The sequence below is a fragment of the Sceloporus occidentalis genome, unplaced genomic scaffold (genome assembly GCF_023333645.1).
Source record: "Sceloporus occidentalis isolate IW3139 unplaced genomic scaffold, rSceOcc1.0.p SCAF_21, whole genome shotgun sequence".
Taxonomy (NCBI): Eukaryota; Metazoa; Chordata; class Lepidosauria; order Squamata; family Phrynosomatidae; genus Sceloporus; species Sceloporus occidentalis.
In genome coordinates, this window is record NW_028317001.1 from 9,496,686 (window position 1) to 9,779,342 (window position 282,657).

Here is a 282,657-nt window from a genome sequence, read left to right on the forward strand (position 1 = left end):
ACCTCCTGGACCTAGAGCAGCCTCAAAAAAAGGGGTCCCATTGAATGGGGGCTCATGTCTTTCTGAATCTGTGGGTCCAGAAGAAGAGGACTGTTTTCCAGGACCCTCTTCCTAACCTCACAAGGCAGCTCTTAGCATTTGCCCAACACTGCTCTTGAACATGAAAAGATCAGGCAAGCAAGATCTGCTTTGCTGTTTGCAAAAAAAAGATGGAAAAACAATGGGCCCTTGGTATCCTTTGGGATTTAGTTTGGATAGTAAAATCCATAGGTGCTCAAGTCCCATTATATAAAATGGGTGATCTTGGGTAAGTCACACTCTCTCAGCCTCAGAGGAAGACCAATGGCCAACTGGAAGGCATACAACACACACACACACATACACCTACATGATGGAAATGGCATTCATTCTGGGCCATGAAACCCACTGTGGGCAGCAGACACTCTCTCAGCCTCAGAAGAAGACAAAGGGCAAAGTGGAAGGCAAACTTGAAGGCAAAGAAAGCCTGGGAATAGGGTCACTAGACACGAGTTCAAGGCATGCAGCACACCCCCAGCCCCAAACCACACTCAGCCTCAAACGATGACAATGGTAAACACCCTTCGACAAAACCTACAAAGAGACTCCTGTGACAGTGTTGCCTTGGGATCCCCAGGAAGGAATTGGGCACACAATTCTCCCCCAAAGAAGGGCCTGAGGAAGAGGAGGCGGAGGAAGGCTTAGAGGAAGAGCCTGAGGAAGAAGAAGAGGAGGAGGAGGAGGAGGGGCTTACAGGAAGGGCCTGAGGAAGAGGAGGAGGAAGGCTTAGAAGAAGGGCCTGAGGAGGAGGAGGAGGAAGAGGAAGGGCTTACAGGAAGGGCCTGAGGAAGAGGAGGAGGAAGAGGAGGAAGGCTTAGAGGAAGGGCCTGAGGAAGAGGAAGGGCTTACAGGAAGGGCCTGAGGAGGAAGAGGAGGAAGGCTTAGAAGAAGGGCCTGAGGAGGAGGAGGAGGAAGGCTTAGAGGAAGAGCCTGAGGAAGAGGAGGAGGAAGACTTAGAAGAAGGGCCTGAGGAGGAGGAGGAGGAGGAGGAGAAATGCTTAGAGGAAGAGCCTAAGGAGGAGGAGGAGCAGAGAGGCCTCTGGAGGATTCTGTAGAGGAAGAAGAAGGAGAAGAAGAAGGGGCTCCTGAGCATAGGCAGAGGCCTCTGGGGGAGAAGCCACAGGGAGAAATCTCCTGGTTGTGACTTATTATTACTATTATTAGTAGCAGCATAAGTATTATGAAATTTTATTTATTTATAAAGACATTTAAAGACCTATTTATAAAGAGTATCTCAGTGAGTCTCTGTATTATAGCATCAGGAAAGATTTTAGCTGTTGTTAAGGTTTGGAAATGCTGTTTGGGGTCTCTTCCGAGTTTGCGGCCCTTTCATCCTCCATTTTGGGTTCCCTGAAGGCCTCAAACTGCCAACTGCCAAACACTCAGGCAGAGGCAGCCATTTTGTCTCCTGGCGGCCATTTTGTCCTTCTTGTGACTGAGGGGAATAATGTTCCAGAACCTTCTCTGAGGCCTCAGTTGAACAGAGGCTCCTCTTTCTCTCCTGAGGCTCCAGAGTCAGAAGGAGGCCAGGCTCCTTGGGCCAAAAGGAAGGAAGTGTGTCTCTTTGTGTGTCTTTTGTGTCTCTTTTTTAAAATAATCTTTATTAAATATTTACAATATTAAAAGAGGGTACAATATTCCATCACATATACCTTTTTAATTTTAATTCTTAAACCCTCCCCCCATCCCTTTTCGATTCATTTAACTGCATTCACATTAGCTATACTTTAATTTTCCTCTCCCATCACCATTATTTCACCATCTTCTATTTCTCTTTGGCTTATGTCCTAAACCTGTACACTAATCATGTTTCTCCGTCATTATTTACAGAATCGGTCTAGCCTATTTGTTGTTTATTCCACAACATTTTCCTTATTCTCGTATTTTGTCCTATTCTTCTGGTAAATTTCCCTTAATCTCGCCCATATTTGATTTTCTTCTTCTGGTATATCTTCTCTTAATCTCATAGTCAACATATCCATTTCAATAACCTCTAAGCATTTTTCCAACCAATTTTCAACCCTGGGAGCCTCCTTATTTCTCCATACTTTTGCAATTGTTATTCTGGCGGCGGTTATTAAATACAATGATGGCTTTAAGTGTTGTCTTAACTCTCTATTTTCTACTATACTCAATAAACATAACTCCGGAATCAAAGTAAATTTCGTTTGTATGATTATTTCAATTTTTTTATGTACTTCATTCCAAAATTTCTTTATCATGGGGCAATTCCACCACATATGAAAGAAGCTTCCCGTGGTTTGTTCACACCTCCAACACATCCCTTTCTCATTTTTATAAATCCGTGCCAATCTATTTGGAGTTATATACCACCTATGTACCATCTTATAGACGTTTTCACTTTTGTGTCTCTTTTCTGAGAGGGTTTTCTTACACAGCTCTGCTCCTTCTGGGGAACAAGGGTTTTAAAAGGGATCAGAAATGGGGAGGATAGTTTTAATACAAGCTTTATTCTTCTTCTTCACAAACATTGGGCTTTGGCTTCTAAGAGGAGGCTAGTCCCCCAAAAAAGGCCAAAAGTGGCTCCTTTGGGAGGTTTTAAAAGTCTCCCCAGTTTCTTATTAAGAGATTTTCACTCAAGAAGGAAGCCATCTCAAATGACCAAATAAAAATAGAAACAAACAAGAACAACAAAAATAAGGATTACAGACTAAAACAAACTACTTATTTTTTTAAAGGAAAACCATTATTTGGAGAGTAAAAACAAGACTTGGGTGCTTCTATCCTTTTACAACCAATTTAGGCTGTATCTGCTCTAGAGTAATAATCTGGTTCGAAACCACTTTAACTCTACTGGCTCCATCCTGTGGAATCCTGGGATTTGTAGTTCGTTGTGGCACCAGAGCTCTCTGGCAGATAAGGCTAAGTGTCCCAAAGGTAAAATCCCAAGATTCCATAGCACTGAGCGGTTAAAGCGGTGTCAACGTGCCTTATTTCTATAGTGCGGATGCAGCCTTCTTTGGAAAGGGGATGGTGCTGGGGGTAAGCACTGGGGAACTCTGGACGTTTCAGCAGATGATTTATTTATGATGCACTCAGTTCACATCTAGCTTCGGGGACATAACCAGGGTCCTCTCCAATTCCCCATCTCCTCATCCTTCACCACTCTAAGAAGGCATGGAGTATCTGTTGTGTAGGGGAGCTGCAGTGAATCTATGCTAGGTCCAGGGGGCTTTGTTTGGTGCAGAGGGAGGAAGGGGATGCCCACCTCTGCATTAGCCCAAAGGAGGCATATGTCACCTGCGTATGTCACCAGCAGGATGCTGTTCTTTGTGTCTTTGAGTGCTGCAGGGTTTCTTGCTAAGCCAATCCTAACCCTGGTCTCTTTTCTCAGGAACTCCATCTCTGCCTCTTTGTACACAGCTTTGGGGCCTTTCTTGCTGGAAGTGACCCAAGTGCAGGGCCACCAGGACCCCTGTCCACCTGATGGCCGACACAGAGGCCAAGCGGAGGGAGTTGGGCTCCAACAGAAAGAGGCTGCCGAGGTACAACAACCCTTCGGTGAGTCACTATCCTAATAGCTTCATCTGTGTCACTGCTGGACCAATTTTTGAAAGGAAGCAAATAAAAATAATGTTCAATTTTGGCAGAGACAGTCCTGGTTAATCCTCTGTCACCCCATTACTTCGGGGGCTTTTAAAAAGTCCTGGTTTCTTTCTCTTCCACCCACTTTCCCCCTTCAGCTCACTTCAGTTTCTGCATAATGAGTGCCAAGGAGTTTGCACCCCATCAACTCTTCCCATCAAGTGGGAAGAGGAGAAGAAAGAAAGGGTCAGGGACTTTCCTTTGCTAGGAGTCTGAGGCAAAAGCAAACTGCTGTGCCCTTTCCCACTTGTGTGATCTTCCTCATAAACAACTTTTACCATCTTCACCACTTTCTGGTGTTGCTTGCCCACATGTGTCTTGTTTTTCCCAGCTGTGAAACATTGGGTGATATGGGAGAGTGTCTCTGGATCTAAATTGGGGGTGGCTCCGTGGCCCTCAAGCCCAAAGTGCTCCCCAGAACAGCTTTTTAAAAATGGTATTTGCCTCTGAAATTTGGCAACAAATGGCTACATGCACTATAATCCTTGGAGGCTCAATGTACAAAAGTATCGGGATAATCAGTATCCTAATCCATCATCAATATCCCACCTATGGCCTAAATTATATTGTTTCTTATATTGTATATTATATTAAAAGAATTTGAGACAAACTGGATTTCAAAAGCAGTAGCTTTTTTTCTTGCTAACAGAATTTAAAGTTTCTTTCCTGGACTAAATTCTGAGGTGATCAAATGATTTTGGGATGCATCATGTGCCCCCCCCCCCTTTTTTTTTTGTTTTTTTGTTGTTGTTGTTGTTGTTAGTCATTCTGTGAATGAAGGCTCTTTTCTTTTGCAGGTGACCTTTGGGGATGTGGCAGTATATTTCACTGAGGACGAATGGAAACTGTTGACGAAGAAGCAGAGACTTATGTACAATGATGTGATGATGGAGAATTACGAGAATGTGGCCTCTGTGGGTAAGGAAGCTGAATTCATTGCCCTTACTATGAAGACTGAGGGCCCTTTCATTCTACGTTATCATGGCACTATGATTCCACTTATAGAATCAGAGCTGGAATAGAACCATAGAATCTTAGAGTTGGAAGGGACCATAAGGGCCATCCACTCCAACCCCCTGCCATGTAGGAAATCTAAATCAAAGCATCCCCGACAGATGGCCATCCAGCCATTTTAGTTGCCCTCCTTTGGACGTGTTCCAGTTTCTCAACATATGTTTTGAACTGTGGTGCCCAAAACTGGACACAGTATTCCAGGTGAGGCCTGACCAAAGCAGAATAGAGTGACACTATTACTTCCCTTGATCTAGACACTATACTTCTATTGATGCAGCCTAAAATTGCATTGGCCTTGTTAGCTGGCGCATCACACTGTTGACTTGCAGATGGGCAAGAGGGAAGGTTGGGGAGCGGAGGGAGAAAGGGAATGGGATCAGGCCTCTGGGAGCCAAGAGGAGAAGGCAGGAGCAAAGCCAGGATCGCCTAGCTCTGTGCGGAGAGGAAGGGACCTCTGGGAAGGGCCAGGAGAGGGGCCTTGAGGATTGGGAGGCAGCCACCAACCTCACAGATTTTAAGAACTGGATTGAGTGAACTGGTAAGAACACGGCTCAGGCCCTTGTTTTCAGGGATATTAAGGGGCTCCATATAGCAATTATCAGCAATGTCTATGAAGAGAGGAAAGGCGACACAAAAATTCCTTTTTCTCTAATGTTTTTCTCCAACCTGAGTTTGTTTAGCTCCATGGTTGATTCCAGAGGCCCTTTGTTATCCAAAATGCTGGAGTTTGGGAAGGACACTTGCAAGTGTGATGCTTTTAGGGGAATTTGGTACTTAGCTGAAAAGAGAGATATAGTTTGGTTGGGGCAAGAGTGACCTTGGGATTCAGTCCAACTATACCAGGCCCAGAAGCACAAAGAGCTCCAAAGGCATTTGAAATAGGGTTTTTGTTTTATTCAGGGGGAAAGCAAAACACACACACACATAAGGGTTCACACATGGACAACAACTAGATATCAGGTGGGAGTGATCAAGAGATGTAAGACTTTCATAATGGTAATACTTTACCTAGGCGGATCTGGATTCCAATTGCTGAGAGTTCGAAATGGGAAGAGAAGTCAGGAACTCCTGCAACAAGTGGGATTGGCGAGTGCATTGAGGTGCTTAGCCATGTAAACCAACAGACTGTCTGTCTGTAATTGGACTGACGTCAAAGAACAGCCATCCAGGACAGATATTTATACTGTAATTGTTGCTTGGGGGAAGAAACCGAGTGTTCAAAAAGGATTAAATCACTTCAGAATGTTTCCTGGGGGGGGAAATGGTCTGAAACCAAATTGAATGCAACGGGTGCTTGGTGCAAATATCACAGACAAAGGATTAGCACACTGGCTCTCAGTTCCTTCTTGGCTCTGAATTCCAGTCGCGTTGAAAAGCCAATATATAGCACAATCTGAGGGTGATGCTCCCAGATGCAGCGCAATAATAATGTAGCAGAGTACAGAAGCAGATATCCAGATATAGATATTGGCAATGCACTAACCACTTTCCACAGTGAAAAATAAGTGACAGACACAGTTGATTTCATCAAAATCCATGGAGGTTCTCTCTCCTGAGTTGCAAAATGATACAACTATTTGCAAGCTCTCCTCTCCGACTTCCATAAACTTCACCATCTCTTGTACACAGAACTCCAATCCAATCCACACCAATCTGCATGTGAGCTGTATACTCTATTGGTTGTGAGTCATCTCCTGGAGCCAAACAGCATGAAGGGACCTCTGCAGTTAGCTTGCATCATGCCTTGGGCTCTGACTCAGGACTCTATGGCAGTCTCACAGGATATGATGCCACCTGTCAATCAAAGTATTTTTGCACATGGTTAATGGAATATTTTTTAAACAGTCCTTTGACTATCTGCTTCCACTGACTTCCTCAAGGCAGTCCCCATTCTTTGCTAGCTCCTATGAGTAAGGATACGATTGTTCCATGGATTTAGGGGCTTAAGCAGCAGGGTCATGCTTGGGTTACTCACAGAAACTTTCTTAATTTAATCTCTAATAAGGAGGGGTTAATGAGGGCTAAATCATGGGATAACACCCTACTCTCTTAACTCTGATTTTCAGTCTCATCTGTCATTGTCGTTCTTTACAGCAAAACATTTGAGTCATGAGAGAGTCCACACAGGAAAGAAGTCACATAAATGCCAGCATTGTGGGAAACATTTTGCTTACAAGTCAATCCTCGTCATGCATCGAAGAGTCCACACCGGACAGAAGCCATACAAATGCCAGCATTGTGGAAAATGTTTTTCTTGGAAGTCAGACCTAGTGAAACATCAGAGAGTCCACACAGGAGAGAAGCCATACAAATGCCAGCATTGTGGCAAATGTTTTTCTTGGAAGTCAGACCTAGTGACACATCAGAGAGTCCACACAGGAGAGAAGCCATACAAATGCCAGCATTGTGGGAAGGGTTTTTCTTCGAAGTCAGTCCTAGTGAAACATCAGAGAGTCCACACAGGAGAGAAGCCATACAAATGCCAGCATTGTGGGAAATGTTTTTCATTAAAATCATACCTAGTGACACATCAGAGAGTCCACACAGGACAGAAGCCATACAAATGCCAGCATTGTGGGAAATGTTTTTCTTGGAGGTCACACCTAGTGACACATCAGAGAGTCCACACAGGAGAGAAGCCATACAAATGCCAGCATTGTGGGAAATGTTTTTCATTAAAATCATACCTAGTGACACATCAGAGAGTCCACACAGGACAGAAGCCATACAAATGCCAGCATTGTGGGAAATGTTTTTCTTGGAGGTCACACCTAGTGACACATCAGAGAGTCCACACAGGAGAGAAGCCATACAAATGCCAGCATTGTGAGAAATGTTTTACTTCAAAGTCACACCAAGTGAGACATCAAAGAATCCACACAGGAGAGAAGCCATACAAATGCCAGCATTGTGAGAAATGTTTTACTTCAAAGTCACACCAAGTGAGACATCAAAGAATCCACACAGAAGAAAAGCCACACAAATCCCAGCAGTGAACTAAGAAAAAGTCAAGAAGGAATACAAAAAATATATGTTCTATCCAGTTGCGATAAGAAAAGACCCTTGTGATTTTGTGTGTTAGGTTTGTCTGTCTATATGTCTGTTTTAAATTTATATTGTGTTAAGTTTACCTTTTTATTGTTATTAGTATAGATCATTGCTTTTAATTATAAAATTGGCTGGGGATTATGGGTTGTTGTATAGGTTAGCTAGGCAGAGGGGTGGGATTTGTTGCAGCCGGCTGGAATAGTAATGGGAATGATAGCATTTGGGATTTGTGGGATGTTGGCTGAAGAATGTTGTGGGTTGGTATTACCAGAAAGGGGGCTAGTTTCTGGGAAAGGCAAAGGGGGCCTTGTTCCCTGTGGGGCATAGACTGTGGGAATTGGAGGTGGGGGCTATGTTTGGAAGAGGGTGGAGGTTTAGGTTTTGGGGTTTTAATGTATTCTTTGGCTTGGGGAGAGCAGTTCTGACTTAAAATTTGAATTTCTGACTATGTGTTCTCAATAAAGTTCTTTGCTGTTTCAGCACACTGGACTCTTTGATGCACATAAGTTCAGAATTTGCACAAAACTGACACGTTGTTCTCTCTCCAGTCCTCAGCTCCATTCCCAGCCACAAGAAGCAAACACACACAACAACAACAACAACAACAACAACATAGACAGACAGAGCTGTATGTACAAAGCAAAGCCTTTCTTTCCTGCCTTTCCCTCCTGAGTCTAGCTTCTTACCTTGGGCTCCATTCCGACCTCCTCCAACTCTCCTCAGACGGAGGGAGGGAGGGGAGGCTGCTGAACCCCTGGCGCACTCTTTCCCTTCATGCAAAGGCCACCAGCAGAATAAGCAGCACCAACAGCAAAGCCTTGGCGATTCCCCCATATGCTATGGAGGGGGCTTTGGGGGCATGTGCGCATGTGCAGCCTCAGCCCCTGAAGCCATTGCTTCTCTAATAGTCCTCTATTCTGAGGGATGGAGGGAAGTGGGGGAGCCTTCATTCGTTTGGAGGTATGTCTATAGGGTCTTCCAGAGGATCCTTTGGGGAGGGTTATAACAAGAAAGAAAACCCCTCTGCTCCCCCCCCCAAAAAAAAAACAAAGGCAGGGGCCCTGCCAGGCCTCCTCTCCCTCCCTCCCTCCTTCCCTTCCCCTTCCTTGGGGATTCCTTGGTGCTCAGGAACATAGGTGGGCTTATTACGAGTAAAGGAGTTAGGGGACCCTTGGGGAGAGTCATGGCCATGGGGGGAGGGGGCAGGGTGATCCAAAAATAGAAAGAGCTTTGAGGACTACCCTCACTCCTGGAAAGTGGGGCAGAGGACAGACCCTCCTTTCTGATTAGTCATTTGGAGAGAAATTTGGCTTGGCTAGGCCCTCCTTTTTGCTTTCCAGGAAGGGGCACCCTTTTTATCTCTGGGAGGGGCTGAGATGGGGTTCAGAAGAAGAGAGGCCCCCAGTCAAAAGATTTTTGTGACAAATAAAAAGCATCACACAGGAGAGGGTTCAATAGCATTGGAAACAACATTTTTTGGGGGAGGAGTTTTCCTGGGGTCCTAGGGGAAGGGGCCTCTGTCTGCGGGGGGGGGGGGGGAGGGAGAAGAGCCCAAATCTAGGCCAAAGCCAAGAGGAGGCAGACAGAGGGACCTCAAAGCCCCTTCTGGGGAGAGGGACATTCCCCCTGGCAACCTGAAAACTAGGCATAGAAGCCCACAGGATCCGTATTAGGCAGACACACACATTCCAAATATATACCTTTCCCTTCACAACAACCCTGCAGAGGAGGGTCAACAGTGAGACCCTCAGTACCAGAAAGATTGTCTCCCCCCACTTCTGGGAACATGCTGAAAGGGCCTTGGACTCCTTGATAGGATTTAGGTTAAAGGAGGAGAAGGAAGAAAGGAAAGAGGGAAACTGCCAAGGGAAGAGAAACATAAAGGGGAGTCCTGAGGTGGAGGAGAAGCATCTGGGAACCGATCCAGTCGCCTGCCCCCCGGAGTCCATTCTGAGAGCCTTCCACAGCTCACTGTGACACTTTAAATGGCTATTTCATTGATAAAATCTCTCAGATAAGAGCCAACTTGGACGCCAACATTTTTGCATAAACTATAGGTGAGATGTCCAGTGAATTAAGATCATACTGGATCAAATTGAATCTGTGAGCACCAAGGATGTGGACAAGCTCCTTAGAAGTATGAAGAAGACAACTTGCCCTCTCAACCCTTCCCCTTCATGGCTGGTCCTCCAAGGAGGAGATGCACTTAGGACTCACCTGAGATATATTATAGATGACTCTCTTAGGGAGGGCTATTCTCCATCTTGCTTAAAAGAAGCGGTGGAACGGACGCTTCTGAAGAAGCCCTCTCTATATCTCTTGGACATGAACAATTACAGACCGGTCTCCCATCTTCCATTTCTAAGCAAGGTGATGAGAGGGCAGTTGCTCTTCAAGTCTAAGTGGTCTTGGATGAAACAGATTATCTGGACCCATTTCAAACTGGGTTCAGGATGGGATACGGAGTCGAGACTGCTATGGTCGCCTTAGTAGATGATCTCTGCTTGAGTACTGACAGATGAAGTGTGACCCTGTTGATCTTTTTGGGTCTCTCAGTGGCTTTCAATACCATCAATCATGGCTTCCTTCTGGAAAGCCTGAGGGAATTGGGGGTTGGGGGCACTGCATTGGGCAGATTCCAGATGGTGATGCTTGGGGAGAAAGTTGCTTCTCCTAAAGGGAGCTTAAATTTGGCATCCCGCAGAGTGCCATCCTGTCCCCAATGCTCTTTAACATCTACATGAAACCTCTGGGAGAGATCATCTGGGGTGCTATCAGTTGCTGGTGACACCCGGATATATCTCTCCATGCTGCTGACCTCAGCATCAACAAAGGAAGGCATCTCCCCTCTTAATGAATGTTTTGAGAAAGTAATGGGCTGTATGAGGAAAAACAGATTAAAACTGAATCCAGGTAAAACAGAATTACTTGTTGTTGGATATCCTAATCCAGGTATGGAGGTTTGTCAACCGGTCCTGGACAGGGTCACACTTCCCCTAAGGGACGGTATTTGCACTTTGGGGGTGCTCCTGGAACCGTCGCTCCAGATGTCAACTCAGATAGATGCTATGGCCAAGAGTGCCTGTTATGCTATCCTTCACAGATTCTCGATATGCAACTGTGTCCCTTCCTGGAACCTGAAGACCTAAAAACTATGATGCATGCGTTGGTAACCTCACGTCTTGACTTCTGCAATGCGGTCTACAAAGGGCTACCCTTCAACCAAGTCCAGAAACTTCATCTAATTCAAAATATGGCAGCCAAAGTGGTCATTGGAAGATCTAGAGGTGACCATATTAAACCTATAATAAAGTCTCTTCACTAGTTGCCTGTTAATTTCTGGGAACAATACAAAATCTTGGTTATAACCTTTAAAGCCCTTCATGGCTTGGGTCCAGCTTACTTATGGGATCCCCTTCTCCCATACAATCCGCCCCACACATTGAGGACATCTGGTAAAGTCTTACTATTAAAAAGTAGGCTGGCTGCATTTACCCAGAGGACCTCCTCTTCTGTCACTTCCAAGTTAAAAAATAGCCTCTGGAAGAGATCTGATATATCACCAGTCTTTAAGGCTTTAAAAAGGCAACCAAGACGTATCTCTTTCCAGATTAACATTCCAGCAATCTCCTATTAATTTAATTAATTGTTCAACAAGCATCAACCGAGCCAAGACATGTATAAAAGGAGTGTGAAGTAGTAGATACTCCAAGGAGATATGTATTATAAATAGCAAAATATAACTAAAATATAACTCATACAAGATATTAAGAATCTTGCAGGTACAATATTTGTAAGTATATAATATTCAATTCATACAAGCTATAAAATAATAAATAAACCTAAGCGTCCAATTCTGAGCCTAACTTCCAAGATCCGCTCTTTAACTCTCTCTCTCGATCTCCAACCGACACAATTCCCCCAACTGTCTCTTGGTCTCTCAGGCCTTATATCTCCTTCTCACGGAAGCTTCCAGAAGAACCTTCATCTTGCTCTCTGATTGGTCAAGAAAGCCTTCCGTAGCAATGGTGTCATTCTGTGTTTGCATAAACCTCCCTTTACTGCCTTAAGAAGACCTCCATTGACTGGAGCCCTGTTATTACAACAACAACAACAACAACAACAACAACACCTCTTTTCCTTGGAAGAGATTCACAACTATCCCTTCTTTCCTGGCTGGGTAGAATAGGAGTGTTCCAGAGGTTCCCATTTCCACTAAGATTAGGAGCTCCCAAATTCCTATGGAAGAGGTTTCCTAAGGCATGTGCCAAGACAGAGTAGGGAACGGGGGGCTCCTTATGGGCGAATGACCCTTTGTCCGCTGAACTGGGGCTGAGGGTCCCTAAGAAGAGGAGGTGCCAGGGCCCCCCAGAATCTCCTCTTAGCCTTCAGGAGAGCAAGACTCAGGGAAGGGACAGTCTGTAAGGGGCTGAGAGCCACCTTGGACCAAACCTTGAGGGCACTTTCCCAAAAGCTGGCCAGGATTGGTTTCAGGGGCTGGCATTTCCCTCTCAGAGGACCATCAGGATCTCAAAGACCACTCCCCATTTTGGATTTTGTTTTTTGACTGTGCTGCCCTCAGTGGAGACTTGCTTGCTCCTAAGGTGCCATGGAGGTGAGGGAAGATGGCTTTTGCAATCTTTTCCACCATTGAGCTTACCTTGTGTGGTCTTCAAGCCTGTCAAAAGAGAGCAGGAAAGTAGTTGGGGGGGGGGGGGAGAGAAAGCAAAGTCCCACATTTGCTCCCATAAGCTCCCCCTGAAGCTTTTCCCAGCATGCCCTGGTCCTCAGTCTCCGTCCCAGGCTCCACCGTTTCCTAGAGAGATGGAAACCTTCAAGGGAGAGTCTTTGAGTGTCAAGCCAAGCTCTCCTCTGCTTCCCCAAGGCCTCTTTCTCCATCCACTGCTGCTCTTTGGAAGGAAGACCTAGAACGCTTTTGGGAAAGTTACTTTTGGAGGGACAACATTTAGTATGTCAAATATCTGCAATGAACTGGGCCAAATGTTATGTCAGGAGTGGGGATCCTGGACCCTTGCTCTGTATCTCCATTAAGAAAAAGACTGAATCTCCATGACTGGTGCTATGTTTTATACTCTTGGGATGGGCAGCCAGGAAAACAGAATGCTTCGGAGAATTCAAAGGTTTATTGGATGGAGGTAGAAGTGCCAGATGCCTTAAAATCATATGTTCTGAATCAAAGGCAGCATCAAAGGGGGCTCTAATAGTTTTACAGGACAGAATCTGGATAGACACTTCCTCCAAAGAAAAAGTATTGCACACTTCCACTTTTTCTCCTTTCTGGAAATGCTGATGCCTCAAGGGCTGGATCCTAAGCAAAACAGAGATGCGGTTTGAACTGCAATTCAGAGGTCAAGGTTTGTATGTGGTTTCTGATGCAATTTACTATTTTCAAGGTCCAACTGTATAAATGATTTAATTTTTTTAAAAAAATTGTTATAATTTTAATGCCTTTGCATTGTTTTGAATTTTTACTGTATTAAATTTGCTGTTAGCCTCCCTGAGTCCCTATATTGGGAGAAAGGATGGATGTATATAAATAAAATACATTAACTGGAGATCCCTTGAAGATCCATAAGTTTCTTGGTGTAAATAGCCCTCTACCAATAGAGACAGAGACTGAATGAGTCTGTCCAGAATGGCTATGGGTCATTTTTGGCACCTGGGTTGTCTCTCCATTGCCCAAACCTAGCACTTAGATACCATGAAACTTCCAGGACTCTGTCCAACAGAATCCTGGGATTTCATCTTTCAGGCACTTAGAATTATATAGCAACTCTCATGAAGGACTGTACTGGGGCTCTCTACCAAGCATCTAAGCACGCCATTCCCAGGTTTCTCTAAGGTGGATCCACAGCCAGTAACATGGCACCAAACTGGTACAATTGGATAATATGTATAGGACTTTGGTTGCCTACTTTCTGGTGTCCCTCCATCTCTCTTATAGGGTTGTGAATTCAGGTCCTGAGGTTTGTGAGCTAAAACCTAGGACCTGGGGCAGGGCCTCTAGCGATTTCATTCAGCCTAATGCATAAATTACAAACCACAGTCGTTCACAGTTTGTCATTCAAATCTACTCAATATACTTTCCTGTGTAGAAATGAAGAGAGAAATTTTTAAAGGTCTGTTCCCAGATCAAGGGGAAATGAGGGAATTATTCTTTCTCACTTGCTTGGAGAGACAGGATAAAAAGCGTGAAGTCGAAGGCTTTCATGGTCAGCTTCCATAGCTTTTTGTGGGGTTTTCGGGCTATGTGGTCACGTTCTAGAAGAGTTTCTTCTGATGTTTCACAAGCATCTGTGTCTGGCATCTTCAGAGATTCCAGCCACAGATGCTGACGAAATGTCAGGAAGAAACTCTTCTAGAACATGGCCACATAGTCCCAAATATCCACAAAAAACTAAGGATAAAAAGCATTTAATTTAGCCTCCTCCTTTCTAGACAGATGGCAAATGCAGAGTATAGGAGTGATCCCTTGTACCACCACAACTGAGAGAAAGCAAGAAACCAAACCAATCCATAGACCCCTGCAATTTTTCTAGTTGAAGAAACCAATGAACTAAGTCTCGCAAATTATAATAAGCTACTGCTCTCACATCTGATCTGGATGTTTGCACAGAGCCCTTTCCTCTTTCCTGGAACTGGGCTCCCTCCAAAATGGAGAAGAGGCAGCCTCATCTCCTGTCTGAAGATCATGCATGAAAACTGGAAGCTCAATGCCAGGCCCTGATGTATCGTATCTTTACTGCCACGTGTAAAAAGGGCAAGGAAAAACACCTGTTACAGGAGAAGAAAGCAAATAAAACCTGATCCTTTCTGGTCCAGGTTTAGGTCCTGGGCAAAAGAAGGGAAACCAGGATTTGACTTGGGAGTGAGTGAATGTTGTGTGGCCTGCCTTGCCTGACCAGGGGCCTCCCTGGGGACCAAATCCATCACCTTCTCTTCCCCCTCAGTCAGCATTCTTACAAAGGAACCAAATTTAGGGGTCTCCCATCGGCATCTTGAGGCACCCACCTTTCCTTTCCTGCCAAGGAAACCCAGAAGGAGCCCTTCTTCCTAAGCAGCCCATGACCAAAGCCACCAGCCTTCTAGAACCCTATTCAGGCTCCAAGCCAAACGCTAACAATGGTCCAAGTTCATGGCTGCTTTATTTGTCTGGCTGAATGCTAGGGAATTCTGGGAACTGTAGTTTTGTGAGATATTTAGTCTTCTCTGTCAGACAACTCAGATGCCATAATAAACTAAAATTCCCAGGATTCCTGTGTACTGAACTAGGGCGGTTAAAGTGGTTTATTTCTGCAAACTGGATTATTTCTGCAATGTGTTTTTGACCTCTGTTACTATTTGAGCATCCACAAGGCTCTGTGGGTTTGAAGGGAAGATTCATCATCATCATCATCATCATCATCATCATCATCATCATCTCTGCAGTGTTTTTGAACCAGATCTGAGAGAGCCCTGCGGCCTGGATCTGCCCAAATCCCAAATATTGCCCTCTCAGCAAAGCCTGGAGATATTAACCTTTAAGGACCAGAACTCCTCAAAGGCTGACTTTCCCAATCTCTCCTGAGAGACCCTCCTGGACCTAGGGCAGCCTCAAAGAAAGGGGTCTCATTGAATGGGGGGCCCATGTCTTTCTGAGTCTGTGGGTCCAGAGGAAGAGGACTGTTTTCCAGGACCCTCTTCCTAACCTCACAAGGCAGCTCTTAGCATTTGCCCAACACTGCTCTTGAACATGCAAAGATCAGGCAAGCAAGATCTGCTTTGCTGTTTGCAAAAAAAAGATGGAAAAACAATGGGCCCTTGGTATCCTTTGGGATTTGATTTGGATAGCAAAATCCATAGGTGCTCAAGTCCCATTGTGTAAAATGGGTGACCTTGGGTAAGTCACACTCTCTCAGCCTCAGAGGAAGACCAATGGCCAACTGGAAGGCATACAACACACACACACACACACACACACACATCTACGTGATGGAAATGGCATTCATTCTGGGCCATGAAACCCACTGCAGGGAACCTTGGGCAGCAGACACTCTCTCAGCCTCAGAGGAAGACAAAGGGCAAAGGAAACAGAGACAAAACAACATTAATAAAAAAAAAATATGGGGAAAAGGAAGAATAAATCCTGGAAGAAATTAGTGGATTTAAAGTGGGAAATAAAGTTAAATATCTAGGAATCAATTTAAGAAATACAAACTCAGATCTATTTCATAATAACTATGAGACACATGGAAGGAAATCAGAAAAGACCTAGAAAAATGGGGGAAATTACACTTATCGATATTAGGAAAAATATCACTGATCCAAATGAGTTTCCTTCCTGAAATACTGTTTCTGTTCCAAGCGATACCCATCATCCAGAATGAAAACCCTTGAATCTATGGCAAAAGGAAATCTCAAAATTTATTTGGAATAAAAAAAAGAGCCAGGATAAAAACGAAAATACTTTGTGATGACAAAAGTAGAGGAGGACTTTATTATGCTGCTTGTTGTTTAGTTTGGATTAGAGAATGGTTTATGTCAGAGAATGAACAATTATTATGTCTGGAGGGTGAACATTTAAGATTTGGGTGGCATGGATACCTAATTTACGGCAAAGAGAAAGTTCATAAAGAAAGCACAAATCATTTCGTAAGAAAAGCTCTATTGAAGATCTGGGGGAAAACAAGTGTAGAATATGTCCAAAAATACCTTTATGGTGTTTGCCGCATGAGGCTCTTTTCGGGAGGAAAAGTATCCAGAAAACTAAATGGTTAAGATCCAAGGATGTACTGAAAGAATCTCAAGGAAAACTAGAGATCAAAACACAAGAAGAACCTAAAGAATCTGGCCTAGATTGTCACTGGTATCTTTATCGTCAAATGAGGGAGAGGTTTAAAATAGATGTGAAATTAGAAGGAATACAAAATGCAAAATGGGAATTGTGGAAGCCATGCTCCATGGTCATTCCATGCCTGATGAGAGTGTTGGGTGCGAGGCATTGGAGAAGCATCCAGCTGTGTTTCTCTAGCCAGAAGCCAAAGGAAGGCATTCTCCTCTGAGGGCCACTGGGGAGGTCAGGAGGTTTCAGCAGATGATGCGCTCATTTCACATCTAGCTACAGGGACATAGCCAGGGTCCTCCCCAATTCCCCATCCCCTGACCCCCCTCCACTCTCACAAGGCATGGAGTGTCAGGACCATGGTGAACAGGTCTGAGGAAATGACAGGCATGTGGCCACTAGGTGGAGCTGTTGTGGAAGCCATTGACAGCTCTAGTGGCAGTTAGATGTCTCAGCATTTAAACAGTGCATCATTGGAATGTTGATGCAACTGTCAACTGTCATTCTCAACTGTCACTGAGGAAGAGTCAGACTGTGTGTGCCTCAGAGTGGGTTGTTACTGGTGTGGATGGTGGAGGGTGTCGATGTATATAGTGCTGTACACACTGGAACTTCTTATATGCATAAAAGACTCATCTGAGAGAAGATTACAGTGTCTCTTTGCTCATTGAGAAAGCGACAGGTGTTTCTTCAGCTCACAATCTACTGACTACAGTCAAGGTGCAGAATCTGGCACCATACGTTAACGTGTTACTTCACGTGCTGCGCAACATAGCAATGTCAAAAGCATTTTAACATGGAGTATCTGTTGTGTAGGGGAGCTGCAGTGAATCTATGTTAGGTCCAGGGAGCTTTGTTTGGTGAAGAGGGAGGAAGGGGATGCCCACCTCTGCATTGGCTCAAAGGATGCATATGTCACCTGCGTCTCTCACTAGTAGCATGCTGTTCTCTGTGTCTTTGAGTGATGCAGTGTTTCTTGACAAACCAAGCCTAACACTAGTCTCTTTTCTCAGGAACTTCATCTCGGCCTCCTTGTACACAGCTTTGGGGCATATTTTTCTGGAAGAGACCCAAGTCCAGGACACCAGGACCCCCGCCCCCTGCCCACCTAATGGCCAACACAGAGGACAAGTGGAGGGAGTTGGGCTCCAAGAGAAAGAGGCTGTCCAAGTACAACTCTTTGGTGAGTCGCCATCCTGAGTATTAATTTCATTTGTGTCACTGCAGGGCCAGTTCATGAAAGCAAGTAAAGAACATATTGTCCCAGTTTGGCAGAGAATGTCCTGGTTAGCCCACTTTTTCAGGGGCTTTCAAAAATGTCCCGGTTTCTCTCTCCTCCTCCCACATTCCCCCTTCTCCTCAGGTCTCTTGGGTTGCTGAAAAATGACTTCCAAGGGGTTTGCACCCCATCTACTCAAAAGGGGGGAGAGGAGAGGAGATAAGTTGCCAGGGTCTTCCTTTTTGGCTCAGGAGGTGGAGGCAAAAGCAAACTGCTGTGCCCTTCCTAGCTTGTGTGATCTTCCTCATAAACAACTTTGGCCATCCTCTCCATCTTCTGGTGTTGCTTGTGCACATGTGCCTTGCTTTTCCTGTCTGTGAAATGTTGGGGATATGGGAGACCATCTCTGGATCTAAATTGGGGGTGGGCCCAGTGGCCCTCAAGTCCAGAGTGCTCCCCAGAACTGTTTTTTAAAAATGAAATTTGCCTCTGAAATTTGGCAAGAAATTGCTAAATGCACCATAATTCTTTTGTGGATAAATGTACTAAATGTGTTGGGATAGTCAGTATCCTAATCCATCCTCTATATCCCAGCCATGGCCTAAATTATATTGTTTGTTATATTGAAAGTATTCAAACCAAATTGATCTCAAAGGCAGTAGATTTTTTTCTTGTTGACAGAATTTAAAGTTTATTTCCTGAACTGAATTCTGAAGTGATGAAACAATATTTGGGATGAACTATGTGCTTTCCTCCCCTTTTATTTAGTCACTATCTGGATGAGGACTATTTCCTATTTCAGGTGACCTTTGCAGATGTGGCAGTATATTTCTCCGAAGATGAATGGAATCTGTTGACAAAGAAACAGAAACTTTTGTACAGTTATGTAATGATGGACAATTACGAGAATGTGGCTTCTGTAGGTAAGGAACCTGAATCCATTGCTCTTTCTATAAAGACTGAAGGCCCTTTCATACTATATTATTGTGTCGCTTTGGTTGTACTAGAATTATAGAATCATAGAGTTGGAACAGACCACAAGGGCCATCCAGTTCAACCCACTTCTGCCATGCAGGAATACACATCCAATCACCCCCAAGAGATGACCATCCAGCCTCTCTTTAAAGACCTCCACCAAACTCTAAGGGAATATATTCCACTGTCAAAGACCTCTTACTGTCACAAAGTTCCTGCTAATGTTTAGGTGGAACCTCTTTCCCTGTGTCTTGCATCCATTGTGGTGTCTCCTTTTCTCTGTAGCAACAAAAAGCAAGCCTTCTCCTTGTACAACATGACAACCTTTCAAATACTTAAAAATGGATATCATATCCACTCTTTATCTTCTTTTCTCCAGGATAAACATAACCACCTCTCTAAGCTGCTCCTCATAGACCTTGATGGTTTCCAGACCCTTCACCACTTTGGTTGCCCTCCTTTGGACATGCTCCAATTTGTCAACATCCTTTTTGAATTGTGGGGCCTGGAACTCTACACAGGATGATTCCAAGTGAGGCCTGGCCAATGCAGAATACTTCTCTTGATCTAGAAACTATTCTTGTATTGATGCAGCCTAGAATCACATTGGCCTTTTTAGCTGCCGCATCACACTGTTGGCCCATGTTCAACTTGCAGTCTACTAGGAGTCCTAGATCCCTTTCAAGCCTAATTTAATTGTGATAGCAACATCCTGTAGAATATTTGAATCTGTAGTTCAGTGAGGCACTATTGCTCTCCAGTTTCTAAGGATTCTAAATACTCCATCCTAAACTGCCTAACCTAGGATTTTGTGGAAAGAAGCCATTGACATTAATGCTTTTCACACCCAAATGGTACTCAGCACACCCTTGAGCAAGTTTCCTACCTTTTTTGGTGCCTCTTCCATCCTTTCAAAGCTCTGGAGCGTCTTCTTGGGGGAAAGATCTGAGCAGTGGCTCAGGGAGGGCACAACAGTGGTAAAATGGCCTCCACTTCTCCAAAGGGATGCTGTGAGATGCTGAAGAGCAGAATATTATTTCATTCTGCCCCCCCCCCCCCCGGCAATACAATGTAGGGTTGCCCCTGAGATCTCCTCCAAACCCCATCAGTAGTCCATGCCTGCCTTAAAAATGTTTTAAAGCTGTTTTAAGGCTGCTCACTGGCGCTTGACCCTCACCAAAATTGGAGTCCAGGTCCCAGCTCCTTTGCTCTGCCTTTGCCAATGAATTATTTGTATATCGATTATCCCGCCTTTCTCAACAAATGGGCCTCAAAGTGCCCCTTTTATGTATCACACTCTGTGGGTATATGTCTGTGATAAAGAGACAGACAGAAAGTGAAAAATTGAAAGGCAGGGAAGAGATGCTGAAAATGAGATGCTGATGGGCAAGAAAGAAGGTTAGATCGCAGAGGGAGAAAGTGAAGGGGATCAGGCCTCTGGGAGCCAGGAGGGGAAGGCAGGAGCAAAGCCAGGATCGCCTAGCTCTGTGCGGAGAGGAAGGGACCCCTGGGAAGGGCCAGGTTTCAGTGAACTGGTTTTAGTGAACTATTGAGAACCGGCTCAGGTCCTTGTTTTCAGACATATTAAGTGGTTTTATTTAGCAATTATGAGTAATATTTAGGAAGGAAGGAAGGAAAGGAGGACACAATTAGAGAAAAAGCACTTTTATTTTCTAACCTGATCTTGCTTAGCTGCATTTTTCGTTCCAGAGGCCCTTTGTTACCCAAAATGCTGGAGTCTGGGGAGGACACTTGCAAGTGCTATGCTTTGGGGGGGGGGGGGGGGGGTATTTGGTACTTAGCCCAAAGAAGAGACATAATTTTGTTCAGGCAACAGTGACCTCGGAGGTCAGCCCAACTATACCAGGCACGCAATCTCACATAACTCCAGAGGCATTTCAAATGGGTTTTTATGTTTTATTTAGGGAAAAAGGAAAATACATGCACGCGCGCGCACACACACACACACACACAAGCATTCATACATACACACAAGAGGTAAGTAAAAAAGGTGGGATTGGTGAATAATGTAAAGCTATACTAATGGTAATACATTTCCTAGAATGTTCTTGATTCGAATTGCTGAGGGTCCTGCAAGGGAACAGAAAGTGGTTTTGTTGAGTATATTGAGGCGCTTAGCCATGTAAACCAACAGAGTTTCTCTCTGCAATGGGACTGACGCCAAAGAACAATAACTATCGGGGTGGACATTTATACTGAAATTGTTGCTTACAGACAGAGACTGAGAGTTCAAAATGGTTTAAATCGCTTTAGTATGTTTCCTGGGAGGGGAAAGAATTGTCTGAATCCAAATTGAATGCAACGGATGCTTGATGCAAATACCTCAGACAAAAGGGATTAGCACACCGGCTCTCAGGTCCTTCTTGGCTCTGAATTCCAGTCCTGTTCATAAGCCAATGTACAGCGCGATCTGAAAGCAACACTTCCAGATTCAGCTCAACAATAACATAGCAGAGTATGGAAACAAATATCCAGATATAGGTTTTGGCAATGCACTGACTACTGTCCACACTTAAAAGTAACTCACAGACACAGTTGATTTCACCCAAGTCCTTGGAGGTTCTCTATCCTGAGTTGCAAAATAATACAAATCTTTGCAAGCTCTCTGACTTCCATCAACTTCACCATCTCTTGTACACACAACTCCAATCCAGTCTACACCAATCTGCAGATGAGCTGTATAGTGTATTGGTTGTGAGTCATCTGGTGCAAAAGAGCATGAAGTGACCTCTGCAGTTAGATTGCATCATGCTTTGGGCTCTGACTCAGTACTCTATGGCAGCCTCATAGGAAATGATGCCACTTGTCAATCAAAATATTTTAAATCATGTTTAATGGAATATTTTTTCAACAGCCCTTTGACTATCTGTTTCGACCAATTCCCTTAAGGCAGATAGGAAATGATGCCACTTGTCAATCAAAATATTTTAAATCATGTTTAATGGAATATTTTTTCAACAGCCCTTTGACTATCTGCTTCGTCCAATTCCCTTAAAGCAGTTCTACTACAATCTCTTCTTTGCTCCTGTCAGTAGGGATACAATTGTTCCATGGATTTCGGGACATCTGCAATAGTGTCATGCTCGGGTCACTCTCACCAACTTTATTAATTTAATATCAAATAGGGAGGGTTCAGCAAGGGCTAAAAATTGGGGTAACAACCTCCTCTCTTAATTCTGGTATTCATTCTTGACTGTGATTGTCCTTCTTTACAGAAGAACTTGTGAGTCATGAGAGAATCCACACAGGAGCAAAGCCATACAAATGCCAGCATTGTGGGAAATGTTTTTCTCGGCAGCCACACCTAGTGATACATCAGAGAGTCCACACCGGAGAGAAGCCATACAAATGCCAGCATTGTGAGAAATGTTTCTCTCAGAAGTCAGACCTAGTGAAACATCAGAGAGTCCACACAGGAGAGAAGCCATACAAATGCCAGCATTGTGGGAAATGTTTCTCTCAGAAGTCAGACCTAGTGAAACATCAGAGAGTCCACACAGGAGAGAAGCCATACAAATGCCAGCATTGTGGGAAATGTTTCTCTCAGAAGTCAGACCTAGTGAAACATCAGAGAGTCCACACAGGAGAGAAGCCATACAAATGCCAGCATTGTGAGAAATGTTTCTCTCAGAAGTCAGACCTAGTGAAACATCAGAGAGTCCACACAGGAGAGAAGCCATACAAATGCCAGCATTGTGAGAAATGTTTCTCTCAGAAGTCAGACCTAGTGAAACATCAGAGAGTCCACACAGGAGAGAAGCCATACAAATGCCAGCATTGTGGGAAATGTTTCTCTCAGAAGTCAGACCTAGTGAAACATCAGAGAGTCCACACAGGAGAGAAGCCATACAAATGCCAGCATTGTGAGAAATGTTTCTCTCAGAAGTCAGACCTAGTGATACATCAGAGAGTCCACACTGGAGAGAAGCCATACAAATGCCAGCATTGTGGGAAATGTTTTTCTTCAAAGTCACACCTAGTGAGACATCAGAGAGTCCACACAGGAGAGAAGCCACTCCAATCTCAGCAGTAAACTAACATTGTTTTTGTCAATAAGAAATACAAAAAGGATATTTTCAATCCAATAATGCAAAGAAATGCCCTTGTGATTTTGTGTGTTACGTTTGTCTGTCTATATGTCTGTTTCTATTTTAAAGTTATAGTTTGTTAAGTTTAATTGCTATTAGTGTAGATAATTGCTTCAGGTTATAAACTTGGCTGGGGATTATGGGTCATGGCATAGGTCAGCTAGATGGGGGTGCTGGGATTTTTTTACAACTGGCTAGAATAGTTATGAGAATGATAGCTTTTGGAAAGTGTGGGATGTTGTCTGAAGAAAGGTGGGGGCAGGTATTAACACAAAAGGGTCTAGTTTCTGGGAATGGCAAAGTGGGCCTTGTTCCCTTTGGGGCATAGACTGTGTGACTGTGGAGGTGGGGGCTAGGATTGGAAGAGGGTGGGTTTTAGGTGTTGGGGTTTCAATGTATTCTTTGTCTTGGGGAGGGCAGTTCTGGTTTAAACACTGAATTTCTGATGTTTTCTCAATAAAGTTATTTGTTGTTTCAATGTGTTGGACTCTTTGTTGTACAGAAGTTCTGAATTTGCACAAAATACACTTTTTTCTCTCATCAGTCCTCAGCTCCATTCCCAGCCATAAGCAGAAAAGAGGCAAACACACACAAACACATACCAAACAGACAGATAGAGCTATATGTACAAAGCAGAGCATTCCTTCCTTCCCTTTCCCTCCTGAGTCCAGCTCCTCCTTGGGCTCCATTCTGGCATCCTCCAAGTCTCCTCAAAGGAAGGAAGAAAGGAAAGAAGGGTGCACTCCTTCCCTTTCCGCAAAGGCTGTCAACAGAATAAGCCTCAGCAGCAGCAGCAAGGCCCTGGCGAGCCCTGCGCATGCTCAGGAGGGGCCTTTGGGGCATGTGCACATGCTCAGTCTCAGGCCCTGAAGCCATTGCTGCCCTCACAGTCTGTTCAGAGGTAGAAAGAGATGGAAGTGGAGGAGAGAAATGTATGAGAAAAAGGGGGCAGGGGGCACTTGAGGAGAGGCATGGCCATGGGGGGAGGGGGCAGGGTCCTTAAGATGTAAAAAGGGCTTTAAGGGAGCCCCTCCCTCCTGGAAAGTGGGGCAGAGGAGAGACTCTCCCTTCCTTCCTCCTCATTTGGGGGGAGATAAGGGCTCGCAAGCCCCCCTCTTTGGTCTTCCAATGGGGGCACCCTCTTTATCTCTGGGAAGAGGGGAGGCTCCCAGTCAAAAGACTTTTGTGACAAATAAAAAGCATCAGATAGCATAGGCTTCAATAGCATTGGAAACAACAGCTTTCTGGGGGGAAGGAGTTTTCCCTGGGGGAAGGGGGCTCTGTCTGTGGGGGAGAGAAGAGCCCAGATTTAGGCCAAAGCCAAGAGCAGGCAGACGGAGGGAGATCAAAGCCCCTTCTGGGGAGAGGGATACCCCCCCCCCCCGGCAACTAGGCTTAGAGGCCCACAGGATCTGAATTAGTCCCCCCCCCCCCACACACACACACATCCTTTCCTTACCCTTCACAACAACCCTGCAAAGATCAGTGATCCTCCTCTGGGAACATGCAGAAATGACATGGAAGCCATTGTTAGTTCTTTGCCTGAAAGTCCCCTTCCTTGAAGGGATGGGGGTTAAAGGAAGGAAAGAAGGAAAGTGCCAAGGGAAGAGATGGCATAAAGGGGGCTGCTGAAAGACAGGGGGCATCTGGATAGGACTCCCTCAGCAGCCATTTTGGGAAAGAGGGCTCTGCCTCTGGACAGAGAGACGGAGAATGTGCTCATTTGGGGAAATGTTAGGGTCCTTCTATTGGGCCACATTCTCCTCTGCCCTGGAGCCTTCTTTTGAAGCCCCATAGACAGGGAAGATCTAGACCATGGCCTCCCCAGGAAAGGAAGCCCCCTCCCTTTGCAGGCCCCATAGACGGAGGGAAGATAAGAAGATTATAAAGAGGGGAAATCCCCTGCAGTGGACGGATTTACAGCTAGATATTATGAAATATTTCAAGGGGAATTAGTGGATCCACTATATAAATTGTTTAATTCTTTTAATGCAGAGGGGATTCCAGACTCATGGGAGCTAGCGAGTATCACTTTAATTCCTAAAGAAGGAAAGGACAGCTTGCTAATGACTAATTGTAGACCAATAAGTTTGCTGAACACTGATTATAAGATATTCACACAAATACTTGCCAGCAGACTGAAGGGAATTTTGAATTCGACAATTGGGAAGGAGAAAAACGGATTTTTACCTGGCAGACAGATTAGGAACAATATCAGAACGATTATAAATTGTCTTGAATTTTACCAAGTACATAATGAGAAAAAATATGCCCTAATTGCTATTGACATGGAGAAAGCCTTCGACGGCGTGAGATGGGATTTTTTGATAGAAGTGGTAAAAAGTATGGAAATGGGAGACAATAAGGCAAATATATAATCGGCAAAGAGCTTAATTATCAACGGAGAAAGATCCCAAGAATGTATGGTAAATAAGGGCACAAGGCAAGGATGCCCGATATCACCGCTCTTATTCTTAGAAGTGATGGAAATTTTGAGGAAAGAGGTCACTCGGCAGAGAGGCGAGGGTAACGATTTCCTGGATCAGTCCCTGAGCCTGGATAAACAACATCTTGCAGAGAAACAATTGTTTCCTTCAGTTCACTTCCCAAGAGTTTCTCAGAATAAAGACAATACCTTTCAAATTCTGAACAAAATTAGAATGAGTCTTGATTCAAAAGAAGAAGAACTTCAAGAGAATGCATTTTCTCATGAAAGATACGAAGCGTCTGTTCTCAAAGATATCCAGGACTTAACGGTACTTGTAAAACAGCCAGCAAGCTCAATGTCAGAGGAATTTTCATTACTGGACAGGATAAAAAGTACCCTCCAGAAGAAACACACAGTTTATTGGGAAATCCAAAAACAAACCGGTTTGCTTGAAAAAATTCAGTTTCAGCTGAAGGAGGATTCAGAACTGAATATCGCAGCTGGACCGTCCACTTTTGGAAATAGTGGCCTTGATATGAAAATGAAGATTACAAGTTCTGAGCCACCAGGAAAGAAAGATCCAAAGGTTAAATCTATAAGGAAGCAGCGGCAGCTGACTGCAGACAAAAAACAAAAACAATAAAAAATTTCATTGATGCACCCCTAACATACAGAAGCAGCTACCCTAAGGGTTCTGTTTTTGCAACTTGAACAAACAGATTCGTCAGTGAATTTGATCATTTTTATCTGTTCTTGTTCTTTCATATATTTACTTAGGGCACAATTCTATGCATGTTTACTTGAAAAGGAGTTTTACTTCTTTAGAATTTAGATATTTCACTTCTTTAGAATTGGCCTGGTGTCAGTGCATTTATATGTATGGGTGAAAGTTGGAAAAATTCAGCTTCTTCTTGTTCCGGTGTTTAAAATTTACCAGTACAATTGGTCCAATTTTATGTAAAATTCTTATTACAAGATGAGAATCCCAGTGTGTCCTTGGTCATTGTCAGGTTTTTGTCTGCACCAGTCAGGGTTAGACAACAATAAACTTCTGTATTAGAGGAAACGTCTGAAATTAGTTCTACTTGGACAATTTGACCACTTTCAACTTTTATGTGCCTTAACCCTCTGGCTAATTTTATATGAGTTTTAGGAGTGATCCAGTTTTATCTTTATATGTACTTTGATATTCTGATATTTGTATTTTACCATTGATATGGTCAGTTGACCAATCAATAAACTTGTTGTTTTGGAAATTTTGATTTCCTCTATTAAAGGTAATCCAAATATAAAAGGGATTAACATGAAAGTAAAGGAAACCAAGATAAGAGCGTTTGCGGATGACGTGGTAACAGTTTTGGAGGACCCAAATCGGGGCAGAGAACCGCTGCTACAGGAGCTAAACAAATTCGGCAAGTTCACAGGACTGAAAATCAATGAAGACAAGACAGTGTTGATAACTAAAAATATGACTGAACAAGAAGTAGAGGAATGAAAGAGGAAACCGGGCTTCCAAGTAGGAAAGAAACTGAGGTGCTTAGGAATTTGGATTTCTAAAGACAATAATTATTTAGGGGTATGGAAAGACATGAGAGAAAATTTAAGGAGATGGAGCTGGTTAAATCTTTCACTACTAGGCAGAATTGCCGTCATCAAAATGACAGTTCTACAGAAAGTTATGTTTCTGCTACAAAATTTGCCAATAGAGATTAAGGATAAGATATTTAAAGGTTGGGAAGCCGAGCTAAAAAAATCCATATGGAAAGGACACAAACCTCGGATTAAATGGGAGGAGCTCAAAGATGCTTCAGAGAGAGGGGCTATTCGCTCCCAGACTTCAGATTATATTATTGGGCATGTAATCTAATTTGGATACAAAGCTGGATTAAATTAGAGGACAAAGAAATGCTTGATCTAGAGGATGTCCAGTTAAGATTTGGTTGGCACGCCTTCTTATGTTATGAGAAGTTGGGGATGAATAATGATTTCAATAATCATCTAATGAGGAAATCTTTACTACTCACTTGGAACAAGATTAAAAAGACATTTTGTTTTAAGTTAGCACTTTGGACATCGGCCCAGAAGGCACTCTTCGGTAGATGGATAAGCATCAGTACTTGGCTCACTTACAAACATTGGCTTAAGAAGGATCAATCAGGGAACTGGTCGATAAGATCTAGGGAAGATATTGACAAGGATGGACATAATATACAGTGGTTTAATTCCTACCAGCTAAAACAAAGATTTCTGGTAGACAACACAACAATAGGGATCGAAGCTAGACTAAACGGATTGGATGATTTGTTCTGGCAACCTGATAAGAACAAGATATCCAAATGACACAAACTACTGTTGAACAGGAATATGGAACAGGAGACTGTAAAAGAGTATATGGGGAAATGGGCGCAGGATATGGGATGCAAAATGGAAATGCAAGAATGGCAAAACGCCTGGAATAGAACAAAGACATTTCCAGTAGTGCAGGATCTAAAAGAGAATCACATGAAAATAATGAACAGGTGATATTACACCCCATGGAAGCTAAAAAAACCTTATAAATTAGCACAGGGGAATTGTTGGGGGTGTGATTGTGAAAAGGGAAACATCTATCATATATGGTGACATTGCAGGGAAATCAGACATTTTGGAAGAAAGTACATGACTCAATACAGCAGATACTGGGAATAAAATTCCCAATGAGCCCTAAGTTGTACTTACTCCATATAACTTCGATTTAAAGCCCTCAGGACGGAAGACAATATTGGAGGATTATATTATATCTTGTAACAGCAGCTAGAATTGAAATAGCAAAGTTATGGAAGTCAGATGAGACTCCAAGACGGGAAAATTGGATGCAGAGAGTTAATGATTGCAGGGAACGGGACAAACTCTCTTGTAGGGCTCAGAATTACGATATGGAAAAAGAGAAGAGGAATGGGAAAAGAATGGAACTGAAATCTGAAGCTCTTTCAGGTCTGAATTAACTGGAATTGAATCTACAAAGTCTGTTCTTCAAAAATTGGTTTAAATGTGTATTTTTATTGTCTGATTAATTATAGGTCAGTAGAAGAAAGTTTGAGTCTCCTGCTTAAAGTAAAGCAAGATAAAGAAGGAATCGAATACTGCGAAGTTATGCATACGGTATTTTGACAATAGATAAGAACATAAATGAAAACTGATATTATCAATAAGCAATTGGGATATATTGTGTTCGTACATTTTAGAGTTGTGCATAAAATTTGTGTTTAAAAGCAGGGTTCGGTTATAATATTATGAAAGTGAGCTCTTTGAAAGGCCAAGAACCAGAAAGCAGAAAGTGGGTCCAAGGAAACGGAAAGATTTGTGACAGTGATGTTTGTCAGGAAAAAGCCACATGGGATATATAGTCACAAGAAATATAATATGTATATGAATGTATTTGAAAGTAACATGACACAGCAAAAGTTATTGAATTGTCACACAGGTGTTGTAAGTAATGTAATTAGAAGGTCCTGAAAGCCAAGGACATATGAGGCAATGACAAAGTGAAAAGGTGCAAATTGATATCACCTGAGAGTCATTGAGTGGACAGTAATGTATGATGCAATGTGAGGTCTAGATTGAGCCAAGTATGGTATGTCAATCATAATGTATGTACACGCCCAGGAGGTGGCAACTGTATAATGAATAGAGAGACAAATGTCTATATAAACAATAATGTATGGCAATACTTTTTGTGGGTATTGAGGAGTATAGTAGTGTGGGTATTGAGGAGTATAGTAGTGTGGGTATTGAGGAGCATAGTAGTGTGAGTTTTGTGAGTAGTGAATTGTTTTGTGCATAGTGTATATAGTAGAATAAAAGTAGATCTTTTCAAGAAGACTACTGTGTTGACTGGTGTCTTGAGAGCTGAACAAGAACCAGCAGACTCCAGAGAAGATTGGAAGACATCTTCAGCCAATTCTCAGAGCTACTGGTCAAACTGGTTGTTCTTCCGCTGACCAAGGGGGTGAGAGTGAAAGCCAGGAGAAGAGCTGCAACTCCCATCATCCCTAACAATGTTATGGATACTGGATTTGTGTGGTTTTATTTTATTTTTATGACTCAGAATATAATAAAGATTATATAAACGTCAAATTTGTAATGAAGATTACTATGTATTGTGGGAAGAAATGGTAATATCTGGGGGAATATGTACAAAGGATTTACATTGAAAAGGGGAGGGAATAATTCCAGTTCAAAATAAAACTGGTATAGGTTAAGTATGAAGACAAATAGAGAATCATGGACTCTCATCCATAGGGTTGCCATGAGTCTAAATCGACTTGAGAACAAGAAAAGATGTAAAGACTAATTAGCCAGAGATAAAAGAGGATTATTTAAAGAAAGGAGCTAGCTGTCGCTTTAGGTTTGGAAGTTTATTCCAATGTACTTTGCATTTAGAATTATATGTATCTATGGTATTCCTATGTATGTTTGGTAATTTAAATGTTGTTCATTTGTTTGTTATAAGTTATATGTATTTTTTTAAAATTCATCTTTATTTAAGTTTCCAAATACATAAAACACGACCAATACATAATCCAAATAAAAATTGCTTGTAAAAGCAAATCTGAGTCTTGACTGGTCATTTGGGACCCTCTTAAGTCTTCCTTTTCCGTCTTCTGAATCTGAGCCCATTTGAATGTCCTTCGCCTTGAAACCTCCCTCCGAAATATGATGTCTAGCTGTGAATTATTCTTTTACAATTTAAGTGAAAAAAGAAAGAAACTGCAAATTTTTCCATTCGATTTTACATAGAAAATTTGTCTACTTCTCTTACTGTTTTGTAAGGTTAACAACAACTGAAGAAATATATATTTATACAGATGTTCACATCAATTTCATTGTATGGATCTCTCTCTGTTGTTTTTAATATACACAACGATTCATTCAATCATCCTCTGTTGACCTGGGATTTATATAAGAAAGCAAAAAGAAACAGAATATGCTTATATTCAATTTATAACATGCATAGCATAATATTCTTAAATTTCATTCTCCCAAATCCACTGAGAACAGTAAAAAGAGAGGACTTTGATTAGTCCTCCACTAGCGACAAGTTTAATTCCCATTCTTTTCCCCACTTTATCAAAACATTCTTCCACTCCTCCTTTCTTCTGCCGTTATCATGATGTTGGGCTATACATGAAAGTCTATCCAATTCCCTGGACTCATTTACTTTCACATCCAATTTTCCCAAGTTGGTCTCTTATCAGATTTCCATAATTTAGCTATTTCTATTTCTAGCTGCCGTCACAAAATAAAGTAAAATTTTCCAAATTTTGTTTTCTCCTTTTGAATTTAGTACCGAAGTTATATTCAAAAGATACAACTTTGGGTTCATTGGGAATTTAATTTCGAGCATCTGTTGAATGGATTCATGAATCATTTCCCAAAATGTCTGAATTTTCTCACAACCCCACCACTAATAATAATAATAATAATAAATGTTTTTATTTATATACCACTTTTCCATAAAGATCAAAGCGGTTTACATAGAGTGGTAAAGGGTGCCCTTTTTGTTTTTCCATCTCCAACAATTTCCGTCCGATACTCTATACATTTCTTTTCATTTTCCAGGGAGTAAGGAACCATCTATTCAAGCTATATATATTTTAATACAATCAAGATTTAAAAAAGAAACCTTCTGGGTGACCTTGGGGAAGTCGCACTCTCTCAGCCTCAAGGGAAGGCAATGGCAAAGCTCCTCTGAACAAATCTTGCCAAGAACAACCCAGGATAGCGTCGCCATAAGTCAGAAACCACTTCAAGACACACAACAAAAACAATGGTTGTTTTAATGGTCAGAATCTGCCTTGTGTCCCAAATTGGGGGGTTAAGCAGAATATTAATGAAAACAGCAAGAATAAGAAGGGGTCCCAACTCCTGAGAGCAGCCCCCAAGCAGCCCTCTCCTGCCTTCCCCCCAAATGCACCTGAGAGGTCCGTGGGACAGCAACCAGGGCCTCCCCAGAAGATCCCAAAACCAGGACAGGTTTCATGCAGGAAAGTAGAGGAAGATTGGCTGCAAAAGACATCTCTGGCACATTTTTTGAATGAGGAAGAACTAGAGTATCTCAGATGACAGCCTGCTCCCTTGCGGCTGAGGAAGACCTCTTGTCTTGAAATGTCCTCCATCAATTCCCAAAGACAGGGATAACAGAACTTCATTTAGTTTCATATCATCTATTTCAGCATGTCACCTAGAGCAGATATATTGGAGGGAGTTTGTGTCTTGTAATTCTTCCTTTTGTTGTTTTGTTGTAGCCCATTCTTAATGATATGTATTGTCATTGTACTGAAGCCTTTGTGTATCTGTACTCACAATTGCCCTTGTTTATATACAGTCATTCTGTATTACTTACATTAGTAGGTTATTCATAGTAATAAACTGAAATTAGTTTTTACATTATCATTGTTTAGATGTTATTCTGCATTACATCAGTATGTTATTCAGAGTAGATAAATTGAAGCTGATTTGTGTATTGTAATTGTTCTTTGTATACATACCTTTTCCTCTCATTACATAGCATTACTTTCTTATTACATGTTTCATGTTCACTTAGAATCATAGAATCATAGAGTTGGAAGCAACTACAAGGGCCATGCAGTCCAACCCCATTCTGCCATGCAGGAACTCTCAATCAAAGCATCCCCGACAGATGGCCATCCAGCCTCTGTTTAAAGACCTCCAAGGATCACTGCACTCCGAGGAAGGAGTGTGTCCCAATGTCAAACAGCCCTCACTGTCAGGAAATTCCTCCTAATGTTGAGCTGGAATCTCTTTTCCTGTAGATTGCATCCATTGTTCAGGGTCCTAGTCTCTGGAGCAGCAGAAAACAAGCTTACTCTCTCCTCAATATGACATCCCTTCAAATATTTAAACAGGGCTATCATATCACCTTCTCTTCTCCAGGATAAACATTCCCACTCCCTCATAGGGCATGGATTCCAGATCCTTCACCATTTTAGTCGCCCTCCTTTGGACACGCTGCAGTTTCTCAATGTCCTTTTTGAATTGTGGTGCCCAGAACTGGACACAATATTCCAGGTGGGGCCTGACCAAAGCGGAATAGAGTGGCACTATTACTTCCCTTGATCTAGACACTATACTTCTATTGATGCAGCCTAAAATCGCATTGGCCTTGTTAGCTGCCTCATCACACTGTTGACTCATGTTAAACTTGTGGTCTACTTGGACCCCTAGATCCATTTCATAAGTATTTTCATTTAGCCAGGTGTACCTCATCCTATATCTCTGCATTTCATATTTCCACCCTAAGTGCAATACCAAACATTTCTCCGTGTCGAATTTCATTTTGTTAGCTTTAGCCCAGCTTTCTAGTCTATTCAGAACATTTTGAATTTTGATCCTGTCTTCTGGGGTATTAGCTACTCCTCGTAATTTGGTTTCATCTGCAAATTTGATAAGTATGCCCCCAATTCTGTCATCCAAGTCCTTGATAAAGATGTTGAATAGCCCTGGGCCCAGGACAGAGCCCCACTGGTCACTTCTCTCCAGGATGAAAAGGAGCCACTGTTGAATATCCTTTGGGTTCGGCCAGTCAACCAATTACAAATCCATGTAACAGTTGCCTTGTCCAGCTTGTTTCATGTTTTTGTTTTATATACTGTTTAATTTGGTTAACCGCTATTAAGAGACATAGCTATGAGAATCTATGATATGAGGTGCACTATAAACATTTTAATAAATGAACAGGTATTTCAATTCTATATATTCATATTATCAGACATAACTCCAGAGAATGTTAGCCTTTTGGATGCCATAATGTCCCTCTCATTCTTCAGAGCAAGAAGCAACACTTCAGCTCCCTTCTAGAAGAGAAAGCAAAAAGGCTTCCAAAACAACCGAAGCCTTGGGCAAGTCACACTCTCTCAGCCTCAGAGGATGGCCATGGGAAACCCACTCTGAAGGAACTTGCCAAGAAAACCCCTTCAGAGACTCCCATAAGGTCACCATAAGACCTGTAAACAACTGGAAGGCAGACACCAAGAACAACATTGGGAAATAGGTGCAAGCCTTGCCTTGGGAAAGTGTAATGACTGGGCTCCAGTCAATGGATGTCTTCTTTAGGCAGAAAAGGGAGGTTTATGCAAATGCAGAGTGACATCACTGCTACGGAAGGCTCTCTTGACCAATCAGAGAGCAAGATAAAGGTCCTTCTGGAAGCTTCCGTGAGAAGGAGATATAAGGCCTGAGAGACCAAGAGACAGTTGGGGGAATTGTGTCGGTTGGAGATCGAGAGAGAGAGAGTTAAAGAGCGGATCTTGGAAGTTAGTCTCAGAATTGGACGCTTAGGTTTATTTATTTTCTAATACCTCAAAGACTCTTAATATCTTGTATGACTTATATTTCAGTTATATTTTGTTATTTCCTGCTGAGGAGGGGCCTTTGGGACTATATGCGCCTGCACAGTCTCAGCCCCAGAAGCCATTTCTGCCCTCACAGTCTGTTCTGAGGGAGGGAGGGAAGTGGGGAGAGCCCTTGTTCATTCAGAGGAATGGCTGGAGGGGAGAAGCCCCTCTTCTCCCCCCAAAGAAAGGCTGGGGTCCTGCAAGGCCTCCTATCCCTCTTTCCTTCCCTGCCCCCTCCTTGGGGGATTCCTTGGGTCCCGGGTACTTGGGGAGTTACTATGAGAAATGAAGGCCAGTGGGACCCTTGGAGAGAGGCATGGCCATGGAGGGGAGGGGGATCCAAAGGTAAAAAGGTCTTTGAGGAGCCCCCTCCCTTGTGGAAAGTGGGGCCGAGGAGAGACCCTCTCTTCTGATGCTTCATTTGGGAAAGAGTTTTGTGCCAAATAGAAAGCATCGCAGAGGATAGGATTCAATAGCATTTTTCTTGGGGGAGGGGAGTTTTCTCTGGAGTCCTGGGGGACGGGGCTCTGGGGGGGGAGAGAAGAGCCAAAATCCTCTTGGCCAAAGCCAAGAGGAGGGAGACGGAGGGACCTCAAAACTCTGGCAATCCCCTGTCAACCTGGGAACTAGGCTTAGAGGCCCACAGGATCCAGATTGGGCATCCTCCCTCACATACTTCACAACAACCCGGCAGAAGAGGACCAACAGAGAGACCCACAGCCCCAGAAACGTCCCCCCCCCCCCAAGTTCTAGGAGCATACTGAAAGGGCTTTTGACCCCCTTGAAGAGATGTAATAATAATAATAATAATAATAATAATAATAAATATTCCACCTTTTCTCAAAGGAATCAAAGCAGATTACAGTAATAAAATAACATACAATTTAAGAAATACAATTAAAATTTCAAACCTCCAACCCTTCTCCCAATTATAAAAACATTAATCAACCCTTTAAAAACCTATTAAACAGAAAGAAAATTTAAAACTTTCATAACACAATACAGTAAAAAAAGCTTTTCGGGCAAGAAATGGGTCGTTTTCTGAAGGAGAGGTGGGAGGGCAGGAACAATATACATCAATAGCAATTTCCATCACACTAACGATGGCAAGGGTAAGAGTCAGGGGGAGGGGGAGGCAAGTCAATAGATCTCATCTACTCTGGAGAGAGGTCCATCTTAATAGCCTTCCTAAAGGGTTCCAAGGTGTTAATAGGACGGATCTCATCTGGCAGATCCTTCTAGAGTGAACCAACACTTTGTATCTTGTCCAGAAACTAATGGGCAGCCAGTGAAGGGATTTAAGAACCGGTGTAATGTAGTCAGTTCTAGAAGAGCCCGTAACCAACCTGGCTGCCATATTCTGTACCAATTGAAGTTTCTGAACTTGGCACAAGGATAGCTCCATGTAGAGTGCGTTACAGAAGCTGAGCACATGTACTACTGTTTCAAGGTCTCCCTGCTCCCCGCCCCATGTCTCCGAATGATCTCACCCAGCAGCTTCATGTAAATGTTGAATAGCATTGAGGACAGAATCACGCTTTGAGGGACGCCCGACTTGAGCTCCCTCTTGGACAAAGAACTGTCCCCAAGTGACAGGAATCTGCCCGAGAGGTAGGACCTGAACCACTGGAAAGCAATGCCCCAATTCCCAACTCTCCCATATGTTCCAGAAGGATACTGTGGTCAATGGTATTGAAGGCTGCTGAGAGGCCTTCAGTAGCACCAGCAGCACTTCCTCTTTTCAAAGAGCTGTCGATGCTCAAACGGAGATCACCGACTAAGGCGACCATGGCCGTCTCAACTCCGTAACCCGTCCTAAATCCAGTTTGAAATGGATGTAGAAAAATCAGTTTCTTCCAAGACTGCTTGGAGTTGAATGGCGACTGACCTCTCAATTACCTTGCCTAAGAATATTAAGATCCAAACTGGCCTGTAATTGTTTCTGTCCAGACGGTCAAGGGGAAGGCTTTTTTAGAAGTGGTTTAACCACCGCCTCTTTGAGGCAAGATGGAAGACAGCCTTCCCTGAAAGATGCATTAGTTATATGTTTAGCAGCATCTTGATGGTATTTCCCCTCTGGACGGCCAGGCAAGATGGGCAAGGATTGAGAGAGCAAGTCCTCTTTATCATACTCCCAAGGAGCTTCTCCACATCCTCTGTACTAACTGATTCAAATTCATCCAGAAGAAGAGTAGAGGCAGAGGCTCTGGATACCTTTCCTGTCGCCTCTGTCATAAGGCCAGCATCCAAATCGGCTCTCATCTGAGAGATTTTGTCTGCGAAGTAGTTATTAAAAGCATCACAACAGGCTTTTGTAGGTGCTAATAAAGAGTTCAGGGTTCTGGAAGCTATATATTAAATGGACAGTGTTGAAAAATATGTAGTTTGGCTAATGGGTGATATAACCCAAGAAAAAAGATTAGTTCACAGAGACTGGAAGAATCTTAAAGTAAAAGTTGAAAGAATAGATATGTATATGCAGAGCATGTTCACGTCTATAAACTTCACTGTCAAACATACTGGTGATGACCGGATGACAGAGAAGCGTTGGTGGGACCCCAAAAGCCATCAACCAACTGGAAAAGGAGATTCAACAGAGGGGAAAAGACCAAAGATTGTGATGAACTATCTAGAGAACGGGATGATTTTGATAAGGGACACTTTACGATCTACAGAGGAAGATGTAAAGATTGCTCAGCGCACTCAAGGAATGTGGTCCAGTGAAACAGGAGGAAGCAAAGACTTTTTACTAGATGAGGTGTTAAGTCCACAGCCGGTAAAAAGAAACACGTGGTCAGTTATAAGGACTGATCCAGAGAAGACTCCTAAAAAGGACAAGGATATAATTGAGTTGATAGAGTAGAAAACCAATATATTGTAGTTTGCCATTAGTATAATGGAAGATGAAATGTTTTCAAAACCATACTGGGAATGGGGCAAAGTAGTTGGAGATGATGTTCCATCAGCCTTTAATCCAATAAGAGAAAAGAGTTAAAAGATTAAATATGTTTGATAAAAACATTTAAATGGAACATATAAAGATCTAAAGTTGGGAAAAGGGTTATTTAAGTGTTATTAAAATATTAAAACCCAACAAGTGATGTGGGGTATGGATATAATATGCTAAACTTATCAGAAAATGATGGTAAGTTGTTATAACAAGTAAAACTGATATTAGACATAGGTTTAAAAGGGGAACATACAGGAAAATACCAAAGATATTTAAGTTGGAAATGGTTATTGATAAAACAAGTATATGAAGTATATCACATGTGTCACCTGATGTGTGTATAATGTTATATATGATGGGTAAGTATAATTGATAACTAGGAGTTCCTTGGACCATAGAACCGTTTGGTTCTGTGTGTCAATCAACCTATTAAAGGGGGGAAGCGTGTGACGGACTGACTTATAAATCAGCCAATCAGAAGCCATAGACTCTAAGCCAATCAGGTGCTGGCTGAGGAGTTTGACGATTCCGCTTGGCAGTTGGGTGGAGTCAGTTAGGGTTTGCAATCCTGAGGGATGAAGCGGGAGTTCAGTGGGAGATAGTGATAGAGAGGATGGGAACAGTAGAGTCCAAGAGAGGACTGGGTTCCTATAGTTCCTGAGGGATGGTTACTTAAGGAACTGCTTTGTCCAGAGAGGGACAGGATTAGTTCTGGAGAGTCTAGAAGAGAGACTCAGTGGAACCAGACTCAGGAAGAGGGCTTTGGCTTACATCATTTCTTGAGTGATAGTACAGCCTGTGTGGAGGAGTTATTATTATTATTACTATAGAGTTAAAACCAGACCTGTATATAAATAACAAAAGAAGACATAGTAACAACTCCATCTCAAAGATACCTTTGCCTGTTCTGTGTTAAAAGTAAACTTATATTCTTGTTAAATCAGCCGCTTGGTCTGTGTTTTAAAATCCATCCAGACGACTGTCCTTCAAACACCCAAAGAAGTGTCGGGTCAAAATAGAAGAGAGGATTGTGAATCGTTACATCATCTATTAGAGATTTAAATCTGGATCTAGGTCTTTTCCTGTCCAGATGGATTTTTGCAGGTCCTTCTGCCGTTCTAAAAATGGTTTGTCATTAAGAAGGATAGGCATAGTCTGAAGTGAAAATAGTAATTTAGGCGGTACGTTCATATTAACTACCCTTATCCTACTCAAGAGGGATAGGTTGAGTTTAGCCCATCTATTGGGATCTTGTTTGATATCACCCCATATTTTCTTGTGGTTGTTTTTAAAGAGCTCTCGGTTTTTAGAGGTGAACTCAACACCTAGATATTTGACCTTTTTTCTACTTTAAAGCAAGTCACCTCTTATAGATTTTCCTGATCATTCTTTTGTTAAATTCATTGGTAAATTTTTTGTCCTATCCTTGTTAATCCGGAAACCTGAACGCTGTCCATACTCCTTTAATTTATAAAGCAGGGGATTAATACTTTCTATTGGGTCGGATAAGTATATCATCACGTCGTCCGCGTACAGTTTAAGTCTGTACTCTTCCTGCTTCATTTCCAGGCCTTTGGTCTTCTTATCTTCCTTAATGCTAGGACTCAGAGTCTCTAAAGGGGCCATAAATAACAAAGGTGAGAGGGGTATCTCTCATTACAGGTAACGCCTTCGCTTTTCCCCATTAATAATAAGTCTCGCTGTTTGTTTTCTATAGATTGCATCTATCCAGCTGATAAAGTTATCTCCTAGAACCATTTTTCTTAAGGTTTCCAGCATGAAGTTCCAATTAACTTCATCGAACGCCTTTTCGTCCTCAAGAAAAATCATAGCTGCTTTTTTATCTATTTTCTTCTCATAGAAGTCTATAATATCTAGTAAATTCCTCGTGTTTTTTCTAAGGTGCCTTTTTGGGAGGAAGCCCCTTTGGTCTCCGTTTATGATATTTTGTAGGGTTTTTAAAAATCTTTCTGCTAAGACCATTGCAAAGATTTTGTAATCGTTGTTAAGGAGAGAAATGGGTCTGAAATGTTTCACCTCCAGCAGCTCCTTACTTTCTTCAGGAATCAGTACAATATCATCTATCTTCCAAGAGTCAGGCGTTCTTCTTTGTGAGAGTCTATTCATGATTTCTACTAGGGGTTTAATTAGCTCTTTCTGTAAGCTCTTGTAATACATTGTGCTTAGGACATCTGGCCCTGGCGCTTTGGATGCCTTGGTTTTACTGATTGCTTCTAGCACCTCAGGAGCCATTATTGGATTATTAAATTCGATTCTCTCTTCTTCATCAATCTTTACTACGTCTTGTTTGTCCAAAGATTCTTGTATCCTCTCCTGGGAAATATATTCTTCTTTGTACAGACTTTTGAAATATTTATATAAACATTCTTTCATATGTTTTTGGTTGGAATAAATCTCATTCCCTTCTTTAACCCTTGAAAAGATCCGTTTCTCCTTTTCCTTTTTCAGTTTCCATACTAACCATTTGCCAGGTTTATTATCATTCTCTAAGTGTTTCTGTTTGATGTGTCTTAATTTTTTCTCCTGGTCTTCTATTAGCCTTGTGGATATTTCCTTTTGAATCTTCTTAATCTGTTGTTGAATCATTTTATTTTGGGGGTTTTCTTTAAGTAATTGTTTCTTATCCTTTAACTTTTCCCATAGTTCTTTCCAATTCTTTTCTCTATTTGTTTTCCCTTTCCTAAGATTGTTTCAAAGAGAAACCCCTCATTACCGCTTTGCTTGTGTCCCAGACGATCTCTGGGCTGACTTCTCCATTCAGATTTTTTTCAAAGAAGGATTTAAGTGGGGTTTTTTGCTTTATCTAGAATATTTCCGTCTTTTAACAAAGTCTCATCTAGTCTCCATATCAGTTCTTTGGGTTTATTCTTCAAAGACAATAAAATTGGGTTGTGATCCGATAGGATTTTTGGTAGGGTTTCTCCTGCTTCCACCATTGTGCTAATAGTTGGGGAAGTCAAGAACATATCTATTCTCAACCAGGATTGATGGGTGTTTGAAAAGAACGTAAATCCTTAGACAGACCATACTTGATTCTCCAGTATCTTCTAATGTGAAGGCTTCTTTTGATTGAAAGAAAGATTTCGGCAATTTCCCTTGCTTTAAGTATATTTTGTTCTCTGTTTTCTATCTATCTGGGGGCCTATCACACCTTTCCAGTCTCCCATCATTAAGGTCCTATCGCACATATGGTCTGGCATTTGTTTTTTCCGTTTTCCAAAAAACAGGCCAGTATTTCCTAAGGGTACATAAACTCCCACCATTAGGATCCTTTGGTCTTGTAAAGCAACTTCTCCACCAACCAAGTATCCATTGGGGTCTGAGAATACCTCTTTAGATTCTCATTTATCCTTTACATATATCACTACACCTTTTTCCCTCTTTTTTGAGGCTCCTATGTATTCTTTCCCCAATTTGGCGTTTTTCAGCAATCTTATATCATTTTTCTTTATATGGGTTTCCTGAAGGCAAATGACATCAAGTCTCTGTTCCCCTCAATAATGGAAAAGTTTACCTCATTTTTTTTAGGCTGTTAATTCCTTTAACTTTCCATGATAGGATGTCCGTCTTTTCATCCTCATATTCTCCATCTATATTGTCCTCTCTTGTGTTTGGATCTGGTTTTCTAAGCAGTTCTCCTTCTTCTGTTTCTTCTTCTAAGCTCTCTTCCTCCTTATCCTCTTCTCCTTTTCTGGGGTTGTTTCTTTCTTCTTTCTGACTGACCTCTTTATTAAGTTCTTTTTCATTCTCATGTAAAAAATGTCTTGCTTTTTGTACCGAGTTGATTGGTATCTTTTTCGCTTGAATTTAAAAGATAGGCCCTGAGTTAGTTCCCATTTGTAGTAGATTCCATTGCTGCGCAAAACCTTAGTCAGTAGTCCATATTCCTTCCTCTTCCTTAACAGTTTCCCAAAGATATCTTTAAACAATAACATTTCATTTTCTTCAATTCTGAATCTTGTATGAAAGTGTTGTTGGAGAATTGCTTCTTTCATTTGAGTCCTAACAAAATAAATCACGATATCTCTGGGCAGTCTCTTCTGTTTTGCGACCCAGACACAGTTGGCGTATCAACCGAAGCTGATAACAGGCACTCCTGGCCATTGCATCTATCTGAGCTGACATCTGGATGGACAGATCCGGGAGCACCCCCAAATTTCAAACACAATCCTTTAGGGGAAGTGTGATACCATTCAGGACCGGTTGACAAACCTCCATACCCAGATTAGGACTTCCAACAGCAAGCACCTCTGTTTTACCTGGACTCAGTTTTCATCTGTTTTCCGTCATCCAGCACATTACTGCCCCAAGACATTCATTCAGAGAGGAGATGCCTTCCTTAGTTGACACTGAGGCCTGGCGTATGAAGCGGTATAGTTTGTATCAGAGTATCTGATCAGTGTACTAATAATACCCCACTCCATGCCTCCAGATGATCTCTCCCAGTGGTTTCATGCAGATGTTAAACAGCATTGGTGACAGGATGCCGCCCTGAGGAAAGCCAGATTTAAGCTCCCTTTTAGAGTAACAACTGTCCCCAAGCATCACCATCTGGAATTTGCTTGAGAGAAAGGACTAGAACCACCACAACGCATTGCCCCCTATCCTCAATTTCCTCAGACCTTTCTGGATGCCATGGTCGATGGTATCGAAAGTCACTGAGAGATCCAAAAGCACCAGCAGGATCACATTTTCCCTGTCGATATTCAAGAGGAGATCATCTACTAAGGTGAGCATAACAGTTTCGACTCTGTATCCCGTCCTTAAGGCAGTTTGAAATGGGTCCAGATAATCTGTTTCATCCAAGACTGCTTGGAGATGAAGAGCAACTGCCCTCTCAATCACCTTGCTTAGAAATGGGAGATGGGAGACCGGTCTGTAATTGTTCATGTCCAAGGGATCTAAATGGACGTACCACCGCTTCTTTTAAGCAAGATGGAAAACAGTCCTCCCTAAGAGAAGCATATCTCAGTTGAGTCCTAAGTGCATCTCCTCCTTGGATGACCAGCCATGAAGGGCAAGGGTCAAGAGGGCAAGTTGTCTTCTTCACACTTCCAAGGAGCTTGTTCATGTCCTCAATATTCACAGATTCAAATTGACAAAGTAGGATCTTATTCACAGAGTCACTGGACACCTCACCTGTAGCCTCTGCAATAATGCCGGCATCCAATTCGGCTGTTACCTGAGAGATGTTCTCTGTGAAATAGTAATTTAAATTGTCAAAGTGAGCTGTGGAAGGCTCTAATAATGAGTTCTGGGGGGGAAGGTGCCCGAGTCAGGTCCCAGATGTCCCCCTCGACTTCAGCACTCCCTTTATGCTTTTCTTTCCTTGGCATTTTCACTCCATTCCTTCCTTCTCCTCCTTTAACATACATCCCTTCAAGGGAGCCCAAGGCCCTTTCAGCATGTTCCCAGAACTGAGGGGGGGGCATACGTTCTGGAGCTGAGGGTCTCTCCACTGGTCCTCCTCCACAGGGTTGTTTTGAAGGAAAAGGTATATATGTGGGGGAGTGCCTAATCCAGATCCTGTGGGCCTTTAAGCCTAGTTCCCAGGTTGCCGGGGGGTGTCAGTCACCCCAGAAAGGGCTTTGGGGTCCCGCCATCTCCCTCCTCTTGGCTTGGGCCTAGATTTGGGTCTTCTCTCCCCCCAGACAGAGCCCCATCCCCCCAGAGAAAACTCCACCCCTCCCAAATAATGTTGTTTCCAATGCTATTGAAGTACCTGTGCCCCAAGGCCATGCCTCTCTCCAAAGATCCCCCTGCCCTCTTTTCTCATAATAACCCCCCAAGTACCTGGGTCCCAAGGAATCCCCCGAGGAGGGGGCAAGGAAGAGAGAGGAGGAAGAGGATTGGCAGAACCCCTGCCTTTCTTTGGGGGGGAGGAGATCAGGGTTTCCTTCCTTCTTACAACTCCCCCCCCCCAACTCCCCCCTCCAGAAGACCCTGCAGCCAAATCTTCGAACGAATGAGGGTTCTCCCCACTTCCCTCCCTCAGAGCAGGCTGTGAGGGCGGCAGGTTCAGGGTCTGAGACTGTGCATGCACATTTGCCACCAAAGGCCCCTCCTGAACATGCACAGGGACCGCAAGGACCATGCTGCTGGTGCCGCTTACTCCACTGTCGGCCTTTGGAAGAAGGGAAGGAGCCCTGGTGGTGCAGTGTTTAAATGCCTGTACTGCAAAACCATAAAGTTGTGAGTTCAATACCTGCAAAAGGGTTCAAGCTTAACTCAGGCTTGCATCCTTCTGAGGTCGCTAAAATGAGTACCCAGATTTTTTTTTTTGGGGGGGGGGGCAATTAGCTTATAATTGGAAACCGCTTAGATACTGTTAGTTCAGTATGAAGCGGTATATAAATGACGCTATACGTTTTTTGTTTGTTCCGGAATGGAACCCAAGCTGCGGAGCTGGACTCAGGAGGGAAAGGCTGGGAAGGCTCTGCTTTGTACATATAGCTCTGATGTCTGTCTGTCTATAAATATGTGTGTGTTTGCCTCTGTTCTTTTGGCTGGGAATGGAGCTGAGGGCTGAGGAGAGAAGAAAGGGTAAATTTTGTGCAAATGCAGAACTTCTGTGCATCAATGAGTTCAGTGTGTTGAAACAACAAAGAACTTTATTAAGAACACCGGCGCCATTTGCTCCGTGAGGGAGCCGCAGCAGCCACACCATGCGGCTCCCACGCGGAGCAAAAAAGAAGCTCCATTTTGGAGCTTCTTTTTGCGGTGCCTCTATGATGTCGTGAGGCACCTGGGGCGGACCCGCAACGTCATAGACGCCGCGCGACGTCCGGACGCACAGCGTCCGATACGTAAAGATGGCGGCGCCCGTATGAACAGGGCGCTGCCATCTTGTATGTATTCTATACGTACTAGGGTTAGGGGGGTGCGGAAGCGTACTAAATGGCAGTGTGTAACCCGCCATAGTCAGGAATTCGGTGTTTAAGCCAGTACTGCCCTCCCCAATCCAATGAATACATTAACAACCCCAAAACCTAAAACTCCACCCTCTTCAAAAACTAGCCCCCACCTCCAATTCCCACAGTCTCTGCCCCACAGGAAACAAGGCCCCCTTTGCCATTCCCAGAAACTAGCCCTTTCTCTTAATACCTGCCCCCAACTTTCTGAAGTCAAAATCCCACACATTGGAAAAGCTATAATTCCCATAACTATTCTAACCAGCTGCAACAAATCCCAGCCCCTAATCTAGCTAACCTATACCACAACCCATAATCCTTAGCCAAGTTTATAACCCAAAGCAATGATCTATACTAATAGCAATTAAAACGTAAACTTAACAAAATATAATTTTAAAACAGAAACAGACATATGGACAGACAAACCTTACAAACAAAATCATGAGGTCCTTTTCGCTGCTGCATTGAAAGTATATTTTATTTTAAAAAATGATTGAACGTTCATTAAAAAGACATACAAAACAAAACATTAGTACACACTTAAACATATTTACACAATATACAAAGAATATATTTTATATATATATATATATATATATATATATATATATATATATATGAAAAAAGCCAAGTTAGTTTCTGTATCTCTAAACTATGTGAAGGCGCTGGTAACCTCACGTCTTGACTTTTGCAATGCGGTCTACAAAGGACTGCCCTTGCACCAAGTCCGGAAACTTCATCTAATTCAAAATATGGCAGATAGAGTGGTCACTGCAATATCTAGAGGTGACCATATTAAACCTATTCTAAGGTCTCTTCACTGGCTGCCTGTCAATTTCCGGGCAAAGTACAAGATCTTAGTAAAGGCAAAGTACAAGGTCTAACCTGTAAAGCCCTTCATGGCTTGGGTCCAGCTTACTTACAGGATCGCCTTCTCCCATATAATCCGCCCCACACATTGAGGTCCTCTGGTAAAAGCTTACTACAGTATTAAAAACTAGCAAAGACTGCCTCAAAGAGGGCTCTAATAGTTTGACAGGGGAGGAGGAGGGGGGCTTCCTTGTTTCCAGACCCCAAAGCTGCCTCCTTATAGAAGACCCTCCAGACCCCCATCCTTGGCTCCAAAATGGGGGCTCTTCCCCCTCAGCCATCCTTCTCACAGAGGAACCAAATTTGGGGGTCCCCCATCGCCATCTTGAGGCCCCCACCTTCCCTTTCCTGCCAAGGAAACCCAGAAAGAGCCCTTCTTTTCCCTAAGCAGCCAACGGTCAAAGCCACCAGCCTTCTAGAACCCTATTCAGGCTCCAAGCCAACCGCCAGCCTTTCCCAGAATTCCACGCTCTCCCTCCTCCCAGCGGAGGAGGCCGGGAGACGGAGCAATGGGTGCAAACTCCAGGAAAAGAGAGTTTATTATCTTAAACTTGTAATTCCAGTTGTGTCCCTTTATGAGGGAGAATGGGATATTATTATTATTATTATTATTATTATTATTATTATTATCAACAACAATTATGATAATTACTTTCTTGTTCCCAAAACCACAGAGCCTTGTGAAATCTCAAAGAATGTTTTTATCACACGGGGTTCTCCATGAAGTCTTCTTGTTCCTGGGTCTCCATTGGAGTTAAAAGTGTGAGACTTTGTAATCGGTGAGATCTGGAGTCAGTCCTATGCTCAAAAAATCAAACTCATTTCAAACAAAAGAAGCTTTATTGATGAATCCAGGCAGAAACATCCATTAACACCTTTTTGCAAAGTCTGAAGTCCAAGGGGGCTTGCTCAACCCCTCCCTAAGCCAGCCCCCAATTCCCAAGCTAAAGCAACACAAGCGGAGGGTGCATAGATACCAAGGTTGTGTATACTTCCCTTCCCTTCTCCCAGACAGCCTTACCTTGAAGAGCGGTGTTCCCAAGCCAGCTTCACTCCTCCTTGATAACCATCTACACCTGCAATCCCATCCCTCTTTCCAAACGTCCTCCTTCATCTAAAAGCCACTCCATCTGTCCTTCTATCATTTTCCATTAGTGCTTTCTATAACCCATCACTCTAGACTACCTACTATGAACTACAACTATAACTCCTACTTTAATAACCAAACCCTAATATTTTTACCCTTAATGACAGAACTCTTATACAATAGTTCTGACACGCAATGGGCCAGTCTCAATCCTTCAGGTATACAGCACCAATCTGAAGTGAAAATTCTCCCATCTCAATCCTTCAGGCAAAGAACATCAGCATAAAGTCGCAATGGGCCAGTATCAATCCTTCAGGAAAGGAACATGATCCTTAGTTAAAATTGGGCCATGTATCATATTATGTGGAGATTGATAGGGTTTTATATTATAGATAGCTATATATATTATTAAACTATAATGTTAATTAAACTGTTGTGTGGCTGAGTTCTGTGTCCAAGGCCACAGGTGCAGTGGTTGAGAAGAGGCACATGAGAACTTAATTGCTTTTAGAAAGGCTGCCAGAATCCCAGATGGGAGGACATTGCGCAGAAAAGGGCGGGAGAACGCTGTGCAGGAAAGGGCTATCCAATTAATTAGCTTTATTGGTAAATGGAGTGGGGTGGATTCATATGGTTATAAAAGGGATATGTTTATACCTTCTTTAATTCCTGACAAAAAAAGTCACTTCTATTACATGTATCTTCTTCTTCAAAAAAAGCTGTTCCTTTTTCAAATACTGCCTTTTGTGTTTCAAGAGGGGCTGCAATTAGGATCCTGACAGATATCTCTCTCCCCTTCCATTCACCCTGCTATCCCAAAAGAGCTGGAGAGCATACCAAACCAACCACAGAACCTTTCCCTGCTCTTGTGTAATGCCAGGTCAGTCAAAAATAAAATGCACATAGTCCATGATCTCCTTCTGGATCAAGAGGCTGACCTGGCTTGTTTCACGGAGACCTGGCTGGGTGATAATAGCTCAGCCACCTGGGATCGGGCCTTACCAGCCGGGTTCTCCATCAGTGAGCAGGTAAGGAGAGTGCCTTTGGTCCATAAAGACAATCTTTCCTTGAGCAAGTTACCTATCCATATGATGGACCATATTGAATATATTTACCTCAGCTTAAAGACTAGAGAAAGTCTGGGAAATCTGTTGGTTTACTGTCCGCCCCGTTCCTTAACAGACTCCCTAGCCAAACTGACACAGCTGGTGTCTGAGCTGCTGCTGGAGTCGCCTAGGCTTTTGGTCCTGGCTGACCTCAACATCACCTGACAATCCCTCAGCATGCACAGGGATTGCCAGGGCCTAGCTGCTGCTGCTGCTTATTCCGCTGGCATCCTTTGCGGGAAAGGAAGGTATGCGCCGAGAGTTCAGTGGCCTCCCCTTTCTTCCCTCCTTTCTTCCTTTGAGGAGACTGCAATGGAGCCCAAGATGCAGAGCTGGACTCAGGAGGGAAAGGCAGGAAAGGAAGGCTCTGCTTTGGAAATCAAGCTGTCCCTGTGTATCCTGTATGTTTGTGTATGTGTTTGCCTCTGCTGTTCTTATGGATGGGAATGGAGCTGAGGACTGAGGAGAGAATAAAGGGTCAGTTTTGTGCATCAAAGAGTCCAGTGTGTTGAAATAGCAAAGAACTTTATTGAGAACACATAGTTAGAAATTCAGTCTTTAAGCCAGAACTGCCCACTCCAAGCCAAACAATACATTCAAACCCAAAACCTGAAACTCCACCCTCTTCCAATCCTAGTCCCCACCTCCAATTCCTACAGTCTATGCCCCACAGTTAACAAGCCCCCTTTACCATTCCCAGAAACTAGACCCCTTTCTGTTAATACCGGCCTCCAACTTTCTCCAGCCAACATCCCAAACATTGCAAACGCTATCATTCCCATAACTATTCTAGACAGCTGCAACAAAACCCAGCCCCCATCTAGCTATCCTATACCATGACCCACAATTTTTATAAATTTACAACCCATAGCAACTATCTATACTATTGGCACTTAAAATCTAAACTTAACAAAATACAACTTTAAAACACAAAGAGACATATGGACAGACAAGCCTTACAAACAAAATCACAAGGGCTTTTATTAGCAACACTGGGTTAAAGGATTTTATATTCCTTATTGACAAAAATAATGTTAGTTTACTCCTGAGATTTGTATGGCTTCTCTCCTGTGTGGACTCTCTGATGTCTTACTAGGTTTGACTTCAAATAAAAACATTTCTCACAATGCTGGCATTTGTATGGCTTCTCTCCAGTGTGACTTTTCTGAAGTGTCACTAGGCTTAACTTCAAATAAAAACATTTCCCACAATGCTGGCATTTGTATGGCTTCTCTCCAGTGTGGACTCTCTGATGTGTCACTAGGTGCGACTTCGAGGAAAAACATTTTCCACAATGCTGGCATTTGTATGACTTCTTTCCTTTGTGGACTCACTCATGAATCAAATGTTCTTCTGTAATGAAGAACAATGACAGTTAAGACTGAAAATCAGACTTAAGAGAGGAGGGTGTTACCCCATGATTTAGTCCATATTAACCCCTCCTTGTTTGAAATTAAATTAATGAAGTTGCTGTGAGTAACCCAAGCATGGCCCTGCTGCTTATGCCCCTAAATCCATGGAACAATTGTATTCTTACTCATAAGAGCTAGCAAAGAAGAGACTGCATGGGGACTGCCTTGAGGGAATCAGTGGAAGTAGATAGTCAAAGGACTGTTGAAAGAATATTCCATGAAACATGTGCAAAAATACTTTGATTGATATTGGAAGCAAGATCCACCTAGGTAAAGTATTACCATTATGAAAGTCTTACATCTCTTCACCACTTTCACCTGTTATCTAGTTCTTGTGCGTGTGTGTGAATGCTTATGTGTGTGTGTGTATTTTGCTTTTCACCTAAATAAAACCTAAAAACCTATTTCAAATGCCTTTGGAGTTCTGTGGGCTTCCAGGTCTGGTATAGTTGGGCTGAATCCCGAGGTCGCTCTTGCCCCAACCAAACTATATATCTCCTTTCAGCTAAGCTAATTTCTTTCAACTCTATGATTCTATGTTATAGATTCAGGGAAGTAATAGTGCAACTCTATTCTGCTTTGGTCAGGCCCTCACTTGGAATACTGTGTCCACTTCTGGTCACCATAATTCAAAAAGGATGTTGAATAGCTGGAGTCTATCCAAAGGAGAGCAATGAAAATGGTGAAGGGTCTGGAAACCATCAAGCCCTATGAGGAGTGGTTTAGGGAGCTGGGAATGTTTAGCCTGGAGAAGAGAAGGTTAAGAGTGCATATGTGAGCCGTGTTCAACTACTTGAAGAGTTAATGAGGATGGAGCAGGCTTGCTTTCTGCTGCTCTAGAGTAGTAATTTAGGCGTGACAATCCCGGGTTTTGGCCTCCAGTTCTCCAGCCTGCCGCCCTTGTCCTCCAGCCCACTAACCTCCTCCATTTTTGGCCTTCTTCCTAGCCCTTGGAAGCACAGCCGGACATCCCTCCCCTTCCCAGCCTCGCAGCCAACTAGAGAGGTTTCTGGATGGGTAAAGAGCGGGACCTCCAGCCGCAAAGGCCAATTGGACCTGTAGTTGCAGGATGCCCTGCCCCTTCCCAGCCTCATAACCAATCAGAGAGGCATCTGGGGGAGGGACCTCCGGTCGCAGTGGCCGCTGGGGCTCGTAGTCGCCAGTAGGAACCCACTGTGATTACAACCCCAGTGGTCATTGCGACCGGAAGTTCCGCCCCCAAAAGCCTCTCTGATTGGTTGCGAGGCTCGGAAGGGGCGAGTGTCTACCCCATCCGGGTTTAGCCCAAGAAGAATATGGCAACCCTACTCTAGAGCAAAGGATACAGAACAATGGTCAGAAGCCACAGGAAAAGAGGTTCTATCTAAACTTTAGAAGGAACTTCATGAAAGTAAGAGCTATGCCACAGTGGAATATACCCCCTCAGAGCATGGTGGCATCTCATTATTATTATTATTATTTGTTAAAGTTCTCCTTCTTTGAAGGTCTGTAAAGGCCTTTAAACAAAGGCTGGGTGGCCATCTGCTGTTGATGCTTTCAATGTGTTTCCTGCATGGCAAAGGGTTGAACCAGATGGTCCTTGTGGTCTATTCCAGCTCTATGATTCTACAATTCTAAAGTGGAATCATAGTGCCATGACAATGTAGAATGAAAGGACCCTCAGTCTTCATAGTAAGGGCAATGAATTCAGCTTCCTTACCCACAGAGGCCACATTCTCATAATTCTCCATCATCACATCATTGTACATAAGTCTCTGTTTCTTCGTCAGCAGTTTCCATTCATCCTCAGTGAAATATACCGCCACTTCTGCAAAGGTCACCTTCAATAAATAATAATAATAATAATAATAATAATAATAATAATTATAATTATAATATGTTTTATTTATAAACCGCTATTCCAAATAGATCATAGCGGTGTACAAGAAAATTATAAAACAGTACAAGAAAAATCTACAATTAAGATACACTGTATCTTCAGGCTAGCCCCTGATGACATTGGGCCAGCCTGTTCTCTCCCTCAATGGCCGAAAGATGACAGTTATGGAGGGAGGGCAGTCAGTCTTCACGCTAGCCCCTGATGACGCTGGGCCAGCCTGTTCTCTCCCTCAACGGCCGAAAGATGACAGTTATGGAGGGAGGGCACTCAGTCTTCAGGCTAGCCCCTGATGACGCTGGGCCAGCCTGTTCTCTCCCTCAAGGGCCGAAAGATGACAGTTATGGAGGGAGGGCAGTCAGTCTTCACGCTAGCCCCTGATGACGCTGGGCCAGCCTGTTCTCTCCCTCAACGGCCGAAAGATGACAGTTATGGAGGGAGGGCACTCAGTCTTCAGGCTAGCCCCTGATGACGCTGGGCCAGCCTGTTCTCTCCCTCAACGGCCGAAAGATGACAGTTATGGAGGGAGGGCACTCAGTCTTCAGGCTAGCCCCTGATGACGTTGGGCCAGCCTGTTCTCTCCCTCAACGGCCGAAAGATGACAGTTATGGAGGGAGGGCACTCAGTCTTCAGGCTAGCCCCTGATGACGCTGGGCCAGCCTGTTCTCTCCCTCAACGGCCGAAAGATGACAGTTATGGAGGGAGGGCACTCAGTCTTCAGGCTAGCCCCTGATGACATTGGGCCAGCCTGTTCTCTCCCTCAATGGCCGAAAGATGACAGTTATGGAGGGAGGGCAGTCAGTCTTCACGCTAGCCCCTGATGACGCTGGGCCAGCCTGTTCTCTCCCTCAACGGCCGAAAGATGACAGTTATGGAGGGAGGGCACTCAGTCTTCAGGCTAGCCCCTGATGACGCTGGGCCAGCCTGTTCTCTCCCTCAACGGCCGAAAGATGACAGTTATGGAGGGAGGGCACTCAGTCTTCAGGCTAGCCCCTGATGACGTTGGGCCAGCCTGTTCTCTCCCTCAACGGCCGAAAGATGACAGTTATGGAGGGAGGGCACTCAGTCTTCAGGCTAGCCCCTGATGACGCTGGGCCAGCCTGTTTTCTCCCTCAACGGCCGAAAGATGACAGTTATGGAGGGAGGGCACTCAGTCTTCAGGCTAGCCCCTGATGACGTTGGGCCAGCCTGTTCTCTCCCTCAACGGCCGAAAGATGACAGTTATGGAGGGAGGGCAGTCAGTCTTCAGGCTAGCCCCTGATGACGCTGGGCCAGCCTGTTCTCTCCCTCAACGGCCGAAAGATGACAGTTATGGAGGGAGGGCAAATAGCCCTCATCCAGAGAACAACTAATAAAAGGGGAGGGAGAAGCGCATGATGCATCTCAAAAATTATTTGATCACCTCAGAATTTTGTCCAGGAAATAAACTTTAAATTCAATTGAAAAGCTACTGCTTTTCAGGTCCAGTTTGTCTCAAATTCTTTCAATGTAATATACAATATAATCAAAACTATAATCTAGACCTTGGCTGGGATATTGATGATGGATTAGGATACTGACTATCCCGACACGTATAGTACATTTGGCTTCCAAAGATTATTGTGCATTTAGCCATTTGTTGCCAAATTTCAGAGGCAAATGTCATTTCTAAAAAGCAGTTCTGGGGAGCACTGTGGGCTTGAGGGCCATGGGGCCACCCCCAATTTAGATCCAGAGACATTCTCCCATATTCCCAACATTTCACAGATGGAAAAGCAAGGCACATGTGGACAAGCAATGCCAGAAAGTGGTGAAGATGGTCCAAGTTGTTTATGAGGAAGATCACACAAGCAGGGAAGGGCACAACAGTTTGCTTTTGCCACAGCCTCCTGGCAAGTGAAGACCCTGGCAACTTATCTCCTCTCCTCTCTCCCCTTTTGAGTTGATGGGGTGCAAACTCCTTGGAAGTCATTTTGCAGCAACCCAAGAGAGCTGAGGAGAAGTGGGGAATGTGGGAGGAGGAGAGAGAAACCAGGACATTTTAAAAAAAAACCAAATAATGGGGTGACAGAGGATTAACCAGGACTGTGTCTGCCAAACTAGGATAGTATTGTATTTCATTCCTTTCATAAATTGGCCCAGCAGTGATCCAGATGAAGCTAATAGGATAGTGACTCACCAAAGAGCTGTTGTACCTCAGCAGCCTCTTTCTCTTGGAGCCCAACTCCCTCCACTTGGCCTCTGTGTCAGCCATCCGGTGTGTGTGTGTGTGGGGGGGGGGGCTGGTGGTCCTGCACTTCGGTCACTTCCAGAAAGAGAGGGCCCAAAGCCGTGTACAAGGAGGCCGAGATGAAGGTCCTGAGAAAAGGGACCAAGGTTAGGCTTGGTTTGGCAAGAAACCCTGCAGCATTCAAACACAGAGAACAGCATCCTCCTGGTGACATACGCAGGTGACATATGCCTCCTTTGGGCCAATGCAGAGGTGGGTATCATGCCAGACAAATCTAATCTCCATAGATGATCCTGGTAGATGAAGGGAATGCTGTGGATATAGTATATCTTGATTTCAGTAAGGCCTTTGACAGGTATCCCCTTGTCATTCTTTTGAGCTGCATCAATAGAAGTATAGTGTCTAAATCTGCTATCCACTGGCCTGAGATGGAGTTCACCAGGAAGGGCCAGCTCCATCAGGGCTAGCCTGGAAGTAGGAAGAGCACCCCCCTCCAATCCATCTGCCTTGGTCCAAGCCTCAGAGGGAGAGAAGAACCATTGGACCTCATCCCCTTTCCTTCCACCATTCCCTTCTCCTTTAGTTTCGTGTCTTTTAGATTGTAAACCTGAGAGCAGGGAACTGTCTGATTAAAAATAATAATTGTAAGCCGCTCTGAGAGCCATTAGGGCTGAAGGGCAGGATATAAATACCTAAATAAATATTAAAACAAGGGAAGTAATAGTGCCACTCTATTCTGCTCTCTCAGGCCCCGCTTGGAATATTTTGTCCAGTTCTGGGCACAGTTCAAAAGGGACATTGAGAAACTGGAGCTTGTCCAAAGGAGGGCAACTAAAGTGGTGAAGAATTTGGAAACCATGCCTTATGAGGAATGACTTAGGAAGCTAGGGATGTTTAGCCTGGAGAAGAGAAGGTAAACAGATGATATGATAGCTCTCTTTAAATTTTTGAAGGGATGTCATATTGAGGAGGGAGCAAGCTTGTTTTCTGTTGCTCCAGAGACTAGGACCCAGAACAATGGATGGAAACTACAGGAAAAGAGATTCCACCTCAACATTAGGAGGCACTAACTGACAGTAAGGTCTGTTCAACAGTGGAACAAACTCCCTCCTTGGAGTGCAGTCGAGTATCCTTCCTTTGAGGTCTTTAAGCAGAGGCTGGATGGCCATTTGTCAGGGATGCTTTGATTGATATTTCCTGCATGGCAGAATGGGGTTGGACTGGATGGCTCTTGGGTTCTCTTCCAACTCTAGGATTCTATGATTCTATGATTTATATCCCAGATGGAGAAACTCCGGCCCCTGGGCTGGATAAGACCCGTATTACTTTATGGATTTGATCCACAGCCTCCCCTCATCACGCCCCCTTCCCCATTTAGACACTGGTAAAATAATCATTTCATTTTTCCAAATGAGACAAATCTCTGAGCTTAACTACTGTGTTTGTAATATAATAATATAATAATAATACATTTATTTATATATCACCTTTCCAAAAAGATCAAAGCAGTTTACAAATTGACAATTACAACATTTGCGTTTTTGTGTATGTCAGTCATAGCAGGAGCATGAGGTAGGTACCTCCTTCCTCTGCTTGCTAAAGCCACACAGAAATTGAGGCATGTATATTTGTGTGCATTGTTTCTGAATGGATCCATTCTCAAAATCACAATTTCTTCACTTTTCCTTGTATAATTTTTAAAAAGATGCACACTGCTGAATATGTTGCACTTATACAACAAAAATCCCCACACAAAGGACTCACTGGCGCACTGTGTGTCTGGGTCTGGAAATCTCACTTTCACCTTCTGGGAAGACAATGCTGCCACAGAATGAATTTGGGGCTTTATTCCTGCAAAGCATGGGCTCACTCTCTCAGCTGCAGCCCTTCCACACAATCCTGGACTGAAGCATTTAAACAAAGGTCCTCTTTCAGATGCAAGAATAGAAACCTACCATCAGTACAAAGACCCTGATTCCTGCAGCCCCAGAAAGGGCTCTTCTGCAGTCCTTTAAGGCCGGAGCTTCCCTGGGTCAGAGGCCGTCTCCTCAGCCGTAGAGAAGGGTTGCTCTGAGTGCGAAGGAGGAGGAGGTCCAAGGCCTGAAGGAGGGAAGGCAATGGGGAAAGGTCAGTGCCAATGGCCATGGAGGGCAGAAGGTGACAATGCCTAGGAAACTCCTCTGAGTCCTAGCCATAGTAACTCCTGGTAGTAAATAGTTCAGGGGGCTGAGGGGGGTATCTTCTCCCAAAGTGGGGTGGTAAGGACCGGTTCCCATGGGACTCTGCGCCCCCATGACCTTTAAGCAAATCTATGGGATACGCTGCCTCAAAGACCATTGGAGGAGTCTCTGGCTGGATGGCCATCTCTTCAGAGGACTTGGAGGGCAGAATGGAGCTGAATGGATGGCCCTTGGGGCTCCCTTCCAGCCCTAGGAACCTATGAAGCCTACCTTATAAGGCTGTTGTGGGAGTTAATCACAAGACAATTGCTACACAAGAATGGCCACCTTTTAGCAGCTTACAATAAATATATCCATACAATACAATAACAACATCTTTCATTATGTCCCAAACCCTTCCTAACACTCCCATCCAAAATAAAATGCCATTAAAGTATTGGACAGTTATTGAAACAGTTATTAAAAACAGGGATAGGAGCCAAAGCCTGATGTTTGTGAATAATAATAATAATAATAATAATAAGGCTTGTATTAAAACTCTCCTCCCCATTTCTGATCCCTTTTAAAACCCATGTTCCCCAGAAGGAGCAGAACTGTGTAATAAGAAACCCCTCTCTGGAAAGAGACACAAAAGACACACCAAGAAACACACTGACTCCCTTTTGGCCCAAGGAGCCTGGCCTCCTTCTCTCTCTGGAGCCTCAGGAGAGAAAGAGGAGGCTCTATTCAACTGAGGCTTCAGAGGTTCTGGAATATTATTCCCCACAGTCACAAACAGCAGAAAATGGCCGCCGTAACACAAAATGGCTGCCTCTGCCTCAGCACTTGGCACTTGGCAGGTGGAGGCCTTTAGGGAATCCCTAATGCAAGATGAAAGGACTGCAAAGTCAGAAGGGACCCCAAAGAGGGTGGCCAGAGGCCTGGACTGCAAAGGACCTCCCTTCTTAACCACTTCTGAGCCTAGAATAAGATGGAGGCTTTTAAGTTCTGCAGAATTCTTTTGGTCTAGAGAGGCTGAAGTGGGGAAAACGAGGGCCGAAAGTCCCAAATGGGGTTAGGACACACTGCTTTAATTAGTGCCAACTGAGTTTGAAGCAAAGTTATTTGACCTCCATAAAATGGGAAGAGAAGAACATCTGAGAGCCCTAGAATTGGAAATGATCTTTTTTTAAAAAAATTGAAAATAAATGGCCATAATGTAATATTGGTGGGGGGTTTTATTGGTTCCTCAGAGAGACAGAGAGTCAAAAAAGAAAATAAAGAAACAACAGGGAAAGTTACCTAGAAGATGTTTTGAAATGCTAGAGGAACAAAATAGGGTGGATGTATGGACGCAATTATATGGTCAAAAAAAGGGATTTACTTATTATTCTGATACACATCAATCAAGATCTAGAATTGATATGTTTTTTGTAACAAAAAATTTAGTACCAAGGGTTAAAAAATGGAGATAGAGCCAAAACTAATATCTGGTCATAATTTGATAGAATTAGAGATAAAGTGTAAACAACAAAATAAAGAATGGAACTGGAAATTAGATGAAAATCTAATTAAAGATGAGAAGTTCGTAGAGAGGTTGAAAAGTGAAATCAAGCTATTTTATAAGGAGAACAACACAAAGGACATTCCCATGAAGACAATATGGGATACAGGTAAGACAGTAATAAGCGGATTATTGATAAAAGGGGCCTTTGAGAAGAAAAAAATGATTAATGAAAAAAATTTGCAAAACAAACAAGAATTGAAGATATTGGAAGGAAAATTAGAAAGAGATATAAAAAATAAAAAATTAAAGAAACAATATGTAATATTAAAACAACAGATACAAATGCAGAATATAGAGGAAATAGATAAAAAATTAAAGAGGATTAAACAAAAGAATTTTGAAGGAGTCAATAGAGTTGGTAGATGGTTGGCTTATAAGTTAAAAAAAGAAAGAGAGAAGAATCTGATAACAGAAATTAGATATAAGGATAAGATAACAAATAGACAAGAGGATATTAAAAAAGCATTCAGAGAATATAATGCAGAATTATTTAATGAAAAAACAGATAATATGGAAATTGGAAAACAAAGAATATCTAAATAAAAAATGATTAAAGAAATTACACAAGAACAAAAAGATATGATTAATAAAGAGATTACGAAAGAAGAAATACAACAAGCAATAAAAGCTCAAAAAGAAAATAAAGCCCCTGGTCCAGATGGATATATAGCTTTATTTTATAAGATTTTCCAAGATGAAATTATTGAAATGATGACTGATATGTTTAACAAAATACCGAATGAAGGTAAACCTGGGTCGTGGGAATCGGCTAATGTGATATTAATACCAAAGGAGGGAAAAGACCACTCTGATGTGAGAAATTATAGACCAATTGCACTTATGAATACTGATTACAAGATATATACATGGATAATGGCTAATAGAATAAAGAATATACTTAAGACATATATAAATATAGATCAAAATGGATTTTTGCCACAAAAGTATCTTAGAGAGAATGTAAGGACAGTAATAAATGCAACTGAGTACTATCACATACATAAAGAAAAAAAGGTAGCTATAGTAATGTTAGACGTAGAGAAGGCTTTTGACCAAGTTAAATGGAGATTTATGTTTGATGTATTAGAAAAGATGGGAATGGGGGGATATTTTATTGAAAGTGTTAAACAAATTTATAACCAACAAAAAATACGAGTAATTGTGAATGGTGAAAAAACAGCAAATATTGATGTAAATGAGGGGACTCGTCGGGGGTGTCCTGTGTCTCCCTTATTATTTATTACAGTCTTAGAAGTACTAAATAATTCAATTAGAGAGAATAAGAAAATAAGAGGATTAAAGATAAAGGGACATGAAATTAAATTGAAGGCTTATGCTGATGATATGGCTTTGATAGTGGAAGATGCTAGATGGAATTTGGAGTATGTATTAGCGGAAATAAATAATTTTGGAAATTTATCTGGATTTAAGATAAATAAGTCAAAAACAGTAATGTTAACAAAAAAACTAGGAAAAAAGGAAGAGGATGAATTGGTAAATAGATCTGGCATTCAAAAAGGAAAAAAGTAAGGTATCTAGGGATATGGTTATCAGAGAAAAACACCAATTTGTATGAAAACAATTATAGATCTATGTGGCGAAAAGTGAGTATGGACTTGAAAAAATGAGATAAACTAAATTTATCACTTTCAGGAAGGATCGCGGTGATAAAAATGAACATCCTGCCTAGATTAATCTTTCTGTTTATGAACTTCCCAATTATTACAAATAATGGAATATTTAGAGATTGGAATAAAGAATTGGGAAAGTTTGTGTGGAAAGGCAAAAAGGCCAGGATTAAATGGATAATATTAAAAAAAGAATCTAATTGGGGTGGATGCTCATTACTAGATTTTAAATTGTATTATTATGCCTGTTCTTCGTTATGGCTTCAAAACTGGATCAAATTGGATAAAACTTATATAACAGATTTAGAGGCGGTCAATTTGAAATATGGATGGCACGCCTGTTTAGAATATGGAATGGAAAAAACTGATAATGAATTTAAAAACCACATAATAAGAAGATCATTAATACAAACATGGAAAGTAATTAAAGAAAAGTTTTATAGTGGGATTCCATTATGGATATCGATTCAAAATGCCTTCTTTAGTGGAGAAGTAAAGAAAGATAAACAACCGTGTTATAAGGAGTTATTAACAATAGATCCTAAGGGTGAAATAAAAATAAGATCAAAGCAAGAATTAGAGGCAAGTGGAAAAATGATAAATTGGTTGGAATATTATCAAATCAAATCTAAATGTAAAGAAGATATGAAGAAAAGTGAATTTGAAATTCAACAAAATATTGTAGACAAAATTATATGGGAAAATGATATGGGAAACGTATCTAAATTGTATAAAATATTGATTCATAGGGAATTAGAGTTGGAGACGGTGACGGAAACAATGATAAAGTGGGCTCAAGAAATTGGACATGTTATACCATTTGAAAATTGGGAAAAAGCATAGATGCAGTCAAATAAATTTACATGCTCCCAAGACTTAGAAGAAAATTATCTAAAAACAGCCAATAGATGGTATTACACCCCATTGAGACTTTCAAAAATATATGGAATACAAGAAAATTTATGTTGGAAATGTCAAATTAAAATAGGGTGCTACTATCACGTGTGGTGGACATGTAAACAAATTAAGAAATTCTGGAATAGAATACATGAAGAGATACAAAAGATAATTGATTTAAAATTTCCATGTACTCTGGAATTTTACTTACTTAATATGACCTCGGTATTAGGAACAGAAAAGGAAAAGAAATACCGGAGACTGGTATTGTTTTTCATAACATCAGCTCGAATTGTTTTGGCCAGATATTGGAAATTGAAAACAACACCTAATATAGAGGAATGGTTGGAAAAATAGTGGAAGTGAGAGAATTGGATAAAATAATGGTGTGGAATAGAAAAAAATCAACAGACTATTGGGAAAGAGAATGGCAACCCTTAACAATGTATTACTTGAATAATTTAGGTGGGAAAAAATGTAAGAACATATGAGAGGAAAACATAAATGGATAATGGTTAATATTTTGATATTTGTGTAAGTGAAAGGGAAGGAGATTGGGAAGAAGGGAATAGAAGTAAGAACAGAAGTTCATGGGGAGATGTATGTATGTACAGTTTATAAGAAATGAATTTGTGATGTTAATTTGTATATAATATTGTACATGTGAAAAAGATAAAAACAATAAAAAAGGTAGAAAAAAAAGAAAATTTCTCTTTCTGTGGACTTGTTCAGAGCAGGGCTAACACAGATAGTGAGACACCAAATTTGGGTTTAAACACTATACATGTAACATTTATTAAATCACAAACATAATACAAACATTGATTATCAAGAGCTCTTCCATTCACTCACACATTCATACAATACTCACACACACTTTCCTTCCGCCGGACATTGATCAGTTGTCATCAAAGGCTGGGGATGACATCGTTGCTGCGCGGTTGGTGCCAACCAAATTAGGATGAACGCCAAGGATCCTTATACTTTTCTACTCTCTGGCTTTTGGCTGCTGAAGTCTTGCAATATTGCAGCCCATTACTCAACTTCTTCTTTTTGGGAGGAGACAGCTGTCCAAAGGTAGGCTGTTCTGTTCAAATTAGTCCGTTGTCCTGTCAGTTCCTCTTTATTGCGACTCAGGAGAAAAGGCACCTTCCCGGTCATAGTTCGACACACCTGAACAGCACCCCGCTTCAGCTTCCAAATTCCTCAGTCTTTCCTTGTCTCAGTTGCCAAATCCCTACTTCACATCAATGCTCTGTGCGGAACCATCTTGTTTAGTTCTTTAGCATGTTTTAAAACACCATTTCTTGGTTCTTTGGTTCTTCAGCTTTGTCTTACATCTTTTGTCTTACATCTTTAACTTGGACACCATCCACTTCATACGGTCCTTTATTTCCATTCTGTCTTCCTCCATTGAATAAACTTCAACCTGGGGTTCTTCTTTGCTGGGGCAGCTGTCAAGCGACTCCCCCACTGCCAGGTCCCAGGCTGTCACTCTGCCCCCCGACGGCCTTCCTTTCCCCAGTCTGGGGCCAGAAACCCAAATCCTCCAGTGGTGGCCTGGATGGTGTGAGCTTCAGGAGGTTTCCCGGTCTTGGGTTTGGCCCCTTGTTCCTCTGAAGAAGGCACCTGCTCCTCCACCACCGGGATCTCCAGAACCACTGGGTTCCCCAAGAACTCTTCTTGTTCCTGGGTCTCCATTGGAGTTAAAACTGTGAGACTTTGCAAACGGTGAGATCTGGAGTCAGTCCTGTGCTCAAAAAATAAAACTCATTTGAAACAAAAGGAGCTTTATTGATGAATCCAGGCAGAAACATCCATTAACACCTTTTTGCAAAGTCTGAAGTCCAAAGGAACTTGCTCAACCCCTCCCTAAGTCAGCCCCCAATTCCCAAGCTAAAGCAACACAAGCGGAGGTTGCATAGATCCCAAGGTTGTCTATCCCTTCCCTTTTCCCAGACAGCCTCACCTTGAAGAGCGGTCTTCCCAAGCCAGCTTCACTTCTCCTTGATAACCAGTCTCCAGCTGCAACCCCATTACTCTTTCCAAATGCCCTCCTTAATCTAAAAGCCACTCCACCTGTCTTTCTAACATTTCCCACTACATGCTTTCTATAACCCATCACTCTACACTACCTACTATGAACTACAACTATAACTCCTACTTTAACTCTCAGAATCAAACCCTAATATTTTTACTCTTTATGACAGAACCCTTATACACTGTTTCTGACACGCAATGGACCAGTCCCAATCCTTCAGGTATACAACACCAGTCTGAAGTCACAATTCTCCCATCTCAATCTTTCAGGCAAGGAGTATCATCAGCCTGAGGTTGCAATGGGCCAGTCTCAGTCTTTCAGGCAAGGAGCATCAGCGTGAAGTCATAATGAGCCTGAGTTCAAATTGGACCAGTCTGAATCCTTCAGGTGAAGTCACAATAGTACCATCTCAATTCTTCAGGCAAGGAACCTCAGGCTGAGATCACAATGGTCCAGTTTCAATCCTTCAGGAAAGGAACATCAGCCTGAGGTTGCAATGAGCCAGTCTCAACCCTTCAGATAAAGAGCATCACCCTGAAGTCACAATAGTACCGTGTCAATCCTTCATCCAAGGAGCATCAGACTGAGATCACAATGGGCCAGTCTCAGTGTTTCAGGCAAGAAGCATCAGCCTCAGGTTGCAATGAGCCACTCTCATTCAGGTAAGGAGCACCAGCCTGAAGTCACAGTATGTCATGAATCCCTTTATTCATGCATTTATTCATTTAGGGATTCATGCCATAAGAGTTAAAGGTTTAGGTATAGAATAGAGTTAAGATAGATAGGATTTATGGTGTGTTAAAATAATATGTTTTAATGTGTGCTTTAATAAAAGATACTAGAAAGAGGTAGAGAGATCATGGCTAAAGAATGTGTTTGCTAGGATTGGAATGTGTGGGAATTATCCTTCTAACAGAGGCTTGAGTTTAAAAGACTGCTCTGTAAAAGGAGGAGGAACATAGAGAGTTATTGGTATTTTTATATTGTATTATGTTGTTATGGGTCTATTATATTTTCATATGGTATCATATTAGATTGGGATTGATGGGGTTTCAATATATATATATATATATATATATATATACACACACACACACACACACACATACATATACATATATATAGTTAAGCCATAATGTTAATGAAAATTGTTGTGTGGCTGAGTTCTGTGGTCCAAGGCCACAGGTGCAGTGATTGTGAGAAGGCACATGAGAGCTTAATTGTTTTTAGAAACGCTGCCACAATCCCAGATGGGAGGACACTGCGCAGGAAAGGGCTTTCCAATTAATTATCTTTATAGCCTAATGGGGTGGGGATAATTGATATGGTTATAAAAATATTATGTTTATACTTTCTTTCATTCCTGACATTAAAAAGTCACTTCTATTACATGTATCTTCTTCAATACAAGCTGTTCCTTTTTCAAAGTACTGTCTTGTGTTGCAAGAGGGGCTGCAATTAGGAGCCTGACAAATATTGATCTCCCCTTCCATTCACCCTGCTATCCCAAAAGGGCTGGAGAGCATACCAAACCAACCACAGAACCTTCCCCTGCTCTTGTGTAACTCCAGGTCAGTCCAAAATAAAACGCACATAGTCTATGATCTCCTACTGGATGAAGAGGCTGACCTGGGATGTTTCACGGAGACCTGGCTGGGTGATGATAGCTCAGTCAACTAGGATCAGGCCTTACCAGCCGGGTTCTCCGTCAGTGAGCTGGTAAGAGGACGTCGCTTTGGTCCATGAAGACAATCTTGCTTTGGCCAGGATACCTATCCATAAGATGGACCACATCTTGGAGCCCAAAATGCAGAGCTGGACTCAGGAGGGAAAGGCAGGAAAGGAAGGCTCTAGTTAGTCTCTGTGTGTATGTATTTTCCTCTGCTGTTCTTATGGCTGGGAATGGAGCTGAGGACTAAGGAGAAAGAAAGGGTCAATTTTGGGCAAATTCAGAACTTCTGTGCATCAAAGAGTCCAGTGTGTTGAAATAGCAAAGAACTTTATTGAGAATACATAGAAGGAATTCAGTGTTTGAGGCAGCACTGCCCACTCCAATCCAAACAATACATGAAAACCCCAAAACCTAAAACTCCTCCCTTTTCCAAACCTAGCCCCACCTCCAATTCTCACAGGTAACAAGGCCCCCTTTGCCATTCCCAGAAACTAACCCTTTCTGTCAATACCTGCCCCCAACTTTCTTCAGCCAACATCCCCCACATTGCAAAAGCTATAATTCCCATAACTATTCTAGACATCTATAACAAATCCCAGCCCCCGAACTACCGAACCTATACTACGACCCACAATCTCCAGCCAAATTTACAACCCAAAGTAATTATGTATACTATTAGCTATTAAAACCTTAAAATAACAAAATACAACTTTAAAACACAAACAGACATATCGACAGACAAAGCTTACAAACAAAACCACAAGGGCCTTTTCTTAGCACCACTGGATTGAAAACATATTTTTTTGTATTCATTATTGAGAAAAATAATGTTAATTCACTACTGGGATTTGTGTGGCTTCTCTCCTGTGTGGACTCTCTGATGTTTCAGTAGGTCTGACTTTGAAGAAGAACATTTCCCACAATGCTGGCATTTGTATGGCTTCTCTCCTGTGTGGATTCTCTTGTGTGTCACTAGGTTTGACCTCTGAGAATAATAGTTCCCACAATGCTGGCATTTGTATGGCTTCTCTCCTGTGTGGATTCTCTTGTGTATTATTGACAATGATAATGTTAGTTCACTATTGGGATTTGTGTGGCTTCTCTCCTGTATGGCCTCTCTGATGTGACACTAGGATTGACTTCAAATAAAAACCTTTCCCACAATGCTGGCATTTGTATGGCTTCTCTCTTGTGTGGACTCTCTGATGCCTCACTAGGTTTGACTTCTGAGAGAAACATTTCCCACAATGCTGGCATTTGTATGGCTTCTCTCCTGTGTGGACTCTTTGATGTAACACTAGGATTGACTTCCGAGAAAAACATTTCCCACAATGCTGGCATTTGTATGGCTTCTCTCCTGTGTGGACTCTTTGATGTAACACTAGGATTGACTTCAAATAAAAACATTTCCCACAATGCTGGCATTTGTATGGCTTCTCTCCTGTGTAGACTCTCTGATGCATCACTAGGTGTGACTTTGTAGAAAAACATTTCCCACAATGCTGGCATTTGTATGGCTTCTCTCCTGTGTGGACTCTCTGATGTGCCAATAGGTATGACTTTGAAGAAAAACATTTCCCACAACACTGGCATTTGAATGGCTTCTCTCCTGTGTGGACTCTCTGATGTCTCACTAGGTGTGACTTTGTAGAAAAACCTTTCCCACAATGCTGGCATACAGGCTTCTCTCCTGTGTGGACTCTCTGATGTGCCAATAGGTATGACTTTGAAGAAAAACATTTCCCACAACGCTGGCATTTGAATGGCTTCTCTCCTGTGTGGACTCTCTGATGTCTCACTAGGTCTGACTTTGAAGAAAAACCTTTCCCACAATGCTGACATTTGTTTGGGTTCTCTCCTGTGTGGGCTCTCTGATGTGCCAATAGGTATGACTTTGAAGAAAAAGATTTCCCACAACGCTGGCATTTGTATGGCTTCTCTCCTGTGTGGATTCTCTGATGTGTCACTAGAAATGACTTCAAATAAAAACATTTCCCACAATGCTGGCATTTGTATGGCTTCTCTCCCGTGTGGAGTCTCTGATGCATGACTAAGATTGACTTGTAAGCAAATTTCCCCCCACAATGCTGACATTTATGTGACTTCTTTCTTGTGTGGATTCTCTCATGACTGACAAGTGATTCTGTAAACAAGGAAAATGACAGACAAGACTAATCTCAGCATTAAGAGAGGAAGATGTTACCCCAAGATTTAGCCCCACGTTCACCCCTGCCTATTTCAAATTAGATTAATAAAGTTGGTGTGAGTGACCTGGACATGACCCTGTTCTGGATGCCCCCAAATCCATATAATGATTGTATCCTTACTCATCGGAGCTACCAAAGAAGAGACCGTACGGGGACTGCCTTGAGGGAATCAGTGGAAGCAGATAGTCAAAGGACTGTTGGAAAAAATATTCCATTAAAAACGTGCAAAAATACTTTGATTGACAGGTGGCATAATTTCCTGTGAGAGTGCCATAGAGTCCTGAGTCAGATGCTAACTGCAGGGGTCCCTCCATGGTGTTTGGCACTAGGAGATGACTCACAAACAATACAGTATACAGCTGATTGGTGTGGATTAGATTGGAGTTGTGTGTGCAAGAGATGGTGAAGTTGATGGAAGTCAGAGAGGAGAGCTTGCAAATATTTGTATTATTATTTGTATGAAACCAATTGTGTTTCTGATTTATTTTTAATTGAAAAGTGGTCAGTGAATTGCCAATATCTATATCTGGATATTTGTTTCCATACTCTGCTATGTTATTCTTGAGCTGCATCTAGGAGTGTCACCCTCAGATTACGCTGTATATTGGCTTGTGAACGCAATAGGAATTCAGAGCCAAGAAGGACCAAGAGCCAGTGTGCTAATCCTTTTTGTCTGAGATATTTCCACCAAGCACCCATTGAATTTAATTTGGATTCAAACCATTCTCTCCCCCAGGAATCTTTCTAAATTGATATAAACCTTTTTGAACACTCGGTTTCTGACCCCAAGAAACAATTACAGTATAAATATCTGCCCTGACTGGCCGTTCTTCGACGTCAGTCCAATTACAGACAGAGAGTCTGTCGGTTTACATGGCTAAGCACCTCAATGCACTCACCAACCCCACTTGCCATGGAACTTACTGACTTCTCTCACCATTCTGGACCCTGAACAATTCCAATCAAAATCCACCTAGGTCAAGTTTTACCATTAGCAAAGGTTCACACTGTTCACCACTCCCACCTTTGTTACTAGTCTTTGCGTGTGTGTGTGAACACCTATATCTTTATATGCGTGTATATGTGTATATATATTGCTTTTCCCCTAAATAAAACATAAAAACCTATTTCAAAAGCCTTTGGAGTTCTCTGTGCTTCCGGGCCTGGTATAGTTGAACTGAATCCCAAGGTTGCTTTTGCCCCAACCAAACTATATGTCTACTTTCAGCTGAGTACCCCATTCCCCTAAAAGCGTAGCACTTGGGAGTATCCTTCCCAGACTCCAGCATTTTGGGTAACAAAGGGCCTCTGGAATCAACCAAGGAACTAAGCAAGCTCAGGTAGGAAAAGAAACATTAGAAGACAAGCAGGTTTGTGTCCCCCTTTCCTCCCTTCATAGATTTTACTCATAATTGGTAAATGGAACCCCTAAAAATATCTACAAACAAGGATTTGATCCAATTCTCAGAAGTTCTCTCAAACCAGTTCTTAAAATCTGTCAAGTTCATGGCTGCCTCCCAATCCCCAAGGCCCCTCTCCTTTGTTGTCTCTCCAATAGTGCTTCACTAAACTACAAATTCAGATATTCTACAGGATGTTGCTATCACAATTAAACTGCGCTTGAAAGGGATCTAGGACTCCTAAAGGCCAATGTGATTCTAGGCTGCATTAATACGAGTATAGTTTCTAGATCAAGGGAAGTAATAGTGCCACTCTATTCTGCTTTGGTCAGGCCTCACTTGGAATAATCCTCACTTGGAATAATTCTGAGCTCCACAATTCAGTTAGAACATGCCCAGATGAGGGCAACCAAAATGGTGAAGGATCTGGAAACCATCAAGTCCTATGAGGAGCAGCTTAGAGAGCTGGGTATGTTTACCCTGGAGAAAAGAAATTTAAGAGTGGATATGATATCCATGTTTAAATATTGGAAAGGGTTGTATTGAAGACGGAGCAAGCTTGCTTTCTGCTGCTACAGAGAAAAGGAGACACCACAATGGATGCAAGCCACAGGGAAAGAGGTTCCACCTGAACATTAGCAGGAACTTTGGGACAGTAAGAGCTCTTCCACAGTGGAATATACTCCCTTAGAGTTTGGTGCAGTCCTCTTCTTTGGAGGCCTTTAAACAGAGGCTGGATGGTGCTTGGAATGTGTATTCCTGAATGGCAGAAGGGGGTTGAACTGTATGGCCCTTGTGGTCTATTCCAACTCTATGATTCTATAATGCTGGTGGATTCTGGTTCCTTACCCACTGAGGCCACATTCTCATAAGTCTCCATCATTATATAATTGTACATAAGCCGCTGCTTCTTCGTCAAGAGTTTCCATTCGTCCTCGGTAAAATATACAGCCACATCCGCAAAGGTCACCTGCAACAGAAAATAGCCCTCATCCAGAGAGTGACTAAGCAAAAGGGGAGGAAAACACATGGTGCATCCAAATATTATTTCATCACTTCACAATTCAGTACAGGAAATAAACTTTAAATTCTGTCAGCAAGAAAAACAAACTCCTGCCTTCGAGATCCAGTTTGTCTTGAATCCTTTCAATATAATATACAATATAATAAACAACATAATTTCGGCCATGGGTGGGATATAGACGATGGATTATGATACTCACTATCCCAACACATACAGTAAATTTGGCCACCAAAGAATTATAGTGCATTTAGACATTTCTTGCCACATTTTAGAACCAAATGTCATTATTAAAAAACATTTCTGGGGAGCACTGTGGGCTTGAGGGCCACTGGACCCACCCCATATTTAGATCCAGAGATGTTCTCCCATATTGCCCAATATTTGACAGATTGGAAAAGCAGGGCACATGTGGACAAGCAACACCAAAAGGTGGTCAAGATGGCCAAAGTTGATTATGAGAAAGATCACACAAGCTAGGAAGGGCACAGCCGTTTACTTTTGCCTCACTCTCCTGGGAAGGGCCATATCCTGTCTCCTTCTTTCATCTCCTCTCCCCACTTTTGAGTTGATGGGGTGCAAACTGAATGACACTCAGGAATTGAAGTGAGCTGAGAAGGGGGAACGTGGGAAGAGGAGAGAGCAACCGGGACATTTTTAAAAGCCCCTGAAAAAGTGACAGTCCTGATAGAGGATTAACCAGGACTTTCTCTGCTAAATAGGGAGAGTATGTTCTCCGCTTGCTTTCATGAACTGGCCCAGCAGTGACACAGATGAAACTAATAGTCAAGAACCTCGACTCACCAAGGAGTTCTTGTAGGTTTGCATCCTCTTTGTCTTGGAGCCCAACTCCCTCCGTTTGGCCTCTGTGTCGGCCATCAGGTGGGCAGGGGTCCTGGTGGTCTTGCACTTGGGTCACTTCCAGCAAAAGGTGCCCAAAACTGTGTCCAAGGGGGCCGAGATGAAGTTCCTGAGAGAAGAGACCAGAGATTCAAAAAAGGACGCAAATTGGATCTCCTATAAAGAATCAATGCAAATAAATAGAACTGGTTATAGAATAAAGACATGAGAAGATCCTAATGATCAGGGTTATGATCTTTCATGGTTCTTTGACAGACAATTAAGAAAGCTCTTTCTAATGGATAAAAACAATATGGTATTGGCAAATCAGACCCTGATATAGAACAGGAAATAATGTGGAATAAAGATAACAGCATCCTGCTGGTGACAGACGCAAGTGACATATGCCTCCTTTGGGCCAATGCAGAGGTGGGTATCCCCTTCCTCTCTCTGCTCCAAACAAAGCCTCCTGGACCTAGCATAGATTCACTGCAGATCCCCTACACAACAGATACTCCATGCCTTCTTAGAGTGGTGGGTGATTAGGGGATGGGGAATTGGAGAGGGCCCTGGTTATGTCCCTGTAGATAGATGTGAAATGAGTGCTCCATAAATACATAAATAAATAAATCATCTGCTGAAACCTCCAGAGTTCCCCAGTGCTTTCCCCCATCATCTGCCCCTTTCCCAAGAAGGCTGCATCCACACTGCAGAAATAAGATACTTTGACACGACTTTAACTGCTCAGTGCTATGGAATCCTGGGCTTTTACCTTTGGGACACTTAGCCTTCTCTGCCAGAGAGCTCTGGTGCCACAACAGACTACAAATCCCAGGATTCCACAGGATGGAGCCAGGAGAGTTAAAGTGGTTTCGAACTGGATTATTTCTGCAGTGCAGATACAGCCTGAGTCGGTTGTAAAAGGGCAGAAGCACCAAAGTCTTGTTTTTACCCTCCTAATAATGGATTTCCTTTAAAAGAAAGAAGTAGTTTGCTTTTATGTCTAATGCTGATTTTTGTTGTTCTTGTTTGTTTCTATGTTTATTTGGTAATAATATGAGATGGTCTGCTCTGCCTCCTTCCTTCTTCCCTGAAAATCTATTAATAAGGAAACTGGGGAGACTTTTAAAACCTTCCAAAGGAGCTACTTTTGGCCTTGTTTGGGGGACTATCCTCCTCTTAGAAGCCAAAGCCCCATGTTTGTGAAGAATAATAATAACACTTATATTAAAACTATCCTCCCCATTTCTGATCCCTTTTAAAACCCATGTTCCCCAGAAGGAGCAGAGCTGTGTAAGAAAAAAACCCTCTCAGAAAAGAGACACAAAAGACCCACAAAGAGACACACTTCCTTCCTTTTCGCCCAAGGAGCCTGGCCTCCTTCTGACTCTGGAGCCTCAGGAGAGAGAGAGAGGCCTCTGTTCAACTGAGGCCTCAGAGAAGGTTCTGGAACTTTATTCCCCACAGTCACAAGCAGCACAAAATGGCTGCCAGAACACAAAATAGCATTGGCAGTTGCTTGGCAGTTGGAGGCCTCAGCACAGCAGTAAAGCCTACCTCTTCCAGGCCTTGTCCCTCTCCTCTCCTCTCCTCTCCTCTCCTCTCCTCTCCTTGTCTCTATCTCTCTGTCCCCTACTCACTCTCTGCTCCTCACTCTCTCTTCCGCGCACAGAGCTAAATAGAGAGGCAGAAGCTCCTCCCCTTCTTCAGTCTGACCAATGGGGGCAGAGGAGCTGGAAGACCCCACCCCCTGCCCCACCCTCACAGGCTCCTCCTGCAGTTAATATGGAACAAGGCAGGAGGGACTGAGGGGCTCTGGAGCCCCAGCCACACGGACACTGGCCAAAGGCACACATTCCCAGAGCCTAAGACCCATGAGATGGCAGCCCTATGCAGGGCTAGACCCTCCTCTCTCTGGCCCTGTGGATGCTGGGAGATCCAGTCCAGGGAATGCACCGTAAATCCCATTGGCAAGAGGAAAGGCTACTACTACTCTCTGATGTCTCACTAGGTGTCAGAACCTGTTATTGAGATCAGTAATAAGGTTATATCTTTTCAGTTCATGTACATTCACTTGATTTTAAAACCTCCCAAAGGAGCTACTTTTGGTGTACTTTGGGGGACAATCGTCGTCTCAGTGGCCCTCCTATTAGAGACCCCTCCTCTTGTGACCCAAATCCTTATGAGGCCAAAAAACCCTTTCTTAGGAAGCAAACACCGAATATCTCAGGAAGGCTCTATATCTGTGAGGTTTGGAATCCTCTGATCAATGGCCCACAAACAAACCTATACCAAAAGTAGGAAGTCTATTGTAAGAGCATTGCAGTAGTGATCTGTAACCCTTTTTTGCAGAGTCTGAGGCTTCAGAGGAAAATGTACATTTTTAAAATTATTATTATTATTATTAACGTTTATTTATAAAGCACTGTAAATTTACACAGCCTTGTACATACAAAATTGCCCCCTCCTTTCTCCCCCCTGCTAGTTCCCCACCCCAGACACACTTAGCCAGGTCCCCATCACAACCCAGCCTCACTCAAGACATTTGCAACATTGCCAGCTAGTTGTCTAAAACAACACTCCAAAGCAGTTAACAGGGCCCCACTTAGAAACTAACACCACTTTAATATTCTTCCCATATACTCTTCACCCCCCCCCCAACATCTTAGCTAACAGAACAATATAGATCAGATATCTCAAAACATACATGAAGTGATTATATAGGAACTGAATATATACAGCATTATAACTGATCTCAATAACAGGTTCTGACAATATCTCCCAAGGCCCCCTCCCTCCAGGACCCCCTTCCACTCTTCCCTCAGTCTCTCTCTCTCCTCTGAAGGCCTCCAACTGCCAACTGCCAAGCTCTCAGGCAGAGGCAGCCATTTTTTGTTCTGGGGGCCATTTTGTGCTGCTTGTGACTGTGGGGAATATTGTTCCAGAACCTTCTCTGAGGCCCCAGTTTAACAGAGGTATCGCTTTCTCTCCTGAGGCTCCAGAAAGAGAAGGAGGCCTGGCTCCTTGGGCCAAAAGGAAGGAAGTGTGTCTCTTTGTGTGTCTAGTCCTCTCCTTTCTTGGGAGACTCTGTGGGGCCATGAGATTTTTTTTTTGGGGGGGGGGGACCCCAGAGAATCAAAGGGACGCTGGGACCATGGAACCTCAGAGTATGATCAAGATTACAAGGTTATTTCTGAGGAAGGAGAGGCAAACTAGGAGAGGCTGCAGCTGTTTGCTTTTGCCTGAGCCTCTGGGAAGGGCCCCTCTTCTCCTTTCTCCTTCGCTGTCTTCATGGAGGGCAGACTCCTTTTGCCCTTTGGACTCAGTTTGCAGCAATGGCAGTGAGCTCAAGAGAAGGGGAGAAATGGCAGGAGGAGGAGGAAACTGTAGCATTTGAAGAGCATCTGAAAAGGTGGGAGGGCAGAGGATGAACCAGGGGAGGGTCCCTGCCAAACTGGGAGAGTTGGGGGGCATTCAGAAGGAGCTGGGCCTGGAAATGGAGGAGGAGAAGGGGGCTTGCAAAATGATTTCCATGGATGAGAAAGCTGGGCCTAGTCCATGAAATGAAATGGCCCAGTGAAATGGTGTCCATAATATAGGAGCCAGTGTGTGGTTTGAGCATAGCTGAACTATGACTCTGCAGATCAGATTGGGAATCCCATGGAAGCCCATTGGAGGACACTCTCTCAGCCTCAGGGAAAGGCAATGGGAAAGCTATTCTGAAGACATTTGCCAAGGAAACTCTGTGATAGGTCTGCCTTAGGGTCACCATAAATTCAAAATGACTTGTAGACACGCAATAACAACAACAACAACAAAAGCAACGTCTGTTATATAAAATGGCAAAAACAAGAGTTGCTCTTGGAATTTACATTGTTTTTCTATGTTTTCAAGCTTTGGATGGTTCAATCCATGGGTAAAGAAATCTGTAGATAGAGAGGTCCATCATCATCATCATGAAAAAATAGAGGGTCTTCTTTATCAGATTTTTATCAGGAGGGCGACTAAAATGGTGAAGGGTCTGGAAACCATGAAACCCTATGAGGAAGGCCTTAGGGAGCTTGGGATGTTTAGCCTGGGGAAGAGAAAGTTAAGAGGTGATATGATAGCCCTGTTTAAATACTTGAAGGGATGTCATATTGAGGAGGGAGCAAGCTTGTTTTCTGCTGCTCCAGAGACTAGGACCCAGAGCAATGGATGAATGCAAAGGAAAAGAGATTCCAGTTCAACATTAGGAAGGACTTCGTGACAGTAAGGGCTGTTCGACAGTGGAGCAAACTCCCTCAGAGATTTTGGTGGAGTCTTCCTCCTTGGAGGTCTTTAAACAGAGGTTGGATGGCCATCTGTCAGGGATGCTTTGATTGAAAGTTCCTGCATGGCAGAATGGCGTTGGACTGGATGGCCCTTGCGGTCTCTTCCAATTCTATGATTCTATGATCAAAAGTGTTAAAAATCAAACAGGAGAAAGGCACCACTGTTTTGTGCATTTTGGATGTTATTGTTTACAGTGTGGCCAAAACACCTTCTCCTGGATATGCTTTCTAGATTCCAGGATACTACATTTTTTTTAACTTTGGTGCTAAAAGAAAAAAAAACACATAGGACCAACAACAATAACACAGATACAATGAAGAGACTTGACAAATACAAATATTTACAAGCAACAAAACTTGTGAAACATACTAAGGCGGGGTACAGGTCGCCTGAAAGAGGTGCGTCCCCGGCGTCACTCTTTCCTCTGCAGAAGTGCCGCAACAACCAAATTGAGCAGCGCTGTTGCAGAGCAAAAAAGGAGCGCACGGAAGTGTCTCCTTTTTGCGGTGCACTTCTGTCACCCCAAAGAGCCAGCGATGGCAGTTGCGCCGCCCCGTTTGGAGGTGGCACATCTGCAACATCACCGTTATGCGCCGTGTCTGGTGGGTGCGCTGCAGCTGCGGCACCCTCATCACTTGCAAGGGTTGCCATCTGTGTGGGCACTCCGCCTACCAGGCAACCCTCACACGTGACAAAGGTGCCTCAAAGGCTTCTAAAGGCTTCTAAAAACAGATCAAAGCAGCTAACAGTAAAAGCACTGGTAAAACACAATAACAACTTGTCATTGTTGTGTCCCAAACCCTCCCAATTCCTCCCATCCACAATAAAATACAATTAAATTCTTAAACAATTCTTAAAACAATTATTAAAAATAGGGCAGAAGCAGTTAGAGCAGTTGCTGAACAATTCAATTAATAAGAGATTGCTGGAATGCTAATCTGGAAAGAGATATGTCTTGATGAGCTTTTTTAAAGCCTTAAAGACTGGTGACATATCGGATCTCTTCTGGAGGCTGTTCCATAACTTGGGAGAAGGTCCTTTGTGTAACTGCAGAGAGCCTTGTTATTGCTGGCTGCAGTAAGTTTTTACTAGAGGACCTCAAAGTGTAGGGCAGATTGTATGGGAGAAGGTGATCCCGTAAGTAAGCTGGACCCAAGCCATGGAGGGCTTTAAAGGTTATAACCAAGACCTTGTACTGTCCCAGGAAATTAATGAGCAGCCATTATAGGTCTGATATGGACACCTCTAGATATTCCAGTGACCACTCTGGCTGCCATATTTTGGATTTGTTGAAGTTTCCGTACTAAGTGCAAGGGTAGCCCTATGTAGAGCTCATTGTGGAAGTCAAAGCATGAGGTTATCAGCGCATGCATCATAGTTTTCATGTCCTCAGGTTCCAGGAAGAGACGCAGTTGGCGTATCAACCAAAGCTGATAACAGGCACTCCTTGTTTTTGCGTCTATCTGAGCTGACATCTAGAGCGACAGATTCAAGAGCACCCACAAACTGCAAACATAGTCCTTTAGGGGAAGTGCGACCGCTTCCAGGACCGGTTGACAAACCTCCGTAACTGGATTAGGACCTCCAACAATCAGCACCTCCGTTTTATCTGAATTCAGTTTCAGTCTGTTTTTCCTCATCCAGCCCATTACTGCCCCAAGACATTCATTCAGAGGGGAGATGCCTTCCTTAGTTGACGCTGAGATATCTCTGGGTGTCATGAGGATACTGATAGCACCCACCCCATGCCTCTGGATGATCTCTCGCAGCGGTTTCATGTAGATGTTAAACAGCATTAAAAGAAAGCATCCTTAAAGTTGAGCATAGATGGTACCTGACACCATGACAACTTGCAGGCCTTACTAAGAGCCCCATCTCATGCTGTTGGAGGGGATGTAATACTAGAGGTACCTTCCTGCACATTTGGTACGACTGTTCAAGTATATTTGCATTTTGGCATTCAGTAGTTAACTTAGTTTCAGAAATCAATGATCAAAAGATTGTCCCTTCTCCAGAACTTTTATTGCTTTCAGTGTTTATTAGTGAAAACAAGACATTACACAATAAAGATATTGTTGCATTTTTGTTGGCATTGGCCAGGATTGAAATTGCCAGGGCTGGGAAAACTGGAAAGGTCAATATGACTGATTGGTGGTCTTGATTTTGGGATTTTTGGTTTATGGAAAAACTCACTGATCAATCCAGAAGGTTGCGGGGGGGAATCTTCCTCTGCCTTTTGAAGAACGATGGTCCCCACTTATATCTGATCTCAACCACATTGGAGCAGAAGTGGGCCTTCCTTTGTAATAGGATTCCCTTTGGATGACTGAATTGGTGCAAAGAAGGTATCTCTGTCTTCTGAGTCCATCCCTGTTTTTATGTAATGTTGCCCTTTTACATCCCATGTGACCTTGAATTTTTGAGGTTGGTTTTTAAGGTTTAAGAAAAAACAGCATTAGTGACAGGACGACGCCCCGAGGAACGCCAGATTTAAGATCCCTTTTAGAGGAGCAACTGTCCTCAAGTATCTCCATCTGGAATCTGCCTGAGAGATAGGACCAGAACCACCGCAACGTATTGCCCCCGATCCCCAATTCCCAGAATCTCAAATCATTGCCCAAGTTGTCAGGGAAGGCATTATGAGGTAGGAAGGAAATTTGCATGTGGATGGTGATTGGCTGAGGGACAAAGAGGAAGGAGGAGCCTTTGTGGGGCTCTGGAAGTCTATTCAGATTGACTGTAGACTACTGAGGTAGGAAGGAAATTTGCATATGTGCGGTGATTGGCTGAGGCTTCTGGGAGATGAAGTCCAAAACACCTGGAGGGCTGGAGTTTGAGGACCCCTGATTTAAAGCATCACAGTGAGCTGTGATAGCTCTTACAATGGGTCCTGAAGGGTGGGTACATCAGTCTGGTCCAAGATACCCCCACCTCGCTTCAATAGTCCCATTATGCTTCTCTTCCCTTGGCACTTTCACTCCTTCCTTCCTTCCTTCCTTCCTTCCTTCCTTCCTTCCTTCCTTTCACCTCCAGCCAGCCAGGCAGAGAGCTGAGCCAAGCCAGAAGCAACCCTTTCTCTCCCCCAATTTCTCCAGGTGCCAAGGAAGGCAGCAGAGGCAAGGCAGCAGTGAGAGGGGAATGGCCAGGACTGTAGATTCCCCCGAGGCCAGAGGACGCCAGCCAGGAGACAGCCTTCTCCCTTAACATCCCTGGCTCCCAGTGGCAGGGATGCAGTGGTGAATGGTGGGTGAGGCTGTGGGTGCCACTTTAAAGGGTCCCTTCAGTCTGCCCTGGGAACAACCCTCACCCGTCCAAGGACAGACGATGCCAACTGGCTGGTACCTTTTTCCTTGTGTACTTTTATTTCATATGTTCTTGAACAGATCTGTGGTGGGACACTTGGAGGGAGATGGGCATGGGCAAGGAGAATATGATTCAGATGGCGAATTGACTGTGGATCGGCTATACAAGATGTGCATGGTGTGCTAACAGGGTGAAATGTCGTTACAGTGGAAGGAGAGATTGATGTTTGATATCTATCTCCCCTTCCATTCACCCTGCTATCCCAAAAGAGCTGGAGAGCATACCAAACCAGCCACAGAATCTTTCCCTGCTCTTGTGTAATGCCAGGTCAGTCAAAAATACAACGCAGATAGTCCAGGATCTCCTACTGGACGAAGAGGCTGACCTGGCTTGTTTCACAGAGACCTGGCTGGGTGATGATAGCTCAGCCACCTGGGCTCAGGCCCTACCAGCCGGGTTCTCCATCAGAGAGCAGGTAAGGGGACATCGCTTTGGTCCATAAAGACAATCTTGCTTTGGCCAGGATACCTATCCGTAAGATAAACCAATCAAATGTATTTGCCTCAGCTTAAACACTAGGGAAAGTCTGGGGATTATGTCTGTTTAATGTCCACCCCGTTCCTTAACAGACTCCCTAGCGGAGCTGACACAACTGGTCTCAGAACTGCTGCTGGAGTCGCCTAGGCTTTTAGTCCTGGGCGACCTCAACATCCCCCTCGAGGCTGGTTTAATGAACGTATCTGGTGTAGCTCGGGAGTCCATGGTCAGCATGACAAACATGGGCCTTTCCCAGATAGTCTCTGAGCCCACGCACTGTGCAGGTCATACTCTCGATGTGGTCTTCTGTGCGGAACAGGCACATCCGTGGGCGGAGGTAGTCAATATCTCCGCATTGTCATGGACCATGGATCATTTCCTGGTCAAGGTTGGGCTGAAGGCCACTATTTCCACCGTTGGAGTTGGAGAACCTATTAAAATGGTCCACCCTCAAAGGTTGATGGAACCCACTAGGTTCCCAGAGGCCTTAGAGGGTTTGATGGGTGGTGATGCTGGCGATTCTGTTGAAGCTGTGGTCAATACTTGGAACAACGGTCTTATTAGAGCTATAGACACTATTGTTCCCAAGCGCCCTTTCCAAACCGCTTCAAATCGCAATTCGTGGTATACTCAAGAACTCAGAATAATGAAGGGGCTGGACAAAGGTCAGAGAGCGGCTGGCAGAAATATCGACTCATACCTGATAAGGGTTTTTCTTAAATCCTATGGAGTGGCAATAGATGCAGCTAAGAAGTCCTTCTACTCTGCATCTATTGTGTCTGCAAAGTCTAATCCAGCAGAGCTATTCAGGGTGGTAAGGGACGTGACTCAAATGCCCCCCATCCTGAACTCTTTATTAGAACCTAAAAAGCCTGCTCTGATGCTTTTAATAACTACTTCGCAGACAAAATCTCTCAGATAAGAGCTGACTTGGATGCCGGCCTTACGACAGAGGTGACAGGAGAGGTATCCAAAGCCTCCGCCTATACTGTTCTTCTGGATCAATTTAAGTTAGTTAGTACAGAGGATGTGGACAAGCCCCTTGGGAGTATGAAAAAGAGGACTTGTTCTCTCGATCCTTGCCCATCTTGGCTGGCCGTTGAGGGGGGAGATACCATCAAGATGCTGCTAAAAACATTACTAATGCATCTTTCAGGGAAGATTGTCTTCCATCGTGCCTCAAAGAGGCAGTGGTTAAACCACTTCTAAAAAAGCCTTCCCTTGAGTCCTTGGACAGAAACAATTGCAGGCCAGTTTCGCTCTTACCATTCTTAAGGAAGCTAACTGAGAGGGCAGTCGCTATTCAAGTCCAAGCAGTTTTGAAAGAAACGGATTTTCTAGATCCATTTCAACCCCAGTTTTAGGATGAGTTACGGAGTTGAGAAGGCCATGGTCGCCTTAGTTGATGATCTCCATCTGAGCATCAACAGCTCTTTGAAAAGGGGAAGTGTGATCCTGCAGGTGCTCTTGGACCTCTCAGTGGCCTTCGACACCATTGACCACGGTATCTTTCTGGAACGCATGGGAGAGTTGGGTTTTGGGGTTTCCAAGCAGTCTTGGAAGAAACGGATTTTCTAGATCCATTTCAAACCGGACTTAAGGCAGGTTACGGAGTTGAGACGACCAGTGGTTCAGGTCCTAAATCTCTGGCAGATTCCAGATGCTGTCGCTTGGTGACAGTTGTTCGTCCAAGAGGGAGTCAAGTCAAGCGTCCCTCAAGGCGCAATTCTGTTCCCAGTGCTATTCAACATTTACATGAAGCTCATTCGGAGATATGGGGCGGGGAGCAGGGAGACCTTGAAACAGTAGTACATACGCTGGTCACCCTTCAGCTCGACTTCTGTAATGCACTCTACATGGGACTACCCTTGTGCCAAGTTCAGAGACTTCAATTGGTACAGAATATAGCAGCCAGGCTGGTTATGGGCTCTTCTAGAACTGCCCACATTACACGGGTTCTTAAATCCCTCCACTGGCTGCCCATTAGTTTCCGGACAAGATACAAGGTGTTGGTTCACTCTGGAACGACCTCCGGATGAGATCCGTCCTATTAACACCTTGGAAGCCTTTAGAAAGGCTATTAAGATGGATCTCTTTCCAGACTAGATGAGATCTATTGACTGGCCTCTCCTTCCCCCTGACCCTTACCCTTGCCATCGTTAGTGTGATGGAAATTGCTATTGATGTATATCGTTCCTGCCCTCCCACCTCTCCTTCAGAAAATGACCCGTTTCTTGCCCGAATAAAACTTTTTTACTGTATTGTGTTATGAAAGTTTTAAATTTTCTTGATGTTTAATAGGATTTTTAAGGGTTGATTAATGTTTTTATAATTGGGAGAAGTCTTGGGGGTTTGGAATTTTAATTGTATTTCTTAAATTGTATGTTATTTTATTACTGTAATCCTCTTTGATTCCATTGAAAAAAGGTGGAATATAAATAATAATGATGATAATAATAATAATAATAATAATAATAATAATTTCATCTCTTCAAGGGGGTCAAAAGCCCTTTCAGTATGCTCCCAGAACTGGGGATGAATGTTTCTGGGGCTGTGGGTCTCTCTGTTGGTCCTCCTCTGCAGGGTTGTTGTGAAGTATGTGAGGGAAGATGCCCAATCTGGATCCTGTGGGTCTCTAAGCCTAGTTCCCAGGTTGACAGGGGATTGCCAGAGTTTTGAGGTCCCTCCGTCTCCCTCCTCTTGGCTTTGGCCAAGAGGATTTTGGATCTTCTCTCCCCCCCAGAACCCCCTCCCCAGGACTCCAGAGAAAACACCCCCCCCAAGAAAAATGCTATTGAATCTTATGCTGTGTAATGCTCTTTATTTGGCACAAAACTCTTCCCGAAATGAGGCATCAGAAGAGAGGGGTTCTCCTCGGCCCCACTTTCCACGAGGGAGGGGGCTCCTCAAAGACCTTTTTCCCTTTGGATACCCCTCCCCTCCATGGCCATGCCTCTCTCCAAGGGTCCCACCGGCCTTCATTTATCATAACAACTCCCCAAGTACCCGGGACCCAAGGAATCCCCCAAGGAGGGGGCAGGGAAGGAAAGAGGGAGAGGAGGCTTTGCAGGACCCCTGCCTTTCTTTGGGGGGAGAAGAGGGGCCTCTCCCCTCCAGCCATTCCTCTGAATGAAAAGGGCTCTCCCCACTTCCCTCCCTCCCTAAGAACAGACTGTGAGGGCAGCAATGGCTTCTGGGGCTGAGACTGTGCAGGCGCATATAGTCCCAAAGGCCCCTCCTCTGCATGCACAGGGATTGCCAGGGCCTAGATGCTGCTGCTTATTCCGCTGGCGGCGTTTGTGGGAAAGGAAGGTATGCGCCTGGGTTCAGTGGCCTCCCCTTCCTTCGCTCCTTTATTCCTTTGAGGAGACCGCAATGGAGGCCAAGGTGCAGAGCTGGACTCAGGAGGGAAAGGCAGGAAAGGAAGGCTCTGCTTTGGAAATATAGCTCTCTCTGTGTATCCTGTATGTTTGTGTCTGTGTGTCTGTGCTGTTCTTATGGCTGGGAATGGAGATGAGAACTGAGGAGAGAAGAAAGGGTCAGTTTTGGGCAAATTCAGAAATTCTGTGCATCAAAGTCCAGTGTGTTGAAACAGTAAAGAACTTTATTGAGAACACATAGAAATTCAGTGTTTAAGCCAGAACTGACCACTCCAATACAAACAATATATTAAAACCCCTAAAACCTAAAACATCACCCTCTTCCAAACCTAGCCCCCACTTTCAATTCCCACAGTCGATGCCCCACAGGTAACAAGGCCCCCTTTTGCCATTCCCAGAAACTAGCCCTTTCTGTTAATACCTGCTCCCAACTTTCTTAAGCCAAAATCCCACACATTGCAAAAGCTATAATTCCCATAACTATTCTAACCAGCTGCAACAAATCCCAACCTCCCATCTACCTAACCTACACCACAACCCACAATCCCCAGCCAAATTGACAACCCAAAGCAATTATCTATACTATTGGCAATTAAAACCTAAACATAACAAAATCCAACTTGAAAACATAGAGACATATTGACAGACAAATTTTACAAATAAGATCACAAGGGCCTTTTCTTTGCACTGCTGGATTGAAAATATATTTGTTGTATTCGTTATTGACAAATATAATGTTAGGATTTGTGTGGCTTCTCTCCTCTGTGGACTCTCTGATGTGCCACTAGGTGTGACTTCTGAGGAAAACATTTCCCACAATGCTGGCATTTGTATGGCTTCTCTCCTGTGTGGACTCTCTGATGTTTCACTAGGTCTGACTTCTGAGAAAAACATTTCACACAACGCTGGCATTTGTATGGCTTCTCTCCTGTGTGGACTCTCTGATGTATCATTAGGATTGACCTCCGAGAAAAACATTTCACACAACGCTGGCATTTGTATGGCTTCTCTCCTGTGTGGACTTTCTGATGTGTCACTAGGTTTGACTTCTGAGAAAAACCTTTCCCACAATGCTGGCATTTGTATGGCTTCTCTCCAGTGTGGACTCTCTGATGTTTCACTAGGTATGACTTCCAAGGAAAACATTTCCCACAACGCTGGCATTTGTATGGCTTCTCTCCTGTGTGGATTCTCTGATGTATCATTAGGATTGACTTCTGAGAAAAACATTTCCCACAAAGCTGGCATTTGTATGGCTTCTCTCCTGTGTGGACTCTCTGATTTATCATTAGGATTGACTTCCAAGAAAAACATTTCACACAACGCTGGCATTTGTAAGGCTTCTGCCCGGTGTGGACTCTCTGATGTTTGACAAGGACTGACTGGAAAGGAAAACATTTCTCACAATGCTGGCATTTTTGTGACCTCTTTCCTGTGTGGACTCTCTCATGACTCAAATGTTTTTCTGTAAAGAAGGACAATTACAGATGAGACTCAAAATCAGACTTAACAGAGGAGGGTGTTACCACATGATTTAGCCCTCATTAATCCCGCCTTCTTAGAGATTAAATTAATAAAGTTGCTGTGAGTAACCCAAGCATGACCCTGCTGCTTATGTCTCTAAATCCATTGAATGGTTGCATTCCTACTCATAGGAGCTAGCAAAGAAGAGACTGTATGGGACTGCCTTGAGGGAATCAGTGGAAGAAGATAGTCAAAGGACTGTTGAAAAAAATATTTAATTAAACATGTGCAAAAATACTTTGATTGACAGGTGGCATCATATCCTGTGAGATGGCCATAGACTGCTGAGTCAGAGCCCAAGGCATGATGCAAGCTAACTGCAGAGGATGTTTCATCCTATGTGGCACCAGGAGATGACTCACAACCAATACAGTATGCAGCTCACATGAGGATTGGAGTGGATTGGATCTGAGTTGTGTGAGCAAGAGATGGTGAAGTTGATGGAAGTTGGAGAGGAGAGCTTGCAAATATTTGTATTATTTTGCAACTCAAGATAGAGAACCTCCAAGGATTTCAATGAAATCGACTGTGTTTGTGACTTATTTTTAAGTGTGAAAAGTGGTCAGTGCATTGCAGATGCCTATATCTGGATATTTGCTTCCGTACTCTGCTATGATATTTTTGAGCTGTGTTTGGTGCATCACCTTCAGATTGTAGTGTACATTGGCTTGTGAACGCGATCAAAATTCAGAGCCAACAAGAATCTGAGAGGCAGTGTGCTAATCCCTTTTGTCTGATGTATTTGCATCAAACACCCATTGCATTCAGTTTGTTTCACACCATTCTTCCCCCACAAAGGAAATATTCTAAAGTGATATAAACCTTTCTAAACCCACAGTTTCTGCCCCGAAGCACCAATTTCAGTACACTCTTACCTCGGGATACGAATGCGCCGGGATACGAAATTTCCGGGTTACGAAAAAAAAAAATATTTCCGGGTTACGAAGGTTATTCCGGGTTACGAATAACCTTTTGGTGCTTTTCGGCGCTATTTCGCACCAAATCGCGGCTTCTCTCCATTAGCGCCTATGGCTTTCTCGGCTTACGAAGACTTCCGGGTTACGAAAATGGCGGCGGAACGGATTAATTTCGTAACCCGAGGTAAGAGTGTATAAATATCAGCCCCGACTTGCTGTTCTTCGGTGTCAGTCCAGTTACAGATAGACACTCTGTTTGTTTTCATGGCTAAACACCTCAATGCACTCACCAACCCCAATTGTCATGGGAACTACGGACCTCTCCTTATTTCAAATCCTCAGCAATTGGAATAAAGATCTGGATAGATAACGTATCACCATTATCAAAGCCTTACATCTATTCACCACTCCACCTTTGTTACCTAGTTCTTGTGTGTGTGTGTGAACACTTCTATGTATGTGTCTGTGTGTTTTGCTTTACCTCTAAATAAAACACAAAAACCTATTTCAAATGCCTCTGAAGATCTGTTTGATTCAGGACCTGCTATAGATTGGCTGAGTCCAGAGGTCACTATTGCCCCAGTAAAACTATTTCACTCTATTGAGCTAAGTACCAAAATCCCCTAAAAGCATAGCACTTGCATCCCACAACATTCCAGAATTGGCAGTTTAGGATTTGATATTTAGAATCCTTACAAAGTGGAGAATAATAGTGCCTCACTAAAACTAGAAATTTCACGATTCTGCAGGAAGTTGTTATGACAATTAAATTACGTGTGAAAGGGAACTAGGAATGGTAGTAGAGCACAAGTTGAACATGTGTCAACAATGTGATGCAGCAGTTAAAAAGGCCAATGTAATCCTAGACTGTATCAATAGGAGTATAGTGTCAAGATCAAGGGAAGTAATAGTGCCACTCTATTCTGTTTTGGTTAGGGCTCTCTTGCAATAATCCTGTGTCCAGTTCTGGGCACCACAATTCAAACAGATGTTGAGAAGCTGGAGCATGTCCAGAGGAGGGAAACCAAAATGGAGAACGGTCTGGAAACCATGCTCTCGCAGGAATGACTTAAGGAGCTTGGTATTTTTAGCTTAGAGAAGTGAAGGTTAAGAGTGGATATGACAGCCCTGTTCAAATATTTGAAGAGATGTCATATTCTGGATGGCGCAGGCTTGCTTTCTGCTACTCCAGAGAAAAGGACATGGAACAATGGATGCAAGCCAGAGGGACAAGAGATTCCACTTAACCTTTAGGAGGAACTTCCTGAGAGTAAAAGCTCTTCAGCAGTGGAATATACACTCAGATTTTGGTGGAGTCTCTTTCTTTGGAGGTTTTTAAACCGAGGCTGGATATCCATCTCTTGGGGATGCTTTGAATGTCTGTTCCTGCATGGCAGAAGATTGAACCGGAGGGTCTTTGTGGTCTATTTCAACTATTTGATTCTATCATTCTAAAGTGGAATCATAGCGCTCTGACAGTGAATTATGAAAGGGCCCTCAGTCTTCACAGGAAGGGCAATGGATTCAGGTTCCTTACCCACAGAGGCCACATTGTCATAATTCTCCATCATAACAGAACTGTACATCAGTCTCTGCTTCTTCGTCAATAGTTTCCATTCCTCCTCGGTGAAATATATTGCCACATCCGCAAAGGTCACCTGCAACAGAAAATAGCCCTCATCCAGAAAATGACTAAACAAAAGGGGAGGAAAGCACATGGTCCATTGAAAATATTATTTCAACACTGCAGAAATCAGTCCAGGAAATAAACTTTAAATTCTGCAAGCAAGAAAAAGCTACAGCCTTTGAGATCCAGTTTGTCTTAAATTCTTTCAATATAATATATAATATGATAAACAATATAAATTAGGCCATTTCTGGAATATTATTGATTGATTAAGATACTGACTATCCCAACATGTATAGTACATTTAGTCACCAATGAATCATTTAGCCATATCTCACCTAATTTCAGAGGCTAATTTCCTTTTTAAAGAACAGTTCTGGGGAGTACTCTGGGCTTGAGGGCCACTGGGCCCACCCTCAATTTAAGTCCAGAGATATTCTTCCATATCCCCCAGCATTTCACAGATTGGGAAAGAAAGACTCATGTGGACAAGCAACACCAGAAGGTGGTCCAGATGGCCAAAGTTGTTAAAAATAATGATCACACAAGTGAGGAAGGGTACAGAAGTTTGTTTTTGCTCCGACTCCTGGCAAGAGAAAGATCCTGCCCTCTTCCCTCCTCCCCTCTTTTGAGTTGATGGGACGCACACTCTTTTGAACTTGGAACACATTTTGCAGCAACTGAACTGACCTGAAGAAAGGGGGAAAGTGGGAGGAGGAGGAGTGAAATAGGCCATTTTCAAAGCCCCCTCAAAAAATGAGGTGACAGAGGATTAACCAGGACTCTGTCTGCCAAACTGCGACAGTATGTTCTCTGCTTGCTTTCATGAGCCGGCCCAGACACAGATGAAACTAACAGTCAGGATGGCAACTTACCAAAGAGTTGTTGTACCTCTGAAGCCTCTTTCTGTTGGAGCCCAGCTCCCTCTGCTTGGCCTTTGTGTTGGCCATCATGTGGGAAGGGGGATCCTGGTGGCCCTGCACTTCGGTCACTTCCAACAAAAGACACTCCAAAGCCGTGTACAAGATGAAGTTCCTGAGAAAAGAGACAAGGGTTAGGCTTGCTTTGGCTAGAAACCCTGCAGCACTCAAAGTCACTGTATCATCATGACTTCTCTTTCACACAGAGGAGGAGCGGGAGGACCTGCTTTATGTCCCAGGTGGAGAAGCTGTAGCTCCTGGGCTGAATAAGAGCTACATTACCTTAGAGATCTGATCTATGGCCTCCCCTCATCATGGCCCCCTCCCCATTTAGACACTGGTCAAAATAATCATTTCATTTTTGTAGATGATACTATTTCTCTAAACTTAACTACTGTTTTTGTTATGTCAGTCATAGCAGGAGCATGAAGCATGCACCTCCTCCCTCTGCTTGCTAAAGCCACATAGAAATTGAGGCATGTACATTTGTGTGCATTGTTTCTGAATGGATCTATTGTCAAAATGACAATTTCTTCACTTTTCCTTGTATATTTTAAAAAAGATGCACACTGCTGAATATGTTGCACTTATACAACAAAAATCTATAAATGTATATGTTTATGACTGAACATTGAACTGTGGATTATGCTCATTTGGGGGAAGTGAAGATGTATGTAAACTCATTTTATAAACCCAGTGAAACGAATACCTCATAAAACTCTAGCAAATACCACATACACACAGTCCCCACACAAAGGACTCACTGGCGCACTGTGTGTCTGGGGTCTGGAAATCTCACTTTCACCTTCTGGGAAGACAGTTCTGCTAGAGACTGCATTTGGGACTTTATTCCTGCAAAGCATGGGCTCAGTCTCTCAGCTGCAACCCTTCCATACAGTCCTGGACTGAAACATTTAAACAAAGTCCTCTTTCAGCTCCAGGAATAAAGGTCTACCTTCAGTACAAAAACACTGATTCCTGGAGCCCCAGAAAGGGCTCTTCTGCAGTCCTTTATGGCTGGATCTTCCCTGGGTCAGAGGCCGTCTCCTCAGCCGTAGAGAAGGGTTGCTCTGAGTGCGAAGGAGGAGGAGGTCCACAGGGCTGAGGGAGGGAAGGCAATGGGGAAAAGGTCAGTGCCAATGGCCATGGAGGGCAGAAGGTGACAATGCCTAGGAAACTCCTCTGAGTCCCAACCATTCTAGGAATGAGTGGCAGGAGTGAGTCCAGGGGGCTGAGGGGGTCTCCTTTCCCAAAGGGGGAGGCAAGGACCGGTGAGACCCTCCCCAACTAGGGCCCAAAAGTCTCTTTCCCACCTCTCTCTCCCAGCCCCCAAAGCCCAGCCTCCCCACTGGCCCTGAGTCCCTGCCTCCCCTTCCTCAGACACCACAGGCCCCTTCCTTCTTTCCTTCCTCCCCCGCCCCCCCAAATGGAGAGTCAGAGGCACAAAGGGACACACTTCCTTCCTTTTGGCCCAAGGAGCCTGGCCTCCTTCTCTCTCTGGAGCCTCAGGAGAGAAAGAGAAGCCTCTGTTCAACTGAGGCCTCAGAGAAGGTTCCAGAACATTATTCCCCACAGTCACAAGTAGAACAAAATGGCCACCGGAACACAAAAGCACTGCCAGAACACAAAATGGCCGCCGGAACACAAAAGCACTGCCAGAACACAAAATGGCTGCCTCTGCCTCAACACTTGGCAGTTGGCAGTTTGAGGCCTTCAGGGGAGAGAGAGAGAGGCTGAGGGAAGAGTGGAAGGAGGCCCTGGAGGGAGGGGGCCTTGGGAGATATAGGGCCTTCCTGAGATATTCAGTGTTCGCTTCCTAACAAAGTGGTTTCTGGCCTCATGAAGGATTTGGGGCAAACTGGATCTGAAAGGCAGTAGTAGCATTTTCTCTTGCCAATGGGATTCACAGTGTATTTCCTGGACTTGGTATCCCAGCATCCACATGGCCAGAAAGAGGAGGGGTCCTGCCCTGCAGTAAGGCCCCTCCAGTCCCTCAGAAACAAGGACTACAACTCCCACGTCTTCTTTCTTTCTTTCTTTCTTTCTTTCTTTCTCCCTAGCTGCCTTGTGTTAGTGGTGTTACTTCTCTTTTGTCATTGTGTGCTTTCAATGCTTTGTTTCTGACTTATGGCAACCCTAAAGAAAGCCCTTTGCAGGCTTTTCTTGGCAAGATTTGTCCAAAAGTGGTTTTGCAAGTGCCTTCCTCTGAGGCTGAGAGAGTGTGACTTGCCTAAGGTCACTCAGTGCGTTTCCGTGGCCAAGAGGGCATTCGAACCCTGGGCTCCAGGGTCACAGTCCAATGCTCCAGCCACTGAACCACACTGTCTCTTTCTTGAGGCTTTGTCGTTTTTTGTGGAGTGTCTCCAAGTCATTGCCGACTTCTGGGGAGCCTCTCCTGGGGTTTCCTTGGCAAGAGTTGTTCAGAGGAGGTTTGCCATTGCCTTCCCTGAGGCTGAGAGAGTGTGACTTCTTCTCCAAGGGACCCAGCTGGTTTCATGGAGGATTGGGGCACTGGACCATGGCTTCCAGAGTTGTAACCCAACACTCAAACCACTGCACCACACTGCCTCCCGTTCCCATGTACAACCTGAGAAATAATTGCAGACTTTTATCTGTTCTTCATGTGTGTCTTCAATTCAATTCCAACTTATGGCAACCCTAAGGCAACCTTACCATGGGGTTTTCTTGGCAGGTTTCTTCAGAGAGGGGTTGCCATTGCCATCCTCTGAGGCTAAGAGAGTGTGACTTGCCAAGGGTCATTAAGTCCAAAACAAACTGCAGCAATAATCCAATCTGAGACTGCTTTAACTACCCTGGCTGAGTGCTAGGGAATTCTGGGAAATGTAGTTTTGTGAGACATTGAGCCTTCTCTTTCAGAGACCTCTGGTGTCATAATAAACTCCATTTCCCAGGATTCCCTAGCACTGGGCCTGGGCAGTGAAAGCTCTCTCAAAATGGACTATTGCTGCCGTGTGTTTTGGACCTTTCTTGGCCGCAAACTGTCCATAGCCTGCAATGCATCTCCTAATTCTGTTGGCAGTCCCTCCCTCCCAACACTTTCTCATTTCCCCCCAAAACCTGAGCAAAGCTGGCAGATGGAAAGAGGTTTTAAAGCAGCATTTAAATCTGCAATATTTGTTTTTAAAAGACTAAATGTCCCAAATGCTGTTATGAGTTTTGTAGCTATTATTACAGAAAGACGTAGAGTGCAAACTCCTCAAGTACCTTTATTTTCTGGAGTGAGATGGGATTTTCCAACTGACTCTGTGAAGATCTCCGGTGGTCCAAGCAGCCAAACTGCGACCCTGTAGTAATAATAATAATGATGATAATGATAATATTTTTATATCCCTCTCTCTTCAGCCAAAAGGCTATCAGAGTGGATTACAAATTGTTAATTAGACATTTAGTCATTATGGCTCTTAGCCCAGCAGACCCTTAAATTCCTGAAATCTCGCTGCCATCATCCAGTGAATTATAAAAGGGTTTCCCTTAACCTACACGGGGACCAGTTAAGGAACCTTATTTCTACTTCTTTACTTATCTTCCCAAGCATCAACTGAGCCAAACCACCTGTAAAAGGAGCGTTGAGTAGCAGATACTCCAAGGAGATATTTACTGTAAATAACAAAATATAACTGAAATATAAGTCATACAAGATATTTAGAATCTTGCAGGTACAATATTTGTAAGTATATACAGTGGAACCTCGGGATACGAAATACCCGGGTTACGAATTTTTTGGGACCCGAAAAAATCCAATTGGAAATTATTGATCCGGGTTACGAAATTTTTTTCGGGTCCCGAAAAAACTTTTGGTGCTTTTTGCCGCGATTTTACACCAAATCGCGGCTTTTCCCCATTAGCGGCTATGGGGATTCGGCTTGCGAAAGCCGTTCGGGTTACGAAAGCGGCCGCGGAACGGATTACTTTCGTAACCCGAGGCTCCACTGTAATATTGAATTCATGCAAGCTATTAAAATAATAAATAAACCTAAGTGTCCAATTCTGAGACTAACTTCCAAGATCCGCTCTTTAACTCTCTCTCTGGATCTCCAACCGACACAATTCCCCCAACTGTCTCTTGGTCTCTCAGGCCTTATATCTCCTTCTCACGGAAGCTTCCAGAAGAACCTTCATCTTGCTCTGATTGGTCAAGAGAGCCTTCCGTAGCAGTGATGTCATTCTGTATTTGCATAAACCTCCTTTTACTGCCTGAAGAAGACCTCCATTGACTGGATCCCAGTTATTACACAAACACTTCAAGGGTTTGTGCCTAACGATGACTAAACCGCTTCTAAACTGCATCCAAACCGCTCCTGGTCTTCTTGACGCTCAGAAACGCCTCGCAAATGAAGCCGGAAGCAGCGTACTGTAAGTGGAGGGACAAGATGCGTGGCTTAAGGAAAGCTAGAGCGTCCGGCAACAGCGCCGTCTCTTTGCCTGGAGCCACTGCAGTGGAATTTCCATCATTGGAGCCAAATGGGGCAGAGGAGCCTGTCCTTGAGGATTTACTCATTGCTGAGAAGAAACAACATATTGAACAGCAACCATGCCCTCCAGACTTTGTGAGCAAACCATGCTTTTCAACAGCCCATAGTGTTATCTCAGTGTATGAACTCTTAGACAAAAAACTGGTAATCAACTTAAGCGTCTTAAACTCCCCTTTGATAACTTTATACCAAAAGCTACAGCTCTAAAAGAAAGCTTGGGTCAATCCAGCAGCACAGGACCCAGAAAGGAAGGAAAGCTGGGCTGCAAAGAGAACAGAATCCATGATCCTAGGAGCAGTTCAGCAGCTGTTTCAAAGGAGCTGGGAAAGGAAAACGCAAGAGGACTCTGCAAGCACACCAAGCCATGCTGCGAATGGCCTAGGATTGATCAAGCAACGGCAGATGGAGTTCCTATAGAGCTATTAGAGTTTCTGTGAGACAACGTCTACATAGACACCCCTATAGCATTGATATGCTTGCTGTGGAGTGGCTTCCCAGTATATCTGCACATAAGAGTATTGTGCTAACATTTGAACCGTCTCCAGTTCCTCTTCTGTTGGTGGAAATGAAGGGTTTTTGGACCAACTTTCAAATAATACCCAGTGAGTTTATAGCGATCATACGACTTCCCTGACACTTCTGCTGTTCTGAGGTCAACTTTTAAGGCACTTTTAAAGCAGAGAAGACACATGCATAGAACATAATGGAGTCAATGAGCGCTAGCTGTGAAGACAAAGAAGGAGAAGTAATTTTGGGGCGATCTATTCTGTCTCCTTTGGATTCTACTATTCTTTCAGAAAGGGTTTTTCTGTTTTAATTTCCTGTCTGATTTTAACTCTTAAGGTTTCTCCTTTTTCTCTGGCAGCAATGAAGATTGGGGCTAGATATAGTGCCAATATTGCTGTTGATTGCTTTGAGGATGCCCCCATTTAGTTATAGTTTTGTTGTCTATATTTTAACCGAATTGAATTTTAAACCTTTTACATGCAAGATTATTATGTAATTTACTTGTGTTGTACTTTTATTATGCTGTTCCTACAGCTGTATTGTATTTTAACATTTTGTATGCAAATGGCCTTTGGTCTAAGTATTAATAACTGATTGATTGCTAATGTTCTAATTGCAAGGCTTAATTGATTTGTTGCTTCAACTGGCAAAGATTGCAGGGGAATCACTCTCTACTCTGGATCCTCCATCTGGCTAGAAACAAGGAGGCTAAATTACATCTTCTTCATCCTGTCTCTCCAAGGAAGTGGAAAAGAATATTCTTCTCAGTTCCCAATGATCTGGGAAGAGCCAGTTAAAAATGTCAATCATCGTTTCCACACAGGAAAATATATTGTGAATCATTGAATGACAAGCTGAAAGCAACTCTGGTTGGTACTTTATGCATTAGGCTGAATGGCGTTGCTAGAGGCCCTGCCCCAGGAGCTAGGATTCAGCTCCCAAACCTCAGGTCCTGGGAGGATTCAGGGAGAGCTTATGGGAGCCAATGGGGAACGTTGCCTTCTCCTCCCGATTGCTTTCCTGCACTCTTTTGTCAGGCTTGAAGACAACACAAGGTCAGTTCATGTAGTAATTCTGGAGTAGGAAGAAGAAAGTTCAACTGAAAACCAACCCTAGGATGGGATGGGATGGGAAAGAAGGACTCAGGCTCTTAGACTTTTCCTGACCTCTTTTACTTTCCCAGTGAGAGTGGGTTTGTTCTTCATTGGAATCCTATTCTTGGGGGTTTACAGACAAGAGTCTTCTTAAAGACTAAGGGTTTTTTCCAAAATCCCTCTGCTTCTCCCTCCCAGAGAACATGGCTTCCCTTTGACATCTAGCTATGATGCTGAGTACTACACAAAGATTTCCCCATCTTCCTTCTTGAAATGGTTCTGGTTCTGGAGGGAGAAAACCACTCCTTCTTTCCACAAAGTGTTGGCCAGCCTTGCTCCAAGGTGCCGTGACAGTCCCTGGTCTAGAGAGGCCTGTGGGGAGGATGGCATGGACCCACGGTGGGTGGGTTTCCCCACTGTCTCTTGGCTAAAGAGAGCCTCGGTGTTGAGAGGCAGGCGGCCCTTTCCCTCTGAATCCCAGCTGTCAGAGTTAGCACCCAGAATCCCAGACAATCAACCAGTCAGTTTGATTGATAGAATCAACAGCACTTTATTGATAGATCCAGAATCAGACATGTGCCTCACTCAGCTTCTTAGCTGAGACTAACCACACCCCTCCCACAGACAAAGTAACAGAATTCCCAAAAGCCAAAATCCCCTCCCATGCAGAAACCCGCCAAGCGAAGCCCCTCCTGGTTCCCACAGAACTGAAAGCACATTCCCTGCTCAGAGAGCCAGGCCCTCAAGGCCACCCGATAAGACACCTGGCCCTGCTATGCACTAAACATCACTATCTACATTTCTAACTGCAACTAAAGCCCCATCATCCCCAACTACTATACTACAACACTAACCACTATCTGGTAGAATACTAACAGGATTCTAACACCAGCTGCCCAGGAGGAGAGCAACCTCAGCAGAGGAAGGCTCTCCCTTTGGAGCAATGGAAAGGCATTTCTTAATCTGGCTTTGCCTGGGAAAAGGAGATGGGGCTCGCTGGACTTTTTCTGGACCCTTGGCTTATTTGACTGTTTAGTAGGGCTAGCGCAAGGTGGCAGAAGGAGGAGAACCGGCTTATGATGTTCTTCAGATGCAAAAAAGAAAGACTGGTTTGTCCTCAGAAACCCATCTTAGGATGGGAAAGGAGACAGACCAAAGAGGCCATTCTGTACTTTCCAGTCCCCAAAGGCTGGCTCTTGCATGTGGGGATGAGCTAACCTCAATCCATGTGGGATTTGCAGCATAGAGAGAGGCATTTAGAAATCCAAGCCAGAGAGACCTAGTGCCTCGTAAACTACACATCCCACCATTTCATAGCATGTAGGCATTAAAACTCCAAAAAGAAACAGTGCTGTGACAGTGTAGTGTGAAAGAACCCTTTGATTCCTCTTTATCTGTTTACACTACATCTTACAGGATCCTGGGATTTGTAGTGTAGTCAGCACTAGAACCTTTTTGCAGAAAACTCCAGTATCCCTTCCAAATGTGCAAAGCCTGCGGGATTCCCCACAGTGTTGTCATATCTGTTAAAGTAGAATCCTTGTGGTGTAATTCTCTGGGCGTCAAACCAAAGGAACCATTTCATAGTACCTGTTGAAATCCACATTCCTGTTGGAGTACTCTGCAAACACAGCCAATAACTTCAAGAGGCTGAGAGGTCTGTCCCTTTCTCTTCTTGACAGACCCTGAAACCAATCCTGGCCAGTTCCGTCAGGGCTAGCCTGCAAGAAGAAACTCTTCCATCTATAACTGTCGTCTTCCGGCCTGCGAGGGAGTTGACCAGGCAGGCCGAGCTCCATCAGGGCTAGCCTGGAAGAAGAGACTCCTCCCTCCATAACTGCCATCTTCTGGCCTGCAACAAATCCCAGCCCCCCATCTGTCCAAAGGAGGGCAACTAAAATGTTGAAGGGTCTGGAAGGCTGAGAGAGTGAGGCTTGCCCAAGGCTTCAGTCCTTTTGAAAGCCTTTTTGCTTTGTCTTCTAGAAGGTGTTGCTTCTTGCACTGAAGAATGAGAGGAACCTTGTGCCAACCAAAAGGTTAACATTCTCTGGAGTTATGTCTGATAATATGTATATATAGGATTGCAATACTTGTTCATTTATTAAAAGTTGTTTAGTGCATCCCATATCATAGAATCTCATAGCTATGTCTCTTAATAGCAGTTAACCAAATTAAAGAGTATATAAAACAAAAACATGAAACAAGCTAGACAAGGAAACTGTTAAATGGATTTGTAATTGGTTGACTGGCTGAACCCAAAGGGTGCTCAACTATGTCTCCTTTTCATCCTGGAGAGAAGTGACCAGTCAGGTGTCCAGTGGGGTTCTGTCCAGGGCCCAGTGCTATTCAACATCTTTATCAATGACTTGGATGACAGAATTGGGGGCATACTTATCAAATTTGCAGATGGCACCAAAAGGGATCTTAAATTTGCCATCCTTCATCGCATCATCCTGTCTTGAATGCTATTTAACATCTACATGAAATCCCTGGAGAGATCATCCGGAAGTATGGGATAGGGTTTTATCAGTGCGCTTATGACATCCAATATCTCTCCATGCTCCAGACCTAAGCATCAACTAAGGAAGGCATCTCCCCTGTGAATGAATTGAGGGAGTAATGGGCAAGATGAGGAAATGAGATTGAAAGTGAATCCATTGAAGACAGAAGTACTTGTTGTTGGAGCCTCTAACCCAGGTATGGAGGTTTGTCTACCGCTCCTGGACGGGGTCACAGTTCCCCTAAAGGACTATCTTTGCAGTTTGGGGGTGCTCCTGGTTCCTTTGCTCCAGATGTCAGCTCAGATAGATGCGACGGCCAAGAGTGCCTGTTATCAGCTTCGGTTGATATGCCAGCTGCGCCCTTTCCTGGAACCTGAAGACCCCCAAACTATGGTTCATGCACTGGTAAGCTCACATCTTGACTTCTGCAATGCGCTCTACATAGGGCTACCCTTGCAGTAAGTCTGGAAACTTCAACTAATTCAAAATATGGCAGCTCACTGTGACAATTTATTGATTGATTGATTTAGGTTCAGGTGAGCTTTCTTTATAAATTCACATAAAGTTATACATTTACGATTGTACTTTCCAGTTATTTATAACTTCTGCCAGCATCTCTTGAACATACACAATATTTACAGATTGATCATATTTACAACTTCTAATACCTTCCAATACATGTTCTATTTATTATCTTGGCATCACCTATATATTCCGTATGGATATTTTGCCCTTTCCTGTATTTTCCCCTTACATTAGAAAAGAGGTAGAGAGCAAACTCTTCAAGTATCTTGATTTTATTTTCTGGAGTGAGATGGGCTTTTCCAACTGACTCACTTATAATTAGTATTAACTATTAATAAGTCCTTCTTTCTGGGAATGGCTCAAGCCCTTAAAGGCTCAGGCCCCTTCCTCCTCCTCCGTTTTCTCCTCTGGAGGGACTGAGCATGCTCAGTGGCAGCCAGGGCAGCCATCTTCCTTCAGGGCAGAGGGGCTTCAGTGGCTGCTACTGAGCATGCCCAGATCTCTTGAGGAGCATCCTCAGTATTCTCCCTCCATCCCTTGGTGTTTCCATGGCGACAACGGACTCTGCCTGGCAACAGTTAAGGAGGCCTTTCTCAGAGGCACAAAGACACTCCCCTGGGGAGATGACATCACTGGTGGGCAACCGTCCAATCAGAGGGCAGCTGTTGGGGAAGAAGCTTCTAGAAGGTGGCTGCTGAGACTAGAGAGGCCTGAATGGGGTCCTAGGAGGCTGTGGCTTTGACCATTGGCTGCTTAGGAAGAAGAAGGGCTCCTTCTGGGTCTCCTTGGCAGGGAAGGGAAGGTGGGGCCTCCATGGGGCACTCCCCAGTTTGGTTCCTCTGTGAGAATGAGGACTGGAGGGGAAGAGCCCCATTTTGGAGCCAGAGATGGGGGATGGAGGGCCTTCTGTAGGAGGCAGCTTTGGGGCTGGAAGCAAGGAAGGCTCCTTCTCCTTCTCCTCCTCCTCCTCCCTCCAAAAGAGACAGAAAGGCTCCTCTGGCTGCCAGGCCTCCTCTTCCTTCTTGGGGGTCTCTGGGGGGTCTATGAGATTTCAGAGGGGAATCAAAGGGTGTCTCTGTGTGAATATATACATCTGCTTCTGTTCAGGCAAAAGGGGACCATCTCTGGTGTTGAAGCTCTTTCCAGACTCCTCTCCAAAGGCTGGATCCTGGAGTGAGGAGGCTCTGGCTCTGTTTCCTTCATTGCAAACAGTTGGTCTTCTTTCAACTGGGATGGACATCCTATCGTCCACCAGATGTTGACAGACTACAGCTCCCATCATCCCCTTGGACAGCATAACAAATAAAAGAAGGATGCTGGGAGTTGTAGTACACTGACACCTGGAGGCCAAAAGAAATCCCATCCCTAGTTTAGGACCAAGCCTTGTGCGTAATCCCAGCTAGAGGGGTTTGGGGTTGGTTTTCTTAATGAAGAAAGAAGGAACCCAAGACAAGAGCCTTTTCCTGTTCCTTCCTCTGTTCAGTTGGCTTCACTCTGGAGCAACCCTAAGAAGGAGGGAACTCCAAAGACCTTGTTATTAACTTATTGAACAAGGTCTTGCAAGCTGAAAGTCTTCCTTTCCTTGACTCAGTCCACCTCCAGCCACTCTTTCTCTTTCCTGATGCCTTCCACTTTACTGACCATCCTCCTTTTTCCCAGTGAGTCATGTCATCTAACTATCTGCCCAAAGTACAATAGCTTCATTGATTTGTTTGATCTTCTAGGAAAGGTTGAGGCTTGCTTTGCTCTGAGAGCCATTGAATTCTATCTTTGGTGGTCCATGGAAGACTGCATAAGTGTTGCACATGTAAAACACCTCCATTTGTACTTTCTGCAGGTGTGCAAAGAACCAAGATGGCCTCCAAAGGAAGGAAGAGAGGAGAAACTACCCTCAGTTCCTCCTTCGAGGAAGAAAATGGAGGAAAGAAGACCTTGGGACAGTAAATGTTCAGCCCTCCTTTTTTGAAGTGGAGCCATTGGGAATTTGAGAGACTGGGATGCAATGGGGGTCAGTTATGTACAATCCTCTGTCTTTCAGTGATTAGTTGATCCGTGGTTCCTGCCATCTTGCCCTTGCTTCCCCTCCCAGCCAATCAGGGCCAGGGATGGATTGAGGGATTGGGATTCCAGCCAATCAGGGCCAGGGATGGAGGGAGGGACTGGGATTCCAGCCAATGATGGCCCCTCAGAGTGTCCCTCAGGAGGACTTCTTCTGTTCCTAACTTTGTCCTTCTGTGGAAAATTGATTAAGGGAGAAAAAGATGACAAATGCAATGAACTATAAGGGAAGGTTATTGTTGGGGTATCTTTCCCCTTTTGTTGATTTGTTTTTAGTGGTTTTAATTCTGTGGAGAGTTTGTTTAATTGGGTTTTAGGAATAACCTTTTGAGATCTTATGTTTTTGCATATTCTTTGTTCAGCATTGGTTTTAATTCTGCAGTCCCAGGGCTGGGGAAAAGACAGAAGGTGGGTGGGTGGAAGAATGATGATGAAAGCAGAGGAAGAGAAGGATCCGCTCTTCCCAGAGCCACCTCCAGCTCTGTCCTGTTTTGCCCTTGCAAGGCTAGCCAACCCTCAGTTCAGAATCTCAGTGTTTCAAGCACTGAGTGAAAGGGAGAAAGGATGGTTGTCTCACCAAGTCCTGTGTAGCAAAAGCAGTGGTGGTATAATCCAGTCCAGATTCATCACGAGGCTTCGGTCATTCCAGTCCATCAGGTTCAAAGGGGAAATCTGAGAGTCCTCCAGGTCCGACCAGGATTCCAGGTAACAGGTATTCAGCCAACATTCAAGGCAAGAGCAAGGTGTCTCCCAAGCACCACGGATGGTTCTCAACCATGCTGGACCGAGGGAGGTGCTGGGATATTTCTAACCCATCTGGGTCTCGCATGTTCTAGCTAGTGGCTTCCTACTTAGCCACAGAGAATGCCCTTGTCTCTCTTCTTCTTGGGGTCTCTCTGTGGGAGTAGGCCCCAGTCAATCTGGCTCTGGAGGAGGGAAACCTTGCTGCTGGGAACCTGACCCTGGGACTGGCTGCAGGCTTAACTCCGGAGGATCTGGACAGTGGCTGCAGCCCTGGCTTGTCCCTGGGATCTCAGCCTCCCCCTCAGACTCAGAGGACAGACCTGGCTCCTGGCGGCAGGGCATGGCAAGCCCTCACCTGGAGCGCCACCTTCATTTCAAACCCCAAAGGGGGAAAGTTCCCAGAGACCTTCCCTGCAGAGTCTTGTAGGGCAACACATTTGGAAGGCACCCATTTGGGGAAGAGGAAGAGAGAGGGAGGTGCAGCGGAGAACAGGAGCCGGAATCACCTGTTCCTCTGGATAGAACTGGATTGCAGCTCCCAGCAGCTTCTAGCAAGCATGGCCAATGTTGAAGGAGAGTGGGAGTTGCAGTCCATCAACATCTGAAAATCTACCTGATTCCCATCCCTGTTGGAAAGGTTGGGTTGCTTTTAAGGAGTTTGTGGGGGGTGGCTTGCCCCAATTTGTTGGGTAATCAGCTCAGGACTGGCATCTCTGCCAGGATGATGTTCCTGCCACCCTCACGCTTGACCTCGCCTTGAGCCAGGGAAGAGCTGCCACACTCAGAGGCATTCCTAGTATATTTGTGCAAATCATTCATCAATCATCCCTCTCTTCCACTGCCTTTTCAGGCCCAGTGGAGCTGCTGGACAAGCAGAAGAGGGCAAGGCTTGCTTTCTCTTGCCAGACCCATAACTTCAGCACCCATTCCCAGCAGCACACTAGGTGACACCCCCTGCACCCTCCTGGCAATGCTCTTGGCCATCTTTCTGGCCTGGGCCAGTCAGGCACTGAGCCGTCTCCTTTCCTGATCTCTCACACCAAGTTATAGTCGGTGCCCTGACTGAGGTGCTCTGGCCAGTGCTGGAGGAAATGCTTGCCTTTGCGTGGAATGGGAATCTCTGGCTTCAATAATCTTATTCAAGAAGAATATACGAAGATTCTGAGGAAGTCAGTGACCATGTGAAATAAAAGTACTGTCAGTCCTTGGTATACGCTGGGGTTTGGTTCCAGGACCCACGGTGGATGCCAAAACCCATGCATGCTCAAGTTACAGTGGATCCTTGTTATACGCTGGGGTTTGGTTCCAAGATCCCCTGTGTATTACAAAATCTGTGTATGCTCAAGTGCCATTCAATACAATGACATAGCAAAATGGTGTCTCTTATAAAAAATGGAAACTCAAGGTCTGATATTTGAAATTTATACTTTTTTTAACATTTTCAAACTGTGTATCCTTGAATCTGTGTATAAAATAATCCGTGTATAAGAAGGGCTGACTGTACCTTAAATACAATGGCATACTAAAATAGTGTCCCTTAAATAAAATAAAATAAAAAGAGTTACTTTTTGGAACTGATAAATTTTGAAAATATTTTCAAGGTCTGGATGCTTGAATCCATGGACAAACATCCGTGGAAATTAGCTGGGAAACAAAGCAGTCCCAGATTGCAAGCAGACCTCTAGAAATTCCCTCCACAGCTGGTCCAGAAACATTCTAATTTTATGTTATCTAAGCAGAAAGGCAGACTAGTCCATCTTCTGGGATTAAGCTGGAGCCACGTCTAGCCAGCAAGAAAGGTCTGAAAGCGAAACAGCGTGGTGCCATGGACTGAGGGCTGGACTAGGACCGGGAGACCAGGATTCGAATCCTCACTCAGCCTTGGAAATCCATGGGTGAGCTTGCATATATCGCACTCTCTCAGCCTCAAAGGAAGGCTCTTCTGAATAAATATGGACATAAAAGAGACCCCTACGACTAAGTATTATACAGTGGTTTGAGTATTGGGCTAGTACTCTGAGAAAGTTTAAATCCCCACTCGGCTATAGAAACTCACTGGCTGCCCTTGGGCAACTTGCACTTTCTCAGTCTCAGAAGAAGGCAATGGTAGCAAGGTTTTTACCAGAGGACCTCAATGTGTGGGGCGGATTGTATGGGAGAAGGCGATCCCGTAAGTAAGGTTATAACCAAGACCTTGTACTGTGCCCTGGAAATAATAGGCAGCCAATTAAGAGATTTTAATATAGGTGTGATATGGTCACCTCTAGATCTTCCAGTGACCACTCTGGCAGCAATATTTTGGATTAGTTGAATTTTCCAGACTTGGTACAAGGGTAGCTTAGGTAAAGCGCATTACAGAAGTCAAGACGTGAGGTTACAAGAGCATGCATGATAGTTTTCGGTTCTACAGGTTCCAGGAAGGGGCGCAGTTGGCATATCAACCAAAGCTGATAACAGGTACTCTTGGCCATTGAATCTATCTGACTTGACATCTGGAGCAACGGATTCAGGAGCACCCCCAAACTGCAAACACAGTCCTTTAGGGGAAGTGTGACCCCATCCAGGAACGGTTGACAAACCTCCATACCTGGATTAGGATCTCCATCAAGTACCTTGGTCTTATCTGGATTCAGTTTTAATCTGTTTCTCCTCATCCAGCACATTACTGCCCCAAGACATTCATTCAGAGGGGAGATGCCTTCCTTAGTTGATGCAGAGGTCTGGCGCATGAAGAGATATAGTTGGGTGTCATCAGCGTACTGATAGCACTTCACTCCATGTCTCCAGATGATCTCTCCCAGCAGTTTCATGTAGATGTTAAACAGCATTAGTGACAGGATGATGCCCTGAGGAACACAAAATTTAAACCCCCTTTTAAAGGAACAACTGTCCCCAAGCATCTCTGTCTGGAATCTGCTTGAGAGAGAGGACCGGACCCATTGCAATGCATTGCCCCTGATCCCCAATTCCCTCAGGCTTTCCAGAACGATACCATGGTGGATGGTATTGAAAGCCACTGAGATCCAAAAGCTTCAACAGGGTCACACTTCATCTGTCGGTGTTCAAGCAAAGTTCATCTACTAAGGCGACTATAGCATTCTCGACTCCGCATCCCATCTTGAAGCCAGTTTGAAATGGATCTAGATAATCTGATTCTTCCAAGAATGCTTGGAGTTGAAGAGCAACTTCCTTCTCAATTACCTTGCTTAGAAATGGAAGATGGAGCTGTAATTGTTCATGTCCAAGGGATCTAGGGAGGGCTTTTCCAGAAGACGCTGAACCACCGCTTCTTTTAAGCAAGATGGAAAATAGCCCTCCTTAAGAGATGCTTCTATGATACATCTCAGGTCAGTCCTAAGTGCATCTCCTCCTTGGAGGACTAGACACGAAGGGCAAGGGTTGAGAGGGCAAGTTGTCTTCTTCACATTTCCAAGGAGATTGTCCACGTCCTGAGTACGCACAGATTTAAATTAATCCAGTATGATCTTATTCACGGAGTTAGTGGACACCTCACCTATAGCCTCTGGAATAAGGGAAGGAATACGCCCTTTCTTCCTTCCTTTCGGAATGGAGCCCAAGCTGCGGAGCTAGACTCAGGAAAGGCTATGAAGACTCTGCTTTGTACATATAGCTCTTTCTCTCTCAGTGTGTGTGTGTGTGTGTGTGTGTGTGTGTGTGTGAGTGTGTGAGAGTGTGTGTGTGTGTGTGTGTTTGCCTCTGTTGTTCTTATAGCTGGGAATGGAGCTGAGGACTGAGGAGAGAAGAAAGTGTCAATGTTGTGCAAAGGCAGAACTTCTTTGCATCAAAGAGTCCAGTGTGTTGAAATAGCAAAGAACTTTATTGAGAACACATACAAGGAATTCAGTGGTTAAGCCAGAACTACCCACTCCAAGCCAAACTATACATTAAAACCCCAAAACCTAAAACACCACCCTCTTCCCAACCTAGCCCCCATCTCCAGTTCCTACAGTCTATGCCCCACAGGTAACAAGGCCCCCTTTGCCACCCCCAGAAACTAACCCCCTTTCTGGTAATATCGGCCCCCAACTTTCTTCAGCCTACATCTCACCCATTGCAAAAACTAACATTCCCATTACTATTCGAGCCAGCTGCAACAAATCCCACTCCTCTATTTCGCTAACCTATACTGTACTACAATCTCCAGTCAAATTTATAAACTATGATCTATACTAACAGCAATGAAAACCTAAACTTAACAAAATATAACTTTAAAACATAAACAGACTTATCCACAGACAAACCACAGACATATGGCTAGACAACCCTTACAAACAAAACCATAAGGGCCTTTTCACTGCTGGATTGAAAATATATTTTCTATATTAATTCTTGAAAAAATAAAGTTAGTTCACTTCTGGGATTTGTGTGGCTTCTCTACTGTGTGGCCTCTCTGATGTCTCACTAGGCATGACTTGGATGAAAAACATTTCCCACAATGCTGGCATTTGTATGGCTTCTCTCCAGTGTGGACTCTCTGATGTGTCGCTAGGTTTGACTTCTGAGCAAAACATTTCCAACAATGTTGGCATTTGTAGGGCTTTGCCCCTGTGTGAGATCTCTGATGTATCACTAGGTATGACTTTGACGAAAAACATTTCCCACAATGTTGGCATTTGTATGGCTTTGCTCCTGTGTGAGATCTCTGATGTATCACTAGGTATGACTTTGAAGAAAAACATTTCCCACAATGTTGGCATTTGTATGGCTTTGCTCCTGTGTGAGATCTCTGATGTATCACTAGGTATGACTTTGACGAAAAACATTTCCCACAATGCTGGCATTTGTATGGCTTTGCTCCTGTGTGAAATCTCTGATGTATCACTAGGTATGACTTTGACGAAAAACATTTCCCACAATGCTGGCATTTGTATGGCTTTGCTCCTGTGTGAAATCTCTGATGTATCACTAGGTATGACTTTGACGAAAAACATTTCCCACAATGCTGGCATTTGTATGGCTTCACTCCAGTGTGGACTCTCTGATGTGTCACAAGGATTGATTTACGAGAAAAACATTTCCCACAATGCTGGCAGTTGTATGGCTTCTCTCCAGTGTGGACTCTCTGATGTGTCAATAGGCTTGACTTTAGAGGAAAACATTTCCCACAATGCTGACATTTGTATGGCTTTGCTCCTGTGTGAGATCTCTGATGTATCACTAGGTATGACTTTGATGAAAAACATTTCCCACAATGCTGGCATTTGAATGGCTTCTCTCCAGTGTGGACTCTCTGATGTGTCACTAGGCTTGACCTCTGAGCAAAACACTGTCCACAATGCTGGCATTTGTATGGCTTTGCTCCTGTGTGGATTCTCTGGTGTCTCATTAGGTGTGATTTCAGAGAAAAACATTTCTCACAATGCTGGCATTTGTATGGCTTTGCTCCTGTGTGGACTCTCTGATGTATCACTAGGTATGATTTCAAAGAAAAACATTTCCCACAATGCTGGCATTTGTATGGCTTTGCTCCTGTGTGGACTCTCTGATGTTTCACTAGGTTTGACTTGAAAGAAAAACATTTCCCACAATGCTGGCATTTGTATGGCTTCTCTCCAGTGTGGACTCTCTGATGTGTCACTAGGCTTGACTTTAGAGGAAAACATTTCCCACAATGCTGGCATTTGTATGGCTTTGCTCCTGTGTGAGATCTCTGATGTATCACTAGGTATGACTTTGAAGAAAAACGTTTCCCACAATGTTGGCATTTGTATGGCTTTGCTCCTGTGTGGACTCTCTGATGTTTCACTAGGATTGACTTCCAAGAAAAACATTTCCCACAATGCTGGCATCCGTATGGCTTCCCTCCTGTGTGGACTCTCTGATGCTTGACAAGGACTGACTTGTAGGCAAATCTTTTTCCACAATGCTGACATTTATGTGACATCTTTCTTGTGTGGACTCTCTCATGACTGACAAGTTCTTCTGTAAACAAGAACAATGACAGACAAGACTGAATCTCAGTGTTAAGAGAGGAAGGTGTTACCCAAGATTTAGCCCTACGTTCACCCCTCCCTATTTCAGGTTCAATTAATAAAGTTGGTGTGAGTGACCTGAGCATGACACTGTTCTGGATGCCCCCAAATCCATATAATGATTGTATCCTTACTCATAGGAGCTAGCAAAGAAGAGATTGTAGGGGAACTTCCATGAGGAAATCAGTGGAAGCAGATAGTCAGGCAGTTGAAAAATATTCCAATAAATATATGTAAAAATACTTTCAAAAGTGGCATCATTTCCTGTGAGGCTGCCATTGAGTGTTGAGTCAGAGCACATGGCATGATGCAAGCTAACGGTAGAGGATGCTTAATGCTGTGTGGCACTAGGAGATGACTCACAACCAATACAGTATACAGCTAAAAACGCCAATATCATTCTAGGTTGCATCAATATGAGTAAAGTTTCTAGATCAAGGGATGTAATAGTGCTACTCTATTCTGCTTTAGTTAGAATAATCCTGTGTCCAGTTCAGGGCCCCACAATTTAAAAAGGATGTTGTCAAGTTGGAACATGCCCAGAGGAAGGCAGCCAAAGTGGTGAAGGATCTTGAAACCATCAAGCCCTTTGAGGAGCGACAGTAAGAGCTCTTTGACAGTGCAACTCCCTTACTTTTGTGGAATCCTCTTCCTTGGAGGTCTTTAAACAGAGGCTGGATGGTGTTTGGAAATGTATTCCTGCATGGCAGAAGGGGGTTCAACTGGATGGCCCTTGTGGTTTATTCCAACTCTATGATTCTATAATGCTAGTGGAATCATAGCGCCATGATAATTTAGCACAAAAGGGACATCAGTCTCATAGAAAGGACAATGGATTCAGGTTCCTTACCCACAGAAGCCACATTCTCATAATTCTCCATCATTACACAATTGTACATAAGCCTCTGCTTCTTCGTCAACAGATTCCATTCGTCTTTGGTGAAATAGACCGCCACATCCGCAAAAGTCACCTGCAACAGAAAGCAGCCTTCATCCAGAGAGTGGCTAAGGAAAAGGGGAGGAAATTGCATTGTGCATCCCAAATATTATTTCATCACTTCAGAATTCAGTGCAGGAAATAAACTTTAAATTATGTTAGCAAGCAAAAACATGCTGCCTTTAAATCTAGTTTGTCTCGAATCCTTTCAATATAATATACTTAGGGAGCTGGACATGTTTAGCCTGGAGAATGCAAGGTTAAGAGGTGATGTGATAGCCCTGTTTAAATACTTGAAGGGATGTCATATTGAGGAGGGAGCAACCTTGTTTTCTGCTGCTCCAGAAAACAGGATCCGGAACAATGGATGCAAGCTCCAAAAAAAGAGATTCCACCTGAACATTAGGAGGAACGTCCTGAGAGTAAGGGCTATTTGACAGTGGGACACACTCCTTCCTCAGAATGCAGTGGCCTCTCCTTCCTTGGAGATCTTTAAGATGAGGCTGGATGGCCATCTGACTTGTATGCTTTGATTGAGAGTTCCTGCATGGCAGGGGGTTGGACTGGATGGCCCTGGTGGTCTCTTCCAACTCTATGATTCTATGATTCTAATATCATAAACAATATAATTTAGGCCATTGCTGGGATATTGAAGATGTAGTAATAATAATAATAATAAAAATTTTATTTGTACCCCGCCCTTCCGAATGATCAGGGCGGCTAACAAAATGCACCGAAGCGCAGACAAAATACAGAATTAAAAACATACACAGCAATATCAATCCATAAAAACAATAAAAAACCCCATTAGCCCAACCTCACGGCCACGAGAGAGGAGGGAGGCCCACAGGATGTGTTTAGTCGGGGAATGCCTGATTAAATAGGAAGGTTTTGAGGCCCTTCCTAAATTGGGCCAGGGTGGTGGATGAGCGGAGCTCCGTGGGCAGCGTGTTCCAGAGGGCTGGGGCAGCTATGGAAAAAGATCTTCTGGTCGTAGCAGCCAACCTAGCCCCAGGCACCTTCAGGAGTTGCTGCCCAGATGTTCTGAGGGTGCGAGGCGGAATGTACGGGGAGAGGCGGTCCTTCAGGAATCCTGGACCCAAGCCATTTAGGGCTTTATAGGTAATAACCAACGCCTTATATTGTGCTCGGAAGCGGATGGGCAGCCAATGGAGATCTTTAAGCACGGGTGTTATATGGCTGGTCCTGGGGGCACCAGTGACCAGCCGTGCTGCCATGTTCTGCACCAATTGCAGCTTCCGAGTTAGGTATAAGGGTTGCCCAATGTAGAGTACATTACAGAAGTCCAGTCTCGAAGTTACCAGAGCGTGTACAACAGTTTCAAGGTCCCTCTGGGCCAGGTATGGGCGCAGCTGTCGAATCAGCCGAAGCTGATGACAGGTACTCTTGACTGTCGCATTCACCTGAGCAGTCAGGTGAAGGGGAGAGTCAAGAAGCACCCCCAGACTGCGCACGGAGTCCTTCACGGGGAGCGTGACCCCATTTAGGACAGGTGGAACCACCGTCATTCCTGGACCAGGGGAACCTATCACTAGTACCTCCGTCTTCTCTGGATTAAGCTTGAGTCGGTTTTCCCTCATCCAGCCCATTACTGACTCCAGACAGGCCACAAGAGAAGAGACGCCATCCCCGGTCACTGCATCAGTCGGAGACATAGAGAAAATTATTTGGGTGTCATCAGCGTACTGATAACCCCGCGCCCCATGTCTCCGGATGATCTCTCCCAGCGGTTTCATGTAAATGTTAAATAGCATGGGGGACAGAATGGCTCCTTGAGGGACCCCAGTTTTAAGGGCCCGCTCACTGGAGCACACGTCCCCCAGCTGCACCATCTGGGACCTCCCAGAGAGGTAGGAGCGGAACCACTGGAGCGCAGTGCCCCCGATTCCCACCTCAGCCAGGCGCCCCAGAAGGATACCATGGTCTATGGTATCGAAAGCCGCTGAGATGTCCAAGAGCACCAACAGGGACACGCTCACTATCACAATACATACAGAACTTTTAGCCACCAAAGCATTATAGTGCATTTAGAAATTTCTTGCCACATTTCAGAGGCAAACGTCATTTTTAATAACAGTTTTGGGGAGCACACTGGGATTGAGGGCCACTGGGGCTACTCCATATTTAGATCCAGAGATGTTCCCCCATATCCTCCAACATTGCAGAGATGGGAAAAGGAAGACACATGTGGACAAGCAATCCAGAAGGCAGTGAAGATGGCCAAAGTTGTTTATGAGGAAGGTGACACAAATGGGGAAGGGCACAGCAGTTTGCTTTTGCTTCAGCCTCCTGGGAAGGGCAATATCCTGCCTCCGTCTTTCCTCTCTTCTCCCCACTTTTGAGTTGATGGGGTGCAAACTGAATGGCACTCAGGAATTGAAGTGAGCTGAGAGGGGGAAAGTGGGGGGAGGAGAGAGCAACCGGGACATTCTAAAAGCCCCTGAAAAAGTGGGGTGACAGAGGGTTAACCAGGACTGTCTCTGCTAAATTGGGAGCATATGTTCTCCGTTTGCTTTCATGAACTGGCCCAGCAGTGACACAGATGAAATTAATAGTCAAGAACGTCAACTCACCAAAGAATTCTTGTACCTCCGCAGCCTCTTTCTTTTGGAGCCCAACTCCCTCCGCTTGGCCTCTCTGTCAGCCATCAGGTGGGCAGGGGTCCTGGTGGTCTTGCACTTGGTCACTTCCAGCAAGAGAGGCCCCAAAGCAGCGTAGAAGGAAGCAGAGATGAAGTTCCTGAGAAAAGGGGCCAGGGTTAGGATTGACTTGGCAAGAAACCCTGCAGCACTCAAAGACACAGAGAACAGCATCCTGCTGGTGACATATGCAGGTGACATATGTCTCCTTTGGGCCAATACAGAGGTGGGCATCCCCTTCCTCCCTCTGCACCAAACAAAGCACCTTACATAGGTGCACTGCAGCTCCCCTACACAACAGATACTCCATGCCTTCTTAGAGTGGTGAAGGATGAGGAGATGGGGAATTGGAGAGGGCCCCGGTTATGTCCCTGTAGCTAGATGTGAACTGAGTGCATCATAAATAAATCATCTGCTGAAACGTCCAGAGCTCCCCAGTGCTTACCCCCAGCACCATCCCCTTTCCAAAGAAGGCTGCATCCGCACTATAGAAATAAGGCACGTTGACACCGCTTTAACCGCTCAGTGCTATGGAATCTTGGGATTTTACCTTTGGGACACTTACCCTTATCTGCCAGAGAGCTCTGGTGCCACAACGAACTACAAATCCCAGGATGGAGCGACGAGAGTTAAAGTGGTTTCGAACCGGATTATTTCTCTAGAGCAGATACAGCCTAAATCAGTTGTAAAAGGATAGAAGCACCCAAGTCTTGTTTTTACCATCCCAATAATGGTTTTCCTTTAAAAAAATAAGTAGTTTGTTTTAGTCTGTAATCCTTTGGTTTAAGCATTAATAAACTTATATATAAAAAGTCTGTAATCCCTATTTTTGTTGTTCTTGTTTGTTTCTATTTTTATTTGGTCATATGAGATGGCTTCCTTCTTGAGTGAAAATATCTTAATAAGAAACTTGGGAGACTTTTAAAACCTCCCAAAGGAGCCACTTTTGGCCTTTTTTGGGGTACAAGCCTCCTCTTAGAAGCCAAAGCCCAATGTTTATGAAGAAGAAGAATAAGGCTTGTATTAAAACTATGCTCCCCATTTCTGATCCCTTTTAAAACCCATGTTCCCCAGAAGGAGCAGAGCTGTGTAATAAGAAAACCCTCTCAGAAAAGAGACACAAAAGACACACAAAGAGACACACTTCCTTCCTTTTGGCCCAAGGAGCCTGGCCTCCTTCTCTCTCTGAAGCCTCAGGAGAGAAAGAGAAGCCTCTGTTCAACTGAGGCCTCAGAGAAGGTTCTGGAACATTATTCCCCACAGTCACAAGCAGCACAAAATGGCCGCTGGAACACAAAATGGCTGCCTCTGTCTCAGTGGTTGGCAGTTTGAGGCCTTCAGGGATCCCAAAATGGAGGATAAAAGGGCCCCAAAGTCAGAAGGGACCCCAAATAGGATTTCCAAACCTTATCAACAGATAAAATCTTTGCTGATACTATAATACAGAGAGTGACTGAGATACTAGAACATGGCCACATAGCCTGAAAAACCCACAAAAACTATCACTGAGATAGTATTAATAAATATTTTTATGTCTTTATAAATAAATAAAATTTAATAATAAGAATAAGAATAATAAGAAGTTACAACCAGGAGCTAGTCCTCCCTGTGGCTTTCCCCCCAGGAGCCCCTTCTCCCTCTCCTTCTTCCCCTGAAGAATCCTCAGAGGGCTCTCTGCTCCTCCTCCTCCTCAGGCCCTTCCTCTATGCCTTCCTACTCCTCCTAGGACTGCATTCCTGGCCCCACTTTCTTGGAGTTAAGTCCCAGTGATTTCTGGTTCAAAACATACTGCAGTAATGATGATGAAGATGATGATGATGATGATGAGTCTCTTCCTTCAAAAGCACAAAGCCTTGTGGAAGCTCAAACGCTAACAGAGGTCCAAATCACACGGCAGAAATAACCCTCTTTCAGACAGCTTTAACTGCCTTTGCTCAGTGCTAGGGAATCCTGGGGATTGTAGTTTATTGTGGCACCTCAGCTCTCTGACAGAGAAGGCTAAATGTCTCACAAAACTACAGTTCCCAGAATTCCCTAGCATTGAGCCAGGGCAGTTAAAGCAGTCTCAAACTGGACGATTTATGCAGTGCATTGTGTATCTCTGTTGGTCTTTGAGTTTTCACAAGGTTCTGTGGTTTTGGGAACAAGAAACTAATTATCATAATTGTTGTTGATGGTGATAATAATAATAATATCCCATTCCCCCTCATAAAGGGACACAAGTGAAATTACAAGTTTAAGAAAATTGAATTATAACACACAAAAGTATACATTAAAATAGAAGTAAAAAGAATTAAACTAATTCAGCTCCCCCTCTGGAAAGTGGGAGAGACCTGGAAGGGACATGAAATGGGAAGAGAGGAAAGGGGGGGGGGATGCTGAGGGGGGGTCTCTCATGTCCTGGAGTTTGTACCCATTGCTCCGTCTCCCGGTCTCCTCCGCTGGGAGAAAGGGAGCGTGTGGAATTCTGGGAAAGGCTGGCAGTTGGCTTGGAGCCTGAATAGGGTTCTAGAAGGCTGGTGGCTTTGACTGTTGGCTGCTTAGGAGGAAGGGCTCATCTGGATTTCCCTGGCAGTGAAGGAAAGATGGGTGCCTCAATGAGGAGCTCTCAAATTTAGTTCCTATGTGATAATGATGAATGAGAGTGAAAGCCCCCAGGTTGGAGTCAATAATGGGGGGCTGGAAGCCCTCCTCCTCCTTCTGAAAGAGGCCTCAAGGCTCTTCTGGCTGCCAGGCCTCCTTTTCTCTCTTGGGAGCTTCTGTGGGGTCATGATATTTTGGAGGGGAATCCCAAAGGGAGTCTGTGACCAAGGAACCTCAGAGTATGATCAAGATTGCAAGGTTGTTCCTGAGGAAGGAGAGGCAAACTAGGAGAGGCTGCAGCTGTTTGCTTTTGTCTGAGCCTCTGGGAAGGGCCCCTCTTCTCCTTCTTCCTCAGCTGTCTTCTTGGAGGGCACTGCCTTTACACTTTGGACTCAGTTTGCAGCAATGGCAATGAGCTCAAGAGAAGGGAGAAATGGCAGGAGGAGAAAGAAGAAACCAGCTGAGAAGGTGGGAGGGCAGAGGATGAATCAGGGGTAATGTCCCTTCCAAACTGGGAGAGTTGGAGGGCATGCAGAAGGGGCTGGGCCTGGAAATGGAGGAGGAGAAGGGGGCTTGCAAAATGACCTCCATGGATGAGAAAGTTGGGCCTAGTCCATGAAATGTAATGGCCCAGTGAAATGGTGTCCATAATATAGGAGCCAGTGTGGCATATTGGTTTGAGCATAGCTGAACTATGTCTCTGGAGATCTGGTTTGGAATCCCAGCTCCGCCATGGAAAACCATTCGGTGACCTTGGGCAAGTCACACTCTCTCAGCCTCAGGGAAAGGCAATAGGAAAGCTATTCTGAAGACATTTGCCAAGGAAACCCTGTGATAGGTCTGCCTTAGGGTCACCATAAATTCAAAACGACTTGGAGACACACAACAATAACAACAACAAAAGCAACATCTATTATATAAAATGGCAAAACCAAGAATTGCTCTTGGAATTTACATTATTTTTCTATATTTTCAAGCCTTGAATGGTTCAGTCCACAAGTAAAGAAATCTGTAGATACAGAGGGCTATCATCATCATAATAATCATCATCATGAAAAAGTAGAGGGTCTTCTTTATCAAATTTGTACCAGGAGGGCGACTAAAATGGTGAAGCGTCTGGAAACCAAGACCTTTGGCTTAACAAGGCTACAGGCCTCTTCCCCCACAAAAAACTCTAATGCACCCCTGAAAGGAGTTCCTCCCTCTCACTTCTTCTTTGTGTGGAGAGCCCCTTCTCCCCCGCAATGTCCCTCTCTCTTCTCCTCACAACCACAATCACAACAACAACCCTGTGAGGTTGTTCTGCCAGGCAACAGAGACCAGTCCCTCCATGGTCTCCTTCTGGGTCAGAGGAAGGGGATGGAGGGAAGGCCTTGGCAGCCATTGCTTTGTGTGTGTGTGGGGGGGGGGGAGGCAATTGCCTTCATGCCATAGACCAATACCTCCCCCAAAAGAGAGTATTCATTGAGGCCTTTCCTCCTTCCCCCCATGGCCACCTTTCCCTCCTCCTTCTAGGCCTGCCCCCCACATTCACCTTTCCTCTCCTGGCAATGGGAAATGGGGGCTCTAAGATTTTTCCTGTCCCCCTTTGAGAAGCAGCTCCAACACAACAGATACTCCATGCCTTCTTAGAGTGGTGGGGGATTAGCGGATGGGGAATTGGAGAGGACCCTGGTTATGTCCCTATAGCTGGATGTGAAATGAGTGCATCATAAATGAATAAATAAACAAATAATCTGCAGAAACCTCCAGACGTCCCCAGTGCTTTTCCTCATCATCGGCCCATTTCCCAAGAAGGTGTCATCCACACAACAGAAATAAGGCACTTTGACACCACTTTAACCGCTCAGTGCTATGGAATCCTGGGATTTTACCTTTGGACACTTAGCCTTCTCTGCCAGAGAGCTCTAATGCCAGAACAAACTACAAATCCCAGGATTCCATAGGATGGAGTCAGAAGACTTAACACACTTTAGAACTGGATTATTTCTGTAGTGCAGATACAGCCTGAGTCGGTTGTAAAAGGGTAGAAGCACCAAAGTTGATTTTTATCCTGTTAAAAATGGTTTTGCTTTTTTAAAATATAAACAGTTTGTTTTTCTGTCTAATCCTTATTCTTGTTGTTCTTGTTTGTGTGTTTGTATGTTTATTTGTTTCATTCTTGGTAATATGAGTTACTCTGGTCTGTCTCCTTCCTTCTTGCATGAAAATCTATTAATTAGGAAACTGGGGAGACTTTTAAAACCTCCCAAAGGAGCCACTTTTGGCCTTTTTGGGGGACTAGCCTCCTCTTAGAAGCCAAAGCCCAATGTTTGTGAAGAATAAGAATAAGACTTGTATTAAGACTATCCTCACCATTTCTGATCCCTTTTAAAACCCATGTTCCCCAGAAGGAGCAGAGCTGTGTAAGAAAACCCTCTCAGAAAAGAGACACAAATGTAATACAAAGGGACACACTTCCTTCCTTTTGGCCCAAGGAGCCTGGCCTCCTTCTGACTCTGGAGCCTCAGGAGAGAAAGAGAGGCCTCTGTTCAACTGAGGCCTCAGAGAAGCTTCTGGAACATTATTCCCCACAGTCACAAGAACCACAAAATGGCTGCCAGAACACAAAATGTGAGTCTGGGGCAGGGGGCGGGGTCTTCCAGCTGCTCTGCCCCCATTGGCCAGCCTCAAAAAGAGGTGGAGCTTCTGCTTCTTTTTTTAGCTCTGTGCCAGAACACAAAATGGAATTCTGGGAAATGTAGTTTTGTGAGACATTGAGCCTTCTCTGTCAGAGACCTCTGGTGCCACAATAAACTCCATTTCCCAGGATTCCCTAGCACTGGGCCTGGGCAGTGAAAGCTCTCTCAAACTGGACTATTGCTGCCGTGTGTTTTGGACCTTTCTTGGCCGCAAACTGTCCATAGCCTGCAATGCATCTCCTAATTCTGTTGGCAGTCCCTCCCTCCCAACACTTTCTGATTTCCCCCCAAAACCAGGGCAAAGCTGGCAGATGGAAAGAGGTTTTAAAGCAGCATTTAAATCTGCCATATTTGCTTTTAAAAGACTAAATGTCCCAAATGCTATTATCAGTTTTGTAGCTATTATTACAGAAAGACGTAGAGTGCAAACTCCTCAAGTACCTTTATTTTCTGGAGTGAGATGGGATTTTCCAACTGACTCTCTGTGATGATCTCCGGTGGTCCAAGCAGCCAAACTGCGGCCCTGAACTAATAATAATAATAATAATAATAATAATAATTTTATACCCCTCTCTTCAGCCAAAAAGCTATCAGAGTGTCTTACAAATTGTTAATTAGACATTTAGACATTATGGCTCTTAGCCCAGTAGACCCTTAAATTCCTTAAATCACGCTGCCTCCATCCAGTGAATTATTTTTTAAATTTTTTTTAAAAATATTTTATTATTAAAACATATATACAAACAAACACATATCAGTCTTCATATACAAACACACACACACACACACATACACCTACTTATGCATTTCTATCTTACATATTCATCTTTCATCCTTTATTAATATATTCTACCAAAAATATTCTAAAGAGGGGACACTTTTCTCTTGCCTCAGCTCTTCCTCTAACCTTTATCTCTCTACTTTAATCCTTTCCAAATCTCTCTCTCTCTCTCTCTCTCCACACCTCCCAGTAAATTATAAAAGGGTTTCCCTTAACCTACACTGGGACCAGATAAGGAACCTTATTTCTCCTCCTTTACTGATCTTCCCAAGCATCAACCGATCCAAGACACGTGTAAAAGGAGCATCGAGTAGTAGATACTCCAAGGAGATATTTACTATAAATGACAAAATATAACTGAAATATAAGTCCTACAAGATATTAAGAGTCTTGCAGGTACAATATTTGTAAGTATATAATATTCAATTCATACAAGCTATTAAAAAATAAATAAACCCAAGCGTCCAATTCTGAGACTAACTTCCAAGATCCGCTCTTTAACTCTCTCTCTCTCGATCTCCAACCAACACAATTCCCCCAACTGTCTCTTGGTCTCTCAGGCCTTATATCTCCTTCTCACGGAAGCTTCCAGAAGAACCTTTATCTTGCTTTCTGATTGGTCAAGAGAGCCTTCCGTAGCAGTGATGTCACTCTGCATTTGCATAAACCTCCCTTTTCTGCCTGAAGAAGACCTCCATTGACTGGAGCCCAGTCATTGCACTTTCCCAAGGCATGGCTTGCACCTATTTCCAATGTTGTTCTTGGGGTCTGCCTTCCAGTTGTTTCCAGGTCTTATGGTGACCTTATGGGAGTCTCTGAAGGGGTTTTCTTGGCTGGTTCCTTCAGAGTGGGTTTCCCATGGCCATCCTCTGAGGCTGAGAGAGTGCGACTTGCCCAAGGCTTCAGTTGTTTAGGAAGCCTTTCTGCTTTATCTTCTAGAAGGCAGATGAAGTGTTGCTTCTTGCTCTGAAGAATGAGAGGAACATTATGGCATCCAAAAGGCTAACATTCTCTGGAGTTATGTCTGATAATATGAATATATAGGATTGAAATACCTGTTCATATATTAAAAGAATTATAGTGCACCCCATATCATAGAATCTCATAGATATGAACCTTAATAGCAGTTAACCAAATTAAACAGTATATAAAACAAAAACATGAAACAAGGTAGACAAGGCAACTGTTACATGGATTTGTCATTGGTTGACTGGCCGAACCCAAAGGATATTCAACAGTGGCTCCTTTTCATCCTGGAGAGAAGTGACCAGTGGAGTGTCCAGTAGGGTTCTGTCCAGGGTCCAGTGCTATTCAACATCTTTATCAATGACTTGGATGACAGAATTGGGGGCATACTTATCAAATATGCAGATGAAACCAAATTTGGAGGAGTACCTAATACCCCAGAGGACAGGATCAAAATGACCTGAATAGATTAGAAAGCTGGGCCAAAGCAAACAAAATGAAATTTGACACGGAAAAATGTAACGTACTACATTAAGGATGGAAAAATGAAATGCACAGATATAGGATGGGGGAGACCTGGGTGAATGAAACTATGTGTGAAATGGATCTAGGAGTCTAAGTAGATCACAAGTTGAACATGAGTCAATAGTGTGATGCAGCAGCTAACAAGGCAAATGCAGTTTTAGCCTGCATCAATAGAAGTATAGTGTCTAGATGAAGGGAAGTAATAGTCCCACTCTATTCTACTCTGGTCAGGTCCCACCTGGAATATTGTGTCCAGTTCTGGGCCCCACAATTCAAAAAAGGATGTTGAGAAACTGGAGTGTGTCAAAAGGAGGGCGAATAAAAGAGTGAAGGGTCTGGAAACCATATCCTATGAGGAACGACTTAGGGAACTGTGGATGTTTAGCCTGGAGAAGTGAAGGTTAAGAGGTGATATGACAGCCCTGTTTAAATATTTGAAGGGATGCCATATTGTGCAGTAAGTAAGCTTGTTTTCTGCTGCTCCAGAGAACAAGAACTGGAGGAATGGATGCAAGCTCCAGGAAAAGAGATTCCACCTCAACATTAGGAGGGACATTGGGACAGACTCCTTCCTCAGAGTGTATTGGAGTCTCCTTCCTTGGAGGTTTTTAAATAGGGGCTGGATGGACATCTCTCACTATGCTTTGATTGAGAGTTCCTCCAAAACAGCAGGGACTTGATGGCTCCAGTGGTCTCTTCCAACTCTACGATTCTCTGATTCTGAGATTACAATGGGAGAGTCGCAATGCTTAAGGTAAGGAGCAGCAACCTGAAGAAGTCACAATAGTGCCATCTGAATACTTCAGGCAAGAAGCATCAGTCCGAGATCACAATGGGACACTTTCAATGCTTCAGGTATGGAGGAACAGTCTGAAGTGACCATAGTCCCATCTAAATCCTTCAGGAAAGGAGGATAAGCCTGAGATCACAATAGGCCAGTGTCAGTTATTCAGGTAAGATGCATGAGCCTGAAGTCACAATGGGCCAGTCTCAGTCCTTCAGGCAAGGAACATCAGACTGAGGTCACAATGGGACACTATCAGTGCTTCAGGTAAGGAGCATCAGACTGAGGTCATGATGGGCCAGTCTCAAAATGGCCGCTGGACCACAAAATGTCTGCCAGAACACAAAATGGCCACCTCAACCTTAGCGCTTCACAGTTGGCAGTTTGAGGCCTTCAGGAAACCCATAATGGAGGATGTAAGGTCCATAAAGTCAGAAGTGACCCCAAACAGGATTTCCCAATCTTAACAATACCTAAAGGTTTTCCTGATGCTCTAATATAGAGACTCCTGAGATAGTCAGTATTCGCAAGCAAAGGAGGGCCAAGAGAACCCTTGTCTTGGGTGGCTCTGGATCTCTGGTGCCCAACAAACTACAAATCCCAGGATTCCACAGGATGGAGCCAGGAGAGTTAACACAGTTTCAGACTGGAATATTTCTGCAGTGCAGATACAGCCTGAGCTGGTTGTAAAAGGGTCGAAGCACCCAAGTCTGGTTTTTACCTTCTTAATAATGGTTTTACTTTCAAAAACTAAGCACTTTGTTTTTCGGTCTAATCCTTATTTTTGTTGTTGTTTGTTTGTTTCTATATTTGATTGTTTCATTCTTGGTAATATGAGATGGTCTGGTTTGTCAACTTCCTTCATGCACAAAAATCTCTTAATAAGAAAACTGAAGACACTTTTAAAACCTCCCAAAGGAACCACTTTTGGCTTCTGACTCTGGAGCCTCAGGAGAGAAAGAGAAGCCTCTGTTCAACTGAGGCCTCAGAGAAGGTTCTGGAACATTATTCCCAACAGTCACAAGCAGCACAAAATGGCTGCCAGAAAACAAAATGTGAGTCTGGGGCAGAGGGGGTGGGGTCTTCCAGGTGCTCTGCCCCCATTGGCCAGCCTCAAGAAGAGGAGGAGCTTCTGCTTCTCTATTTAGCTCTGCGCGCGGAAGACAGAGAGGAGAGAGAAGCAGAGTTTTAGAGGGAGAAGGAGACAGACAGAGAGACAGGAAGGAAGGAGAGAGAGGGGGGAGTGGAGTGAAGAAACAGCAGAGAGACAAGGGCTGGAACCACTAGGCTTCACTGCTGCCCTGAGGTCTGGCTGGGCCTGGCTTGGGTCTACTGCTGCTGCCTTTCTTTGGCCACTGCCATTAAGGAGGGGAGGAAGGAGGCCCAGCAGTCCTTCTAGGCAAGGCCCACTCTCTCTGAAGGGGATTTCAATGCTTTTAATGGTGGCTCTCATGCTGTAGCAAAGATGATGATGATGATGATATGAGGCCTGGGGGGGAGGGATGGAGCTGCCACCAGACCTTAATCATCATTAGTGCCACCATCACTGGGCATTCTTGTTCTGCACCACTGTAATGGCCAGTACTATGGAACTCTGGGAATGTTATTTTGGTTTGACATTTTAGGTGTTGTTAAGGTTTGGCAATCCTGTTTGGGGCCCCATCTCACTTTGGGGCCCTTCCATCCTCCATTTTCAGTTCCCTGAAGGCCTCAAACTGCCAAGCGCTGAGACAGAGGCAGCCATTTTGTGTTCTGGAGGCCATTTTGTTCTGCTTGTGACTGTGGGGAACAATGTTCCAGAACCTTCTCTGAGCCTCAGTTGAACAGAGGCCTCTCTTTCTCTCCTGAGGCTCCAGAGTCAGAAGGAGGCCAGGCTCCTTGGGCCAAAAGGAAGAAAGTGTGTCTCTTTGTGTGTCTTTTGTGTGTATGTTTCCTGAGAGGGTTTTCTTATTACACAGCTCTTCTCCTTCTGGGGAACATGGGTTTCAAAAGGGATCAGAAATGGGGAGGATAGTTTTAATATAAGACTTATTCTGATTTTTCACAAACATTTGGCTTTGGCTTCTAAGAGGATTCTTGTCCCCCAAAAAAGTATAGTTCAATCTTTTTTCCAAGTGTATTCTCAGTGGTCTAATTCAATTGCAAAACCAAAGTTTTGAGATCATCTGATCATATTTTCTTTAATAACTTCCTCTTCTGTATAGATTTTAAGAATACAATTATAAAGTCTTGCTAATAAGGCATCTTTATTCAACATTATTTCCTGTTCTAGATCAGAGTCTGATTTGCAAATACCGGATTGTTTTTTATCCATAAGGAAGAGCTCTCTAATTGTCTGTAAAAGAACCATGAAAGATCATAACTCTGATCATTAGGATCTTCTCATGTCTTTATTCTAGAACCAGTTCTATTTGCATTGATTCTTTATAGGAGATCCAATTTGCGTCCTTTTTTGAATCTCTGGTATCTTTTCTCAGGGACTGGACACAGCTTTGGGGCACCTTTTGCTGTAAGTGACCCAAGTGCAAGACCACAGGACCCCTGCCCACCTGATGGCCGACACAGAGGCCATGCGGAGGGAGATGGGCTCCAACAGACAGAGGATGCAGAGATACAAGAACTCTTTGGTGAGTTGAGGTTCTTGACTATTAGTTTCATCTGTGTCACTGCTGGGCCAGCTCTTGAAAGCAGGTGGAGAACATACTCTCCCAATTTAGCAGAGACAGTCCTGGTTAATCCTCTGTCACCCCATTTTTTCAGGGGCTTTTAAAAATGTCTCGGTTGCTCTCTCCTCCTCCCACTTTCCCCCTTCTCAGCTCACTTCAGTTCCTGAGTACCATTCGGTATGCCCCCCATCAACTCAAAAGTGGGGAGAGGAGAGGAAAGAAGGAGACAGGATATGGGAGACAGGAGGCTGAAGCAAAAGCAAACTGCTGAGTCCTTCCTATCTTGTGTGATCTTCCTCATAAACAACTTTGGCCATCTTGACCACCTTTTGGTGTTGCTTGTCCACATGTGTCTTGCTTTTCCAATCTGAAAAGTTGGGGGATATGGGAGAACATCTCTGGATCTAAATTGGGGGTGGGCTCCGTGGCCCTCAAGCCCAGAGTGCTCCCCAGAAATGTTTTTTAATAATGGCATTTGGTTCTAAAATTTGGCAAGAAATGTCTAAATGCACCATAATTCTTTTGTGGCTAAATGTACTGTATGTGTTGGGATAGTCAGTATCCTAACCCATCATCAATATCCCAGCCATGGCCTAAATTATATTGTTTATTTTTTTGTAATTTATCTTTATTAATTATTTCATTTTCATTTTTAACACGTATTTCCCAAACAGTTCTAAAAACAAGGTCAATTACAGTCACAATTTCCAACATACAATACTCTCTTATCTTCTTTTCTTCTTTTTCTTCTTCACTTCCCAATCTGCTGTCTTTTGTGTGATATTTACTGTAGTCTTTCTGCTTCTTGCTAATATTACATACATTCCGTCTATTAATCAACAAATATTTTTCTATGTCCTCTCCCATGTTACTCCTTATTAACTTATAACAATTTTTTCTCAGGAAGAGGGGGACAAATGAGGGAATGTATGTCCACATGTATATCTCCAAATTATATTTAACAAAGAAGAGTCCTCTCTAACTTTGATTTCCTTGAATATATTCTTTCCCCTGGTCCCTATCTATATTGCCCCTCTCCTCCTTTTCCTACTATATTCTTTATTAATGTTAAACCAGGTCTTTATTGATACCCTATCTCTTTTTCCAATACAGTCAGCCCTTCTTATACACTGATTTGTTATACATGGAAAATGTTCAAAAAAAGTTTGAAAATGTTCAAAAAAAGTATAAATTTCAAATATCAAACCTTGATTTTCCATTTTTTATAAGGGACACCATTTTGCTATGTCATTATTTTTAATGGGACTTGAGCATACACTGACTTTGTTATACACGGGGGATATTGGAACCAAACCCCAGCGTATAACAAGGTTCCACTGTATTTCGTAATTTTCTTCCAATCCTTTTCTATATTATCTCCTTTCTTATCCTCTAACATATAGGAGAGTTTACCTATCTCTTTGATCTCACTGATTTTTAATAACCAGTCATCTATCCATAAATCTTCTTCTGATTTCCACTTTTGGGCTATCATCGTCCTTGCCAATGTAATCAAATATAACATTATCCGCCAAAGTTTTTTCTCATCCTCACTTTTCAAAAAGTGTGTCATATTTAACAGGTACAATTCTGTTTTTTTCTTAAATTTGATACCATATATTTGTTGAATTATTTTGTGTATTTCATCCCAAAACTTTCTCACTTTTTCACACTTCCACCACATGTGGATCATCGTACTCTTTTCTTTATGGCAATTCCAACATTTATCCATTTCCCCTTTGAAGAGCTTTTTTATTCTAACCGGAGTATAATACCACCTATTACTAATTTTTAGGAAATTTTATTTTAAGTCTTGGGATCTGTTAAAAGCATTTGTCCTTTTCCAGGCTTTTCCCCATGCCTCCAATGGAATTTCATGTCCCACGTCCTTTGCCCAATCGAGCATATATTGTTTTATTGGTTCGTTTTCCAATTCTCTCTCTCTAAATAGTTTATAATATTTACCTATTTTCTTTTCTTCCGTTTTCATTGTCAGTTCATCTAATTCCATTAATTTTATCTCAATTCACACTGTCCTAATATCCTAATTGAACATCCTTTTTATTTGGTAATAACTATACCAATTTATTTCATTTTTTTCACTGATAATTTCTTCTCTGGATTCATAGTAATTTCTTGTTTTCCTTTTATTAAATCTATATATCTGCGCCAATATTTCCCAGAGTCCCATCTATTAGCAAACGCCTCTTGCGTTGACACCCAAACAGGTATTTTGAAATAGAAAATTGCTTTTATTTTCCTCCAAGTCTCCAACAAGGCTCTGCGAATCGGGTTATTATGAAAGTCTCTGTTAACAGTAATTTTGTTATACCATAAGTATGCATGCCACCCGAATCTCAGATCTGGACCTTCCAAATTTAATGTTTGTGTATTATTTAGCCTAATCCAATCCTCTAACCAGAACATATTACATGCCCATCTATATAGCTTTATATCTGGCATGGCACATCCTCCTCTCTCTTTTGTTTCTTTTAAAGTGTCCATCTAATTCTGGCTTTTCCCCCTTTCTAAATAATTTTTTAAAATTCCTTGTTCCATTGCTCCATAATCTTTCCTGATATGCTAATTGGTAAATTAATAAAAAGAAATAAAATCTTCGGTAAAATACCATTTTTATGGCAGCTATTCTGCTGAGGATCGGTAAGTTTAACTTTGACCATCTGCACATTTCTTCACTAACCTTTTCCCACCTTGTCTTTTAGTTGTTGTCAGATAAGTTCATGTTATTATTGGACAGCCAGATTCCTAGATATTTAACTTTATAGGCCACATCACATCCTGTTTTTTGTTTCTTCCTGTTTGCTCATATTTTTTGATTTTATCACTGATTTTCCTTTATTAATCTTAAATCTTGTAAGTTTACCAAACCATTTTAAATCACCCATAACATCTTCTATATTATTTAGCGGATCCTCCAATATTACAACTAAATCGTCTGCGTAGGCTCTAACTTTCACTTCCTCTTTCTTTATTTTTATTCCCTCAATCCTTGGATTATTTCTAATTTTGTTCATTAAGAATTCTAATACAGTTATAAATAATAACGGCGATAGCGGGCATCCTTGCCTTGTCCCCCTTTGTATACCAAATTCTTTCGTTAATTCTCCGTTAATTTTTAAACAGGCTGTCTGATTTTTATAGATTTCTTTCCCATTATTAACAAAAGCTTCTCCCATATTCATTTGTTTTAATAATTCAAACATAAAATTCCAGCTACTGCTGTCAAAAGCTTTTCCGCGTCGACAAATAATAAAGCAGCCTAAATTATATTGTTTATAATATTGCATATTATATTGAAAATATTTGAGACAAACTGGATCTCAAAGGCAGTAGCTTTTTTCTTGCTGACAGAATTTAAAGTTTATTTCCTGGACTGAATTCTAAAGTGATCAAATAGTATTTCTGATGCACCATGTGCTTTCCTCCCCTTTTGCTTAGTCACTCTCTGGATGAGGGCTATTTTCTATTGCAGGTGACCTTTGCGGATGTGGCTGTATATTTCACTGAGGACGAATGGAAACTGTTGACAAAGAAGCAGAAACTTATGTATAATCATATAATGATGGAGAATTATGAGAACGTGGCCTCTGTGGGTAATGTGGCACCAGAGCTCTCTGACGGAGAAGGCTCAATGTCTCACATAACTGCATTTCCCAGAATTCCCTAGCACTGAGCCAGGGTAGTTAAAGCAGTCTCAGATTGGATTACTGCTGCAGTTTGTTTTGGACTTAATGACCCTTGGCAAGTCACACTCTCTCAGCCTCAGAGGATGGCAATGGCAACCCCTCTCTGAAGAAACCTGCCAAGAAAACCCCATGGTAAGGTTGCCTTAGGGTTGCCATAAGTTGGAATTGAATTGAAGACACACATGAAGAACAGATAAAAGTCTGCAATTATTTCTCAGGTTGTACATGGGAACGGGAGGCAGTGTGGTGCAGTGGTTTGAGTGTTGGGTTACAACTCTGGAAGCCATGGTCCAGTGCCCCAATCCTCCATGAAACCAGCTGGGTCCCTTGGAGAAGAAGTCACACTCTCTCAGCCTCAGGGAAGGCAATGGCAAACCTCCTCTGAACAACTCTTGCCAAGGAAACCCCAGGAGAGGCTCCCCAAGAAAAGCCTGCAAAGGGCTTTCTTTAGGGTTGCCATAAGTCAGAAACAAAGCATTGAAAGCACACAATGACAAAAGAGAAGTAACACCACTAACACAAGGCAGCTAGGGAGAAAGAAAGAAAGAAAGAAAGAAAGAAAGAAAGAAAGAAGACGTGGGAGTTGTAGTCCTTGTTTCTGAGGGACTGGAGGGGCCTTACTGCAGGGCAGGACCCCTCCTCTTTCTGGCCATGTGGATGCTGGGATACCAAGTCCAGGAAATACACTGTGAATCCCATTGGCAAGAGAAAATGCTACTACTGCCTTTCAGATCCAGTTTGCCCCAAATCCTTCATGAGGCCAGAAACCACTTTGTTAGGAAGCGAACACCGAATATCTCAGGAAGCTCTCTATTTCCCAAGACCCCATCCCTCCAGGGCCTCCTTCCACTCTTCCCTCAGCCTCTCTCTCTCTCCCCTGAAGGCCTCAAACTGCCAACTGCCAAGCACTGAGGCAGAGGCAGCCATTTTGTGTTCTGGCAGCGCTTTTGTGTTCCGGTGGCCATTTTGTTCTGCTTGTGACTGTGGGGAATAATGTTCTGGAACCTTCTCTGAGGCCTCAGTTGAACAGAGGCTTCTCTTTCTCTCCTGAGGCTCCAGAGTCAGAAGGAGGCCAGGCTCCTTGGGCCAAAAGGAAGGAAGTGTGTCCCTTTGTGCCTCTGACTCTCCATTTTGGGGGGGAGGAAGGAAAGAAGGAAGGGGCCTGTGGTGTCTGAGGAAGGGGAGGCAGGGACTCAGGGCCAGTGGGGATGCTGTGCTTTGGGGGCTGGGAGAGAGAGGTGGGGAAAGAGACCCTCCCTTTGGGCCCTAGATGGGGAGGGTCCACCAGTCCTTGCCTCCCCCTTTGGGAAAGGAGACCCCCTCAGCCCCCTGGACTCACTCCTGCCACTCATTTCTAGAATGGGTGGGACTCAGAGGAGTTTCCTAGGCATTGTCACCTTCTGCCCTCCATGGCCATTGGCACTGACCTTTTCCCATTGCCTTCCCTCCCTCAGCCCTTGGACTTCCTCCTCCTTCGCACTCAGAGCAACCCTTCTCTACGGCTGAGGAGACGGCCTCTGACCCTGGGAAGCTCCGGCCATAAAGGACTGCAGAAGAGCCCTTTCTGGGGCTGCAGGCATCAGGGTCTTTGTACTGAAGATAGGCCTTTATTCCTGGAGCTGAAAGAGGACCTTTGTTTAAATGTTTCAGTCCAGGATTGTGTGGAAGGGTTGCGGCTGAGAGAGTGAGGCCATGCTTTGCAGGAATAAAGTCCCAAATGCAGTCTCTAGCAGAACTGTCTTCCTAGAAGGTGGAAATGAGATTTCCAGACCCAGACACACAGTGCGCCAGTGAGTCCTTTGTGTGGGGACTGCGTGTGTATGTGGTGTTTGCTAGAGTTTTATGAGGTATTCGTTTCACTGGGTTTATAAAATGAGTTTACATACTTCTTCACTTCCCCCAAATGAGCATAATCCACGGTTCAATGTTCAGTCATAAACCTATACATTTATAGATTTTTGATATTTCAAGTGCAACATATTCAGCAGTGTGCATCTTTTTAAAAAATATACAAGGAAAAGTGAAGAAATTGTCATTTTGACAATAGATCCATTCAGAAACAATGCACCCAAATGTACATACCTCAATTTCTATGTGGCTTTAGCAAGCATACTCCTGCTATGACTGACATAACAAAAACAGTAGTTAAGTTTAGAGAAATAGCATCATCTACAAAAATGAAATAATTATTTTGACCAGTGTCTAAATTGGGAGGGGGCCATCAGATCTCTAAGGTAATGTAGCTCTTATGCAGCCCAGGAGCTACAGCTTCTCCACCTGGGACATAAAGGAGGTCCTCCCGCTCCTCCTCTGTGTGAAAGAGAAGTCATGATGACACAGTGACTTTGAGTGCTGCAGGGTTTCTAGCCAAACCAAGCCTAACCCTTGTCTCTTTTCTCAGGAACTTCATCTTGGACACCTTGTACACGGCTTTGGAGTGTCTTTTGTTGGAAGTGACCGAAGTGCAGGGCCACCAGGATCCCCCTTCCCACATGATGGCCAACACGAAGGCCAAGCAGAGGGAGCTGGGCTCCAACAGAAAGAGGCTTCAGAGGTACAACAGCTCTTTGGTAAGTTGCCATCCTGACTGTTGGTTTCATCTGTGTCTGGGTCGGCTCATGAAAGCAAGCAGAGAACATACTGTCAAAGTTTGGCAGAGAGAGTCCTGGTTAATCCTCTATTACCTCATTTTTTGAGGGGGCTTTGAAAATGTCCTATTTCACTCTCCTCCTCCCACTTTCCCCCTTCTCCTCAGGTCAGTTCAGTTGCTGCAAAATGTGTTCCAAGTTCAAAAGAGTGTGCAGCCCGTCAACTCAAAATAGGGGAAAGGGGAGGAGGGAAGGGGGCAGGATCTTTCCCTTGCCAGGAGTCGGAGCAAAAACAAACTTCTGTACCCTTCCTCACTTGTGTGATCATTATAATTAACAACTTTGGCCATCTGGACCACCTTCTGATGTTGCTTGTCCACATGAGTCTTTCTTTCCCAATCTGTGAAATGCTGGGGGATATGGAAGAATATCTCTGGACTTAAATTGAGGGTGGGCCCAGTGGCCCTCAAGCCCAGAGCACTCCCCAGAACTGTTCTTTAAAAAGGAAATTTGCCTTTGAAATTAGGTGAGACATGGCTAAATGATTCATTGGTGACTAAATGTACTATACATGTTGACATAGTCAGTATCTTAATCAATCAATAATATTCCAGAAATGGCCTAATTTATATTGTTTATCATATTTTATATTATATTGAAAGAATTTAGACAAACTGGATCTCAAAGACTGTAGCTTTTTCTTGCTTGCAGAATTTAAAGTTTATTTCCTGGACTGATTTCTGCAGTGTTGAAATAATATTTGCAATGCACCGTGTGCTTTCATCCCCTTTTGTTTAGTCATTTTCTGGATGAGGGCTATTTTCTGTTGCAGGTGACCTTTGCGGATGTGGCAATATATTTCACTGAGGATGAATGGAAACTGTTGACGAAGAAGCAGAGACTGATGTACAGTTCTGTTATGATGGAGAATTATGAGAATGTGGCCTCTGTGGGTAAGGAACCTGAATACATTGCCCTTCCTGTGAAGACTGAGGGCCCTTTCATAATTCACTGTCAGAGCGCTATGATTCCACTTTAGAATTATAGAATCAAATAGTTGAATTAGACCACAAGGACCATCCGGTTCAATCTTCTGCCATGCAGGAACAGACATTCAAAGCATCCCCAAGAGATGGCTATCCAGCCTCTGTTTAAAAACCTCCAAAGAAAGAGACTCCACCAAACTCTGAGGGTGTATATTCCACTGTTGAAGAGCTTTTACTCTCAGGAAGTTCCTCCTAAAGTTTAAGTGGAATCTCTTGTCCCTGTGGCTTGCATCCATTGTTCCATGTCCTTTTCTCTGGAGTAGCAGAAAGCAAGCCTGCTCCATCCAGAATATGACATCTCTTCAAATATTTGAACAGGGCTGTCATATCCACTCTTAACCTTCTCTAAGCTAAAAATACCCAGCTCCTTAAGTCATTCCTGCGAGAGCATGGTTTCCAGACCGTTCTCCATTTTGGTTTACCTCCTCTGGACATGCTCCAGCTTCTCAACATCTGTTTGAATTGTTGTCCCAGAACTGGACACAGGATTATTGCAAGAGAGCCCTAACCAAAAAGAATAGAGTGGCACTATTACTTCCCTTGATCTTGACACTATACTCCTATTGATACAGCCTAGGATCATATTGGCCTTTTTAGCTGCTGCATAACACTGTTGACATATGTTCAACTTGTGCTCTACTACCATTCCTAGTTCCCTTTCACACGTAATTTAATTGTCATAACAACTTCCTGTGGAATCATGAAATTTCTAGTTTTAGTGAGGCACTATTGTTCTCCACTTTGTAAGGTTTCTAAATATCCAATCCTAAACTGCCAATTCTGGAATGTTGTGGGACGCAAGTGCTATGCTTTTAGGGGATTTTGGTACTTGGCTCAATAGAGTGAAATAGTTTTACTGGGGCAATAATGACCTCTGGACTCAGCCAATCTATAGCAGTTCCTGAATCAAACAAATCTTCAGTGGGATTTGAAATAGGTTTTTGTGTTTTATTTAGGGGGAAAGCAAAACACACAGACGCATACATATAAGTGTTCACTCACACACGCAAGAACAAGGTAACAAAGGTGGGTGTGGTGAATAGATGTAAGGCTTTGATAATGATGATACGTTATCTATCCAGATCTTTATTCCAATTGTTGAGGATTTGAAATATGGAGAGATCAGTAGTTCCCATGACAACTGGGGTTGGTGAGTGCATTGAGGTTCTTAGCCATGAAAACAAGCAGAGTGTCTATCTGTAACTGGACTGACACCGAAGAACAGCAAGTCGGGGCTGATATTTATACTGAAATTGGTTTCTGCTTGGGAGCAGAAACTGTGGGTTCAGAAAGGTTTATATCACTTTAGAATATTTCCTTTGTGGGGGAAGAATGGTGTGAAACAAACTGAATGCAATGGGTGTTTGATGCAAATACCTCAGACAAAAAGGATTAGCTCACCGGCTCTCAGATTCTTGTTGGCTCTGAATTTTGATCGCGTTCACAAGCCAATGTACGCTACAATCTGAGGGTGATGCACCCAGATACAGCTCAAAATATCATAGCAGAGTATGGAAGCAAATATCCAGATATAGGCATTGGCAATGCAATGACCACTTTTCACACTTAAAAATAAGTCACAAACACAGTCGATTTAATTGAAATCCTTGGAGGTTCTCTATCTTGAGTTGCAAAATAATACAAATATTTGCAACCTCTCCTCCAACTTCCATCAACTTTACTATCCCTTGTACACACAACTCTAATGCAATCCACACCAATCCGCATGTGAGCTGCATACTGTATTGGTTGTGAGTCATCTCTTGGTGCCACATAGCATGAAACATCCTCTGCAGTTAGCTTGCATATGCCATGTGCTCTGACTCAGCAGTCTATGGCCGTCTCACAGGATATGATGCCACCTGTCAATCAAAGTATTTTTGCACATGTTTAATTAAATATTTTTTTTCAATAGTCCTTTGACTATCTTCTTCCACTGATTCCCTCAAGGCAGTTCCCATATGGTCTCTTCTTTGCTAGCTCCTAGGAGTAAGAATGCAACTGTTCAATGGATTTAGGGTCATAAGCAGCAGGGTCATGATTAGGTTACTCACAGCAACTTTATTAATTTAATCTCTAAGAAGGAGGGATTAATGAGGGCTAAATCATGTGGTAACACCTCCTTTGTTAAGTCTGATTTTCAGTCTCATCTGTAATTGTCCTTCTTTACAGAAAAACATTTGAGTCATGAGAGAGTCCACACAGGAAAGAGGTCACAAAAATGCCAGCATTGTGGGAAATGTTTTCCTTTCCAGTCAGTCCTTGTCATACATCAGAGAGTCCACACTGGGCAGAAGCCTTACAAATGCCAGCGTTGTGTGAAATGTTTTTCTCGGAAGTCAATCCTAATGATACATCAGAGAGTCCACACAGGAGAGAAGCCATACAAATGCCAGCATTGTGGGAAAGGTTTTTCTCAGAAGTCAGACCTAGTGAAACATGAGAGAGTCCACACAGGAGAGAAGCCATACAAATGCCAGCATTGTGGGAAATGTTTTTCTCGGAGGTCAAACCTACTGACACATCAGGGAGTCCACACAGGAGAGAAGCCATACAAATGCCAGCATTGTGGGAAAGGTTTTTCTCAGAAGTCAGACCTAGTGAAACATGAGAGAGTCCACACAGGAGTGAAGCCATACAAATGCCAGCATTGTGGGAAAGGTTTTTCTCAGAAGTCAGACCTAGTGAAACATGAGAGAGTCCACACAGGAGAGAAGCCATACAAATGCCAGCATTGTGGGAAATGTTTTTCTTGGAGGTCAGTCCTAGTGAAACATCAGAGAGTCCACACCGGAGAGAAGCCATACAAATGCCACCATTGTGGGAAATGTTTTCCTCAGAAGTCAATTCTAATGATACATCAGAGAGTCCACACAGGAGAGAAGCCATACAAATGCCACCATTGTGGGAAATGTTTTCCTCAGAAGTCAATTCTAATGATACATCAGAGAGTCCACACAGGAGAGAAGCCATACAAATGCCACCATTGTGGGAAATTCTTTTCTTCAAAGTCACACCTAGTGGCACATCAGAGAGTCCACAGAGGAGAGAAGCCACACAAATCCTAACATTATATTTGTCAATAACGAATACAAAAAATACAGAATACAGAAAAGGCCCTTGTGATCTTATTTGTAAAATTTCTCTGTCAATATTTCTGTATGTTTTCAAGTTGGATTTTGTTAAGTTTAGGTTTTAATTGCCAATAGTATAGATAATTGCTTTGGGTTGTCAATTTGGCTGGGGATTGTGGGTTGTGGTATAGGTTAGGTAGATGGGAGGTTGGGATTTGTTGCACCTGGTTAGAATAGTTATGGGAATTATAACTTTTGCAATGTGTGGGATTTTGTCTTAAGAAAGTTGGAGGCAGGTATTAACAGAAAGGGCTAGTTTCTGGGAATGGCAAAAGGGGGCCTTGTTACCTGTGAGGCGGAGACTGTGGGAATTGAAAGTGGGGGCTAGGTTTGGCAGAGGGTGATGTTTTAGGTTTTAGGGGTTTTAATATATTGTTTGTATTGGAGTGGTCAGTTCTGGCTTAAACACTGAATTTCTATGTCTTCTCAATAAAGTTCTTTACTGTTTCAACACACTGGACTTTGATGCACATAATTTCTGAATTTGCCCAAAACTGACCCTTTCTACTCTCCTCAGTTCTCAACTCCATTCCCAGCCATAAGAACAGCACAGACACACAGACACAAACATACAGGATACACAGAGAGAGCTATATTTCCAAAGCAGAGCCTTCCTTTCCTGCCTTTCCCTCCTGAGTAGGGTTGCCATAAGGCAGAACCTCCAAGCCGGGACAAATGTAGAGCCACATTTTCAAATGTAGGACACGTTTTTATAAAAAATGGAGGACACATGAAAAAATTGATAATTTTTTTAAAATGTTAATATAAATGCATGCTTCTTAGGCATGCTCAAAATGGAGGACATTTTGGCATTATTCCTAGACAGAAGGCTGAAATGTACGTCTCTTTCTGGCCAAACACCCCCCCCCCCGCCCAATTCTACATTTCCCACTCCCAAGCAGGCATAGCATTTGCAAGATCACAGGCAGCCCCTTGTGCCACTGCAACCTACATTTCCATTTGCAAGATCACAGGCAGCCCCTTGTGCCACTGCAACCTACATTTCCATTTGCAAGATCACAGGCAGCCCCTTGTGCCACTGCAAACGACATTTCCATTTGCAAGATCACAGGCAGCCCCTTGTGCCACTGCAAACGATATTTCCATTTGCAAGATCACAGGCAGCCCCTTGTGCCACTGCAAACTACATTGAATCATAGAGTTGGAAGAGACCACAAGGGCCATCCAGTCCATCCCCCTGCCATGCAGGAATCCAGATCGAAGCATCCCACTCCCAAGCCTTCTTAGCAATTTCCCCCCCTTCCTCCTTTTCCTTGCCCCCTCCAACCCCCCCAAACCCCTCGCCCCCTCTTTTTCCCAGGTATGTCTCAACTTAGGAGGGATTTATGGGACAGATCCAAAGCCTTTTTTCTTTTCTAATGGGGGCAAAGCCTTGAGAAGCCCTGGACCCCTGAGAAGAAGAGGAGGGGGGCTTAGAGAGAGGAAGAAAGAGAAAAAGAAGATGCGGAGGGGAAGAAAGGAAGAAAAAGGAGAGGAGGAAGAGGAGGGGAAGAGGAGGAGAAAAAAACGGAATAACAAGAAGAAGAGAAGGAGGGGAAAGAGAAAGAGAAAGAGGGGAAGGACTAAAAGAAGCTTGCCTGAGTGCAAAGCCCTCCCTGCTTGGACATTGGAGCATGTCAAATAAGGAAGCAGAGGGCTGGCCAATAGAGGCAGGGCAGAGCAGCAGACCCCGCCCTGCTCGTTTCAGTCGTCCTGCTGCTTGCTCCAAACATGCTGCACTGCACAGCACTCTATAGAAGGCAGGCAGCAGCCCTGGGAGCTCAGAGTCGGGCATCCACCCGGGGGCGGGGGCGGGACGGGACCGGGCACGCCCCCCAGGGGGTGGGAAAGTCCCGCCCACCACCGTGAAATGGCAACCCTACTCCTGAGTCCAGCTCTGCACCTTGGCCTCTATCGTGGTCTCCTCAAAGGAAGAAAGGAGGGAAGGAAGGAGAGGCCACTGAACCCCGGCACATACCTTCCTTTCCCACAAAGGCCTCCAGCGGAATAAGCAGCAGCATCTAGGCCCTGGCAATCCCTGCGCATGCTGAGGAGGGGCCTTTGGGACTATATGCGCCTGCACAGTCTCAGCCCCAGAAGCCATTTCTGCCCTCACATTCTGTTCTGAGGGAGGGAGGGAATTGGGGAGATCCCTTGTTCATTGAGAGGAATGGCTGGAGGGGAGAAGCCCCTCTTCTCCCCCCAAAGAAAGGCTGGGGTCCTGCAAGGCCTCCTCTCCCTCTTTCCTTCCCTGCCCCCTCCTTGGGGGATTCCTTGGGTCCCGGGTACTTGGGGAGTTATTATGAGAAATGAAGGCCGGGGGGACCCTTGGAGAGAGGCATGGCCATGGAGGGGAGGGGGATCCAAAGGTAAAAAGGTCTTTGAGTGGCCCCCTCTCTCATGGAAAGTGGGGCTGAGGAGAGACCCTCTCTTCTGATGCCTCATTTGGGGAAGAGTTTTGTGCCAAATAGAAAGCATCGCACAGGATAGGATTCAAAGGCATTTTTCTGGGGGGGGGGGAGTTTTCTCTGGAGTCCTGGGGGAGGAAGCTCTGGGGGGAGGGAGAAAAGCCAAAATCCTCTTGGCCAAAGCCAAGAGGAGGGAGACGGAGGGACCTCAAAACTCTGGCAATCCCCTGTCAACCTGGGAACTAGGCTTAGAGTCCCACAGGATCCAGATTGGGCATCCTCCCTCACATACTTATCTTTTCCTTCACAACAACCCTGCAGAGGAGGACCAACAGAGAGACCCACAGCCCCAGAAACATCCCCCTCCCCAGTTCTGGGAGCATACTGAAAGGGCTTTTGACCCCCTTGAAGAGATGTTATTATTATTATTATTATTATTATTCTTTTTCCTCAAAGGAATCAAAGAGGATTACAGTAATAAAATAACATACAATTTAAGAAATACAATTAAAATGCCAAAACCCCAACTCTTCTCCCAATTATAAAAACATTAATCAACCCTTAAAAATCCTATTAAACAGCAAGAAAATTTAAAACTTTCATAACCCAATACAGTAAAAAAGTTTTTTCGGGCAAGAAATGGGTCGTTTTCTGAAGGAGAGGTGGGAGGGCAGGAACGATATACATCAATAGCAATTTCCATCACACTAACGATGGCAAGGGTAAGAGTCAGGGGGAGGGGGAGGCAAGTCAATAGATCTCATCTAGTCTGGAAAGAGGTCCGTCTTAATAGCCTTCCTAAAGGCTTCCAAGGTGTTAATAGGACGGATCTCATCCGGAGGTCGTTCCAGAGTGAACCAACACCTTGTATCTTGTCCAGAAACTAATGGGCAGCCAGTGAAGGGATTTAAGAACCGGTGTAATGTAGTCAGTTCTAGAAGTGTCCGTAACCAACCTGGCTGCCATATTCTGTACAAATTGAAGTTTCCAAACTTGGCACAAGGATAGCCCCATGTAGAGTGCGTTAACAGAAGTCGATCCAAGAGGTGAGCAGCGCATGTACTACTGTTTCAAGGTCTCCCTGGTCTCCGCCCCATGTCTCCGAATGATCTCACCTAACAGCTTCATGTAAATGTTGAATAGCATTGGGGACAGAATTGCACCTTGAGGGACGCCCAACTTGAGCTCTCTCTTGGTCGAACAACTGTCCCTAAGTGACAGCATCTGGAACCTCGACAAAATGTAATACTCCAATTCCCAACTCTCCCATATGTTCCAGAAGGATACTGTGGTCAATGGTATTGAAGGCCGCTGAGAGGTCGAAGAGCACCAGCAGGGTCCCACTTCCCCTTTTCAAAGAGCTGTCGATGCTCAAACTGAGATCGCCGACTAAGGCGACCATGGACGTCTCAACTCTGTAACCCGTTCTAAATCCAGTTTGAAATGGATGTAGAAAAATCCATTTCTTCCAAGACTGCTTGGAGTTGAATGGTGACTGCCCTCTCCATTACCTTGCCTAAGAATATTAAGATCCAAACTGGACTGTAATTGTTTCTGTCCAGAGGGTCAAGGGGAAGGCTTTTTTAGAAGTGGTTTAACCACCGCCTCTTTGAGGCAAGATGGAAGAGAGCCTTCCCTCAAAGATGCATTAGTTATGTTTTTAGCAGCCTCTTGATGGTATCTTTCCCCTGGATGGCCAGCCTATATGGGCAAGGATCGAGAGAGAGCAAGTCTTCCTTTTCATACTCCCAAGGAGCTTGGCCACATCCTCTGTACTAACTGACTCAAATTCATCCAGAAGAAGAGTATAGGCAAAAGCTCTGGATACCTCTCCGGTTGCCTCTGTTGTAAGTCCAGCATCCAAAGTGGCTCTTATCTGAGAGATTTTGTCTGCCAAGTAGTGATTAAAAACATCACAGCAGGCTTTTGTAGGTTCTAATAAAGAGTTCAGGGTTCTGGAAGGTATATATTAAATAGGACAGTGTTGAAAAATATGTAGTTTGGCAAATGGGTGATATAACCCAAGAAAAGGGTTTAGTTCACAGAGACTGGAAGAATCTTAAAGAAAAAGTTGAAAGAATAGATGTGTATATGCAGAACATGTTCACGTCTATAAACTTCGCTCTCAAACATACTGGTGGCGACCAGATGACAGACAAGCGTCGCTGGGACCCCAAAAGCCATCAACCAACTGGAAAAGGAGATTCAACAGAGGGAAAAAGACCAAAGATTGTGATGAACTATCTAGAGAACCGGATGATTTTGATAAGGGACACTTTACGGTCTACAGAAGAAGATGTAAAGATTGCTCAGCGCGCTCAAGGAATGTGGTCCAGTGAAACAGGAGGAAGCAAAGACTTTTTACTAGATGAGGTGTTAAGTCCACAGCCGGTAAAAAGAAACGCGTGGTCAGTTACAAGGACTGATCCAGAGAAGACTCCTAAAAAGGACAAGGATATAATTGAGTTGATAGACTGGAAAACCAATATATTGTACTTTGCCATTAGTATAATGGAAGATGAAATGTTTTCAAAACCATACTGGGAACGGGGCAAAGTAGTTGGAGAGGATGATCCATCAGTCTTTAATCCAATAAGAGAAAAGGGTTAAAAGATTAAATATGTTTGATAACAACATTTAAATGGAACATATAAAGATCTAAAGTTGGGGGGAAAAGGTTATTTAAGTATTATTAAAATATTAAAACCCAACAAGTGATGTGGAGTATGGATATAATATGCTAAACTTACAAGAAAATGATGGTAAGTTGTTATAACAGGTAGAATTGTTTATGTTTAAAAGGGGAACATACAGGAAAATACCAAAGATATTTAAGTTGGAAATGGTTATTGATAAAACAAGTATATGAAATATATCACATGTGTCACCTGATGTGTGTATAATGTTATATATAATGGGTAAGTATAATTGATAACTGGGAGTTCCTTGGACCATAGAACCGTTTGGTTCTGTGTCTCAATGAACCTATTAAAGGGGGAGGCGTGTCACGGACTGACTTACAAACCAGCCAATCAGAAGCCAGAGACTCTAAGCCAATCAGGTGCTGGCTGAGGAGTTTGAAGATTCCGCTTGGCAGTTGGGTGGAGTCAGTTAGGGTTTGCAATCCTGAGGGATGAAGCGGGAGTTCAGTGGGAGATAGTTATAGAGAGGATGGGAACGGCAGAGTCCAAGAGAGGACTGGGTTCCCATAGTTCCTGAGGGATGGTTACTTAAGGAACTGCTTTGTCCAGAGAGGGACAGGATTAGTTCTGGAGAGTCTAGAAGAGAGACTCAGGGGAACCAGACTCAGGAAGAGGGCTTTGGCTTACATCATTTCTTCAGTGATAGTAATAGCCTGTGTGGCGGAGTTATTATTCTTATTATTGAGTTAAAACCAGCCCTGTATATATGTAACAAAAGAAGACATAGTAACAACTCCATCTCAAAGATATCTTTGCCTATTCTGTTTTAAAAATAAACTTATATTCTTCTTTAACCAGCCGCTTGGTCTGTGTTTTACAGTCCATCCACACGACTGTCCTTCAAACACCCAAAGAAGTGTCGGGTCAAAATAGAGGAGAGGATTGTGAATCGTTACATCATCTATTAGAGATTTAAATCTGATTCTAGGTCTTTTCCTGCCCAGATGAACTTTTGCAGGTCCTTCTGCCGTTCTAAAAATGGTTTGTCATTAAGAAGGATAGTATAGTCTGAAATGAAAATAGTAATGTAGGAAGTACGTTCATTTTAACTGCCCTGATCCTTCCCAAGAGGGACAGGTTGAGTTTAGCCCATCTATTGAGACCTTGTTTGATATCACCCCATATTTTCTCGTAGTTGTTTTTAAAGAGGTCTCGGTTTTTAGAGGTGAACTCAACACCTAGATATTTGACCTTTTTTCTACTTTAAAGCCAGTCACTTCTTGTAGATTTTCCTGATCATTCTTTTGTTAAATTCATTGGTAAAATGTTTGTCTTATCCCTGTTAATCCAGAAACCTGAGTGCTGTCCATATTCCTTTAATTTATAAAGCAGGGGATTAACACTTTCTATTGGGTCAGATAAGTATATCACCACATCATCCGTGTATAGTTTAAGTCTGTACTCTTCCTGTTTTATTTTCAGGCCTTTGGTCTTCTTATCTTCTTTAATGCTAGGACTCAGAGTCTCTAAAGTGGCCATAAATAACAAAGGTGAGAGGGGTATCTCTCATTACAGCTTTTCCCCCATCAATAATAAGCCTCGCTGTTTGTTTTCTATAGATTGCATCTATCCAGCTGATAAAGTTATCTCCTAGAACCATTTTTCTTAAGGTTTCCAGCATGAAGGTCCAATTAATTTCATCAAACGCCTTTTCGGCCTCAAGAAAAATCATAGCTGCTTTTCATCTATTTTCTTCCCATAGAAGTCTATAATATGTAGTAAATTTCTCCTGTTGTTTCTAAGGTGCCTTTTTGGGAGGAAGCCCATTTGGTCTTCGTTTATGATATTTTGTAGGGTTTTTAAAAATCTTTCTGCTAAAACCATTGCAAAGATTTTATAATCGTTGTTAAGGAGAGAAATGGGTCTGAAATGTCTCACTTCCAGCACCTCCTTTACTTTCTTTAAGAATCAGTACAATATCATCTATCTTCCAAGAGTCAGACGTTCTTCTTTGTGAGAGTCTATTCGTGATTTCTACTAGGGGTTTAATTAGCTCTTTCTGTAAGCTCTTGTAATATACTGCACTTAGGCTTTCTGGCCCTGGCGCTTTGGACGTCTTGATTTTACTGGGCAGTCTCTTCTGTTTTGCGACCCAAGAGCTTGCTCTAAACATCTTGTCCACCTCAAGGAGAAAAGGTTCATTATCTAGGTCCATAAATTCAGCCAAGGCCGGTATTATCCTTTTACATTACACAAGAGCAGAGAAACGTTCTGTGGATGGTTTGGTATGCTCTCCAGCTCTTTTGGGATAGCAGGGTGAATGGAAGGGGAGAGAGATATATGTCAGGGTCCTAATTTGAAAAAGGAACAGCTTGTATTGAAGAAGATACATGCAATAGAAGTGACTTTTTTCAGGGATGAAAGAAAGTATAAACATATCACTTTTATAACCATATCAATGAATCCCACCCCATTAACCAATAAAGCTAATCGATTGGATAGCCCTTTCCCATGCAGTGTCCTCCCATCTGGGATTCTGGCAGCTTTTCTAAAAACAATTAAGCTCTCATGTGTCTTATCTCAACCAATGCACCTGAGGCCTTAGACCACAGAACTCAGTGACACAACAGTTTTAATTAATGTTATAGCTTAACACACACACACACACACACACAATATGAAACCCCATCAATCCCAATCTAATATGATACCATATGAAAATATAAGCATAAACCCATGACAACATAATACAGTATAACAATACCAATAACTCTCTATGTTCCCCCTCCTTTTACAGACAGTCTTTTAAGCCTCTGTTAGAAGGATGATTCCCACAGATTCCAATCCTAGCAAACAATCACATTCTTTAGACATGACCTCCCTACCTCTTTCTAGTATCTTCTATTAAAGCACATATTAAAACATATTATTTTAACCCACCATAAATCCCATCTACTTTAACTCTAATTTAGACCTAAACATATAACCTTTATGGCATGAATCCCTAAATGAATAAATGCACGAATAAAGGGATTCATGACATATTGTGACTTCAGGCTGGTGCTCCTTACCTGCAGCAATGAGATGGGACCATTGTGAATTTAGGCTAATGCTGCTTACCTGAAGGTTTGAGACATGGCTGGTTCTTTTTGCCTGAAACATTGAGACTGGCCCATTTTGACTTCAGGCTGATGCTCTTTGCCAGAATAATTGAGATGGTACTACTGTGACTTCAGAGGGGTGCTCTTTATGTGAAGGATTTAGACTGGCCCATTGCAACCTCAGGCTCATTATGACTTCATGCTGATGCTCCTTGCCTGAAAGACTGGGACTGGCCCATTGTGACTTTATGCTGATGTTACTTGCCTGAAAGATCAGGATGGGAGAATTGTCACTTCAGACTGGTGCTCTGTACCTGAAGGATTGAGGCTGTCCCATTCCGTGTCAGAACTAGTGTATAAGAGTTCTGTCAGAAAGGGTAAAAATATTAGGGTATGGTTATTAAAGTAGGTGTTATAGTTGTTCTTCATAGTAGGTAGTGTAGAGTGATGGGTTATAGAAAGCATGTAGTGGGAAATGTTAGGAAGACAGATAGAGTGGCTTTTAGATGAAGGATGGCGTTTGGAAAGACGGATGGGGTTGCAGCTGTAGATGGTTATCAAGGAGGAGTGAAGCTGGCTTGGGAAGACCGCTCTTCAGGGTGAGGCTGTCTGGGAGAAGGGAAGGGAAGTATACACAACCTTGGTATCTATGCAACCTCCGCTTGTGTTGCTTTAGCTTGGGAATTGGGGGCTGGCTTAGGGAGGGGTTGAGCTAGTTCCTTTGGACTTCAGACTTTGAAAAAAGGTGTTAATGGATGTTTCTGCCTGGATTCATCAATAAAGCTTCTTTTGTTTCAAATGAGTGTTTTTTTGAGCACAGGACTGACTCTAGATCTCACTTTGCAACTTCAGGCTGATGCCCCTTGCCTGAGAGATTGAGACTGTCCCATTGTGACCTCAGTCTGCTGCTCCTTACCTGAAGGATTGAGACAGGACTATTGTGATCTCACACTGAGATTCCTTGCCTGAAAGACTGAGATGGGACTATTATGACTTCTGGCTCGTGCTCTTTACCTGAAGGATTAAGACTGGCCCACTGTGACTTCAGTCTGATGCTGCTTGCCTGAAAGATGGAGATGGGACTATTTTGACTCAAGAGATGTGCTTCTTACCTACAGGAATGAAATGGAACTATTGTCATTTCAGACTGGTGCTCCATCCCTGGAGGATTGATACTGGCTCATTACGACCTCAGGCTTATGCTTTTTGCCTGAAGGATTGAGTCTCCCTCATGGTGACTACAGGCTGATGTTCCTTTCCTGAAGCATTGAGATTGTCCCACTGTGATCCCATCCTGAAATGCCTTTCCTGAAAGATTGTGACGAGAATATTGTGACTTCAGACTCATGCTCCTTTCCTGAAGGACTGAGACTGTCCCATTGTGATCTCAGAATCATAGAATCATAGAATCCTAGAGTTGGAAGAGACCTCAAGGGCCATCCAGTCCAACCCCCTTCTGCCATGCAGGAAATCTCAGTCAAAGCATCCCCGACAGATGGCCTTCCAGACTCTGTTTGAAGGCCTCCAAAGAAGGGGACTCCATCATTCTCCATTGAGGGAGTGTGTTCCACTGTCAGGAAGTTCCTCCAAATGTTGAGCTGGAATCTCTTTTAATGGAGCTTACATCCATTACTCCGGGTTCTAGTCTCTGGAGCAATAGAAAACAAGCTAGCCCCCTCCTCAATATGACATTCCTTCAAGTATTTAAACAGGGCTATCACATCACCTCTTAACCTTCACTTCTCCAGGCTAAACATCCCCAGCTCCCTCAGTCATTCCTCATAGGAAATGGTTTCCAGACCCTTCACCATTTTAGTCGTCCTCCTTTGGACACGCTCCAGTTTCTCAATGTCCTTTTGAATTGTGGTACCCAGAACTGGACACAGTATTCCAGGTGGGGCCTGACTAGAGCAGAATAGAGTGGCACTATAACTTCCCTTGATCTAGACACTATACTTCTATTGACGCAGCATAAAATTGCATTGGCCTTTTTAGCTGCTGCATCACACTGTTAACTCATATTCAACTTGTGTTCTACTTCGACTCCTAGATCCCTTTCACACATAGTTTCATTCAGCCAGGTGTCACCCATCTTATATCTGTGCATTTCATTTTTCCGCACTTAATATAGTACCTTACATTTCTCCTTGTCGAATTTCATTTTGTTAGCTTTGGCCCAGCTTTCTAGTCTATTCAGGTTCTTTTGAATTTTGATCCTGTCCTCTGGAGTATTAGGTATTCCTCCTAATTTGGTTTCAGATGCAAATTTGATAAGTATGCCCCCAATTCTGTCATCCAAGTCATTGATAAAGATTTTGAATAGCACTGGGCCCTGCACAGAACCCCACTGGACACCCCACTGGTCACTTCTCTCCAGGATGAAAAGGAACCACTGTTGAATATCCTTTGGGTTTGGCCAGTCAACCAATTACAAATCTATGTAACAGTTGCCTTGTCCAGCTTGTTTCATGGTTTTGTTTTATATACTGTTTAATTTGGTTAACTGCTATTAAGGGGCATAGCTATGAGATTCTATGATATGAAACCTTTTAATAAATGAACAGGTAACGCAATCCTATATATTCATATTATCAGACATAACTCCAGAGAATGTTAGCCTTTTGGATGCCAGAAGGTTCCTCTCCTTCTTCAGTGCAAGAAGCAACACTTCAGCTGCCTTCTAGAAGATAAAGCAGAAAGGCTTCCAAAAGAACTAAAGCCTTGGGCAAGTCACACTCTCTCAGCCTCAGAGGATGGCCATGGGAAACCCACTCTGAAGGAACCTGCCAAGAAAACCCCTTCAGAGACTCCCATAAGGTCTCCATAAGACCTGGAAACAACTGGGAGGCAGACACCAAGAAGAACATTGGGAAATAGGTGCAAGCCTTGCCTTGGGAAAGTGTAATGACTGGGCTCTAGTGAATGGAGGTCTTCTTCAGGCAGTAAAGGGAGGTTTATGCAAATGCAGAATGACATCACTGCTACGGAAGGCTCTCTTGACCAATCAGAGAGCAAGATAAATGTTCTTCTGGAAGCTTCCGTGAGAAGGAGATATAAGGCCTGAGAGACCAGGAGACAGTTGGGGGAATTGTGTCGGTTGGAGATCGAGAGAGAGAGAGTTAAAGAGCGGATCTTGGAAGTTAGTCTCAGAATTGGAGGTTTAGGTTCATTTATTTGTTTAATAGCTTGTATGAATTGAATATTATATACTTACAAATATTGTACCTGAAAGATTCTTAATATTTTGTGTGACTTACATTTTAGTTATATTTCATTATTTATAGTAAATATCTCCTTGGAGTATCTACTACTCGATGCTCCTTTTACACGTGTCTTGGATCAGTTGATGTTTGGGAATATCAGTAAACGAGTAGAAATAAGGTTCCTTAACCGATCCCAGTGTAGGTTAATGGAAACCCTTTTATAATTCACTGGATGGAGGCAGTGTGATTTAAGGAAGTTAAGGGTCTCCTGGGCTAAGAGCCATAATGTCTAAATGTCTAATTAACAATTTGTAAGCCACTCTGATAGCCTTTTGGCTGAAGAGAGGGGTATAAAACTGTTGTTGTTGTTGTTGTTGTTGTTGTTGTTATTATTATTATTATTATTATTATTATTATTATTATTACAGGGCCGCAGTTTGGCTGCTTGGACCACCGGAGATCATCACAGTGAGTCAGTTGGAAAAGCCCATCTCACTCCAGAAAATAAAGGCACTTGCGGAGTTTGCACTCTACGTCTTTCTGTAATAATAGCTACAAAACTGATGATAGCATTTGGGACATTTAGTCTTTTAAAAACAAATATGGCAGATTTAAATGCTGCTTTAAAACCTCTTTCCATCTGCCAGCTTTGTGTTGGTTTTGGGGGGAAATGAGAAAGTGTTGGGAGGGAAGGACTGCCAACAGAATTAGGAGATGCATTGCAGGCTATGGACAATTTGAGGTCAAGTAAGGTCCAAAGCACACGGCAGCAATAGTCCAATCTGAGAGCGCTTTAACTGCCCTGGCCCAGTGCTAGGGAATCCTGGGAAATGGAGTTTATTGTGGCACCAGAGCTCTCTGACGGAGAAGGCTCAATGTCTCACATAACTGCATTTCCCAGAATTCCCTAGCACTGAGCCAGGGTAGTTAAAGCAGTCTCAGATTGGATTACTGCTGCAGTTTGTTTTGGACTTAATGACCCTTGGCAAGTCACACTCTCTCAGCCTCAGAGGATGGCAATGGCAACCCCTCTCTGAAGAAACCTGCCAAGAAAACCCCATGGTAAGGTTGCCTTAGGGTTGCCATAAGTTGGAATTGAATTGAAGACACACATGAAGAACAGATAAAAGTCTGCAATTATTTCTCAGGTTGTACATGGGAACGGGAGGCAGTGTGGTGCAGTGGTTTGAGTGTTGGGTTACAACTCTGGAAGCCATGGTCCAGTGCCCCAATCCTCCATGAAACCAGCTGGGTCCCTTGGAGAAGAAGTCACACTCTCTCAGCCTCAGGGAAGGCAATGGCAAACCTCCTCTGAACAACTCTTGCCAAGGAAACCCCAGGAGAGGCTCCCCAAGAAAAGCCTGCAAAGGGCTTTCTTTAGGGTTGCCATAAGTCAGAAACAAAGCATTGAAAGCACACAATGACAAAAGAGAAGTAACACCACTAACACAAGGCAGCTAGGGAGAAAGAAAGAAAGAAAGAAAGAAAGAAAGAAAGAAAGAAAGAAAGAAAGAAAGAAGACGTGGGAGTTGTAGTCCTTGTTTCTGAGGGACTGGAGGGGCCTTACTGCAGGGCAGGACCCCTCCTCTTTCTGGCCATGTGGATGCTGGGATACCAAGTCCAGGAAATACACTGTGAATCCCATTGGCAAGAGAAAATGCTACTACTGCCTTTCAGATCCAGTTTGCCCCAAATCCTTCATGAGGCCAGAAACCACTTTGTTAGGAAGCGAACACCGAATATCTCAGGAAGCTCTCTATTTCCCAAGACCCCATCCCTCCAGGGCCTCCTTCCACTCTTCCCTCAGCCTCTCTCTCTCTCCCCTGAAGGCCTCAAACTGCCAACTGCCAAGCACTGAGGCAGAGGCAGCCATTTTGTGTTCTGGCAGCGCTTTTGTGTTCCGGTGGCCATTTTGTTCTGCTTGTGACTGTGGGGAATAATGTTCTGGAACCTTCTCTGAGGCCTCAGTTGAACAGAGGCTTCTCTTTCTCTCCTGAGGCTCCAGAGTCAGAAGGAGGCCAGGCTCCTTGGGCCAAAAGGAAGGAAGTGTGTCCCTTTGTGCCTCTGACTCTCCATTTTGGGGGGGAGGAAGGAAAGAAGGAAGGGGCCTGTGGTGTCTGAGGAAGGGGAGGCAGGGACTCAGGGCCAGTGGGGATGCTGTGCTTTGGGGGCTGGGAGAGAGAGGTGGGGAAAGAGACCCTCCCTTTGGGCCCTAGATGGGGAGGGTCCACCAGTCCTTGCCTCCCCCTTTGGGAAAGGAGACCCCCTCAGCCCCCTGGACTCACTCCTGCCACTCATTTCTAGAATGGGTGGGACTCAGAGGAGTTTCCTAGGCATTGTCACCTTCTGCCCTCCATGGCCATTGGCACTGACCTTTTCCCATTGCCTTCCCTCCCTCAGCCCTTGGACTTCCTCCTCCTTCGCACTCAGAGCAACCCTTCTCTACGGCTGAGGAGACGGCCTCTGACCCTGGGAAGCTCCGGCCATAAAGGACTGCAGAAGAGCCCTTTCTGGGGCTGCAGGCATCAGGGTCTTTGTACTGAAGATAGGCCTTTATTCCTGGAGCTGAAAGAGGACCTTTGTTTAAATGTTTCAGTCCAGGATTGTGTGGAAGGGTTGCGGCTGAGAGAGTGAGGCCATGCTTTGCAGGAATAAAGTCCCAAATGCAGTCTCTAGCAGAACTGTCTTCCTAGAAGGTGGAAATGAGATTTCCAGACCCAGACACACAGTGCGCCAGTGAGTCCTTTGTGTGGGGACTGCGTGTGTATGTGGTGTTTGCTAGAGTTTTATGAGGTATTCGTTTCACTGGGTTTATAAAATGAGTTTACATACTTCTTCACTTCCCCCAAATGAGCATAATCCACGGTTCAATGTTCAGTCATAAACCTATACATTTATAGATTTTTGATATTTCAAGTGCAACATATTCAGCAGTGTGCATCTTTTTAAAAAATATACAAGGAAAAGTGAAGAAATTGTCATTTTGACAATAGATCCATTCAGAAACAATGCACCCAAATGTACATACCTCAATTTCTATGTGGCTTTAGCAAGCATACTCCTGCTATGACTGACATAACAAAAACAGTAGTTAAGTTTAGAGAAATAGCATCATCTACAAAAATGAAATAATTATTTTGACCAGTGTCTAAATTGGGAGGGGGCCATCAGATCTCTAAGGTAATGTAGCTCTTATGCAGCCCAGGAGCTACAGCTTCTCCACCTGGGACATAAAGGAGGTCCTCCCGCTCCTCCTCTGTGTGAAAGAGAAGTCATGATGACACAGTGACTTTGAGTGCTGCAGGGTTTCTAGCCAAACCAAGCCTAACCCTTGTCTCTTTTCTCAGGAACTTCATCTTGGACACCTTGTACACGGCTTTGGAGTGTCTTTTGTTGGAAGTGACCGAAGTGCAGGGCCACCAGGATCCCCCTTCCCACATGATGGCCAACACGAAGGCCAAGCAGAGGGAGCTGGGCTCCAACAGAAAGAGGCTTCAGAGGTACAACAGCTCTTTGGTAAGTTGCCATCCTGACTGTTGGTTTCATCTGTGTCTGGGTCGGCTCATGAAAGCAAGCAGAGAACATACTGTCAAAGTTTGGCAGAGAGAGTCCTGGTTAATCCTCTATTACCTCATTTTTTGAGGGGGCTTTGAAAATGTCCTATTTCACTCTCCTCCTCCCACTTTCCCCCTTCTCCTCAGGTCAGTTCAGTTGCTGCAAAATGTGTTCCAAGTTCAAAAGAGTGTGCAGCCCGTCAACTCAAAATAGGGGAAAGGGGAGGAGGGAAGGGGGCAGGATCTTTCCCTTGCCAGGAGTCGGAGCAAAAACAAACTTCTGTACCCTTCCTCACTTGTGTGATCATTATAATTAACAACTTTGGCCATCTGGACCACCTTCTGATGTTGCTTGTCCACATGAGTCTTTCTTTCCCAATCTGTGAAATGCTGGGGGATATGGAAGAATATCTCTGGACTTAAATTGAGGGTGGGCCCAGTGGCCCTCAAGCCCAGAGTACTCCCCAGAACTGTTCTTTAAAAAGGAAATTTGCCTTTGAAATTAGGTGAGACATGGCTAAATGATTCATTGGTGACTAAATGTACTATACATGTTGACATAGTCAGTATCTTAATCAATCAATAATATTGCAGAAATGGCCTAATTTATATTGTTTATCATATTATATATTATATTGAAAGAATTTAAGACAAACTGGATCTCAAAGGCTGTAGCTTTTTCTTGCTTGCAGAATTTAAAGTTTATTTCCTGGACTGATTTCTGCAGTGTTGAAATAATATTTGCAATGCACCATGTGCTTTCCTCCCCTTTTGTTTAGTCATTTTCTGGATGAGGGCTATTTTCTGTTGCAGGTGACCTTTGCGGATGTGGCAATATATTTCACTGAGGACGAATGGAAACTGTTGACGAAGAAGCAGAGACTGATGTACAGTTCTGTTATGATGGAGAATTATGAGAATGTGGCCTCTGTGGGTAAGGAACCTGAATCCATTGCCCTTCCTGTGAAGACTGAGGGCCCTTTCATAATTCACTGTCAGAGTGCTATGATTCCACTTTAGAATTATAGAATAAAATAGTTGAAATAGACCACAAGGACCATCCGGTTCAATCTTCTGCCATGCAGGAACAGACATTCAAAGCATCTCCAAGAGATGGCTATCCAGCCTCTGTTTAAAAACTACCAAAGAAAGAGACTCCACCAAAATCTGAGGGTGTATATTCCACTGCTGAAGAGCTTTTACTCTCAGGAAGTTCCTCCTAAAGTTTAAGTGGAATCTCTTGTCCCTGTGGCTTGCATCCATTGTTCCATGTCCTTTTCTCTGGAGTAGCAGAAAGCAAGCCTGCTCCATCCAGAATATGACATCTCTTCAAATATTTGAACAGGGCTGTCATATCCACTCTTAACCTTCACTTCTCTAAGCTAAAAATACCCAGCTCCTTAAGTCATTCCTGCGAGAGCATGGTTTCCAGACCGTTCTCCATTTTGGTTTCCCTCCTCTGGACATGCTCCAGCTTCTCAACATCTGTTTGAATTGTGGTGCCCAGAACTGGACACAGGATTATTGCAAGAGAGCCCTAACCAAAACAGAATAGAGTGGCACTATTACTTCCCTTGATCTTGACACTATACTCCCATTGATACAGCCTAGGATCATATTGGCCTTTTTAGCTGCTGCATAACACTGTTGACATATGTTCAACTTGTGCTCTACTACCATTCCTAGTTCCCTTTCACACGTAATTTAATTGTCATAACAACTTCCTGTGGAATCATGAAATTTCTAGTTTTAGTGAGGCACTATTGTTCTCCACTTTGTAAGGTTTCTAAATATCCAATCCTAAACTGCCAATTCTGGAATGTTGTGGGACGCAAGTGCTATGCTTTTAGGGGATTTTGGTACTTGGCTCAATAGAGTGAAATAGTTTTACTGGGGCAATAATGACCTCTGGATTCAGCCAATCTATAGCAGTTCCTGAATCAAAGAAATCTTCAGTGGGATTTGAAATAGGTTTTTGTGTTTTATTTAGGGGGAAAGCAAAACACACAGACGCATACATATAAGTGTTCACTCACACACGCAAGAACAAGGTAACAAAGGTGGGTGTGGTGAATAGATGTAAGGCTTTGATAATGATGATACGTTATCTATCCAGATCTTTATTCCAATTGTTGAGGATTTGAAATATGGAGAGATCAGTAGTTCCCATGACAATTGGGGTTGGTGAGTGCATTGAGGTTCTTAGCCATGAAAACAAACAGAGTGTCTATCTGTAACTGGACTGACACCGAAGAACAGCAAGTCGGGGCTGATATTTATACTGAAATTGGTTTCTGCTTGGGAGCAGAAACTGTGGGTTCAGAAAGGTTTATATCACTTTAGAATATTTCCTTTGTGGGGGAAGAATGGTGTGAAACAAACTGAATGCAATGGGTGTTTGATGCAAATACATCAGACAAAAGGGATTAGCTCACCGCCTCTCAGATTCTTGTTGGCTCTGAATTTTGATCGCGTTCACAAGCCAATGTACGCTACAATCTGAGGGTGATGCACCCAAATACAGCTCAAAAATATCATAGCAGAGTACGGACGCAAATATCCAGATATAGGCATTGGCAATGCAATGACGACTTTTCACACTTAAAAATAAGTCACAAACACAGTCGATTTCATCGAAATCCTTGGAGCTTCTCTATCTTGAGTTGCAAAATAATACAAATATTTGCAAGCTCTCCTCTCCGACTTCCATCAACTTCACCATCCCTTGTACACACAACTCCGATCCAATCCACTCCAATCCTCATGTGAGCTGTATACTGTATTGGTTGTGAGTCCTCTCCTGGTGACAAACAGCATGAAGCATCCTCTGCAGTTAGCTTGCATCATGCCTTGGGCTCTGACTCAGCATTCAGTGGCCGTCTCACAGGATATGATGCCACCTGTCAATCAAAGTATTTTTGCACATGTTTAATTGAATTTTTTTTTTCAACAGTCCTTTGACTATCTTCTTCTACTGATTCCCTCAAGGCAGTTCCCATATGGTCTCTTCTTTGCTAGCTCCTAGGAGTAAGAATGCAACTGTTCAATGGATTTAGGGGCATAAGCATCAGGGTCATGATTAGGTTACTCACAGCAACTTTATTAATTTAATCTCTAAGAAGGAGGGATTAATGAGGGCTAAATCATGCAGTAACACCCTCCTCTGTTAAGTCTGATTTTCAGTCTCATCTGTAATTGTCGTTCTTTACAGAAAAACATTTGAGTCATGAGAGAGTCCACACAGGAAAGAGGTCACATAAATGCCAGCATTGTGGGAAACATTTTGCTTACAAGTCAATCCTAGTCATGCATCAGAGAGTCCACACAGGAGAGAAGCCATACAAATGCCAGCATTGTGGGAAAGGTTTTTCTCAGAAGTCAATCCTAATGATACATCAGAGAATCCACACAGGAGAGAAGCCATACAAATGCCAGCGTTGTGGGAAATGTTTTTCTCGGAAGTCAATCCTAATGATACATCAGAGAGTCCACACAGGAGAGAAGCCATACAAATGCCAGCGTTGTGGGAAATGTTTTTCTTGCAAGTCACACGTAGTGTCACATCAGAGAGTCCACACAGGAGAGAAGCCATACAAATGCCAGCGTTGTGGGAAATGTTTTTCTTTGAATTCAGACCTAGTGAGACATCAGAGAGTCCACACTGGAGAGAAGCCATACAAATGCCAGCGTTGTGGGAAATGTTTTTCTCAGAAGTCAATCCTAATGATACATCAGAGAGTCCACACAGGAGAGAAGCCATACAAATGCCAGCATTGTGTGAAATGTTTTTCTTCAAAGTCAGACCTAGTGAAACATCAGAGAGTCCACACAGGAGAGAAGCCATACAAATGCCAGCATTGTGTGAAATGTTTTTCTTCAAAGTCAGACCTAGTGAAACATCAGAGAGTCCACACAGGAGAGAAGCCATACAAATGCCAGCGTTGTGGGAAATGTTTTTCTCGGAAATCAATCCTAATGATACATCAGAGAGTCCACACAGGAGAGAAGCCATACAAATGCCAGCGTTGTGGGAAATGTTTTTCTTGGAAGTCTGACCTAGTGAAACATCAGAGAGTCCACACAGGAGAGAAGCCATACAAATGCCAGCATTGTGGGAAATGCTTTTCTTCAAAGTCACACCTAGTGAAACATCAGAGAGTCCACAGAGGAGAGAAGCCACACAAATCCTAACATTATATTTGTCAATAACGAATACAACAAATATATTTTCAATCCCGCAGTGCAAAGAAAAGGCCCTTGTGATCTTATTTGTAAAAGTTGTCTGTCAATATGTCTCTATGTTTTCAAGTTGGATTTTGTTAAGTTTAGGTTTTAATTGCCAATACTATAGATAATTGCTTTGCGTTGTCAATTTGGCTGGGGATTGTGGGTTGTGGTATAGGTTAGGTAGATGGGGGGTTGGGATTTGTTGCAGCTGGTTAGAATAGTTATGGGAATTATAGCTTTTGCAATGTGTGGGATTTTGGCTTAAGAAAGTTGGAGGCCGGCATTAAGAGAAAGGGCTAGTTTTTGGGAATGGCAAAAGGGGGCCTAATTACCTGTGAGGCATAGACTGTGGGAATTGGAGGTGGGGGCTAGGTTTGGAAGATGGTCATGTTTTAGGTTTTAGGGGTTTTAATGTATTGTTTGGATTGGAGTGGTCAGTTCTGGCTTAAACACTGAATTTCTATGTGTTCTCAATAAAGTTCTTTACTGTTTCAACTCACTGGACTTTGATGCACAGAATTTCTGAATTTGCCCAAAACTGACCCTTTCTTCTCTCCTCAGTTCTCTTCTCCATTCCCAGCCATAAGAACAGCACAGACACACAGACACAAACATACAGGATACACAGAGAGAGCTATATTTCCAAAGCAGAGCCTTCCTTTCCTGCCTTTCCCTCCTGAGTCCAGCTCTGCACCTTGGCCTCCATTGCAGTCTCCTCAAAGGAAGAAAGGAGGGAAGGAAGGGGAGGCCACTGAACCCCGGCGCATACCTTCTTTCCCACAAAGGCCGCCAGCGAAATAAGCAGCAGCATCTAGGACCTGGCAATTCCTGTGCATGCTGAGGAGGGGCCTTTGGGACTATATGCGCCTGCACAGTCTCAGCCCCAGAAACCACTTCTGCCCTCACAGTCTGTTCTGAGGGAGGGAGAGAAGTGGGGAGAGCCCTTGTTCATTGAGAGGAATGGCTGGAGGGGAGAAGCCCCTCTTCTCCCCACAAAGAAAGGCAGGGGTCCTGCAAGGCCTCCTATCCCTCTTTCCTTCCCTGCCCCCTCCTTGGGGGATTCCTTGGGTCCAGGGTACTAGGGGAGTTGTTATGATAAATGAAGGCCGGTGGGACCCTTGGAGAGAGGCATGGCCATGGAGGGGAGGGGGATCCAAAAGGTCTTTGAGGAGCCCCCTCCCTTGTGGAAAGTGGGGCCGAGGAGAGACCCTCTCTTCTGATGCTTCATTTGGGGAAGAGTTTTGTGCCAAATAGAAAGCATCGCACAGGATAGGATTCAAGGGAATTTTTCTTTGGGGAGGGAGTTTTCTCTGGAGTCCTGGGGGAGGAGGCTCTGGGGGGGGGGAGAGAAGAGCCAAAATCCTCTTGGCCAAAGCCAAGAGGAGGGAGACGGAGGGACCTCAAAACTCTGGCAATCCCCTGTCAACCTGGGAACTAGGCTTAGAGACCCACAGGATCCAGATTGGGCATCCTCCCTCACATACTTATCTTTTCCTTCACAACAACCCTGCAGAGGAGAACCAACAGAGAGACCCACAGCCCCAGAAACATCCCCCCCCCCCCCAGTTCTGGGAGCATACTGAAAGGGCTTTTGACCCCCTTGAAGAGAAGTTATTATTATTATTATTATTATTATTATTATTATTCTACTTTTTCCTCAATGGAATCAAAGAGGATTACAGTAATAAAATAACATACAATTTAAGAAATACAATTAAAATTCCAAACCCCCAACTCTTCTCCCAATTATAAAAACATTCATCAACCCTTAAAAATCCTATTAAACAGCAAGAAAATTTAAAACTTTCATAACACAATACAATAAAAAAAGCTTTTCGGGCAAGAAATGGGTCGTTTTCTGAAGGAGAGGTGGGAGGGCAGGAACGATATACATCAATAGCAATTTCCATCACACTAACGATGGCAAGGGTAAGAGTCAGGGGGAGGGGGAGGCAAGTCAATAGATCTCATCTAGTCTGGAAAGAGGTCCGTCTTAATAGCCTTCCTAAAGGCTTCCAAGGTGTTAATAGGACGGATCTCATCCGGAGGTCGTTCCAGAGTGAACCAACACCTTGTATCTTGTCCAGAAACTAATGGGCAGCCAGTGAAGGGATTTAAGAACCGGTGTAATGTAGTCAGTTCTAGAAGAGCCCGTAACCAACCTGGCTGCCATATTCTGTATCAATTGAAGTTTCTGAACTTGGCACAAGGATAGCTCCATGTAGAGTGCGTTAACAGAAGTTGAGCACATGTACTACTGTTTCAAGGTCTCCCTGCTCCCCGCCCCATGTCTCCAGAAGATCTCACATAACAGCTTCATGTAAATGTTGAATAGCATTGGGGACAGAATCACGCTTTGAGGGACGCCCGACTTGAGCTCCCTCTTGGACGAAGAACTGTCCCTAAGTCACAGGAATCTGCCTGAGATGTAGGACCTGAACCACTGGAAAGCAGTGCCCCAATTCCCAACTCTCCCATATGTTCCAGAAGGATACTGTGGTCAATGGTATTGAAGGCCGGTGAGAGGCCTTCAATAGCACCAGCAGGGTCACACTTCCTCTTTTCAAAGAGCTGTCGATGCTCAGACGGAGGTCATCGACTAATGTGACCATGGCTGTCTCAACTCTGTAACCCATCCTAAATCGAGTTTGAAATGGATGTAGAAAAATCCATTTCTTCCAAGACTGCTTGGAGTTGAATGGCGACTTCCCTCTCAATTGCCTTGCCTAAGAATATTAAGATCCAAACTAGCCTGTAATTGTTTCTGTCCAGAGGGTCAAGGGAAGGCTTTTTGTAGAAGTGGTTTAACCACCGCCTCTTTGAAGCAAGATGGAAGACAGCCTTCCCTGAAAGATGCATTAGTTATATGTTTAGCAGCATCTTGATGGTATCTCCCCCTGGACAGCCAGCCAAGACGCACAAGGATCAAGAGAGCAAGTCCTCTTTTCATACTCCCAAGGAGCTTCTCCACATCCTCTGTACTAACTGACTCAAATTGATCCAGAATAACAGTATGGGTGGAGGCTCTGGATACCTCTCCTGTCACTTCTGTGGTAAGGCCAGCATCCAAATCGGCTCTCATCTGAGAGATTTTGTCCGTGAAGTAGTTATTAAAAGCATCACAACAGGCTTTTGTAGGTTCTAATAAAGAGTTCAGGGTTCTGGAAGCTATATATTAAATGGGACAGTGTTGAAAAATATGTTGTTTGGCAAATGGGTGATATAACCCAAGAAAAAGGTTTAGTTCACAGAGACTGGAAGAATCTTAAAGTAAAAGTTGAAAGAATAGCTGTGTATATGCAGAACATGTTCACGTCTATAAACTTCGCTGTCAAACATACTGGTGGTGACCAGATGACAGACAAGTGTTGGTGGGACCCCAAAAGCCATTAACCAACTGGAAAAGGAGATTCAACAGAGGGAAAAAGACCAAAGATTGTGATGAACTATCTAGAGAACGGGATGATTTTGATAAGGGACACTTTACGGTCTACAGAAGAAGATGTAAAGATTGCTCAGCGCACTCAAGGAATATGGTCCAGTGAAACAGGAGGAAGCAAAGACTTTTTACTAGATGAGGTGTTAATTCCACAGCCGGTAAAAAGAAACACATGGTCAGTTACAAGGACTGATCCAGAGAAGACTCCTAAAAAGGACAAGGATATAATTGAGTTGATAGACTAGAAAACCAATATATTGTAGTTTGCCATTAGTATAATGGAAGATGAAGTGTTTTCAAAACCATACTGGGAACGGGGCAAAGTAGTTGGAGAGGATGATCCATCAGTCTTTAATCCAATAAGAGAAAAGGGTTAAAAGATTAAATATGTTTGATAACAACATTTAAATGGAACATATAAAGATCTAAAGTTGGGGAAAAGGTTAAGTGTTATTAAAATATTAAAACCCAACAAGTGATAAGGGATATGGATATAATATGCTAAACTTATCAGAAAATGATGGTAAGTTGTTATAACAGGTAGAACTGATATTAGACATATGTTTAAAAGGGGAACATACAGGAAAATACCAAAGATATTTAAGTTGGAAATGGTTATTGATAAAACAAGTATATGAAATATATCACATGTGTCACCTGATGTGTGTATAATGTTATATGTAATGGGTAAGTATAATTGATAACTGGGAGTTCCTTGGACCATAGAACCGTTTGGTTCTGTGTCTCAATGAACCTATTAAAGGGGGGAGGCGTGTGACGGACTGACTTACAAACCAGCCAATCAGAAGCCAGAGACTCTAAGCCAATCAGGTGCTGGCTGAGGAGTTTGAAGATTCCGCTTGGCAGTTGGGTGGAGTCAGTTAGGGTTTGCAATCCTGAGGGATGAAGCGGGAGTTCAGTGGGAGATAGTGATAGAGAGGATGGGAACAGTAGAGTCCAAGAGAGGACTGGGTTCCCATAGTTCCTGAGGGATGGTTACTTAAGGAACTGCTTTGTCCAGAGAGGGACAGGATTAGTTCTGGAGAGTCTAGAAGAGAGACTCAGGGGAACCAGACTCAGGAAGAGGGCTTTGGCTTACATCATTTCTTGAGTGATAGTATAGCCTGTGTGGAGGAGTTATTATTATTATTATTACTATAGAGTTAAAACCAGCCCTGTATATATGTAACAAAAGAAGACATAGTAACAACTCCATCCCAAAGATACCTTTGCCTATTCTGTTTTAAAAATAAACTGATATTCTTCTTTAACCAGCCGCTTGGTCTGTGTTTTAAAATCCATCCACACGACTGTCCTTCAAACACCCAAAGAAGTGTCGGGTCAAAATAGAAGAGAGGATTGTGAATCGTTACATCATCTATTAGAGATTTAAATCTGGATCTAGGTCTTTTCCTGCCCAGATGGATTTTTGCAGGTCCTTCTGCCGTTCTAAAAATGGTTTGTCATTAAGAAGGATAGTATAGTCTGAAATGAAAATAGTAATTTAGGCGGTACGTTCATTTTAACTGCCTTGATCCTACTCAAGAGGGATAGGTTGAGTTTAGCCCATCTATTGGGATCTTGGTTGATATCACCCCATATTTTCTTGTGGTTGTTTTTAAAGAGGTCTCGGTTTTTAGAGGTGAACTCAACACCAAGATATCTGAACCTTTTTCCTACTTTAGAGCCAGTCACTTCTTGTAGATTTTCCTGATCGTTCTTTTGTTAAATTCATTGGTAAAATATTTGTCTTATCCCTGTTAATCCAGAAACCTGAATACTGTCCATACTCCTTTAATTTATAAAGCAGGGGATTAACACTTTCTATTGGGTCAGATAAGTATATCACCACATCGTCCGCGTATAGTTTAAGATTGTACTCTTCCTGTTTTATTTCCAGGCCTTTGGTCTTCTTATCTTCTTTAATGCTAGGACTCAGAGTCTCTAAAGTGGCCATAAATAACAAAGGTGAGAGGGGTATCTCTCATTACAGGTAACGCCTTCACTTTCCCCCATTAATAATAAGCCTCGCTGTTTGTTTTCTATAGATTGCATCTATCCGGCTGATAAAGTTATCTCCTAGAACCATTTTTCTTAAGGTTTCCAGCATGAAGGTCCAATTAATTTCATCAAACGCCTTTTCGGCCTCAAGAAAAATCATAGCTGCTTTTCATCTATTTTCTTCCCATAGAAGTCTATAATATGTAGTAAATTTCTCCTGTTGTTTCTAAGGTGCCTTTTTGGGAGGAAGCCCATTTGGTCTTCGTTTATGATATTTTGTAGGGTTTTTAAAAATCTTTCTGCTAAAACCATTGCAAAGATTTTATAATCGTTGTTAAGGAGAGAAATGGGTCTGAAATGTCTCACTTCCAGCACCTCCTTTACTTTCTTTAAGAATCAGTACAATATCATCTATCTTCCAAGAGTCAGACGTTCTTCTTTGTGAGAGTCTATTCGTGATTTCTACTAGGGGTTTAATTAGCTCTTTCTGTAAGCTCTTGTAATATACTGCACTTAGGCTTTCTGGCCCTGGCGCTTTGGACGTCTTGATTTTACTGGGCAGTCTCTTCTGTTTTGCGACCCAAGAGCTTGCTCTAAACATCTTGTCCACCTCAAGGAGAAAAGGTTCATTATCTAGGTCCATAAATTCAGCCAAGGCCGGTATTATCCTTTTATATAGATCTTCTTCTATTCGGGAAGACCTCTTATTCTAAGACATCTCTCCCTAAATCTTTGCTCTAATTTAATTCTTTCTGCTGTATCTTCAGTTTGTTCTTTTGTTAATCTCTCTATCTCTTTTCCCATTTTTTTATATTCTTCCTCCAGGAATGTCACTATTTCCCTGGTTTGTGTTAATTCTGATGTTATCTTTTCCAGAGAGTATTTATGTTAAGCAACGGGGTGGACATTAAACCAACAGAATCCCCAGACTTTCCCTAGTCTTTAAGCTGAAATAAATACATTCGATGTGGTCCATCTTACGGATAGGTATCCTGGCCAAAGCAAGATTGTCTTCATGGACCAAAGGGACGTCCCCTTACCTGCTCACTGACGGAGAACCCGGCTGGTCAGGCCCGATCCCAGGTAGCTGAGCTATCTTCACCCAGCCAGGTCTCCGTGAAACAATCCAGCTCAGCCTCTTCATCCAGTAGGAGATCTTGGACTATCTGCGGTGTATTTTTGACTGACCTGGCATTACACAAGAGCAGGGAAAGGTTCTGTGGTTGGTTTGGTATGCTCTCCAGCTCTTTTGGGATAGCAGGGGGAATGGAAGGGGAGAGAGATATCTGTCAGGGTCCTAATTGCAGCCCATCTTGCAACACAAAAGGCAGTACTTTGCAAAAGGAACAGCTTTTATTGAAGAAGAAGATACATACAATAGAAGTGACTTTTTTGTCAGGAATGAAAGAACTTATAAACCTATCACTTTGCTAACCATATCAATTCACTCCACCCCATTAACCAATAAATTATTAATTGGATAGCCTTTTCCCACGCAGTGTCCTCCCATATAGGATTCTGGCAGCATTTCTAAAAACAATTAAGCTCTCATGTGCCTTGGACCATAGAACTCAGCCACACAACAGTTTAATTAACATTATGGCTTAACAATATGTGTGTGTGTGTGTGTGTGTCTATCTATCTATCTATCTATCTATCTATCTATCTATCTATAGATATAGATATATAGATATATTATGAAACCTCAGCCATCCCAATCTAATACGATACCATATTTTATATATATATACACAACCTTGGTATCTATGCAACCTCCGCTTGTGTTGCTTTACCTTGGGAATTGGGGGCTGGCTTAGGGAGGGGTTGAACAAGTTCCTTTGGACTTCAGACTTTGCAAGAAGGTGTTAATGGATGTTTCTGCCTGGATTCATCAATAAAGCTTCTTTTGTTTCAAATGGGTTTTATTTTTTGAGCAGAGGACTGACTCCAGATCTCACTGTTTGTAAAGTCTCACAGTTTTAACTCCAATGGAGACCCAAGAACAAGAAGAGTTGTTGGAGAACCCAGTGGTTCTGGAGAGCCCGGAGGTGGAGGAGCAGGTGCCTTCTTCAGAGGAACTAGGGCCAAGCCCAAGACTGGGAAACCTCCTGAAGCTCCCACCACCCAGGCCACCACTGGAGGATTTGGGTTTCTGGCCCCAGACTGGGGAAAGGAAGGCCGTCGGGGGGCAGAGTGACAGCCTGGGACCTGGCAGTGGGGGAGTCGCTTGATAGCCGCCCCAGCACAGAAGAACCCCAGGTAGACGTTTATCGAATGGAGGAAGACATACAGGAATTAAAGGACCTTATGAAGTGGATGGTGTCGAAATTAAAGATATGGAGGAGGAAGATGTCAGAGGCGAACCGAGGGAAACTGATGCTCCTTGCCTGAAGCATTGAGACTGTCCCATTGTGATCTTTGGTTTCCAAACTCTTCACCATTTTAGTCGCCCTCCTTTGGACATGCTCCAGTTTCTCAACGTCCTTTTTGAATTGTGGTGCCCACAATATTCCAGGTGACCAAAGCAGAATAGAGTGGCACTATTACATCCCTTGATCTAGATACTGTACTATACTTCTATTGATGCAGCCTAAAATCGCATTAGCCTTGTTAGCTGCCGCATCACACTGTTGATTCATGTTCAACTTGTCGTCTACCTGGGACTCCCAGATCACTTTCACACGTAGTTTCATTCATCCAGGTGTCTCCATCCTATATCTGTGCATTTCATTTTTCCGCCCTAAATGCAGTACCTTACATTTCTCCATCTTGAATTAAATTTTGTTAGCTTTGGCCCAGCTTTCTAGTCTATTCAGGTCATTTTGAATTTTGATCCTGTTCTCTGGGGTATTAGCTACACCTCCTAATTTGGTTTCATCTGCAAATTTGATAAGTATGCCCTCATTCCTGTCATCTAAGTCATTGATAAAGATGTTGAATAGCACTGGGCCCAGGACAGAAACCCACTGAACACTTCACTGGTCACTTCTCTCCAGGATGAAAAGGAGTCATTTTTGAGCACCCTTTCGATTCGGCCAGTCAACGAATTACAAATCCATGTAACAGTTTCCTTGTCTAGCTTGTTTCATGTTTTTCTTTTATATACTGTTTAATTTGGTTAACTGCTATTAGTGAATTGCCAAGAGTGGCCACCAGATGGCGGTACAGGATAGAAGTTGGAGAGAAGCCCAAGGAGGCTGCAATGCCCTGAGTCGCCACAAGAGGGTGGCACTGTATTAGGAATGTTCTTGATTGATAAAACCGAAGTCTATGGGGACTAATGTGATTTTCCCATTGGCTCCCATTCCTGAGGGGGCGTGGCCTCCTTCCCTTTACCTGGACTTTCCTCTGCTCCCATTGGCTGCTGTTCACCCCCCTTGATTGCCTTGAAAGCGAAAGGACCACCAGAAGGAAATGGGGGGACTTGCAGCGCTGCATCGTGGGAAATTTGCAACCGGGGGGTTTGCGGTGTTGAAACAGAGCAGAAGCGAAGCTACATTCCACACCAGACCAATTCGGAGTGGAATCGGAGTGAGCTTGGAATTGGTTCCTACTTCCATTAACCCTAAAGCTTTGTTATTAGGAATGTTTGAAGATAATCTGGATAAGAAACATGGGAAAACCTTAATGTATATGGTTTCTATCGCCAGGATCCTGTATGCAAAGAAATGGAGATCGAAAGAGCAAGCCAGTCTTGAAGGATAACTATTTTCACCAAATTCAGAATTATAGTAAAGGGTAAACCGTTCCAACAACAAAGTAAACCAATAGATTTCTTCCAGCATGCTTTCAGAGAGAGAAAAGTAATCATCTCTTTAACCTCTAACATAGTATCCCAAGATGTAGCTGATAATAGCATATAATTATATCACCCCATTTCTTCCTAATGTGGTCTAAGACTTTGCACCAGTCCTTAGGAACAGTCTCCCAGGAGCCTTCTTTAATCCTAAAGGAGACTTTATCCATTTGCATCATTTCATGTAAGTAAACAGACCATCTTCTAGAACTTATACTTCAAATGGACAACTGAACCGACAGAAGAGAAGTGGATTGCAAGAGAGGACTAAGCTTTATAAATCAATGCTGGCGGAAATCTTTTAATGTGGAAGATGAGAATGTTAGAAGTAGTTGATAGATTAGCAAGGTGTGTAGAAGATGTAGATTCAGAGGCAGATTCGTAAAGAGACGAGAGAAGAGTAAGTAAGTGAAGAAGGTAAGTGAAGAGTATGTATGAACGAGGAGGAAGAGACACGGAAAGTGTGATTAGTTGGATGAGTGAGATAAGAAAGCTAAAAGGAGCGAGGAGCTGATCTGAAGAAGGAATGAGATGGGAGAAGCCACAGAACTGACGGCTGAACCTCTGAGGATAAAAGGATACATACAAATATTGGTACATCATAGACCTTGTCAATGTAACTGTCGGTTGTTTTTTAGAAAGACGTATGTATGTATGTTTTATTTTAAACTCAATAAACTTTATTTAAAAGAAGAAGAAAGGAATCGCGTGTGATAACACAAAACGTTGTCGCCTGAATTCGCATCGTTGGACCCGCAGTGGCTTCGGATCTGAGCTGCAAAGATCTGCAAAAGCCTCTGTGTGATAAACACAGTCTTTGAGATTTCACAAGGCTCTGTGGTTTTGGGAACAAGACACTAATTATCATAATTGTTGTTAATGATGATGATGATGATAATATCCCATTCTCTCTCATAAAGGGACACAACTGAAATTACAAGTTTAAGACAATAAACTCTCTTTTCCTGGCGTTTGCACACACTGCTCCATCTCCCGGTCTCCTCCGCTGGGAGGAGAGAGAGCATGGAATTCTGGGAAAGGCTGGAGGTTGGCTTGGAGCCTGAATAGGGTTCTAGAAGGCTGGTGGCTTTGACCGTTGGCTGCTTAGGAAGAAGAAGGGCTCCTTCTGGGTTTCCTTGGCAGGAAAGGGAAGGTGGGGGCCTCGAGATGGCGATGGGGGACCCCCAAATTTGGTTCCTCTGTGAGAAGGATGGCTGAGGGGGAAGAGCCCCCATTTTGGAGCCAAGAATGGGGGTCTGGAAGGTCTTCTGTAGGGAGGCAGCTTGGGGGGCTGGAAGCAAGGAAGCCCCCCTCCTCCTCCCCTCTTCTCCGGCTGCCAGGCCTCCTCTCCTCTCTTGGGAGTCTCTGTGGGGCCCTGAGATTTTGGAGAGGGATCCAAGAGAATCAAAGGGAGGCTCTTAAATCCCTCCACTTGCAAGATACAAGGTGTTGGTTGTAACCTTAAAGCCCTACATGGCTTGGGTCCAGACTACTTGCAGGATTGCCTTCTTCCACACAATCCTCTCTGCACTGGAAAAAGTCTCCTAAAGCCTAAGAAGACTAGATTGGCTCCAACAACCCAGAGGACCTTTTCTTCTGCCACTCCTAGTCTTTGGAATGACCTGCTGGAAGAGATCCATCACATCACCACCTTAGAAGCCTTTTAAAAGGCTGTTAAGGCGGATCTCTTTCAGCAGGCCTTTCCAGATTAGACTTTCCACTGTCACTGACACTGTTATTGATACCGATACCCCGGCTACCCTGCATAGATAGAAGTTCTCCCCTCAGCCTCTCCACGCTAATGTTAGACCATTTTATCTTTCTCTTATCTGTATTGTCTTATCTTACTTAGAGCCCATAGAGACAGGCCAAAACAAAGCTCCTTTGTATCACTTTGGAGGTATGCTATTTAAATGATGCATGTGTCCTAAGAGGCCAGAAGCCATGCCAAAGCAATGCTACAGTCCTAAGGACTGGGGTACAGCTTTGGTGCAGCTTCTGGCCTCTTAAGATGCATGTGTCTCTGAACAGCATACCTCCAAAGTGACCCAAAGCAGCTTTATTTTGGCCTTTCTGTTCAGGCCCATAATTTACTTCTACAATTGGGACTGGGGTGCAGGAGGGAGGGTTAGGGTTTGGCTATTATTTTAAATGTATATTGTATTTTATTACTTTTTCTTGTAACCCACCTTCATTCCTTCGGGAAAAGGCGGGATCTAAATATATCATCATCATCATCATCATCATCATCATCATCATCATCATCCTATTCACCCAGAGTTAGAGGGCATAGGAGTGGAGTGGAGTCATCACTGTTTTATATAATGATGCAGAAATGCATCAGTCAGCAGCCTTCAAAGGAGATAGAAGGAGATGACATTGTAGATTCTTTTCTGTGTATTAAGTGAACTTTGGATAGAGTAGAAGAATGTAAATTGAGTAACAAGATAAAAGTGTAGTAGTAAAGTGAATATGAAAAAGAGAAAAAAGGAAAGTTATGATACATGGTAAAGTATAGAATAAATTAGAAGTGAGGAAGCTGAAATAAGGTCTTCTTTCCTATTCTTCTAGAAGTGAGAAAGAAAGAGAGAAAGAAGATAGATGTGGTAAAAAGAGAGTTATGTATGTAGTTGAAGGTATGTGTAAGTGTATAAGGTAGAGGTTACAGTTGGGTAGAGTGTAATGATGAGAAAGAGAGTGGTACAGTTATGAAGGAGAGAGAGAGAAAGGAGGAGAGAGATGGAAAATGAGACAAAAGTAGTAGGAAGGTAGGATGACTTGCGGTTTAAAGAATAGAGGAGGTAGGAAGGAGAAAGATGTAGATGGAAGAAGTAGATGGTAATGATAAGAACAAAAATAAGAAGAAGTGTGATGTATGTTTGAATTGTAATTTTATTGATTGTATGGTTGTTTATTCTGAAAATAAAAGGAATTTGAACATTATTTACAGTTTGACCTCAGTATCTGCTGAGGTTTGGTTTCAGGATCCCATGAAGTAACCAAAATCCCTGGATGTTCAAGTCCTATTACAAACAATAATAATAAATAAATAAAATAAAATTTTTATTTATACCCCGCCCTTCCGAATGATCAGGGCGGCTAACAAAGTGCACCGAAGCGCAGACAGAGTACAAGGTTAAAAACAAACACAATATTATCAGTCATAAAAACAATAAAAACCCCCTTAGCCCAACCTCACGGCCACGAGAGAGGAGGGAGGCCCACAGGATGTCTTAGACGGGGAATGCCTGATTAAATAGGAAGGTTTTTAAGCCCTTCCTAAATTGGGCCAGGGTGGTGGATGAGCGGAGCTCCGTGGGCAGCGTGTTCCAGAGGGCTGGGGCAGCTGTGGAAAAAGATCTTCTGGCCGTAGCAGCCAACCTAGCCCCAGGCACCTTCAGGAGTTGCTGCCCGGATGTTCTGAGGGTGCGAGGCGGAATGTACGGGGAGAGGCGGTCCTTCAGGAATCCTGGATTCCATTCAGCCGAAGCTGATGACAGGTGCTCTTGACTGTCGCATTCACCTGAGCAGTCAGGTGAAGGGAAGAGTCAAGAAGCACCCCCAGACTGCGCACGGAGTCCTTCACGGGGAGCGTGACCCCATTCAGGACAGGTGGAACCACCGTCATTCCTGGACCAGGGGAACCTATCACTAGTACCTCCGTCTAGTATGATGCGCCTTACATAAAATGGCAAAATCAAGGTTGGCTTTTTGGGGATATATTGAGATGCAGAATCTGTGGATCCTGAGAGCTGACTGTGAAATGTTAAAAAGCAGTTGAAATCATCCCATTAAGAGAAATGCAACCCATGTCATTGGACTCATGGAGAAGTGGTCAGATGGAACCAAGGAGAATGTGTTTCTTTGGTTGGTTTCCCTGGAAACAATTGGGAATCTTGGCCAAGGTGGGAGTTGAGTCAGTTGAGGCTGAGAGAAGGAGGAGAGACCTCAGGAGAAGAGCATTTCTCTGGGTTAGTTTGCCTGTTTCCTATTTTATGTTAGTGTTTTGAGTACTGTCTTCCTTACAGTGGAACCTACTCCTGCTTTGTGAAGGCATCACAAGTTGGACTGGTTGATCTCACCTGAAAGCATCATTCTTATTCATTCATTCCTATTGTACCTTCTTTGAACTGTATGGTTGTGTTATTTATTACATTTCATCCCACCTTTCTCCCATCAGTGGGTCTCAAGGTGGCTTAGAAGACAAAATGTAGAATGAACAAAAGCATTTCTTAAAAAAAACACATACTAGTAAAATACGGATATTGCTCTTCCTTCGGTTGGAAGTTCGTTCTCCAAGATCTGCAAGGGATAATCTTCAAATGTTAACCGGGAGGAAAAGAGGACATTGGAGGACAATGGCTTGGAGTTATATCACATAGACAGTAGTGAATGGAGACTTCCATGTTCGTGGGTTGGTGAATCTGCTCTGTCTTTTAGTCTGAGCTCTCTCTGGTGCTGACTCTATTTTGGAAATGGGCTCCAGCCCCATGGATGAAAACCTGGAGGAAATTCAATGCCCCAATAATATGGAAGTCAAAGTCTGACAAAGTTTACATGAAGTGTGTGAAATGTGGTTTTTGTTTTGCTGTTGTCTATCCTGAATTTCCCATCTCCACTAAATGACCCCAAGATCAAGCAAGAAGAGAGAAGGAGAAAACTGTGTCTCCTTCCACTTTCTCAACCCCATTTAGAAAAGTATGAACCTCTTCCATGGCAATGCTTAGACACAGCTTTGCTCCTTAAAAAACACAAGGCTTGTAATCTTTCACAGAAGACATATTATTTGGAGGCAGTTCAAGAAAAATCCTTCCAGGAAGGTGCCCCAAATTTCTTTTCTAGGCATATAGGCTGGTGGGCTTTTTCATCCACAGTTTTATGGTGGAGGTGGCCTATGACAAACCTCCTTTGAACACAGACAAATGAAGAACTGCCTTCAACTTGACCACTAGCGATCCTGCTAAAAGTTTACATGATGAAGAGAGTTCTTCCTGATAGATCCTATGATGCTTCTCCTTAGTTTCACTTAATTTGCTGAGGTAAAATTGTATTTATTTGTTAGACTGTTTTATACTTAAAACAAAAATCTTCTCCAGACAATGGTCTTGGAAAGAAGAAAGGTCTCTCCACAAAATTGTCTGGCCTTAACATGAATGAGAAAGGCATAATGTTAAATGAAGAAGAGACAGCGATCGTGACCCAGAGTCCAAAGCAGAAATTTTCTGACCCAGAGGAAGGGAGCCAAGTGAGTCTGGGACACTTTTATGCAATAGGTTCTTGGCCTTAGGAGAAAAGCCGCAATATGGAAAAGGGGCACCACCTCATCTTTCTACTCTTTGTTCAAATGGACAGGTTTTCTCTGACCTACGGAGTCAAAGCAGCCCATTTGGATGTTGAATGCGGATTGGAGGATGACTCACATTTGCAGCTGGGATCTTACTGGCATGGCTACAGGAACATGGATCTCATAGAATCAGAGGACGACCTGGAACTAACTGACAAGGTACAGAAGAAGCCTCATGCACTTTCCATGGTGTTTTAGAGTTGGGCAGCGTGTTCACATCTGGCTGTCTTGGAAAGAGAGTTAATTATTCCTTCCCACTGAGAATTTATCCTTAAAGTAATGGAGGTCAGAGCAGGGGAGCATTAAATCTGCCTCAAACTTTTTACTGAACTCTCTTCCCCCCAATAAATTCAATGCCTTGGACAATCAAGATTAAAACCAACATGGATTCACTGTCCCACTAAGATGGAAACGACTAAGGGGGTTAGACACAGTGGGATGCAGACCTTTGTCTCTAGTGAGAGCCGTTCGATGAATTTTACGAGGCAAGTCAAGTTTATTTACATACCCCCTTTCTAATGGGAAAAAAGTATATAAAGTGAATTCCTTGCCATGATAAACACAGATTTAGGCTACAGATACAAGGGAATATTTGATTATACAACATTTTTGTTGGAGATTTGGGATATCTGCATTGCATATGTAAACAAAACTAGACACATTTCCTGTTAAACTTCCTGCATCTATTTGTAGAAAGGTACACAAGCCGAAATGATTTGTCTTGCTGGGATTTGCTGTTTTAGTTGATTTGGAGATAGTTATACAAACTCATTTTTTTTGTTTGTTGTATCATTACCTTTACGTAACTGTTACTTCTCATTGTTATTAATACAGAATGACAGGGAGAAAAGCTGTGCAATCACAGATCATGCGTTGTGGAGTTCCTATTACAATGGAACAACCATTAATACCATAATGACCATGTGAATCAGATGTGTCACCTACAAGCTGCTCGCAGAAAACAATGTTCACATCACGTTCAAAATCACGCCTTCCAACGCTTGCTTGCCTTGCTCTGGTAGGGGACTTTTAAAAAACATGTGGGATATTCTTTTCTTTTTGTGTATTTTCCCATCCAAAGATCCTGGAAGTTGAGAGAGACAAAACGCCACAGGAGGAGCATCTCCAAACCCAGCGTGACTACTACTGAATTTGGTCAAGAAAAAGAAGCAGGAAAACGAGCGCTTGAAAGAGAAAAGCTCACAGGTGCCACAAGATCTCTTTGCAAATTTAAAGAAGAGTGATTTAAGTCGGGTAAACCTATATTCTAAAAATATGGCAAATTAAAATAGAAGAGCCGACAGCCTTTGAAAACAATTTGAAACCAAACACATGCACAAATATGGATTAAATCCAAAGGCACCGGGAAGCAAAAAGCCAAGTTTTATTTGGCATTCAATGAAATCGGTGTTGGTGCCAATTGGACCCCTGAAGGCGCCCTAGTAGAAAAGGCCCTCTCTCACATCCTCCCACCGTAAACAGAGCCCACTGGAGGAACATGGAGGAGGTCCTCTCCAAAAGACTTTATTTCTTAGGCAGATGGGTCCATAGGAAGCACTCCTTCAAGTACTGGGGTTCCAAGCCATTTAGGTCTTTAAATAACTAAGTGCCTAGTTCAAATCGTAGCAGATGTAGTTTTGCAAACTTGCAGGAAGCAGTTAATGAAACCTCTTGAAGCCCAAGAGAGGTTTGACAGGGATGGGATCCAGTGCTCACACAAATGAGATGCTTCCAGCTGCTATTTTCCTTCTTAAGTAGGGATCCTTTCCCTCCTCTGATCAAGGTGAAAAACAAACAAACAGCTTCATTTATATACCGCTTCATACTGAACTAACAGTGTCTAAGTGATTTACAACTGTAAGCTAATTGCCCCCAACAATCTGGGAAGTCATTTTAGCAACTTCCTCGGAAGGATGCAAGCTGGAGTCGAGCTTGAGCCCTTTCGCTGGTCTTGAACTCGCAACCTTATGATTTTGAGTGAGTGGCTGCAGTACAGGCATTTATCCGCTGTGTCACCAGGGCTCCTAAAAGCAGAAGCCCTGTGTAAAAAGGAAAACAAATCCATCAAAGGCAAGGATGAGGGTGGGATTAAAGTCTCTCTTCAGCAGTCGGACAACCCGTCGGAAGAAGGAAAGGATAAGGTAAAGCAAACCCCATAGATCCCATCATCAATGTCTCTCCTGTACCAGTTTGGTAAAATGCATCAGGAGATTTTTGGCTGGCCATTGGAAGAACATCCCATGGATGATATGTTGGATTCCAGGATGCAACCTCATACTGAGAAAAGTGAGAGAGGCAGGCTGACTTCTGAGCAGGTACATTTCAGCCAGCTAAATGGAGTGTCTCCTCCATGTGCCAGCCAGCTCTTTCACAAGGGGCATTGTTCTTGCTACTTCATTGCTTGTTTTGGGATTGAAAAAAATATTCATTTGCATCTTTTAGCAGAAAGAAGGTATAAAAAGGATTCCCTTGGTCGCCTTTCCTCCATCCTTTCTTCCTTTTTTCTAGAAGCAGGGACAGGATAAGAGCCTTGAAAAAATGGGGGAGAAGAAGGAGAACAAGGAAGATACAGAAAAGGAGGATGAGAAGGAGAAGAAAGAAACAAAAGAGGGGGAAAGAGAAGGTAGAGCCAGCATGATGTGGCTATTTTAGTTTTAAACTAGGTCTCCCAAAAAGTCCCTTTGTCTCCTTTACTCCATCCTTTCTTCCTTTTTTCTAGAAGGATGGACAGGATAGGAGCCTTGAAAAAACAGAGCAGAAGAAAGAGCACAAAGAAGATAAAGAAATTCTTGCAATCAGTCCAGAAAAGAAGGATGAGAAGAAGAGGGGAAAAACCAAGGACAAGACAGAGAAGGTATAGCAAGTATAGCATGCCTGTTTAAATATTAAATTAGGACCCTAGCAATCAGGGTTCAATTCCCTGATCAAACATTAAAAAAACCCACTGGGTGACCTTAGGCAGGTCAAACACTGTCGGCCTCACAAGATTGCAATGGCAAACCCCCTCTAAATAAATTTGCCCAGAAGAACCTAAGACAGGTCTGCCTTTAGGCCTCCATTAGTCAAAAATGACCCGGAGACATGCCAGCACCACCAACAGCAGCACCACAACAAGGCAATGTCACACCTTCTTCCCCTCCTTTCTTTCAATGGCCAGATCCCTGATTTTGTCACATCCTTAATTTTACTTTAGGACTAATCTGCCCAATTTTCTTCTTTCACAGGCCAAAGACAGTGAGGCCAAAGTTGGAGATACAAGGAACCCACCAAAGTGCCCTGTCTACGTTGCAAATGGGAGCGAGCCCATAGCTATCGCGGAACAGGAGGAAGAAGAGGAGGAAGAGCAACTGGACCAAGAAACATTTGACATTGTACGTTTTCTGCCACTCCTAACATGTTGAAAGCATGCAGAAAAGAGTATCCATTGAACTCTTCTTCAGCATCACATTTTAGATGAGCTGATTTTACACTTTCCTTAGCTGTCCAGAGCAATAGGCAAGTTTAAACAATTCCTCCCACCTTCCCTCCCACCCTTCACTTTCACATGGCTCCTCTCTGTTTGTTCCCCTCTTCAGTGCGAAGAGAAGATGCGGCCAGTCAGGAAGACCATACAAGATCTGGACAACCCAGGCAAGGGGCGCTTGGTGGAAGAACTGGAGAATATTATACACAGCTGAGAGGCAGTGAACAGGCAGGCCCAGCTCCATCAGGGTTAGCCTGAAGAAAGAGAGCCCTCCCAGCAGTCCATCTGCCTTGATCCAGGCTGCAGAGGGAGAGAAGAACCACTGGACCTCATCCCCTTCCCCACCACCATTCCCTTCTCCTTTTGTGTCGCATCATTTCAGATTGTAAGCCTGAGGGCAGGGAACCGTCTAATTAAAAATAATAATTGTAAGCCACTCTGAGAGCCATTAGGGCTGAAGGGCGGGGTATAAATACCTTAAATAAATAAATATTTAAACAGGGCTATCATATCACCTCTTAACCTTCTCTTCTCCAGGCTAAACATCCCCAGCTCCCTAAGTTGTTCCTCATAGGACATGGTTTCCGGACCCTTCACCGTTTTAGTTGCCCTCCTTTGGACACGCTCCAGTTTCTCAACATACTTTTTGAATTGTGGTGCCCAGAACTGGACACAATATTCCAATTAGGGCCTGACCAAAGCAGAATAGAGTGGCACTATTACTTCCCTTGATCTAGACACTATATTCTATTGATGCAGCCTAAAATCACATTGGCCTTGTTAGCTGCCTCATCACACTGTTGACTCATTTTCAACTTGTGGTCTACTTGGACTCCTAGATCCTTTTCATACATAGTTTCATTCATCCAGGTGTCCCCCATCCTATATCTCTGCATTTCATTTTTCCACCCTAAGTGCAGTACCTTACATTTCTCCGTGTCGAATTTCATTTTGTTACCTTTGGCCCAGCTTTCTGATCTATTAAGGCCATTTTGAATTTTGATCCTGTCCTCTGGGGTATTAGCTACTTCTCTCAATTTGGTGTCATCTGCAAATTTGATATGCCCCCATTTCTGTCATCCAAGTCATTGATAAAGATGTTGAATAGCACTGGGCCCAGGGCAGATCCCTGTGGGACCCCTTTTCTCTTGCCAATGGGATTTGCAGTGTATTCCTGGACTGTATCTCCCATCATCCACAGGGCCAGAGAGAGGAGGGTCCTGCCCTGCATAGGGCTGCCATTTCATGGGTCTTAGGCTCTGGGAATGTGTGACTTTGGCCAGTGTCCGTGTGGCTGGGGCTCCAGGGTCCCTCAGTCCCTACTGCCTTGCTCCATATTAACTGCAGGAGGAGCCTGTGAGGGTGGGGCAGGGGGCGGGGCCTTCTAACTCCTTTGCCCTCATTGGCCAGACTGAAGAAGGGGAGGAGCTTCTGCCTCTCTATTTAGCTCTGTGTGCGGAAGAGACAGCGAGGAGCAGAGAGTGGGAAAGGGACAGAGAGAGACAGGAAGGAAGGAAGGAAGGAAGGAAGGAAGGAAGAAAGAAAGAAAGAAAGAAAGAAAGAAAGAGTGTGGGGAGTCGAGAGGAAGCAGAGGGACAAGGCCTGGAAGCGGTAGGCTTCACTGGTGTGCTGAGGCCTCCAACTGCCAAGTGCTGAGGGGGAGGTGGCCATTTTGTGTTCCGGAGGCCATTTTGTGCTTCTTGTGACTGTGGGGAATAATGTTCCAGAACCTTCTCTGAGGCCTCAGTTGAACAGAGGCTCCTCTTTCTCTCCTGAGGCTCCAGAGTCAGAAGGAGGCCAGGCTCCTTGGGCCAAAAGGAAGGAAGTGTGTCTCTTTTCTGAGAAGGTTTTCTTATTACAAAGCTCTTCTCCTTCTGGGGAACATGGGTTTTAAAGGGGGTCAGAAATGGGGAGGATAGTTTTAATACAAGCCTTATTCTTATTCTTCACAAACATTGGGCTTTGGGTTCTAAGAGGAGGCTAGTCCCACAAAAAGGCATGGAGTATCTCTTGTGTAGGGGAGCTGCAGTGAATCTATGCTATGTCTGGGAAGCTTCGTTTGGTGCAGAGGGAGAAACGGGATACCCACCTCTGCATCGGCCCAAATGAGGCATATGTCATCTGCGTGTGTCACCAGCAGGATGCTGTTCTCTGTGTCTTTGAGTGCTGCAGGGTTTTTTGCCAAGCCAATCCTAACCCTGGTCCCTTTTCTCAGGAACTTCATCTCTGCTTCTTTCTACACGGCTTTGGGCCTCTCTTGCTGGAAGTGACCCAAGTGCAGGACCACCAGGACCCCTGCCCACCTGATGGCCGACACAGAGGCCAAGCGGAGGGACTTGGGCTCCAACAGAAAGAGGATGCTGAAGTACAACAGCTCTTTGGTGAGTCACTATCCTAATAACTTCATCTGTGTCACTTCTGGGCCAATTTATGAAAGGAAGCAAATAATATACTGTCCTAGTTTGGCAGAGACAGTCTTGGTTAATCCTCTGTCACCCCACTTATTCAGGGGCTTTTAAACATGTCCCAGTTGGTCTATCCTCCTCCCACTTTCCCCTTTCTCAGCTCTCTTCAGTTCCTGAGTGCAATTGAGTTTGCAGTCCATCAGCTCAAAAGTGGGGAGAGGAGAGGAAAGAGGGAGACTGGATATGGCCCTTCCCAGGAGGTTGAAGCAAAAGCAAACTGCTGTGCCTTTCCTAGCATGTGTGATCTTCCTCATAAACAACTTTGGCCATCTTCACTGCCTTCTGGGTTGCTTGTCCACATGTGTCTTGTTTTTCCCATCAATGAAATGTTGGGGGCTATGGGAGAATGTCTCTGGATATAAATTGGGGGTGGGCCTAGTGACCCTCAACCCCAGAGTGCTCCCCAGAACTGCTTTATAAAAATGACATTTGCCTCCAAAATGTGGCAAGAAATGTCTAAATGCACCATAAATCTTTGGTGGCTAAATGTACTGTATGTGTTGGGATAGTCAGTATCCTAATCCATCATCAATATCCCAGCCATGGCCTAAATTATATTGTTGGTTATATTGAAAAGATTCAAGACAAACTGGATCTCAAAGGCAGTAGCTTTTTTCTTGCTGACAGCATTTAAAGTTTATTTCCTAGACTGAATTCTAAAGTGATCAAATAATATTTGGATGCATCATGTGCTTTCCTCCCCTTTTGTTTAGTCACTCTCTGGATGAGGGCTATTTTCTGTTGCAGGTGACCTTTGCGGATGTGGCAGTATATTTCACCGAGGAGGAATGGAAACTGTTAACGAAGAAGCAGAGACTGATGTACAATCATATAATGATGGAGAATTATGAGAACGTGGCCTCTGTGGGTAAGGAACCGGAATCCACTAGCATTATAGAATCATAGAGTTGGAATAGACCACAAGGGCTATCAGGTTCAACCCTCTTCTGCCATGCAGGAATACACATTCCAAGCATCATCCAGCCTGTGGTTCAAGACCTCCAAAGAAGAGAACTCCACCAAACTCTAAGGGAGTATATTCCACTGTCGAAGAGCTCTTACTGTCCCAAAGTTCCTCCTAATGGTCAGGTGGAACCTCTTTCTCTGTCGTTTGCATCCATTGTGGTGTCTCTTTTTCTCTGTAGCAGCAAAAAGCAAGCTTGCTCCATCCTCAATACAACCCTTTCCAACATTTAAACATGGATATCATATCCGCTGTTAATTTTCTTTTCTCCAGGGTAAACATACCCAGCTCTCTAAGCCGCTCCTCATAGGGCTTGATGGTTTCCAGATCCTTCACCATTTTGGTTGCCCTCCTCTGGGCATGTTCCAACCTGTCAACATCCTTTTTGAATTTCGGAGGCCAGAACTGGACACAGGATTATTCCAAGTAAGGCCTGACCAAAGCAGAATAGAGCAGCACTATTACTTCCCTTGATCTAGAAACTATCCTTGTATTGATGCAGCCTAGAATCACATTGGCCTTTTTAGCTGCCGCATCACACTGTTGGTCCAAGTTCAACTAGTGGTCTACTAGGAGTCCTAGATCCCTTTGAAGCGTAGTTTAATTGTGATAGCAACATCCTGTAGAATATTTGAATTTGTAGTTTAGTGAGGCACTATTGCTCTCCACTTTATAAGGATTCCAAATACTGTATTATAAACTGCCAATTGTCAGAAGCAGGTTCTGTGGTTCATCCAGAATGGTATTGGGGTTTAGGGGGGATTGTTAGTAGTTTAAATGCTAGTAGTTTTAAGTAGTTGGTAAGGATATTGGGGCCTAGAATGGCTTTGGGGAATGGAAGCAGTTGTGGAGGCTATTAACTGCCTGGTCTGTGAACTCTGGGTGGCAGACATGCCCCCGGGGGGAGAGGCGCCTGTGAACGGTAGAAGAAGAAGGCCATAGGTACCTTGGCAGCCGGGCTGTTTAGGGGCTGAAGGGGAGGAAAAGGAAGGAGTGTGAAGGTAGTTAACGACAGAGGGAAAAGGTTTAGACACTTCAGGGACAGCTTAGATGTATTAATGGACCCTTCTGCCTGAGTTTCTCAATAAACCTTTTGGTGGAAGGAAAGGACTTTTTAATTCTGAAACTAAGTTCTGCCCCCAGATATCTCACCAAAGCTAGGATTTTGTAGGAAGACAGCATGGAGATTACTAGTAATGCATTTCTCATTGAAATGGTAGCACATCTCTGTGTATGTTTCCCTTTTTGGCCCTCTTCCAGCCTTTTGAGATTCTGCTTCACTTCCCCAAAGGGATGCAATGGGATACTGAGGCACAAAACTTTATTCCTATTTTCAGGCAATACAATGTGCAGTTTCCCCTGAGATCCCCAGGGGGGCAATGTGACGCCCCCAATCCCCAACAGTAGCCCATCCCTGTCTTAGAGATGTCTTAATACTGCTCCCTGGTGCTTGATCCTCACCAAAACAAGTCCAGGTCCCAGCCCCCTTGCTTTGCCTTTCCCAATGAGTAATTTGTATATGGATTATCCTGCCTTTCTCAACAAATGAGCCTCAAAGTGTCCCTTTTATGCATCACATAAATGGGTGTGTGTCTGTGATAGAGAGAAGGAGCGAATGTGAAAAACAGAAAGGCAGGAAAGAGATGGTGAAGGTGAAATACTGAAGCAGTGCAGATGGGCAAGAGGAAAGGTTGGAGAGCGGAGGGAAAAAGGGAAGGGGATCAGGCTTAAGAGGGGGATGAAATGCACAGATATAGGATGGGGGACACCTGGCTGAATGAAACTACATGTGAAAGGGATCTAGGAGTCCAAGTAAACCACAAGTTGTACATGCGTCAACAGTGTGATGCGGCAGCTAACAAGGCCAATGTGATTTTAGGTTGCATCAATAGAAGTATAGTGTCAGGATCAAGGGAAGTAATAGTGCCATGGTATTCTGCTTTGGTCAGGCCTCACCTGGAATATTATGTCCAGTTCTGGGCACCACAATTCAAAAAGGATGTGGAGAAACTGGAGCATGTCCAAAGGAGGGCGACTAAAATGGTGCAGGATTTGGAAACTATGAGGAACGACTTAGGTAACTAGGGATGTTTAGACTGGAGAAGAGAAGGTTAGCCCTGTTTAAATATTTGAAGGAATGTCAAGCTTGTTTTCTGCTGCTCCAGAGACTAGAACACAGAACAATGGATGCAAACTGCAGTAAAAGAGATTCCACTTCAACATTAGAAGGAACTTCCTGACAGTAAGGTCTGTTCATAAAATAGCCACAAAACAACAATAGCATCTAATTGACACACAGTAAAACAACAAAACGGTTAAAACTGAATTTGGGACAAATAAAAACATCATTTAAAATGCACAGTTGTGATCAGAAGTGGAATTTTTTCCTTAAGTTCTTTACAAGAGGTCAGTTGGGTAAGCCTGCCGGAAGGGATCCGTCTTAAGTGCTTTCTTGAAAGCATCCAAGGTGGTGTTAAGACGGATCTCCTCCGGCAAGTTGTTCCATAACTTGGGGGCCATGGCTGTGTATGCTCTGTGAGAAGTTGTTCTTAGCCTGACCTTTGGGTAATCTAATAGATTCTTCCCAGATGTTCTGAGAGTGAGGGGCGGATGGTGTAGGGAGAGGCGTTCCCTCAAGTAGCTCAGGCCCAAGCCATGTAGGGCTTTAAAGGTAATAAGCAACGCTTGGTATTGCGCCGGAAGCTAATTGGCAGCCAATGTAGGGATACTGGTGTTATATGGTCTGACCTAGATGTTCTGGTGACCAATCTGGCTGCCGCGTTTTCAACTAACTAAAGCTTCCGAACTTGGTACAAAGGTAGCCCCATGTAGAGCAGTGAACTTAAGAAATGAACTTGAAATCAGGCCTTTTTTTCATACATATTAAGGGTTCCATTTAGCAATTATGAGCAATGTCTATGAAGAGAGGAAAGAGTAACACAAAAACTCCTTTTTCTCTAATGTTTCTTTTCCATCCTAAGCTTGCTTAGCTCCATGGTTGATTCCAGAGGCCCTTTGTCACTCGAAATGCTGGAGTCTGGGGAGGACACACACAAGTGCTATGCTTTTAGGGGAATTTCATACTTAGCTCAAAGGAGAGATTGAGGCAACAGTGACCTCGGGAGTCATCCCAACTATACCAGGCCCAGAAGCACACAGAACTCCAGAGGCATTTCAGATAGGTTTTTGTGTTTTATTTAGGGGAAAAGCAAAATACATGCACGCACAAACAGATATACACATATAGGTGTTCACGCACCACATGCAAGAACTAGGTAACAAAGGTGGGAGTGGTAATTGTGTAAGGCTTTGCTAATGGTAATACATTACCTAGATGGCTCTTGATTCCAATTGCTGTGGGTCCAGAAAGGGGAGAGAAGTCAGTAACTGCTATAGCAAGTGAGGCTGGTGAGTGCAGTGAGGTGTTTAGCAATGTAAACCAACGGAGTGTAAGTCTGCAAATGGACTGATGCTGAAGAACAGCCAGTTGGGGCTGATATTTATACTGAAATTGTTGCTTAGAAGCAGAAACAGAGCATTCAAAAAGGTTTAAATTGCTTTAGGATGTTTCCTGGGTGGGGAAAGAATTGTCTGAAACTGAATTAAATTAAATGGGTGCTTGGCGGAAATACTTCAGCCAAAAAGGATTATCACACCGGCTCTTAGGTCCTTCTTGGCTCTGAATTCTGGTCCCATTCAAAGCCAATGTATAGCACAGTCTGAAGGCGACACTCCCAGAGTTCAATAATTTTTTTTAATCTTTATTGAAATTATTTACAACATAAAAAGGGCAGTACCAAAACATTTCCAAATTCTTATTCCAATATTTCTTAACCCTCCCCTCCCCCACCCCACCCCCTCACTTTCTATTTCACTTACTGCTTATTTATTAGCTATAAAATCTCTATTTCTAGAAAATCTATCATCCTTACTTCCTTATCTCATCGTCTTTCATTCTATTTTGCTTAAATCCTAAGTTTATACAATAATTGACTCTGTATCAATAATTCTACACAGCAATGGTATCACCTATCTAACATGATTTCCCTTCACTCCTTATTACCTTATTTAACCTTTCCCTTTTGAAACAATTCTCTTATTCTCAACCAAATTAAATTATCTTCTTCTTGCATTTCATCTTTTAATTTCAAAGTTATTGTATCCATTTCTATGATTTCTAGACACTTTCCTAACCAATGGTCCACTTTAGGTACTTCCTTATTTCTCCAGACTTTGGCAATTGTTATTCTGGCAGCGGTGATTAAATATAATAATGGTTTCAATTTTGGTCTTAAATCCTTATTTTCTACTATGTTTAAAAGACAGAGCTCCGGGACCAAAGGGAATTCCAATTGTATAATTATTTCAATTTTCTTATGTACTTCTCTCCAGAATTTTTTTATCAGAGGACAACTCCACCACATGTGGAAAAACCTTCCCGTAATTCGTTCACATTTCCAACATTTTCCTCTATCTTTTTTATATATTTTCGCTAATCTATTCGGTGTCATATACCATCTGTGCATCATTTTGTAAAAATTTTCTTTTAGATCCATACACAATGTAAATTTTAAATCCTGTCCCCAAGCTCTTTTCTACGCCTCGTACTGTATGTTCTTCCCTACGTTCTCTGCCCATACAATCATACAATGCTTAATTTGTTCTTGTTCCAATTCAAGCCTCAAAATTAGATTATAGAAATTTGTTATTTTTTTCTTATCCTTATCCATCCATATTACATCTAATTCTGTTTCTTTAACATTATACCAACATTTTTTCTGTCTGCTTTATATTTTTCCGTTAATTGGTAATATAAATACCAATCTATTTTAATTCCCTCTTTTAGCATTTCTTCCCTAGATTTCATTGTAATTTCCCCCTCTATTATCTTTACATAATCTTTATATTTTAGCCAATCTCTTCCCTCAATCCTGCCCTTCTTTAATATTGCTTCATGAGGAGAAGCCCACTCTGGTAACTTTGTATAATATTTTTCCTTATATTTTATCCATACTTTATATAGTGCTTTCCTTACAATATGCTCTTTGAATTCCTTGTTTAGTTCAACTTTATTCCACCACATGTAGGCGTGCCACCCATATCTTAGATTAAATCCCTCTAAATCTAATAATTGCTCATCCTTTAATTCCACCCATTTTGTTATCCATTCCAAGCAACATGCATAAAAATATAATTTCAAATTTGGCATCCCTAATCCTCCTCTTTCTTTGCTGTCCGTTAATATTGTCCAATTGATTCTGGCTTTCCTTCCTGCCCACACAGAGTTCAATAATAACATAGCAGAGTAAAGTAGCAAATCTCCAGATATAGTCATTGGCAATGCATTAACCACTTTCCACACTTAAAAATAACTCACAGACACAGTTGATTTCCTCCATGTCCTTGGAGGTTCTTTAGCTTGAGTTGCAATAGAAAACAAATATGTACCAGCTCTCCTCTCTGACTTTCATCAACTTCACAATCTCTTGTACACACAACTCCAACCCACATCAATCCACATGTGAGCTGTATACTATATTGTTTGTGAGTCATCTCCTGGTGCCTCACAGCATGAAGCTTCCTCTGCAGTTAGCTTGCATCATGCCATGTGCTCTGACTCAAGACTCTATGGCAGTCTCACAGGAAATGGTGCCACTTTTCAATCAAAGTATTTTTACATATATATATTGGAATATTTTTCAAATGCCTGACTATCTGCTTCTACTGATTTCCTCATGACAGTTCCCCTTCAATTTCTTCTTTGGTAGCTCTGAGGAAGGATACAGTCATTATATGGATTTGGGGCATCCAGAACAGGGTCATGCTCAGTTCACTCACACCAACATTATTAATTTAATCTCAAATAGGGAGGGATAAACGTGGGGCTAAATCTTGGCGTAACCCTTTCCTCTCTTAACACTGACATTCAGTCTTGTCTGTCATTGTCCTCCTTTACAGAAGAATTTGTCAGTCACGAGAGAGTCCACACAGGAGAGAAGCCATACAAATGCCAGCATTGTGGGAAATGTTTTTCTTCAAAGGCACACCTAGTGAGACATCAGAGAGTCCACTCAGGAGAGAAGCCACATAAATGCCAGCATTGTGGGAAATGTTTTTCTTCAAAGGCACACCTAGTGAGACATCAGAGAGTCCACTCAGGAGAGAAGCCATACAAATGCCAGCATTGTGGGAAATGTTTTTCTCAGAAGTCAGACCTATTAGTACATCAGAGAGTCCACACAGGAGAGAAGCCATACAAGTGCCAGCATTGTGGGAAAAGTTTTTCTCAGAAGTCACACCTATTGGCACATAAGAGAGTCCACACAGGAGAGAAGCCATACAAATGCCAGCATTGTGGGAAATGTTTTTCTTCAAAGTCATACCTATTGGCACATCAGAGAGTCCACACAGGAGAGAACCCAAACAAATGCCAGCATTGCGGGAAATGTTTTTCTTGGAAGTCAGACCTATTGGCACATGAGAGAGTCCACACAGGAGAGAAGCCATACAAATGCCAGCGTTGTGGGAAATGTTTTTCTCAGAAGTCAAACCTAGTGAATCATCAGAGAGTCCACACAGGAGAGAAGCCATACAAATGCCAGCATTGTGGGAAATGTTTTTCTTCGAAGTCACACCTAGTGAGACATCAGAGAGTCCACACAGGAGAGAAGCCACACAAATTCCAGAAATGAACTAACATTATATTTATCAAGAAGCAAAACAAAGAATATATTTTAAATCTTGTGGTGATAAGAAAAAGCCCTTGTGATTTCGTGTGTTAGGTTTGTGTGTCCATATGCCTGTTTATGTTTTTCAATTATATTTTGTTATTTTGAGGTTTTAATTGCCTTTATTATAGCTTATTGCTTTCGTTTATAAATCTGAGTGGGGATCATGATGGTGGAATAGGTTAGTTAAACAGAGGGGTGGGATTGGTTGTAGCTGGTTAGAATAGTTATGGGAATGATAGCATTTGGAATTTGTTCGATGTTGGCTGAAGAAAGTTGGGGACAGGTATTAACAGAAAGGGCTAGTTTGTGGGAATAGCAAAGGGGGCCTTGTTATCTGTGGGACATAGACTGTGGGAATTGGAGGTGGGGGCCTGGTTTGGACGAGTGTGATGTTTTAGGTTTTGGGGTTTTAATGTTTGCTTTGGGGAGGGCAGCTCTGACTTAAACACTGAATTTCTGATTATGTGTTTGAAATAAAGTTTTTGTTGTTTCAACACACTGGACTCATTGGTGTACAGAAATTCTGCATTTGCACAAAATGTACCCTTTCTTCTCTCCTCAGCCATCAGCTCCATTCCCAGACATAAAAACATAGGCAAACACACATATATACTCAGAGAGAAAGAACTATATGTACAAAGCAGAGCCTTCCCAGCCTTTCCCTCCTGAGTCGAGCTTTACAGCTTGGGCTCCATTCCGGAAGGAAGGAAGGAAAAAAGGCCATAGTCCTTCCCTTCTTCCAAAGGCCGCCAGCGGAATAAGCAGCGGCAGCAGCAAAGGCCTTACGATCCCTGCGCATGCTGAGAAGGGGTCTTTGGGGCATCTGAAAGGAATGAAAGTGCCAAGGAAAGAGAAGCATAAAGGGACTGCTGAAGTCGGGGGGGGTGGAGATCTGGGACCTGATTAGGCACCTTCCTCCTGGAACCCATTATTAGAGCCTTCCACAGCTCACTATGATACTTTAAATGACTATTTCACAGATAATATCTCTCAGATAAGAGCCAAATTGGACGTCAGCATTATTGCGGAGGCTGTAAGTGAGGTGTCCATGAGTAAGATCATACTGGATCAATTTGAATCTGAGTACTGAGGATGTGGACAAGCTCCTTGGAAGTGTGAAGAGGAGAACTTGTCCTCCCGACCCTTGCCCTTTTTATATCACCTGAGATATATCATAGATGCATCTCTTACTTAGGGCTATTTTCCATCATGCTTAAAAGAAGCGGTGCTACGGCCGTTTATGGAAAAGTCTTCCCTAGATCCCTTGGACATGAACAATTACAGACCGGTCTCCCATCTTCCATTTCTAACCAACATAATTTTGAGGGCAGTTGCTCTTCATCTCCAAGTGGTCTTGGATGAAACAGATTATCTGGACCCATTTCAAACTGGCCTCAGGATGGGATACGGAGTCGAAACTGTTATGGTTGCCTTAGTAAATGATCTTTGCTTCAAGGGGGGATGTAACTTACCAAACTTTAAGCTGTATTATTATGCAGCTTGTCTCAAATGACTAGAAGAATGATTCAAATTAGAAAACAAGACTTTATTGAATATAGAAAAAGCTAACCTGAATCTTGGTATACATGCATATATGTGGTATACAAAACCAAAAGATGATAATACTTTTAACCATCATGTTATAAGAAGATCATTGCTTAAAGTATGGTATAAAATGAGACATCTATTTTGGGTGTAATTGCAAGAAGCCTATTACAATAGAACAAAGGACAAAGATACTCCATGGCTAAGATATGGAGATTTAATAAACAAAACACCAAAAGGAAAATACAGTATGAAATCTATGGAAGAACTTAATGAAAAAGGAAACATGAAGGATTGGTTTTTATACAACCAATTAAACAGTCGTTTTAAGGCAGATAATAAAGCTCCTGGGTTAACGATGGATAACAATGAAATAGATAAAATTATGATGACAAAAAAGGTAAACACATATCCAAATATTATAAACTATTCAAGTATAGAGGAATGGGGAAAATCTTCGAAAGGAACAAATAAATTCACTATGTGCCAAAACTATAAATGAAATTATATCAAAATGTTATACAGGTGGTATCTAACCCCCCAGAAATCCACCAGATATACAAATCTGGCAATATTAAGTGCTGGAAATGCGGGGAACCCGAGGGAAGCTTCTTTCATATTGGTGGACATGCATTAAAGCTAAAGGATTCTGGCAAAGGATTCATGGAAGCATCCAAAACATTCTGGATATAAATATTCCCTTTGAACCCAATTTATTTTTACTGAACATGACACACAACATAAAGTCAGTAAAATACAATAGAATTGTTTTATATATGGTCTCATGTGCAAGGATCTTATTTGCTCAAGTTTGGAAATCTACAATTAATCCTTCTATCGAAGATTGGTTGATTAAGAAATATGAAGCTAGAAATATGGATGTAGTATCTGCTTTACTAAGAGGGAAATGAAAAGAAGATTTAGAAATGGAATGGAGTTGTCTTAAAACATTTGAAGAAAAGGGTAATAAAATCCCGTTAAATTAATAGTTAATATTTGGTCGATATTTGGTAATTTAAATACTATCATGGTAATATCCCAGTGTAATAAGAAATTTGAAAATAAGAAAAGGAAGGCCCACATCATTGTTGTTGGAAACGCCACACACGGAGTTGTATAGCCACATTCTTTGCTGCTCCTGGCCTTGCTGCAGTTGAGTGATTGACAGTTCAAGGGTGGCGACACGCTCCAACGCTGCAATGGTAAAAGGAAGTGTTTAGACTGTGCTTGTTGTTTCTTGCTTCCTTCACCCTTAAATGTAGGGGCCATTCAGACTACATTTTACCCTGGTTCCCAAACCGGTTTAAAAGTTGGAAGTTCACACTCACACCAATTTTAACACAACTCTGTCAGGGGCTTGCACAAGAGATCCAGGGCAAATCCCCCTTAGTGCGTTTTTTCTGAAAGCGGACTATGGACCCTTTCCTTTTGAAAACAACCGGCTCTTCCCTGTTGCCGACAAATATGAACTCAGCCCCGGTCATGATTGGGTCATGTTCAGGGGGTAGATTACCCTGATTGAGGTAAAGGGTAGTAGGAACTTGTTTCCGGGGAGATTTGTTATGGGGCACCCGGATCTGCCCAGTTCTATCCAGGGCAAATGAGGGAGTGGGAATGGGGCCTTTGTGACCTTCCTGGTGCTGGCCCTCCAGGTGAGCAATGCATTGGGCAAGGAGTCCCTCTCCTCATCGCCTGCAGCCTCTGGTTCCGATGGAGGCAGGGCGTCTTCTCCAGCATCACCTGGAACTGTAACAGAAATTTCAGGAAACTTAAATTTCTAGGACTGACAGAGCAAGGATTGGCAAGAGGACCTAGTAATTGAAAACCCATAAGTTTATTTCCAATTGTCGACAAAGGAAAACAATGAACTCAGTGGAATTCAAGTTCCAAAAGCTGAGACCCCGAACAAGACAAAATGGCTCTTTTTATATTATTCAAGACAAAGAAGCTTCTTCAATACACCTGATTGGCTAATTACAATTTAAACATACAGAATTCTTACAATCAGAACAGAAATACATGCATACATTAAAACTGCATCATCACTCCTTACCCCCTCCTGTAGGAATTCAGTGGCTTTCCTCCTAACCTTGCTTCTGAATGTCAACTATGTGTCCTTATCTCAGTAGTTTATGTTATGTCTTTTTACTGGTGCCAGCTTCCATCCAGGTCAAGATGCACTCATTATTCCTTTGCTCTAGTCTTTCTAAACTCCAAGCCTTTATTTCAAAAACCATCTCTCTGGCTGACAAAGGTGACTCCATCTTTCTATAGTTTTTTTATTTCAGCAAGGAATATTTCCACCACATTCCCCCCTTTTGATGTTTCATCAATATTCATATTGCATGATACTATCAACTATTAACTATGTTTATATGACACTCTAAACTCAGAACAAAACAAACCTGTCTAGCAGTTACCAAAATATTAATATTCTTACCATCACCAGGCAATAACATCTTCCAGTCGGTCCAATTTCAGAAAGACAGTGTATAGCATTAGTCAAACACACATATTCTCATTGCTTTTAACCCTTTGACACTTTTGTTGGATCTGATTCTCTGGAGTTTACTCTTGCCACCAAGCTAATCTTCTAATAGTGATGTATTGTGTATTTGTTTCATGATTCAATAGGAAAACTCCACTATAAAGAATATTGTATCTGCTGTCAGAATCACCTCTCATTGAGAAACTATAATTTTTAGCCTGATGTTACAGACTCTTGCCAAGCAACTGTTACTATGCTTCTCTGGACTACTCTCATAACAGAATAGGAATGCCCAGGGTGCCGCATGTTTCAGATGTTCTTCCACTCCAGGGGCATCTTCCATCTCACGTTTCCTCAGGGAGATCACTATGGAATAGCTCTTGTTGTGTAATGCCATTTAATCAGAATAGATCTGGCCTTCACACTTTAAGACTATCTCCAGATGTATAAAAGTCTCCCTCCTTTCAAAGAGCGTCCTGAGAAAAAACTTACCATGCTTGACTTGAATTTTATGCCAATTCCACAGTTAACAATAGGAATCCTGACGACAAACACAATTATGTCTTTGATCATGGAGCTTGATGAGCTTATTTCTTCTTTTCAATAGGATTGCTTTATTATCTTTATTGTGAAAATCATATGTTATTGCTTATGTCAGGAACATATGTGCATGTATATGTAGGCTTATGTCTTGGGATGTGATTTGATTTGAGAATATGTATGATTGAACTTTATCACTTTTAGCATTAATCACTTATAAAAACCTCAGACAACAAACAGAAACATAAATAGAGAACACAAACAAGGAATATAGACAAGAAAAAGAGGCAATGTCTCTGAAAAAAATAATATTTTGATGGAGCTTCAGCTCAAACTTGATTGAAGTCCAAGGTGGTGCCCATTTCAGCTTCCGGGGTGTGAAAATGGGACATGCACCTGCATGTGTATTCTTTTTATTATTTTTGTGCATCACTTATAACAGACATATAGGAAATCATAAAAGAGAAAAGGGGTGATAGAGAGCATTTGAAATCTTTCTTTCAGAGGAGCTGGCGTAGAGCACCTGAAGCCCTGGAAAGGTGCAGCCTAGCTTTTCTTGATTGATGGCGAAGTAGAGCCCACTCAGCTTCCGGTTGTAAGTGGGGCTTAAACTTCGTTCCTCTTGTCTGTGCCCCCCCCCCTTTTCCCAGGCAAAGGAAAAGCAAAAAACACTGAAAAATACTAATTGACAAGTTATTAGAATGTTATGAATACATTAAAGGTATACTTTAGCCACATTTCATTAACTCCCCTCTTATAGGCTTTGCTAAGATATTTCTCTTCTAGAATTTATGTCTCACTGCTAACTCTAACTAACAACAATCTCCAGAACCTCGAGGTCAGAGCCTTGGGTCACTCTGAGCTCTTATGTCTTAAATCTTACTCTTTTGCCTGCATTCCTGGGCCTCTCAAATTCATTCCAATGCATGTACCTTTATTTCTACAAACTACATTTATATGCATACTAAATATGAAACTTTAACTCTGACCCAATGTACTCACAGCTTTATCTCATTTGAATCCACAACAGTTTGACAACAGAACAGGGAACAGGAAAAAACAAAACTATTATAGAGTGACTTCTTAACTTTTTACTCAGGACTCAAAAAATCAGTTGATGCTCTTTCTTAGTCACTCCTCTCAGGCCAAAATGATATATTCTAGCTTGGAATTAGGATACAATTTCACACATGCTGGCTTGAATTTAACTTGATTAATTTTGATTACGTCTGGCAGTGGAAACCAGAATTTGAATTTGTAAAGTGTTTCCAAATTTTCTCTTGCTACAATATAATAGAATACCAATCTCTTTAATACTTTCATATCGTTCCTTATTCCATTCCAGAACCACATAATAATTCAACATAGGATCAACTGGCTCGCCATGTTATTTTTCAAAATAACAAAAATTATAAATTTCAATGAGTGTGAATCAAATTGACAATCACTAATTAACCAGAATATAACAATTATATTCTGGATCTCTGGGTTCCAAAATCACAAAAAGAAACATCGGGTGCTTTCAAAAATACATTTAGATATTATAAAAATAAAAATAAAAATTCAAGCTAAAACAATATACAAAAACTTCTTGGATGGGCCATTCTCAAAACTTAAAAATATAAAAATAGTTCTCAGCATCTGTTATAACAAGAAATCATTTCAAAAACTTTAGGCCAGAAATTTAAAACAAAAAAACAATACCAATTACTGCAGTCAATAAGCAAGAATATTCAAGAGCAAAATTAAAAATTAAAACCAGGAACAAAAAATGATTTAAAACAAGCCAATTTAACATGACATTGGCAAGACTTTGCAGGCATCTTTGAGCTCAAAAATACAAAAGCTATGGCCTCAAAAATTAGCAGTTGAAATAAGTACAAAACAAGCACACAATATTCAGAAAAAGCAAAAATTCAATAGGCCAGGAAACTCATGGATCACAACTTAAAACTCAAAAAAATAAAAAAATAAACCAATTCTAACCAGGTAACAGCAAAACTTTGCATGACCTCAGGCATTCGAATGCTCATGATTGCAACTGCTGTTTCAGCCTAGTACAGCTGTAGCCTTACAAAACCAAAACATCCTAACTTTTCCCCAGGCTTCAAAAGAATTCAGGCCTAACACACTAATCTTATCAACTTTAATTGGAAAAATAATTTAGCTGGATTGCCAATCAGAAGATTGCAGGTCAATAATTTAAAATCCAAAAAGCACAATGGAGAATTCAAAAACAAAAAGTCTCTTTGGTCTTCACTAAAAACAATTGCATTTAAAAAACATATATAAATTCCCAAAGGCACAACTTAAACTTCATTTTAAAAACCCATGAGAGCATCTTGAGGCCAGAAAATAAAAACAAAATATTGAGCAAAAAGCTGCTTGCCTGTAAATTTAAAAATATCAAAAACAAGCTTGCATTCTCTGGTCAGATAGAATCCAGTCTGGCTGCTATTCATGTAATATGAACTCTCTCTACAAACACACACACTTCCCACTCAAACAAACCATCTTAATGCAATCTCTTTTAACAAGCATCTTCATAGATCACCCTTAACAAGACATTTACTATTTTTTCTCGTCTAAGTCTAAAGCACAACATCTATTCTATGAACTTAAGAAAAAATCCTTTGCCTTTAAAAATAGTCTACAAAAATCTCAGCCAGAGGGGAAGAGAATTTTTAAAAACAAGCTTTGAACACAACTTAACAACACTGTGCTGCTGCTCCATCTCCTTTAGCCACAGCCAGGAAAAAACCTCTCACCTCTCGAAGATAATTCCCCAAACGTTTGGCCAAAACTCACCAAATACTTAACTTTCAAAATTACTATTAAAACCAATCACCAAAATCACACCAAAGGCTCTGAAAAGTACCCATGTTGGTGTGAAAGTCACCAGATTGGCAACACGAAACTCCATTCCAGGTTTTCTTTCCAACATAGCTTCTACTGTTGCTTTAGCTTTAGCCAAAGGAAAAGTTTTAAAATGCAAACCGTGGGCTTTCCCTAACCCCCCTTTCTCTCTCTAACTCCAGCCAGAACTCAAACCACTTGTCCTTCTGCACCAAACTCATTTCTAAATCTTTCTCAGCCACTTAAACATACTCAAACTTTCTGCAACATTCTTGAGCCTTCAATTTCAATTCAAACCTTGTTTATACTTTCCTCTGTAAACATTTTCCAACCATTATCCAAACCATTATCAACTCGCTCCATAAGCTTTCTCCTTTCACACACCATCATTTTCACATCCTCATACCTTCAAACACTTTCTTTTATCTTTCTCACAATTTTCTCCACTCTTAGATCAACTTCCAACCACAGTCCAGTTCACAAAATCAGGCCACAGCTGAAGCTTACTGGCTAAGCTTAAAACTCACTATTTTATTATTACTATGCCATAACAACAACACCACTATAAAGCACTTCTTTCTGCCCATCTTCTTAAAACTTTCACTGACAAAAGAATTTGCAATGTCTCTGGGAAGGCACAGGCTTAATATTCAATTTAGATATGCATTCAAATTTAGGGCAGAACTTTCCCAAAGACACTGATCATTTAAAATCATGAAAACCTCAAGTTAAAACACCAATTTTCCAAAATTTATCTACAATATACACAAAGGCAATTTCCAATTTTTATAATTTAAACAATTTCAATTTCCCCAAACAACAAGTTTCTATCTTGGGTTGCTCCTGGCCACTGTCTAACACACAAAGCTAATTCAAAATCCTCTTTTCTTCTCATGTGGGGGCCTTCTTCCCTGATTTGCACCTCTCTCTACAGAGTCTATCTCTATCTTTTCTATCTCTTCCACAATTTGGGCCAAATCAATCTGAATCTTGAACACAGCTTCTTTAATACTAGTTAATCTCTCATCCTTTTTAAACACCAATTCTCTGCAACTATTCAACCCAGGTGGGCTTTTTCCTTTAGCCTTATACCAATAGAAAATATACAAATAATCATTGAGTAACCCTCTTTCTGGCTCCAATGTTTTAGAATACAACTGCAAGACAATGTCAATATCTATACTACCCTCTCTCGGCCAATTTCGCAAAATCTGACTCCAAACATCTTTACACAAAAAGATTAATCGCTCCTTTTTCAAACGTTTCCCCATGCCTTTCCTAAAACATTCATCAAAATGACCAACCATGTAATCCAAAGGAGTTTTACCTCCCTCAGCCATCCTTAGACACAAAACAACAAAAGACCACAAGCACAATTTCAACAGGCGCAAACACTATAGTACACACTGGACAGATTGCAAAACCCACAAATCTCAGACACTACATACAGACAAATTCCACACGTTATATACCCACGTTTTACTCTTTACTGGAACTCAACAGTCTTTACTGAAGCCTCCACCACAACCAGACAGAATGAAACAAAATATCACAACCATAATTTATACTCACAATAGACCAATGCTCTCCTCCAACTCTCCACCAGCACCTAACTTCTAGCTATTTAAAACAAAATACCACAGAAGGGAAAGGTTTGCCACCACACAAAAGGTAAAACAATTTATTGGCACTTGGAGATCAGTAGATTAACTACCCCAGCACAACTCCAGCAAATGCCTTATACTTTCACACTGATCCCACACTTTGGCAATCAATACTTACACCACAATCTACCTCCTTTCAGTTCCCAGTTCCTTGCTTATGTTCCCTAGGGGCCCGGTTCCTGAGTTTTGGCAAGAAGGCTTCTCTGGGCAGAACCTTTGCTACTGGCTCAGCTAACACAGGGAGGGGGTCCTTTCTCCCACTCGCATCCAAAGATTTGGACCGGTCAACGAGGCTCCCTTTTTAGTGCACTTTTCCCTATATTTTATACTTTACCTGTTCCTGAAGAGATGATTCTTTTTCTATTTTTTTTCTTTTCCCTTTCCTTTTCCCCCAGTGAATTTTCAAATTACTAAGTGGTCTCACATAGGCTAAACTCTGTTCCTACCACTGAGCCAATCCTTATGTTCAGCCCTTCCAATCAAGATGTTGGATGGCGCCAGGGCCTTCTCACAAGGGTCCGCTCAATGCCAAAAACACACAGAGCCTGCAGGAAGATAAGTTCTTCCACTCTTTGCCAATTCTTGCTTGCCTTTACTCCTGGCTGGCTCGCCAAATATGTAACAGAAATTTCAGGAAACTTAAATTTCTAGGACTGACAGAGCAAGGATTGGCAAGAGGACCTAGTAATTGAAAACCCATAAGTTTATTTCCAATTGTCGACAAAGGAAAACAATGAACTCAGTGGAATTCAAGTTCCAAAAGCTGAGACCCCGAACAAGACAAAATGGCTCTTTTTATATTATTCAAGACAAAGAAGCTTCTTCAATACACCTGATTGGCTAATTACAATTTAAACATACAGAATTCTTACAATCAGAACAGAAATACATGCATACATTAAAACTGCATCATCACTCCTTACCCCCTCCTGTAGGAATTCAGTGGCTTTCCTCCTAACCTTGCTTCTGAATGTCCTTATCTCAGTAGTTTATGTTATGTCTTTTTACTGGTGCCAGCTTCCATCCAGGTCAAGATGCACTCATTATTCCTTTGCTCTAGTCTTTCTAAACTCCAAGCCTTTATTTCAAAAACCATCTCTCTGGCTGACAAAGGTGACTCCATCTTTCTATAGTTTTTTTATTTCAGCAAGGAATATTTCCACCACAGAACAACGGACCAGAACAATGGACAACAACAGATGGATGTGTGCATGTGTGTTTCTGCATATTCATATATGTATATATGTGGAGGCATCTCTATCTAAGACCACTCAGACTTATACCTTTATGAACCTATATATATATATATATATATATATATATATAATGTTTCAAGTCTATAGATCTTGCATACAACATCCATAGATACACCTATACATATCCATAGATACCTGTCTGAACGTGTGCATGTGTATGCGCACGTATTTAAACACACACACACACACACACACACACACACATATATATGCACAGAGAGAGAGAAAGAGAGAGAGAGAGATGCAAGCACATGTACACATATATGTTGGATTATATATATATACACACACACACAGACACACGTATATACACACACACACACATTTATATATACTCTTCTACTTGCATACAATTTAAACTTAAGCAAACGCATGGAGAAATATGCGGGTACATAAGCATGCACATGGACGCACCTGCACATGTATACACTGCCCACGTTCTGTTCAACATCAGTGTGTATATATAATTATAATTGCATATATGTTTACTTCCAGTCATAACAGCATAACTGCCCTGCGATTACTGTAACTGGAATGTTTATACTTTGTGATGTTTTTATGATATGTAAAGTCGAAGGCTTTCATGGCTGGCATACACAGCTTTTTGTGGGTTTTTTGGGCTCTGTGGCCATGTTCTGGCAGAGTTTCTTTCTGACGTTTCGCCAGCATCTGTGGCTGGCATCTTCAGAGAATGCTTTGCCTCGAAAAATGCTTTGCCTGGAAAAAGGACCAGAGAGACCCTCTCACAGCCGCAGGAGTTTACTGCAAACCATGTTTAATGGAATATGTTTTTCAGCAGTCCTTTGACTATCTGCTTCCAATGATTCCCTCATCAAAGTTCCCTCAGTCTCTTCTTTGCTAGCTCCTATGAGTAAGAATACAAACATTATATAGATTTGGGGGCATCCAGAACAGGGTCATGCTCAGGTCTCTCACGCCAACTTTATTAATCTAATCTGAAATAGGGAGGGGTGAACGTGGGGCTAAATCGTGGGGTAACATCTTCTTCTCTTAATGCTGAGATTGTCTTGTCTGTCATTTTCCTTGTTTACAGAAGAACTTGTCAGTCATGGGAGAGTCCACACAGGAAAGAAGTCACATAAATGTCCGCATTGTGGGGGAAAATTTGCTTACAAGTCAGTCCTTGTCAAGCATCAGAGAATCCACACAGGAGAGAAGCCACACAAATCCCAGTAATGAATTAACATTATTTTTCTCAATAATGAATACAAAAAATATATTTTCAATCCAATGGTGCTAAGAAAAGGCCCTTGTGGTTTTGTTTGTAAGCTTTGTGTGTCGATATGTCTGTTTGTGTTCTAAAGTTGTATTTTGTTATTTTAAGGTTTTAATAGCTAATAGTATAGATAATTACTTTGGGTTGTAAATTTGGCTGGAGATTGTGGGTCATGGTATAGGTTCGGTAGTTCGGGGGCTGGGATTTGTTATAGATGTTTAGAATAGTTATGGGAATGATAGCTTTTGCAATGTGTGGGGTGTTGGCTGAAGAAAGTTGGGGGCAGGTATTGACAGAAAGGGCTAGTTTCTGGGAATGGCAAAGGGGGCCTTGTTACCTTTGGGGCATAGACTGTGGGAATTGGAGGTGGGGGCTAGGATTGGAAGAGGGGGGAGTTTTAGGTTTTGGGGTTTTAATGTATTGTTTGGCTTGGAGTGGGCTTAAACACTGAATTCCTTCTATGTGTTCTCAATAAAGTTCTTTGCTATTTCAACACACTGGACTCTTTGATGTGCAGAAGTTCTGAATTTGCCCAGAACTGACCCTTTCTTCTCTCCTCAGTCCTCAGCTCCATTCCCAGCCATAAGAACAACAGAGGCAAACACGCACAGAAACACACAAACATACAGGATACAGAGAGCTATATTTCCAAACTAGAGCCTTCCTTTCCTGCCTTTCTCTCCTGAGTCCAGCTCCATTGCGGTCTCCTCAAAAGAAGGAAGGAAGGAAGGAAGGAAGGAAGGAAGGAAGGAAGGAAGGAAGGGGAGGCTACTGAACCCCCGGCGCATACCTTCCTTTCCCACAAAGGCCCCCAGTGGAATAAGCAGCAGCATCTAGGCCCTGGCAATCCCTGCGCATGCAGAGGAGGGGCATCGAGGGGGATGTTGCAGTTGCCCAGGACTAAAAGCCTAGGTGAATCCAGCAGCAGCTCAAAGACCGGTTGTGTCAGCTCCGCTAGAGAGTCTGTTAAGGAACAGGGCAGACGGTAAACCAACACAATCCCTAGACTTTCCCTAGTCTTTAAGCTGAGGTAAATAAATTCGATGTGGTCCATCTTACGGATAGGTATCCTGGCCAAAGCAAGATTGTCTTCATGGACCAAAGTCACTCCCTTTACCTGCTCACTGATGGAGAACCCGGCTGGTAGGGCCTGATCCCAGGTGGCTGAGCTATCATCACCCAGCCAGGTCTCCGTGAAACAAGCCAGGTCAGCCTCTTCATCCAGTAGGAGATCATGGACTATGTGCGTTTTATTTTTGACTGACCTGGCATTAAACAAGAGCAGGGGAAGGTTCTGTGGTTGGTTTGGTATGCTCTCCAGCCCTTTTGGGATAGCAGGGGGAATGGAAGAGGAGAGAGATATCTGTCAGGGTCCTAATTGCAGCCCCTCTTGCAACACAAAAGGCACTACTTTGAAAAAGGAACAGCTTTTATTGAAGAAGAAGATACATACAATAGAAGTGACTTTTTGTCAGGAATGAAAGAAAGTATAGTTATATCACTTTTATAACCATAAATTAATGCCACCCCATTAACCAATAAAGCTAATTAATTGGATAGCCCTTCCCTGCGCAGTGTCCTCCCATCTGGGATTGTGGCAGCGTTTCTAAAAACTATTAAGCTCTCATGTGCCTTATCCCAACCGCTGCACCTATCTCCTTGGACCACAGAACTCAGCCACACAACAGTTTAATTAACATTATGGCTTAACTATATATATATATATATATATATATATATATATATATATTGAAACCCCATCAATCCTAATCTAATATGATACCGTATAAAAATATAGTAAGCATAAACACATAACAACACAATACAATATAACAATACCAATAACTCTCTGTGTTCTCCCTCCTTTTACAGAGACCAGTCTTTTAAACTCAAGCCTCTGTTAGAAGGATGATTCCCACACATTCCAATCCTAGCAAACAATCACATTCTTTAGCCATGATCTCTCTACCTTTTTCTAGTACAGTGGGCCCTCGCCTTACGCGGGGATCCGTTCCGGATCCCTCCGCGTAAGGCAAATTTTGCCTATGCTCAAGCCCCATTGTAAAGAATGGGGCTCGTGCATGGTGGCGCGGTGGCGCGCGGGGTGCAACAGGCGCATGCGCCCATGCAATTGAATGGGAAGTGCCACCCCTTTTGCCCTGCGCGTGCCCTGCGGCTTGATAGCGTATGCTCAAGCCGCGTAAAGCGCACCCGCGTATGGCGCGGGCGCGCTGTATCTTCTATTAATGCACATATTAAAACATATTATTTTAACCCACCATAAATCCCATCTATCTTAACTCTAATCTAAACATAAACCTAGAATCCCAAATGAATAAATGCATGAATAAAAGTATTCATGACATATTGTGATTTCAGGCTGGTGCTCCTTCCCTGAATGAGACTGGCCCATTGCGACCTCAGGCTGATGCTTCTTGCCTGAAACATTGAGACTGGCCCATGGTGACTTCAGTCTGATGCTCCTTGGATGAAGGATTGAGATGGTACAATTGTGACATCAGGGTGGTCCTCTTTACCCAAAGGATTGAGACTGGCCCATTGCAACCTCATGCTGATGCTTCTTTCCTGAAGGATTGAAACTGAACCATTGTGATCTCAGCCTGAGGTTCTTTGCCTGAAGAATTGAGATGGTACTATTGTGACTTCACCTGAAGGATTCAGACTGGCCCAATTTGAACTCAGGCTCATTATGACTTCACACTGATGCTCCTTGCCTGAAAGACTGAGATGGGAGAATTGTCACTTCAGACTGGTGATGTATACCTGAAGGATTGGGACTGGTCCATTGTGTGTCAGAAACAGTATATAAGGGTTCTGTCATAAAGAGTAAAAATATTAGGATTTGGTTATTAAAGAGGAGTTATAGTTGTAGTTCATAGTAGGTAGTGTAGAGTGATGGGTTATAGAAAGCATGTAGTGGGAAATTAGAAGGACAGATCGAGTGGCTTTTAGATGAAGGAGGGCGTTTGGAGAGATCGATGGGGTTGCAGCTGGAGATGGTTATCAAGGAGGAGGGAAGCTGGCTTGGGAACACCGCTCTTCAAGGTGAGGCTGTCTGGGAGAAGGGAAGGGAAGTATACACAACCTTGGTATCTATGCAACCTCCGCATGTGTTGCTTTAGCTTGGGAATTGGGGGCTGGCTTGGGGAGAGGTTGAGTGGGTTAAGAAGGGACCAAGTTCCTTTGGACTTCAGACTTTGCAAAAAGGTGTGAATGGATGTTTCTGCCTGGATTCATCAATAAAGCTTCTTTTGTTTCAAATGAGTTTTATTTTTTGAGCACAGGACTGACTCCAGATCTCACCGATTGCAAAGTCTCACAGTTTTAACTCCAATGGAGACCCAGGAAGAAGAAGAGTTCTTGGGGAACCCGGTGGTTCTGGAGATCCCGGTGGTGGAGGAGCAGGTGCCTTCTTCAGAGGAACTAGGAGCCAAGCCCAAGACTGTGAAACCTCCTGAAGCTCACACCATCCAGGCCAGCACTGGAGGATTTGGGTTTCCGGCCCCAGACTGGGGAAAGGAAGGCCGTCGGGGGTCAGAGTGACAGCCTGGGAGCTGGCAGTGGGGGAGTCCCTTGATAGCCGCCCCAGGACAGAAGAACCCCAGGTAGACGTTTATTGAATGGAGGAAGACATAAAGGAATTAAAGGACCTTATGAAGTGGATGGCGTCGAAGTTAAAAATGCGGTGGAGGAAGATGTCAGAGACGAACCGAGGGCAGCTGATGCTCCTTGCCTGAAGCATTGAGACTGTCCCATTGTGATCATTGGTTTCCAAACTCTTCACCATTTTAGTCGCCCTCCTTTGGACATGCTCCAGTTTCTCACCGTCCTTTTTGAATTGTGGTGCCCACAATATTCCAGATGACCAAAGCAGAATAGAGTGGCACTATTACTTCCCTTGATCTATACACTGTACTTCTGTTGATGCAGCCTAAAATCGCATTGTCTTTGTTAGCTGCCACATGGCACTGTTAACTCATGTTCAACTTGTGGTCTACCTGGAAGTCCCGGATCCCTTTCACACAAAGTTTCATTCATCCAGGTGTCCCCATCCTATATCTGTGCATTTCATTTTTCTGCCCTTAATGCAGTACCTTACATTTCTCCATACTGAATTTCATTTTGTTAGCTTTGGCCCAGCTTTCTAGTCTATTCAGGTCATTTTGAATTTTCATCCTGTCCTCTGGGGTATTAGCTGCTACTCCTAGTTTGGTCTCATCTGCACATTTGATAATTATGCCTCCAATTCTGTCATCCAAGTCATTGATAAGGATGTTGAACAGAACCCCACTGGACACCCCATTGGTCACTTCTCTCCAGGATGAAAAGGAGTCATTGTTGAGCGCCCTTTCTTTTTGGCCGGTCAACCAATTACAAATCCATGTAACAGTTTCCTTGTCTAGCTTGTTTCATGTTTCTGGTTTATATACTGTTTAATTTGGTTAACTGCTACAGTGCTACCTCGGGTTACGAAATTAATTCGTTCCGCGGCGCCGTTCGTAACCCGATAAATTTCGCAACCCGAAAAGGCGCTGGAAAGCCGCTAGCCGCCCGCTAGCCGCGCTTTCAGATTTGAATTTCGCGCCGAAAAAAATTTCGTAACCCGAAAAAATCTTCGTAACCCGGAACAGTTTTTTCCTATCTAACTTTTTCGTACCCCGGAAATTTCGTAACGCGAGCAATTCGTATCCCGGGGTACCACTGTATTAGTGAATTACCAAGAGTGACCACCAGATGGCGCTCCAGGCTAGATGTTGGTGAGAAGCCCAAAGAGGCTGCAGTGCCCTGAGTATCCATAAGAGGGTGCCGTTGTATTAGGAATGTTCTTTATTGATAAAACCAAAGTCTATGGGGATTTTCCCATTGGCTCCCCATTCCTGAGGGGGCGTGGCCTCCTTCCCTTTACCTGGACCTTCCTCCACTCCCATTGGCTGCCTATTCCCCCCCCCCCAGTTGCTCTGAAAGCGAAAGGACCACCAGAAGGAAATGGGGGGAATTGAAGCACTGCATCATGGGAAATTTGCAACCGGGGGGTTTGCGGTGGTGAAACAGAGCAGAAGCAAAGTTGCATTCCACACCAGACCAATTCGGAGTGGAATCGGAGTGAATTTGGAAGCCATTTCTGTGCATTCACTTGTTAGCGATTTCGCCAAAATGAGGGGTCACTTTGGAATCACTGCGGAAGCCCCACAGAAGGAGCCCCCAATTAGACTGTTTTGATCATGCCAGGAAAGTAGAGAGATGGTTAGCCCTTAAATTAAAAGAGAAGAGAAATAGAAACCAAATTTTAAACATCAAGAAAGACGGGAAAATATTATCAAGACAAGAGGATATTAAACAGACCTTCTTTGAAAACTTATACGGAAGTGAAAATCTCAAGGTGGAAAACTTACTCGATTGGCGTAACATAGAAGAAAGAGTGAAACTAGATGAAGGACAGAGAAATTTCTTAGAGCCAGATATAACTATGGATGAAATTCTAGAAGCAATAGAGGAAGGGAAAGCCCATAAAACCCCAGATGGCTTTCCCTTATACAGTGGTACCCCGGGATACGAATGCGCCGCCTTACGAAATTTCCGGGTTACGAAAAAAATCCTTTCAATTAAAGAGTTCCGGGTTACGAAGGTTATTCCGGGTTACGAAGAAAATTTTTGGTGCTTTTCGGCGCGATTTCGCACGAAATCGCGGCTTTCGCTATTAAAGCCTATGGGCTTTTCGGCTAGCGAAAGTTTCCGGGTTACGAAAGCGGCGGCGGAACGAATTAATTTCGTAACCCGGGGTACCACTGTATTTGTATAAAGCATTCAAAGAAGAGTTATACCAAGTTTCGAAAGAAGCTCTTACTGGTAAAAGACCAGATACATGGAAAGAAGCGTTACCTTAATTGTGAAAGAAGGCAAACAGACGATGACCCCGCTAATTACAGTGCTACCTCGGGTTACGAAATTAATTCGTTCCGCGGCTCCGTTCGTAACCCGAAAAATTTTGCAACCCGAAAAGGCTTTCCGTTAGCGCTGGAAAGCCGCTAGCCGCGCTTCGCATTTGAATTTCGTGCCGAAATTAATTTCGTAACCCGAAAAATCTTTCGTAACCCGGAACAGTTTTTTCCAATCTAACTTTTTCGTATCCCGGAAATTTCGTAACGCGATCAATTCGTATCCCGGGGTACCACTGTATAGGCCTCTCTCGTTATTAAACTCTGACTACAAAATATACACAGCAATTTTGGCTAAAAGGTTTAAAAAGGTCTTAAGTAAAATTATTGATGTGGATCAGAAAGGTTTTCTCCCTGGAAGACAACTAAAAGAGGACACACGGCATGCCTTAAATATTTTGGAGGACTATCATAGACATAATGGCAAGCAGCCAGGTTTATTTCTTTTAGACCTACAAAAAGCATCCGATTCTGTAAATTGGAAGACAGTGTTTAAAATCTTAGAGGCGATGAATACGGGAGATGATTTTCATAGACGGATAGAGAGATATTCGGATCAAAAGGCTAATATTTTAAGAAACGAAGAGAAAACCCCCTCCTTTCCAATTAAAAAGGGAACGCGTCAAGGATGCCCCTTATCTCCCCTTCTCTTCTTAGTTGTGATTGAGATTTTAATTAGGAAGGTAAAATTGGATATTGATTTGAAGGGAGTAACAATTAAAACACATACATATGAAATAAAAGCCTATGCAGATGATTTGTTTATAGATCTAGAGGAGCCCTTAGATAATGCAGATAAGCTTATCAAGGTCCTAAAAAACATTGGAGACTTTAGTGGTTTCAGAGTGAATTTACCAAAATCCGTGATTTTAATGAAAAATATGAATAAAGACCAAATGTCCAAACTAACCGGATTCAATGGAATTGAAGTTAAAGGGAAAATTAGATATTTAGGATTAATTATTTCAAATAAAACAAATGAACTCTTCAGGAATAACTATGGCTCTCTGTGGAAAAACAATTACAATGAAATTAATAATTGGAATAAACTGCACTTATCCTTCTTAGTTAAGATAGCTGCCTTTAAAATGAAGATATGACCTAAAACCCTCTTTTTATTTCAAACTCTCCCTATTATAATACCAGAGAAAATGCTTAAGAATTGGGAAAGGGATTTAACAGACTTCATTTGGGAGGGAAAAACCCTGGAGTAAAACTAAAGGTCTTACAAGACGCAAAGGAAAGAGGAGGGTTAATGGTTCCAAATATTAAATTATATGATGAGGCTAATTAAAAACTGGATTAATTTGCAGGATAAAGAATCATGAGAATTGGAAGGCAAAGGCCTTAAATTTGGAAGGTATGCTTTTCTCTTATATGACAAAGAAAAAGCAGATCCCTCGATTAACAATCATTGTATTAGACATGCGTTGTTTAGGATTTGGAACAAGTATAAAGGTCGGATAGTTATGGGATTCCCAAAATGGGCCTCGCCTTAGAAGCCATTTGCAGAACGAAAATGGAGAGAGAAGGGAATTGGATTATTTATGACGATCTCTTAAAGTTTAAGGGTGAAGAAATAGAAATTAAAACACAAAAAGGTTTAAATTTACAAGGTTTTAATCTGAATTGGTTTGAATATCAACAAATTTACTCCAAAACGCAGCAAGACCTAAAATCACGGGAGAAAAAGAGGATAGTTCAGAGCTAGAAAAGCTTTTATTGATCAAAGGCTATCAAAAAGGTCTGATGGGTAAAATATAAAAGGTGTTGCTAAGCTGGGACTCAGGAGATTATCGCACTGCGTTCTGAGAACGTTCCTATCATCACGTGATGAGAACGTTCCTGGAACAGATATTACTGCATTAGTAAACTAGAACGTGATCAGAACGTGATCAGAACTGCATTTTACCGCACAGCGATTCCTGAAACCGTTCCAAGAACATATTCCACCAAGGCCGCCTCCGTCTCCTGATTGGCTGAAAGAATGACAGGCAGGGAGGCATTGAAGCAGGCAGGCGAGCGACTGCAGTGAGGGAAGGGGTGTGTGTGAGAGAGAGAGGGGGGAAAGGAGGAGGGAGGGAAGGGAGGGAAGAAGGAGGGATCGGGAGGAAGGCAGGGAGAAAGAGAAATGGGGATGCAAGTTACATCCCAAACCTCCTTTGCAAGGCTGGGAAGAAGGAGGAGCTCCATGCAGGTCTCTTCAAGCCGAAGGAAAGCAAGTTGCCAGGGAGGGAACTGGGCCAAGGGCAGAGCCCCGGCAGCCATAGCAGCTCTTTAAACCGGTTAGAAAAGAAGAGTCCTCTGCTGTCATCCCAATTCCCCATTTTGGCTGCTTGTCAGCCTTTTGCCTCCTGTGTGTGTGCGCATGTAATGTGTGCCTTCATAGAATCATAGAGTTGGAAGAGACCACAAGGGCCATCCAGTCCAACCCCATTCTGCCATGCAGGAAATCACAATCAAAGCATCCCCAACAGATGGCCATCCAGCCTCTGCTTAAAGACCTCCAAGGAAGGAGACTCCACTACACTCTGAGGAAAGAGTGTGTTCCACTGTCGAACAGCCCTTACTCTCAGGAAGTTCCTCCTAATATTGAAGTGGGATCTCTTTTCCTGGAGCTTGCATCCATTGCTCCGGGTCCTAGTCTCTGGAGCAGCAGAAAACAAGCTTGCTCCCTCATCAATGTGACATCCTTTCAAATATTTAAACAGGGCTATCATATCACCTCTTAATCTTCTCTTCTCCAGGCTAAACATCCCCAGCTCCCTAAGTCGTTCCTTGTAGGGCATGGTTTCCAGACCTTTCACCATTTTAGTCGCCCTCCTTTGGACACGCTCCTTTTTGAATTGTGGTGCCCAGAACTGGACACAATATTCCAGGTGGGGCCTGTGAGCTTCCCTCCCCGCTTTAATTCTTGTCTGGCTCTTTGCTATGGAATTCTGGGAGTTGTTTGCTTGCTTTTGTGTGTTGCTCCAAACAGAGGAGCTTTTGTGGGTTCCTTCCTGGAGGGAAGGAGGAGAAGGTCCTGGGCATCCATGCCATCCTTGCCTCCTGCAGGCTGCCAGCACAGGAGCCCCGCTGGACATGACACTAGAGGCCCCCGCAGAAGCAGCCAGACCCTCTCCCTCTTGCTCTCTGCCCTGGCCCCCTGTTTCCCTCTCTCTTTCTCTCTCTTTCCCTTCTTTCCTCTTCTCTCACTTGTCCCAACTTTCCTCCCTTCCCTCCCTCCTTCTTTCCCCCCTCACACACACACCCCTTCCCTCACTGCAGTCGCTCGCCTGCCTGCCTCCCTCCCTGCCTGTCATTCTTTCAGCCAATCAGGAGACGGAGGAATGAGAGAACGGATTTGAGAACACATAAGAATATCGCACACACCTCTGTTGGAACGTTCTCATCACGTTTCAGCTCTCTGGGAACACATTCATATCTGTACCCTCCTGGAACACATTTGGAACACATTTAAGCGTTCTGAGAACCCGATTGGAACACATACGTGCGGTATACTCAAATGCGTTCCGTTCTCATCACGTGATGAGAACGGTCTCAGAACGCAGTGCGATAATCTCCTCAGAGCAAGAAATAATCAAGCAATCAATGATAAAATTGGGCAAAGAAGGTTAGAGTATGTATGAACGAGGAGGAAGAGACACGGAAAGTGGGATTAGTTGGATGAGTGAGATAAGAAAGATAAAAGGAGCGAGGAGCTGATCTGAAGAAGGTATGAGATGGGAGAAGCCAAAGAACTGACTGTTGAACCTCTGAGTATAAAAGGCTGCATACAAATATTGATACCTCATATACCTTGTCAATGTAACTGTTGGTTCTTTTTAGAAAGATGTATGTATGTATGTTTTACTTTAAACTCAATAAACTTTATTTAAAAAGAAGAAGAAAGGAATCGCCTGTGATAACTCAAAACGTTGTCGCGTGGATTCGCATCATTGGACCCGCAGTGGCTTCGGATCTGAGCTGCAAAGAGCTGCAAAAACCTCCGTGTGAGAAACACAGTCTTTGAGATTTCACAAGGCTCTGTGGTTTTGGGAACAAGACACTAATTATCATAATTGTTGTTGATAATAATAATAATAATAATAATAATAATATCCCATTCTCCCTCATAAAGGGACACAACTGAAATTACAAGTTTAAGAAAATAAACTCCCTTTTCCTGGAGTCTGCACCCATTGCTCCGTCTCCCGGTCTCCTCCGCTGGGAGGAGGGAGAGCGTGGAATTCTGGGAAAGGCTGGTGGTTGGTTTGGAGTCTGAATAGGGTTCTAGAAGGCTGGTGGCTTTGACCGTTGGCTGCTTAGGAAGAAGAAGGGCTCCTTCTGGGTTTCCTTGGCAGGAAAGGGAAGGTGGGGGCCTTGAGATGGCGATGGGAGACCCCCAAATTTGGTTCCTCTGTGAGAAGGATGGCTGAGGGGTAAGAGCCCCCATTTTGGAGCCAAGGATGGGGGTCTGGAGGGTCTTCTGTAGGGAGGCAGCTTTGGGGGCTGGAAGCAAGGAAGCCCCCCCTCCCCTCTTCTCTGGCTGCCAGGCCTCCTCTCCTCTCTTGGGAGTCTCTGTGGGGCCCTGAGATTTTAGAGAGGGATCCAAGAGAATCAAAGGGAGGCTCTTAAATCCCTCCACTTGCAAGATACAAGGTGTTGGATGTAACCTTTAAAGCCCTACATGGCTTGGGTCCAGACTACTTGCAGGATTGCCTTCTTCCACACAGTCCTCCCTGCACTGGAAAAAATCTCCTAAAGCCTAAGAAGACTAGATTGGCTCCAACAACCCAGAGGACCTTTTCTTCTGCCACTCCTAGGCTTTGGAATGACCTGCTGGAAGAGATCCGTCACATCACCACCTTAGAAGCCTTTAAAAAGGCTGTTAAGGCGGATCTCTTTCAGCAGGCCTTTCCAGATTAGACTTTTCACTGTCACTGACACTGTTATTGATACCGATACCTCGGCTACCCTGCATAGATAGAAGTTCTCCCCTCAGCCTCTCCACCCTAATGTTAGACCATTTTATCTTTCTCTTATCTGTATTGTAATTTATCTTACTTAGAGCCCATAGAGACAGGCCAAAACAAAGCTCCTTTGGATCACTTTGGAGGTATGCTATTTAAATGATGCATGTGTCCTAAGAGGCCAGAAGCCATGACAAAGCAATGCTACAGTCCTAAGGACTGGGGTACAGCTTTGGTGCAGCTTCTGGCCTCTTAAGATGCATGTGTCTCTGAACAGCATACCTCCAAAGTGACCCAAAGCAGCTTTATTCTGGCCTTTCTGTTCAGGCCCATAATTTACTTCTATAATTGGGACTGGGGTGCAGGAGGGAGGGTTAGGGTTTGGCTATTATTTTAAATGTATATTGTATTTTATTACTTTTTCTTGTAACCCACCTTCATTCCTTCGGGAAAAGGCGGGATCTAAATATATCATCATCATCATCATCATCATCATCATCATCATCATCATATTCACCCAGAGTTAGAGGGCATAAGAGTGGAGTGGAGTCATCACTGTTTTATATAATGATGCAGAAATGCATCAGTCAGCAGCCTTCAAAGGAGATAGAAGGAGATGACATTGTAGATTCTTTTCTGTGTATTAAGTGAACTTTGGATAGAGTAGAAGAATGTAAATTGAGTAACAAGATAGAAGTGTAGTAGTAAAGTAAATATGAAATAGAGAAAGAAAGGAAAGTTATGGTACATGGTAAAGTATAGAATAAATTAGGAAGCTGAAATATGATCTTCTTTCCTATTCTTCTAGAAGTGAGAAAGAAAGGGAGAAAGAAGATTGATTTGGTAAAAAGAGAGTTAGGTACGTAGTTGAAGGTATGTGTAAGTGTAGAAGGGAGAGGATAGAGTTGGGTAGAGTGGAATGATGAGAAAGAGAATGGTACAGTTATGAAGGAGAGAGAGAGAAAGGAGGAGAGAGGAGGAAAGAATGAGAAAGAAGGTAGTAGAAAGGTAGGATGACATGCGGTTTAAAGAATAGAGGAGGTAGGAAGGAGAAAGATGTAGATGGAAGAAGTAGATGGTAATAAGAACAAAAATAAGAACAAGTGTGATGTATGTTTGAATTGTAATTTTATTGAATGTATGGTTGCTTATTCTGAAATAAAAAGAATTTGAACATTATTTACAGTTTGATCTCAGTATTTGCTGAGGTTTGGTTTCAGGACTCCACTTAGTAACCAAAATCCCTGGATGTTCAAGTCCTGTTACAAACAATGGGGTTGTAGTATGATGCGCCTTACATAAAATGGCAAAATCAAGGTAGGCTTTTTGGGGATATATTGAGATGCAGAATCTGTGGATCCTGAGAGCTGACTGTGAAATGTTAAAAAGCAGTTGAAATCATCCTATTAAGAGAAATGTAACCCATGTAATTGGACTCATGGAGAAGTGGTCAGATGGAACCAAGGAGAATGTGTTTCTTTGGTTGGTTTCCCTGGAAAGAACTGGGAATCTTGGCCAAGGTGGGAGTTGAGTCAGTTGAGGCTGAGAGAAGGAGGAGAGACCTCAGGACAAGAGCATTTCTCTGGGTTAGTTTGCCTGTTTCCTATTTTATGTTAGTGTTTAGAGTACTGTCTTTCTTACAGTGGAACCTACTCCTGCTTTGTGAAGGCATCACAAGTTGGACTGGATGATCTCACCTGAAAGCATCCTTCTTATTCATTCATTCCTATTGTACGTTCTTTGAACTGTATGGTTGTGTTATTTATTACATTTCATCCCACCTTTCTCCCATGGATGGGTCTCAAGGTGGCTTAGGATACAACATATAGAATGAACAAAAGTGTTGTTGAAAAAAGAACACATGCTAGTAAAATAAGGATACTGCTATTCCTTCGGTTGGAAGTTCGTTCTCCAAGATCTGCAAGGGATAATCTACAAATGTTAACTGGGAGGGAAAGAGGACATTGGAGGACAATGGCTTGGAGTTATATCACATAGACAGTAGTGAATGGAGACTTCCATGTTAGTGGGTTGGTGAATCTGCTCTGTCTTTTAGTCCGAGCTCTCTCTGGGGCTGACTCTATTTTGGAAATGGGCTCCAGACCCATGGATGAAAACCTGGAGGAAATTCAATGCCCCAATAATATGGAAGTCAAAGTCTGTCAAAGTTTACATGAATTGTGTGAAATGTGGTTTTTGTTTTGCTGTTATCTGTCCTGAATTTCCCATCTCCACTAAATGAGCCCAAGATCAAGCAAGAAGAGAGAAGGAGAAAACTGTGTCTCCTTCCACTTTCTCAGCCCCATTTAGAAATGTATGAACCTCTTTCTTGGCCATGCTTAGACACAGATTTGCTCCTTAAGAAACACAAGGCTTGTAATCTTTCACAGAAGACATATTATTTGGGAGGCAGTTCAAGAAAAATCCTGCCAGGAAGGTGCCCTCAATTTCTTTTCTAGGCATAGAGGCTGGTGGGCTTTTTCATCCACAGTCATACGGTGGAGGTGGCCTATGACAAACCTCCTTTGAACACAGACAAATGAATAACTGCCTTCAACTTGACCACTAGTTAACCTGTTAAAAGTTTACATGATGAAGTGAGTTCTGCCTGATATATCCTATGATGCTTTTTCTGAGTTTTACTTAATTTGCTCAGGTAAAATTGTATTTATTTGTTAGACTGTTCTTATCCTTTAAAAAAAAATCTTCTCCAAACAAAGGACTTGGAAAGAAGAAAGGTCTCTCCACAAAATTGTCTGGCCTTAAGATGAATGACAAAGGCATCATGCGAAATGAAGAAGAGACGGCGATCCTGAACCAGACAGTTCTTTCTGACCCAGAGGAAGGGAGCCAAGTGAGTCTGGGACACTTTTATGCAAGAGGTTCTTGGCCTTAGGAGAGAAGACACAATATGGAAAAGGGGCACCAGCTCATCTTTCTACTCTTTGTTCAAATGGACAGGTTTTCTCTGACCTACGGAGTCAAAGCAGCCCATTTGGATGTTGAATGCGGATTGGAGGATGACTCACATTTGCCGCTGGGATCTTACTGGCATGGCTGCAGAAACATGGATCTCATAGAATCAGAGGACGACCTGGAGCTAACTGAGAAGGTACAGAAGAAGCCTCATGCGCTTTCCATGGTGTTTTACAGTTGGGCAGCAGGTTTGCATCTGGCTGTCTTGGAAAGAGAGTTAGTTATTCCTCCCCACTGAGAATTTATCCTTAAAGTAACAGAGGTCAGGGCAGGGCAACGTTAAATCCACCCCAAACTTTTTACTGAACTCTCTTCCCCCCAATTAATTCAATGCCTTGGAGAGTCAGAAAACCAACGTTTTCATGTTTAAAATACCATTCAAAAAAAATATTTTGTAGTAGTTTTCCCTTAGGGCTTGGGAAGCTATGTATTTTATCCTCCTTTTCCAGGTTAACTCCCATTCTTCCATCTCAATATTGTGTCCTGTTTTCTTGGCCATTGAACCATGTTTTCTTGAACCACTTCAGATTTCATATCATGTTTTAACAGGATTGTATACAATCTCCCCACAAGTGGACCTTTCCCGATAGCAAGCACATTTCCTAGTATTTCTGTACTAATTATTTCTATTCCATATGTTTTCATATCCAACAAAAACCTCTCCCTTATTTGCCTGAAAATAAGCCAGTTACATTGTTTACCTTCTTCTCTTATTTCCTCTAATGTTTTTAATTTAATCATATTGCCTTGGTTATTTATCAAATCATTGTATTATTATTATTATTATTATTATTATTATTATTATTATTGCGCTTCTCCAAACAGATCAAAGAGGCTAACAGTAAAAGCATAAGTAAAATGCAATAGCAACTTATCATTGTCGCATCCAAAACTCTCCCAATTCCTCCCATCCATATTAAAATACAATTAAATTCTTAAACAATTATTAAAATAATTATTAAAAACAGAGCAGAGGCAGTTAGAGCAGTTGTTGAACAATTTATTAAATTAATAGGAGATTGCTGTAATGTTAATCTGGAAAGGCCTGCCGGAAGATATACGTCTTGATCGCATTTTTAAAGCCTTCAAGACGGGTGATATATCAGACCTCTTCCGGAGGCCATTCCATAAACTGGGAGCAGCAGAAGAGAGGGTCCTCTGGGTAAATGCAGAGAGCCTTGTTATGGTTGGCTGCAGTAACCTTTTACTAGAGGACCTCAATGTGTGGGGCAGATTGCGTGGGAAAAGAGGATCCTGTAAGTAAGCTGGACCCAAGCCATGAAGGGCTTTAAAGGTTATAACTATCACCTTGTGCTGTCCCCGGAAATTAATGGGCAGCCAGTGAAGAGAGGTTAGTATAGGTGTGATATGGTCACCTCTAGATCTTCCAGTGACCACTCTGGCTGCCATATTTTGGATTAGTTGAAGTTTCCGGACTTGATATAAGGGTAGCGCTATGTAGAGCACATTACAGAAGTCAAGATGTGAGGTTACCAGCGCATGCACCATAGTTTTTAGGTCTTCAGGTTCCAGGAAGGGACGCAGTTGGTGTATCAGTGAAAGATGATAACAGGCATTCTTGGCCATCGCATCTATCTGAGCTGACATCTGGAGCAATGGATTCAGGAGCACCCCCAAACTGCAAACACAGTCCTTTAGGGGAAGTGTGACTCCATCCAGGACCAGTTGACAGACCTCCATACCCAGATTAGGATCTCCAACAACACGCACCTCCGTCTTGTCTGGATTCAGTTTCAATCTCTTTTTCCTCATCCAGCCCATTGCTGCCTCAAGACATTCATTGAGAGGGAGATGCCTTCTTTAGTTGACACTGAGATATCTCTGGATGTCATGAGCATACTGATAGCACCCGCCCAATGCCTCTTGGCGGTTTCATGTAGATGCTGAATAGCATTGGGGATGGGAAGGCGTCCTGGGGAATGCTGGATTTAAGCTCCTTTTTAGAGGAGCAACTGTCCCCAAGCATCTCCATATGGAATCTGCTTGAGAAATAGGACCGGAACCATTGCAATGCATTGGCCCCTATCCCCAATTCTCTCAGGAGTTCCAGAAGGATGCCATGTTCACTAGTATCAAAAGCCACTGAGAGGTCCAAAAGCATCAACAGGGTCACACTTCCACTGTCAATACTCAAGTGGAGATCATCTAAGGTGAGCATAGCAATCTTGACTCCGTATCCCATCCTGAAGCCAGTTTGAAATGGGTCTAGATAATCTGATTCTTCCAAGACTACTTGGTGTTGAAGAGCAACTGCCTTCTCAATCACCTTGTTTAGAAATGGAAGATGGGAGACCGGTCTGTAATTCTTCATGTCCAAGGGATCTGAGGAGGGCTTTTTCAGAAGAGGCCATATCACCGCTTCTTTTAAGCAAGATGGAAAATAGCCTTAACTAAGAGATGCATCTATGATATATCTCAGGTGAGTCCTCAAAGCATCTCCTCCTTGGATGACCAGCCATGAAAGGCAAGGGTCGAGAGGGCAATTTGTCTTCTTCACACTTCCAAGGAGCTTGTCCACATCCTTGGTACTCACAGATTCAAAATGATCCAGTATGATCTTATTCACAGAGTCACTGGACACCTCACCTATAGCCTCTAATCAAATGTTTTTACTGTTTAACTGTTTTTATACTATCATTGTTTGATCCAGTTTTAGTATTGGGATCGGGGTGGGCATAGGGATTGATTTCTTTTGGATTTTATTGTAATCTCAATGTATTTTATTGTTGTAACCTAGAAATAAATCTATTATTATTATTATCATCATCATCTTATGCTGGTATCGAAGTTGGTTCTTCTGTGAGAGATTTTATCTGCGAAATGGTCATTTAAAGCATCACACTGATCTCTGGTAGGTTCTAACAATGGGTTCTGGGAGGTGGATTTCTGGATCAGGTCCCAGATGCTCCCCACTTCAGCAGTCCCTTTATGCTTCTCTGCCCTTGGCACTTTCCCTCCCTCCCTCCTCCTTCCCATCCTTTAACCTACATCCCTTCAAGGGGGTCCAAGGCCCTTTCAGCATTTTCCCAGAACCGGGAGGGGGGTAATCTTTCAGGGGCTGAAGGTCTTTCTCCTTTTCCTCCTTTGCAGGGTTGTTGCGAAGGAAAATCCAAATCTTGTGGGCCTCTAAGCCTAGTTCCGAGGTTACCATGGGGGTGTCCCTCTTCCAGAAGGGGCTTTGGGTCCCTCCATCTGCCTTCTCTTGTCTGTGTCCTAAATTTGGGCTCTTCTCTCCTGCCCAGATAGAGCCCCTTCCACAAGACCCCAGGGAAAACTCCTCCCATCCAAAAAATGTTATTTCCAATGAGGCATAAGAATGGAGGGTCTTTCCTCTGCCCCACTTTCCAGGAGGAAGGGGGCTCCTCAAAGCCCTTTTTACCTTTGGATCCTGATCCCCTCCATGGCCATACCTCTCTCCAAGGGTCCTTCCTGCCCTCTTTTCTCCTAATAACCCCCCCAAGTACCTAGGCCTCAAGGAATCCCCTGAGGAGAAGAAAGGGAAAGAAAGGAGAGGAGGCCTGGGAAGCCCGCTCCCTTTCTTTGGGGAGAGAAGAGGGGCTTTCTTCCTTCTTATAACCCCGAGCCCTCCCCCCCCGGGAGACCCTCTAGCCATTCCTTCAATACAACGAGAGCTCTCCCCACTTCCTTGCCTCTCTCAGAACAGACTGTGAAAGCACCAATGGCTTCAGGTGTGAGACTGCGCAAGCACACATACATCGAAAGGCCCCTTCTGATCATGCACAGGGATCACCAAGGCCTTACTGCTGCTGCTGTTCATTCTGCTGGCGGCCTGTTCTTATAACTGGGAATGGAGCTGAGGGCTGAGGAGAGAAGAAGGTGTCAGTTTTGTGCAAATTCAGAACTTCTGTGCATCAAAGAGTCCAATGTGTTGAAATAGCAAAGAACTTTATTGAAAACATAGTCAGAAATTCAGTGTTTAAGCCAGAACTGCCCTCCCCAAGCCAAAGGATATATTGAAACCCAAAACCAAAAACTCCACCTTCTACCAAACCTAGCCCCCACCTACAATTCCCACCATCTATCCCCCATTATTAACCAGCCCCACTTTGCCATCCTTCTCACACGCACAATCTCTCCCTGCCCCAGACATTCGAAGAAGCTAGCTCCCTTTCTGTTACTACCGGTCCCCAACTTTCTTCAGCCAACATCCCACAAATTCTGAATGCTATCATTGGTATTCTAGCTAGCTCCAACAAATCCTAGCCCCCCGTCTAACTAACCTAAACCATGACCCATAATCCCCAGCCAAATTTATAACCCAAAGCAATTATCTATACTAGTAGCAATTAAAACCTAAACTTAACAAAACATAACTTTAAAATATAAACAGACATATGGACAGAAAAACCGTACATATAAAATCATAAGGGCCGTTTCTTAGCACCGCTGGATTGAAAAATAGTTTTTATTCCTTCTTTACAAAAATAAAGTTGGTTCACTGCTTGGATTTGTGTGGCTTCTCTCCTGTGTGGATTCTCTGGTGTGTCAGTAGGGTTGACTGCCGAGAAAAACAGTTCCCACAATGCTGGCATTTGTATGGCTTCTCTCCTGTGTGGACTCTCTGGTGTGTCAGTAGGGTTGACTGCCGAGAAAAACAGTTCCCACAATGCTGGCATTTGTATGGCTTCTCTCCTGTGTGGACTCTCTGATGTCTCACTAAGTCTCCCTTCAAAGAGAAAGAGTTCCCACAATGCTGGCATTTGTATGGCTTCTCTCCTGTGTGGACTATCTGGTGTGTCAGTAGGGTTGACAGCTGAGAAAAACAGTTCCCACAATGCTGGCATTTGTATGGCTTCTCTCCTGTGTGGATTCTCTGGTGTGTCAGTAGGGTTGACAGCTGAGAAAAACATTTCCCACAATGCTGGCATTTGTATGGCTTCTCTCCTGTGTGGATTCTCTGGTGTGTTAGTAGGTGGGACTTTTGAGAAAAACATTTCCCACAATGCTGGCATTTGTATGGCTTCTCTCCTGTGTGGATTCTCTGGTGTGTTAGTAGGTGGGACTTTTGAGAAAAACATTTCCCACAATGCTGGCATTTGCATGACTTCTCTCCTGAGTGGATTATCTGGTGTGTCAGTAGGGCTGACAGCTGAGAAAAACATTTCCCACAATGCTGGCATTTGTATGGCTTCTCTCCTGTGTGGACTCTCTGATGTCTCACTAAGTCTTCCTTCAAAGAGAAACATTTCCCACAATGCTGGCATGTGTATGGCTTCTCTCCTGTGTGGATTCTCTGGTGTGTTAGTAGGTGGGACTTTTGAGAAAAACATTTCCCACAATGCCGGCATTTGTATGGCTTCTCTCCTGTGTGGACTCTCTGATGTGTCACTAGGCTTGACTTCAAATAAAAACATTTCCCACAATGCTGGCATTTGCATGGCTTCTCTCCTGTGTGGATTCTCTGGTGTGTTAGTAGGTGGGACTTTTGAGAAAAACATTTCCCACAATGCTGGCATTTGTATGGCTTCTCTCCTGTGTGGACTCTCTGATGTGTCACTAGGCTTGACTTCAAATAAAAACATTTCCCACAATGCTGGCATTTGCATGGCTTCTCTCCGGTGTGGACTCTCTGATGCATGACAAGGATCGACTTGTAAGCAAAATGTTTCCCACAATTCTGGCAGTTGTATGGCTTCTCTGATGTGTGGACTCTCTCATGACTGACAAGTTCTTCTGTAAAGAAGGATAATGACAGATAATACTGAATATCAGATTTAAGAGAGGAACGTTTTAGCCCAAGCCCACCTCTCTATGAGGTGAAGAAACCCAAATATCAGTGTTTGGTAATATGCAAGAATCAATGTATATCTAGATGGAATAAAGTATGAGAGTGTACCAAAGTACACATTTTAGAATAGAGGCCTCTGGGAGAGTGGAATGCAGAAGGGAGGCAGATGTGAAGTTCTTCAAGGTGAAGCATTTGTCCAAGCACTTAAAGGAAACAAAGAGCCTTAGGAAAAGACTGATATAGAATGTAATTTCACTGGCAGAAGTTCCTCTGAGTGCCACCATATCTGATAAGGAGCAATGGGGTGTAGCCAAAGGTATTTTAAAGTATATTTAAATGTATTCATGTATCTGAACTATGATTGTTGGAAATGTATATGTTTGGAGTGTGAAGTGCCCAATAAAGTGATGAAGATGAGTTTTCTTTGTTTGTTTTCCTATAAAGGTAGCCATTTTCTTTGGCTCTGGGCCTCAGTTTTGTTAGAATGGGAATTCTACTGAAGACAGCTAGCTTTGAATAAATCTGAATTGTTAACAAAATCTGGCTCCTCTGCCTTACTCTATTCTGTCACAACCTTTTAAAGCCTATCATCCACAACACCTATTTGATATTAAATTAATAAAGTTGGAGTGGGTGACCTGAGCATGATCCTGCTGCTTATGCCCCTAAATACATGGAACGATTGTATCCTTACTCATATGAGCTAGCAAAGAAGATACTGGATGGGGACTACTTGAGGGAGTCAGTGGAAGCTGATAGTCAAAGGGCTGTTGAAAAAATATTCCATTAAACATGAGTAAAAATATTTTGACTGACAGGTGGCATCATTTCCTGTGAGACTGCCATAGATTCTTAAGTCAGAGCATGTGGCATGATGCAAGCTAAGTGCAGAGGAGGCTTCATGCTGTGTGGCACCAGGAGATGAATCACAGCCAATACAGTATACTCCTCACATGTGGATTGCTGTGGATAGGATTGGATTAGAGTTGTATATACAAGAGATGGTGAGCATGATGGAAGTCAGAGAGGAGAGCTTGCAAATACTTTTATTATTTTGCAACTCAAGATAGAGAATTCCCAAAGATTCAGATAAAATCAACTGTGTCAGTGACTTATTTTTAAGTGTGAAAAGTGGTCAGTGCATTGCCAAAACCTGTACCTGGAATTTTTTTTCCATACTTTGCTAAGTTGAGCTGCATCTGGGAGCATCATGCTCACATTGCGCTGTACATTGGCTTTTGAACAGGACTGGAATTCAGAGCCAACAAGGACCTGAGGACCGGTGTTCTAATCCCTTATGTCTGAGGTATTTGCACCAAGCACCTATTGCATTCAATTTGATTTTGGACTATATTTTCCCCACCCAGAAAACATTCTAAAGTGATTTAAACCTTATAGAAAACTCAGGTTCTGCCCACTAGCAACAATTTCAGTATAAATATTTCAGTCTTGTTGCAGACAGACTCTCTGTTGGTTTACATTGCTAAACATCTCACTACACTCACCAGCTCCACTTGCCTTGGGAGTTACTGACTTCTCCCCCCATTCTGGACCCTCAGCAATTGGAATCAAGTTCTGTCTAGGTTATGTATTACCATTAGCAAAGCCTAACATCTATTCACCACTCCCACCTTTGTTACCTAGTTCTTGTGTGTGCATGTGAACACTTATATGTGTGTGCAAGCGTGTACAGTGCACCTATGTCACATGCGGGCACGCCTTGGGTGGATTTCAGCATACACTAAAAGCCACACTAGGAAAAAGGGAGGCGTGCCCCATAAGGGTTAATGGCGCCTGTGACTGTGCCGGGCACGGACATTCCACTGCGCGGAGCACCATTCATGTAAATAGGGCTTGAGAATACACTGAGTTCCCCTAATGCCGGGGGGGGGGAGGAACGGGATGACTCCCGAGGCCACTGTTGCCTCAATCTCTCCTTTGAACTAAATATGAAATTCCCCTAAAAGTGTCCTCCCCAGACTCCAGCATTTCGGGTAACAAAGAGCCTCTGGAATCAACCATGGAGCTAAGCAAGCTCAGGATGGAAAAGAAACATTAGAGAAAAAGGAATTTTTCTGTCGCCTTTTCCTCTATTCATAGACATTGCTCATAATTTCTAAATGGAACCCCTTAATATGTTTGAAAACAAGGACTTGAGCCGGTTCTCACCAGTTCAGTTCTTAAAATCTGTCAGGGTGGTGGCTGCCTCCCAATCCCCAAGGTCCCTCTCCTGGCCCTTCCCAGAGGTCCCTTCCTCTCCCCACAGAGCTAGGCGATCCTGGCTTTGCTCCTGCCTTCCCCGACTGGCTCCCATCTGCCAGATCCCCTTCCCTTTCTCCCTCCCTTCTCCAACCTTCCCTCTTGCTCATCTGCACTGCTTCAGCATCTCATTTTCAGCTTCCCTGCCTTTCAATTTTTCACTTTCTCTCCATCTCTCTCTCACAGACACATACCCACAGAGTGTGATTCAAAAAAAGGATACTTTGAGGCTCATTGGTTGATAATGGCAGGATAAGCAATATACAAATAACTCATTGGCAAAGGCAGAGCAAGGGGGCTGGGACTTGGACTCCAATTTTGGTGAGGGTCAAGCACCAGGGAGCAGCCTTAAAACATTATAAGACAGGAATGGACTACTGATGGGGTTTGGAGGAGACCTCAGGGGCAACCCCACATTGTATTGCCTGGGGGAGGTGAGTGAAATAATATTTTGCCCCTCAACATCCCACAGCATCCCTTTGGGGAAATGGAGGCCATTTTGCCACTTTTGGGCCCTCTCTGAGCCATTGCAGACCCAAGGGAGGTCTTTCCCCCAAGAAGACTCTCCAGAGCCTTTAAAGGATGGAAGAGGGGCCAAAAGAGGTAGGAAACTTGCCCAGGGATGTGCTGAGTACCATTTGGGTGAGAAAAGCATTAATCTCTATGGCTTTTCCCCACAAAATCCTATAATAGGCAGTTTAGGATGGAGTATTTAGAATTCTTAGAAACTGGAGAGCAATAGTGCCTCAGTGAACTACAGATTCAAATATTCTACAGGATGTTGCTATCACAATTAAACTTGGCTTGAAAGGGATCTAGGACTCCTAGTAGACCGCAAGTTGAACATGGGCCAACAGTGTGATGAGGCAGCTAAAAAGGCCCATGTGAGTCTAGGCTGCATCAATACAGGAATAGTTTCTAGATCAAGGGAAGTAATGGTGCCACTTTATTCTGCTTTGGTCAGTCCTCACTTGGAATAATCCTGTGTCCAGTTCTGGGCCCCACAATTCAAAAAGGATGTTGACAAATTGGAGCATGTCCAAAGGAGGCCAACCAAAGTGGTGAAGGGTATGAAAGCCATCAAGCTCTATGAGGAGCAGCTTAGAAAGCTGGTTATGTTTATCCTGGAGAAAAGAAAATAAAGAGTGGATATGATAGCCATGTTTAAATATTTGAAAGGGTGTCATGTTGCGCAAGCAGCAGGCTTGCTTTTTGCTGCTACAGAGAAAAGGAGATACCACAAGGGCTGCAAGACACAGGGAAAGAGATTCCACCAAAATATTAGGAGGAACTTCATGACAGTAAGAGCTCTTTGACAGTGGAATATACTCCCTTAGAGTTTGGTGGAGTCCTCTTCTTTGGAGGTCTTTAAAGAGAGGCTGGATGGCCATCTCTTGGGGGTGATTTGAATGTGTATTCCTGCAGGGCAGAAGGGGGTTGAACTAGATGGCCCTTGTGGTCTCTTCCAACTCTATGAGTCTATAATTCTAGTGCAACCATAGCGACATGATAATATAGTATGAAAGGGCCCTCAGTCTTTATAGAACGAGCAACGGATTCAGGTTCCTTACCTACAGAAACCACATTTTCATAATTGTCCATCATTACATAATTGTACATCAGTCTCTGTTTCTTGGTCAACAGTTTCCATTCATCCTCTGAGAAATATACTGCCACATCCGCAAAGGTCACCTGAAATAGAAAATAGCCCTCATCCAGAGAGTGACTAAGCAAAAGGGGAGGAAAGCACATGTTGCATCCAAATATTATTTCATCACTTCAGAATTCAGTCCAGGAAATAAAGTTTAAATTCCGTTAGCAAGCAAAAAGCTACAGCCTTCCCCCCCCCCTTTTTTTTTTTATTGTGGTAATACATCTTTTTTTTTTTTTACAAAGCTTGCATGTTTACAACAAGATAAATAAAAACATATATCAACAAGCTATAAATCTGTTATATATTAGGCTTATTCCTGATAACTCTCCACAAGAAACTGTATAACTTTATCTTTTAATACAACATCTTATTCCCCTATCTCTAGGTATGAATAGAAAGGTTTTGTTTCTTGTACCTCTCCTTACTGAGCAGCCGCTAAATAAAGTCTTACAGCTTCCCAATCCTTTCCCCATTTAACCATATCCTTCTTGTTTATTAATGCTGTTAATCTATCTAGATCTTTCAATTCCCGGATTTCGTTTTGCCAAGTCTCTATTTGTGAGGTTATAGGTAATTTCCAGTTCTTTGCTATTATCCTTCTGGCAGCCGATATTAATAATAATAATAATAATAATAATAATAATAATAATAATATAAATTTTATTTTTACCCCGCCTTTCCAATAAGATGATCAAGGCGGCTTACAAAGGATAAAAGCAGTTACAATACAAAATAAAACAAATACAGTATAAAAGTTAAAACATTACTACGTAAAATGGGAACAGGAGTCAGAAAAAATTACACATGTCCAGGGTAATAACAATCAAATCACAATATTCCGGGGTCAAAAAAGGAAAACAAGGGGCAGAGAAAAAACAATTAACTAAATTGAGAAGGCCAACAGAAATAAATATGTTTTTAAATTCTTTTTAAAAGAATCTAATGAGGCGGCGGAGCGGAGCTCTACAGGGAGCTTATTCCAGGAGGATAGGGCAACGATGGCAAAAGCCCTCTGAGAGGTCCTCACAAGATGAGATCTGGGGACCTCCAACAAATTAGTCCCGGATGTTCTAAGTGTGCGGGACGGATTATATGGGGAGAGGCGGTCCTCCAAGTACCCTGGGCCCAAGCCATTTAGGGCTTTATAGGTTAAAACCAACACCTTGTATTGAGGTCGGAAGCGAATAGGCAGCCAATGTAGATCTTTTAAAATAGGTGTTATATGGTCCGACCTGGAAATACCAGCAACCAATCTGGCTGCCATATTCTGTACCATTTACAGCTTCCGAGTTTGGTACAAGGGTTGCCCCATGTAGAGCGCGTTGCAGAAATCCAATCGAGAGGTTACCAAAGCATGTACAATAGTTTCAAGGTCTCTACGGTCCAGGTAGGGACGCAGCTGGCGTATCAGCCGAAGCTGATAACAAGCACTCCTGACCGTCGCATCCACCTGAGATGTTAGCTGGAGCGACGAATCAAGGAGCACTCCCAAGCTGCGCACTGAGTCCTTCAAGGGGAGCGTGACCCCGTTCAGGACCAGATGACAGATCTCGCCACCCGGAACTGGAGAACCTATCACCAGTACTTCCGTTTTCCCTGGATTCACACTGAGTTTGTTCTCCCTCATCCAGCCCATTACTGACGCTAGGCAGGCATCTAGAGGAGAGATGCCATCCTTAGTTACTGCATCAGTCGGAGACACAGAGAAAACTATCTGGGTGTCATCAACGTACTGATAACACCGCGCCCCGTGTCTCCGGATGATCTCTCCCAGCGGTTTCATGTAAATGTTGAAAAGCATAGGGGACAAAATCGCTCCCTGAGGGACACCGGATGTAAGGGCCCTCTTGTCGGAGCGACAGTCCCCCAGCTCCACCAATATTTCCTTTCTTCCTCTGGGTCTAGTAATGAAGTCTTGCTTAACAGATATATTTCTGGTCTGAACTCAAAATCATTTTTTAATATTAACTTTATTTCCAAATGAATCTTCACCCAAAATGACTTTATATATATGCTTTGCCACCACATATGTAAATATGTACCCATTTCTTTTTGGCATCTCCAACACCGGTTATCCTTTAATTTATAATTTTTTCTAGTGAGCATGGTGTTTGATACCATCTATTTACAACTTTCAAATAAATTTCTTTTATTTTTTGTGCTACAGTAATTATTTTGTTTTTAATCTAGCTTCTTCCCATTTTTCCAAGTCTAAATTGCATCCCAATTCTTGTGCCCATTTTGTCATAGAATCTTTAATTTCCACTTCTTCAAGGGATCTTTTCAGTAAGATGTTATATATTTTACCTAATATATTTTTTCATCTTCTTTAATTAATATTCGTTATATTCTTTCTCAAAACCAAATAAACTCTTATCCTTTGTAAATCTGGCTTGGTAGACCTATTGTGACAAGGTCTATCATGCGCATGATGAATTGGGCACAAGGCCATGAAGGTTCATGTTGCCAATCTCTTGCTTTTAGTTGGTTTCAAGGTGCTACAAGATTGCTTGGCATACTGTTGGGCATGCTTTGATTGTGAATTCCTGCATGGCAGGGGTTGGACTTGATGGCCCTTGTGGTCTCTTCCAACCCTACGATTCTATGATTCCTTCTTTAAGTTGAATATAATTCAACCAATTCATATGGCCTAGTTTAGTTATGATTTCTTCCTTTAATCTTAATATAACATTTCCTTCATTATCATGAGTTCATATTTCTCTGTACCTTATCCATTTCTGATCTTTTCCCCATTGGCCTAAAAAAGCCTCCTGTGTGGAAACCCAAAGTGAAAGTCCAATGTAAAACATTTTTCACAGTTAGCCAGTTATTAATGAAAGGATTCCTCAATAGACCGTCATTAAAGACTTTGTCCCGTTTGTGCCCATCATACCCATCATACATATGCAAAAAAGCTATTGCCTTTGAGATCCAGTTTGTCTCAGATATTTTCAACATAATATACAATATAATAAACAGTATAATTTAGGCCATGGCTGGGATATTGAGGATGGATTAGGATACTGACTATCCCAAAATATATAGTACATTTTACCACAAACGAATTATGGTGCATTTAGCCATTTCTTGCCACATTTCAGAGGCAAATGTCATTTTTAAAAAACAGTTCTGGGGAGCACTCTGAACTTGAGGGCTACTGGGCCCACCCCCAATTTAGATCCAGAGATGGCCTCCCATATCCCCCAACATTTCACAGACAGGAAAAGCAAGGCACATGTGGAAAAGCAGCACCAGAAGGTGGTGAGGATGGCCAAAGTTGTTTATGAGGAAGATCACACAAACTAGGAAGGGCACAGCAGTTTGTTTTTGCCTCAGCCTCCTGGCATGGGAAGACCCTGGCAACTTTTCTCCTCTCTCCCCTTTTGAGTTGATGGGGTGCAACCTCCTTGGAAGTCATTTTTCAGCAACCCAAGAGAGCTGAGGAGAAGAGGGAAAGTGGTAGGAGGAGAGGGAAACCGGGACATTTTTGAAAGCCCCTGAAAAAATGGGGTGACAGAGGATTAACCAGGACTTTCTCTGCCAAACTGAGACAATATGTTCTCCACTTGCTTTCATGAGTTGGCCCAGCTGTGACACAAATGAAATTAATAGTCAGGATGGTGACTCACCAAAGAGTTGTACTTCGACAGCCTCTTTCTCTTGGAGCCCAACTCCCTCTGCTTGGCCTCTGTGTTGGCCATTAGGTGGAAAGGGGTCCTGGTGGCCCTGCACTTTAGGCACCTCCAGCAAAATATGCCCCAAAGCTGTGTAGAAGGAGACCGAGATGAAGTTCCTGAGAAAAGAGACTAGGGTTAGGCTTGGTTTGTCAAGAAACACTGCATCACTCAAAGACACAGAGAACAGCATGCTACTAGTGAGATACGCAGGTGACATATGCATCCTTTGAGCCAATGCAGAGGTGGGTATCCCCTTCCTCCCTCTGCACCAAACAAAGCCCCCTGGACCTAGCATAGATTCACTGCAGCTCCCCTACACAACAGATACTCCATGTTAAAATGCTTTTGACATTGCTATGTTGCGCAGCACGTGAAGTAACACGTTAACGTATGGTGCCAGATTCTGCACCTTGACTGTAGTCAGTAGATTGTGAGCTGAAGAAACACCTGTCGCTTTCTCAATGAGCAAAGAGACACTGTAATCTTCTCTCAGATGAGTCTTTTATACATATAAGAAGTTCCACTGTGTACAACACTATATACATCGACACCCTCCACCATTCACACCAGTAACAACCCACTCTGAGGCACACACTGTCTGACTCTTCCTCAGTGACAGTTGAGAATGACAGTTGACAGTTGCATCAACATTCCAATGACGCACTGTTTAAATGCTGACACATCTAACTGCCACTAGAGCTGTCAATGACTTCCACAACAGCTCCACCTAGTGGCCACATGCCTGTCGTTTCCTCAGACCTGTTCACCATGGTCCTGACACTCCATGCCTTGTGAGAGTGGAGGGGGGTCAGGGGATGGGGAATTGGAGAGGACCCTGGCTATGTCCCTGTAGCTAGATGTGAAATGAGCACATCATCTGCTGAAACCTCCTGACCTCCCCAGTGGCCCTCAGAGGAGAATGCCTTCCTTTGGCGTCTGGCTATAGAAACACAGCTGGATGCCTCTCCAATGCCTCGCACCCAACACTCTCATCAGGCATGGAATGACCATGGAGCATGGCTTCCACAATTCCCATGTTTCATTTTGTAGTCCTTCAAATTTCACATCTATTTTAAACCTCTCCCTCATTTGATGATAAAGACACCAGTGACAATCTAGACCAGATTCTTTAAGTTCTTCTTGTGTTTTGATCTCTAGTTTTCCTTGCGATTCTTTCAGGACATCCTTGTATCTTAACCATATAGTTTTCTGGATACCTTTCCTCCCAAAAAGAGCCTCATGCGGTAAACACCATAAAGGTATTTTTGGACATATTCTACACTTATTTTCCCCCAGATCTTCAATAGAGCTTTTCTTACGAAATGATTTGTGCTTTCTTTATGAACTTTCTCTTTACCGTAAATTAGGTATCCATGCCACTCAAATCTTAAATGTTCACCCTCCAGACATAACAACTGTTCATTCTCTGACACAAACCATTCTCTAATCCAAACTAAACAACAAGCAGCATAATAAAGTCCTCTTCTACTTTTGTCATCACAAAGTATTTTCGTTTTTATCCTGGCTCTTTTTTAATTCCAAATTAATTTTGAGATTTCCTTTTGCCATAGATTCAATGGTTTTTCATTCTGGATGATGGGTATCGCTTGGAACAGAAACAGCATTTCAGGAAGGAAACTCATTTGGATCAGTGACATTTTTCCTAATAGCGATAAGTGTAATTTCCCCCATTTTTCTAGGTCTTTTCTGATTTCCTTCCATGTGTCTCATAGTTATTGTGAAATAGATCTGAGTTTTTATTTGTTAAATTTGTTCCTAGATATTTAACTTTCTTTCCCATATTAAATCCACTAATTTCCAAATACTCCTCTATTTTGGCTCTATATGTTTTAGATACTTTATACAATTTAGCATTGAATTCTTGGAAGGTCTTCTTAATTTTATTATGGCGAGATGTTAATGTTGAATCTTTTTTTTATTTCCGTAATGTTGTTTCATTCTTTTAAGTTCCTTATTTTATTGGCAAGCCATCTTCTTGGCGTCTTAGCTTGTTCAAAATTCCTTTGTTTTAGATATCTAAGCTTATTCTGTATTTCCATTGCTTCTTCTGTATAGGTTTATGAGTGAAGACTGCATCCTTGGATTATGCTCATTTTGGGGATGTGAAGACATATGTAAATTCATTTTGTAAAACCAGTGAAACAAATATCTCACAAAGTAAACTACACATACACACACAGTCCCCACACAAAGGACTCACTGGCGCACTGTGTGTCTGGGGTCTGGAAATCTCACTTCCACCTTCTGGGAAGACAGTGCTGCCAGACACTAAATTTGGGGCTTTAAGCCTGCAAAGCATGGGCTCAGTCTCTCAGCTGCAACCCTTCCACACAATCCTGGACTGAAACATTTAAACAAAGGTCCTCTTCCAGCTCCAGCAATAAAGTCCTACCTTCAGTACAAAGACCCTGATTTGTGCAGCCCCAGAAAGGCCTCTTCTGCAGTCCTTTATGGCCGGAGCTTCCCTGGGTCAGAGGCCGTCTCCTCAGCCGTAGAGAAGGGTTGCTCTGAGTGCGAAGGAGGAGGAGGTCCACAGGGCTGAGGGAGGGAAGGCAATGGGGAAAGGTCAGTGCCAATGGCCATGGAGGGCAGAAGGGGACAATGCCTAGGAAACTCCTCTGAGTCCCAGCCATTCTAGGAATGAGTGGCAGGAGTGAGTCCAGGGGGCTGAGGGGGTCTCCTTTCCCAAAGGGGGAGGCAAGGACCGGTTCTCATGGGACTGTGGGCCCCCATGACTCTTGGCAAATCTATGGGAGACGCTGGCTCAAAGAGCATTGGAGGAGTCTCTGGCTGGATGGCCATCTCTTCGGAGGACTTTGAGGGCAGAATGGGGCTGACTGTTTGGCCCTTGGGGCTCCCTTTCAGCCCTAGGAGCCTATGAAGCCTACCTTACAAGGCTGTTGTGGGAGTTAATCACAAGACAATTACTATACAAGAATGGCCACCTTTTAGCAGCTTACAATAAAAATATGGATACAATACAATAAAAAATGTTTCATGATCTCCCAAACTCTAATGTCCCTAACCCTCCCATCCAAATAAAATACCATTAAATTACTGGACAGTTATTGAAACAGTTGTTAAAAACAGGGATAGAAATAGCAGTCAAAGCCCAATGTTTGTGAAGAAAAAGAATAAGGCTTCTATTAAAACAATCATCCCATTTCTGATCCCTTTTAAAACCCATGTTCCCCAGAAAGAGCAGAGCTTTGTAATAGGAAAAAGAGACACACTGACTCCCTTTTGGCCCAAGGAGCCTGGCCTCCTTCTGACTCTGGAGCCTCAGGAGAGAAAGAGAGGCCTCTGTTCAACTGAGGCCTCAGAGAAGGTTCTGGAACATTATTCCCCTCAATCAAAAGCAGAACACAAAATGGCCACTGGAACACAAAATGGTTGCCAGAACACAAGATGGCTGCCTCTGTCTCAGCGCTTGGCAGATGGCAGTTTGAGGCCTTCAGGGAACCCAAAATGGAGGATGAAAGGGCCCCAAAGTCAGAATGTCCTCAAACAGGATTTCCAAACCTTAACAACACCTAAAATGCCAAACCAAAAGAACATTCCCAGAGTTCCATAGCACTGAGCCATGGCCATTATAGTGGTGCAGAGCAAGAAGGCCCAGCGATGGTGGCATTAATGAGGATTAAGGTCAGGCGGCAGCTCTTTCCTCCCCCACCCCTGGCCTGATGATGATGATGATATCATCATCATCATCTTTGCTACATCATGAGAGCCACCATTAAAAGCATTGAAATCCCCTTTGGGGAGTCCCACTCTCCCACCTTCAGAGAGAGAGGGCCATGCCTAGAAGGACTGATGGGCCTCCTTCCTCCCCTCCTTAATGGCAGTGGACAAAGGAAAGCAGCAGCAGGAGACCCAAGCCAGGCCCAGCCAGAGCTCAGGGCAGCAGTGAAGCCTAGTGGTTCCAGGCCTTGTCTCTCTGCTGTCACTCTGCTTCTTTCTGTCTTTCTCCCTCTGACACTCTGCTCCTCACAAAGAACTAAATAGAGAAACTGAAGCTCCTCCTCTTCTTGAAAGTGGCCAACGGGGGCCAGTAAAGGGAGGTTTATGCAAATGCAGAATGACATCACTGCTACGGAAGGCTCCCTTGACCAATCAGAGAGCAAGATAAAGGTCCTTCTGGAAGCTTCCGTGAGAAGGAGATATAAGGCCTGAGAGACCAAGAGACAGTTGGGGGAATTGTGTCGGTTGGAGAGCGAGAGAGAGAGTTAAAGAGCGGATCTTGGAAGTTAGTCTCAGAATTGGATGTTTAGGTTTAATTATTTATTTAATAGCTTGTATGAATTGAATATTATACACTTACAAATACTGTACCTGCAAGACTCTTGATATCTTGTATGGCTTATATTTCAGTTATATTTAGTTATCTATAATAGATATCTCCTTGGAGTATCTACTACTCAGGCAGACCCAGCCATTTTGTGAGGAGGAGGAACGATTAGAGGAAGGGCCTGAGGACGAGGAGGGGGAGGAAAGTTTAGAGGAACGGCCGGAGGAGGAGGAGGAGGAGGAGGGCATTTATAGGAAGGACCTGAGGAGGAGGAAGAGCAGGAGGGCTTAGAGGAAGAGCCTAAGGAAGAGGAAGGCTTAGAGGAAAGGGTGGAGGAGGAAGAGAAGGCTAAGACGGAGGGGCTGAGGAGGAGGAAGGATTAGAGGAAGAGTCTGAGGAGGCAGGCTTAAAGGAAGGGACGGAGGAGGAGGAGAAGGCTAAGAGGGAGGGCCTGAAGAGGAGGAGGAGGAGGAGGAGGAGGAGGAGGAGGAGGGCATTTATAGGAAGGACCTGAGGAGGAGGAAGAGCAGGAGGGCTTAGAGGAAGAGCCTAAGGAAGAGGAAGGCTTAGAGGAAAGGGTGGAGGAGGAAGAGAAGGCTAAGACGGAGGGGCTGAGGAGGAGGAAGGATTAGAGGAAGAGTCTGAGGAGGCAGGCTTAAAGGAAGGGACGGAGGAGGAGGAGAAGGCTAAGAGGGAGGGCCTGAAGAGGAGGAGGAGGAGGAGGAGGAGGAGGAGGAGGAGGAGGAGGAGGGCATTTATAGGAAGGACCTGAGGAGGAGGAAGAGCAGGAGGGCTTAGAGGAAGAGCCTAAGGAAGAGGAAGGCTTAGAGGAAAGGGTGGAGGAGGAAGAGAAGGCTAAGACGGAGGGGCTGAGGAGGAGGAAGGATTAGAGGAAGAGTCTGAGGAGGCAGGCTTAAAGGAAGGGACGGAGGAGGAGGAGAAGGCTAAGAGGGAGGGCCTGAAGAGGAGGAGGAGGAGGAGGAGGAGGAGGAGGAGGAGGAGGAGGAAGAGGGCATTTATAGGAAGGACCTGAGGAGGAGGAAGAGCAGGAGGGCTTAGAGGAAGAGCCTAAGGAAGAGGAAGGCTTAGAGGAAAGGGTGGAGGAGGAAGAGAAGGCTAAGACGGAGGGGCTGAGGAGGAGGAAGGATTAGAGGAAGAGTCTGAGGAGGCAGGCTTAAAGGAAGGGACGGAGGAGGAGGAGAAGGCTAAGAGGGAGGGCCTGAAGAGGAGGAGGAGGAGGAGGAGGAGGAGGAGGAGGAAGAGGGCATTTATAGGAAGGACCTGAGGAGGAGGAAGAGCAGGAGGGCTTAGAGGAAGAGCCTAAGGAAGAGGAAGGCTTAGAGGAAAGGGTGGAGGAGGAAGAGAAGGCTAAGACGGAGGGGCTGAGGAGGAGGAAGGATTAGAGGAAGAGTCTGAGGAGGCAGGCTTAAAGGAAGGGACGGAGGAGGAGGAGAAGGCTAAGAGGGAGGGCCTGAAGAGGAGGAGGAGGAGGAGGAGGAGGAGGAGGAGGAGGAGGGCATTTATAGGAAGGACCTGAGGAGGAGGAAGAGCAGGAGGGCTTAGAGGAAGAGCCTAAGGAAGAGGAAGGCTTAGAGGAAAGGGTGGAGGAGGAAGAGAAGGCTAAGACGGAGGGGCTGAGGAGGAGGAAGGATTAGAGGTAGAGTCTGAGGAGGCAGGCTTAAAGGAAGGGACGGAGGAGGAGGAGAAGGCTAAGAGGGAGGGCCTGAAGAGGAGGAGGAGGAGGAGGAGGAGGAGGAGGAGGAGGAGGAGGAGGGCATTTATAGGAAGGACCTGAGGAGGAGGAAGAGCAGGAGGGCTTAGAGGAAGAGCCTAAGGAAGAGGAAGGCTTAGAGGAAAGGGTGGAGGAGGAAGAGAAGGCTAAGACGGAGGGGCTGAGGAGGAGGAAGGATTAGAGGAAGAGTCTGAGGAGGCAGGCTTAAAGGAAGGGACGGAGGAGGAGGAGAAGGCTAAGAGGGAGGGCCTGAAGAGGAAGAGGAGGAGGAGGAGGAGGAGGAGGAGGAGGAGGAGGGCATTTATAGGAAGGACCTGAGGAGGAGGAAGAGCAGGAGGGCTTAGAGGAAGAGCCTAAGGAAGAGGAAGGCTTAGAGGAAAGGGTGGAGGAAGAGAAGGCTAAGACGGAGGGGCTGAGGAGGAGGAAGGATTAGAGGAAGAGTCTGAGGAGGCAGGCTTAAAGGAAGGGACGGAGGAGGAGGAGAAGGCTAAGAGGGAGGGCCTGAAGAGGAGGAGGAGGAGGAGGAGGAGGAGGAGGAGGGCATTTATAGGAAGGACCTGAGGAGGAGGAAGAGCAGGAGGGCTTAGAGGAAGAGCCTAAGGAAGAGGAAGGCTTAGAGGAAAGGGTGGAGGAGGAAGAGAAGGCTAAGACGGAGGGGCTGAGGAGGACGAAGGATTAGAGGAAGAGTCTGAGGAGGCAGGCTTAAAGGAAGGGACGGAGGAGGAGGAGAAGGCTAAGAGGGAGGGCCTGAAGAGGAGGAGGAGGAGGAGGAGGAGGAGGAGGAGGAGGAGGGCATTTATAGGAAGGACCTGAGGAGGAGGAAGAGCAGGAGGGCTTAGAGGAAGAGCCTAAGGAAGAGGAAGGCTTAGAGGAAAGGGTGGAGGAGGAAGAGAAGGCTAAGACGGAGGGGCTGAGGAGGAGGAAGGATTAGAGGAAGAGTCTGAGGAGGAAGGCTTAAAGGAAGGGACGGAGGAGGAGGAGAAGGCTAAGAGGGAGGGCCTGAAGAGGAGGAGGAGGAGGAGGAGGAGGAGGAGATGGAGGAGGGCATTTATAGGAAGGACCTGAGGAGGAGGAAGAGCAGGAGGGCTTAGAGGAAGAGCCTAAGGAAGAGGAAGGCTTAGAGGAAAGGGTGGAGGAGGAAGAGAAGGCTAACACGGAGGGGCTGAGGAGGAGGAAGGATTAGAGGAAGAGTCTGAGGAGGAAGGCTTAAAGGAAGGGACGGAGGAGGAGGAGAAGGCTAAGAGGGAGGGCCTGAAGAGGAGGAGGAGGAGGAGGAGGAGGAGGAGGAGGAGGAGGAGGAGGGCATTTATAGGAAGGACCTGAGGAGGAGGAAGAGCAGGAGGGCTTAGAGGAAGAGCCTAAGGAAGAGGAAGGCTTAGAGGAAAGGGTGGAGGAGGAAGAGAAGGCTAAGACGGAGGGGCTGAGGAGGAGGAAGGATTAGAGGAAGAGTCTGAGGAGGCAGGCTTAAAGGAAGGGATGGAGGAGGAGGAGAAGGCTAAGAGGGAGGGCCTGAAGAGGAGGAGGAGGAGGAGGAGGAGGAGGAGGAGGAGGAGGAGGGAGGCTTAGAGGAAAGGCCTGAGGAAGAGGAGGAGGAAGGCTTAGGAGAGGCCTCTGGAGGATTCTTCAAAGGAAGAAGGAGAAGAAGAAGAAGGGGCTCCTGGGCATGCGCAGAGGCCTCAGAGGGAAAAGCCACAGGGAGAAATAGCTCTTGGTTAATGTTCCTTCTTATTATTATTATTCCTAAACTTTATTTATTTATAAAGACTTATAAAGAGTTACTTGTATAGACTGCCTCAGGGAGTCTCTAAATTACAGCATCAGGAAAATATTTAGGTGTTGTTAAGGTTTGGAAATCCTGTTTGAGGTCCCTTCCGACTTTGAGGCCCCTTCAGCCTCCATTTTGGGTTCCCTGAAGGTCTCAAACTGCCAAACGCTGAGGCAGAGGCATCCATTTTGTGTTCTGGCGGCCATTTTGTGCTGCTTGTGACTGTTGGGAATATTGTTCCGGAACCTTCTCTGAGGCCTCAGTTGAACAGAGGCTTCTCTTTCTCTCCTGAGGCTCCAGAGAGAGAAGGAGGCCAGGCTCCTTGGGCCAAAAGGAAGGAAGTGTGTCTCTTTGTGCCTCTTGCCTTCCATTTTGGGGTGAAGGAAAAAAGGACAGAAGGCAGGAAGGCCCCTGTGGGGGTCTGAGGAAGGGAGGCAGGGACTCAGGGCCAGTGGGGAGGTTGGGCTTTAGGGGCTGGGAGAGAGAGGTGGGAAAGAGACCCTCCCTTTGGGCCCTAGCTGGGGAGGGTCCACCGGTCCTTGCCTTGCCTTTGGGAAAGGAGACCCCCTCAGCCCCCTGGACTAACTCCTGCCACTCATTCCTAGAATGGCTGGGACTCAGGGGAGTTTCCTAGGCATTGTCACCTTATGCCCTCCATGGCCAATGGCACTGACCTTTTCCCATTGCCTTCCCTCCCTCAGCCCTGTGGACCTCCTCCTCCTTCGCACTCAGAGCAACCCTTCTCTACGGCTGAGGAGACGGCCTCTGACCCAGGGAAGCTCCAGCCATAAAGGACTGAAGAAGAGCCCTTTCTGGGGCTGCAGGAATCAGGGTCTTTATACTGAAGGTAGGCCTTTATTCCTGGAGCTGAAAGAGTACCTTTGTTTGAATGTTTCAGTCCAGGATTGTATGGAAGGGCTGCAGCTGAGAGACTGAGCCCATGCTTTGCAGGCATAAAGCCCCAAATTCAGACTGTGGCAGCATTGTTTTCCCAGAAGGTGGAAGTGAGATTTCCAGACCCCAGACACACAATGCACCAGTGAGTCCCTTTTATGGGGACTGTGTGTATGTGTTGTTTACTACAGCTTTGTGAGGTATTTGTTTCACTGGGTTTATAAAGTGAATTTACATAGGTCTTCACTTCCCAAAAATGAGCGTAGTCCAGGATGCAATCTTCACTCATAAGCCTATACATTTATAGATTTTTGTTGTATAAGTGCAACATATCAGCAATGTACATCTTTTAAAAAAATATACAAGGAAAAGTGATGAAATTGTGATTTTGACAATAGATCCATTCAGAAACAATGCAAAGAAATGTACATGCCTCAGTTTCTGTGTGGCTTTAGCAAGCAAAGGAAGGAGGTACATACCTCATGCTCCTGCTATGACTGACACACACAAACACACAAATCTTGTAATTGTACATTTGTAAACTGCTTTCATCTTTTTGAAAAGGTGGTATATAAATAAATGTATTATTATTATATTATAAACACAGCAGTTAAGCTCAGAGATATTTCTCATTTGGAAAAATGAAATGATTATTTTCACCAGTGTCTAAATGGGGAAGGGGGCGTAAGGAGGGGAGGCCATTGGTCAGATCATTGAAATAATACAGCTCTTATCCAGCCGAGGGGCCAGAGTTTATCCACCTGGGATATAAATCATACAATCATAGAATCATAGAATTGAAGGAGACCTCAAGGGCCATCCAGTCCAACCCCATTCTGCCATGCAGGAACTCTCAATCAAAGCATCCCTGACAGATGGCCACCCAGCCTCTGCTTAAAGACCTCAAAGGAAGGAGACTCCACTGCACTTCAAGGAAGGAGTCTTTTCCACTCTCGAACAGCCCTTACTGTCAGGAAGTTCCTCCTAATGTTGAGGTGGAATTTCTTTCCTGTAGCTTGCATCCATTGTTCTGGGTCCTGTTCTCTAGAGCAGCAGAAAACAAGCTTGCTCCCTCCTCAATATGACATCCCTTCAAAAATTTAAACACAGCTATCATATCACCTCTTAACTTTCTCTTCTCCAGGCTAAACATCCCCAGCTCCCTAAGTCATTCCTCAAAGGGCATGGTTTCCAAATCCTGCACCACTTTAGTTGCCCTCCTTTGGACACACTCCTTTTCTCAACATCCTTTTTGAATTGTGGTGCCCAGAACTGGAGAAAATGTTCCAGGTGGGACCTGATCAGAGCAGAATAGAGTGGCACTATTACTTCCCTTGATCTAGACATTATACTTCTATTGATGCAGCCCAAAATCGCTTCTTTGCAAGAATGACATGGGGAACCTTACATAAATCAAGATATACTATATCCATAGCATTCCCTTCATCTACCAGGATCATCTACCGAGATTAGGTTTGTCAGGCATGACTTGTTTCTCTGTAACTAATATTGACGTTTTGTGATTATGGCATTGCTTTCTAGATGTTCACAGACTCTCTGTTTAATGATCTGCTCTTTAATCTATCAATAAATAAAGAAGGTGGTCCTCCTCCTCCTCCTCCTCTTCCTCTGCATGAAAGAGAAATCAAATTCTCATCAGTGATGATGACGCAGCATAGAAAAATTAACATTCCTGTCTTTAAAGTCTTTTTTAAAAATAATTTTTATTGAAACTAAAGTACATACATTGAATTTTATACAATGCATAATTATGTGTATATATATATATATATATATATATATTCTATATTCTATATTCTATTGCAATTTATCGGAATTTAAAGTCTGAGGAGGCTTGAATCCTGTTGGTTAACCCTAGAATAGACCTACTAAACCCATAATTGACTGGTGAGTCAATCTATAGGTAAATCCAAGAGACTGAGTGATTCTACTCTGATCGGGACTAAGTATAGGATAGGATACAGGCTAAGATTTAGTCCTACTTGTGGCTAGAACAGGACATTCCCAAGGCAAGATGGCCAGGCAACAGTGTGGAAAATAGGCACTCTCCACATGGGCAGAGACACTTTGAGAATTGTGACTTCTCTGCATGCAGAAGGCTGCCATGGGAATTAGTTGTTCCCATCACCCCCCCCCCCCGCCCCCGATCCTGGGAGGAGGGCTGGATCCCATGGAAGGAGGGCAACCAGAGAAGAGAGAGCTCCTTTCCTGCCCTGCTTGACCGGGTAACTTCCTGGGGGGTGGAGGGCAACTGCTTTGGCCAATGGGAGAATGGGAGGCCACTAGGCCAGAAAGCCTGACCCAGCAGAACCCTCTATGCTCCAGTGTTGCACCATGTGGAATCGGGCTAGGAAGCAAATGCCCACCTCTGCATAGGCCCAACGGAGGCATATGTCATCTGTGTGTGTCATCAGCAGGATGCTGTTCTCTGTGTCTTTGAGTGCTGCAGGGCTTCTTGCCAAGCCAATCCTAACCCTGGGCCCTTTTCTCAGGACCTTCATCTCGGCCTCCTTGTACACGGCTTTGGGGCCTCTCTTTCTGGAAGTGACCCAAGTGCAGGACCACCAGGACCCCTGCCCACCTGATGGCCAACACAGAGGCCAACCGGAGGGAGATGGGCTCCAAGAGAAGGAGGCTGCCGAGGTCCAACAACTCTTTGGTGAGTCACTATTCTATTAGCTTCATCTGGATCACTGCTGGGCCAATTTATGAAAGGAAGCAAATAAAGTACTGTCCGAGTTTGGCAGAGACAGTCCTGGTTAATCCTCTGTCATCCCAATATTTCGAGGGCTTTTAAAATGTCCTGGTTTCTCTCTTCTCCTCCCACTTTCCCAATTCTTCCGCTCATTTCAGTTTCTGCATAATGATTGCCAAGGAGTTTGCAGCCCATCAACTCAAAAGTGGGGGTTGGAGAAGAAAGAAGGGGGCAGGGACTTGCCCTTGCTAGGAGTCTGAGGCAAAAACAAACTGTTGTGCCCTTTCCCACTTGTGTGATCTTCATAAACAACTTTGTCCATCTTCACCACTTTCTGATGTTGCTTGTCCACATATGTCTTGTTTTTTCCATCTGTGAAATGTTGGGGGATATGGGAGGATGTCTCTGGATCTAAATTGGGGGTGGCTCCGTGACCCTCAAGCCCACAGTGCTCCCCAGAACTGCTTTTTAAAAATGACATTCGCCTCTGAAATTTGGCAACAAATGGCTAAATGCACTATAATCTTTGGAGGCTAAATGTACTATACGCGTCGGGATAGTCAGTATTCTAATCTATCATTAATATCCCAGCCATGCCCTAAATTATATTGTATATTACATTGAAAGAATTCGAGACAAACTGGACCTCAAAGGCAGTAGCTTTTTTCTTGCTAAAGGAATTTAAAGTTTATTTCCTGGACTAAATTCTGAGGTGATCAAATAATTTTTGGGATGCATCATGTGCTTCTCCCTCCCCTTTTATTAGTCATTCTCTGGATGAAGGCTATTTTTTTTTTATTGCAGGTGACCTTTGCGGATGTGGCAGTATATTTCACTGAGGAGGAATGGAAACTGCTGACGAAGAAGCAGCGGCTTATGTACAATGATGTGATGATGGAAAATTACGAGAATGTGGCCTCTGTGGGTAAGGAAGCTGAATTCATTGCCCTTACTATGAAGACTGAGGGCCCTTTCATTATACAGTATCATGGCACTATGATTCCACTTTAGAATTATAGAATCAAAGACTTTATACAGATAACAAGGACCATCTAGTTCAACCACTTGCAATGCAGGAATACACATTGAAAGCATCACCAGCAGATAGCCATTTAGCCTTTCTTTAAAGACCTTCAAAGACCTTTAAAGACCTTCAAAGATGGAGCGCTTTAGAAAATAATAATAATAATAATGAGATGCCACCATTCTCTGAGGGAGGATACTCCACTGTTGAATAGCTCTTACTGTCAGGAAGTTCCTCCTAATGTTTAGGTAGAACCTCTTTTCCTATGCCTTGCTTCCATTGTTCTATGTCCTTTGCTCTAGAGCAGCAGAAAGCAAGCTTGCTCCATCCTCAGTATCTCTTCAAATATTTGAACAGGGCTATCCACTGTTAACCTTCTCTTCTCCAGGCTAAATATTCCCAGATCCCTAAACCACTCCTCATAGGGCTTGATCGTTTCCAAACCCTTCACCATTTTTATTGCTGTCCTTTGGATAAACTCCAGCTTCTCAACATCCTTTTTGAATAGTGGTGACCAGAAATGGACACAGTATTCCAAGTGAGGGTCTTACCAAAGTAGAACAGAATTGCACTGTTACTTCCCTGAATCTATAACACAGAATCAAAGAGTTGAAAGAAACTAGAAAGGCCATCCAGTCCAACCCCTGCCATAACACTATACCCATATTTATGTAGCCTAGAATCACATTGGCCTTTTTAGCTGCTGCATCAAACTGTTGACCCAGGTTCAAGTTGTGGTCTACCAGGACTCCTAGATCCCTTTCACACATAGTTTGTCATAGCAGCTTTCATGAAATCTTGGAATTTGTAGTTTAGTGAGTCACTATTTCTCTCCACTTTCTAAGGATTCTAAATATCCTATCCTAAACCTCCTCTGAACAACTCTTGCCAAGGAAACCCCAGGAGAGGCTCCCCAGAATTCAGCAATGACTTGGAGGCACACCACAAAAAACGGCAAAGCCTGAAGAAAGAGCCAGTGTGGTTTAGTGGCTGGAGTATTGGACTATGACCCTGGAGACCAGAGTTCGAATGCCCTCTTGGCCACAGAAACCCACTGAGTGACCTTAGGCAAGAAGTCACACTTTCTCAGCCTCAGAGGGAGGCACTTGCAAAACCCCTTCTGAACAAATCATGCCAAGAAAAGCCTACGAAGAGCTTCCCTTAAGGTTGCCATAATGTCTAAATGTCTAATTAATAATTTGTAAGACTTTGAAAGCCTTTTAGCTGAATAGAGGGGTATAAAAACATTATTATTATTATTAAAAGCATGCAAAAGACTTCTCTTAGGGTTGCCATAAATCAGAAACAACTCGGAGGCACACAATGACAACAAGAGGAGTAACACCACTTACAGGGCTTATCACCCTCACAAGCCAGCTAGGGAGAAAAAAAGAAAAAAGAAAGAAAGATATTGCCAATGTTTCTGGTCAAGAAGACATGGGAGTTATAGTTCTCAATTCAGAGCTATTGGAGGGACCTTACTGCAGGGTATGTAGATTGTAGGAAATCCAGTCCAGGAAATGCATTTTATGTTAAGGAAAAAGCAACATGGGACATACAGTGATTGAAATAAAACATGTATGTGAGAGTCAGGGTGACTCAGCAGAAGCAAATTAAGAGCCACACAGGTGTAGTAGGTAATGCAATTAGCAAGTCCTAAATGCCAAGGACAGAAATGCAAAGTGGATAATTGAACACACCTGAGAATTGTTAAGTGGTCAAGGCTGAGATGATGAAATCATTAATTCTGGGTAGAAACAAGAGAACCAATGAAAATGGATGTACACGCCCACTGGGTGGAAACTGACAAGAGTGGGTGGTGTTTTCCAGTGACTATAATAATTGCTATGAATCCCAATGTATTTTGTGGGTAGTAGCAGTGGATAGTAGTAGTGAGGAGTATTGTTATATTGGAATTGTGTTGGATAGTTTTGGAGCTGTATAAAGTAGAATAAAGTAGATCTTTTATATAAGACTACTGAGTTGTCTGGTGTCTTGAGTGAAGATACAAGAGCCAGCTGGATCCTGAAGAAGTGGGAAGACTTCTGTGGAAGCAAGAGTGAGAAGGCTTGGAGAGTTTGTCAGGGTCTTCAGCCTATTCTCTGTAACTCTGCTGCTTTAGAGCAAAGCTTTAACCACTGGCCAAAACTGGTCAGCGCCAGTGCGTAACAAGGTGGTGAGTTCGAGCCAGAGGTGAAGCGCTACAACTCCCATCATCCCTGACATTTTAAATCCCATTGGCAAGAGAAAAGGCTACTACTGCCTTTCAGATCCAGTTTGCCCCAAGTCCTTTATGAGGCCAGAAACCCCTTTGTTAGGAAGCGAACCCCAAATATCTCAGGAAGGCTCTCTATCTCCCTCCAGGACCTCCTTCCTCTCTTCCCATCAGTCTCTATCTCTCCCCTGAAGGACTCAAACTGACAACTGCCAAGCGCTGAGGAAGAGGCAGACATTTTGTATTCTGGTGGCCATTTTGTGTTTTGGCTGCCATTTTGTGTTCTGGCGGCCATTTTGTGCTGCTTGTGACTGTGAGGAATAATGTTCCAGTTCCAGAACCTTCTCTGAGGCCTCAGTTGAACAGAGGCTCCTCTTTCTCTCCTGAGGCTCCACGGTGAGAAGGAGGCCAGGCTCCTTGGGCCAAAAGGAAGGCAGTGTGTCCCTTTGTGCCTCTGGCCCTCCATTTTGGGGGGAGGGAAGAAAGGAAGGAAGGAAGGAAGGAAAGAAAGAAAGAAAGAAAGAAAGAAAGAAGGAAGGAAGGGGTCTGAGGGGGACCTTTCATCCTCCATTTTGGGTTCCCTGAAGGCGTCAAACTGTCAACTGCAAAACACTGAGGCAGAGGCGGCCATTTTGTGTTCCAGCGGCCATTTTGTGCTGCTTGTGATTGTGGGGAATAATGTTCCAGATCCTTCTCTGAAGCCTCAGTTGAATCGAGAGGCTTCTCTTTTTCTCCTGAGGCTCCAGAGTCAGAAGGAAGCCAGGCTCCTTGGGCCAAAAGGAAGGAAGTGTGTCCATTTGTGCCTCTTGCCCTCCATTTTGGGAGGAAGGAAGGAAGGAAGGAAGGAAGGAAGGAAGGAAGGAAGGGGTCTGTGGGGGTCTGAGGAAGGGAGGCAGGGGACTCAGGGCCAGTGAGAGGCTGGGCTTTGGGGTCTGGGAGAGAGAGGTGGGGAAAGAGACCCTCCCTTTGAGCCCTAGCTGGGGAGGGTCCACCAATCCTTTCCTCCCGCTTTGGGAAAGGAGACCCCCTCAGCCCCCTGGACTCACTCCTGCCACTCATTCCTAGGGCTGGGACTCAGAGCAGTTTCCTAGGCATTGTCACCTTCTGCCCTCCATGGCCATTGGCACTGACCTTTCCCCATTGCCTTCCCTCCCTCAGCCCTGTGGACCTCCTCCTCCTTCGCACTCAGAGCAACCCTTCTCTACGGCTGAGGAGACGGCCTCTGACCCAGGGAAGCTCCGGCCATAAAGGACTGCAGGAGAGGCCTTTCTGGGGCTGCAGGAATCAGGGTCTTTGTACTGAAGGTAGGCCTTTATTCCTGGAGCTGAAAGAGGACCTTTGTTTAAATGTTTCAGTCCAGGATTGTGTGGAAGTTGCAGCTGAGAGACTGAGCCCATGCTTTGCAGGCATAAAGCCCCAAATTGAGTGACTGGCAGCATTGTCTTCCCAGAAGGTGGAAGTGAGATTTCCAGATCCAGACACACAGTGCACCAGTGAGTCCTTTGTATGGGGACTGTGTGTGTATGTGTTGTTTACTAGAGCTTTGTGAGATATTTGTTTCACTGGGTTTACAAAATGAATTTACATAGGTCTTCACTTCCCCAAAAAGAGCATAATCCGGGATGAAATCTTCACTCCTAAACCTATACATTTATAGATTTTTGTTGTATAAGTGCAACATATTCAGCAGTGTGCATCTTTTTTAAAAATATACAAGGAAAAGTGAAGAAATTGTGATTTTGACCATAGATCCATTCAGAAACAATGCACACAAATGTACATGCCTCAATTTCTGTGTGGATTTAGCAAGCAGAGGAAGGAGGTACATACCTCATGCTCCTGCTACGACTGACACACACAAACACACAAATTCTGTAATTGTCCATTTTTAAACCCCTTTGATCTTTTTGGAAAGGTGGTATATATATACATTTATTATTATTATTATTATTATTATTATTATTATTATTAACACAGCAGTTAAGCTCAGAGATTTGTCTATGCTAGGTCCAAGGGGCTTTGTTTGGTGCAGAGGGAGGAAGGGATGCCCACCTCTCAATTGGCGCAAAGGAGGCATATGTCACCTGCGTATGTCACCAGCAGGATGTCGATCTTTGTGTCTTTGAGTGCTGTAGGGTTTCTTTCCAAACCAAGCCTAACCCTGGTCTCTTTTCTCAGGAATTTCATCTTGGCCCCCTTGTACACGGCTTTGCGGTATCTTTTGCTGGAAGTGACCAAAGTGCAGGCCCACCAGGAACCCCCTGCCTACCTGATGGCTGACACAGAGGCCAAGCAGAGGGAGTTGAGCTCCAAGAAGAAGAGGCTGCCGAGGTGCAACAACTCTTTGGTAAATTGCCATCCTGACTATTAGTTTCATCTGGGTCACTGCTGGGCCAGCTCATGAAAGCAAGCGGAGAACAACTGTCCCAGTTTGGCAGAGGGAGTCCTGCTTAATCCTCTGTCACCGCATTTTTTCAGGGGCTTTGAAAATGACCCATTTCTCTCTCCTGTTCCCACTTTCCCTCTTCTCTTCAGTTCACTTCAGTTGCTGCAAAATGTGTTCCAAGTTCAAAAGACGTGTGCAGCCCATCAACTCAAAAGAGGGAGAGGGGAGGAGAGAAAGGGGCAGGGTCTTACCCTTGCTAGGAGTCGGAAGCAAAAGCAATCTACTGTGCCCTTCCTCGCTTGTGCGATCTTCGTCATTAACAACATTGGCCATCTTGAACCCCTTCTGGTGTTGCTTGTCCACATATGTCTTGCTTTCCCCATCTGTGAAATGCTGAGGGATATGGAAGAATTTCTCTGAACCTAAATTGGGGATGGGCCCAGTGGCCCTCAAGCCCAGAGTACTCCCCAGAACTGTTTTTGAAATTAGGAGAGATATGGCTAAATTCACTATAATTCCTTGGTGACTAAATGTACTTTACATGTTGGGGTAATCAGTATCCCAATCAACCAATAATATCTCAGAAATGGTCTAAATTATATTGTTTATTACATTGAAAGGATTAGAGACAAACTGGATCTCAAAGGCTGTAGCTTTTTGCTTTCTTGCAGAATTTAAAGTTTATTTCCTGGACTGATTTCTGAAGTGTTGAAATAATATTTGCGATGCACCATGTGCTTTCCTCCCCTTTTGCTTAGTTATTCTCTGGATAAGGCTATTTTCTATTGCAGGTGACCTTTGCGGATGTAGCAGTATATTTCACCGAGGAGGAATGGAAACTGTTGACAAAGAAGCAGAAACTTACATACAGTTCTGTGATGATGGAGAATTATGAAAATGTGGCCTTTGTGGGTAAGGAACCTGAATCCATTGCCCTTCCTGTGAAGACCGAGGGCCCTTTCACCATTCACTGTCAGAGTGCTTTGTTTCCACTTTAGAATTATAGAATTAAAGCAACTTTCTGACAGTAAGGGCTGTTTGATAGTGGAACACATTCTTTCCTCGGAATGTAGTGGAGTCTCCCTCCTTGGAGGTCTTTAAACAGAGACTGGATCGCCATCTTTCGGGGATGCTTTGATTGAGAGTTCCTGCATGGCAGGGGGTTGGACTGAATGGCCCTTGTGGTCTCTTCCAACTCTACGATACTATGATTCTATGATCAGTTATGAGTAATATCTATGAAGGGAAGAAAGGGGGACACAAAACCTGCTTTTTCTCTAATGTTTCTTTTCCATCCTGAGCTTGCTTAGCTCCATGATTGATTCAAGAGGCCCTTTGTTTCCCAAAATGCTGGAGTCTGGGGAGGACACCCGCAAATGCTATGCTTTTAGGGGAATTTGGTACTTAGCTCAATAGAACAAGATAGTTTTACTGGGGCAACAATGACCTCTGGATCCAGCCCAGCTATAACAGGTCCTGAATCAAACAGTACCTCAGAGGCATTTGAAATAGGTTTTTGTGTTTTATTTAGGGGAAAGCAAAATACACAGACACACATACTATATATATAAGTGTTCATGCGCACACACAAGATCTAGGTAACAAAGGTGGGAGTGGTGAATAGATGTAAGGCTTTGTTAACGGTATCTATTACCTATCCAGAGCTTTATTCCAATTGTTGAGGATTTGGAATGGGGAGAGGTCAGTAGTTCCTGCGACAATTGGGGTTGGTGAGTGCATTGAGGTGCTTAGCCAAGAAAACAAACAGAGTGTCTGTCTGTAACTGGACTGACACTGAAGAACAGCAAGTTGGGCCTGATATTTATACTGAAATTGGTGCTTGGGGCAGAAACTGAGGGTTCGGAAAGGTTTATATCTCTTTAGAATATTTCCTGGGTGGGGAAAGAATGGCGTGAACACGAATTGAATGCAGTGGGTGTTTGATGCAAATACCTCAGACAAAAGGGATTACCACAATGCCTCTCAGGTCCTTGTTGGCTCTGAATTTCGATCGCGTTCACAATCCAATGTACACTACAATCTGAGAGTGACTCTCCCAGATGCAGGTCAACAATAACATGGCAGAGTATGGAAGCAAATATCTAGATATAAGTATTGGCAATACACAGACCACTTTCCACACTTAAAAATAAGTCACAGACACAGTAGAGTTCATTCAAGTCCTTGGAGGTTCTTTATCTTGAGTTACAAAATAATACAAATGAATAAATGAATAATTTATTACAGCACATGGCCAGCTTAAAAAAAACAAACAAACTAAAAACAAGTATTACAAAACATCACAATAAGTAAACTGCATTCTAGCAATAAGGGTAAACATCAATTCATAAAATGAAATCCTAAATCTTGCAGGGAAAATTGTCCCAAATAACTTGGAGAAATATAGACTTAAAACAGTAGACTGACTCTATGTCATAATTATTTCAAGATACAATCATAGAATAACAGAGTTGGAAGAAACCTCAAGAGCCATCCAGTCCAACCCCCTGCCATGCAGGACATCCAAATCAAAGCATCCCCGACAGATGGCCATCCAGCCTCTGCTTAAAGACCTCAAAGGAGGGAGATTCCACTACACTCCGAGGGAGTTTGTTCCATGGTCGGATAGCCCTTACTGTCAGGAAGTTCTTCGTAATGGTGAGGTGGAATCTCTTTTGCTGTAGCTTGCATCCATTGCTCTGGGTCCTAGTCTCTGGAGCAGCAGAAAACAAGGTTGCTCGCTCCTCAACATAACATCCCTTCAAATATTTAAACAGGGCTATCATATCACCTCTTAACCCTCTCTTCTCTAGGCTAAACATCCCCAGCTCCCTAAGTCATTCCTCGTAGGGCGTGGCTTCCAAACTCTTTACCATTTTAATCGCTCTCCTTTGGACATGCTCCAGTTTCTCCACATCCTTTTTAAACTCCTCCTAATTTGGTGTCATCTGCAAATTTGATAAGTATGCCCCCAATTCTGTCCTCCAAGTCATTGATAAAGATGTTGAATAGAACTGGGCCCAGGACAGAGCCCTCTGGGACCCCATTGGTCACTTTTCTCCAGGATGAAAAGGAGCCATTTTTGAGCACCCTTTCGGTTCGGCCGGTCAACCAATTACAAATCCATGTGACAGTTGCCTTGTCTAGCCCACATTTCACAAGCTTGTTTGCAAGAATGTCATGGGGAAATTTGTCAAAGGCCTTACTGAAATCAAGATATACTATATCCACAGCATTCCCTTCATCTAACAAGCAGGTAATTTTATCAAAAAAAGAGATCAGGTTTGTCTGGCATGACTTCTTTCTCTGAAACCCGTGTTGACTTTTTGTGATTATGGCATTGCTTTCTAGATGTTCACAGACTCTCTGTTTAATGATCTGCTCTAGAATCTTTCCTGGTATTGATGTCAGACTAACTGGATGATATATCATGGTTGTTTCTGCATCAGTTTCAAAAAATTTCTGCGACAAATAATCACAGTTAGACAATATCTGGCAACTTCAACAGTTACCTGCTCCTAATAATGCAAATATTTCCAAGCTCTCCTCTCCAACTTCCATCAACTTCACCATCTCTTGTTCACACCAATGCAATCCACACCGATTCGCATGTGAGCTGTATACTATATTGGCTGTGAGTCATCCCCTGGAGCCAAACAGCATGAAGTGACCTCTGCAATTGGTTTGCATCATGCCTTGGGCTCTGACTCTGTTCTCTATGGCAGCCTCACAAGAAATGATGCCAACTGTCAATCAGAGTATTTTTGCACATTTTTAAAGGAATATTTTTTCAACAGACCTTTGACTATCTGCTTCCACTGATTCTCTCCAGGCAGTCCCTATCCAGTCTCTTCTTTGCTAGCTGCTATGAGTAAGGATACAATCGTTCCATGGATTTAGGGTATCTGGAACAAGATCAGGCTCGGGTCACTCACACCAACTTTATTAATTTACTGTCAAATATGGAAGGGTAAATAGGGGCTAAATCTGGGGGTAACACCCTCCTTTCTTAACTCTGATTTTCACTTATCTGTCATTGTCCTTCTTTACAGAAGAACTTGTGAGTCAAGAGAGAGTCCACACAGGAGAGAAGTCACATAAATGCCAGCATTGTGGAAAATGTTTTTCTACAAAGTCACTCTTAGTGAGACATCAGAGAGTCCACACAGGAGAGAAGCCATACAAATGCCAGTATTGTGGGAAATGTTTTTTTTCAAAGTCAAACCTAGTGGGACATCAGAGAGTCCACACAGGAGAGAAGCCATACAGATGCCAGCATTGTGGGAAAGGTTTTTCTCGGAAGTCATACCTAGTGACACATCAGAGAGTCCACACAGGAGAGAAGCCATACAAATGCCAACATTGTGGGAAAGGTTTTTCTCAGAAGTCAGACCTAGTGACACATCAGAGAGTCCACACAGGAGAGAAGCCAAAAAAATCCCAGCAGTGAACTGATATTATTTTTGTCAAGAAGGAATACAGAAAATATATTTTCAGAAAAAAAGGTTCTTTTCTTGATTTTTCAATTCAAATCAACTATCAAAACATATATAAATTAGGATGAATTAATCTCCTCTTCTCTTAAAGAGTAGAAACAAGAACCAAGTAAAATTGGAGATTGGGTTTTTGTTTGTCTAGCTCTGTTTTTCTTTGCTGAAAGATTATAACAGATAGGAAACTAGAAGAAATGAAAATTTAAGAAGTTTAGACACCATCTAGGAAGTATACATAGTTTAGAGATACAGAAACTAATTTGGCTTTTTTCTTTTTATATATTCTTTGTATATTGTGTAAATATGTTTCAGTGTGTACTAATGTTTTGTCTTGTATGTCTTTTTAATGAATGTTCAATAATTTTGTAAAAGAAAATATATTTTCAATGCAGCAGTGAAAAGGCCCTCATGATTTTGTTTGTAAGGTTTGTCTGTCCATATGTCTGTTTATGTTTTAAAGTTATATTTTGTTAAGTTTACGTTTTAATTGCTATTAGTATAGATCATTGCTTTGGGTTATAACCTTGGCTAAGGATTATGGGTTGTGGTATAGGTTAGCTAGATGGGGGGCTGGGGTTTGTTGCAGCTGTCTAGAATAGTTATGGGAATGATAGCTTTTGCAATGTTTGGGATGTTTGCTGATTGCCCCCCCCCCCCCAAAAAAAAAAAATCCGGGTACTCATTTTAGCAACCTCAGAAGGATGCAAGGCTGAGTCAAGCTTGAACCCTTTCGAAGGTACTGAACTCACAACCTTATGGTTTTGCAGTATAGGCATTTAAACACTGCCTCACCAGGGCTCCTTCCCTTCTTCCAAAAGCTGACAGTGGAGTAAGCGGCAGCAGCAGCATGGTCCTTGTGGTCCCTGCGCATGGTCAGGAGGGGCCTTTGGAGGCAAATGTGCATGCACAGTCTCAGCCCCTGAACCTGCCGCCCTCACAGCCTGCTCTGAAGGAGGGAAGTGGGGAGATCCCTCATTCCTTCAAAGATTTAACTGCAGGGTCTTCTGGAGGGGGGGAGTTGGGGGGGTTGTAAGAAGGAAGGAAACCCTGATCTCCTCCCCCAAAGAAAGTCAGGGGTTCTGCCAGTCCTCCTCTTCCTCCTCTCCCTTCCCTGCCCCCTCCTCGGGGGATTCCTTGGGGCCCAGGTACTTGGGCGGTTATTATAAGAAAAGAGGACAGGGGGGATCCTTGGAGAGAGGCATGGCCTTGGGACCCAGGTACTTCAGTAGCATTGGAAACAACATTATTCGGGAGGGATGGAGTTTTCTCTGGGGAGATGGGGCTCTGTCTGGGGGGAGAGAAGACCAAAATCTAGGCCAAAGCCAAGAGGAGGGAGATAGAGGGACCCCAAAGCCCCTTCTGGGGACACTGACACCCCCCGGCAACCTGGGAACTAGGCTTAAAGGCCCACAGGATCCGGATTAGGCACTCCCCAACATACATACCTTTCCCTTCAAAACAAGCCTGTGGAGGAGGACCAGCGGAGAGACCCTCAGCCCCAGAAAGAATGCCCCCCTCCGGTTCTGGGAACATGCTGAAAGGGCCTTGGACTCCTTTGAAGGGATGTATGTTGAAGGAGGAGAAGGAAGGTATGGAGTGAAAGTGCCAAGGAAAGAAAAGCATAAAGGGAGTGCTGAAGTCGGGGGGGGGGGGGGCATCTGGGACCTGACTCAGGCACCTACCCCCCAGAACTCATTATTAGAGCCTTCCACAGCTCACTTTGACAATTTAAATTACTATTTCACAGAGAACATCTCTCAGATAACAGCCGAATTGGATGCCAGCATTATTGCAGAGGCTATAGGTGATGTGTCCAGTGACTCCATGAATAAGATCATACTGGGTCACTTTGAATCTGTGAGTACCAAGGATGTGGATAAGGTCCTTGGAAGTGTAAAGAAGACAATTTGCCCTCTTGACCCTTGCCCTTCATGGCTGGTCATCCAAAGAGGAGATGCATTTAGGACTCAACTGAGATATGCTTCTCTTAGGGAGGGCTATTTTCCATCTTGCTTAAAAGAAGCGGTGTTACGGCCGTTTATGGAAAAGCCCTCCCTAGATCCCTCGGACATGAACAATTACAGACCGGTCTCCCATCTCCCATTTCTAAGCAAGGTGATTGAGAGGGCAGTTGCTCTTCATTTCCAAGCAGTCTTGGATGAAACAGATTATCTGGACCCATTTCAAACTGCCTTAAGGATGGGATACAGAGTCGAAACTGTTATGCTCACCTTAGTAGATGATCTCCTCTTGAATATCGACAGGGAAAATGTGATCCTACTGGTGCTTTTGGATCTCTCAGCGACTTTCAATACCATCTACCATGGCATCCAGAAAGGTCTGAGGAAATTGAGGAGAGGGGGCAATGCGTTGTGGTGGTCTAGTCCTATCTCTCAAGCAAATTCCAGATGGTGATGCTTGGGGACAGTTGTTCCTCTAAAAGGGAGTTTAAATCTGGGTTTCTTCAGGGCGGCATCCTGTCACCAATGCTGTTTAACATCTGCATGAAACCACTGGGAGAGATCATCTGGAGGCATGGAGTGGGGTATTATCAGTACACTGATCAGATACTTAACTATACCTCTTCATACGCCAGGTTTCAGTGTCAACTAAAGAAGGCATCTCCCCTCTGAATGAATGTCTTGGGGCAGTAATGTGCTGGATGAGGAAAAACAGATTAAAACTGAGTCCAGGTAAAACAGAGGTGCTTGCTGTTGGAAGTCCTAATCTGGGTATGGAGGTTTGTCAACCGGTCCTGGATGGGATCACACTTCCCCTAAAGGATTGTGTTTCAAGATTGCGGGTGCTCCCGAATCTGTCCATCCAGATGTCAGCTCAGATAGATGCAATGGCCAGGAGTGCCTGTTATCAGCTTCGGTTGATAGGCCAGCTGTGTCCCTTCCTGGAACCTGAAGGCGCTGGTAACCTCACATCTTGACTTTTGCAATGCAGTCTACAAAGGACTGCCCTTGCACCAAGTCCGGAAACTTCATCTAATTCAAAATATGGCAGATAGAGTGGTCACTGCAATATCTAGAGGTGACCATATTAAACCTATACTAAGGTCTCTTCACTGGCTGCCTGTTAATTTCCAGACAAAGTACAAGGTCTAACCTGTAAAGCCCTTCATGGCTTTGGTCCAGCTTACTTACGGGATCGCCTTCTCCCATATAATCCGCCCCACACATTGAGGTCCTCTGGTAAAAACCTACTATTAAAAACTAGCAAAGACAGCATGAAAGAGGTCTCTAATAGTTTGACATGACAGAATCTAGATAGAATCTCCCTCCAAACAAAAAGCATTTCACACTTCCACTTTCTCTCCTTTCTGGATATGCTGATGCCTCGAGGGCTGGATTCTTAGCAAAACAAGGTATGAGGTTTGAATTGTTGTATAATTCAAAGGTCAAGGTTTCTATTTTATTTTTGATAAACTATTATTTTCAAGGTGCAACTTTTTAAATGGTTTAATATATATAATAATAATAATAATAATAATAATAATAATAATAAATTTTTATTTATATACCGCCCTGTGGCGAACCAATCCGGGCGGTTTACAGCATTAAAATAACATACAGCATAAAAACAATTTATTTCCCTCCCCCCTTAAAAAGTAATTAAACAACATATCTAATTTAAAACCACAATAACTAGTTAAAATAACAATAAATTAAATTAAACAAAATAATACCAACCAATAAACCACTGCAACTTCAGTTCTAAAGAAAAGGGGGCTTTGGAGACATTACTGAGGAGGGGGAAATCCTAAGATCCTGAGGCCGGGATATTTCAGTCTGGGAAGGCCTGCCTGAAGAGATCCGTCTTGACAGCCTTTTTGAAGCTGTCCAAAGATGTTAATTGACAGATCTCATCCGGCAGGCCGTTCCAGAGCCTAGGGGCGACAACAGAGAAAGCCCTCCGGGAGGTCGCCGCAAGCCTCGATTTTTGAGGCTGCAACAAGTTCCTCCCAGAGGACCGGAGAGCGCGGGGAGGATTGTATGGGAAGAGGCGGTCTCTGAGATAGCTTGGACCCAAGCCATTTAGGGCTTTAAAGGTAATAACCAACACCTTGTACTGGGCCCGGAAACCAATAGGCAGCCAGTGGAGGGACCTCAAAACCGGAGTGATATGGTCCCTTCTGGATGTTCCTGACACAAGCCTGGCTGCCATGTTTTGAACCAGCTGTAGTTTCCGAACCAGGCACAGGGGTAGCCCCATGTAGAGCGCATTACAGAAGTCAAGGCGTGAGGTTACCAGCGCGTGCACAACTGTCTCGAGATCCCTTACTTCCAGAAAAGGGCGCAGCTGGCGTATCAGCCGAAGCTGATAATCTATCATCAGGAGCGACGAGTCAAGGAGCACCCCCAGACTGCGAACGCAGTCACTAGAGGAGAGTGTGACCCCGTCCAGGACTGGTGGTTGCAACCCAATTCTTGGTTTCGGGGCCGCTACCGTGAGCACCTCCGTCTTGTTCGGATTCAGCTTCAATCTGTTTTTCCTCATCCAGCCCATTACCGCCCGAAGACATTCATTGAGAGAAGAGATGCCATTAGAATTCGAGACCGACGAACGAGACATGGAGAAATAGATTTGGGTGTCATCAGCATACTGATAGCACCCAGCACCATAACTCCGTATGATCTCACCCAGCGGCTTCATATAGATGTTAAACAACATTGGGGACAAAATAGCTCCCTGAGGGACTCCACAAAGGAGCTCCCTCTTTCTGGAGCTACTGTCCCCAAACAGCACCCTCTGGGACCTGCCTGAGAGGTAGGACCGGAACCACTGCAATGCAGTGCCTCCGATGCCTAATCCCCCCAAGCGGTCCAGGAGGATGCTGTGATCTATCGTATCGAAAGCCGCTGAGAGGTCTAAGAGCACCAACTGGGTCACACTACCCCTGTCGATGCTCAGACGCAGATCGTCAGTCAAGGCAACCATGGCAGTCTCAACCCCAAAGCCTGTCCTGAAGCCAGTTTGAAATGGGTCTAGATAATCGGTTTCATCCAAGACAGCTTGGAGCTGAAGAGCAACCGCCCTCTCGATTACCTTGCCCAAAAATGGCAGCAAAGAAACAGGCCTGTAGTTGTTCATATCCAGGGGGTCCAGGGAAGGTTTTTTCAGAAGCGGCTTAACAGCCGCTTCCTTCAGACAAGATGGAACATGCCCTTCCCTAAAGGATGCATTGATGATATCCGTGAGGAATCTCCTCAATGCATCCCCCCCCTGGACGGCCAGCCATGATGGGCAAGGGTCGAGAGGGCAGGTTGTTTTCCTCACCTTGCCAAGCAGCTTGTCCACGTCCTCGGTACTCACTGATTGGAGCTGATCCAGAATAACTTCATCGACGGAGTCACTGGACACCTCGCCTATAGATTCTGTTCCAACAGTGGCGTCTAAGTCGGCTCTTATCTGAGAGATTTTATCTGCGAAGAAGTTGTTAAACGCGTCACAGCAGGCCATCGTCGGGTTAAGCAAGGGATTTGGCGCAGGAGGTACCTGCGTCATTTCCCTCACCACCTTAAACAGCTCTGCTGGACGGGACTCTGCAGACGCAATACGTGCAGAGGAGAAAGCTCTCTTTGCTGCACGAATTGCCTCCCGATAGGAACAAAGAAAGTTCCTATGGCGAGTTCTGTCAGATAGGAGTCGAGTCTTCCGCCACCTACGCTCTAGTCGTTGTCCGAACCGCTTCATTCTCCTAAGCTCTGGTGTATACCATGGCCTACGATTTGAAGCGGATTGGCAAGGACGCTTGGGAGCGATCGTGTTGATAGCCCTGGTAAGATCGGTGTTCCAGGTATCAACCAGAGCATCGACAGGGTCACCGGCATTCCCAACCATTAAACCCTCTAAGGCTCTCTGGAATCCTATTGGTTCCATTAGCCTTCGAGGGCGGACCATTCGAATGGGTCCACCACCCCCGGTGGGGCAGATATTGGCTCTTAGTGCCGTCTTGACCAGGAAATGATCCGTCCATGACAATGCGGAGGTACTTACCACCTCCGCCCACGGATATTCCTGTTCCGTACTAAAGACCGCATCGAGTGTATGACCTACACAATGTGTGGGCCCAATGACCAGCTGGGATAGGCCCATGTTTGTCATGGTCTCCATGAACTCCCGAGCCGCACCTGTTAGGCTGGTCTCGAGCGGAATGTTGAAGTCCCCCAAAACTAGAAGTCTGGGGGACTCCAACAGTAGCTCAGAGACCAGCTGCGTCAGCTCAGTCAGGGAGTCTGCTAGACAACAGGGTGGTCGGTAGACTAGCAAAATCCCCAGACTATCCCTGGTCTTCAGGCTGAGATACATACACTTGAAGTGGACTGTGTTCCGGACAGGTATCCTGGTCAAGGCCAGGTGGTTCTTGTGAACCAGAGCCACTCCGCCCCCCCGCCCACTTCCCCTCACCTGCTCACTGACAGAATACCCGGCTGGGAGGGCCTGCGCCCAGGTGACTGCGCTATTCTCTCCCAGCCAGGTCTCTGTGAAGCAGGCCAGGTCAGCATCCTCATCCAGGAGGAGGTCCTGGATGATGTGGGTCTTGTTTTTGACCGACCTGGCATTGCAGAGGAGCAGAGTGAGGTTCTGTGGAATGGTTGGTCTGCTCTCCAAGCCATTCTGAGAAACAGAGGGAACTGAAGGCGGGATAGCTTTCAAGCAGCGATCCCGTCTATAATATATATATATATATATATATAGAGAGAGAGAGAGAGAGAGTTATAATTTTAATGCCTTTGCGTTGTTTTGAATTTCTACTGTTTAAAATTTGTTATTATCCACCTTGAGTCTCTATATTGGGAGAAAGGCTGGATCCAAATAACTAAACTAAATAAACTGGAGATCCCTTGGAGATCTAAGAGTTTCTTGGTGGAGATAGACCCTCCACCAACAGAGACGGAGACTTCAGAGACTTGATGAGTCTGTCCAGAATTGCTATGTGCCAATTTTGGCACCTGAGGATACATCTCTTTTGCCAAATATAGCACTTTGATAACATGAAACTTCCAGGTCTCGGTCCAACACAATCTTGGGATTTCTTGTTTCATGAGGTACAACTCTCACTAGAAGTTAGCTCACAAACCTTGTTTTCACTAGAACTGCACTAGGGCTCTATACTTAGCAGCCAATTCTAAGCACCCCATTCACCAAACTACAATCCCCAGGATTATATAGGATGGAAGCACAGCTGTTAACATGGCACCAAACTGCTATGATTGGGAAGTATGACTAGGCCTTTGGTTGCCAACTTTCTGGTGTCCCTCCATCTCTCTAGTAAGGTTGTGAATTCAGGATTGTCTTAGGCTCCATGGTTTGTGAGCTAAAACCTAGGTCCTGGGGCAGGGCCTCTAGTGATGGCATTCAGTTGAATGCATAAAGTACCAACTAGAGTTGCTCACATCTTGTCATTCAAATATATTCCATATACTTTTCTGTATGGAAGTGAAGAGAGACATGTATGCAGAGTAGTGAGCCCCTGTAACACCACAACTGAGAAAAAGCAGAAAACTAAGCCAATCCATAGACCAATGCAATCTTTGCCAGTTGAAGCAACCAATGAATTAAACCTTCCAAATTCTAATAAGCTACTGCTCTTCCATATGAGCTGGATATTAGTGCAGAGCCCTTTCCTCTTGACTGGAGCCCCAAAAATGGAAAAGAGGCACAATCGTCACCTTCCTGAAAATGTTCCCTGAAAACTGGAAGCTCAATGCCAAGCCCTGATGTACAGCCCTCCTACTGCTCCATGTAAAAAGGACAAGGAAAAACACAGGTTACAGGAGAAGATCCCCAATAAAACCTGATCCTTTCTAGCCCAGGTTTAGATCCTGGGGACAGGGAGGGAAATCAGAGTTTGACTTGGGAGTCAGTGCATGTTGTGCGTGTCGATATAGGGCTAGATAGGAGACAGGAATTCATCTTCAGCATCCTTTCTCATAGTCACAACCAGTTGAATTCTAGCAACACCTCATTTATGCTAAAACTGATGCTTCCGTAATTGACACTGTCCTTCAGATTCTATATACTCAGGGAAGAATACAGGATGCTCAAAATAGGGCAGAGGTTTATTGAATGTTTCTGGAAGGACAAGATACTTCCAGATCAAGAACTTTGTAGCAGAAGTAGCATAAATGAAGATTATAATAGAGTTTTACAAAATACAGTAGCCCTCCCAATTCGCAGGGGATTCATTCTGGACCCCTTGTGAAAATGATGACTCTCACATATTCGAGTCCCATAGAAAATAATGGGCTGCACACCCATGGCACCGGGAGGGGAGGCGCATGCAGGAGCACGCCGTTTTATTAATGGTCGCCTGTCCCTCCCGTGAGGAGTGAGGCTGCGGATACTAAGTCTGTGAAAAGGGAGTGACAACTGTACAACAAAATGTATGAAGGCTGCCTCTCCAAAAAATATTTCCTATTTAATTTTTTTTAATTAAGTCTTATCAAATAATAACTTAAAAACATTCAAAAACGTACTTTGAACTGCTCACATTTCTACACTTTCTCTCTAGTGGATACCTCAAAAGGTATAAAAGCAAAGCATTTTGCACACTGCTGGCATTTGTTTGATTTCTCCTCAGTTTCGATTCTCTGATGAGTCTCAAGTTCTTCTATAATGAAGTGCAAAGCCAGAGAAGAGTCATATCAGCATTAAGAGAGGAGGGACGCCTGGGATCTACTATAGAGCTAAGCAAAGGTCATCTAGGAAAAGAAACTGGAGAGATAAAGTAGTTTCGGTGTCCCTCTTTTCTTCCTTTCATAGATATTAGTCACAGTTGCTAAATGGAACTCCTTAAAATGCTGGAAAACAAGGACTTGAGCTGGTTCACACCAATTGCTTGAACCAGTTGAACCAGGTGTCAGAACCAGGATGTGAAATTTGGATTCTTCCATGAATGTTGATGTGTGATTGGATTCTTCCATATTTGTTGTTGGAGAAATATGGAAGAATCAAAACTGAATGTAATTATATGATCTTTGGAATAGCGGTATATAAATAAAACATATTATTATTATTATATAGTTTATAGAAAATGGTAGTGGTGTTATATATTTGGAAAAAGGGGTTGAGTGAAGTTTGTGGAACTGGATGTTGGGAAGGTTAATTCATTGAGTTTGTGGAGCTGGATAGCGGAAGGATTGATTCCTGGAGTGAACATAATGTGGAGGGAAAGGAATGGGAACCATAGCAAGCAGCCAAGCCTCACTCGCCCACATGCCCCCTCCTCGCCCCCCACCCCTGATGGGAAAGCTGAGAAGGGGAAAGGGTTGGTTTGAGTTAATTTTAATACATGTTATTTGGCCAGATTGCTTGACTGGGTTTATTGGTACTTTGGTTTTATTTAAGGTTGCAAAATGGTGGGAGCAGATGGGAATTATCTCACTGTTGTGGGGTGGTTTGGTGGGAACTTGCTGACCATTCAGTGGTTCTCAAAACAACATATTTTGGGGGGAGATTTTGGATGATGAGGTAATTAACTTGTCAGTTATATTTTTAGCAGGAATAAAATACCCAATAGGTCTTGATGTGGGGTGGGATGTTAACTGGGGATATAAAATGGTCAAATCTTTATTGTTAGTTAGATCTGACTATAACGCCATGAACTGTGCCTTTTATGCAATCTCTTTCCTTCAATAAAGTTTTTAGTTTAGATCCTGTTCTGAAATTTGACTTTGTTGATGAAGACTTTGTTAGACTTGTTTCTGACAATTATCAACCGAACCAAGACACGTGTAAAAGGAGTGTCAAGTAGGAGATACTCTAAGGAGGTATTTATTATAGCTAACAAAATATAACTAAAATATAAGTCATGCAAGATATTAAGAATCTTGCAGGTACAATATTTGTAAGTATATAATATTCAATTCATAAAAGCTATTAAAATAATAAATAGACCTAAGCATCCAATTCTGAGACTAACTTCCAAGATCCGCTCTTTAACTCTCTCTCTCTCGATCTCCAACCGACACAATTCCCCCAACTGTCTCTTGGTCTCTCAGGCCTTATATCTCCTTCTCATGGAAGCTTCCAGAAGGGCCTTTATCCTGGTCTCTGATTGGTCAAGAGAGCCTTCCGCAGTGATGTCATTCTGCATTTGCATAAACCTCCCTTTACTGCCTGAAGAAAACCTCCATTGACTGGAGCCCTGTTATTACAACAACAACAACAACAACAACAACCCCTCTTTTCCTTGGAAGAGATTCACAACTATACCTTATTTCCTGCCTGGGAAGAATAGGAGGATTCCAGAGGTTTCCATTTCCACTAAGATTAGGAGCTCCCAAATTCCCATGGAAGAGGTTTCCTAAGGCATGTGCCAGGACAGAGTGGGGAACGGGGGGCTCCTCATGGGTGAATGGCCCTTTGTCAGCTGAACTTGAGGCTCAGGGTCCCTAAGAAGGGGAGGTGCCCAGGCCCCCCAGAATCTCCTCTGAGCCTCCAGGAGAGCAAGGCTCAGGGAAGGGACAGTCTGCAAGGGGCTGAGAGCCGCTTGGACCAAACCTTGAGGGCACTTTCCCAAAAGCTGGCCAGGATTGGTTTCAGGGGCTGGCATTTTCCTCTCAGAGGACCATCAGGATCTCAAAGACCACTCCCCATTTTGGATTTTTTTTTTTTTTTTTGCATATCTATTACATCTTATTATCTGTGTTCCACGCAATTACACTCTTAGATTACAAAAACAGTCTCGTCCTTACATATATATACAGTATTTACATAATTCACAGAAATACTTTATCTTATTAATTTCACGTAGTTACTCTTCAATAGTTCCCCCTCATGAAGTGTTATACTCGTCATGTTACTTAATCATTTAAATGCCAATATTTTTTCAAGAAGTCTTCTATAATTTTCCAGTTTTCCACTTCTTCATTCCTATTTTTTATTATTGATGTCAAAATGTCCATATTTTTTAATTCCAAAACTTTATGTAGCCATTCCTCTATACTTGGTAACACCTTACTCTTCCAACTTTTTGCAATTAGTATTCTAGCAGCAGATATAAGGTATAACATGATTTTCCAATATTTTTCCTCATTGTTTTCTCCTAAGAATGAGGTCATATTCAATAAATACACTTCTGGTCTCATAGAGAATTGTATTTTTAACATTTTTTGTATAATATGGTGAACCTTTTCCCAAAAATTTTTTAATTTTCCAACAACTCCACCACATATGGTAGTATGATCCTTTCTCATTTTGGCACTTCCAGCATTTATTCGTACCTAAGTTATACATTTTAGCAATTTTTACTGGAGTGAGGTACCATCTATTAGAGACCTTCAAGTAGTTTTCCTTTAGATCTTGTGCTACCGTAAATTTGGCTGTTTTTCTCCATGTTCTCTCCCAATTGTCCATAGATATCGTATGTCCTATCTCCTGCGCCCATTTTATCATACTATCAGTCACATTTTCCCTTTCCAATTCATAACTCATAAGTTCTTTGTATATTTTGGCAATCTTGCCTTTTTCCCATTTTGGATTTTGTCTTTTGACTGTGTTGCCCTCAGTGGAGACTTGCTTACTCCTAAGGTGCCATAGAGATGAGCATGGAACGTACAGGGAAGATGGCTTTTGCAGTCTTTTCCACCATTGAGCTTACCTTGTCAAAAGAGAGCAGGAAAGTAATCGGGGGGAGAAAGCAAAGTCCCACATTTGCTCCCATAAGCTCCCCCTGAAGCTTTTCCCAGCATGCCCTAGTCATCAGTCTCCCTCCCAGGCTCCACCGTTTCCTAGAGAGATGGAAACCTTCAAGGGAGAGTCCTTGGGGGTCAAGCCAAGCTCTCCTCTGCTTCCCCAAGGCCTCCTTCTCCATCCACTGCTGACTTTGGAAGGGAGACATAGATTGCTCTTGGGAAAGTTACTTTTGGAGGGACAGGGACTCCCAAATCCTCCTAGTCTGGTTCTAACATTAAGTATGTCAAATATCTGCAATGAACTGGGCCAGGTCTTATGCCAGGAGTGGGGATCCTGGGGCTCTCGCTCTGTATGCCATTAAGAAAAAGACTGAATCTCCATGACTGGTGCTAAGTTTCATACACTTATGATGGGCAGCCAGGAAAACAGAATGCTTCAAAGAATTCAAAGGTTTATTGGATGGAGATAGAAGTGTAAGATGCCTTAAAATCATATGATCTGAATCAAAGACAGCATCAAAGGGGGCTCTAATAGTTTTACAGGATAGAAACTTCCTCCAAACAAAAAGTATTTCACGCTTCCACTTTCTCTCCTTTCTGGAAATGCTGATGCCTCAAGGGCTGGATCCTAAGCAAAACAGAGATAAGATTTGAACTGCAATTCAGAGGTCAAGGTTTTTATGTGGTTTTTGATGCAATTTACAATTTTCAAGGTCCAACTGTATAAATGATTTAATTTTTTAAAAAAAATTGTTATAATTTTAATACCTTTGCATTGTTTTGAATTTGTACTGTATTAAATTTGCTGTTAGCCACCCTGAGTCCCTATATTGGGAGAAAGGATGGATGTATGTAAATAAAATAAATTAACTGGAGACCCCTTGAGGATCCATGGGTTTCTTGGTGTAAATAGCCCCTCTACCTACAGAGACTGAATGAGTCTGTCCAGAATTGCTATGGGTCATTTTTGGCACCTGGGTTGTATCTCCATTGCCCGAACCTAGCACTTTGACACCATGAAGCTTCCAGGACTCTCCCACAGAATCCTGGGATTTCTTATTTCATGAAGTACTTGGAATTATATAGCAACTTTCATGAATGATTGTACTGGGACTCTCTACCAAGCATCCAGTTCTAAGCACCCCATTCCCAGGTTTCTCAAGGGTGGATCCACATCCGCTAACATGGCACCAAACTGGTACAACTGGATAATATGTATAGGACTTTGGTTGCCTACTTTCTGGTGTCCCTCCATCTCTCTTGTAGGGTTGTGAATTCAGGTCCTGAGGTTTGTGAGCTAAACCCTAGGACCTGGGGCAGGGCCTCTAGCGATTCATTCAGCCTAATGCATAAATTACAAACCACAGTCGCTCACAGTTTGTCATTCAAATCTACTCAATATACTTTCCTGTGTAGAAATGAAGAGAGAAATTTTTAAAGGTCTGTTCCCAGATCAAGGGGAAATGAGAGAACTATTCTATCTCACTTGCTTGGAGAGACAGGATAAAAAGCAGGATAAAAAAGTCGAAAGCTTTCATGGCCAGCTTCCATAGGTTTTTGGGGCTATGTGGTCACATTCTAGAAGAGTTTCTTCTGACGTTTCGCCAGCATCTGTGTCTGGCATCTTCAGAGATGGCAGCCACAGATGCTGACGAAATGTCAGGAAGAAACTCTTCTAGAACATGGCCACATAGCCCAAAAAATCCACAAAAACCTAAAGATAAAAAGCATTTAATTTAGCCTCCTTCTTTCTAGCCAGATGGCGAATGCAGAATATAGTAGTCAGCCCTTGTACCACCACAACTGAGAGAAAGCAAGAAACTAAACCAATCCATAGACCTCTGCAATTTTTCTAGTTGAAGAAACCAATGAACTAAGCCTCGCAAATTATAATAAGCTACTGCTCTCACATCTGATCTGGATGTTTGCACAGAGCCCTTTCCTCTTTCCTGGAATTGGGCTCCATCCAAAATGGAGAAGAGGCAGCCTCATCTCCTGTCTGAAGATCATGCATGAAAACTGGAAGCTCAATGCCAGGCCCTGATGTATCGTATCTTTACTGCCACGTGTAAAAAGGGCAAGGAAAAACACCTGTTACAGGAGAAGAAAGCAAATAAAACCTGATCCTTTCTGGTCCAGGTTTAGGTCCTGGGCAAAAGAAGGGAAACCAGGATTTGACTTGGGAGTTAGCAAATGTTGTGTGGCCTGCCCTGCCTGCCCTGGGGCCTCCCTGGGGACCAAATCCATAACCCTTCTCTTCCCCCTCAGTCAGCATTCTTACAAAGGAACCAAATTTAGGGGTCTCCCATCGGCATCTTGAGGCACCCACCTTTCCTTTCCTTTCCTGCCAAGGAAACCCAGAAGGAGCCCTTCTTCCTAAGCAGCCAACAACCAAACCCACCAGCCTTCTAGAACCCTATTCAGGCTCCAAGCCAACCACTAACAATGGTCCAAGTTCAGGGCTGCTTTAACTGTCTGGCTGAATGCTAGGGAATTCTGGGAACTGTAGTTTTGTGAGATATTTAGACTTCTCTGTCAGACAACTCAGATGCCATAATAAACTGAAATTCCCAGGATTCCCGAGTACTGAACTAGGGCAGTTAAAGTGGTTTATTTCTGCAAATTGGATTATTTCTACAATGTGTTTTTGACCTCTGTTACTATTTGAGCGTCCACAAGGCTCTGTGGGTTTGAAAGGAAGATTCATCATCATCATCATTTCTGCAGTGTTTTTGAACCAGATCTGAGAGAGCCCTGCAGCCTGGATCTGCCCAAATCCCAAATATTGCCCTCTCAGCAAAGCCTGGAGATATTAACCTTTATGGACCAGAATTCCTCAAAGGCTGACTTTCCCAATCTCTCCTGAGAGACCCTCCTGGACCTAGAGCAGCCTCAAAGAAAGGGGTCCCATTGAATGGGGGCCCATGTCTTTCTGAGTCTGTGGGTCCAGAGGAAGAGGACTGTTTTCCAGGACCCTCTTCCTAACCTCACAAGGCATCTCTTAGCATTTGCCCAACACTGCTCTTGAACATGCAAAGATCAGGCAAGCAAGATCTGCTTTGCTGTTTGCAAAAAAAAAAGATGGAAAAACAATGGGCCCTTGGTATCCTTTGGGATTTGGTTTGGATAGCAAAATCCATGGGTGCTAAAGTCCCATTATATAATATGAGTGACCTTGGGTAAGTCACACTCTCTCAGCCTCAGAGGAAGACAAAGGGCAAAGTGGAACGCAAACCTGAAGGCAAGGAAACCCTGGGAATAGGGTCACTAGACACGAGTTCAAGGCACGCAGCACACCCCAAGCCCCCAAGGCACACTCTCTCAGCCTCAGATGATGGCAATGGTAAACACTCTTCAACAAAACCCACAAAGAGACTCCTGTGACAGTGTTGCCCTAGGATCCCCAGAAAGGAATTGAAGGCACACAATTCTACCCCCAAAGTCTGGGAGGAAAAGGTGGAGGAAAGCTTAGAAGAAGGGCTGGAGGCAGAGGAAGGCTTAGAGGAAGGGCTGGAGGCGGTGGAAGGCTTAGAGGAAGAGGAGGAGAAGAAGGAAGGCTTAGAGGGCCTGAGGAGGAGGAGAAGGAGGAGGAAGAGGAAGGGCTTACAGGAAGGTCCTGAGGAAGAGGAGGAGGAAGGCTTAGAGGAAGGACCTGAGGAGGAGGAAGAGGAAGGGCTTATAGGAAGGGCCTGAGGAAGAGGAGGAGGAAGTCTTAGAAGAAGGACCTGAGGAGGAGGAGGAGGAGGAGGAAGAGGAAGGGCTTACAGGAAGGGCCTGAGGAAGAGGAGGAGGAAGAGAAGGAAGGCTTAGAAGAAGGACCTGAGGAGGAGGAGGAAGAGGAGGAGGAGGAAGGCTTAGAGGAAGAGGAGGAGGAGGAGGAAGGCTTAGAGGAAGAGGAGGAGGAGGAGGAGGGCTTAGAGGAAGAGGAGGAGGAGGAGGAAGGCTTAGAGGAAGGGCCTGAGGAGGAGGAGGAGGAGGAAGAGGAAGAGGAAGGGCTTATAGGAAGGGCCTGAGGAAGAGGAGGAGGAAGGCTTAGAAGAAGGACCTGAGGAGGAGGAGGAGGAGGAGAAAGGCTTAGAGGAAGAGCCAAAGGAGGAGGAGGAGCAGAGAGACCTCTGGAGGATTCTGCAGAGGAAGAAGAAGAAGAAGGGGCTCCTGAGCATACGCAGAGGCCTCTGGGGGAGAAGCCACAGGGAGAAATCTCCTGGTTGTAACTTATTATTACTATTATTAGTAGTAGCATTAGTATTATTTTATTTATTTATAAAGACATGGAAAGACGTATTTATAAAGAGCATCTCAGTGAGTCTCTGTATTATAGGATCAGGAAAGATTTTAGGTGTTGTTAAGCTTTGGGAATCCTGTTTGGGGTCCCTTCTGACTTTGGGGCCCTTTCATCCTCCATTTTGGGTTCCCTGAAAGCCTCAAACTGTCAACTGCCAAGCGCTGAGGCAGAGGCTGCCATTTTGTGTTCTGGCAGCCATTTTGTGCTTCTTGTGACTGTGAGGAATAATGTTCCAGAACCTTCTCTGAGTCTCAGTTGAACAGAGGCTCCTCTTTCTCTCCTGAGGTTCCAGAGTCAGAAGGAAGCCAGGCTCCTTGGGCCAAAAGGAAGGAAGTGTGTCTTTTGTGTCTCTTTTCTGGGAGGGTTTTCTTATTTGAGAGCTCTGCTCCTTCTGGGGAACAAGGGTTTTAAAAGGGATCAGAAATGGGGAGGATAGTTTTAATACAAGCCTTATTCTTATTCTTCACAAACATTGGGCTTTGGCTTCTAAGAGGAGGCTAGTCCCCCAAAAAAGGCCAAAAGTGGCTCCTTTGGGAATTTTAAAGTCTCCCCAGTTTTCTTATTAATAGATTTTCAGGCAAGAAGGAAGGAGACAGACCAGAATAACTCATATTACCAAGAATGAAACAAACAAACATACAAACAAACAAGAACAACAAAAATAAGGATTAGACAGAAAAGCAAACTGCTTTTATTGAAAAAAAGCAAAAACATTTTTAACAGGATAAAAGTACGAATTGGGTTCTTCTATCCTTTATAACCGACTGAGGCTGTATCTGAACTGCAGAAATAATCTGGTTGGAAACCACTTTTTTCTTTTGTAATTTATTTATAAACAATCCTTTACAAACAAAAATGAAAAAACATACCAAGACATTTGCATAACAAATACAGCTACAACAACAAAAAGTAGAAATACCTATAACATACACATACAACATGCAATAAATAACATCCTGATATACAAAACTGTCAGAAATGTACTATTTAGTTGCTTCCAAGTTAAGCTAAGATGACCCTTTTATTTAATTTACTTAAATTCCTACAAGGTATCAATACATGTTAAACCTCTAATGTTCATGTAGATTTTCCATATGATATCTGGGATTGTACAATAATAATTAGTATTACAAAATAAATCAAAGCATGACCAGTCCTCTTTAGTTTTCTCAACTGGTTTATCCCTCATGATTGCGGTTAAAATGTCCAATCCCTTTGCTTCTCTTAGTTTAATTATCCACTCCTCTATTTTAGGAATTTGGATGTTTTTCCAATACTGTAAATGACCATCTACAAAATTAATCTGGAAAATCTTTTAGCTACTTCCTTTTCCAGTTTACATCTCATATTGAGCAAAAAGATCAAAGGGTTTAAAGGTATTTCTTCCTGTAAATGCCATCAAAGAAAATGCCATCAAAGAAAACCATTATCCTGAAACATGGAAACAAGCTAATATAACTTTGCTGTTAAAACAAGATAGAGATGCAACTGAGGTAAAGAGCCATAGGGTAATTTCCTTATTAGATATGGATTATAAATTATTTTCTATGATTTTGGCCCATAGACTCAAAAAAGGTCTTAAAGGCTGGATTCATAAGGACAAGTCAGTGGTAATATACAAAACGTCTGAAATATAATTGAATATTTTCAAAGGCACAACGAAAAAACACTTATCTTTTTAGAAAAGGCCTTCAATAACATAGCATGGGATATGTTATTTGTGACACTTTAAAAATGGAAATAGGAGCTTCTTATTATAGATGGATAAAGGCAATGTATAAAGATCAAAGAGCCAAACTAACTGTTAGCTATAAAAAACACAGGAATTTAAGATTTCTAAAGGTACAAGGCAAGCTTTCCCACTATCACCCCTTTTGTTCATTCTGATCCTTGAAGCACTGAATAATAGGATAAGATTAGAAAATAAGATCAATGGAACAAAAATAAATAAAACTGAGTTTAAAATGAGAGTCTTCTCAGATGACATTTGTATTCCCTGGAGAACCCAGAAAAGAGCACAAGGCAATTGATGGATGTAATAGTGGAATTGGAATATGTTTCAGGACTAAAAGTAAACAGAGACAAAACAACATTCATAACAAAAAATATGGGGAAAAGGAAGAACAAATGCAGGAAGAAATTAGTGGATTTAAAGTGGGAAAGAAAGTTAAATATCTAGGAATAAATTTAACACATAAAAACTCAGATCCATTTCAGAATAACTATGAGACACATGGAAGGAAATCAGAAAAGACCTAGAAAAATGGGGGAAATTACACTTATCGCTATTAGGAAAAATGTCACTGATCCAAATAAGTTTACTTCCTGAAATACTGTTAATGTTCCAAGCGATTCCCATCATCCAGAATGATAAACCATTGAATCTATGGCAAAAGGAAATCTCAGAATTTATTTGGAATTAAAAATAGAGCCAGGATAAAGACGAAAATAACTTGTGATGACAAAAGTAGAGGAGGGCTGGGTTTACCAAACTGAAAACTTTATTATGCTGCTTGTTGTTTAGTTTGGATTAGAGAATGGGTTCTGTTAGAGAATGAACAGTTGTTATCTCTGGAGGGTGAACATTTCAGATTTGGGTGGCATTGATTCCTAATTTATGGTAAAGAGAAAGTCCATAAAGAAAGCACAAACCATTTCATAAGAAAAGCTCTATTGAAGATCTGGGGAAAAACAAGTGTAGAATATGTCCAAAAATACCTTTATGGTGTTTGTCGCATGAGGCTCTTTTCGGGAGGAAAGGTATCCAGAAAACTAAATGGTTAAGATACAAGGATGTCCTGAAAGAATCGCAAGGAAAACTAGAGATCAAAACACAAGAAGAACCTAAAGAATCTGGCCTAGATTGTCACTGGTATCTTTATCATCAAATGAGGGAGAGGTTTAAAATAGATGTGAAATCAGAAGGAATACAAAATGCAAAATGGGAATTGTGGAAGCCATGCTCCATGTTCATTCCATGCCTGATGAGAGTGTTGGGTGCGAGGCATTGGAGAAGCATCCAGCTGTGTTTCTCTAGCCAGAAGCCAAAGGAAGGCATTCTCCTCTGAGGGCCACTGGGGAGGTCAGGAGGTTTCAGCAGATGATGCGCTCATTTCACATCTAGCTACAGGGACATAGCCAGGGTCCTCTCCAATTCCCCATCCCCTGACCCCCCACCACTCTCACAAGGCATGGAGTGTCAGGACCATGGTGAACAGGTCTGAGGAAATGACATGCATGTGGCCACTAGATGGAGCTGTTGTGGAAGTCATTGACAGCTCTAGTGGCAGTTATGTGTCAGCATTTAAACAGTGCATCATTGGAATGTTGATGCAACTGTCAACTGTCATTCTCAACTGTCACTGAGGAAGAGTCAGACAGTGTGTGCCTCAGAGTGGGTTGTTACTGGTGTGGATGGTGTCGATGTATATAGTGTTGCACACATTGCAACTTCTTATAGGAATAAAAGCCTCATCTGAGAGAAGATTACAGTGTCTCTTTGCTCATTGAGAAAGCGACAGGTGTTTCTTCAGCTCACAAGCTACTGACTACAGTCAAGGTGGAGAATCTGGTGCCATACATTAACATGTTGCCTCACGTGCTGCGCAACATAGCAACGTCAAAAGCGTTTTAACATGGAGTATCTGTTGTGTAGGGGAGCTGCAGTGAAGTTATGCTAGGTCCATGGGACTTTGTTTGCTGAAGAGGGAGGAAGGGGATGCCCACCTCTGCATTGGCCCAAAGGAGGCATATGTCACCTGTGTATCTCACCAGCAGCATGCTGTTCTCTGTGTCTTTGAGTGATGCAGGATTTCTTGACAAACCAAGCCTAACCCTAGTCTCTTTTCTCAGGAACGTCATCTCGGTCCCCTTGTATACAGCTTTGGGGCATATTTTACTGGAAGAGACCCAAGTGCAGGGCCACCAGGACCCCTTCCCACCTAATGGCCAACACAGAGGCCAAGCGGAGGGAGTTGGGCTCCAAGAGAAAGAGGCTGGCGAAGTACAACTCTTTGGTGAGTGGCCATTCTGATATTAGTTTCATTTGTGTCATTGCTGGGCCAACTCATGAAAGCAAGTGGAGAACATCTTGGCCCAGTTTGGCAGAGAAAGTCCTGGTTAATCCTCTGTCTCCCCACTTTTTCAGGGGTTTTCAAAAGTGTAGGTTTCTCTCTCCTCCCACTTTCCCCCTTCTCCTGAGCTCTCTTGGGTTGCTGAAAAATGACTTCCAAGGAGTTTGCACCCCATCAACTCAAAAGGGGGAAGAGGAGAGGAGATAGGTTGCCAGAGTCTTCCCTTGCCAGGAGGGTGAGGCAAAAGCAAACTGCTGTGCCCTTCCTAGTGTGTGATCTTCCTCATAAACAACTTTGGCCATCCTCACCACCTTCTGGTGTTGCTTGTCCACATGTGCCTTGCTTTTCCTGTCTGTAAAATGTTGGGGATATGGGAGACCATCTCTGGATCTAAATTGGGGGTGGGCCCAGTGGCCCTCAAGTCCAGAGTGCTCCCCAGAACTGCTTTTAAGAATGACATTTGCCTCTGAAATTTGGCAAGAAATGGCTAAATGCACCATATTCTTTTGTGGCTAAATGTACTCTATGTGTTTGGATAGTCAATATCCTAATCCATCCTCAATATCCCAGCCATGGCCTAAATTATATATTTTTATTATATTGTATATTATATTGAAAGGATTCAAGACAATCTGATCTCAAAGGCAGTAGTTTTTGCTTGCTAAAAGAATTTAAAGTTTACTTCCTGGACTGAATTGTGAAGTGATGAAATAATATTTGGGATGAACCATGTGCTTTCCTCCCCTTTTGCTTAGTCACTCTCTGGATGAGGGCTATTTTCCATTTCAGGTGACATTTGCAGATGTGGCCATATATTTCTCCCAAGATGAATGGAATCTGTTGACGAAGAAACAGAAACTTTTCTACAACTATGTAATGATGAACAATTATGAGAATGTGGCTTCTGTAGGTAAGGAACCTGAATCCATTGCTCTTTCTATAAAGACTGAGGGCTCTTTCATACTATATTATCATGTTGCTATGGTTCCACTAGAATTATAGAGTCATAGAGTTGGAATAGACCACAAGGGCCATCCAGTTGAACCCCCTTCTGCCATGCAGGAATACACATTCAAATCATCCCCAAGAGATGGCCATCCAGCCTCTCTTTAAAGACCTCCAAAGAAGAGGACTCCTCCAAACTCTAAGGGAATATATTCCACTGTGAAAGTGCTCTTACTGTCACAAAGTTCCTCCTAATGTTTAAGTGGACCCTCTTTCCCTGTGGCTTGCATCCATTGTGGTGTCTCCTTTTCTCTGTATCAGCAAAAAGCAAGCCTGCTCCTTGCGCAACCTGACAACCTTTCAAATATTTAAACATGGATATCATATCCACTCTTTATCTTCTTTTCTCCAGGCCAAACATAACCAGCTCTCTAAGCTTCTCCTCATAGAGCTTGATGGTTTCCAAACCCTTCACCACTTTGGTTACCCTCTTTTGGACATGCTCCAATTTGTCAACATCCTTTTTGAATTGTGGGGCCCAGAACTGGACACAGGATTATTCCAAGTGAAGCCTGACCAAAGCAGAATACAGTGGCACTATTACTTCTCTTGATCTAGAAACTATTCTTGCATCGATGCAGCCTAGAATCACATTGGCCTTTGTAGCTGCCTCATCACACTGTTGGCCCATGTTCAACTTGCGGTCTGCTAGGAGTCCTAGATCCCTTTCAAGCCTAATTTAATTGTGATAGCAACATCCTGTAGAATATTTGAATCTGTAGTTCAGTGAAGCACTATTGCTCTCAAGTTTCTAAGGAGTCTAAATACCCCATCCTAAACTGCCAATTCTAGGATTTTGTGGAAAGAAGCCATGGAGATTAATGCTTTTCACACCCACATGGTACTCAGCACATCCTTAAGCGGGTTTCCTACCTCTTTTGGCCCCTCTTCCATCCTTTTAATGGCTCAGAGAGGGCCCAACAGTGGCAAAATGGCCTCCACTTCCCCAAAGGGATGCTGAGGGATGTTGAGGGGCAAAATATTATTTCATCCCCCCCGCCTCCATCAATACAATCTGGGGTTGCCCCTGAGATCTCTTCCAAACCCCATCAGTAGTCCATACCTGTCTTATAGATGTTTTAAGGCTGTTTTAAGGCTGCTCCCTGGCACTTCACCCTCACCAAAATTGGAGTCCAGGTCCCAGCCCCCTTGCTCTGCCTTTGCCAATGATTTATTTGTATATTGATTATCCTGCCTTTCTCAACAAATGGGCCTAAAAGGGATGTCATCCTGAGCAGGGAGCTGACTTGTTTTTAGCTGCTCCAGAGACTAGGACCCGGAGCAGTGGATGCAAGCCACAGGAAAAGAGATTCCACCTCAACATTCGAAAGAACTTCCTGACAGTAAGGGCTGTTCGACAGTGGAAAACACTCCTTCCTCGGAGTGTAGTGGAGTCTCCTTCCTTGGAGGTCTTCAAGCAGCAGCTGGATGGCCGTCTGTTGGGGATGCTTTGATTGAGAGTTGCTGCATGGCAGGCAGTTGGACTGGATGGCCCTTGCAGTTTCTTCCAACTCTATGACTCTATGATCCCTTCTATGCATCACACTCTGTGGGTTTGTGTCTGTAATAGAGAGATGAAGGGAAAGTGAAAAATAGAAAGGTAGGCAAGAGAGGCTGAAACTGAGATGCTGAAGTGGTGCAGATGGGCAAGAGGGAAGGTTGGAGAGCAGAGGGAGAAAGGGAAGGGGATCAGGCCTCTGGGAGCCAGGAGGGGAAGGCAGGAGCAAAGCCAGGATTGCCTAGCTCTGTGCAGAGAGGAAGGGACCCCTGGGAAGGGCCAGGAGAGGGGCCTTGGGGATTGGGAGGCAGCCACCAACCTCACAGATTTTAAGAACTGGTGAGAACCAGCTCAGGTCCTTGTTTTCAAACATATTAAGGGGTTCCATTTAGAAATTATGAGCGATGTCTATGAAGAGAGGAAAGGGCGACAGAAAAATTCCTTTTTGTCTAATGTTTCTTTTCCAACCTGAGCTTTCTTAGCTCCATGGTTTATTCCAGAGGCCCTTTGTTACCCGAAATGCTGGAGTCTGGGGAGGACACTCCCAAGTGCTGTGCTTTCAGGGGAATTTCATACTTAGCTCAAAGGAAATATTGGGGCAACAGCAATATAATAATAATAATAATAATAATAATAATAATAATAATAATAAAGATTTATTTCTAGCCCGCCCAATCATGAAGAATCCCGGTGGGTTACAACAATAAAATAGATCAAAGTACAATAGAGTTAAAAAAAATACCTTGACCTACCCCCCCCCCCCCATTCCCAGTATTAAAACAGGATTAAACAGTAATACTATAAAAACAGTAAAAACATTAAAGACATTTTAAAAAAAGGTAGAAACATAGGCAGGGAAGAGTAGACAGATGAGGGAACAAATATCTCTATATCTGGGGAGGGTAACTAGGTTGGAAAGGCCTGCCGGAAGAGGTCCATCTCGAGTGCTTTCTTAAAGGCTTTATTAATTTAATATCAAATAGGGAGGTGTGAACGTAGGGCTAAATCTTGGGCTAACACTTTCCCCTCTTAACTCTGATATTCAGTATTATTTTCCTTCTTCACAGAAGAACTTGTCAGTCATGAGAGAGTCCACACATCAGAGAAGCCACACAAATGCCCGCATTGTGGGAAATGTTTTTATTTGAAGGGAGACTTAGTGAGACATCAGAGAATCCACACAGGAGAGAAGCCATACAAATGCCAGCATTGTGGGAAATGTTTTTGTGTGAAGTCACACCTAGTAAGACATCAGAGAGTCCACATAGGAGAGAAGCCACACAAATGCCAGCATTGTGGGAACTGTTATTCTCGGAGGTCAAACCTAGTGACACACCAGAGAATCCACACAGGAGAGAAGCCATACAAATGCCAGCATTGTGGGAAATGTTTTTATTTAAAGTCAAAACTAGTGAGACATCAGAGAATCCACACAGGAGAGAAGCCATACAAATGCCAGCATTGTTGGAAATGTTTTTCTTGGCAGTCAAACCTATTGACACACCAGAGAATCCACACAGGAGAGAAGCCATACAAATGCCGGCATTGTGGGAACTGTTTTTCTCAGCAGTCAAACCTATTGACACACCAGAGAATCCACACAGGAGAGAAGCCATACAAATGCCAGCATTGTGGGAAATGTTTTTCTCGGCAGTCAAACCTATTGAAACACCAGAGAATCCACACAGGAGAGAAGCCATACAAATGCCAGCATTGTGGGAAATGTTTTTATTCGAAGTCAAACCTATTGACACACCAGAGAATCCACACAGCAGAGAAGCCATACAAATGCCGGCATTGTGGAAAATGTTTTTCTTTGAAGGGAGACTTATTGAGACACCAGAGAATCCACACAGGAGAGAAGCCATACAAATGCCAGCATTGTGGGAAATGTTTTTCTTCAAAGTCATACCTAGTGAAACATCAGGGAGTCCACACAGGAGAGAAGCCATACAAATGCCAGCATTGTGGGAAATGTTTTTCTTCAAAGTCATACCTAGTGAAACATCAGAGAGTCCACACAGGAGAGAAGCCATACAAATGCCAGCATTGTGGGAAATGTTTTTCTTTGAAGGCAGTCTTAGTGAGACATCAGAGAGTCCACACAGGAGAGAAGCCATACAAATGCCAGCAGTGTGGAAAATGCTTTTCTTGGAGGTCAGGCCTATTCAGTCACCAGAGAGTCCACACAGGAGAGAAGCCACACAAATCCAAGAAGTGAATGAACATTATTTTTGTAACGATGGAATACAAAAATATTTTTTCAATCCAGCGGTGCTAAAAAGCCCTTATGAATTTATTTGTACAGTTTTTCTGTCCATATGTCTGTTTATTTTTTAAAGTTATGTTTTGTTAGGTTTAGGTTGCTACTAGTATAGATAATTGATTTGGGTTATAAATTTGGCTGGGGATTGTGGGCCGTGCTTTAGGTTAGTTAGATGGGGGCTGGGATTTGTTGCAGGTAGCTAGAATAGCAATAATAACATTCAGAATTTGTGGGATGTTGGCTGAAGAAAGTTGGGGACTTTAAGAGAAAGGGAGCTAGCTTCTTTGAATGTCTGGGGCAGGGAAAGATTGTGCGTGTGAGAAGGATGGCAAAGTGGAGCTGGTTAATAGTGGGGGGGTGGATGGTGGGAATAGGTAAGGGCTAGGTTTGGTAGAAGGTGGAGTTTTAGGTTTTGGGGTTTCAATATATTCTTTGGCTTTGGGAGGGCAGTTCTGGCTTAAATACTGATTTTCTGACTATGTGTTTTCAATAAAGTTCTTTGCTATTTCAACACACTGGACTCTTTGATGGACAGAAGTTGTGAATTTGCACAAAACTGACACTTTCTTCTGTCCTCAGTCCTCAGCTCCATTCCCAGCCATAAGAACAGCAAAGGCAAACACACACACGAGATATGAGCCGACTTGGATGCCAGCATAATATAATAAGAAAAGATTTATTTCTATTTAATTTTAATCTTTATTAATTTTCAATTAAAATAGCCATAAATTCAAATCACAGTCACAAAGTCTCTATTACAAATAACAAATTAAAATAGCCAATTCTTCTTGTATTTCTTCTGTATCTTCAAATCTTCATGCGACCCTTCTTTGGATATCTACTTCCTTCTATTTCAGGTATTGGAAAATAACTATATTAAAAGAGAAAACAATCCCGCTTCCACTTTGTCAAATCGTTTGGTATATAACACAATAGTCCTAGTCGCTCATCTTTTGTACGTTTGTTCCCGTCTCATACCTTATAATAATCTTAACAGCTTTTAAGAATAAAAAAAGTTCATATATTCCTGGAACAACTTTAACTTTAAAATCGTACAAACTCAAAATTGTATACAACCCTTTATAATACAAATTAGTCCCTCTGGTTGCTACTCTTAGCTTTCTCGTTTTTCCCTTTAGCCTTGTATTCTTCTCACTTTGCATCATTTCAAAGCTTGTTTCTTCCTGGAGATATGGTTAGCTATATCAAGGTGGGTATATAAAGAAGGAAATTTTAATTGAAGGAACAAATAAAAAAATCATTATAACAGCTTTTAAGCTTATATCACATTCATGTTATTATGCAGCACATTATTTATCTGCCTTTTATTCTATCCTTTACATTTCCCCAAGTTCTATCCCCAAGTTCCACTTTTTCTTCAAGAAAGTTGTTACATTCTTCCAGTCTTCTTTTGATCTTTTCCTACTGAAATTCTTTACATTGCAGGAGAGCATGTCTAAAATTCTATAATCATTAACCTTTATCAGCCAAGCCTCTTCGGTTGGAATTTTATTTGATTTCCATAGCTTGGCAATTTCAACCCTTGCTGCAGTGACCATATAAAGTACTATCCTCCAACAAGCTCTTTCATCCTCAGATTCTAGTACTGATGTCATATTTAAAAGAAAGATTTTTGGGTCAAATGGAAATTTTATTTTTAGTATTTCCTGAATCAATTTGTGGATTTCTCTCCAGAAACCTTGAATAGCTTTACATTTCCACCAAATATGAACCAGATTGCCCACTTCGCTATTACACCTCCAGCAATTCCCATATTTTAAATTAAACATTTTTTTTATCCTCCATGGTGTATAGTACCACCTATTCATAATTTTTAATAGGTTCTCCTTAGGTTCCTGTGCTATAGTAAAGCTATTCGTCTTCTGCCATGCATTTTGCCATTCATTCATATTAATCGTATTATCCAGATCTTGGGCCCATTTTGGCATATATTCCTTAACCGTTTCTTGTTCTAGAATACGACTTCGTAGCAGTTTATAAAACTTTGATACTTTCCCTTTATCTGATTGCCAAAATAATACATCCAATTCGTTCATCTTATCTTCAATTCCTCCCATTTTAATATCTTCTTTGAACTTATTTTGAATCTGATAATAATTAAACCAACTCAAATTTTTCCCTCCATCTTTTAGCTCCTCTCTTGTTTTAACAGCCCAATTTCCTTGTGGATTTTTTCCTATACAATCTCTATATGTTACCCAGTTGTCCTTATCTATCCAAAACCACCTTCCAAAAAAGGCTTCCTGTGTGGATGTCCATAATGGAATTCTAAAATAAAACATCTTTTTTATTTTACCCCAGGTCAATAATAGTGACTTCCTAATCGGGTGGTTGTTAAAATCCTTATTCTTCCCCAATTGCTCGTAGCATAAGAACGCATGCCAACCATACCTTAGCTGGATATTCTCTAGGTTTAAAATCTCTTTCTCCTCCAATTTCACCCAGCTTTGGATCCACATCAGGCTGCACGCCCAATAGTATGTCTGTAAATCAGGGAGTGTGTATCCCCCATTCTCTTTGGCATCTTTCAGAGTAGAGCTTTTAATCCTGGGTTTAGCTCCTTTCCAAATAAATTTGCTCAATTCCTTGTCCCACTCTTTAAATTGGCTTTGTTTTATAGATATCGGGAGATTTAAAAATTAAAACATTAATTTCGGTAAAATAACCATCTTAATTACTGCAATTCTGCCTAGCAGTGAAAGGTTTAAGTTATTCCATCTAACTATGTTTTCTTTAATCTCTTTCCACTTTACACCGTAGTTATTTTCGAACAGTCTTAGACTGTCTTTAGTAATAGTAATGCCCAGATATTTCATTTGTTTCACTATCTTAAATCCCGATTTCTGGCCAAGCTTTTCTTCCTCTTCTGGAGAGAGATTTTTCGTAATCATGACTGTTTTATCTTTATTTATCTTTAGTCCTGCTAATTGCCCAAACAGCTTCAATTCTCCTATTAGTGGCTCTAAGCTCTGCAATGGGTTTTCAAGGATTATCACCACATCATCTGCAAACGCTTTTGCTTTAATTACTTGGTCTTTAATCCTAATACCATTCACCTTCCTATTTTCATTAATCTTTCCCAATAATACATCAATTGCCAATATGAAAAGTAAAGGTGAAATCGGGCATCCTTGTCTCACTCCTTTTTTAACCTCAAACTCCTGTGATTTTTCATTATTTACTATTACAGCAGCTTTTTGTTTTTTATAAATTTGACTCATTGATTTGATACATTTATTTCCCATATCCCTTTTCTTTAATACTTGAAATAAAAATTCCCAACTTAAATTATCGAACGCTTTTTCCATATCCAGTCCAATCAAAGCACATTGTTTGTCATTATTCACATGATAGTACTCTAAGCTGTTTAAAATCATTCTAATATTATTCCTTATTTGTCTCCCGGGTAGAAACCCATTCTGTTCCTTTCCAATTATTTCATTCAAAATATCTTTTAGTCTTGAGGCCCAAATCAAAGTAAAGATTTTGTAATCTACATTCAGGAGACTAATAGGTCTATAATTAGACATACAGGTGCTGTCCCTATCCGTTTTTAGGATAAGTGTAATCATGGCTTGTTCCCACGTTTGAGGAATGCCCTCATTTTCAATCGAATTAAATAGTTTAAATGGAGGATCTATCAATTCTCCTTTAAAAATCTTATAGTATCTTGTTGAAAAGCCGTCACTTCCCGGGGTTTTTCCTTCCTTTAATCGTTTGATGGCATTAAGAATCTCTTGTTTGGAAATTTTAGATTCCAAAATTGATCTATGTTCTTGCGTTATTTTATTTAGTGCTCCACAATCCAAATATTTATTGATCCTCTCTTCTAAATTAGCCACTACTTCTCCCTGATTATATACTGATTCAAAGTAATTTCGGAATTTTTTCAAAATTTCAGATTGGGTGGTGACAGTTTTTCCATGTGCTACTATTTTCACTATTCTTTTCTTTTCTTGAAACCCTTCAATTCTCCTAGCTAGCCATCTCCCCACCTTATTACTATTTTCAAAAAAATTTAGTCTATTCCTTTTAAGGTCTTTTTCTAATTCTTCATTAATCCTGCTTTGAAATTGTCTTTGTAATATTTTAACTTCATGTAACAGTTTCTCATTTGTTGGGTATTGTTTCAACAATTTTTCCTTTTTAGTCAATTCTTCAACAAGTTTTCCTTCCTTATCTTTTTGAGCTTTTTTCATTTCCCACTGTTTTTTAATCAATAAGCCTCTAATGACCACCTTGCTAGCATCCCACACAATACTAGTCTTAACTTCCTTGCCCTCATTTATTTTAAAGTAGGTCATAATTTCTTTTTTCATAAATTTAACTAAGTTCTCATCTTCCAACATCTCTTCCTGTAGTCTCCAACTATTTCCCTTTTTACTGTCTAGATTTATCTTTACTTCAATCAAACAGTGATCTGAGAGAGCTTTCGCATCAATCTCCATGTTTCTTATCTTAACTAATAGTGGTTTGGAGGCTAAGCAAAGGTCTATTCTAGACCAAGATTTGTGAACCTCAGAATAGAAAGTAAAGCCCGGTTTGTTATCATATTTATATGTCCAAACATCATCTAGGTCATGTTCTCTCATTAAATCAAAACAACTTTTGGGTAGTTTCCCCTGGGAGTCTTTTAGCTTTTTTTCGGATTTCCTATCCCTTTTCACTTTCAGTACTCCGTTAAAGTCACCCACAATTATTAATTTCCCTTTATCATATTCCATTAAGTCCTCATTGAGTTGCATAAAGAAACTTTCTTTCCGTTCCAAAGGACCGTACACATTGACTATTACAAATAACTCATTTCCTGTGTTAATTTCCACTATCACAAATCTACCTTCAGGGTCTGACTTCACCTCTTTCGCCCCCCCCATTTTTTGTTAACAAACGTTACACATCCCCTTTTTCTCTTTTCTGATGCAGTTACAAAACACTTTCCCAACTTCGGGTTCCTAAGGTACTTTATATCACCCTTCCTAATCTTAGTTTCCTGTATGCATATCACATCATACTTCCTTTTTTCCAGAAGATGGAAGATCTGCTTCCTCTTCCTATCCTTATTTATCCCCCCCACATTCCAAGACGCTACAGTTAACATTATTATTGTTATAGTAAATAAGAGAGGAGAAAAGGGAAATCAAACCTATAACAGGTTGATTCAGCTTTGACCAAATCTTCTTATTCAATTTCCAACGTCCCCAACAATAGATCTTTATCCGTTGGCAAATTATCTTCGCTCCGAGTCTCTGTAACCACTTCGCTTCTTCCTTCTAATGAAACTCTCCCTTTTCCAAATGTAGAAGTTTCTCTTGTCTCGCTCGAAGGCGAGTTTCGAGTTTTCCCTTTTTCCTTTTCTTCACTCTGCAGCAATCTCTTATAAAATTCCTTTGCTTTCTCCAGTGAGTTGATTTTGAATCTTCTTTCTTTAAACATAAAGACCACGCCTTCTATATTTCCCCATCTATAAGTAATATTCTTTCTTTGTAGTAGCGCGGTAAGGAACCTATATTGTTGTCTTTGTTTCAGTATAGATAAGGGCAAGTCTCTGTAAATTTCCACCTCCACATTGTCAATAGTCAGGCCTTCCTTAAAGTTTTTTTGAATAATTCTCTCTCTGATCCTCGAGTTATTAAAACTTACCGCTATGTCACGCGGCAGTCCTTTTTCTTGGGCTACTTTGGAAAATATTCTAAACAATTTATCAATTTGAACATTGATCAGATCTTCCGGGGAGTCCAGAAAATTGGCTAGGGCTGGAATTATTTTTTCCTCCAAATTTTCTCCTTCCGTTTCAGGGAGGCCTCTTATTTTTATTGCTCTATCCCGTTGTTTCTTTTCCTGCGCCCATAGAGCTCTTTCTTCTTTATTTTGTATTTTCACTATCTCTTCGATCTTGTTTTCCAATTCCTCCATCTTTCTTATATTCAAGTAAACTTCCTCCTTGATTTCCTTAAATTCCTTGTTCAGGCTGTCAATTTTCTTCCCTATGCCATGTATTTCTGTCTGTAAGTCCAATCTTATTTCTTCCCTTAAACTTTTCTGTTCATCTCTTATTTCCGCCTTAAAAGATTTTTTGAACTCCCGTAGTTCCTCTAGTATTATTACATTTAAATCCTGTTGTTTATTGGGCAGGTCCGTAGAATCTCTTCTATTTCCTGAATGTGTCCAACTCATATTATCCTTTCTGATTTTGGTTTGCCTTGTCTCCATTTGTTGTTATTTATATCTTACTTTCGATATAACAAAGACTTTTAAGCCAGAGCCAGAAATATAGTCCAAGATCAAGTCAAATTCAAGGGCGCCCTGCTTTCTTTCTTAACTACTTGTCTGTATTTATATTCTATCAATAGCAGATCCAACCGCGACTTCCCTCGGGATGTTATTTCAGGGCAGTGATCAATTGTAATAACAAAAGAAAAAACGACACCTGCCTGTAATTAGCCAAATACCCACAGCGAAATAGAAAGTCTCTTTAGGTCTTTCAACAGATCGTTATCAGCTGAGATAAATGCTAGCTATTTTCCAACAGCTGCTCCCAGCGAGTTTCCTTCGCTTAAAGAAATACACATACACAGCTCGCAATTAATGTATATCTATTAAATCCAATTTTTTTTTTAGGTGATACATGGAGACTCAAACTTCTCACTCCAAGCTATTTCGTTTTAAACATTATTTTTAAGGCTCTGCCAAGAGCGCCAAAAGAGAAAGATCCAACCAAGTCAAATTCAAAGTGAGAAAGAGACAAAACGCAGCTGTCTCTTCATTCTCTTCTTCTCTTTCTTTTTCTATTAGCCAGAGATAGACAAGTTTCCAAAGTCCTTTTTTTGTTATTTCCAATCCGAATCCACCTCCGTCCAAGACTGATGAAACCCTGTGTGGGTCGAAACAAGGTTTCTTCTGATGATTAAAAGTTGTAGCCAAGGCTGGTACCTGAAGGTTAGGCTCACACCGCGTCGGCTGCCTTGTGACTCTCGTCGAGACCTCTTCCTCTCCCGCGACGGCTTCCCGACACAGGGGGGCAAAGAGGACTCTGAGGACCCCGACAGGCCCTCGCCCCAAATCTCCCTCAATTCGGGGACTTTTCTGGCTCCAATAGAGGTAGATATAGATTGGAGCCTTAAACAAGTCCGCGGTGGACCTTCGGAGACAGAGCAAAGCTACTTGCCTCCGTTTGCTTTGACGTCTCAACCGGAAGTCTCCGAAAAGGTTTAAATTGCTTTAGGATGTTTCCTGGGTGGGGAAAGAATTGTCTGAAACTGAAATAAATGCAATGGGTGCTTGGTGGAAATACTTCACCCAAAAGGGATTGTCCCACTGGCTCTTAGGTCCTTCTTGGCTCTGAATTCTGGTCCCATTCACAAGCCAAAGTATAGCACAGTCTGAAGGCAACACTCCCAGAGCTCAACAATAACATAGCAGAGTACAGAAGCAAATCTCCAGATATGTATTAACCACTTTCAGCACTTAGAAGTAACTCACACACAGTTGATTTCCTCCAAGTCCTTGGAGGTTCTTTATCTTGAGTTACAATATAAAACAAATGTTTACCAGCTCTCCTCTCTGACTTCCATTAACTTCACAACCTCTTCTAAACACAACACCAACCCACATCAATCCACATGTGAGTTGCATACTGTATTGGTTGTGAGTTATCCTCTGGTGCCAAACACCGCATGAAGCATCCTCTGCAGTTAGCTTGCATCATGCCATGTGCTCTGACTCAAGACTCTATGGCAGTCTCACAGGAAATGATGCCACTTTTCAATTAAAATAGTTTTACATATATTTAATGGAATATTTTTCAACGGCCTGACTATCTGCTTCTACTGATTTCCTCATGGCAGTTCCCTTTCAATCTCTTCTTTGGTAGTTCCTACGAGTAAGGATACAATGATTATATGGATTTGGGGGCATCCAGAAGAGGGTCATGCTCAGGTCTCTCACACCAATGTTATTAATTTAATCTCAAATAGGGAGGGGTGAATGTGGGGCTAAATGTTGGGGTAACACTTTCCTCTCTTAACACTGAGATTCAATCTTGTCTGTCATTGCCCCCCTTTACAGAAGAACTTGTCAGTCATGAGAGAGTCCACATAAGAAAGAAGTCACATAAATGCCAGCATTGTGGGAAAGAAGAGCCCTCCCTCCGCCCCAACTGTCATCACCAGACCTAGGAGGGAGTGAAAAAGACAGGCCCGATTTCCATCAGGCCTAACTGTGAATTTTACTGTAACTCACGTCGCTCTGTTTTATTTTACTGTATTGTATTTATTTTTGTATTTTATTTTATTCTCTTTATTTTTATTGTTGTAACCCACCCGGATTCCTTGTGATTGGGCAGGCTATAAATAAATCATCAGCATCATTATTATTATTGGTGCAAGTACCTCAGACAAAAGGGATTAGCACACTGATTCTCAGAGCCTTTTTCTGACTATTTCCTTCCAGTCCCATTCCTTAGCCATAATCCCTTCAACCTCTACAGACATAAATGGATCATGCAGCTAAATCCATTCATTTTCTCAAGGCAGGTTCTCCTACAATCTCTTCTTTGCTACCTCCTATGAGTAGGGGTCCATACCTGCAAAAATGCTAAATTCAGGGCACCCACTCCAACTTTATTAATTTTATATCAAATAGGGAAGGGTTAACAGGTGGCTAAATCTTGGGGTAACACATTCCTCTCTTGATTCAGAGAGTCAGTCTTGTGTGTCATTGTTCTTTTTTTTTTTCAGAAGAACATGTCAGTCTTGAGAGAGTCCATACATGTGAGAGGCCACATAAATGCCAGCACTGTGGGAAATGTTTTTCTTCAAAGTCAGACCTTGTGAGACATCAGAGAGTCCACACAGGAGAGAAGCCACACAAATGCCAGCACTGTGGGAAATGTTTTTCTTCAAAGTCAGACCTAGTGAGACATCAGAGAGTTCACACCGGAGAGAAGCCATTCAAATGCCAGCATTGTGGGAAAGGTTTCTCTCAGAAGTCAAACCTAGTGACACATCTGAGACTCCACACAGGAGTGAAGCCATTCAAATGCCAGCATTGTGGGAAAGGTTTCTCTCAGAAGTCAGACCTAGTGAAACATCAGAGAGTCCACACAGGAGAGAAGCCATACAAATGCCAGCATTGTGGGAAAGGTTTCTCTCAGAAGTCAGACCTAGTGAAACATCAGAGAGTCCACACAGGAGAGAAGCCATACAAATGCCAGCATTGTGGGAAATGTTTCTCTTCGAAGTCAAACTTAGTGATACATCAGAGAGTCCACACAGGAGTGAAGCCATTCAAATGCCAGCATTGTGGGAAATGTTTCTCTTCGAAGTCAGACCTAGTGAGACATCAGAGAGTCCACACAGGAGAGAAGCCATACAAATGCCAGCGTTGTGAGAAATGTTTTTCTTCGAAGTCACCCCTAGTGAAACATCAGAGAGGCCGCACAGGAGAGAAGCCATACAAATGCCAGCATTGTGGGAAATGTTTTTCTATGAAGTCAGTCCTAGTGAAACATCAGAGAGGCCGCACAGGAGAAAAGCCACACATATCCCAGATATGAACTAACACTCTTTTTGTCAGTAAGGAATGGAAAAAATATATTTTCAGTCCAGCAGTGCTAAGAAAAGGCTGTTGTGGTTTTGCTTGTATTGTTTGTCTGTCCATATGTCTGTTTAATTTTTCAAGTTATCTTTTGTTAAGATTAGGTTTTAATTTCTAATAATATAGATAATGGCTTTGGGTTGTAAATATGGCTGGGGATTGTGGGTCATGGTATAAGTTAGGTAGATGGGGGCTGGGATTTGTTGCAGGTGTCTAGAATAGTTATGGGAATGATAGCTTTTGCAATGTTTGGGATGTTGGTTTAAGAAAGTTGGGGGCAGGTATTAACACAAAGGGCTAGTTTTTGGGAATGACAAAGGGGTCTTGTTACCTGTGGGGCATAGACTGTGGGAATTGGAGGTGGGGCTAGATTTGGAAGAGGGTGATGTTTTAGGATTTTGGGTTGTAATGTATTGTTTGGCTTGGAGTGGGCAGTTCTAGGCTTAAACACTGAACTTCTACGTTTTCTTAATAAAGTTCTTTGCTATTTCAGCACACTGGACTCTTTGATGCACAGAAGTTCTGAATTTGCCCAAAACTGACCCTTTCTTCTCTCCTCAGCCCTTAGCTCCATTCCCAGCCATAACAACAGCAGAGGGAAACACACACACACACACACACACACACACATACAAACATACAGGATACACAGGGACAGCTATATTTCCAAACTAGAGCCTTTCTTTCCTGCATTTCCCTCCTGAGTCCAGCTCTGCACCTTGGGCTCCATTGCGGTCTCCTCAAAGGAGGGAATGGAGGCTGCTGAACCCCTGGCACATACCTTCCTTTCCCGCAAAGGCCACTAGCGGAATAAGCAGCACCAGCTAGGCCATGGCAATTCCTGTGCATGCTGAGGAGGGGCCTTTGGGGCCTTATGCGCATGCACACGAAGCCACTGCTGCCCTCACAGTCTGTTCTGAGGGAGGGAGGGAAGTGAGGAGTGCCCTCGTTCATTCAGAGGAATGGTTGGAGGGTCTTCTGGGGGTCCTTTGGGGGGTTATAGGAAGAAAGGAAGCCCCTCTTCTTCCCCCAAAGAAAGGCAGGGGTCCTGCAATGCCTCCTCTCCCTCTTTCCTTCCCTGCTCCCTCCTCGGGTATTCTTTGGGCCCCATGTTCTTGGGGGGTTATTATGAGAAGAGAGGGCAGGGGGGGGCCCTTGGAGAGAAGCATGGCCATGGAGGGGAAGGGGATCCAAAGGTAAAAAGGGCTTTGAGGAGCCCCTTCACTCCTGGGCAGAGGAGAGACCCTCCCTTCTGATGCCTCATTTGGGGAAGAGTATTGTGCCAAATAGAAAGTACCACACAGGATAGAGTTTAATAGGATTGGAAACAACATTTTTTTTTTTGGGGGGGGGGGGCGGGTTCTCTGGAGTCCTGGGGGGAGGGGGCTCTGGTAGGAGAGAAGAGCCAAAATCAAGACCAAAACCAAGATGAGGGAGACAGAGGGACCTTAAAGCTCTGGCAATCCCCTGGCAACCTGGGAACTAGGCTTTGAGACCTACAGGATCCGGATTGGGCACCCCCCTCTAATACTTACCTTTTCCTTCACAACAACCCTGCAGAGGAGGACCAACAGAGAGACCCACAGCCCCATAAAGATCCCCCCCCCCCAGTTCTGGGACCATGCTGAAAGGGCTTTGGACCCCCATGAACAGATGTTATTATTATTATTATTATTATTATTGCACCTTTTCTCAAAGAAATCAAAGCAGATTACAGCAATAAAAGAACAACCCTTCTCCCAGTTATAAAAAAAAATCAACCCTCAAAAAGCTATTAAACAGCAAGACATTTTAAAACATTCCAAACTCAATACAGTAAAAAGGTTTTTGGGGGCAAGAAATGGGTGGTTTTCTGAAGGTGAGGGGAGGGCAGGAATGATACATCAATAACAATTTCCATTACACTGATGGCAAGGGTAAGCAAGTCAATAGATCTCATCTAGTCTGGAAAGAGATCCATCTTAATAGGCTTCCAAGGTGTTAATAGGATGGATCTCATCTGGCAGGTCAGTCCAGATCGAATCAGCACCTTGTATCTTGCCCAGAAACTAATGGGCAGCCAGTGGAGGGATTTAAGAACTGGTGGAATGTGGGCAGTTCTAAGAAGTGCCCGTAACCAACCTGGCTGTCATATTCTGTACCAAATGAAGTCTCTGAACGTGGCAGAAGGGGAGCCCCATGTAAAGCGTGTTACAGAACTTGAGCCAAGAGGTGACCAGCTTAATGCCAAGTTTATTTAATGCCAGCTACAGACTCCACTACATGCACAAAACAGGCAAGGGTACAGATCTTTTATATAATGAGTAGCCAGGTTACAAGCTAAACAATGTAGAGTGTTACAGAAATCAAGCCGAGAGGTGACCAGGGCATGTACTACTGTTTCAAGGTCTTGTTGCTCAAGGGAGCCGCGCAGTTGGCGTATCAGCCGAAGCTGACAACAAGTGCTCCTGACTTTTGCATCCACCTGAGCCGTCAGATGAAGTGATGAATCCAGGAGCACTCCCAAACTGAGCACAGAGTCTTTCAGGGGAAGTGTGAACCCATCCAGAACTGGCTGACATAACTCCATTCCGGAATTTGGGGTCCCCATTACAAGTTCCTCCGTTTTACCTGGATTCAATTTGGGTTTGTTTTCCCTCATCCATTCCATTACTGCATTAAGACAGGCATTCAGAGGAGAGACACCATCCTTAGTCACTGAATCAGTCGGAGACAGACAGGTTGCATAATTGTAATGGTATTTCATTTCAAATAAATAAATGCATGAATAAAGGGATTCATGACATATGACGACCTCAGGCTGATGCTCCTTGCCTGCAGCAATGAGATGGGACCATTGTGACTTTAGGCTAATGCTGCTTACCTGAAGGTTTGAGATGTGACCATTGCAACCTGAGGCTGATTCTCGTTGCCTGAAACATTGAGACTGGCCCATTGTGACTTCAGTCTGATGCTCCTTGGATGAAGGATTGAGACGGTACTATTGTGACTTCGGGGTGGTGCTCTTTACCTGAAGGATTGAGACTGGCCCATTGCAACCTCAGGCTGATGCTCCTTGCCTCAAAGATTGAGACGGGAGAATTGTCACTTCAGACAGGTGCTGTATACCTGAAGGATGGGACTGGCCCATTGCGTGTCAGAAACAGTGTATAAGGGTTCTGTCATAAAGAGTAAAAATATTATTGTTTGGTTATTAGAGTTATAGTTGTAGTTCATAGTAGGTAGTGTAGAGTGATGGGTTATAGAAAGCATGTAGTGGGAAATGTTAGAACGACAGATGATTAAGGAGGGCGTTTGGAAAGACGGATGGGGTTGCAGCTGGAGACTGGTTATCAAGGAGGAGTGAAGCTGGCTTGGGAAGACCGCTCTTCAGGGTGAGGCTGTCTGGGAGAAGGGAAGGGAAGTATACACAACCTTGGTATCTATGCAACCTCCGCTTGTGTTGCTTTAGCTTGGGAATTGGGGGCTGGCTTAGGGAGGGGTTGAGCAAGGTCCTTTGGACTTCAGACTTTGCAAAAAGGTGTTAATGGATGTTTCTGCCTGGATTCATCAATAAAGCTTCTTTTGTTTCAAATGAGTTTGATTTGTTGAGCACAGGACTGACTCTAGATCTCACATTGCAACTTCAGGCTGATGCCCCTTACCTGAGACTGTCCCATTGTGACCTCAGTCTGCTGCTCCTTACCTGAAGGATTGAGACTGAACTATTGTGATCTCACCCTGAGGTTCTTTGCCTGAAAGACTGAGATGGCACTTTTATGACTTCAGGCTCATGCTCTTTACCTGAAGGATTGAGACTGGCCCACTGTGACTTCAGGCTGATGCTTTTTCCTGAAAGATTGGGAATGGCTCATTGTGACCTCAGGCTGATTCTTGTTGCCTGAGAGATTGAGATGGGCCCATTGTGACTTAAGACTGGTCCTCCTTACCTTAATGAATGAGACTGGCCCATTGTGATCTCAGACTGATGCTCCTTATCCGAAGGATAGAGACTAACCCATTGTGACTTCGGGCTGATGTTCCTTCCCTGAAGGATTAAGATGGGCTTATTGACTTCAGACAGGTGTTCCTTACCTGAAGGATTGAGCCTGGCCCATAGTGACCTCAAGGTTATGATCCTTGCCTGAAGGATTGAGTCTCCCTCAAGGCAGATGTTCCTTACCTGAAGCATTGAGACTGTCCCATTGTGATCTCAGCCTGAGGCGCCTTTCCTGAAAGATTGTGACGGGACTATTATGAGTTCAGACTGATGCTTCTTGCCTGAAGGATTGAGACTGGTCCACTGTGATCCTTACCTGAAGCATTGAGATTGTCACATTGTGATCTCAAAGCCATCCAGTCCAACCCCCTTCTGCCATGCAGGAACTCTCAATCAAAGCATACCTGACAGATGACCATCCAGACTCTGTTTAAAGGCCTCCAAACAAGGAGACTCCACCATTCTCCATTGAGGGAGTGTGTTCCACTGTCAAACAGCCCTTTCTGTCAGGAAGTTCCTCCTAATGTTGAGCTGGAATCTCTTTTCCTGGAGCTTGCATCCATTGCTCCGAGTCCTGTTCTCTGGAGCATCAGAAAAGCTAGCTGCCTTCTCAGTATGACATCCCTTCAAATATTTAAACAGGGCTATCATATCACCCCTTAACCTTTTCTTCTCCAGGCTAAACATCCCCAGCTCCCTAAGTCATTCCTAATAGGACATGGTTTCCAGATCCTTCACCATTTTAGTTGTCCTCCTTTGGACACACTCCAGTTTCTCAACGTCCTTTTTTAATTGTGGTGCCCAGAACTGGACACAATATTCCAGGTGAGGCCTGACCAGAGCAGAATAGAGTGGCACTATTACTTCCTTTGATCTATATACTATACTTCTATTGATGCAGCCTAACATTGCATTGGCCTTTTTAGCTGCTGCATCACACTGTTGACTCTTGTTCAACTTGTTGTCTACTTGGACTCCTAGATCCCTTTCACACGTAGTTTCATTCATGGTTTATCCCAGGTCTAAGTATTCCCAGAAAGCAAATCTTTTAGGAAAACTCAAGGGGAAAAACAAGATCAATTATCCTAGGTTTAGTTGCTTTTTTGGCACACACTCACACACACACACACACACACACACAACATACTCAGCTGCATGCAATTGCAGGGTTTGTCCACTTTTTGTGTATGTTGATTTTAGATTAATGCTCAACGTGTCTGAAAATGATGCCACTTTTGTGGTTTTAAATCCCATTTCTGCACAGGATTTGGCCGGTTCCCTCCCGTGTGATAAACTCCTAGGAACTGGAAGGGCAGCTATGAACTAACTATACAAAATGTGCCCCGAAGTCATGTCCAGTGGTCACCATTTCCTTTGGCTAAAAACAAGTGATGGAGAAAAGCTTTGGAGCAGAGATCTTTGGGCCATCATTAGCTTCTCCATCTTTAGACTTGACTGAAGTGTTCTAAACTAGTCTGGATAGTAAACCTATTAAAAATCTCATTTTGGGATCTCAGGAAGGAGATGGGGAGAGATTTGCATGTTTGTTTGTTTTTAAATTAAATGCCACAATTCAAAATTTTGGACTGTGGATACTCTCTCCCACTCTGTCCCAGGGTTGGTTTTTTTTTAATTTATTTTATTAAGAAAACATATAAAGAAGACATAATACAAAACATACAAGACAAAACAACAACAACAACAAAACACAATACACAAATGATTATATGATAATGCAAATTAGTTTCATACACTTCCAACATAACACATGGTACCCCGCTTTTATAACGCCATTTATATCCCTCCAAATTGGTATTAAATCATCAGCTTCTATGAAAACATATGAATATCACAAATATATTTATGTTGTGCCAAAAAGTTAAAACAAGGAGAGTTAGGCAAATTAGACAAAGTTAAGCAGCAGAGGCTATAAAACCTTAAGTCCACAGTATCTATCTAAGTATTTCCAATCCTTAATTACAACATTTATGTCTTTATTCCTCAGTCTTTCTGTCAAAATATCCAATCTCTTAGCTTCCCACAACTTAATTAACTATTCCTCTTCAGTTGGTACCACACTGTTTTTCCAATATTGAGCATAGAGAATCCTAGCCAGCGTTTGCATGTAGAGAATTAGACGTGACAGTTTCTTAGCCTAGACATCCTCTAATATACATGTCATGTTTAACAGAAAAATACGAGGATCTAAAGGAATATCTGTCTGGAGTATATTTGTCATTAAGTTATGAATGTTACTCCAAAATCCCTTGGCTTTGTCACATTTCCACAAAGGTGGAAGAAAGTGCCATCCTGTTTCCCACATTTCCAAAATTTAATGTTAGCAGTGTTATACATTTTGTTAATTTTGAGAGGGGTCATAGACCATCTATGTAACATTTTGGCATAGTTCTCCTTGTAATTTTGACACAACGTAAATTTCCTTGTCTCTTTCCAAGGTGTTTCCCAGGGATCTTGTCGATGGCTTTCTGCAAATCCTGTGACCATTTTGCCATGGAAAGTTTAACAATTTCATCCTCCAAATCTCTCTCTTTCAAGATCTTATCATATTTTGAAAGATGTTTACTCTCTTTATCCACAAAATTTTTGTCCAAGATGTTCTCTTCGTAAGAAATACCCATCAATTTTTGGTCAGACCTAAACCTTTCAGCTACCTGAAAATAGAAATACCAATCAATATCCTTACCTTCAGAAACAAGTATTTCTCTCGGTTTCAATGACACAATATTATTGGGTTTCCACTGAATCAAATCTTTATATATTGTCCATCTATTCTTGAAGTGTTTAGTTCTTTTGTAAAAGGCTTCTTGGGATGATACCCATTGTGGAAGATTACTATAGAAAATGTCTTTAACCTTCTTCCAGACATAAAGTAGAGCATTTCTAAGAAAACGATGTTTAAAGTCTTTATGTTCTTTGACCTTTTCATACCACAAATAGGCATGAATCCCAAACCTCAAGTCACAGCATCCTAAAGATAACAGTCTATCATTGCTTAGATTAATCCAGTTCTCTAGCCAACACAGACAAGATGCATAATAATATAGCTTAAAGTTTGGTAAAGCACAACCCCCCCCCCCCCGTCATATTCATCTGTCAAAATTTTCCATCTCACCCTAATAATAATAATAATAATAATAGGATTTATTTACATACCACCCAATCACTGGGAATCCGAGCAGTTTACAACAGAGGGGATAATAGACGGTTCCCTGCCCTCAGGCTTACAATCTAAATTTGGCTCATTGACCTTCCCAAAGAAATCCAGAGAACTCTTTTTGCCAAATTGCAAAGTGTTCATCTTCGGCTATAATTGGTATGTTCTGAAATAAGTACAGAAAACGGGGAAGGATATTCATTTCTAACGTTGCTATTCTCCCATAGAATGAGAGATGCAATTTGGACCATGCAGACATATCCTTTGTTACTTCATTCCATAGTCTTCCATAGTTGTTGTGGAACAAGTCAATGTTCTTGGTCGTTAAGTATATTCCCAGATATTTAGCTTCATCAACGACTCTGTACCCCGATACATTACTTAACTCCAGTTGTTCTCCTTGGTTTAAATTCTTCGTAATAAACACAGTTTTGTTTTGATTCACCGTTAACCTCGATATTTCAGCAAATGCCTCCAGAGTATAATTGAGAGCCAAAATGCTATTTAGTGGGTTATCTAGGAAGCAAATGAGATAGTCAGCAAATGCTGGTGACACCCAGATACATCTCTCCATGCTGCAGACCTCAGCGTCAACAAAGGAAGGCATCTCCCCTCTGAATGAATGTCTTGAGAAAGTAATGGGCTGTATGAGGAAAAACAGATTAAAACTGAATCCAGATAAAACAGAATTACTTGTTGTTGGATATCCTAATCCAGGTATGGAGGTTTGTCAACCGGTCCTGGACAGGGTCACACTTCCCCTAAAGGACGGTATTTGCAGTTTGGGGGTGTTCCTGGAACCGTCGCTCCAGATGTCAACTCAGATAGATGCTATGGCCAAGAGTGCCTGATATCAGTTTCAGTTGATACACCAACTGCGTCCCTTCCTGGAACCTGAAGACCTAGAAACTATGATGCATGCGCTGGTAACCTCACGTCTTGACTTCTGCAATGCGGTCTACAAAGGGCTACCCTTCAACCAAGTCCAGAAACTTCATCTAATTCAAAATATGGCAGCCAAAGTGGTCACTGGAAGATCTAGAGGTGACCATGTTAAACCTATAATAAAGTCTCTTCACTAGTTGCCTGTTAATTTCCGGGAACAATACAAAATCTTGGTTATAACCTTTAAAGCCCTTCATGGCTTGGGTCCAGCTTACTTATGGGATCCCCTTCTCCCATACAATCCGCCCCACACATTGAGGGCATCTGGTAAAGTCTTACTATTAAAAAGTAGGCTGGCTGCATTTACTCAGAGGACCTCCTCTTCTGTCACCTCCAAGTTCAGAAATAGCCTCTGGAAGAGATCTGATATATCACCAGTCTTTAAGGCTTTAAAAAGGCAACCAAGATGTATCTCTTTCCAGATTAACATTCCAGCAATCTCCTATTAATTTAATTGATTTTTCAACAAATGCTCTAACTGCCTCTGCCCTTGTGATGATCTCCTGTGGTCCAAGAAGCCAAACTGCGGCCCTCTTATGGCTCTTAGCCCAGCAGACTCTTAAATTCCTGAAATCACACTGCCAGCACCCAGTGAATTATAAAAGGATTTCCCTTAACCTACACTGGGACCAGTTAAGGAACCTTATTTCTCTTCCTTTACTGATTTTCCAAGCATCAACTGAGCCAAGACACGTTTAAAAGGAGTGTAAAGTAGTAGATACTCTAAGGAGGTATTTATTATAAATAGCAAAATATAACTAAAATATAAGTCATGCAAGATATTAAGGATCTTGCAGGTACAATATTTTTAGTATATAATATTCAGTTCATATAAGCTATTAAAAACCCAAATAAACCCAAGCGTCCAATTCTGAGACTAACTTCCAAGATCCGCTCTTTAACTCTCTCTCTCTCTCTCCAACCGACACAATTCCCCCAACTGTCTCTTGGTCTCTCAGGCCTTATATCTCCTTCTCACGGAAGTTTCCAGAAGAACCTTCATCTTGCTCTCTGATTGGTCAAGAGAGCCTTCCGTAGCAGTGATGTCACTCTGCATTTGCATAAACCTCCCTTCACTGCCTGAAGAAGGCCTCCATTGACTGGAGCCCTGGTATTACAACAACAACAACAGCCCCTCTTTTCCTTGGAAGAGATTCACAACTATCCCTTCTTTCCTGGCTGGGGAGAATAGGAGGATTCCAGAGGTTCCCATTTCCACTAAGATTAGGAGCTCCCAAATTCCCATGGAAGAGGTTTCCTAAGGCATGTGCCAGGACAGTGTGGGGAACGGGGGGCTCTTCACGGGCGAATGGCCGTTTGTCAGCTGAACCTGGGGCTGAGGGTCCCTAAGAAGAATCTCCTCTGAGCCTCCAGGAGAGCAAGACTCAGGGAAGGGACAGTCTGTCAGGGGCTGAGAGCCGCTTGGACCAAACTTTGAGGACCCTTTACCAAAAGCTGGCCAGGACTGGTTTCAGGGGCTGGCATTTTCCTCTCAGAGGACCATCAGGTTCTCAAAGACCACTCCCCATTTTGGATTTTGTTGTTTGTGTTGCCCTCAGCAGGGACTTGCTTGCTCCTAAGGTGCCATGGAGGTGAGCATGGAACGTACAGGGAAGATGGCGTTTGCAGTCTTTTCCACCATTGAGCTTACCTTGTGTTGTCTTCAAGCCTGTCAAAAGATAGCAGGAAAGTAACCTGGAGGAGAAAGCAAAGTCCCACATTTGTTCCCATAAGCTGCCCCTGAAGCTTTTCCCAGCATGCCCTAGTCCTCAGTCTCCCTTCTAGGCTCCACCGTTTCCTAGAGAGATGGAAACCTTCAAGGGAGAGTCCTTGGGGGTCAGGCCAAGCTCTCCTCTGCTTCCCCAAGGCCTCCTTCTCCATCCACTGCTGGTCTTTGGAAGGGAGACCTAGACTGCTCTTGGGAAAGTTACTTTTGGAGGGACAGGGACTCCCAAAACCTCCCAGTCTGGCTCTAATCTTAAGGACTTCAAATCTATGCAATGAACTGGGCCAGGTCTTATGCCAGGAGTGGGAATCCTGTGGCCCTCGCTCCGTATCCCCATTAAGAAAAAGACTGAATCTCCATGACTGGTGCTATTTTTCATACTCTTGGGATGAGCAGCCAGGAAAACAGAATGCTTCAAAGAATTCAAAGGTTTATTGGATGGAGATAGAAGTGCAAGATGCCTTAAAATCATATGTTCTGAATCAAAGACAGCATCAAAGGGGCTCTTAATAGTTTTACAGGATAGAAACTTCCTCCAAACAAAAAGTATTTCGCACTTCCACTTTCTCTCCTTTCTGGAAATCCTGATGCCTCAAGGGCTGGATCCTAAGCAAAAGAGAGATACGGTTTGAACTGCAATTCAGAGGTCAAGGTTTGTATGTGGTTTTTGATGCAATTTACTAATTTCAAGGTCCAATTGTATAAATTATTTATTTTTTTAAAAAAAATTGTTATAATTTTAATACCTTTGCATTGTTTTTAATTTGTACTGTATTCAATTTGCTGTTAGCCACCCTGAGTCCCTATATTGGGAGAAAGGATGGATGTATATAAATAAACTAAATAAACTGGAGTTCCTTTGAAGATCCATGGGTTTCTTGGTGTAAATAGCCCTCCACCAATAGAGACAGAGACTGAATGAGTCTGTCCAGAATTGCTATGGGTCATTTTTGGCACCTGGGTTGTATCTCCATTGCCCAAACCTAGCACTTTTGTACCATGAAACTTAAAGGACTCTGTCCAACAGAATCCTGGGATTTCATCTTTCAGGTACTTAGAAGTATATAGCAACTCATGAAGGACTGCACTGGGGCTCTCTACCAAGCATCCAGTTTTAAGCACCCCATTTCCAGGTTTCTCTAGGGTGGATCCACAGCCATTAACATGGCATCAAACTGCCACAATTGGATAATACGTATAGGACTTCGGTTGCCTACTTTCTGGTGTCCCTCCATCTCTCTTATAGGGTTGTGAATTCAGGTCCTGAGGTTTGTGAGCTAAAACCTAGGACCTGGGGCAGGACCTCTAGCGATCTCATTCAACCTAATGCATAAATTACAAACCACAGTCGCTCACAGTTTGTCATTCAAATCTACTCAATATACTTTCCTGTGTAGAAATGAAGAGAGAAATTTTAAAGGTCTGTTCCCAGATCAAGGGGAAATGAGAGAATTATTCTTTCTCACTTGCTTGGAGAGACAGGATAAAAAGCGTGAAGTCGAAGGCTTTCATGGCCGGCTTCCATAGCTTTTCGTGGGATTTTCGGGCTATGTGGCCACGTTCTAGAAGAGTTTCTTCTGACGTTCATCTTCAGAGATTCCAGCCACAGATGTTGTCGAAACGTCAGGAAGAAACTCTTCTAGAACATGGCCACATAGCCCCCAAAATCCACAAAAAACTAAGGATAAAAAGCATTTAATTTGGCCTCCTTCTTTCTAGCCAGATGGCAAATGCAGAGTATAGTAGTGAGCCCTTGTACCACCACAACTGAGACAAAGCAAGAAACTAAACCAATCCATAGACCCCTGCAACTTTTCTAGTTGAAGAAACCAGTTAACCAAGCCTCGCAAATTATAATAAGCTACTGCTCTCACATCCGATCTGGATGTTTGCACAGAGCCCTTTCCTCTTTCCTGGAATTGGGCTCCCTCCAAAATGGAGAAGAGGCAGCCTCATCTCCTGTCTGAAGATCATGCATGAAAACTGGAAGCTCAATGCCAGGCCCTGATGTATCGTATCTTTACTGCCACGTGTAAAAAGGGCAAGGAAAAACACCTGTTACAGGAGAAGAAAGCAAATAAAACCTGATCCTTTCTGGTCCAGGTTTAGGTCCTGGGCAAAAGAAGGGAAACCAGGATTTGACTTGGGAGTGAGCAAATGTTGTGTGGCCTGCCCTGCCTGCCCTGGGGCCTCCCTGGGGACCAAATCCATCACCCTTCTCTTCCCCCTCAGTCAGCATTCTCACAAAGGAACCAAATTTAGGGGTCTCCCATCGGCATCTCGAGGCACCCACCTTTCCTTTCCTTTCCTGCCAAGGAAACCCAGAAGGAGCCCTTCTTCATAAGCAGCCAACGACCAAAGCCACCAGCCTTCTAGAACCCTATTCAGGCCCCAAGCCAACCGCTAACAATGGTCCAAGTTCAGGGCTGCTTTAACTGTCTGGCTGAATGCTAGGGAATTCTGGGAACTGTAGTTTTGTGAGATATTTAGACTTCTCTGTCAGACAACTCAGATGCCATAATAAACTGAAATTCCCAGGATTCCCGAGTACTGAACTAGGGCAGATAAAGTGGTTTATTTCTGCAAATTGGATTATTTCTACAATGTGTTTTTGACCTCTGTTACTATTTGAGCATTCACAAGGCTCTGTGGGTTTGAAGGGAAGATTCATCATCATCATCATCATTTCTGCAGTGTTTTTGAACCAGATCTGAGAGAGCCCTGCAGCCTGGATCTGCCCAAATCCCAAATATTGCCCTGTCAGCAAAGCCTGGAGATATTAACCTTTATGGACCAGAATTCCTCAAAGGCTGACTTTCCCAATCTCTCCTGAGAGACCCTCCTGGACCTAGAGCAGCCTCAAAGAAAGGGGTCCCATTGAATGGGGGGCCCATGTCTTTCTGAGTCTGTGGGTCCAGAGGAAGAGGACTGTTTTCCAGGACCCTCTTCCTAACCTCACAAGGCAGCTCTTAGCATTTGCCCAAAACTTCTCTTGAACATGCAAAGATCAGGCAAGCAAGATCTGCTTTGCTGTTTGCAAAAAAAAGATGGAAAAACAATGGGCCCTTGGTATCCTTTGGGATTTGGTTTGGATAGCAAAATCCATGGGTGCTAAAGTCCCATTATATAATATGAGTGACCTTGGGTAAGTCACACTCTCTCAGCCTCAGAGGAAGACCAATGGCCAGCTGAAAGGCATACAACACACACACACACACACACACACACACCTACATGAAGGAAATGGAATCCTTTCTGGGCCATGAAACCCACTGCGGGGGAACCTTGGGCAGCAGACACTCTCTCAGTGGAAGACAAAGGGCAAAGTGGAACGCAAACCTGAAGGCAAGGAAACCCTGGGAATAGGGTCACTAGACACGAGTTCAAGGCACGCAGCACACCCCAAGCCCCCAAGGCACACTCTCTCAGCCTCAGATGATGGCAATGGTAAACACTCTTCAACAAAACCCACAAAGAGACTCCTGTGACAGTGTTGCCCTAGGATCCCCAGAAAGGAATTGAAGGCACACAATTCTACCCCCAAAGTCTGGGAGGAAAAGGTGGAGGAAAGCTTAGAAGAAGGGCTGGAGGCAGAGGAAGGCTTAGAGGAAGGGCTGGAGGCGGAGGAAGGCTTAGAGGAAGAGGAGGAGAA

General features: G+C 43.3%; 6 protein-coding genes across 7 annotated transcripts; 2 read left to right on the plus strand and 4 right to left on the minus strand.

Moving 5' to 3' along the window:
• The first annotated feature begins 19,304 nt into the window (after positions 1 to 19,304).
• On the plus strand, positions 19,305 to 127,187 carry LOC149301567 (uncharacterized). Its single transcript, XM_089484241.1, has 3 exons — positions 19,305 to 19,314; positions 22,019 to 22,782; positions 126,623 to 127,187. The coding sequence occupies exons 1-3, from the start codon at positions 19,305 to 19,307 to the stop codon at positions 127,016 to 127,018; spliced, it is 1,170 nt and encodes a 389-aa protein (XP_089340367.1). The 3' UTR covers positions 127,019 to 127,187.
• On the minus strand, positions 62,886 to 67,614 carry LOC149301568 (uncharacterized). The gene is made up of 4 exons (XM_089484230.1): positions 67,554 to 67,614; positions 66,578 to 66,698; positions 63,245 to 64,264; positions 62,886 to 63,171 (listed from the first exon to the last, which is right to left on the minus strand). Exons 1-4 carry the CDS (start codon positions 67,575 to 67,577, stop codon positions 62,960 to 62,962), a joined length of 1,377 nt encoding a protein of 458 aa, XP_089340356.1. The 5' UTR covers positions 67,578 to 67,614; the 3' UTR covers positions 62,886 to 62,959.
• LOC149301569 (uncharacterized) lies at positions 79,861 to 84,949 on the minus strand. Its single transcript, XM_089484244.1, has 2 exons — positions 84,911 to 84,949; positions 79,861 to 80,505 (listed from the first exon to the last, which is right to left on the minus strand). Exons 1-2 carry the CDS (start codon positions 84,947 to 84,949, stop codon positions 79,861 to 79,863), a joined length of 684 nt encoding a protein of 227 aa, XP_089340370.1.
• On the minus strand, positions 99,869 to 101,938 carry LOC149301570 (uncharacterized). The gene has a single exon (XM_089484245.1). It carries the CDS (start codon positions 101,936 to 101,938, stop codon positions 100,403 to 100,405), a length of 1,536 nt encoding a protein of 511 aa, XP_089340371.1. The 3' UTR covers positions 99,869 to 100,402.
• A 76,619-nt stretch (positions 127,188 to 203,806) lies between the features above and the next one.
• On the minus strand, positions 203,807 to 213,701 carry LOC149301571 (uncharacterized). Its single transcript, XM_089484127.1, has 4 exons — positions 213,666 to 213,701; positions 213,209 to 213,372; positions 209,497 to 209,651; positions 203,807 to 205,611 (listed from the first exon to the last, which is right to left on the minus strand). The coding sequence occupies exons 3-4, from the start codon at positions 209,543 to 209,545 to the stop codon at positions 204,374 to 204,376; spliced, it is 1,287 nt and encodes a 428-aa protein (XP_089340253.1). The 5' UTR covers positions 209,546 to 209,651; positions 213,209 to 213,372; positions 213,666 to 213,701; the 3' UTR covers positions 203,807 to 204,373.
• Positions 213,702 to 254,177: 40,476 nt separating this feature from the next.
• Positions 254,178 to 260,542, plus strand: LOC149301572 (uncharacterized). 2 transcript variants are annotated; one of them, XM_089483983.1, is made up of 4 exons: positions 254,178 to 254,393; positions 254,576 to 254,739; positions 255,586 to 255,706; positions 258,367 to 260,542. In XM_089483983.1, exons 2-4 carry the CDS (start codon positions 254,668 to 254,670, stop codon positions 259,518 to 259,520), a joined length of 1,347 nt encoding a protein of 448 aa, XP_089340109.1. In that variant the 5' UTR covers positions 254,178 to 254,393; positions 254,576 to 254,667; the 3' UTR covers positions 259,521 to 260,542. The 2 variants fall into 2 exon arrangements, with proteins under 2 accessions (XP_089340109.1, XP_089340110.1); XM_089483984.1 differs by having other exon boundaries at positions 254,178 to 254,282.
• Positions 260,543 to 282,657: the final 22,115 nt, after the last annotated feature.

What these genes read in the sequence shown, in the direction of transcription:
- LOC149301568 (XM_089484230.1), bottom strand. Translation starts at nt 67,577, where the DNA reads ATGCAAACCTACAAGAACTCCTTG. An exon ending in TGAGAATGTGGCCTCAGTGG is followed by an intron (nt 64,265 to 66,577) that starts GTAAGGAACCAG and finishes CCTTGTTTACAG; the next exon opens with AATCACTTGTCAGTCATGAG. An exon ending in GAAGTCAATCCTAGTGTCAC is followed by an intron (nt 63,172 to 63,244) that starts ATCAGAGAGGCC and finishes TGTCAATAATAC; the next exon opens with ACAAGAGAATCCACACAGGA.
- LOC149301570 (XM_089484245.1), bottom strand. Translation starts at nt 101,938, where the DNA reads ATGTCACATAAATGTCAGCATTGTGGAAAAAGATTTGCCTACAAGTCA.
- LOC149301567 (XM_089484241.1), top strand. An exon ending in TTTCTTCAAAGTCACACCTA is followed by an intron (nt 22,783 to 126,622) that starts GTGAGACATCAG and finishes GGTTTTTCTCAG; the next exon opens with AAGTCAGACCTAGTGAAACA.
- LOC149301569 (XM_089484244.1), bottom strand. Translation starts at nt 84,949, where the DNA reads ATGCAGTCTCTAGCAGAACTGTCTTCCCAGAAGGTGAAA. An exon ending in TGTCTTCCCAGAAGGTGAAA is followed by an intron (nt 80,506 to 84,910) that starts GTGAGATTTCCA and finishes TTTCCTTTCCAG; the next exon opens with TCAGTCCTTGTCAAACATCA.
- LOC149301571 (XM_089484127.1), bottom strand. Translation starts at nt 209,545, where the DNA reads ATGTACAATTATGTAATGATGGACAATTATGAAAATGTGGTTTCTGTA. An exon ending in TGAAAATGTGGTTTCTGTAG is followed by an intron (nt 205,612 to 209,496) that starts GTAAGGAACCTG and finishes CCTTCTTTACAG; the next exon opens with AAGAACTTGTCAGTCATGAG.
- LOC149301572 (XM_089483983.1), top strand. Translation starts at nt 254,668, where the DNA reads ATGGCCAACACAGAGGCCAAGCGGAGGGAGTTGGGCTCCAAGAGAAAG. An exon ending in TGGCGAAGTACAACTCTTTG is followed by an intron (nt 254,740 to 255,585) that starts GTGAGTGGCCAT and finishes TTTCCATTTCAG; the next exon opens with GTGACATTTGCAGATGTGGC. An exon ending in TGAGAATGTGGCTTCTGTAG is followed by an intron (nt 255,707 to 258,366) that starts GTAAGGAACCTG and finishes CCTTCTTCACAG; the next exon opens with AAGAACTTGTCAGTCATGAG.